The 288,358-nt window shown below is 42.8% G+C and overlaps 4 protein-coding genes and 5 non-coding genes across 14 annotated transcripts; 1 reads left to right on the top strand and 8 right to left on the bottom strand.

Annotated features, from left to right (window-relative positions):
• The first annotated feature begins 3,657 nt into the window (after positions 1 to 3,657).
• Positions 3,658 to 4,695, top strand: LOC134599968 (exosome complex component RRP4-like). Its single transcript, XM_063444989.1, has one exon. The coding sequence runs from the start codon at positions 3,664 to 3,666 to the stop codon at positions 4,543 to 4,545; it is 882 nt and encodes a 293-aa protein (XP_063301059.1). The 5' UTR covers positions 3,658 to 3,663; the 3' UTR covers positions 4,546 to 4,695.
• An 18,167-nt stretch (positions 4,696 to 22,862) lies between these two features.
• RPS3 (ribosomal protein S3) lies at positions 22,863 to 31,590 on the bottom strand. Of its 2 annotated transcripts, XM_063432101.1 has the most exons (7): positions 31,502 to 31,590; positions 28,470 to 28,600; positions 27,557 to 27,650; positions 26,965 to 27,059; positions 25,973 to 26,160; positions 24,088 to 24,292; positions 22,863 to 22,935 (listed from the first exon to the last, which is right to left on the bottom strand). In XM_063432101.1, coding segments are annotated over exons 1-7 (744 nt in total). In that variant the 5' UTR covers positions 31,532 to 31,590; the 3' UTR covers positions 22,863 to 22,934. The 2 variants fall into 2 exon arrangements, with proteins under 2 accessions (XP_063288171.1, XP_063288180.1); XM_063432110.1 differs by lacking the exon at positions 22,863 to 22,935 and having other exon boundaries at positions 24,087 to 24,292.
• On the bottom strand, positions 23,864 to 24,009 carry LOC134576707 (small nucleolar RNA SNORD15). Its single transcript, XR_010085860.1, has one exon. It is a non-coding gene; the product is annotated as a small nucleolar RNA SNORD15 (small nucleolar RNA).
• On the bottom strand, positions 25,166 to 25,309 carry LOC134576719 (small nucleolar RNA SNORD15). The gene has a single exon (XR_010085862.1). It is a non-coding gene; the product is annotated as a small nucleolar RNA SNORD15 (small nucleolar RNA).
• LOC134576714 (small nucleolar RNA SNORD15) lies at positions 26,713 to 26,858 on the bottom strand. The gene has a single exon (XR_010085861.1). It is a non-coding gene; the product is annotated as a small nucleolar RNA SNORD15 (small nucleolar RNA).
• On the bottom strand, positions 27,747 to 27,890 carry LOC134576732 (small nucleolar RNA SNORD15). Its single transcript, XR_010085864.1, has one exon. It is a non-coding gene; the product is annotated as a small nucleolar RNA SNORD15 (small nucleolar RNA).
• Positions 28,982 to 29,127, bottom strand: LOC134576726 (small nucleolar RNA SNORD15). The gene has a single exon (XR_010085863.1). It is a non-coding gene; the product is annotated as a small nucleolar RNA SNORD15 (small nucleolar RNA).
• A 28,759-nt stretch (positions 31,591 to 60,349) lies between the features above and the next one.
• Positions 60,350 to 103,902, bottom strand: LOC134585688 (NACHT and WD repeat domain-containing protein 2-like). Its single transcript, XM_063441147.1, has 7 exons — positions 103,809 to 103,902; positions 77,129 to 77,217; positions 75,059 to 75,175; positions 72,175 to 72,378; positions 69,656 to 69,800; positions 64,444 to 64,988; positions 60,350 to 64,120 (listed from the first exon to the last, which is right to left on the bottom strand). The coding sequence occupies exons 1-7, from the start codon at positions 103,900 to 103,902 to the stop codon at positions 60,350 to 60,352; spliced, it is 4,965 nt and encodes a 1,654-aa protein (XP_063297217.1).
• A 33,265-nt stretch (positions 103,903 to 137,167) lies between these two features.
• Positions 137,168 to 279,557, bottom strand: FCHSD2 (FCH and double SH3 domains 2). Of its 5 annotated transcripts, none has more exons than XM_063432123.1 (22): positions 279,344 to 279,557; positions 258,826 to 258,923; positions 249,046 to 249,091; positions 215,383 to 215,459; positions 214,441 to 214,585; positions 209,996 to 210,129; positions 207,848 to 207,902; positions 206,914 to 207,042; positions 187,309 to 187,431; positions 170,134 to 170,163; positions 168,964 to 169,059; positions 168,543 to 168,614; positions 158,611 to 158,727; positions 156,677 to 156,781; positions 149,508 to 149,669; positions 143,332 to 143,466; positions 141,904 to 141,987; positions 141,062 to 141,239; positions 140,391 to 140,611; positions 139,899 to 140,028; positions 138,731 to 138,813; positions 137,168 to 138,013 (listed from the first exon to the last, which is right to left on the bottom strand). In XM_063432123.1, exons 1-22 carry the CDS (start codon positions 279,362 to 279,364, stop codon positions 137,930 to 137,932), a joined length of 2,325 nt encoding a protein of 774 aa, XP_063288193.1. In that variant the 5' UTR covers positions 279,365 to 279,557; the 3' UTR covers positions 137,168 to 137,929. The 5 variants fall into 5 exon arrangements, with proteins under 5 accessions (XP_063288193.1, XP_063288221.1, XP_063288212.1 ...); XM_063432151.1 differs by having other exon boundaries at positions 149,580 to 149,669; XM_063432142.1 differs by lacking the exon at positions 168,543 to 168,614.
• Between the last annotated feature and the right edge of the window lie 8,801 nt (positions 279,558 to 288,358).

Genomic DNA, 288,358 nt, shown 5'->3' with positions numbered 1-288,358 from the left:
ATGCCGAGATTACCCCCATATCTGGTATCTCACAGTGAGCTAGGGGTCCATGCCTGGATTACCCCCATATCTGGTATCTCACAGTGAGTTAGGGGTTGATGTTGGGATTACACATTCTTGGTGACTCATAATTTCTCTGAAGACAAATCTGATATTTATGGTTCTCCTTTCATTATACATCTTGACACTCCGGGAACCAGTACATCTTTCATGCAATTTGTTTTGGACTCATTAATATGCTGTATTTTTTGCATGCCCAAATCTTTATAGTTTAAGGTATAGAAGCTCCTGATGATGCTCTGTTAGTGTTAGGAGTCGGGTTATAGCTAGGGGTAGGGTCACGGTAGGGTTAGGGGTAGTTTTAGGGGTATGGTTAGGATTGGGGTTAAGGGTAGGGGTAGGGTAAGGAGTAGGGTTAGGATTATGGAATTGCCGAAGCCCCGAATTCCCGAAGTACCGAATTCCCAAATTGCCGAAGTCCCGAATTTCGGAAGTGCCGAACTGAACTGAATTTTTTGCCCATGCACATCCTTAGCTGCCAATAAAGGTATTCCTGCCTACCCTCAATATAGAGTGTGTAGGAAACTGCACTCACTCCCATCAATCTGAGCCAGGGTGCTTAGCTGTACCAGAACCAAACACCAGATTCCCATAGAAGTAGTACAATAAAGGAAAGAGGTCCAGGCACTCCTTGGTCCAAAAATAGGCAGTTTATTGGAACCACAGCAACGTTTCTTTGACACCTTTAACTCTCTTCTTTGCCCTGCTGTGGCCACCCCTCAAACTAACCTTACAGCCGATATCTTTGCATGCTACTTTACCGACAAGATTGAACAGCTAAGGAAATAATGCTCCCCTCCTTGCCATTCTCTTTCTCAACCACACATAGATCATGCCTTTCCTACCTTCAGACTTTCTCCCCGGCTACTGAACAAGAGGTGGCTGCGCTTCTCCTTTCCTCATGCCCCACCACTTGCCCGCTCGATCCTGTCCCATTTCACCTTATCAGATCTCTCTCCCCTTGTCTTGTGCCTACCTTAACACACATCTTCAACTGCTCTCTCTCTTCTGGCATTGTCCCTGCTGGCCTTAAACATGCCACTGAAGTACCTATCCTGAAAAAAAACATCTCTCGACCTGTCCTTCCCCTCTAACTATCGTCCCCTATCCCTGCTCCCTTTTTCCTCAAAGCTTCTGGAAAGACTTGCCTTTACCCGTCTGACTTGTTTTCTCAATCCCAACTCTCTCCTTGACCCTCTTTAATATGGCTTCCGCCCCCTCCACTCTACTGAGACTGCGCTTATCAAAGTTACTAATGACCTAATCGCAGCTCAATCCAAAGGCCACTACTCCATACTAATTCTTCTTGACCTCTTGGCTGCCTTTGACACCGTTGATCATGCTCTCCTTCTCCAAACTCTTCAATCACTCGGTCTCTGTGACTCTGTCCTCTTGTGGTTTTCATCTTATCTCTCCCCACGCTCATTCAGTGTCTCTTTTTCTTTTTCTTTTTTTTATATTTAAGACCATACCTGCCGTTTTATCGTTTCGAATATTTCATCATTTATGGCTTGGTATATTAGTCATCATAAATATTTACTGGCTCATCCCTGTCTCCTCTGTTTTGTTTATTAATTAAAATTTCCTTATTTATTTAAACTTTATGAATGCATGTATTCTCTTTCTGATTGGTATTCCTTGAGAAGTATCTCCTTACCATAGAGACAAAAATGGAGGGGGGGGGGGGGGGGGAGAGAGAAATTATATTTTTAGATCATTTAAACTATACAGTAATGATTTGGTTGTAAGCCAAAAGGGTAATACCTTTTTACAGCTCCACCATATGTGGAGATAATCCCCCTTAGTTTCACCACATCTCCAACATAGATCATTATTGTCTTGTAACACTCTTGACATTTTTGAAGGTACCAAATACCATTTATTGATCACTTTGTAAAATGTTTCCATTAAGGAGAGACTGTGCACATATTTATTTACTTTGATTATTGCTTCATACCACTCTTCTGGTTCTATGGGGCAGTTCGGAGCTTTTTCCAAACTTTTTATTGCTGTTGGAAAGTTCTCTGTTTTTGTAATATCGAGTAATTTTGTACATTTTGCGAAAAGATTCTTTGAATCTTTCCTGTTAAAGATTGTTTTTAATATATGGTATGGTTCTCCATTATTCATAATTGATTTGTTCTTCAAATAGTTTTTAACTCTTAGGTATGAAAAAGCCTCTCGATTTGGAAGGGACATTGTCCTGACTAATATATCAAAGGTCTTTAATTCATTATTCGCCATTAGATCTTCAACCTTTCTAATATTTACAGCTTTCCAAGCTTTTAGCGATATATGACAGCCTTGTCTCGTACCGTTTTCCAAGCCAAACCAATTTGAACAAATATTTTGGCCTATGGACCTAGCTGCCGGTTTCTTATACAGGGTGCCTATCGCATCTAACACCCATCCCGAGATATTAAAGGCCTTCAAAGCCCTAAACATGAATCCCCAGCTGACCCTGTCAAACGCTTTCTCTGCGTCTAATGACAGGATCAGCAGGGGACTCCCTTTCTTATCTGACAAATCAATTGAATCTATTAACCTTCTGATATTATTTCCTGCATTTCTCCCAGGGACAAATCCAACCTGGTCTGGATTAATAATTTCAGGTAAGACTGTTTTTAATCTCTTTGCAATAATTGAAGCGAAAATCTTGACATCTACATTTATTAAAGAGATCGGTCTATAACGTTTTACATCTGTTGATATTTTACCTGTCTTCAAAATTGGCAAAATATTGTCCCTCAACATCTCCTGTGGAAATGATCCTCTGTTTACAGCCTCATTGAAAGTTCTGGTTAACGGTTCCACAATTATGTTTTTCATAACCTTGAAGAACTTATTACTAAAGCCATCTGGTCCAGGAGTTTTAAAATTGGCTAATGTATTTATTGCTTCTGTTACTTCTTCTTTAGTGATGACCTTGTTTAATGATTCTAGTTGATCTAAGAATATTTTTGGTATTTCAAGATCTTTTATATAATTATTATTATTGATTCATCCGTAGGTCTATTGGACAAGTTGTATAGGGACTTATAAAATTGATTAAAGGTCTCCCCTATTTCATTCGGAGCTCTATATGTTATACCTTCATGTATAATTTTATCTTTACGATTGTCTGCTAATTTCTTTTTCAGTTGGTTTGATAGAATTTTATCTGCTTTATTTTGTCGATAATAATATCTAATTTTTTATTTAATTGTTTTCTTTTCTATATTTTCTGATATTTTTTTCTTAATAATCTGTTTAATATTAGCTATTTTCATTTGCCCTTCTCTATCTGGATTTAATTTATATTCTTTAGAAACGTTAAATAATTGGATATATAATTCTTATAGTCCTTTTCCTTCATTTTTGGCTCTCTTTTTAATATTTATACAGTGTCCTCTTATAGTCGCTTTATATGTGCACCAGGTAATCAAATCTGAAGTATCTTCCGGTCTATTTTCCTAAAAAAAAAATACTGTGACAGTTCTTTTAATAACCCCTGGTTTTCCATGCTAAATAATATTGAATCATCTAATTTCCAGGTAGTTCTAGGATAAATATATTTTCCATCTTTTAGATCCATTAAAATAATGTTATGGGATTAGCGTGAGAATGGCGGTTGAAGTGAGATTGCCGGTGGCAAGGAAGCGAGTTACTGAATCGGTGCAGTTAGACAATACCCGGCACCTGGTATCACCCGGGGACACCATCACCACTGACACCGGGTTTATGAGAGGTCATGGAACTTATATGGAAGATGAAAAGCTTTTAGCATCAGTGGCCGGTGTGGTAGAGCATGTGAACAAACTTGTATGTGTCAGAGCCTTAAAAACCAGATACAATGGAGAGGTTGGAGATGTTGTCGTTGGCCGCGTTACAGAGGTGCAGCAGAGGAGATGGAAAGTGGATACAAACTCCAGACTGGACTCCGTATTGCTCCTTTCAGCTGTAAACCTTCCCGGAGGGGAACTGAGACGGAGGTCAGCAGAGGACGAGTTGGCAATGAGGAGTTACCTGCAGGAAGGAGACTTGATCAGCGCAGAGGTTCAGGCTGTATACTCTGATGGAGCTCTCTCAATGCACACACGAAGTCTCAAGTATGGCAAGCTTGGGCAAGGTGTCCTTGTTCAGGTTTCTCCTTCATTGATAAAAAGACGGAAAACTCACTTCCACAATTTGCCCTGTGGAGCGTCAATCATTCTTGGGAACAACGGCTTTATATGGCTCTACCCTACTCTGGAGCAGACAGAAGATGAAGCAGGGGGGTTTGTCACCAATCTGGAGCCAATCTCCTTAACTGATCGAGAAGTGATTTCGCGGCTACGGAACTGCATTCTTGCCTTGGCTGCCCAGCAGATGTTGTTGTACGATACCAGCATCCTCTACTGCTATGAAGCTTCCATGACGCACATGATCAAAGACATACTGAAGATTGAGGTTATTGAAGATATAGTGCTGGAGACCAGGCAACGTCTTGTAGAACAGGAAAGCTAAATCTTGGTTCTCGGTTCCAGGTTCCATACCTAATTCCATGCAAGACCCATTAGGCCAAGTGAATAATTACCTTCAGATCTAAGATATACATTTCTGGTGCAGACATTTTCACTTGCTTTTCTGTGTAACAATTCAACTGTTCCATTTTTGTTGTTGTATCCATTGTTTCTGTAGCTTCATTGAAATATTAAAGTATTTTATTCTTCATAAGTGACAGCAGTCAAAATCCACCGAATGTGACCCATTATACCATCTTGGAAGCAACCGTACTCTGGCATTTATTGCATATGTAGTCTCCTGCTACATTTTTCACCACAGTGACGCAGAGTAGGTTTCGCGCACTAGAGGGCTTTTGGGGTCAACTGTATCATCAAAAAAACAAGTGTACGTTATTCCACAAAGCATCAGAACTTTCTAATGGTATGCTAATTATTTCATGGATAAATTCTGTGGCTTTTAGCATATTTTTAATGATAAATTCCAATTTCCAATATGGTAGTTTCTGGTATAGGTTCCTAATCCAGCTCTAATTCACACCAGTTGTTTATGATTTAATTGCTTCCCAGTTCTAGCTCTGCAGCATAGTTACAGATCTATCTACGGATTTATATAGTGGATAAATACAAGTTATGACTCTGTGCCATCTCTGAGAGCTTTAGTAATTGCTAGAATAGAGCCAAGCAACGGACCATGGACAAAGCTACAACAAGCTCGACCACCATGGATAACACCACCTGGATTCCTCCTTCACTCTGAAAAATGTGTAAGGGTTAAAGGGACACTACACTGCCCAAATCCAAAATATATTTAAAAATAATGTTATGGTCTGACCAAATCATTATTTTGATCGCTATATTAGTCACTTTTTCTATCACTTTTGGGTCTCCTAGGAAAAAAAATCAATTCTTGAATATGAATTGTGCGGCCAAGAGTAAAACGTATATTCTTTGGCCATGGGGTTCCGAACCCTCCAAATGTCATAGAGGTTTTTTTTTTTTTTTTATTATATTGTGGAAAGTAATTGCATTTCTTACGCCATTTTTGTCCAAAGTTGTCTTATTATTATTAAATGTATCTAATACAGTGTCCAAAACACAATTAAAATCCCCTCCTATTATCACATACCCCATAGAAACGTTTTCAACTCGTTCTAGAATATGGGAGAGCAGTCTCATCGGATTACGATTAGGTAAATATACATTCACAATTGTGTACAGATCCCCATTAATTTCACAAATCAGTATTATAAATCTACCTTCTGTATCAATGTCCTCATGTTTTATTTCTACTTGAAGTAATTTAGAAAAACAAATAGCCACTCCAGCTTTCTTTTCCTCTTTCTTTGAGGAAATCGATAATAATGGAACATTTTTGCCAAGCCATGTAGTACTATCTCCTAAGGTCCAGTGAGTCTCTTGTATCAGGACTAGTGACGTCCCGAACGGTTCGCTGGCGAATAGTTCCTGGCGAACATAGCGTGTTCGCGTTCGCCACAGACGGCGAACATATGCGATGTTCGGTCCGCCCCCTATTTTTTTTTGTGGCCAAATTTACTAATACTAAGTAAAAATTACTTAGTATTAGTAAATTGTGCCCCTACTCGCAATACCGCGCGTAGGGGCATGTCTATTAAACAGTGAGCAGCCTGTGGGACCTACTGTCCCCCCCCCCGGCCCCCACCCCTGAGTAGTGGGTGGGGGCCCTAAAAATAAAAATAAGGGGGGGACCTACTGTCCCCCCTGGCCCCCACCCCTGTGCGGCAGATGGGGGCCCTAAAAATAACAAGAAGGGGGGGACCTACTGTCCCCCCCCGGCCCCCACCCCTGAGCGGCGGGTGGGGGCCCTAAAAATAACAATAAGGGGGGGAACTACTGTCCCCCCCGGCCCCCACCCCTAAGCAGTGGGTGGGGGCCCTAAAATTAACAATAAGGGGGGGACCTACCCACCGCTCAGGGGTGGGGGCCCTAAAATTAACAATATTTTCAAGCCATCCAATCACAGTGCTCTGTGTCATTTTACACAGCGTGGGAAAGTTCTTTGGAATTTTCCCACGCTGTGTAAAATGACAAAGAGCACTCTGATTGGCTTAAACCAGCCAATCAGAGTGTTCTTAGCCTAACGGCAGGGCGTGGCAGGGCTTTATAAGCCTTCCCCCGCCCTGCAGAGCTCAGTCTGCGCGGAGCCCTCCATGGGTGAACATGGATTTATTTTGTGGGCGCTCGTTTTTTTTTACTTGCGTCGGTTATTAAACATCGAATGGTAAGTTGTTTTTATCTAATTTTTTTTTTACAGGTTTTTAGTTAAAGGTCCCCCCCTCATTATTTTTAGGGTGAGGGGGGTAGATAGGGAGATAATTTTTTTTTGAGGGGGAGGGGTGACTAGGGTCCCCCCCTTTGTATTTAGGGCCCCCACCCACCGCTCAGGGGTGAGGGCCGGGGGGGACAATAGGTCCCCCCTTATTGTTATTTTTAGGGCCCCCACCCACCGCTCAGGGGTGGGGGCCGGGGTGGACAGTAGGTCCCCCCTATTGTTAATTTTAGGGCCCCCACCCGCCGCTCAGGGGTGGGGGCTGGGGGGGGACAGAAGGTCCCCCCGTATTGTTAATTTTAGGGCTCCCACCCGCCGCTCAGAGGTGGGGGCCGGGGGGGACAGAAGGTCCCCCCTATTGTTAATTTTAGGGCCCCCATCCGCCGCTCAGGGGTGGGGGCCGGGGGGACAGTAGGTCCCCCCCCTTATTTTTAATTTTAGGGCCCCCACCCACCGATCAGGGGTGGGGGCCGGGGGGGACAGCAGGTCCCCCACCAAAATTCGCCTGCCTATTTAAGTCTATGGCGGTTCGCACGGTTCGCACGGTCGCACGGTTCGCCCGGTTCGCGAAAATTTGCGGAAGTTCGCATTCGCGGTTCGCAAACCGAAAATTTTATGTTCGCGACATCACTAATCAGGACTACTTGAATTTTTTCTGCTATTAGATAATCGTTAAAGGCCCATCTTTTATGTGGGAGATTTAGACCTTGGATATTAATTGATGCGAATTTAACCATACCCTTTTCTTATCTCTCTAGAGTTTGACAATTCCCCACAAATAACCGCATAATCTATATATACTAACACAACTGTACTATTCATACTCATCCACCATTTATACACATTCATACCGTCATCTTTGTGTTGGTCTCTAATTCCAAGAGACCTTCTTTCATACATAATTGGATGTCTTATCAAGGCAATCACTAAGTTCTACTTAGAACTTATGGGCGGGGTACGTTGATCAATTGTGGTGGCGGGAAAAGGAAGCACCTAACTTAATACACTTATGTTAGTGAATATCTTCCTCTTATTGGCTAAATATATGTAAAGAAATATCTTATATTATGCTGTATATTGCTTGTGAAATATTATTTATATATTTATATCTACGTAATGCTGTTCAACATCTAACTAATTCCATGTACTTAAATTATGTGCAAGTGTTAATCATGGTTAAAACTATTCACATCTTTACTCGTGTTAAAGGAGCACTATAGTCACCTAAATCACTTTAGCTAAATAAAGCAGTTTTAGTGTATAGATCATTCCCCTGCAATTTCACTGCTCAATTCACTGTCATTTAGGAGTTAAATCACTTTGTTTCTGTTTATGCAGCCCTAGCCACACCTCCCCTGGCTATGATTGACAGAGCCTGCATGAAAAAAAACTGGTTTCACTTTCAAACAGATGTAATTTACCTTAAATAATTGAATCTCAATCTCTAAATTGAACTTTAATCACATACAGGAGGCTCTTGCAGGGTCTAGCAAGCTATTAACATAGCAGGGGATAAGAAAATCAGATCAATTAAACAGAACTTGCAATAAAGAAAGCCTAAATAGAGCTCTCTTTACAGGAAGTGTTTATGGAAGGCTGTGCAAGTCACATGCAGGGAGGTGTGACTAGGGTTCATAAACAAAGGGATTTAACTCCTAAATGGCAGAGGATTGAGCAGTGAGGCTGCAGGGGCATGTTCTATACACCAAAACGGCTTCATTAAGCTAAAGTTGTTCAGGTGAGTATAGTGTCCCTTTAAATTGCTTACCTAACATCATCGTGTGCCCTATTGCATCTTACTTATTACTCTACGAATATAAATTTAGTGTACATATCTTATTTTACTAAAGAATTTATTTTAAATACAGTGACAAAAATCTTCCTCGATTTATAATAGTGCTAAATATTCTTTCCTAATGATACCTCCTCCCTTCATCCTCTCTCCTGGTGGAGTCCCCCAAGGCTCTGTCCTTGGTCCCCTTCTATTTTCTCTTTATACTGCCTCTCTTGGCAAAGTTATTACCTTATTTGGATTCCACTACCACCTGTACGCTGATGACACCCAGATATCTCTCTCCTCGCCGGACTTCTCCCCTGCCGTCCTGCAACGTGTCACTGCGTGCATTTCTTCCATCTCTGACCGCTTTCTGAAACTAAATCTCTCTAAAACTGAGCTCCTTGTCTTTCCTCTTCTGAATACTGATCCTCCTCTTTCGCTCTCCCTTCAAGTCAGTGGTATTTAAATCCGTCCATCCTTGCAAGCGCGCTGTCTCGGCGTCATACTTGATTCTGGCCTCACCTTTGAGACTCACATCCAGTATGTTGACAAATCCTGTAGATTCCATCTTTCTTACGCAAGATGCTCTAGTAATTTCCCGCATGGATTATTGTAACCCTCTCCTGATTGGTCTCCCAGAAAGCCGTATTGTCCCGCTACAGTCTGTAATGAATGCTGTAGCCAGACTGATTTTCCTCTCTAGTCGGTCCTCTCACACCCCACCCCTCTGTCAGTCCTTACATTGGCTTCCTGTATCCTATAGGAGTCAATTCAAAGTGCTAACCCATACCTATAAAGCATTGACCAATTCTAGCTCCTCTCATATCTCTTCACAGATCCATAGGTATGTCCTTTCTCGGTCTCTCAGCTCTGCCCGTGACCTTCTCCTGTCCGCTGCTCGCACCCGTACGGCCAAATCACGCTTGCAGGACTTCTCGTGGGAGGCTCCCTTCCTATGGAATAGCCTGCCTACCGCCATTAGACTTTCCCCTAGTCTTCAATCGTTTAAAAAGTGCCTTAAAACACATCTTTAGGAAAGCTTATGGCCTCCCAGAGTAACCTCTACCTCACATACCTGTCTATTGCTCTCTCCTGAAGGGCAGCACTTTACTCCCTCCTCCAGCCCTGCTTCACTCCCACCTTATTTGATTGCTATTTCCTGTCCTAATGTGTTTTACACCCCGCCTCCTATAGACTGTAAGCTTGTTTGAGCAGGGTCCTCATCAACCTATTGTTCCTGTAAGTTTTCTTGTAATTGTCCTATCTATAGTTAAATCCCTTCTCATAATATTGTAAAGCGCTACGGAATCTGTTGGTGCTATATAAATGGTGATAATAATAATAATAGTGAATATAGTGTCCCTTTAATTGAGAATTACCAGAAATTAAGAGGAGTCGAACTGGAAGTTAAGTGAACTTGGAGATGTGGAATCCGGTTCGGCTATTTTGGCTCCCATTTAAAATTCCCAACAATTCTCAGTTCAGTAAATATTCCACCTTGTTTGTCTTCCTTCAGATACCGATCAACTAACTAAATGGAGGAAAGGGAGGACAGGGAGTCCGCGTCTCGGAATTCCTCCTGTAAATACATTGTTACTATTTTTAAGTAAAAATACTGACGGGCTTCGTCACTAAAGTATTAACACAAAGTGAATCAAACTGAAAGCACAGCGTATTTTACCTTTAAATTGAATTTCACTTTGAATCTTCACTTTGGAGGTTAGTTTCAAGCGATATTAGTATCTTTTATATAAATATTTCACAATATTCCAAACTATTAGAAGAATTTCAGACTGGGGAGAAGAGGGGGGGGGGGGAGGGGGCGGAGGGTTAAGGCAGTCTGGGAAATCAAAGATAATTTGCAGATTTTCAACAATCACTAAGTTTGCTATTTAGATTTTATTCAGTTTCTGCATTTGAATGCTGATGTGAAGTATTTACAAGGGGTCAACTTTAGCTGCTAGTCCCCCCTTCCTTAACTCCCCTCTCCTCTATCTCTCCTGAGCTTGAGGAGGGTCTCCCTTATCCTCTGTCTGAGAGCCAGTCACTCCCTGATACTCTGTGATTCTCTCCCTGTGGAGCTCAGCCCAGCGCCAGCCCCAGCTCTCTGCATGCTCAGGGTGTGCAGGGTCCTAGCGGTGCTCATGGTATTAACTAGTGAATTTCAAATCTTGGCCAAAAATAGCAAAATTAAAGTAAAATGATGATAAGCCAACATGTTTACAGATCATGATCTATTGTGGACAAAATGTGACTTTTATTTGAATTCACCGAATTTACTTAACCTAATTACAATAATTTATATAGCACCAACGTATTCCGCAGTGCAGTACAATAGTTAAACAAAACAGACTCTAAATTCTAACAAAATATGATTGACAGACTGGGACTGTAGGTGAAGGGGGCCTGCAAAAGGGAGCTTACAATCTAATGTTACTGCTACTGCAATACTATGTTACTGTGATACTATGTTACTGTCCTACTATGTTACTGCAATACTATGTCACTGTGATAGAATGTTACTGCAATACTATGTTACTGTGATAGAATGTTACTGCAATACTATGTCACTGTGATAGAATGTTACTGCAATACTATGTTACTGTGATAGAATGTTACTGCAATACTATGTCACTGTGATAGAATGTTACTGCAATACTATGTTACTGTGATACTATGTTACTGTGATAGAATGTTACTGTGATACTATGTTACTGTGATACTATGTTACTGTGATAGAATGTTACTGCAATACTATGTTACTGTGATAGAATGTTACTGTGATACTATGTTACTGTGATACTATGTTACTGTGATAGAATGTTACTGCAATACTATGTTACTGCAATACTATGTTACTGCGATACTGTTACTGTGATGCTATGTTACTGTGATACTATGTTACTGTAATAGAATGTTACTGTGATAGAATGTTACTGCAATACTATGTTACTGTAATAGAATGTTACTGTGATACTATGTTACTGTGATACTATGTTACTACAATACTATGTCACTGTGATAGAATGTTACTGCAATACTATGTTACTGTGATACTATGCTACTGTGACACTATGTTACTGTGATAGAATGTTACTGTGATACTATGTTACTGTGATACTATGTTACTGCAATACTATGTTACTGCGATACTGTTACTGTGATGCTATGTTACTGTGATACTATGTTACTGTAATTGAATGTTACTGTGATAGAATGTTACTGTGATACTATGTTCATGCAATACTATGTTACTGTGATACTATGTTTCTGCAATATTATGTTACTGTGATAGAATGTAACTGTGATAGAATGTTACTGCAATACTATGTTACTGTAATAGAATGTTACTGTGATACTATGTTCATGCAATACTATGTTACTGTGATACTATGTTTCTGCAATATTATGTTACTGTGATAGAATGTAACTGTGATAGAATGATAGAATGTTACTGTGATATAATGTTACTGTGATACTATGTTACTGCAATACTATGTTACTGTAATACTATGTTACTGTGATCGAATGTTACTGCAATGCTATGTTACTGTAATACTATGTTACTGTGATAGAATGTTACTGCAATACTATGTTACTGTAATAGAATGTAACTGTGATAGAATGTTACTGTGATAGAATGTTACTGCAATACTATGTTACTGTAATAGAATGTAACTGTGATAGAATGTTACTGTGATAGAATGTTACTGCAATGCTATGTTACTGTAATACTATGTTACTGTGATAGAATGTTACTGCAATACTATGTTACTGTAATAGAATGTAACTGTGATAGAATGTTACTGTGATAGAATGTTACTGCAATACTATGTTACTGTAATAGAATGTAACTGTGATAGAATGTTACTGCAATACTATGTAACTGTGATAGAATGATAGAATATTACTGTGATATAATGTTACTGTGATACTATGGTATTGCAGTACTATGTTACTGAAATACTATGTTACTGGGTTACAAATTCACTGACAACTGGGACTAGCACAGATTGCAAGCTTTATATGACAGTCTGTAAGACTGAAACCATTATTGCTAGCTCTATATGGGAGACTGGGACTGACAGATTGCAAGTTCTACAGGGGAGAGTGTAGGACTAACACAGATTGTAAATTCTCTGGGGGAGGGGAACTAACACAGATTGCAAGCTCTATATGGGATACTGGTGGGGGGGCTGATATAGAGTGCTAGCTCTATGGGGAAGACTGTGACTGACACTAACTGTAAGCTCTTTAGAACAGACTGCTGGACAACAACGATTGAAATATTCCATTTATAAAGAATACATGCTCTTAAAACAGGCTATGTACATTTACATCCAGCAGGCTAAGATCTAACTGATCAGGAGTAAGAGTAATTATACATGTGGATAGTGGGAATTGCCTTTTCCTGCAGACAGTGTCAACTCCCCATAATCCCTAACCTCACACTGCTCTGCAATATACTCCATAATAGAAAACTACAGTATTACCTTCATGTGCTGTGCACTACCACTCCTAGCAGGCTCAGCCAGACAGCATGGCAGACATAATACTACTACAACCCAGCTGCAGGAGGGCTGGCCATCACATACAAAATAATAAATTCAAAAACTTACAGAAAGAAATGCTCCTTTTTTTTCACTTGTAAAATTATTTCTTCTTTTTTGTATTTATTTAATGCATTTTCATAACTTGAATCCATCTTTGTTTATCCTGTCACCCCAGCTTTTTGGGGTTTTTTTTTGTAGAAAGTTACATTTTCCTATTTGTTGAATCCTGGTGAATAATGCTGTCTTTGTGTGTTCTGGGGTTTAAACCTGACAGTGATATCAAATTAACCATCTTTATAGATGTGTCAATCCACCAAGTGATAACTTGGACCAGAGAAAGGACATTGCTGTGAAGCTCTCCTGGATGATTGCTGTAGTTAGTTGGTTTGAGAGATATTTTCTCCTCTGGATGTAGTGAGTTCTCTGACTTGCAGGTTTTGAGATCAGTTACACATGTTATAATACTTATATAGGGGGCACCTCCTCACTTTACACTCATACACAGACTGTCCACTGGGTCTTAATGCCTACCTTGTTCTAACATGTCTGGCGGTGACGTACTGGGAAAGCGTCCACCAACATAACATTTTAGATTTTGTCCTGAATAATTAGCTGTATTTCTGCATGCTCAATTTTGTGAGGTTTTTGTGAAAAGAAATTACAGAATTGTCTTGTAGCGTTCTGTATCTTAACCATGAATCCTCTGTCCTGCCCACCTCCGCCATTCTAACATGTTGACTTTTTGTAGGACCTGTGTACAGCTCCCTGACTGTCCCTACCCTCTGTCCAGTAACAGATGATCATGTCATCAAGAAGCACAACAAAGCTGTGACATACTGCCTATGTCACCTAGGACTGGTACATATCTACCAAACGCCACCTTCCTCTAAAAAGAACTAAAACAATACCACTCCCCCCTCCAGCCCGTGCTTTCCAGACCAGCACTCCCTTTCTGCAGTTTAGGGGCACTCATAGGCCGAGCCAGGGAGTCGCTGAGCCACGACGCAGTCCGGTAAAACTTTGACGAGGGAGCGCTTGGTCCCAGAACCGCTAATCAGGGCACTTTTTGTAGGGGTGACAGAGGAGGTGGCGAGACATTGAGGGAGCTCCATGTACCGACTGAAAGCGCCATCATTTAAGGTGACTGGGATTTCTACAGCCAGATCTGAGCCAGATCGGAGGATGGCCACGGCCTGCTGAAAACTTAATCTTCCACCTATTTGGGCTAGACACCTCCGATCTGAGTGCTTCTTGGACTGGTTGGGTGCTAAGAAGAGAGCTTCTCAGGGATGGCACTATTGTTGGGATGTAGGCACAAGAACCTTAGGTTTTACTTATTTTTGTTAACCTACCGCCAAGGTGTCTGGTCACTAATTAAATTATCCGGTCAGGTACAGACACCAAAGCACCAGGTATGTCGCAATTCTGTTGTTCTCTCTGGGGACCTCCTGTTGAGGGCCCAGGTGTACAAATGACGACCATGTGACAATAAAATCAGTTCTTCACCCATTATGTAGGTGATGGTAACAACCCAGCTACTCATGGGTATACTGCCACAAAAGTTTTCTGAGAACTGTGTTCATCTAACAGCTTTTTATAAGTAAAAAGTTGACAACTGAACTCCAAGCTCCAGAAACCCCTGCGGTGAGCACAAGTGAGGCATTGCAGTTGCACAGAGAGTTTAGAAATCTGCTAGTCACCCCCTCCCATCTGTATACAGACAGTGTGCTGGTATGATCGTTGGGTCATACTGGTATTTGAAGGCCAATGACTGCTACTTCTACTCTCTGCAAAGTGTTATACACTCAGTGCCAGCGGCTTAGTCCACGTGGTGAGATTGGCCAAGGTACTTTCTGGAGAAAAAAAACTCAAGCCATCAAAAGTGGACCATGGAGCAATAGAAGAATGTGGCCTGGTCTGATGAATCATGTTTTCTTTTAGATCAGGTGGATGGCCGGGTGTGTGTGCATCATAAGGCCGGGCAAGATATGGCAACAGGATGCACTATGGGAAATAGGCAGGCCGCCGCCGCAGCCAGTGTTATGTTTTGTAGGTTGTTGTATTCAGAAAGATGCCTGTATTGGCCTAATAAACAATTAAAATAAAAAATAGTTTGTGATGTATTAAAACTGAACATCAAAAATGAAACGTAAAATTGTCCAACATATATTTTATTTTTTATTTTAGAACACGTTTTAAGATAAAAATCAAATCAGAATGTAGGATTTCAGATGAAGGTTCTACAAGTTTTCCTTACAGACAGTTAGAGATACTCCAGAGATTCATGTACAGATCTATATGGGGAGATGGCTTCATGAAATCCACTGTACATTTCTAATTACAGGATACACACTTAGAGGGGACGGACAAAATAGCGGAGACACTAGCTTTACATGGATTTATGATGTTGATCGAAAAGATGGCAAAAAAAAAAAAAATCCAATTTGATAATCTTCCCAATTACGCCACAAAAAAAAAAAAATCCTTTGTGACTTCATAGTGGCCAATCAGATTTATCTATGGATCATCAACCTGTTTAAACACAGTATTTATAACCCTCAAAATTCTGGTTTATTTCTCTTAGTTGCCTTGTGTTGCTTTGAAAACGAACATATGAAAGTACTAAATGCCAGACCTCTTTTATAGCTGGAACATCCTACAAATTGTCTAAACTAATATAAAGTGTATAAGGTAGAGCACACAACATGTATATACAAAGTAATCTCAAAATAAACTGAGAAAGGGGAGCAGGTTGTCATAATTCTTGAACAAATGATGGCCATTGACACATAAACAACATATGCAGAAACATATATAGTATAGTGTGTATGAGTAATATATTTATGTGATACCTGGCTCTGAGTAAGAATTCAGGTACCATCACTGTCTCCTCGTTTTCTTGTTATTTTATTCCATTAAAGAGAAACTATAGACACCAGAACCACTGTATAGGAGTATAGATCATGGTCCTGCAGTCTCATTGCTCAATTTTCTGACATTTAGGAGTTCAATCACTTTGTTAATACAGCCCTAGTCACACCTCCCTGCATGTGACTTGCACAGCCTTCCTAAACACTTCCTGTAAAGAGAGATCTAATGTTTAAACTTAACTTTATTACAGACTCTGTTTAATTTATAATTTTGTATCTCCTGCTCTGTTTACAGACCCTGCAGGTGTCTTCTTTGTGTGATTAAAGTCCAATTTACAGAGCAGGTAACAACATAAGTTAAATCTGATTGAAAATAAAACTTTTTTCATGCAGGCTATGTATGTCACAGCCAGGGGGAGGAGGTGTGGCTTGGGCTGCATAAACAAAAATATAAATGATTTAACTCGTAAATGGCAGTGAGGCTGCAGGGCATGATTTATACACCAAAACTGCTTCATGAAGCTAAAGTTGTTTTGGTGCCCATAGTGTTCCTTTAATGTATGGAAAACTAATCAATAATTTTAAAATTTAGCAGAACTTATCCAAAGTGCTTTCTACATTTTAACAGCCATAGGTATTCTAAGACATACTGACACAAAAGGAGCAGAGAGCCATGCCCGTAGGATTATAATTCTGACAATTGTAGCTCGTTCATACAAAGTGTTATGTAACACCGCCTGAGTTTACAATCTAAAGGGAACTTTACAATAACAATCACCACTGTATCACCGCCAAGGATTCCCTTTCATTTAGAGTTATAGCTGGTAAAGTTTTCCACCCATACATTAGCCAAGACTTAATGTTGGGAGTAGATCTGATTTTATTCAGTACAGCACGGTCATTTATACACGGACCCCCAGTATGGGGTTCCAATTCAATAGAAAGTAATTCTGCCCTGGTGCCTGTGTCTGGGAGATACGGGAGTTTCTGCTTGCTAAACTAAATATCTCCTGCTACAGAGAGCACAACACAAAACACCCCAAAACATAACAAAATCAACAGGAACTCCAACACATTATTATACATCCCCGGATAGCTCTGATCTGAGCACCCATGTTGGCAAAATAGAGCCCGGATCCATGAAGTATTGACAAATCACCACCGGGGTAAAGTTTTGACCGGCTGCTAACCAAGTCCATGCCCAAAAGAGTTCCAGAAGAAATGGGGCTTTGGCCGGTCAAATGTCAGGAGAACCTGCGGCCGAAATAGGGGGTGCTCCCCCTGGCTCTCAGGAAGCGATTGTTCTACATCGTTTGGAGCACCTCCCTCCAGAAAGCGCTCTTATAGTTGTTCAGTAACTGGGGGGGGGGGGAAGTTGACTGGGAGATGGGGTTAGTTGCAGCCGGAGCAGAGGAGTTGGGTGTAAGTCCCACTACAGCCCTCGTGGCGATCTTTTTTTGCTGCAGATGGTGACCTGGTGTTCTGTCACAGATGATCTATATCTATGAGCTAAAGTGAGGAGAAGGTGTGTGTGGGTAGAAGGGGAGAATTCTGCTCTGTGCGAATGACAATCTAGGCACCATAACCACTACATTGCACTGTGTATGATGCCAGCCGTCCCCAGGCTCTGTCCACTGGTAATCGTTTACTAACAATCTGACATTTACCTTGATTTGTCGGACACACGGTACTTCAAATACGAGTCATCAAAAGGCACTTACAGCAAATAAATGCTGCCTTCATGTCTATTAGGTGATACTTTACTTTTGTTTTATGATGTCATGACTCTGCATTGCTATGATAAATGTAGCTTTCAGTCACAGGTACTTGCTATTCTATACACAGTATCTGTTAAAAGACTTGGTTAACACGTCACCATTTCGTTTTTTGCAATAAACCTCATCTAAAAACAATGTGAGCATGTCTGGTCTCTGGGAAATTAAATATGGTGCCGCCACCTGGTGGCCAATACAGTATATCCGTGGCAAACCTCTCATTTGATGCTTTGCAGTCCGCACCCACCTGCTCATTCTTTTACTTTGACAGTGGATTCATTGTGCAGGTGTAAAATTCAGATAAATATGATTTTTTTTCCATATACCCGATTTTTATTTTACAACCTTCCCTAAGGGTGGGATACTGATCCAGACACACAGGCACAATCAGACAATCTTGCGACGCGATAGGTTTCGTGCCAGCCTTGAATGCACTTTATATGCATTCACTGTCAGCACACCATTAGGTAACGATCAGAGGTACCCAATAGGTAGATCCCAAGATGTTGTAGAACTACAACTCCCATAAAGCTTTGCATGCCTCTCGAATGTTTTAGCATCTTGACATCTGGGGATCTACCTTTTGGGCACCCTTGGCCTAGATGCTAACACATATGATTTAGATCAATTCTAAACGAAATGCACTGTGCAATAAAGTAAGATTTAAAGGAACACTATAGTGTCAGGTACAGTGCCGGTGTGGCTGCTTAGGTGACCGACCCCCTAAGATGGCTCTGAAAAGGTTTTCTTGGTCATCTTCTCTCCGAGGCTGTGCCAGTCTTGACACAGCTGGCCTATATGGCTATAGACTGTAAGCATGGCTATAGACTGTAAACTTGTTACAACCTATCGTTCCTGTAAGTTTTCTTGTAATTGTCCCATTTATAGTTAAATCCCCTCTCTAATAATACTACGGAATCTGTTGGTGCTATATAAATGGCAATAATAATAATAGCTGAAATAATCAGTTTTGATAAGCTCAGTCAATCCAATGATTTTCTATAGAAAAGCATTGTGAAGCTATTGCACATGCACAGCATATCACTACACTGCGCCGATCCACACTGCCACTCGATGTGTTACTAGGCCCTAATATAAACCAGCACTTACGTTAACCCCTTAACACCGCAGCCAAATGTACAAGTTGTGAACGAAACAAAACGTAAACAAAACCTGGCATTTGCGCTATGTCTGTCCAACCGTAATTCACCTCTTTCATATTAAATGCACCCCCCTTATTATATATCATTTTATTCAGGGGAAACAGGGCTTTCATTTAATATCAGATATTTAGCTATGAAACAGTTTAACATGAAAAAAATGGGAGAAAATAAGATTTTTTTCGTTCTTCATGACATTTTAACTGTCAATGTCATAATACTGTTTGCTTTTACTGGAATAAAATACACATATTTGTATTCAGCAAAGTCTCACGTGTAAAACAGTACCCCCTATGTACAGGTTTTATGGTGTTTTGGGAAGTTACAGGGTCAAATATAGCATGTTACATTTGAAATTGAAATTCGCCAGATTGGTTACGTTGCCTTTGAGACTGTATAGTAGCCCAGGAAATAAATTTACACCCATAATGGCATACCATTTGCAATAGTAGACGACCCAAGGTATTGCAAATAAGCGATGTCCAGTCTTTTTTAGTAGCCATTTGGTCACAAACACTGGCCAAAGTTAGCGTTAGTATTTGTTTGTGTGTGAAAAATGCAAAAAAACGCCAATTTTGGCCAGTGTTTGTGACTAAGTGGCTACTAAAAAAGACTGGACATACCCCATTTGCAATACCTTTGGTTGTCTACTATTGCAAATGGTATGCCATCATAGGGGTAATTTTCATTCTTGGGCTACCATAGGGTCATAAAGGCAACGTAAGCAATCTGGCAAATTTTAATGTGAAAAAAATTAAACACAAGCCTTATATTTGACGCTGTAATTTTTGAAAACACCATAAAACCTGTACATGAGAGGTACTGTTATACTCAGGAGACTTTGCTGAACACAAATATTTGTGTTTCAAAACAGTAAAAAGTATTGCAGCAATAATATCGTCCCTGTAAGTGCTGTTTGTGCGTGAAAAATGCAAAAACCGTCACTTTTACTGGCGATATCATGGTTGTAATACATTTTACTGTTTTGAAACACTAATATTTGTGTTCAGCGAAGTCTCCCGAGTAAAACAGTACCCCCCATGTACAGGTTTTATGGTGTCTTGGAAAGTTATAGGGTTAAATATAGTGCTAGCAAATTAAATTCCCTATACTTTCGGCATGGGTGGTCAGGCAGGTCCCACTAATTGTAATTAATTAGGATACCTAATTATGTAAAATTATTACATAAATATATGTGTAGAATTAATATATGTATATATACATGTGTATATTTATATATATATATTTTTTTAATATTTTTATTTATATAGGTGTATATATAGTGATATATACGTATATATTTATGTATATAGATATATATTATTTCGTTATAAGTGTATTTTGATATAAATATATATATATTAATATCAGAATACAGTTAGAACGAAATAAAACATCTATATATTTAATATTTTATTTTTAATTATTTTTTTTATTTAATTTTTTTACGTATTTACATATTAATTTTTTTATATTATTTATAAATATATATATATAACAATAATTATATATATATTTAATCAGTATCAGTCTACGTGTAATTAGAGATAGATAGATAGATAGATAGATAGATAGATAGATATATGATCTAAGTATATAATTTATTTATTTTTACACCGTTTTAAAAAAAAATTTATTTGATTTTCAGCCAGCAGGGGGACCAACTGTCATTACAGTTGGTCCCCCTGCTGGCAATGCAGCAGGCAGCTATACCGGCCATGTGATTGTGAGGTCCTCGCAAGGACCTCACTCTCACATGGCCGGGAGGGCTCCTGGAGGGCGGACGTGCCGCGGGGGGCTCCCTGGGAGTCCCCCGAACCGCGATCGCCGGCGTGGGACCGCCAGCGACCGGGTAAGTTACTAAAAACCGGAGGGCGTACTATTACGTCCGGCGGCGTTTAGAGCCGCTTTTAAAAGGACGTAATAGTACGCCCTCCGGTCTTAAGGGGTTAAAAAGCTTGCAGGGACAGGCTATAGCCGCTAGAAATACTGCATTAAGCTGTAATTATTCTGCTGATTATACGGTCCCTTTAAGCGGTTTTTAAAGTTGACCCAGGAACCACGCACGTACAGTTAGTCTAGTCTACACACCACACTACTGCCCGTGGGTGGGAGACACAAGCTTCACAACTTTGGGGTTAAGCAGTTATTAACAGCTTAACCCCTTCAAAGGAACATCACATAGCACCTGCAGTCAACATAACGGAGATGAAAAGATATTTTGCCCAAATGTAGTTTTGGTGAATATAAACATTAAAAAGCCTGCAGTAACTGAAAACCCTGTTGGGGGGGGGGGGAGGCAGTTTACATTGCAGTCTAGTGGCTACTAGAGGTGCTCCCTGGGTCAGTCCTGCAAGACAGTCAGCATCTGCAGCTGGACTTGCCCCATAGAAATGCATTGATAATCATAATAGACCATCTCAGACTATGCAATGCTTTTCTATGGAAAAGTATTGTGATCGGCTGAGAACATGAATTCTGTCAGCCAAGGAGGCGGGGCCAGACACAAGAAGCCCAGCGCTGGAGAGAGGCGAGTAAATCACCTTTCTAACCAGAGGTAAGGGGGGAGGAAGAGAAGGGGAAGGAGGACACCCTACCTAAATAGTGGTTTTAGAACGTTAAGTCCCAGAATACACATTTGGCCAAGACATTACCTGGCCCCTTTACATTTCTTTTGTGCATAGAGTGTCAAGGACAAACACTGTTTTATGTCTGCAAACTCCCTTCCAATGTTTCGCAGAATTAGGACATACAACACCCGTGATTCTTTGAACAAAACAGATAGCCAACACTAATGATTCATTTATTGAAACAGCCAGGGAATCATGGGAGTTGAAGTAATAAGGTAAAGTATATGGAATTTGTGCATAGTGGCACTTAAGAGAAGATAGAAGTGTATAGAGCTGCTATCACCTAAAGTGCCGTCCTCTCACAACCTGGCACTCACAGATTCAATATGGTAATTTTACTGAGTGATATACAAGACAAAACCCAGTGTAAGGTGGAGCGCTTGAGAAATAACTTGCCCCCCTTGGAAATCTAAGTGACCTAAGGGGGAAATAAAGCACAATAGTGTAGGGTGTTGAAATACAATCAAAGTGAAGGAACTCAATGGTTCACTCACGTGGTTCTGAGCCTAAACAGCCCCTGTATATTTTAAGAAAACACTAGTCACCACAACAACAAAGTATATTGTATTTGGTCTGGTGAGTAGACTGTAAACAGTCTTCAGAGAAATTGAAGTGTTTACATTACAGCCTAGGGATACCTCCACTGGCCACTCCTCAGATGGCTGCTAGAGGTGCTTCCTGGGGCACATTGTGACTGACATTCAATGTCTCCAACCTCTGCACGCAGACACTGAACTTTCCTAATAGAGATGCCGATTGGCCAGGGCTTTTTAAGTTAAATTTTTTGTAACTTAATCTGACTTTGTTCATCTAGACCAGGACTGTCCAATAGGTAGATTCCCAGATGTCAAAGAACTACAACTTCCTTGATTCTATGTCATTCCAAATGCATGCAAAGCATCATGGGAGTTGTAATTCTACATCAGGGGATCTACCTATTGGGCAGTTTACCTGTGCAGGTGATGCCCTGTTTTACACAAGAAGATTGCTATAGCAAATGTAGTTAGATTGTAAATTTTTACATTTTGTATTGACTCAAAGATGTCTTGTACCTTTATCTTTTTACGTGCATCAATTGTAAACAACTGCAGAGTGTGCGCTTGCTTTATAAATTATAACAATGTACAAACAATTGGTATCTTCATGTGTGGGTCAGCCAATCAAATCATAGGACACAGATACAGCTGGACTGCCCAACAGACAAGGACAGGAGACTGACAATACAACAAAGAAACACGCTAGCAGTTTGTTGGGTTTTTCTTTTATTTTTACAGTTTGGGTTTGTATCCAAAATCCTCAAGTCCTGGTCTTCAGCATTCTAAAAAAAAAAAAAAAACATTCAGATTAGTATATTCATCTTTAACTCAAAATAGTACATCTAGGGGATTCATTAAGGCTGTTCTCACGTGACCAAAAGTGAGAAACGTTACAAACATTGCCAGTAAGAATAGTGGTTCTATAATAGTGCATTTATTCAACTGGGTCAATCATATTTTAGACTTCATGGAAGTTTTTTTGAGGGCAGACTAAGCACCATAATCACTACATGCTGTGACATTAAGCTACAGGTACCTTCCAATAGTGCTGGGTCAATATCGGAGGAGGAGGTCCAACAGCCCAGACAATTGCTCTGCCAATGCTTACACAATCTCTCAGCACACGTACCAGCCAAAAGGCCTGCCTAAGAGTACATTAGCTGCACTACAAAACTGGAATCATATGTCCTTTATATTGAAAGAAAGCACTTGCTGTTTCAACATGTATGGTATGCCGCCTGCAGCAGGTATTTTGATTACAGAATGGATGTTTTTTGTAGTGCTGAGATTCCTCTATCAAACTACATCTTTGAAAATCAAGATCTAAATAGTGATAACAATGTGAACCATAGCAACTTCATTATGTTCTGAAAAGGCTTCCCCATACCAATAACTACAGTAAAGCGGAAGCAAAAATGATCTACAAGCTGTCCTACAGCACAGGGTCACAGGAGTACAGGTAAACACAACCAGGGCTCAGAATTTTGACGTGTGCCTAGCCTTTGGTTAGTGCCAATTTAGCCATGATGAGCATGCTATATGACCTGGCAAGTAGCATAGGACTTCAAATTTTAAAGCCTAGTAACTATGTAGACAGGAGTTTAGCATAACTAGCACTTAAAGATAAGTTTCGAATTAATATAAAATTACACAGTAACTGCAATTTTCGTTTACAATTTCCAGGGCTCTTTAAAATGAAATTAAAAATCACCTTCTCAGACAAATGCCTCAAGGACATCAAGTGAAAGGTAATCTTAACTCAATGGACTAGTATCTACAGCACAAGACGTGACACAGACACTAACCACTGGAAAAGGATTTACCCATTCAGACTCGTCATCGTATCATCACAGAAGGTATTAAACTACCCCCCCCTCACCCCCCCAGTGTGTGCAAGAGAGCACCCTCCCATACAGAGACCATAGATATCTTACTATGCAGTAGGAACAGGCTGGGGCATGGCAGGTGGCTGGGGCTGTTGCTCTGGCTTGGTTCCTTTCTGCTCAGAGATGGGGGTGGTGGGCAGAATCTCTTCTTTGGGCTCAACAATGCTGACATGATCAGGTAAGGGCTTCTTGGGGCCAATCTTTCCACTTGGGTCCCATGGCAGCATGATCTTTACTTTGATACCGAGCACACCTGCAAAATTATACAACATATTTAGTTCACATATGGTCTTAACTGTAACTTACACAAAAAGGAAATATGCAGAATCCATTTGTTTGCACCCATCATGTACTAAATTCACTAGCCAGAGTGCTGGTAAATGCACACAAGTCAAGTATTCCCAATGCTATTTAGATTATTAGGCCCCTTAGTTAACAAAAATGAAGCTTTACTTTATTCCCCCCCCCCTCCTCCAGTGCACTAGTTTTGCCATAGATGTCCCACCTCAACTGGATGAGATCAATTAGGCTTCACCACTCAATGCATCTCTATGGGGAGCGTTTGGAGACTCCATAAAAAGTGTGGAAACCCCAACTGAAGCCCTGCACTCTCTAAAGGACAGATTCCCAGTGGCTAATTGACAATATGTCCAACACATCTTTGGGGCTAATGCATGGTGTGTTTTAATTAGGGATGTGCCGAAATCTTCAGGCCTAAAACAGGTCAAATTTGCTGAATTTGTTTTTTTAAATAAATTCATTTTTGTAGTGCGTAGTTTAACAGACATGCTTGCATTGGCAATTCAGATGATTATATATCACAATGAAAAATAGTAACGATAACATGAAAAGTCTAGAATACTGCACTCAGGACAGGGGGGAGAAACACTAAAAAAGAGGGGGGAGGGGAACTAAGGTACAGAGAAGGGAAAACCACCAAAAGGGAGAATGGAAGTTTTTCCTATTAGATTAAATTCATTAAAAGTCTACTATTAATAAAAGTATAGAAAAAAATAATTTGAAAATCATTTAAAGAAAAAAAAAAAAGTTTTCAGCCAAAGAGCATCTGAATTTTCGGTTTCAGCCCAGAATTCTCATTTTGGTGCATCCCTAGTTTTAATTTTACCCTTCTCAGACAAATGCCTCAAGCTCAATCAGTAAAAAGGATGTAACCTGCAGAGTAACCAAGTACAGAAACACAGAACGTGACCCTGAACAAGATCTCTGAACAGAGCATCCTCTCTGACTCGTCATCGTATCATCACAGAAGGGCAAAAGTAGCAAATAAAGTTTTCAATGCAATTCTGCCAGGTTTTAATTCAGCAAAACTTCGCAATAAGTTTTCTTTCAAATGGAGTAACCAAAAAACATTTTCTATTATAGATGACAGAACAGTTTGAAATACATTCCAGGCCCTAAAAAACTGAATTGCTAAATTTTAAAATCTGTTTTTGTATACTCCTAAATCTGTAGGAAAAGAAAGGCTTCCAAACATCCTACAACTTCCGCTGCTACGAAAGCAATGGCTCCAGCTCAAAATCGGGGTGGCTATCATGATTCGGAAAGCCCCTGGATAACAGTTGGTACCTAAGCACATCGCATCAACTGATCGCCAACATGGGGGTCTGGTCCAAGAAGATTAACCATGCGCCCTGATTGTGGGACAAGTACTGAATCGGTCCTAAAAGGTACAATATTTAAGGGGTGGGATATGCCTAACATATATAGGGGGGGTACCTGTTCATTACTAGAATGAACAATTCAATGAACTGATGCCAAGTAAAAGCTATGGTAGTGGTGCATATGTGCCTATGGAGGAAACACTAAACACAAGAGTAGGATGTGAAGGAGATTGGAATATAGTAACGCAGAGGATTACTCAGTGTTCTACTACATTATCTCTGTACACAAGAGGAAGTTATTCTATTCTCACCTTGCCGGAGGAGCACGTGGCGTACAGCTGTATCCACATAGTAGTTCACAGGGTCTCCACTGTGGATCATCAAGCCATCCACAAACTTCATGGACTTGGCTCTCTGACCTCGCAGCTTGCCGGACACAACAACTTCACAACCCTTGGCGCCACTCTCCATGATGAAACGCAGCACACCATAACATGCTCTGAAACATTGTATAAACAGATTAGGTTCAGTTCTTCACATATTCGCCACATATTTACTTAAAGGAACCCTGCAGGCACTATAATCCGTTACACCAACTGAAGGAGTAATGTGGCCTGGCATCCATGTGCGACAAGTCCAGCATCAAACGTAAATCGTTTACTCACTGTTTAACAGATAGTTATGATATTATGGAGTTACGCTTCGCACCTACAAAGCAATACTAGTGACTGCAAGCAGTTTTCCTATAACTATCAATGCCCGCTAACCCTGGCATGCTGTGAGGTGCAGCATATCTTTATTGCAATATTGTCAATCAGGGCTGGGCTGCGGTCTGCTGGGGACAGAGCATTTCTTCTAAACAGCCAGTAAACAATTTACCATTGATGTGAGCCAGAGCGCATGTGGACTTCAGGCACCACAACCACTACAACCAGTCTAAGTGGTTATGGTGACTAGAGCTTTCCTTAAAATTTTACTTAATATAAGCAAGTGATATTTAAAGCAAAATGTGCAATATAGTGGCAAAACAAGATGCAAACTATAGTAGACACCTTCTCAGACAAATGCCTCATAGACATCAAGCAAAAGGTAAACTTCACTCAATGGACCTTTATCTACAGCACAAGACGTGACGCAGACAATGACCACTGGAAAAGGATTTACCCATTCAGACTCGTCATCGTATCATCACAGAAGGAAGAAATTAAAAAAAAAAGCCACAAACATTCTAACCCTGTATCTGTCCAGGTACATATCCAATTGCCCCCACAGAACATTCACTCTGTGTCAAACAGGCGCTCACCTTCTCACAGCCAGGCCTCCTAGGAGCTTGTAACGCAGAGATTCTGCCTGGGCAATGGCACACAGACCCCTTGTGGCAACCTTCTCGGCATAGAGCTGAAATGAATTAAGTCAGTTTAGGAAAAAACCAAAAGCAACCAAGTTTATCGCAAAAGAAAAAATTACAAGGCAACATTATCCACAGCTTGCTGGAAACATTTTTTTAAAAAGGGTGGTATAAGCACCATAACCTATGCTCCGTGCATATTTCAGGACATAAAAAGCTCCCACCTCTCCACATGTGGCTACTTTTATAGCTTTAGCAATTTTCACAAATGTGAGAGGAAAATTATATCTCCCGCAGTACCAGCCTGTACAGTGGTTTCAATTCCTGGCCTTCATGAACTGGATAGGGACAATGCTACCCACTTGCTAATAGGAAAGCTCAGTGCTAGCAAAGAGGACATTCTGAGGGCCAGGAATGACTGCGTGTCAGTAATTTCATTTGACCTGAGAAGTTACAGATTTGCAGGAAGGAAGGGAAGAATAAATGTGAGTAATTTTGCCAAAAAAATAAATAAAAAATTGAAACCCAAGTCAATTCATAAATTTACCTCAACACTGCCTTCGGGGAAGCCAAACCTCTTCTGAACAACTGCAGTCAGCTCACGGATACGACGACCCTTCTCACCGAGGACATTTTGGGTCCTGTAAGGAAATTCAGACAATGTTTAGTTCCAAGTAACTTCTTCGCCTTAGCTCTGAATACCAAGAAATGACCAAAGGTGCAACCATAACTCATGCCCTTCTCAGACAAATGCCTCAAGTTCAATCAGTATAAAGGACGTAATCTGCACAGCAACCAAGTACAGAAACACAGAACGTGACCCTGAACAAGATCTCTGAACAGAGTGTCCTCTCTGACTCGTCATCGTATCATCACAGAAGGGTAAAAGGCCGAGGGCAGACAAGCTACATATTGAGCATGTGTTTTAAGTGTCTTGGAAACAAAGAGGTAACACCAACATTGATAAGGCACGATGAAAAACTGAATGTAATGAAAATTGCTATTAGAGATGCTGATGGACAAAAGCAGTCTATGAGGAAGCGCTGAATTTGGTGAAATCAGCAAGATTGATATTTCAGACAGGGGTGCCACATAGAACAGCATGGTGAGGGCTTCAAAGCAAATTAATACTTTTTTCCTTAATGCACTAGGGTGGGGACCAAATAGTTAGAACACTAAAGCATTAGGAGTCAATTTATATTCCCAACTATATGGTTTTTCATTTGAAACTGGTGACTGTTACAATCAAGAGCCACTGAAAAACAGCATGTGACATATTTGGATTTTGATCCAGATGTTAACCAAAGTGCTGGAGAATACTACTGACATGGTATTAATTAGTAGGTTATGATACAGAACATCAACAGTCCAAGCCCTTCTATGGAATTACAGATAAGGAGGAGAGAATACAAAGTACACCTTATTCCCGGATTGTGGTAAAGAAATATCGGATCTCTTACCTGGTGGCAAGTATGATAATTTCTGTCCTGGTTGGAGTGACTCGGACCTCCACACCAGAGTAGCCATCTTCAGCCAGCTCTCGGGTCAGGAACTCATTGAGCTCAGCTTTAAAGATGCCATCGGCAACAAACTGAAATAAGGAATAAAAAAAAAATTAATGAATTCAGAAAGACAGATCTGGTTGGGCAATGAACATTTACACAAACCAAATTCAATTACAGTATATACTCTAGTATAATCCGACCCGAATATGAGCCGAGGCCCCTAATTTTACCCCAAAAACTGGGAAAACGTATTGACTCGAGTATAAGACTAGGGTGGGTAATGCAGCAGCTACTGGTAAATTTCTAAATAAAATTAGATCCTAAAAAAATTACATTAATTGAATTTTTATTTACAGTGTGTGTATATAATGAATGCAGTGTGTGTATGAATGCAGTGTGTAAGCAAGTGATATTTAAAGCAAAATGTGCAATATAGTGGCAAAACAAGATGTAAACTATAGTAGACACCTTCTCAGACAAATGCCTCATAGACATCAAGCAAAAGGTAAACTTCACTCAATGGACCTTTATCTACAGCACAAGACGTGACGCAGACAATGACCACTGGAAAAGGATTTACCCATTCAGACTCGTCATCGTATCCTCACAGAAGGAAGAATTAAAAAAAAAAAAAAAAAAAAAAAAAAGCCACAAACATTCTAACCCTGTATATAGCCCAGGCTGTACAACCCCCTACAGCAGGGCCCATAATCCAGGCTGTGTAATACCACTCATACAGCAGGGCCCATAACCTTCATATCCCAGATACCAACCTCTATATAGCCCAGGCCGCGCAGTGTCCCCCTCTATATAGCCCAGGCCGCGCAGTGTCCCCCTCTACATAGCCCAGGCCGCGCAGTGTCCCCCTCTACATAGCCCAGGCCGCGCAGTGTCCCCCTCTACATAGCCCAGGCCGCGCAGTGTCCCCCTCTACATAGCCCAGGCCGCGCAGTGTCCCCCTCTACATAGCCCAGGCCGCGCAGTGTCCCCCTCTACATAGCCCAGGCCGCGCAGTGTCCCCCTCTACATAGCCCAGGCCGCGCAGTGTCCCCCTCTACATAGCCCAGGCCGCGCAGTGTCCCCCTCTACATAGCCCAGGCCGCGCAGTGTCCCCCTCTACATAGCCCAGGCCGCGCAGTGTCCCCCTCTACATAGCCCAGGCCGCGCAGTGTCCCCCTCTATATAGCCCAGGCCGCGCAGTGTCCCCCTCTATATAGCCCAGGCCGCGCAGTGTCCCCCTCTATATAGCCCAGGCCGCGCAGTGTCCCCCTCTATATAGCCCAGGCCGCGCAGTGTCCCCCTCTATATAGCCCAGGCCGTGCAGTGTCCCCCTCTATATAGCCCAGGCCGTGCAGTGTCCCCCTCTATATAGCCCAGGCCGTGCAGTGTACCCCTCTATATAGCCCAGGCCGTGCAGTGTCCACCTCTATATAGCACAGGCCGTGCAGTGACCCCCTCTATATAGCCCAGGCCGTGCAGTGTCCCCCTCTATATAGCCCAGGCCGTGCAGTGTCCCCCTCTATATAGCCCAGGCTGTGCAGTGTCCCCCTCTATATAGCCCAGGCTGTGCAGTGACCCCCTCTATATAGCCCAGGCCGTGCAGTGTCCCCCTCTATATAGCCCAGGCCGTGCAGTGTCCCCCTCTATATAGCCCAGGCCGTGCAGTGACCCCCTCTATATAGCCCAGGCTGTGCAGTGACCCCCTCTATATAGCCCAGGCTGTGCAGTGACCCCCTCTATATAGCCCAGGCTGTGCAGTGACCCCCTCTATATAGCCCAGGCTGTGCAGTGTCCCCCTCTATATAGCCCAAGCTGTGCAGTGACCCCCTCTATATAGCCCAGGCCGTGCAGTGTCCCCTCTATATAGCCCAGGCTGTGCAGTGTCCCCCTCTATATAGCCCAGGCTGTGCAGTGATCCCCTCTATATAGCCCAGGCTGTGCAGTGACCCCCTCTATATAGCCCAGGCTGTGCAGTGACCCCCTCTATATAGCCCAGGCCGTGCAGTGTCCCCCTCTATATAGCCCAGGCCGTGCAGTGTCCCCCTCTATATAGCCCAGGCCGAGCAGTGTCCCCCTCTATATAGCCCAGGCCGTGCAGTGACCCCCTCTATATAGCCCAGGCCGTGCAGTGTCCCCCTCTATATAGCCCAGGCCGTGCAGTGTCCCCCTCTATATAGCCCAGGCCGTGCAGTGTCCCCCTCTATATAGCCCAGGCCGTGCAGTGTCCCCCTCTATATAGCCCAGGCCGTGCAGTGTCCCCCTCTATATAGCCCAGGCCGTGCAGTGTCCCCTCTATATAGCCCAGGCCGTGCAGTGTCCCCCTCTATATAGCCCAGGCCGTGCAGTGTCCCCCTCTATATAGCCCAGGCCGTGCAGTGTCCCCCTCTATATAGCCCAGGCCGTGCAGTGTCCCCCTCTATATAGCCCAGGCCGTGCAGTGTCCCCCTCTATATAGCCCAGGCCGTGCAGTGTCCCCCTCTATATAGCCCAGGCTGTGCAGTGCCCCCCTCTATATAGCCCAGGCTGTGCAGTGCCCCCCTCTATATAGCCCAGGCTGTGCAGTGCCCCCCTCTATATAGCCCAGGCTGTGCAGTGCCCCCCTCTATATAGCCCAGGCTGTGCAGTGCCCCCCTCTATATAGCCCAGGCTGTGCAGTGCCCCTCTATATAGCCCAGGCTGTGCAGTGCCCCCCTCTATATAGCCCAGGCTGTGCAGTGCCCCCCTCTATATAGCCCAGGCTGCATAACATCCCTGCTGTATACGGACTAGGCCGAGGCCAGCCTGGCAGTATCCCGGGTTCAGGTGACAGGCACAGGGCGGCCATGACACCGGGCCCGGCTCAATCTACATCCATCCGCCCCATCCCCCGCCCGCAGAGACCCGGACTGAGGATAACCGAGACCCGCCGGCCCTGCAGTACCCGGTGCCGGAGATATTGTCCATGTAATAGGCCGCCATTAGCCGTATCGCAGCCTCCCGGGGCCTACCTTCCTCTTCTTGGAGATCTGCACCGCCATCTTGCTCCGCGCTGCTGGAAGGAAAGGGAAAGCGCTTCCGGGGTAAGTAGCTAAATAGCTCGGCCGCTCACCGGAAGGAATCCGGGCTGCCGCGAAGGATCACGGGAGATGTAGTTTTACAGGGCAGAGCGGTTTCCACGGCAACCCGCGCTATTTATTAATTGTAATAGGCCTATTTATCAAGTTAGGAATGAGTGCTCGCTCAGGATTGGCCCTGGGTGACCTGTGATAGACAGCTCACTCACAGCTGGGGCACAACTCCCACCACTCCCAGTGACTGGCCATGGCTGGGCCCCCAGAAAGCATTTACCAAGCCGTGGACTGACACTCCCATTACTCTAAGTCTAAGCAATGGTTAAATCTGCTGGGATGGGGCATTATAATAATCTCTGGGTCACAACTCCCATCACTCCCAGGAATGTCTGAACATAGTGCATTGGGGGCTAATATTATTATTATTTTATTATTTATATAGCGCCATCACATTCCGTAGCGCTGTATCCTGCAGAAACCATTTACCAAACTGCGGATTAAACTCCCATCACTGCTAGCAGTGATATCATTACAAGCAGTGATTAAACATATCGCAGTGTCTCTGGCTCGGCTTCTTCTCCCCAACTCCTCTCTGTTGGTCCCCCCCAAGGTTCAGTCCTTGGTCCCCTACTGTTCTCCATCTATACTGCCTCCCTTGGTAAACTCATTAGCTCCTTTGGCTTCCAATATCATTTCTATGCAGATGACATGCAAATCTACCTGTTCTCTCCTGATCTCTCTCCGCCCATCTTGACTAGTGTCTCTGACTGTCTCTCTGCTATTTCTAACTGGATGGCTGCCCACTTCCGTAAACTAAACTTGACCAAAACTGAAATTCTGGTCTTTCCTCCCTCAAGTGTTGCTACTCCTCTGTCTGTCTCCCTCCAAGTCAACGGTGCTACCATCAGCTCCACCACGCAGGCTCGCTGCCTAGGTGTTCTCTTTGACTCCGACCTCTCCTTCACGCCTCATGTTCAGTCTATCGCCAAATCCTGTCATTTCCATCCGCCCCTAGTTAAAACACCACTATAGGCACCCAGACCACTTCAGCTCAATGAAGTGGTCTGGGTGCCAGGTCCCTCTAGTTTTAACCCTGCAGCTGTAAACATAGCAGTTTCAGAGAAACTGCTATGTTTACATATGGGTTAATCCAGCCTCTAGTGGCTGTCTCATTGACAGCCGCTAGAGGCGCTTCTGAGATTCTCACTGTGATTTTCACAGTGAGAAGACGCTGCTGTCCATAGGAAAGCATTGAGAAATGCTTTCCTATGGACTGATTGAATGCACGCGCGGCTCTTACCGCGCATGCGCATTCGGCGGATGACGTTGGAAGAGGGAGGAGAGTCCCCAGCGCCGAGGGAGCCCGGTGCTGGAGAAAGGAAAGTGATTAACCCCTCTTGAGCCCGGCGGGAAGGGGTTTGTTTTCCTGGCACTATAGTGGTCCTTTAATGCCAGATGCCACTAAGGTGCTGGTCCATTCCCCTGTCCTTTCTCGCCTTGACTACTGTAATCCGCTTCTCAGTGGTCTTACATGTTTCCAACTTGCCGGCGAGGCTCATTTTCCTGTCTGCCTGCACCTTCCACGCCTCACCCTTCTATCAGTCCCTACATTGGCTTCCTGTAAGATATAGGGCTGGATTTGAAATTCTGGTTCTTGCTTTCAAATCTCTACATAATGCTGCTCCTATCTATCCTCCCTAATACACAAGTATGACCCGTCTAGGCCCTTACGCTCTGCTGAAGACTTAAGTCTATCTTCTGTCCGTACTCCCACCTCTGATGCTCACCTTCAAGATTTCTCGAGGGCTGCACCGTTCCTGTGGAACTCGCTTCCCTCCTCCATTAGATGCTCATCCAGTCTCCACTTCTTCAAAAAAATCGTTAAAAACCCACTTCTTCATAAAAGCGTATCAATTAAACTGTTAAAAGCTCCCAACTGATTCCTCTTCTGCAACTGTCACTAGTCTAATACTATCCTTACCTTTTTGTGTCATTTTACCCCACTCCCTCTAGCATGTAAGCTCATTGAGCAGGGCCCTCAACCTCTCTGTTCCTGTGTGTCCAACTTGTCTGGTTACAACTACATGTCTGTTTGTCCACCCATTGTAAAGCACTGCAGAATTTGTTGGTGCTATATAAATAATAATATACGTAGTAGTAATAATAATAACATTTAGATGGGATCATACACAGTAGCACTTTAGGTCTAAAATAAGCTCTGGATCACAATTCTCACCACTCTATGGGTCTGAACATGACAAGTATTATTTAGCATTAATTATTATCACATACCTTCTAACATTTCAGATGGACAGAAAGGCACACTTTAGTTTTAGGGGTGTGAATTGCCATGTGGCCAGTGGCATAGCTGTCCTAAGAGATTTTAGGTGACTTACTAATAACAATTTATAAAACTAAAATGTAATTAATAACAAGAACAATGTATCTTATTTACACAGACTGATTTCTAAATACAGTTAATGTAGTTTAAAGACACATTACTGGGAGTATTATTGCTGTGGAGCTCTGTTATACACTCAGACACATTACTGGAAATATTATTGCTGTGGGGCTCTGTTATACACCCACACACATTACTGGGAGTATTATTACTGTGGAGCTCTGTTATACAGTCAGACACATTACTGGGAGTATTATTGCTGTGGAGCCATTATACACCCAGATACATTACTGGGAGTATTATTGCTGTGGAGCTCTGTTATACACTCAGACACATTACTGGGAGTATTATTACTGTGGAGCTCTGTTATACAGTCAGACACATTACTGGGAGTATTATTGCTGTGGGGCTCTGTTATACACTCAGACACATTACTGGGAGTATTATTGCTGTGGAGCTCTGTTATACACTCAGACACATTACTGGGAGTATTATTGCTGTGGAGCTCTGTTATACACTCAGACACATTACTGGGAGTATTATTGCTGTGGAGCTCTGTTATACACTCAGACATATTACTGGGAGTATTATTGCTGTGGAGCTCTGCTATACACTCAGACACATTACTGGGAGTATTATTACTGTGGAGCTCTGTTATACAGTCAGACACATTACTGGGAGTATTATTGCTGTGGAGCTCTGTTATACACTCAGACACATTACTGGGAGTATTATTGCTGTGGAGCTCTGTTATACACTCAGACACATTACTGGGAGCATTATTGCAGTGGAGCTCTGTTATACACTCAGACACATTACTGGGAGTATTATTGCTGTGGAGCTCTGTTATACACTCAGACACATTACTGGGAGTATTATTGCTGTGGAGCTCTGTTATACACTCAGACACATTACTGGGAGTATTATTGCTGTGGAGCTCTGTTATACACTCAGACACATTACTGGGAGTATTATTGCTGTGGAGCTTTGTTATACACTCAGACACATTACTGGGAGCATTATTGCAGTGGAGCTCTGTTATACACTCAGACACATTACTGGGAGCATTATTGCAGTGGAGCTCTGTTATACACTCAGACACATTACTGGGACTATTATTGCTGTGGAGCTCTGTTATACACTCAGACACATTACTGGGAGTATTATTGCTGTGGAGCTCTGTTATACACTCAGACACATTACTGGGAGTATTATTGCTGTGGAGCTCTGTTATACACTCAGACATATTACTGGGAGTATTATTGCTGTGGAGCTCTGCTATACACTCAGACACATTACTGGGAGTATTATTACTGTGTAGCTCTGTTATACAGTCAGACACATTACTGGGAGTTTTATTGCTGTGGAGCTCTGTTATACACTGACAAGTTACTGGGAGTATTATTGCTGTGGAGCTCTGTTATACACTCAGACATATTACTGGGAGTATTATTGCTGTGGAGCTCTGCTATACACTCAGACACATTACTGGGAGTATTATTACTGTGGAGCTCTGTTATACAGTCAGACACATTACTGGGAGTTTTATTGCTATGGAGCTCTGTTATACACTCAGACACATTACTGGGAGTATTATTGCTGTGGAGCTCTGTTATACACTCAGACACATTACTGGGAGTATTATTGCTGTGGAGCTCTGTTATACACTCAGACACATTACTGGGAGTATTATTGCTGTGGAGCTCTGTTATACACTCAGACACATTACTGGAGGTGTTATTGCTGTGGAGCTCTGTTATACACTCAGACACATTACTGGGAGTATTATTGCTGTGGAGCTCTGTTATACATTCAGACACATTACTGGGAGTTTTATTGCTGTGGAGCTCTGTTATACACTCAGACACATTACTGGGAGTTTTATTGCTGTGGAGCTCTGTTATACACTCAGACACATTACTGGGAGTATTATTGCTGTGGAGCTCTGTTATACACTCAGACACATTACTGGGAGTATTATTGCTGTGGAGCTCTGTTATACACTCAGACACATTACTGGGAGTATTATTGCTGTGGAGCTCTGTTATACACTCAGACATATTACTGGGAGTATTATTGCTGTGGAGCTCTGCTATACACTCAGACACATTACTGGGAGTATTATTGCTGTGGAGCTCTGTTATACACTCAGACACATTACTGGGAGTATTATTGCTGTGGAGCCCTGTTATACACTCAGACACATTACTAGAAGTATTATTGCTGTGGAGCCCTGTTATACACTCAGACACATTACTGGGAGTATTATTGCTGTGGAGCTCTGTTATACACTCAGACACATTACTGGGAGTATTATTGCTGTGGAGCTCTGTTATACACTCAGACACATTACTGGTAGTATTATTGCTGTGGAGCCCTGTTATACACTCAGACACATTACTGGGAGTATTATTGCTGTGGAGCTCTGTTATACACTCAGACACATTACTGGGAGTATTATTGCTGTGGAGCTCTGTTATACACTCAGACACATTACTGGGAGTATTATTGCTGTGGAGCTCTGTTATACACTCAGACACATTACTGGGAGTATTATTGCTGTGGAGCTCTGTTATACACTCAGACACATTACTGGGAGCATTATTGCAGTGGAGCTCTGTTATACACTCAGACACATTACTGGGACTATTATTGCTGTGGAGCTCTGTTATACACTCAGACACATTACTGGGAGTATTATTGCTGTGGAGCTCTGTTATACACTCAGCCACATTACTGGGAGTATTATTGCTGTGGAGCTCTGTTATACACTCAGACACATTACTGGGAGTATTATTGCTGTGGAGCTCTGTTATACACTCAGACACATTACTGGGAGTATTATTGCTGTGGAGCCCTGTTATACACTCAGACACATTACTGGGAGTATTATTGCTGTGGGGCTCTGTTATACACTGACACATTACTGGGAGTATTATTGCTGTGGAGCTCTGTTATACACTCAGACATATTACTGGGAGTATTATTGCTGTGGAGCTCTGCTATACACTCAGACACATTACTGGGAGTATTATTACTGTGGAGCTCTGTTATACAGTCAGACACATTACTGGGAGTTTTATTGCTGTGGAGCTCTGTTATACACTCAGACACATTACTGGGAGTATTATTGCTGTGGAGCTCTGTTATACACTCAGACACATTACTGGGAGTATTATTGCTGTGGAGCTCTGTTATACACTCAGACACATTACTGGGAGTATTATTGCTGTGGAGCTCTGTTATACACTCAGACATATTACTGGGAGTATTATTGCTGTGGAGCTCTGCTATACACTCAGACACATTACTGGGAGTATTATTACTGTGGAGCTCTGTTATACAGTCAGACACATTACTGGGAGTTTTATTGCTGTGGAGCTCTGTTATACACTCAGACACATTACTGGGAGTATTATTGCTGTGGAGCTCTGTTATACACTCAGACACATTACTGGGAGTATTATTGCTGTGGAGCTCTGTTATACACTCAGACACATTACTGGGAGTATTATTGCTGTGGAGCTCTGTTATACACTCAGACATATTACTGGGAGTATTATTGCTGTGGAGCTCTGCTATACACTCAGACACATTACTGGGAGTATTATTGCTGTGGAGCTCTGTTATACACTCAGACACATTACTGGGAGTATTATTGCTGTGGAGCCCTGTTATACACTCAGACACATTACTAGAAGTATTATTGCTGTGGAGCCCTGTTATACACTCAGACACATTACTGGGAGTATTATTGCTGTGGAGCTCTGTTATACACTCAGACACATTACTGGGAGTATTATTGCTGTGGAGCTCTGTTATACACTCAGACACATTACTGGTAGTATTATTGCTGTGGAGCCCTGTTATACACTCAGACACATTACTGGGAGTATTATTGCTGTGGAGCTCTGTTATACACTCAGACACATTACTGGGAGTATTATTGCTGTGGAGCTCTGTTATACACTCAGACACATTACTGGGAGTATTATTGCTGTGGAGCTCTGTTATACACTCAGACACATTACTGGGAGTATTATTGCTGTGGAGCTCTGTAATACACTCAGACACATTACTGGGAGTATTATTACTGTGGAGCTTTATTATATACTCAGACACATTACTGGGAGTGTTATTGCTGTGGAGCTCTGTTATACACTCAGACACATTACTGGGAGTATTATTGCTGTGGAGCTCTGTTATACACTCAGCCACATTACTGGGAGTGTTATTGCTGTGGAGCTCTGTTATACAGTCAGACACATTACTGGGAGTATTATTGCTGTGGAGCTCTGTTATACATTCAGACACATTACTGGGAGTATTATTGCTGTGGAGCTCTGTTATACAGTCAGACACATTACTGTGAGTATTATTGCTGTGGAGCTCTGTTATACACTGACAAGTTACTGGGAGTATTATTGCTGTGGAGCTCTGTTATACACTCAGACATATTACTGGGAGTATTATTACTGTGGAGCTCTGCTATACACTCAGACACATTACTGGGAGTATTATTGCTGTGGGTCTCTGTTATACACTCAGACACATTACTGGGAGTATTATTACTGTGGAGCTCTGTTATACACTCAGACACATTACTGGGAGTATTATTGCTGTGGAGCTCTGTTATACACTCAGACACATTACTGGGAGTATTATTGCAGTGGAGCTCTGTTATACAATCAGACACATTACTGGGAGTATTATTGCTGTGGAGCTCTGTTATACACTCGGACACATTACTGGGAGTATTATTGCTGTGGAGCTCTGTTATACAGTCAGACACATTACTGGGAGTATTATTGCTGTGGAGCTCTGTTATACACTCAGACACATTACTGGGAGTATTATTGCTGTGGAGCTCTGTTATACACTCAGACACATTACTGGGAGTATTATTGCTGTGGAGCTCTGTTATACACTCAGACACATTACTGGGAGTATTATTGCTGTGGAGCCCTGTTATACACTCAGACACATTACTGGGAGTATTATTGCTGTGGGGCTCTGTTATACACTGACACATTACTGGGAGTATTATTGCTGTGGAGCTCTGTTATACACTCAGACACATTACTGGGAGTATTATTGCTGTGGAGCCCTGTTATACACTCAGACACATTACTGGAGTATTATTGCTGTGGAGCTCTGTTATACACTGACACATTACTGGGAGTATTATTGCTGTGGAGCTCTGTTATACAATCAGACACATTACTGGGAGTATTATTGCTGTGGAGCCCTGTTATACACTCAGACACATTACTGGGAGTGTTATTGCTGTGGAGCTCTGTTATACAGTCAGACACATTACTGGTAGTATTATTGCTGTGGAGCTCTGTTATACACTCAGACACATTACTGGGAGTATTATTGCCGTGGAGCTCTGTTATACACTCAGACACATTACTGGGAGTATTATTGCTGTGGAGCCCTGTTATACACTCAGACACATTACTGGGAGTATTAGTGCTGTGGGTCTCTGTTATACGCTCAGACACATTACTGGGAGTATTATTGCTGTGGAGCTCTGTTATACACTGACACATTACTGGGAGTATTATTGCTGTGGAGCTCTGTTATACACTCAGACACATTACTGGGAGTATTATTGCAGTGGAGCTCTGTTATACAATCAGACACATTACTGGGAGTATTATTGCTGTGGAGCTCTGTTATACACTCGGACACATTACTGGGAGTATTATTGCTGTGGAGCTCTGTTATACAGTCAGACACATTACTGGGAGTATTATTGCTGTGGAGCTCTGTTATACACTCAGCCACATTACTGGGAGTATTATTGCTGTGGAGCTCTGTTATACACTCAGACACATTACTGGGAGTATTATTGCTGTGGGGCTCTGTTATACGCTCAGACACATTACTGGGAGTATTATTGCTGTGGAGCTCTGTTATACACTGACACATTACTGGGAGTATTATTGCTGTGGAGCTCTGTTATACAATCAGACACATTACTGGGAGTATTATTGCTGTGGAGCCCTGTTATACACTCAGACACATTACTGGGAGTATTATTGCTGTGGAGCTCTGTTATACCCTCAGCCACATTACTGGGAGTATTATTGCTGTGGAGCTCTGTTATACAGTCAGACACATTACTGGGAGTATTATTGCTGTGGAGCTCTGTTATACACTCAGACACATTACTGGGAGTATTATTGCTGTGGAGCTCTGTTATACATTCAGACACATTACTGGGAGTATTATTGCTGTGGAGCTCTGTTATACACTCAGACACATTACTGGGAGTATTATTGCTGTGGAGCTCTGTAATACACTCAGACACATTACTGGGAGTATTATTACTGTGGAGCTTTATTATATACTCAGACACATTACTGGGAGTTTTATTGCTGTGGAGCTCTGTTATACACTCAGACACATTACTGGGAGTATTATTGCTGTGGAGCTCTGTTATACACTCAGCCACATTACTGGGAGTATTATTGCTGTGGAGCTCTGTTATACACTGACACATTACTGGGAGTATTATTGCTGTGTAGCTCTGTTATACACTCAGACACATTACTGGGAGTATTATTGCTGTGGAGCTCTGTAATACACTCAGACACATTACTGGGAGTATTATTGCTGTGGAGCTCTGTTATACACTCAGCCACATTACTGGGAGTATTATTGCTGTGGAGCTCTGTGAAACACTCAGACACATTACTGGGAGTATTATTGCTGTGGAGCTCTGTGAAACACTCAGACACATTACTGGGAGTATTATTGCTGTGGAGCTCTGTTATACACTCAGACACATTACTGGGAGTATTATTGCTGTGGAGCTCTGTTATACACTCAGACACATTACTGGGAGTATTATTGCTGTGGAGCTCTGTTATACACTCAGCCACATTACTGGGAGTATTATTGCTGTGGAGCCCTGTTATACACTCAGACACATTACTGGGACTATTATTGCTGTGGAGCTCTGTTATACACTCAGACACATTACTGGGAGTATTATTGCTGTGGAGCTCTGTTATACACTCAGCCACATTACTGGGAGTATTATTGCTGTGGAGCTCTGTTATACACTCAGACACATTACTGGGAGTATTATTGCTGTGGAGCTCTGTAATACACTCAGACACATTACTGGGAGTATTATTACTGTGGAGCTTTATTATATACTCAGACACATTACTGGGAGTATTATTGCTGTGGAGCTCTGTTATACAGTCAGACACATTACTGGGAGTATTATAACTGTGGAGCTTTATTATATACTCAGACACATTACTGGGAGTATTATTGCTGTAAGTCTTCTGAGTGCCATTAGGTGTTCAAGTCCAGAACTAGGTCGATGAAGGTTGGTGCCCTGCATGGGTAAGTCCTAGCAGTCGGGTGAAGTCTGAAGAAATCCTGTAAATAAGAGAGGGACAGGGTGTCAGCAGCATTGTTATGACATCCGGGAATGTGTACACAAACTAGATAAAACTGACGGGTAACAAGCCAACTTAAATGCCTGATCAATCTCATGATCGTCAGGGAAGGGGATCGTCCTTTATTAATTAAGTCACAGGCTACCACTTTACGAGAGTAGCATTTAACCGCTCAGCCCAACACACGTTGCTCCAAGTATATGCAGCTGCTACGATAGGGTATACCTGAAAAAGGGCAGATGTTTCCTGAAAGGAGGGCAGGCCAAGCTTCTTCACAGGCCAACAGTCCCTAAACCATCTATCATCAAAAACGGCAGGAAAGCTGTTATGATCAGCCGCATCTGTCCAGATAACTGGGGACAAGTCTGACAGAGGGGAGATAAACATAGACCTACTCTTCCACTTTAGCAAAAACTCATGCCACATGATTAAATCGGCTTTGGCTATTGTTCATGTCGTCCCTAATTCGTTGAAGCTTTTCTTTGGGGAGAATAGACTGCATCAGAGCTGAGTCTGGCTGTATACCCAGAACAACCACACTGGTAGAAGGACCAACAGTCATGCTCCAAAAGAGAAACCCCAAGACTAGAGCTCCCATCCTCAACATTTACAAATCTGTCAATGTAGTGAATCACCACTGGCATCAGATATTGTTGAGTAGGAGCCAACACAATGGCATCAGATATTGTTGAGTAGGAGCCAACACAATGGCATCAGATATTGTTGAGTAGGAGCCAACACAATGTTTCTGTAATGTTCAATAGGGAACCCTAACACGCAGACAGGACAGATTAGAGAGAATTGCAATACCGATCCTTAGAATGGTCGGGTTATGCAAAAAGGGATAGTCAAAACACGAGCCGAGGTCAAGGCAAACAGAGAGACGGAATAACGAGAGACAAAGCCAAATATCAGTAACCAGGAAATCCAAATAACAAGTGCAACACTCAATGGTAAACCAAAGACCACAACAGGGCACTGAGGCAAGGGAGAGGTTAGCTTATATACACACATGGTGTGTCTGATTGGCTAATTTCCAAATTAGTGTTACCCACAACACGTGGGAGGAGTTTCTTACCACCCTTTTGGTCTCTGAGGTCATCACTGTGTGCCTGGTCACATGACCAGGTGCAGCACACATATACGGAAGCTGCTCTGGAGCGTGCAGCGTCAGACACACTGCCAGTCTGGAGACAGGGACCAGGTGACGCCGCTCGCTGTGATGAGGTAAGCAAGGTCGCCGCATGCGGCGTGGGGAAAGGGAACCTGACAGTAACAGCAAATATTAGAAATAAAGGACTGTTCTTGGCCTGGAAAGTAAGCCCAGTAGAAAAATAATAATTCTCTCTATATTTAATGCTGTGCAGATATTAAAATGAATGAATCAGAAGCAACTTGAAGGCATATCTGAACCATACCAAGGAACACAAAGTTGGTCTTCCTAACTTATCCTTGAGTCCTGCTCCGACTTAGTAGCTCCAGTGTAAACCTGAGGGGAGTCAGCCTCATTGGGGCACTGTAAAACAAAAGAAGTGAATGGCGCTTACACAGAAAAAGTCAAAACACAGTACTGGAGTGAGAAAGGTGTTCCCCAACACCCTAAAGTCAAAATGTACAGAAGGTATTAAAAGCAACAAGTGCCAAAATACACACAACACTCCCTGTGTATAAAGATATAAAACAATACTTATGCATGTACAGGTATATGTAAGGGATGTCCCATGTAGTCAGTACCTACAATAATAGAAAAGGTACATAGTATAGACTGTACATACAATGAAAGAAATACAGAGGTAATTGGATACATTCACAGATTCCAGAGCCGTGCCAGGCTCTGTATTTGGTGCCCAAAGGTGCCTCAGAAGGCTTTACTGGAGAGTCCTGAATGTTATCCCCCAGAGGTAAAAGGAACAGCAGCAGAGTGATGGTAAAAAATGTAGATTTATTATCAATATCAATTAAAATAATAACTGTGCAGGTCCCATATGGTGACTCACGAAATCACAGTCAGGCAGACGCGTTTCAACTCAGTCCGAGTTTTCATCAGTGCATAAAATCATCCGGTTGCTGTTCCGTTTTAAATACACCGCTATTTTGATTGCCGGTCACATGGGCGGAAGTTCGGGTGGCCGGCGTCTGACATCACTTCCGGTATTTCGGCGCTCATTTTCCAGCTTGATTGTGATTAGTGTGGTTGCCCATTCGAGGCTGGAGACTCCATTTTATAAAAGGGCATGCATTATAGTTCTTAGCATACTCACATAGAGAAAAACACTTGCGATATTGGAAGTGGCACAATAGCATATGAAATAGCGGTAATAATACAATGTTGTGCATAAGAGGACATTATAAATACATAGTGTAAATACACAAAGAACAATATCAGTATAAGATTAATTAATACATTTGTCCAGCTAGAGCAGAAAGGTATCCTATTAAGGATAGACATCTATCATATCTTAAGAGATGTATCCATATAAACAATAATTGCTGAAATACAATAAAATCAAAAATGTTAAAGCAACAGCAGTAGTATAGTAGTATATATACAAAAAGAAAATATGTGTATACATTAAACAGCATATGGGTATATGATACAGAATGATCCCATCTAGGTGGTATGAATATAGCCCATATGGAATAAGATTGGTGGGTGAAAAAAAGACTAAAAGAAGAGTCTTTATAGAAAACTTAAAAAATACGTATAAAAAATATATATATATGAAAAATAAAAAATAAAACAGATAAAAAATGTTTTATAAAAAATGTACCAACTCAAAATCTAAATTTAGACCGTAGGGGGATAGAGTATTCAATTCAAAAATCCACCTACTTTCAATTTTACAGAGTTCTTTAAAATTATCTTCACCCCTCCAATCTTTTTTCTTTTGAGCAATAGCGGTGAAATTGACACATGAAGGGTCACTGTTGTGGCATTGTGCGAAATGTGCAGAGACACTGTGTTTGGTATACCCCCTCTGTATATTGCCCAAGTGTTCCAGTATGCGGGTTTTTAAAGTCCTCGTAGTCATTCCCACATACTGGAATCCACAGGGGCACCAGAGGAGGTATATCACATTGCTAGAATGACAAGTAAGAATAGAATTGATCTTATACTCCTTTTTGGATATATTGGAGATAAACTTAGTTTGTGTATCTTTCTTAAATTTAGTTCTTTTACAGGCTGTGCACATTTTGCATGGGTAGAAACCATGTTTTTGGTTAAAAGCGTTGGTATTAGCGGTATTTGTTTTTATGTGGTTTTTAACCAGCAACGTTTGTAGATTTTTAGTGCCCCTATATATAATTTTTGGTTTTTCACCAATGATGTTATTGAGGCCCTCATCGGTTCTCAGAATATGCCAGTACTTCTGGATAATAGATTTTATGTGTTTAGCGTCACCGCTATAGTCTAAAATTAGAAGAGGCTCCTCTGTTTGTTTAGTTATTTGTTTATCCTTATATTCCAATAGGGACTCTCTATTTAGCTGTCCGGTTTCTTGAATTTGTTGGTCCAAGATACTTGGATCATATTTCTTTTCAATAAAGAAATTTTTCAAACGTCCCGCCTGTTCTTCATATTCCTTGATGTCACTACAATTTTTAAAAATACGGTTGAATTGGCTCTTGGGTACATTGCGCAACCCCGGATCGTGATGACAACTCGTGGTGTCAATGTACCCATTGACATCCACTGGTTTGAAATAAGTTCTGGTGGAAATATGATTGTGTGAGACATAGATGTCCAAATCCAAGAACTGGACTGATGTTTGGCTAATTTGACTAGTCAGGATGATATTGTTCTGATTGTCATTAAGGCCCTCCAGGAAGAGATCCAAGGACACTCTGGACCCCTTCCATATAAAGAAGATGTCGTCGATATATCTGCGATAGAGGACCAGACCCGCTCCCATAATGTCTCGAGCTGGGAGGAAGGTCCCCTCCCAGTGAGACATAAAGAGATTAGCATAGCTGGGAGCGAATCTGGTCCCCATCGCAGTACCGACTAACTGTAAAAAAAAGGAACCATCGAACCAAAAAAAATTGTTGGTAAGAATCAAGTGGATACTATCTATGATGAAATTAATCTGGCTCTCAGCAAACTTATTGCTATGCGTCAGAAAATGCTTGACAGCCGTACAACCCAACTCGTGGGAAATGATAGTATATAAACTGGTCACATCACATGTGACCAGATAGTAGTCCTCTTCCCATTGGATATTCTGTAAGGTCTTTATTAGTTGTGTAGAGTCCCTGAGATAGGATGGTTGAGATATCACCAAAGGTTGAAGTAGTTTATCTACATATTCAGATAGCCTACTTAGTAGGGAGCCTATCCCGGATACTATGGGCCTTCCAGGGGGTTTTTTTGTATCCTTGTGGATTTTTGGGAGGATGTAGAGGACTGGTATACGGCATACCGAGACATTTAGATATTTGTATTCCTGCTTGTTGAGGATTCCATCTTCCATACCCTTACTTAATAATGATATATATTTCCTTCTTATTTCTGGAGTGGGGTCCACTTTAAGTTTGGTATAGGTGGAGGCATCGTTGAGCTGTCTGTATACCTCCTCCATGTAGTCCGCAACATTCAGCACAACGATGCCCCCACCCTTGTCTGCTGGCTTAATAACAATATTGTGATCTTGTTGAAGATCTCTCAGCGCTTTGGTTTGGGAATAATTTAAGTTATTTCTTTTCTTTTTGGATATCCGTCTCACATCATTAGTGACCAATTTCTCAAAAACCTTCATTTCACCGCTAATGTGGTTTTTGGGAAAAAACTGAGATTTATCTTTCAAATTTGTGTGTATAAAATTGTCACTGTTAGTCTCTCTTGATTCATTAATGGGGAATTTTTAAAAATGTTTCTTTAAACAAAGTTTCCGAATGAATTTATGGATGTCTATGAAAGTATTAAATGGTTTATTGGAGTTAGTTGGTGCGAATTTTAGGCCCTTATCGAGGACTTCTAATTCTTTATTCGTTAATACTTTATTGGAGAGGTTAAAAATACCTAGTGGTAGTTTTTCCCTCTTTTTTTCAATGTCCAAGTGTCTTCCTGCTCGGCATCCCCTTCTCCCTGATCCCACGGTCTTTTGGACCTTTGTGGGCGGGGGGGTTGATCCTGAACTAAAAAAGAATGGGATGAATGGTGGGCATGGGGTTTTACTTTTAGTAGTATAATCGTTAGTTGTCTCATCTGTTAAGGATCTGTATCTACTTCCATAATTAGGGGTATATTGTTGGTTTCGCTTGGGGGGTTGGATCCTATTTGCACCGCTAGTCTTGGGAGAATCTCTAAAGGTTGGTTTGTTACCTTCCTTATAATAGGGTTTTTTATATGTGTTTACATTTGTTTTATGGTTGTCTACGTTGGGATTCCTATTATACCCATTAGATTTAAATCTAGGGTTGGGCTGATTTCCTTTATGCCTAGCGAATGAGCGAACTCTGTTGTAAGCGTAATCATGCTTATCCCTAATATATTTACTTTTTTTGATGGCAACAACCTCTTCTTCTTGTTTGTCTATATTTTCTTGGACTTTTTTAAGGGAGGCTCCAACCAATACTAGGCACCGAAGAGGTTAATGCCTCCTTTAAAAAAGTCCAAGAAAATATAGACAAACAAGAAGAAGAGGTTGTTGCCATCAAAAAAAGTAAATATATTAGGGATAAGCATGATTACGCTTACAACAGAGTTCGCTCATTCGCTAGGCATAAAGGAAATCAGCCCAACCCTAGATTTAAATCTAATGGGTATAATAGGAATCCCAACGTAGACAACCATAAAACAAATGTAAACACATATAAAAAACCCTATTATAAGGAAGGTAACAAACCAACCTTTAGAGATTCTCCCAAGACTAGCGGTGCAAATAGGATCCAACCCCCCAAGCGAAACCAACAATATACCCCTAATTATGGAAGTAGATACAGATCCTTAACAGATGAGACAACTAACGATTATACTACTAAAAGTAAAACCCCATGCCCACCATTCATCCCATTCTTTTTTAGTTCAGGATCAACCCCCCCGCCCACAAAGGTCCAAAAGACCGTGGGATCAGGGAGAAGGGGATGCCGAGCAGGAAGACACTTGGACATTGAAAAAAAGAGGGAAAAACCACCACTAGGTATTTTTAACCTCTCCAATAAAGTATTAACGAATAAAGAATTAGAAGTCCTCGATAAGGGCCTAAAATTCGCACCAACTAACTCCAATAAACCATTTAATACTTTCATAGACATCCATAAATTCATTCGGAAACTTTGTTTAAAGAAACATTTTAAAAAATTCCCCATTAATGAATCAAGAGAGACTAACAGTGACAATTTTATACACACAAATTTGAAAGATAAATCTCAGTTTTTTCCCAAAAACCACATTAGCGGTGAAATGAAGGTTTTTGAGAAATTGGTCACTAATGATGTGAGACGGATATCCAAAAAGAAAAGAAATAACTTAAATTATTCCCAAACCAAAGCGCTGAGAGATCTTCAACAAGATCACAATATTGTTATTAAGCCAGCAGACAAGGGTGGGGGCATCGTTGTGCTGAATGTTGCGGACTACATGGAGGAGGTATACAGACAGCTCAACGATGCCTCCACCTATACCAAACTTAAAGTGGACCCCACTCCAGAAATAAGAAGGAAATATATATCATTATTAAGTAAGGGTATGGAAGATGGAATCCTCAACAAGCAGGAATACAAATATCTAAATGTCTCGGTATGCCGTATACCAGTCCTCTACATCCTCCCAAAAATCCACAAGGATACAAAAAACCCCCTGGAAGGCCCATAGTATCCGGGATAGGCTCCCTACTAAGTAGGCTATCTGAATATGTAGATAAACTACTTCAACCTTTGGTGATATCTCAACCATCCTATCTCAGGGACTCTACACAACTAATAAAGACCTTACAGAATATCCAATGGGAAGAGGACTACTATCTGGTCACATGTGATGTGACCAGTTTATATACTATCATTTCCCACGAGTTGGGTTGTACGGCTGTCAAGCATTTTCTGACGCATAGCAATAAGTTTGCTGAGAGCCAGATTAATTTCATCATAGATAGTATCCACTTGATTCTTACCAACAATTTTTTTTGGTTCGATGGTTCCTTTTTTTTACAGTTAGTCGGTACTGCGATGGGGACCAGATTCGCTCCCAGCTATGCTAATCTCTTTATGTCTCACTGGGAGGGGACCTTCCTCCCAGCTCGAGACATTATGGGAGCGGGTCTGGTCCTCTATCGCAGATATATCGACGACATCTTCTTTATATGGAAGGGGTCCAGAGTGTCCTTGGATCTCTTCCTGGAGGGCCTTAATGACAATCAGAACAATATCATCCTGACTAGTCAAATTAGCCAAACATCAGTCCAGTTCTTGGATTTGGACATCTATGTCTCACACAATCATATTTCCACCAGAACTTATTTCAAACCAGTGGATGTCAATGGGTACATTGACACCACGAGTTGTCATCACGATCCGGGGTTGCGCAATGTACCCAAGAGCCAATTCAACCGTATTTTTAAAAATTGTAGTGACATCAAGGAATATGAAGAACAGGCGGGACGTTTGAAAAATTTCTTTATTGAAAAGAAATATGATCCAAGTATCTTGGACCAACAAATTCAAGAAACCGGACAGCTAAATAGAGAGTCCCTATTGGAATATAAGGATAAACAAATAACTAAACAAACAGAGGAGCCTCTTCTAATTTTAGACTATAGCGGTGACGCTAAACACATAAAATCTATTATCCAGAAGTACTGGCATATTCTGAGAACCGATGAGGGCCTCAATAACATCATTGGTGAAAAACCAAAAATTATATATAGGGGCACTAAAAATCTACAAACGTTGCTGGTTAAAAACCACATAAAAACAAATACCGCTAATACCAACGCTTTTAACCAAAAACATGGTTTCTACCCATGCAAAATGTGCACAGCCTGTAAAAGAACTAAATTTAAGAAAGATACACAAACTAAGTTTATCTCCAATATATCCAAAAAGGAGTATAAGATCAATTCTATTCTTACTTGTCATTCTAGCAATGTGATATACCTCCTCTGGTGCCCCTGTGGATTCCAGTATGTGGGAATGACTACGAGGACTTTAAAAACCCGCATACTGGAACACTTGGGCAATATACAGAGGGGGTATACCAAACACAGTGTCTCTGCACATTTCGCACAATGCCACAACAGTGACCCTTCATGTGTCAATTTCACCGCTATTGCTCAAAAGAAAAAAGATTGGAGGGGTGAAGATAATTTTAAAGAACTCTGTAAAATTGAAAGTAGGTGGATTTTTGAATTGAATACTCTATCCCCCTACGGTCTAAATTTAGATTTTGAGTTGGTACATTTTTTATAAAACATTTTTTATCTGTTTTATTTTTTATTTTTCATATATATATATTTTTTATACGTATTTTTTAAGTTTTCTATAAAGACTCTTCTTTTAGTCTTTTTTTCACCCACCAATCTTATTCCATATGGGCTATATTCATACCACCTAGATGGGATCATTCTGTATCATATACCCATATGCTGTTTAATGTATACACATATTTTCTTTTTGTATATATACTACTATACTACTGCTGTTGCTTTAACATTTTTGATTTTATTGTATTTCAGCAATTATTGTTTATATGGATACATCTCTTAAGATATGATAGATGTCTATCCTTAATAGGATACCTTTCTGCTCTAGCTGGACAAATGTATTAATTAATCTTATACTGATATTGTTCTTTGTGTATTTACACTATGTATTTATAATGTCCTCTTATGCACAACATTGTATTATTACCGCTATTTCATATGCTATTGTGCCACTTCCAATATCGCAAGTGTTTTTCTCTATGTGAGTATGCTAAGAACTATAATGCATGCCCTTTTATAAAATGGAGTCTCCAGCCTCGAATGGGCAACCACACTAATCACAATCAAGCTGGAAAATGAGCGCCGAAATACCGGAAGTGATGTCAGACGCCGGCCACCCGAACTTCCGCCCATGTGACCGGCAATCAAAATAGCGGTGTATTTAAAACGGAACAGCAACCGGATGATTTTATGCACTGATGAAAACTCGGACTGAGTTGAAACGCGTCTGCATGACTGTGATTTCGTGAGTCACCATATGGGACCTGCACAGTTATTATTTTAATTGATATTGATAATAAATCTACATTTTTTACCATCACTCTGCTGCTGTTCCTTTTACCTCTGGGGGATAACATTCAGGACTCTCCAGTAAAGCCTTCTGAGGCACCTTTGGGCACCAAATACAGAGCCTGGCACGGCTCTGGAATCTGTGAGTGTATCCAATTACCTCTGTATTTCTTTCATTGTATGTACAGTCTATACTATGTACCTTTTCTATTATTGTAGGTACTGACTACATGGGACATCCCTTACATATACCTGTACACGCATAAGTATTGTTTTATATCTTTATACACAGGGAGTGTTGTGTGTATTTTGGCACTTGTTGCTTTTAATACCTTCTGTTCATTGGGGCACTGATTGGTGGAGTGGGAAATCAAGGCAAAAAAGGTGCATCAGGGCAGCTTAAGGCCTGCAAAATGGCGGCAGAACAGCTCAATGTCAAGTTGACTCCAATCAGAATGAACGTTGAACTGGGTGATAGCTGCCAACTGATTTGCTGAAAAAGATTTGTGGTAATCATAGAATGTGAACCCGCCATATTTGTGCCCCAGATCGACCAATTTGTGTAAATATAAGTGCATTTCCTCCCTCCCTCTGGCCTTGAGAACAACAGAAATATCCCCATAACACAAAGACTTGTTCTTAATCAGGTCTTGAGATGCTATCAACATTTAGACAAGGATAACAGCTTTTCCTTTAAGTATATCCCTCCGTATGGAATTGTGAACCAGGTAGGAAGGGGTGATAACATGAGTGGGAGCATTGTGAGAAGTAGTGGTTATGGTCAGGGCCGGCGCGTCCTTAGGGCGCACCGGCTCCGGGGGCGCAAGATTTCAGTGACCGGCAGGAGGGAAATTTCTCCCTCCTGCCGGCCACCATCTCCGCCCCCAGTGCGGCAGTGCTGCGATCAGGCGCGGCGAGGGAGCTCTAACCTCTCTGCTCTGCTCCCTCGCGCGCTTTCTAGTGATGCCGCGGGAGCCGGAATATGACGTCATCTTCCAGCTCTCTCGGCATCAGCAGACAGCCCGCGAGGGAGCAGAGCAGACAGGTTAGAGCTCCCTCGCCGCGCCTGATCGCAGCACTGCCGCACGCCGCCCAGCAGCCCCACTGGACCCCAGGGAATGATCCACACCAGCTCTCCAGGTAGGGAGGCTGGGTGGATATTATTTATTTATTAAAATAATTTGTGAATGTATGTGATGTGTCTGTGTGTGAGAGTGTCTGTCTGTGTGTTTGAGTGTGTGTCTGTGTGAGAGTGTGAGAGTGTCTGTGTGTGAGAGTGTGTGTGAGTGTCTGTGTGAGAGTGTGTGTGTGACTGTGTGTGTGTGAGTGTCTGTGAGAGAGTGTGTGTGTGACTGTGTGTGTGTGAGTGTCTGTGTGAGAGTGCGTGAGTGTCTGTGTGTGAGTGTCTGTGTGTGAGTGTCTGTGTGAGAGTGTCTGTGTGAGAGTGTGACTGTGTGTGTGTGTGTGTCTGTGTGAGAGTGTGAGAGTGTCTGTGTGTGAGAGTGTGTGTGAGTGTCTGTGTGAGAGTGTGTGTGTGACTGTGTGTGTGTGAGTGTCTGTGTGAGAGTGTGTGTGTGACTGTGTGTGTGTGAGTGTCTGTGTGAGAGTGCGTGAGTGTCTGTGTGTGAGTGTCTGTGTGTGAGTGTCTGTGTGAGAGTGTCTGTGTGAGAGTGTGACTGTGTGTGTGTGTGTGAGTGTCTGTGTGAGAGTGTGTGAGAGTCTGTGTGTGAGAGTGTGTGTGAGTGTCTGTGTGAGAGTGTGTGAGTGTCTGTGTGTGAGAGTGTGTGTGTGACTGTGTGTGTGTGTGTGTGAGTGTCTGTGTGAGAGTGCGTGAGTGTCTGTGAGTGTGTGTGTGTGTGTGTCTGTGTGAGAGTGTGTGAGTGTCTGTGAGTGTGTGTGAGTGTCTGTGTGAGAGTGTGTGAGTGTCTGTGTGAGAGTGTGTGAGTGTCTGTGTGAGAGTGTGTGTGTGACTGTGTGTGTGTGTGTGTGTGAGTGTCTGTGTGAGAGTGTGTGAGTGTCTGTGAGTGAGTGAGTGTGTGTGTGTGTGTGTGTGTGTGTGTGTGTGAGTGTCTGTGTGTGAGTGTCTGTGTGAGAGTGTGTGAGTGTCTGTGAGTGAGTGTGTGTGTGTCTGTGAGTGAGTGTGTGTGAGTGTCTGTGTGTGAGTGTCTGTGTGAGAGTGTGTGAGTGTCTGTGAGTGAGTGTGTGTGTGTGTGTGTGAGTGTCTGTGTGAGAGTGTGTATTATTTATTTATTAAAATAATTTGTGAATGTATGTGATGTGTCTGTGTGTGAGAGTGTCTGTCTGTGTGTTTGAGTGTGTGTCTGTGTGAGAGTGTGTGAGTGTCTGTGTGTGAGAGTGTGTGTGAGTGTCTGTGTGAGAGTGTGTGAGTGTCTGTGTGAGAGTGTGTGTGTGACTGTGTGTGTGAGTGTCTGTGTGAGAGTGCGTGAGTGTCTGTGTGTGAGTGTCTGTGTGTGAGTGTCTGTGTGAGAGTGTCTGTGTGAGAGTGTCTGTGTGAGAGTGCGTGAGTGTCTGTGTGTGAGTGTCTGTGTGTGAGTGTCTGTGTGTGAGTGTCTGTGTGAGAGTGTCTGTGTGAGAGTGTCTGTGTGAGAGTGTGTGTGTGACTGTGTGTGTGTGTGAGTATGTGTGAGAGTGTGTGAGTGTCTGTGTGTGAGAGTGTGTGAGTGTCTGTGTGAGAGTGTGTGTGTGACTGTGTGTGTGTGTGTGTGAGTGTCTGTGTGAGAGTGCGTGAGTGTCTGTGAGTGTGTGTGTGTCTGTGTGTGTGTGTCTGTGTGAGAGTGTGTGAGTGTCTGTGAGTGTGTGTGAGTGTCTGTGTGAGAGTGTGTGAGTGTCTGTGTGAGAGTGTGTGTGTGACTGTGTGTGTGTGTCTGTGTGAGAGTGTGTGAGTGAGTGTGTGTGTGTGTGTCTGTGTGTGAGTGTCTGTGTGAGAGTGTGTGAGTGTCTGTGAGTGAGTGTGTGTGTGAGTGTCTGTGTGAGAGTGTGTGAGTGTCTGTGAGTGAGTGTGTGTGTGTGTGTGTGTGTGTGAGTGTCTGTGTGTGAGTGTCTGTGTGAGAGTGTGTGAGTGTCTGTGAGTGAGTGTATGTGTGTGTGTGAGTGTCTGTGTGAGAGTGTGTGAGTGTCTGTGAGTGTGTGTGTGTCTGTGTGTGTGAGTGTCTGTGTGTGTGAGTGTCTGTCTGTGTGAGTGTCTGTGTGTGAGTGTGTGTGTGTGCGTGAGTGAGTGTATGTGTGTCTGAGTGACTGAGTGTGTGCGTGAGTGAGTGTATGTGTGTCTGTGAGTGATTGTATGAGTGTTGCATGTGAATGTATGAGTGTGTCAGTGTATGTGTGTGTCTGTCAGTGTGTGTTTGTGAGTGTCTGTCAAATCAGTGAGAGTATCTTTGTCATTGAGTCTGTGTGTGACTATCAGTGTGCCTGTCAATGAGTGTCAATCAGTGTGTGTGTCAGATCAGTGAGTCTCTGTGTTTGTCATTGAGTGTGTGTGACTGTCAGAAGAACACTAAGGGACAGGGAAGGGAGGGGACCAATAATGGACGGGGAGAGGGGCTGGTTAAGAGGCACATAGGTGAAGATGTTATTTTTGAATGGGGGGGGGGGCGGAAAAATACATCTTCGCCTATGTACCCAAAAATCCTTGCACCGGCCCTGGTTATGGTAACTTTACCAGTGTGAGAGGGAAGCAATGCAGGGGTGACAACATGAGAATAAGGAATCCATGTGTCAGGAGAATCCAATTGTCTCTGATTAATGAAATGTATAGAAGACAGAATCAATGTCATCATTGAGTGCATCTCTGTTAGGTTGTCAGAGTAGTTCACTTGAGAGCTGATCTCGGAGTGTCGGGATGAGCAGACAATAAACGGTAGCGTTCCACCTTGCTGGCTAAGGCTGTAAATGGAATACCCCTACGTCTTAGTTCTACCGATATCTTAGGGATGGTGCATGCCCTTGCAACTCCTGGACCTCCTCGGGGGAACTAGGTCTGACAGGAGAGCCAGTTCAAGCAACAGAGCCTGGGAGAGCCAACTCTTCCCTGGGCTCAGAAACTGGAGTGGCTTGATAGCCTATTTAGCCGGTTCCTTACTGACAGGACTATGCGGTCCATGTAGTGCTGCTGAAGCGCTCTTTGCATGATCCTAGTGCACTAGAACCTAATTATGTGCTTGCACGGTGCAGCCCAGGGACACTTCCCTAGTTTCCACAGATGTGTGGGAGATGACTGGGAGATGGTGGACGATGACTGGGAAATCCAGACTGGTGGTAGAAGACTGGGAAATCCAGACTGGTGGGAGATAACTGGGAAATCCGGACTGGTGGGAGATGACTCAGAAATCCGGACTGGTGGGAGCATGTTCATTGTAACCACTATAATACGCCCTTGTGGTCACGGTGCATAGTGTCCATTCAATGAGAAAACATCAACAAATAGCAAAATTACATCAAAACAGCTTCTGTCACTTTTATACTGGAGAACTGAAACACCTAAGTGGTTAAAAAAATTAAAAAGAGAGAGAGTGTGTCTGTTCGACTAATGACGACTATGTACAATAACGACAATAAATTAATCTTTACATTCATTATAGAAATACACTGATCAGCCACAACATTAAATTCTCTGACAGGTGAAGTAAATCATATTTATTATACTGTTTCAATGGCTCCTGTCAAGTGCTGGAAAATATTAGGCAGCAAGTGAACAGTCAGTTCATGTGTTGGAAGCAGGAAAAATGTGCAAGCGGAAAGATGTGAGGGATTTTGACAATGTCCCAAATAAAGATGGCTGGGCCAGAGCATCTCCAAAATGGCAAGTCTTGTGGGGTGTTCTCATTATGAAATGGTTAGTGACTGCCAACAGTGGTGCAAGGAAGGACAACCAGTGAACCGGTGTCAGTGTCATGGGTGCCCGAGGCTCATTGATGCATGTAGGGAGTAAAGGCTGGCCTGCATGGTCCGATTACACAGAAGAGCTACTGTAGCTCTAATTGCTAAAAAATAATAATGGTAGCCATGATAGAAAGGTGTGAGAATACACAGTGCATCGCAGTTTGCTGCGTATGGGTTGCATAGCTGCAGACTGGTCAGAGTACCCATGATGATCCCTGACCACTGACTAAACTGCCTTCAATGGGGACGTGAGCATCAGAACTGGACCATGGAGCAATGAAAGTGTCAGATCCCCGTTCTCCCTTTGCCTTACCTTGCTCTCCCATGCTGCATCTTTCCCTCTCTTGTCCTCCTGTCCATGCGCCTCCCTGGTTTCCTGGCACAGCCTCTTCGCCACTGTGAACTGGTGGTTGGTCTTTTACTCTCCATCTGTAACAATTTCGATTCCTATTCGCAGTCCATGAATGAGAGGAGAAAGTCGCTTTCACAGAAGCAAGGCAGATGGACTGAGACTTGCCTCCTTAGGAGTACGCATGCCGGAATGGTGTCCTCTTAAAGAGAGAGTGGGTGGTTCTAAGCAGGGCATGTGTGAGGAAGGGGGGAGTGAAGTGGGGGCTCTTCTCCCCAATTTAACAGCGGTCTTCCTGTTCCTTTTTCCTCAGTTATACTGTGCTCATAGTGGTTTTAATATCCTTTCCTGCTGTGGTTATGATTTCTGGTACTTTACCCCTACCTGTTTCAAGAACCTGCGCCACCTGACCAGAGCTTCTGCATTCCTGACCACACTTTTCCTCTCCATTAGTAGCAGTGCCCCATCTCTTTGACGGCCCAATAATCGGAGAAAAAAGCCGCTTCCACGGAACCATGTCAGATGGACAGAGACTCGTGGAGGACCCATCTCCTTAGGCGAATGCGTGCCAGAATGATGTCCTTATAAAGGGAGAGGGGTGGATCCGTACAGGGCGTGTGTTAGGAAGGTGGGTATGATGTGGGAGGAAGTGCCTTTTCTCCCCTATTTAACAGCAGTCCTCCTGTTCCTCTTTGCTCAGTCATACAGTGCTTATAATGGTGATAACTTCCTTTCCTGCTGTGAAACTGATTTATGGTATTTGACCCTTGCCTGTTTCACCGTTTACGAACCTGTGATGCCTGACTTGACCATCTGTATCCCTGACCATGCTTTTGTCTGCCCCTCATCTGTACTGCAATCTTGGTATTATTTTATCCAGCTTTCTGCGGCTCTGTCTACTAAGCCTAACAGAAAGAAGGTTGCCTGGTCTGATGAATCATGTGTTCTTTTAGATTAAGGATAGGAAGATGTATTATGTTCTGGACAACATTCTGCTGGGAAACATTGGACATGTACCACCTCCCTAGAGGTTGTTGCAGACCACGTACACCCATTCATGGCAATGGTGTTCCCTGATGGCAGTGGCCTCTTTCAGCAGAATAATGCACCCTGCCACACTGAAAAAAATCTTTAGGAATGGTTTGAGGAACATGACAAAAAAGTTTAAGGTTTTGCCTTGGCCTCTAAATTCCCCAGGTTTGCATCTGTGTGGTGTGCTGGAACAACAAATCCGATCAATGGAGGTCCACCTCACAACTTGCAGGACTTAAAGGATCTGCTGCTAATGTCTTGGTGCTAGATACCACAGGACACGTTCAGAGGCCTTGACTTATCAGAGCTATTTTGGGACATACACTATACTAGGCAGGTGGTTTTAATGTTGTCGCTGATCAATGTATGTTCCTTTTAAAAATGGATGATTATTTCCACCGATTTAAAGTTAGAGCAGCCATAAGCATTAAAAGAGAATATAATACACATGTTAATTATAATAGATATAATTATATTATTATGTATTTTTGTCTTTTGGTTAAATTTGGTAACAAACAAAAGATTATTGGGACTTGTAGTTTTCCTGTCATTATTAACCCCTTAAGGACCAAACTTATGGAATAAAAGGGAATCCTGACATGTCACACATGTCATGTGTCCTTAAGGGGTTAAAGGAACATTATATGCACCAGAACAACTACAACTTAATGTAGCAATTCTGTGGAATATAACCTGTCCCCGCTGGTTGAACAGTGTAAATGCTGCCTTTAAGAAAACTGGTCACACAGCTCCGTAAGGCCACATCTAGTGGCCACCTCTTCACTATGGAAAAGTCGTGGATTGGCTGAGGTTATCAAGATTAATGATGGCCACAGCAAGACCGTCAAGACAAGTAAGTAAAGGTAATTAAAACTGTTTTTTTTTTAAAAAATTGTACGAGGGCGGGCTGAACCCAAATAGATAATCTAGTAAGATTACAGGTTTGTATTCCTAATGCTATAGTATTATTTTAGGGAGGTCTTCTATCACTACTAAACTAGCTTTTTATCCTCTATGTTTACATAATAAGTTCACTATGACAATTATCTGTGAATTTTGTTTTTAATTCCTTTGCCTTCCATTCAGAGCTTCAGCTGACACTCTCAGCCAATGAATGAAGTGAAAATTTACACAAAATTCTTAGAAATGAAATAGAATAAGAACTTTAGTCATATTGAGAAGACCGGAATGACTGCGAGCGCCCAGGGTACCTAACTAGGTGTAAGACCGTTCAAAAACTGTTTGCCTTACTACCATTGGAAGGTACCATGGGATTCCTGGCACCATAACCACTACAGCGGAGTTCTGCCCAGTCAGGGCTTCTATAGCATTTATTTGGTTGAATGATGTGATGTTTCACTTTAAAAACTGTTTTAAGTATAGTAGTCCCAAGAGCTTGCAAGGCAATGCCTCCACACTAAAGGAACTATGGGGAAATAGGTACACAGACCGAGACATAGGATGACTTACTTGGCGGTGGACAGACAGACAGACAGGAAACGGGGAGATTTAGTCGCTTTCAATAAGTTTTACATATAATGCACACGCTGCTTTCATTTTATACTGTGCATTTTGAGATACAATTTACATTTTTCCATGTATTTTCTTTCTCTGGATTTCTGCGCACTTTATACACAGAATATATTTATCTTTTATTTCAAACAATGTGAGTCTGAGACGGATCTTATTGCAGTTAAATGGAGAGGAATCATAGTTAATGATCAATGGTACAAAGCAAGGATATTCCAGGTGCAAAGTTAGGGTAGGCAAAGGACAGGAAAGTACCCATTACCCCAATGGTAAGAGACACATCTTATTATCATGTCCCAGGGGGAACTACCAATAATAATTGTTTACCATAGTAACACCTCCTACCTCGATGTAATGGAGACTTTTTGGACACAACAGTCTAGTTATGTTTAGCGTACTGTAAATTTCAAGTGAAAAAGTCAACGAGTTAATTGTATGTGCTTGATTTGAGTCCCTGTCACTACACTCTAACAGGGATGTCAGATCCCTTACTCTCAGCACATGTAGAAGACATGCAGGAGGTTAGAAGAGGAGCCTGAAGCTCACAGTCCAGGGCCCGTCCGTGCCAGCCTGATTTCCACTGGACTCAGATAAGCCACACTCCAGCTGCTAAAATTACAATTAAAAAGGAGGGTGGCTAAATAGAACATCAGTTCAAACGTGTCTGTGTATAGATTGTGTGTATAGCAGTGTATGTGTATGTGGCTGATACTTTGTGTGTTCAGTAATGTTTGTGTATAGCAGTGTATGTAGCTGATACTTTGTGTGTTTAGTAATGTTTGTGTATAGCAGTGTATGTAGCTGATACTTTGTGTGTTCAGTAGCGTTTGTGTATAGCAGTGTATGTAGCTGATACTTTGTGTGTTCAGTAGCGTTTGTGTATAGCAGTGTATGTAGCTGATACTTTGTGTGTTCAGTAGCGTTTGTGTATAGCAGTGTATGTAGCTGATACTTTGTGTGTTTAGTAGCGTTTGTGTATAGCAGTATATGTAGATGATATTTTGTGTATTTAGTAGTGTTTGTGTATAGGCGTGTATGTAGATGATACTTTGTGTGTGTGTAGTAGTGTTTGTGTGTAGCAGTGGCTTTACAGTGTGTGAGTTTGTAGAACTGTATGTGTATGTGTCTTGATCAATGTTTCTTGAGAAATGTTTAGCAATGTGTATGTATGAGTGTGAGTGTGTTTGCGTGGATGTTTAGCAATGTATGTGTGCAACTGAGTGTGTGCATATGTGTAGCAGTGTGTATGTGTTTATCAGTATAATTGTGTGTATGGCTTTGTGTGTTAAGGTGTATGTGAGTGTCTGTATCTGTGTGTACCCATGAGAGTGTCTGGAATGCCTATATTTGTGTCTGTGACTATGTTTCTTTGGGAGTGTGTGTCGGTGTATCTCTGTGAGTGTACATCTCTGTCTAATAACTTAGAGTGTGTTAGGGGGGTTCGCCTGTTGGTTTGTAAGCAATCCCAGAAATTTTGATCATAAGCCTGCTTATATGTTAATGTGACATAAGAAATAACACACATCACAATGCCAAATTTTAAGTCTATTTCCATATTATAAATGTTGTAGGAAGACGGTATACTAATACTAATAAATATAATTTATATGTTTAACAAATGATAATATTACTCCAAACAAAAACAGACTGTGGTCCAGAATCTTTGTTGTTTGGCCACCTAATTAGCAAGATCTTGTAGAAGAGTTATGTTAATAGGGTGGTATGTATAAAGAAAAGTACACAATGGACATCACCAAACTCCCCACTAGATGGCACTCTTACACCTAAATTGGAGTTAAATGATCACTAACAAACTCTGTTTCTAAATGCTGAGATTGCTTTTATTACATTTAAATAGAAAAGGCAAGAAAAAAATCTTTGCAGAATATTAACATAAATAATAATTGCATTTTTATGCACTTTTAAACCTTCACCCTCCACCCACTAATTTAAACCTGCTTTGCTGGTGAGTCCCAATTCAGAACAATCAATAGATGGAGAATTGCTCCATACGATGTCTGCAAGTTGTTTTCCTATAAATATTTTCACAGCTACGTTTTCAGTTGTTCTTTTATTTGTTAGACTAGAAAACAAATGTTTAGTGCTTGTGTTGCCCTCACTCATATCTCTTACTGAGTACAAGCCAAGAGTCCCGTCTTCAAACCCAAGGCAGACAGTATGGTCATCTTCAGACATGGCTACAGCAGTTGGCATTTTACCAAGATGGCACTGGCCAGTCTTCTCTCCATTAAACACTTTTATAACATTCAGGATAGGGTTTGTATGGAACTGACAATGGCATTTAGTTTGATTACCATGACAAACGTAAAAACAATATTTACCACTTTTAGTTAACTGTTGATGCAAAATTATGTTTGGCTCATGAATAAGTCCCAGTTGGCCATCACGTGTGTTGAAAACATAGACAGTTTTATTCACAGTCAAGACTATGGTGTTTCCATTGGATGAAACTTGAAATGAGCTTTGTGGTTGCGAAAAACTGATTGGTAGTTTGACTTGGTTGCAAACTGTTTCTTCTACCACATCCCACGTATAAATGTCTCCAACAGCGGTCATGATAACTAAGAAATCTGGTTGACTTTTCAAACACTGAAAGTTGACTATGGTGCTTGTCTTCTCCATGGCTTGATGGAACTCCTTACTGACCAATCCTGACCAAAGACTGACGGCAAGAAGTTTGTCACCATGCAAGCCAACAAGGAAGGTGCCTTGAGGAGTAACGACTGCCGAGCGGAGATAAATATGTATTTTACAAACAATGTGTCCTGTTGTAGGATTCCAAACTCTCGAAACTCCATCTTTGCACAGAGTAATCACTATATTGGAGATAGGGGCTGTAAGTAATTGTGATACAGAATTGCCTTGGATGTAATGGATATTTTCTCCAGTTTCAGTTACCCAAACATAGAGGTCTCCAGACACAACAGATGTAACTAGCAGCTCCCCATTTCCTGTTAATATAATCATTTCTACAAGATCTCCATGAGAAAAAATGTTTCTAATCTTGCAACACAAGATATCCCATTTGCAAACCATATCAGAACCATCAGCAGTGTAGGCTGCACTTCCTTGGGGACAAAGAAGTAAAAACTTAACTGGGCGGCCTGTTTGGGAGAAAGCATTTGAGGAGACCACTGCTTTTATGTCCCACAACATCAAGAAACCTCCTGTTGTGACTGCTACTAAGCTTCTTAGATATAGGCACTTGGTAAGCAGACTGATATCTCCATCTTCTAGTTGGAAAATAGAAATGCATTGTCCACTCTCTCGGTTCCACACAAATACTGTGGAACAATTTTCCACAGCTGCAATGATTTCTTCGCAACTGGGGGAAAATACACAGCAAATAAATGTACAATCTTTAGAAGGTTTAAAATGACTACTTTCCCAGTCCACTGTTCTCCAGACATCTATGGTTTTTGATCTACAAATTAATAGCCATTCTGGAGTGATGTCTGATGAGATTATCTCATTTTTTTCCTCCAGAGTGAAAAGTTCATCTACAAGTTGAGGTTCTGTTGGATCATCAATGTCCCAGACATTTATATTGCTTGCTTTGTCAATAATATACACTAGAGAATCTTGTATATAAACATAACTTATTGAGTGCATTGAAATATTCAAATCCAAAGAAAGATGAATTTTAAGAGAAAAATCCAGATTCTTGCAAATTAAAATTGTACTTGTTTGTCCTAAAATTGTATATTTCCCACTGCGGTCACATCCAAAGTATGTCACTTCTTGCGAGACAGTTACCTCATTAAGTATGGCACCTGAATGGACATTGTAAATTCGAACTATGGGAGAATTTTTAAAGCACACAAACAGAGCCATGTTTGTTAAATGACAGCTTTTAGGAATATGTTCAGGTTCTTGGGAATTACTAAATGTAAACTCTTGAAGAATTACCCAAGATGAACAGTCAAGAAGCAGAAATGAATTATTTTTGGTGAAAAGGGAAAGACATCCACCCTTGTTCTCTAGAGTGACATCTCTGACTTGTGTTGGAGCTGAAAACTGAAGCTCTAAAGTTATGTTCTTTCTTAAGGAGGAAGTGTAAACACAGCCATTTTCCAATACAATTATTAACAGAGGTTTTGCTTTCATTTCCAAAATACTAACAACAGATGATGTGTCTGGTAGCTTGACCTTGGAGGCTTGGACACCAGTGAGTGGAGTGCGCAAAACAACAATGGAGGAACTCTTGGAGCCTTCACAATACAATTGCTTGGCAAGTTTCAAAAGATATGGATACTTAGACACTAAAGACGCCATTTTAGACTGCAAAATATTTTCAAAACTGTCTGGATTCTCATTTAGCAGACACCTGATCTCTTTCAACAAGTCACAGATAAAGAAGACTTCTTCTCTTTCAGTCAACTGTGCTGCCTCATCCAAGCTGTGGATCAAGAATTGAAAGAGTCCTGCTTTTAAAAGCACTTTGTAATAAGACAATTTCATGAGAACATCGTTGTAGAGATTGTCTAATTTACCACATTGTTTCAGCTGGAATGGAAGCTCATATGCCTTTCTTATATTGCCAATATCAGTATTTTGTTGACTTGACTGCATTGCGAAAACCCACGGCTGGGAGGGAAGTTGACAGTCAACATAAATCTTGACAGGGACATTGGGGCCATCAGGATTTAAACTAGGCTCTCCATTTGGTGGATTGTGCTTTTTTTTTATTGATACGGGCTTGGATCTTCCACATGCCCAGCGTCCACTAAAATAGTTACTCATATTCACATGCAATGTGTTTTCTATATCTGAGCTGCTTAGATATTGGCTATATACAACCTCCTGGTAAATCCTGTTTGCCCAACACACAATTTGGAAGCCTGTAACTATTTTTTGAGACAGACAACCTTTTAAGTCAAGTAGGATATTGGCAACTAACCCATCTGGCACTCTTAAAGGGCTTACTGTATCATTTAAATCATGCAAGTGTGCAAGGACCATGTCATCTGCTGATAATAAATCTACCAGTTCAGCTTCAGCAATACCAGACCTGGACAATGTGATATAACTTAATGCTCGAAAGAGGATGGCATAGCCATATTTCATCTCAAGTGCGCAGAACAAGGTTTCAATGCTTTTATGTATATTTTCTCCAAGGGATGTATTATCTACATTTTTGTTTGACTTCCATTGGGTAACTTCCTTGAAGAGTAGTAACATCTGTAAAGGAGAAGTGTTTGTCGCTAAGGACCTATTTACATACACCTGCTGTCCCGATGTGATCTTTCTATTTTGTTTCATCAGTCTCATTTTAAGGTTTGCATTACATTCTTTTCTCAAAGGTTTGACTTCAAGAAGTATGGTGTGGTCTTGGTACAAAGATGTCACCAAGCCAAACTCTACACTTTTTTTCTGTGTTATTGATACAATGATCCTTGTAAATGGTGGAACAGGAAACAGTAACCAGTGAATGTTTTCTTTTTGTATAAGAGGGTCCACATCATCCAGTATGAGATAGAGGGGTCTTTGTTGGGTAGATGCTTGTAGAAGGCCAGCAAACAATTTTTTTAACACATCGATACTTTCTAGATTCCTTGGAATCTCTCTATGGTAAATATCTGCTAACTGTTGACATAGACTGTGTAAAAGTCGATTTAGAGTGATGGGTTCCTCCAACATAGATACAAACCGAATCACCAAAGCTGGATCAGAGTCTATATTCCAAGATCGTATCTAAAAGATGGAAAAAAACAAAAGAAATCAAGTACACTAATCTCACAGCAACAATTACATTGAGATTTACCTTGTGTGAGGGGAATTCACTCCATTAACTCAATCGGCTTATTGTGGCACACATAGAAATATTCGATTAAGGTCAGAGTGCTGGATTATATGTTGTCTATATATCTTTATGTTTGCCACAATAAGCGGTTTGAATTAGAGGAGTTAAAATTTGTCATTCTCTAGTGGGTATGGTGAGTTCTTTTCTTCATATTGACAGAGATTTTTTTAATGCTGCACAATTCTTTGCAGAAAACAAAAATGAAAAACATTACCTTCTTGGCACAGGAGGCCAGGAGAACTGTTTTCCCACTAGCAGCTTCTCCAAACACCATCAGTGACTTCCGGGATGTGTCTTGTAGAACGTACTTTTTAATGTCCTCTGTCTCCTTGGTCTCGTACTGCTGAAGGTCAGCAAACATGTTACAGAGGGAAAGGTGTTGCAAGGCCTCCTCTGTCCTGTTTTTACAGGCGAATGATGGAGACATGGGCCGTCTTTTCTGAATTAACTTCACCATGTCCGCATAAAGCTGCTGGCATAGGCCCATTATATACTGTTGCTCTTTTTCCTCTGTGTAGCCCACCTTAACATCACAGGTGGTGGTTGTGCTGTACACGTGCATCTTCCCACTCTGGGATGGTATTAAGGAATCCCTGATATGACAGAGTTTAGTATAGCCTTGATGCTGTCCGATATGTTCTGAAATTGCTCTCTGCTTTAGCATAGCTTTGTACGGTACTTTATGTATGTAGCAGATGCATCTCTCCAGCAGATCCTCACCATGGCCTTCTAACAGAAATAACAATTCTTCTTCTAAAGCTGGGAATGAGAAATCACATTTACAGATCAGGCAGAAAGAGACCATCATTTCCTAGTACATCTTACTCCTCCCTTCTTTTTGTTACCCATCCATCATTTGCAATTCATGGTTTAGTTCCCCACAGTCCCCAGTTTTAGGGGATGAGCTGGCATGTTATTGGAAGGCACAAATATGCCAAAACCTGTTCAGACTCCCTTGTCATAGCTTAGACCAAGTAAACGGGTTTCTTTTCTAGGTTTTACCCATTACGGAGATTTCCACTCTACTTTCCAGCATACAAAGGATTAAGGATTAAACTAATTCCTCTGATCAGATAAAAGTGACGCACATTGACAGAGGGAGATTGAATTTGATATGCCTTACTTCATAGTATTACTCACGTCACGGGACTATAGTTCATTGCCCCAGGGTGTCCTAGTAAAACACTGCACGCTGGCTAATAAGTACCCATAGACGGAATGGGGTCTTAATGTTCCTCAAAACCACGCACCGTGTTTGGATAAAGATTTTAGGAATTACTAGCTGGATAGAACAAATATGTGAAATTTGAGACTAGTTACAAAGTTACAATCTACAATTTCTGGTTTGAAATTAAACAGACTATTTAGGTCCTGGACCACCCTTGCATTGTCTTAAAAAGGTGTTTAAATGTAACTTTTCTCCCACACCATGCCAGGGTTGCCATTGCTGGCTTCTTCTAAATGGCTGAGATCATCAAACTATACTTTCCCATAGGAAGGCATTGGGAGACTATTGCGCAGGCACAGCAAAATGCCACGCTGCGACAATCAGATTCAGTCGTTTCTTCTACTGACCTACTGTAATTATAATAAAGATTTCACATACACAAATCAGGGTTCTAAATAACAAAGATCGACGGGGCCATAATATTTGCCCCTGGGCTAAAGCTCCTGGTCTATTTGCCCCCCAGCAGCAGCCCTGCGTCTGTATGATTGACAGCTGAGAGGGTGCAACTGAGATCATTTATGAAATTGCCAATTTCTTTTGAAATCAGCACGTTTACAATATAAGAGGAGAACCTGAAGCAAGCGGAAGTGCCTTTGGTTTATACAGTGTTCCTTTAATCACATTTTGCATTTGTAGAATATCTTGTAGAAGAAAAAGCCATGTTCAGGTGTTCAAGGTTGTCTGACCGCAATTATTTAATGCCATAAAATATGTTAAAAAAACATTGTATTTCTGCCCATTTTCAACATACATTGTAATTCTTCTTCCGTTAATAAACAATCATCACACAATGTAGCTCTGTACAACAGATTCATTTAAATCCTTGCACCTCATCGGCATGATGATAGCATTTACCACCGGTGTGATCACGGAGAGTATGCCGGGTAACACTCCATGAACTGTTGGTGCAGACCCACTTCCCTTTTATATTTTCCAATTATTAATGCACCAGATCCCTTTAATGTAAAAAATGATAATTTTCCCGCAGCCGTCGTTAATTTAACACTGGCAGGAATAGAGCTGCTATGCAGTATTGAAACACGAACAATATCTCACCAAACCAAATAAGTGAATGGCAGTAATTGCTTTGCAGGAATAAGTCAATGATCTACAAGTATCTGCAGTTTAGCAGTGACACTTAGCTGCCACCAGGTGGCGATAGATAGCTTGCAGTTTGCCATCAGGGTTACTTCCATGCAGAGCTTTTAACCCCTTAAGGACCAAAAGTCTGGAATAAAAGGGAATCATGACATGTCACACATGTCATGTGTCCTTAAGGGGTTAAAGGGATGGTATTGAACTCTTTATGACACTAAGTTAGGCAAGTTCTGTCATTTAGCAATAGTCCTGGCTCTCTTGTCTGTCATGAATGAGTTAACTAGAATTGGTTTACTTTTTAAAGAAACAAATTTAATAGGCATTGTGGCAATGTACAGGCAAATTCATTGTTTTTCTTACAAAAAATAAAGCTATTAATTTCAAATAATTAATTCAACTTCCCCCCAAACACCTGCTATTTCACTCATAGTCCATGCCTTCAGAACCCCCCAATATCCCAAGTCTTTATCTCCACTGGGTTCTGCTCTTTCTTATATCCTCTCACTCCCAAACCAACTGCTTTCACACACAGACCAGTCCTGGATCCATCCCTGCCTAAAGTCTGATACAGTGTAAACAGGGCCGGTGCAGGGATTTTTGCCACCCTAGGCAAAAGAAAATTTGCCGTCCTCCCTCCTCCCATGTAGTGACATCACAATGTCCTACCCATATAATCCGCCCATATAATGAGGGACTGCTTCTTATTTTCCCAGACTCCAGTAAAGCCGCCACCTGTGCAGCCCATTTTATTAGAGTTTAATATGTTGTTTTTTTATTCTGTAATGTTATGTGAATATTTTTTAGAATGTTGAGTGGATGTGCGGTGTGGGTTGTGTAGGGTGGTGGAAAGTGTTGTAGCTATGTGTGAAGTGTATGTTGTGGCTTTCTGTGCGTGATGTATAAGACTGTGTAATGTGTGTATAGCTGTCAGTGTCTGTGTGTGGGTCGCTGTGAGCGGTATGTCTAGCAGTGTGTAATGTGTGTATAGCTGTCAGTGTCTGCGTGTGGGTCGCTGTGAGCGGTATGTGTAGCAGTGTGTAATGTGTGTATAGCTGTCAGTGTCTGTGTGTGGGTCGCTGTGAGCGGTATGTGTAGCAGTGTGTAATGTGTGTATAGCTGTCAGTGTCTGTGTGTGGGTCGCTGTGAGCGGTATGTGTAGCAGTGTGTAATGTGTGTATAGCTGTCAGTGTCTGTGTGTGGGTCGCTGTGAGCGGTATGTGTAGCAGTGTATAATGTGTGTATAGCTGTCAGTGTCTGCATGTGGGTCGCTGTGAGCGGTATGTGTAGCAGTGTGTAATGTGTGTATAGCTGTCAGTGTCTGCATGTGGGTCGCTGTGAGCGGTATGTGTAGCAGTGTGTAATGTGTGTATAGCTGTCAGTGTCTGTGTGTGGGTCGCTGTGAGCGGTATGTGTAGCAGTGTGTAATGTGTGTATAGCTGTCAGTGTCTGTGTGTGGGTAGCTGTGAGCGGTATGTGTAGCAGTGTGTAATGTGTGTATAGCTGTCAGTGTCTGCGTGTGGGTCGCTGTGAGCGGTATGTGTGGCAGTGTGAGAAGCTGTGAGTGATACGTTTGGGCCGCTGTGAGTGTTGGTAATGTGTGATGTGTGGGAAATGTATGTAGGAAGTAGTGGCATATCCATTTAATACAAGATGAGAAGGGAGATTCAAGTTATCTCCCCCTCAGAGTTTAGGTGTGGAGTGAGGGTTTAAAGGCAGCAGTTAAGGTAAAGGGCTGTAGTATAATGGATAGGGGCAGTAGTGGATGTTAGGGGCGGTAGTGGATGTAAGGCAAGCTAGTGGATGTTAGGGGCGGTAGTGGATGTAAGGCAAGGTAGTGGATGTTAGGCGCGGTAGTGGATGTTAGGCGAGGTAGTGGATGTTAGGCGCGGTAGTGGATGTTAGGCGAGGTAGTGGATGTAAGGCAAGGTAGTGGATGTTAGGCGAGGTAGTGGATGTTAGGCGCGGTAGTGGATGTTAGGTGTGGTAGTGGATGTAAGGCAAGGTAGTGGATGTTAGGCGCGGTAGTGGATGTTAGGCGAGGTAGTGGATGTTAGGCGAGGTAGTGGATGTTAGAGGCAGTAGTGGATGTTAGGGATGGTAGTGGGAGTTAGGGACAGTGGAGGTGTAGTGCGTGTTTAGAGGATTAAATAAGGGGTTAGAAGCTGTAGTGAAGGGTTAGGAGCTGAAGTAAGGGGTTATGGGCTAAAGTGGTATGTTAGGACCTACAGTGGAGTCAGGGGTAGGGGGTTTAGGACCGGCAGTGGGGGATTAGGGTCAGTTATGGGGGGTTAGGACCTGAAATGGGTGGCTAGGGACAATAGTAGGGGGTTAGGACCTGCAGTGGGGGGTTAGGATCTGTAGTGGGTGGTTAGGATCAGTAGTGTGAGGTTAGGGTCAGTAGTAGGGATGTTAGGGGCAATAGTCTGGGGTAAGTGGCAGTAGTCGATGGTTAGGACCAATACTGTGGGGTTATGTGCAGTAGTGGGTGGTTGGGGTCAATAAAAGGGGATTAGGGGCAATAGTGGGTAGTTAAGGGCAATAATAGGGGTTAGGAGAGGTGTTGGGGGCTAGGGGCAATAGTAGAGTGTTAGGGCCAGTAGTGTGTGGTTAGGGGCAGTAGTGGGGAGTTGGGGGCATAGTGGGTGGTAAGGGGAAAGAGTATGGGGTTAAGGGCAGTAGTGGGGGTTAGGACTATGGTAAAAAAAAATATATACATATTTACTCTTTTTTGTATAAAAAATGTTTATTCCCCCTCCCTGAGGCTTACCTTCCTTGGGGAATTCAGTTCCATTTCTGCACTCCCGGGATGCTGCTAAACCATTCGAAGGTGCTCCTGGTGCCTACGCCTCTATCCTTCGTGCTGCGCACCGCACTGCTACCGCGGCACTTCTACAAGCAAGGCGCGTGCGCAGGGATCCCCTTCCAAACACCTACATCGCCTATAGTTGGCGCCAGCCCTCAGTGTAAATGCTAATCCACTAACTGGTAGCATAGGTGGACATGGAAGAATGGTAGAGAAATGGACCCGCTATTGCCCAGTTCACTGTGTCAGTTAATAAAATCGATAACAAAGAATGATTTCAGCACTGTATGAACTCACCTGAATTGAAATATTTATCAGCTTGCTTGGGTTTCATACTCCCCGCCTGCACACACAGAGGTACCACCGTATGGAAGATCTTCATCATTTCACGGGAAGCATCATAGAACCAGTCCTGACCGAGGCCCTGAGGCCCAGCTCCGTCCTTCAAAGTGAAAGAGTCAAAATATCACTGATAACGTAATGGCCTCAATCTGGGCCCTAAAAGAATTGTAACTGTTTTGACGTAAGCGGCAAAATCTGTCATTACACAGAACAATGAAACGTTCTAAAAGGTTATTTACTAAAAAAGAAATTAAAATTGAATTCAAAGAGGATTTCAAATTAAAGGCCAGGGTGGCCCAACTAAAAGCATAGCTGACTTGAGGATTTTCCAGTTGAGCTATTTCGACTTGAATTTTGTTATTTATTTTGAATTCACCTTGAGATCTCACTGTAGTGAGTAACCCTGATAGTGTGAACCGCCACTCCTCAAAGAGTGAGGTGCTAATGGTCCCTGGAGTGTCCCTCGATTGCCTCCAAATTATGAAGCACAGCTTTAGGGCCTTTAAATGAAAAGGACATTTTAGGCAATGTAACTGCTTCATCTAATTGAAGTGGTTATAATGTCTGGGTCCCCTGGCACTGTCCTTCCATTCAATGTAAAACTGACTATAATGATTTAATGCTAAACTAGAGTCCCAGGAGCCCATTCCCTCTGAGCTGCTTGGGTTAATGAGGAAGCGTTAGCCCAAGCAGCAGTGGGTGGCTGGGATTGGCTGAGAGTATCACAGATCCGATTGTTGGTATAAATAATTATGTCTAGAAGGAAGTGTATAATATCTGCCTTAGCCACACCTCCAGTAGGGGCCGGCCTGTGAGTGGCCGGGAGCCTTCATTTAGTGTTAAACTGTTCAAAAATGGTTTAACACTGGAAGGACAGCGTTAGGGGACTCCTGGTACTATAATGAATACAATGAGATTAACATGTTATAGTAACAACAGTATACATTTAAGCAAGGAATCTTCAAAGTGCGCAGTCCGCCTGCCTCCCCTGAGGTTTTAGTCACAGCGGACAATACCTGAGAGTTTTTGGTATCACTCTAAATACCATACGTGATCCGCTACACCCTTGTATCACGTATGGACTGGTGAGATTAGATTGTTCCATGGTTGATTATTTTATATATTGTGACATTCTTTGGATTCTTTGACCATCAAAGCCTCCAAAGAGCATCCCTGTACTTGACTTGTGCCTACCTCACCCCAGCTTCGGATGCTGGAATATGTTGGACAGACATTTCTGTGTATCTGGATAGTTCTTCCAGTGCATTTCTCAATTTTCTCACTCATTTGAAAATCGTGACTGTTACGGTTATTTTATGACAAGGCACAGACTGCTGCACTCAGTGAACCCTGTGTTATAATATTGTAATTGTATCGATTAGTTTTGTGATACTGAGTGAAACTTGTTACTGTTTTCCAATCTAGACTTTCAACCTATGTTACACTCAAACAGTGGGTACTTTATTTAATTAGAAATCAGTTTAAAAGTTGCAGTTTAAAAGCTGTTTGTTTGGCAGGCAATGGTCTAGATTGGAGTTTTCCTTGTAGAGGTTCTGAGTGAAGTAGTTAGGGGACTCTAACGAGCAGGAGAATTGTGTGGTGGGATGTGAGACTGGCGGGGGCCAACCATGCAATGCAGTAGTGCTCTGTGTGCAGTGGGATGTGAGACTGGCTGGTGCCACCCATGCAGTAGTGCTCTGTGTGTGGTAGGATGTGAGACTGGCTGGTGCCACCCATGCATTGGTGCTCTGTGTGGAGGACTGCAATCTTTAAGTTTGGATTCCAATATTGTTGAATGGGTAAGGCAGTGGCTGAATGACAGGCAACAGAGGGTTGTAGTCAATGGAGTATATTCAAAGCTTGGGCTTGTCACCAGTGGGGTACCTCAGGGATTTTGTACAGAACACCGGTGAGACCTCACTCGGAATATTGTATCTCCAGAAGTATATTGATACTTTAGAAAGAGTTCAGAGAAGGGTTTACTAAACTGGTTCATGGATTGCAGGATAAAACTTACCAGGAAAGGTTAAAGGATCTTAACATGTATAGCTTGGAGGAAAGATGAGACAGGGGGGATATGATAGAAACATTTAAATACATAAAGGGAATCCACACAGTAAAGGAGGAGCCAGAGACTAATGAAAGTATTTAGAAAATTGGGCTAGATGGGCCGAATGGTTCTTATCTGCCGTCACATTCTATGTTTCTATGATTCATAAACTGTACACAAATATCTGAGCAGGGTTTCACTCTGGAATTTAAATTCGTGATTCACCTTATAAAAAAAACATTAGCAACATGATACGCAGGGATATTCACTAGTGAGAATTTAAAGTAAATTTAAAATTTAAACCCAAAATAACCGAACTGAAACATGTCTTTCAGTCAGCGATGCTTTCAGTCTGGCTATTTTTTGCCTTAAATGTAAAATTCACTTTGAATTCTCACTTAGTGAATAACCATTTCAGTTTTACCTTCATCCGAACATGTGGAAGGTCTTCCTCTTTATCAAGCAGGCTATAAACTGGTGGAATGGCGTTTTCATCCCGCAGATACCAACGTTCCAGACTCATTGTGCAAAGCTCATTTTCTGCAGCTGCATTCAGGACGTTCTCAAACTCATCGCAATCGATCTGAGCCGGTAGGCAGGGTTCACCATATTCTTCCCCTATAAAGGCCTTGGAGGACAAAAAGCAATTCTTTATTTCATTCTTCATTACCGGCATTTATTATCAAACACAAAAATGATTTTGCATATCTTTTGGCATGAAAATAACTTAACAAAATGTAAATACGATGGACTTATCCTAATTGCATTTTGTGATAGTAAGGAGAAAGTCAGTACTATACATTAGGAAACTTTTTTAAACTCCAGACACTATAACCACTTTAATAAGGTGAAGTGGTTATGGTGCCTACAGTTTCCCTGTAATTCTGGAACACACATACGGTACGTTCTATGGAGTTTATTGTTCCTATTCACGTCTACTTATTCTAGTGAAACATCCCTCACTGCGCCGTTTCCTTATTTGGATTATATTACTTGTTTGTTTTGTGTTCACAAATGTATTGCTTCCATTGTATTAAAAAAGCACAAACGTTTTCCACGCCATTTCCATCTCGGATTAGAGGTTTTCTATTACAAATAAGCAACTTTTACATTCTTCCCTTTTCATCAATGTATAAAAAGGAACGTACTTTTCTTGCTTAATAATTCTTATTGTTTGGTCCTTTCATTTTGAGAAGGCATTTGTTTTATATTACCCAGTTGGTTGCAGTCTCTTCATTCATAATGAGCAAATGTTAAAGGGACACTATAGTCACCCAGACCACTTCAGCTCAATGAAGTGGTCTGGTGCCAGGTCCCTCATGTTTTAACCTTTCAGATGCAAACATAGCAGACGTTGGACAGGGGGAGCTGACGTCGGCGGCGGAGGAGAGATCACCAATCCGGCGCTGGATTAAGGTAAGTTGCTGAAGGGGTTTTAACCCCTTCAGCGCCACGGGAGGGGGACCCTGAGGGTGGGGGCACCCTCATGGCACTATAGTGTCAGGAAAACCGCTTTGTTTTCCTGACACTATAGTGATCCTTTAAATAAGAAAAAAGAAAAAGATGATTCCCGTACAAATGAGCCCTTGACAGTTCTGATACCAAAATAGGCAAAATAGTTATAAAATCAAATTGCTGAAGGGAAAAGTGCGAAGTCTACTCTTTACCAAAATACCAAAAACATATTAATAATGCAAATCAATGTTTAGTAGATATACCCCCAATAAAAACATAATTGCATTTAATTATGTATTTTTACATTTGGTCTATGCAGCTCAATGGGAAGTCTTTGCAAGGCAGATGCTCTGGGCGATTGCTGCCGCCTGAGTTTAGTTCCACTGTATTAACCAAACCAGGAAGTAACAGGACCGGTTGTCTGATTGACAGCCAGGGGTTGGGGGTGGGGAGAGGGCGTGTAACAGGGTTAACTTCTATTGAAATCTAAAAATTTTTGTAAAATGAAAAAAAGAAAACACACTCTTCACACATAAAGTATTTTAGCAAGCTAAAGTGTTTTAGAAGCCTGGAGTGTCAACAGGAATGACCCCGGAAACCAACCCGCCGGGTAAGGGATGGAGTGAGGGACCTGAACGCACGTGCGGCGTGGTGGATGGGGATGACCCGTGAGACCTGGGCCGGGCAATCCAATCCAGCCTGTTTCTCAGGCCCCCCCCCCCCCCCTTCTTACTATCACTAATTTCACCATACCTTCTCCCTCTCCCCTCTATCTCATCCCCATGCTTGTACAGCTGAGCTAACCTAACAACCCTACCTAATAAGGCGCACCCGCCTCTTCGACCACTTAATCCTCAGCCGATACTCTAATAGAGAGAACCCGACTAGGGACTCCCCCTTAGGGTTCGTGAACTGTAGGCAAACCCACCAAACCCGAAGGGGTTAGTAGACAGATACATGAGATTCCTAAGGGCATATGATATATGACAGACAATAGGTGGTGAAAACAGACGAGTCTCCGCAGACGAAGACGAGCGACCCACATGACCCGCACTACACCGGGACGCCTGGCGCACACAACAAACAGACACAGGGAAAAGGCAGGGAAGGTTAGAAGAGGGCACAGAGGCTAAAATATGAGATTGTAACACCTACACCTTCACCCTCTAATTGAGACGCAGGGATCCGCAACAGGTCAGAAAACCAGGGGTCATGCAAAATTGAGTTCAACCACCAATGCATGAACACACCCAGCCACCTAATCCACGATGTTTAAGGGGATGTTTTACGGGGGGAGCAACCTGAAAAAAGTACCCACTCGGATCTATGTATCTTGAAGCGTTATGAACCTTGTAGCGTTATTTGAACACTACTCTTTCCTTTCTTTCTGTATCACCTAATGTTTTGAAAAATAATCTAATAAACAAAGATTGAAAAAAAAAAAAAAGCCTGGAGTGTCCCTATAACACCTTGCCCAGAATTTTTATCAAGTTGTCGATAATGACCTAAAAGACCATAACAAAACAAACAAACAAACAAACAAATGTTTAGAACGTTAGAACAAAAATAAATAGAGTTACCTAGATAACTGGTTCACGACCAATGAACTACCCAGGCTGTTATTATATGAAGAGATTTGTCTAACCTCGAAAGACTACATATAACATGTTGCACTTGATAACACAAGAACGTGCCTGTTTTTTGTTGTTGTTGTTTTCTTTTTGTTACACTATATTTTTTATGTATATTTTGTAATTGGTACAGGATTGGATTTGTTTTAATTTATCTGCATTTATTTTTAATGTACTATCCCCATAATGCTTTAAAATCTGCCTCCTTATTAGCAAACTTACCAGAAAGCAGGAACCAGTTGGTGATCGCAGGCATTTCTCAAGGAGCCGCATACGGGATTTTCGAACACTGGAGCTATAATAATGTTCCGGAAGAACTCCCTCATATCCATCCAGCACCTATTAAAATACACATCATACACTCAGAGAGCGCCTGTAACTAGGCGATGGGAGCACAAACCAGCTAATAATGCCGGCAGAAAGAAGGAATCTGAGATAAAATGACATCTGTTGTCAGAGCGCACTGCATGCCGTTGTAATCGGCTTCTACCATTGATGGTAGCGATGTGGGTGCGTCGGGAAGGGGAGGCGAGTGTGCCCTGCTGCATGTCCCTACCGCAGTCCCAGCACCTCCTGCCTCCCTGCATTCTGATTTATTTGCTCTTTTTTTTTTACTTTCTCGGCTCAGAGCGTGCACTTGCACTCTGAGCCTGGAGATTAGTCCAATGAAATGCCTCTCTATGAGAAGCATTTGATTGGACCTCGGAGAGGAACGCAGTGTCAGCACGGGGATTGGAAGGCAGAGAGGAGAACTTCACCCAGTGCTGGATTCCAAGTAAGTTGTTTATTTATAGCTATACTTCCGACAACAGAGGGATTCATTTCTGTATGGGCAGCATTTCAATGCGAAACAATGAAAAAGTAGATTGCAGACACCACGACCACTTCAAATCACTAAAGGTGTCATGGTGCTCGGAGCAACCCTTTAATTATATCTCACCACAAAGACCCGAAGGTCTTATCGCTAGAGCAGGTATTAAATTAAGAAGCTATCTTTATACATAAATATATATATATAGTGCACTCAACAAGATCCTATATATACTTATGGTCGGCGTTTGCACCGAGGCATTAACAAGACCGGGAGCAGTGAGTGCGGGACACGTGGAAAGTTATATATATATATATATATAAAAAAATAATAATTCTGAAATGCACTCGTTCTTTGATAATTTAAGTAGTTGTCTCTATTTTTGCCTTATAATATAACATCTTGACAAAAGTCTCTGGAAACCACGTTTATTAAATACATATTGTTTTACATTCATTTTCGGTGCCTATTGTCAGGATCCCGCGGGCGGCTGCGAGGGGAGGCTGCAGTCCGCTTGCGGCACTCACCTTCCAGCCGTCCGCGGGTCCTTTCCCGGCATACGCTCGCTGGGCGGCATCCTCCCAGGCTCGGATGCCGCCCGCGTCCTCCTCTCCGTCCCCCAGCGGCAGCCTGCATGACGCTGAACGCTGGGGGACCGCCCACTCTTATACTCGCCGCGGTCAGCCACCTGACCCGGCGTTAAAGACACAGTACGACAATCACAGTGGGAGACATAGATATCTCCCACGTGTGATTGTTAATTCTGATTGGAAGTTATCCAATCAGAATTAACCACAGGGTTTAAATACTTACCTTTCCTGTTCCTCCCTGCCCTGTTGTGGTCTTTGCTGACTAGTATTGATACTGAACTTGTGTTTTCTGGTTACGTACTCTCTGGCTTGTTATACTGACTTAGTGACTTTCTCCTACCCTTTGACCTCGGCTTGTTTCTCGTTATCCTGTCTTCTGGTTCCCCTTACTCGGCTTGTCTCCTGACTATTCTGTGTGTGCTTAGTCCGGCCACTCTATGGTCCGGTACTGCACCTTTTCTGTGTGTGTGTGTCTGTGTTAGCGTGTTAGGTTCCCCGAATCGTGACACCTATATGTTTTCCAAATGTCAAACTGCTACTACTCCAGATGGCAACACTTGAGTCAGTCTTGAGGCTTGTTGACCTCATGCGTCCTTGGTGATGCCAAGCACGATTCTGTCGTTGAATGTGACGTGGACTGCTTCAGCCTAGGTTGGTATCTCTTGGCTCAGTGTTGGCTCGGTGTTAATATCTCTTTAAACAAAATACATCTATCAGCTTTGTGCTTTGTGTAGGTACTATTGATGTTCTAACAAGCTTTGAGCATTCTAATTTCCAGATAGTCGGTTATATTGTAAAGGATGTATGGATTACATGGGTGAGGACACAGCTGCATTTACTTATAATGACATTTCTTACCTGAATATTTTTTTGATAACAGGGATTACGTACCTGGAAGTCTAGCCCATGGAAGTGTCGACAGTATTCTCTCAGCTTTGCATATACATTGGTCCTGAGAGCCCTCCTTTCCTTTTCAGAATCTGAATACAAATCAGAGGATGTCTATGAAGATGTGCATATTATTAGTGTGCTTTAAATTTATATTTTTATCTACATAACACTGTTAGGATCGGGTGCATTAATGAAGTATTAAAATAACCTGCACCTCTCTCTCCGGTTCCATTGATTTCTTGATGTAAGGAGATTTTATGGTTTCTACGATGATCTGATCTATAGGTTTTGCTGGCGTAAGGATTTCCATCCGGTCTGCTTGTCTCTTTATTATTATGCCCTGATTAACATTTGGATGTAGCCACCTTGTTTGGCACTTTATACACTGGTTATGGATATATTCTGGGTGTATGATGATTACAGCTTGCCAAGAGTTTTTTTCAGGACTAGCCTTACCCCAACATGCAAACCCAATGGAGACATGATGGAAACTTGTGCCAAAGACAGACAAACAGAGTGTCTGCAAGCAGTCAAAGAGTAACTGTAAAATAAGTCAAGGTCTAGGATAACAGAGGTACTAGGAATCCAGAAACAAGCCAAAGTCAGGAATACAGGGGTCGAGAATGGTCAAACAAAGCCATGGTCAGTGAAAAGAAAATCCAATAAATAGTTTGTGCGCAGTTTTGGGTATACAGAACCCACAACAGGTGTAAGAGTGCAATCATAAAGACCTTATAAAGACCCAGAAGTTCTGTAATTGGTCTGTGTCCAAAATGGCACCAAAACATGTGTAACCTGCAGTGTTTGTTCAACATCAATTTATGATGCAGTTCTTTAGACGTGTAAGTAGAACGTAGACTGAAGCAGTTCGTGTCACATTCAACGCCAGAAGGACGCTTGGCTTCACCAATGACTCGAGGTCAACTAGTGTCAAGATTGACTCAAGTGTTGCCACAGTCAAAAGTGATGCCGGAAGGAAGTACGTCACAGCGTCCTAGTAAATTAAAATCTATATATTTTTTTAGCAGATCAGCCGTTAATGGGAAATCTGCTTGTTTAACAGAGTAACTGCTTGTTTGATAAGGTATCTTGACTGGAGACACTATAACAATGTTAGAACACCGGGAATGTACAAAATTGAAGAGCGGCAAGATAATGCCCTGTTTTTACAGGGACGCAAAGAAGATGCAAAGAAATTGAAGAAGCCAGGGGCTACCTTTTATTCATGTCAAATTGAGCAAAACCCAAAAAATTTTTTCAAAACTATTTTATCTGGAAATTTTAGCCATTCAAATGTAACCTATTAATAAACCTTACACTCTATCTTCCTTCTACCACAACATCAGGAAATAGTTTCATAATGCCGTTACACGCACGGAGTGATCTTCCGGCAGAGATGGCAAAAATATATAGCACGGACAGAGTATTCGAAGAACACAGAGTGCGTCACTGACCAAGGTGTAAAATACAAACTGAATTTAGAAGGTACCCCAGGGAGGGTAAACGAGAAGGCATTCACTTAATTGAATAAATTACACCCCAGAGAAGATACTGCTGTTATTCCGTATGGATCTCCTTTCCAGGAAGCTGATTAGTCTCAATATGATAATATGAGTTTTTGAAAAAGTGAAATCAAGGTGCATTCCAAATTTAAGGCCAAAGCAGCGGTTCTGGAAGCATAGCTGACTTATAGAATTCGACTCATTTTGGCCATGAATTTAAAATTTACTTGGAATTTACGGTTTAAGGACAGAGCTTATTAAAAGTAACGTTTCCCAAAACAACAAGAACTAGGGTTCTAGCAAGACGTGCCTAAAGCCAAGTCCTTAATTTTCACCCCACAAAACCATAGTTCCTGTAATACATTGTGGTAGCATAGTGCGCAGGTATACAAGCAAAAAACTAATAAAATTGAAAATGCACCAATGTTGAAAAGAGCACTCACAGGACAATAACTGCTTCATTTTAAACAGATATAAACATTACTTTGACATGTCTTAAAAAATGTCCAGTAAGGGAAATATCGACAGGATAATTCAAAGTGAATTTCAATTCCTTTGTCTCAGTAATTGGTCTCTTCCTGGTAATGCCATGCATCAGACAGCTTAGAGCGTCAGCATCCTGGCCCCCTTTGCCCTCCTGGTTGTAAAGGACTTTGACATCACAGCTTTAACAGGATACTGACAGTGATGTGACCATAGCTCCACACTAGGGTTCCTGCTCAGCTACCAAATCACCAGTGTCACTAATTCCGGATAGACCCCCTTTCAAATTACCCATTGGAGGCAGACATGGGGGCCCACAATAGTCATACAATGGATTCTTAATTATTTTTTTATTCTATTAGTTTCTGATACCAGGGATGCAATTGTCACAGATTAAACATAACTCCCTGTTTAGGAGGGACATTCCCTTTTTTCTATCCTAATGTCCATCTTTTCTAGGAGCTCCATATTGTTGGTGTGTCTGAGTGTGTAAAATAGCTCCACGGCAATAACACTTCCAGTAATGTGTCTGAGTGTATAACAGAGCTCCACAGCAATAATACTCCCAGTAATGTGTCTGAGTGCATAACAGAGCTCCACAGCAATAATACTCCCAGTAATGTGTCTGAGTGCATAACAGAGCTCCACAGCAATAATACTCCCAGTAATGTGTCTGAGTGGATAACGGAGCTCCACAGCAATAATACTCCCAGTAATGTGTCTGAATGTATAACAGAGCTCCACAGCAATAATACTCCCAGTAACGTGTCTGAGTGTATAACAGAGCTCCACGGCAATAACACTTCCAGTAATGTGTCTGAGTGTATAACAGAGCTCCACAGCAATAATGCTCCCAGTAATGTGTCTGAGTGTATAACAGAGCTCCACACCAATAATACTCCCAGTAATGTGTCTGAGTGTATAACAGAGCTCCACAGCAATAACACCCCCAGTAATGTGTCTGAGTGTATAACAGAGCTCCACAGCAATAATACTCACAGTAATGTTACTGAGTGTATAACAGAGCTCCACAGCAATAATACTCCCAGTAATGTGTCTGAGTGTATAACAGAGCTCCACAGTAATAATAGTCCCAGTAATGTTACTGAGTGTATAACAGAGCTCAACAGCAATAATGCTCCCAGTAATGTTACTGAGTGTATAACAGAGCTCCACAGCAATAATACTCCCAGTAATGTATCTGAGTGTATAACAGAGCTCCACAGCAATAATACTCCCAGTAATGTGTCTGAGTGTATAACAGAGCTCCACAGTAATAATACTCCCAGTAATGTGTCTGAGTGTATAACAGAGCTCCACAGCAATAATACTCCCAGTAATGTGTCTGAGTGTATAACAGAGCTCCACAGCAATAATACACCCAGTAATGTTACTGAGTCTATAACAGAGCTCCACAGCAATAATGCTCCCAGTAATGTGTCTGGGTGTATAACAGAGCTCCACAACAATAATACACCCAGTAATGTGTCTGAGTGTATAACAGAGCTCCACAGAAATAATACTCCAAGTAATGTGTCTGAATGTATAACAGAGCTCCACAGCAATAATACTCACAGTAATGTGTCTGAGTGTATAACAGAGCTCCACAGCAATAATACTCCCAGTCATGTCTGAGTGTATAACAGAGCTCCACAGCAATAATACTCCCAGTAATGTTACTGAGTGTATAACAGAGCTCCACAACAATAATACTCCCAGTAATGTGTCTGAGTGTAAAACAGAGCTCCACAGCAATAATACACCCAGTAATGTGTCTGAGCTCCACAGCAATAATACGCCCAGTAATGTTACTGAGTGTATAACAGAGCTCCACAGCAATAATACTCCCAGTAATGTGTCTGAGTGTATAACAGAGCTCCACAGCAATAATAGTCCCAGTAATGCTATGAGTGTATAACAGAGCTCCACAGCAATAATGCTCCCAGTAATGTGTCTGAGTGTATAACAGAGCCCCACAGCAATGATACTCCCAGTAATGTGTCTGAGTGTATAACAGAGCTCCACGGCAATAACACTTCCAGTAATGTGTCTGAGTGTATAACAGAGCTCCACAGCAATAATGCTCCCAGTAATGTGTCTGAGTGTATAACAGAGCTCCACACCAATAATACTCCCAGTAATGTGTCTGAGTGTATAACAGAGCTCCACAGCAATAACACCCCCAGTAATGTGTCTGAGTGTATAACAGAGCTCCACAGCAATAATGCTCCCAGTAATGTTACTGAGTGTATAACAGAGCTCCACAGCAATAATACTCCCAGTAATGTATCTGAGTGTATAACAGAGCTCCACAGCAATAATACTCCCAGTAATGTGTCTGAGTGTATAACAGAGCTCCACAGTAATAATACTCCCAGTAATGTGTCTGAGTGTATAACAGAGCTCCACAGCAATAATACTCCCAGTAATGTGTCTGAGTGTATAACAGAGCTCCACAGCAATAATACACCCAGTAATGTGTCTGAGCTCCACAGCAATAATACACCCAGTAATGTTACTGAGTGTATAACAGAGCTCCACAGCAATAATACTCCCAGTAATGTGTCTGAGTGTATAACAGAGCTCCACAGCAATAATAGTCCCAGTAATGCTATGAGTGTATAACAGAGCTCCACAGCAATAATGCTCCCAGTAATGTGTCTGGGTGTATAACAGAGCTCCACAGCAATAATACTCCAAGTAATGTGTCTGAATGTATAACAGAGCTCCACAGCAATAATACTCACAGTAATGTGTCTGAGTGTATAACAGAGCTCCACAGCAATAATGCTCCCAGTAATGTGTCTGGGTGTATAACAGAGCTCCACAGCAATAATACTCCCAGTAATGTGTCTGGGTGTATACCAGAGCTCCACAGCAATAATACACCCAGTAATGTGTCTGGGTGTATAACAGAGCTCCACAGCAATAATACTCCCAGTCATGTCTGAGTGTATAACAGAGCTCCACAGCAATAATACTCCCAGTAATGTTACTGAGTGTATAACAGAGCTCCACAACAATAATACTCCCAGTAATGTGTCTGAGTGTAAAACAGAGCTCCACAGCAATAATACTCCCAGTAATGTGTCTGAGTGTATAACAGAGCTCCACAGCAATAATGCTCCCAGTAATGTGTCTTAGTGTTCAACAGAGCTCCACAGCAATAATGCTCCCAGTAATGTGTCTGAGTGTATAACAGAGCTCCACAGCAATAATACTCCCAGTAATGTGTCTGAGTGTATACCAGAACTCCTCAGCAATAATACTCCCAGTAATGTTACTGAGTGTATAACAGAGCTCCACAGCAATAATGCTCCCAGTAATGTTACTGAGTGTATAAGAGAGCTCCACAGCAATAATACTCCAAGTAATGTGTCTGAGTGTATAACAGAGCTCCACAGCAATAATGCTCCCAGTAATGTTACTGAGTGTATAACAGAGCTCCACAGCAATGATACTCCAAGTAATGTGTCTGAGTGTATAACAGAGCTCCACAGCAATAATGCTCCCAGTAATGTGTCTGGGTGTATAACAGAGCTCCACAGCAATAATACTCCCAGTAATGTGTCTGGGTGTATACCAGAGCTCCACAGCAATAATACACCCAGTAATGTGTCTGGGTGTATAACAGAGCTCCACAGCAATAATTCTCCCAGTAATGTGTCTGAGTGTATAACAGAGCTCCACAGCAATAATACTCCCAGTAATGTGTCTGAGTGTATAACAGAGCTCCACAGCAATAATACTCCCAGTAATGTGTCTCAGTGTATAACAGAACTCCACAGCAATAATACTCCCAGTAATGTGTCTGGGTGTATAACAGAACTCCACAGCAATAATACACCCAGTAATGTGTCTGAGTGTATAACAGAGCTCCAGAGCAATAATTCTCCCAGTAATGTGTCTGAGTGTATAACAGAGCTCCACAGCAATAATACTCCCAGTAATGTCTGAGTGTATAACAGAGCTCCACAGCAATAATACTCACAGTAATGTGTCTGAGTGTATAACAGAGCTCCACAACAATAATACTCACAGTAATGTGTCTGAGTGTATAACAGAGCTCCACAGCAATAATACTCCCAGTAATGTGGCTGAGTGTATAACAGAGCTCACAGCAATAATACTCCCAGTAATGTGTCTTAGTGTATAACAGAGCTCCACAGAAATAATACTCACAGTAATGTGTCTGAGTGTATAACAGAGCTCCACAGCAATAATACTCCCAGTAATGTGTCTGAGTGTATAACAGAGCTCCACAGCAATAATACTCCCAGTAATGTGTCTCAGTGTATAACAGAACTCCACAGCAATAATACTCCCAGTAATGTGTCTGGGTGTATAACAGAACTCCTCAGCAATAATACTCCAAGTAATGTGTCTGAGTGTATAACAGAGCTCCACAGCAATAATACTCCCAGTAATGTGTCTGAGTGTATAACAGAGCTCCACAGCAATAATACTCCCAGTAATGTGTCTGAGTGTATTACAGAGCTCCACAGCAATAATACTCCCAGTAATGTGTCTCAGTGTATAACAGAACTCCACAGCAATAATACTCCCAGTAATGTGTCTGACTGTATAACAGAGCGCCACAGCAATAATACTCCCAGTAATGTGTCTGGGTGTATAACAGAACTCCACAGCAATAATACTCCCAGTAATGTGTCTGGGTGTATAACAGAACTCCTCAGCAATAATACTCCCAGTAATGTGTCTGAGTGTATAACAGAGCTCCACAGCAATAATACTCCCAGTAATGTGTCTGAGTGTATAACAGAGCTCCACAGCAATAATACTCCCAGTAATGTGTCTCAGTGTATAACAGAACTCCACAGCAATAATACTCCCAGTAATGTGTCTGACTGTATAACAGAGCTCCACAGCAATAATACTCCCAGTGATGTGTCTGGGTGTATAACAGAACTCCACAGCAATAATACTCCCAGTAATGTGTCTGAGTGTATAACAGAGCTCCACAGCAATAATACTCCCAGTAATGTGTCTGAGTGTATAACAGAGCTCCACAGCAATAATACTCCCAGTAATGTGTCTGAGTGTATAACAGAACTCCTCAGCAATAATACTCCCAGTAATGTGTCTGAATGTATAACAGAGCTCCACAGCAATAATTCTCCCAGTAATGTGTCTGAGTGTATAACAGAGCTCCACAGCAATAATACTCCCAGTAATGTGGCTGAGTGTATAACAGAACTCCTCAGCAATAATACTCCCAGTAATGTGTCTGAGTGTATAACAGAGCTCCACAGCAATAATACTCCCAGTAATGTGTCTGAGTGTATAACAGAGCTCCACAGCAATAATACTCCCAGTAATGTGTCTCAGTGTATAACAGAACTCCACAGCAATAATACTCCCAGTAATGTGTCTGACTGTATAACAGAGCTCCACAGCAATAATACTCCCAGTGATGTGTCTGGGTGTATAACAGAACTCCACAGCAATAATACTCCCAGTAATGTGTCTGAGTGTATAACAGAGCTCCACAGCGATAATACTCCCAGTAATGTGTCTGAGTGTATAACAGAGCTCCACAGCAATAATACTCCCAGTAATGTGTCTGAGTGTATAACAGAACTCCTCAGCAATAATACTCCCAGTAATGTGTCTGAATGTATAACAGAGCTCCACAGCAATAATTCTCCCAGTAATGTGTCTGAGTGTATAACAGAGCTCCACAGCAATAATACTCCCAGTAATGTGGCTGAGTGTATAACAGAGCTCACAGCAATAATACTCCCAGTAATGTGTCTTAGTGTATAACAGAGCTCCACAGAAATAATACTCACAGTAATGTGTCTGAGTGTATAACAGAGCTCCACAGCAATAATACTCCCAGTAATGTGTCTGAGTGTATAACAGAGCTCCACAGCAATAATACTCCCAGTAATGTGTCTGGGTGTATAACAGAACTCCTCAGCAATAATACTCCCAGTAATGTGTCTGAGTGTATAACAGAGCTCCACAGCAATAATACTCCCAGTAATGTGTCTGAGTGTATAACAGAGCTCCACAGCAATAATACTCCCAGTAATGTGTCTGAGTGTATTACAGAGCTCCACAGCAATAATACTCCCAGTAATGTGTCTCAGTGTATAACAGAACTCCACAGCAATAATACTCCCAGTAATGTGTCTGACTGTATAACAGAGCGCCACAGCAATAATACTCCCAGTAATGTGTCTGGGTGTATAACAGAACTCCACAGCAATAATACTCCCAGTAATGTGTCTGGGTGTATAACAGAACTCCTCAGCAATAATACTCCCAGTAATGTGTCTGAGTGTATAACAGAGCTCCACAGCAATAATACTCCCAGTAATGTGTCTGAGTGTATAACAGAGCTCCACAGCAATAATACTCCCAGTAATGTGTCTCAGTGTATAACAGAACTCCACAGCAATAATACTCCCAGTAATGTGTCTGACTGTATAACAGAGCTCCACAGCAATAATACTCCCAGTGATGTGTCTGGGTGTATAACAGAACTCCACAGCAATAATACTCCTAGTAATGTGTCTGAGTGTATAACAGAGCTCCACAGCAATAATACTCCCAGTAATGTGTCTGACTGTATAACAGAGCTCCACAGCAATAATACTCCCAGTGATGTGTCTGGGTGTATAACAGAACTCCACAGCAATAATACTCCCAGTAATGTGTCTGAGTGTATAACAGAGCTCCACAGCAATAATACTCCCAGTAATGTGTCTGAGTGTATAACAGAGCTCCACAGCAATAATACTCCCAGTAATGTGTCTGAGTGTATAACAGAACTCCTCAGCAATAATACTCCCAGTAATGTGTCTGAATGTATAACAGAGCTCCACAGCAATAATTCTCCCAGTAATGTGTCTGAGTGTATAACAGAGCTCCACAGCAATAATACTCCCAGTAATGTGGCTGAGTGTATAACAGAGCTCACAGCAATAATACTCCCAGTAATGTGTCTTAGTGTATAACAGAGCTCCACAGAAATAATACTCACAGTAATGTGTCTGAGTGTATAACAGAGCTCCACAGCAATAATACTCCCAGTAATGTGTCTGAGTGTATAACAGAGCTCCACAGCAATAATACTCCCAGTAATGTGTCTGGGTGTATAACAGAACTCCTCAGCAATAATACTCCCAGTAATGTGTCTGAGTGTATAACAGAGCTCCACAGCAATAATACTCCCAGTAATGTGTCTGAGTGTATAACAGAGCTCCACAGCAATAATACTCCCAGTAATGTGTCTGAGTGTATTACAGAGCTCCACAGCAATAATACTCCCAGTAATGTGTCTCAGTGTATAACAGAACTCCACAGCAATAATACTCCCAGTAATGTGTCTGACTGTATAACAGAGCGCCACAGCAATAATACTCCCAGTAATGTGTCTGGGTGTATAACAGAACTCCACAGCAATAATACTCCCAGTAATGTGTCTGGGTGTATAACAGAACTCCTCAGCAATAATACTCCCAGTAATGTGTCTGAGTGTATAACAGAGCTCCACAGCAATAATACTCCCAGTAATGTGTCTGAGTGTATAACAGAGCTCCACAGCAATAATACTCCCAGTAATGTGTCTCAGTGTATAACAGAACTCCACAGCAATAATACTCCCAGTAATGTGTCTGACTGTATAACAGAGCTCCACAGCAATAATACTCCCAGTGATGTGTCTGGGTGTATAACAGAACTCCACAGCAATAATACTCCTAGTAATGTGTCTGAGTGTATAACAGAGCTCCACAGCAATAATACTCCCAGTAATGTGTCTGAGTGTATAACAGAGCTCCACAGCAATAATACTCCCAGTAATGTGTCTGAGTGTATAACAGAACTCCTCAGCAATAATACTCCCAGTAATGTGTCTGAATGTATAACAGAGCCCCACAGCAATAATACTCCCAGTAATGTGTCTGAGTGTATAACAGAGCTCCACAGCAATAATACTCCCAGTAACGTGTCTGAGTGTATAACACAACTCCACAGCAATAATACTCCCAGTAATGTGTCTTTAAACTACAATCAATGTGTTTAGAAATCATTCGGTGCTAATTATCTACATTGTTCTTGTTAATTGTAATTAAATAAATTGTCATTAGTATGTCATCTAAAATTTCTCAGAACCACCCCACCACTGGCCATACACCCCACTCAAACATTTTAATTCTGTTTAGTCCTATCAATTATAATAATCTGGATTTCTAAACTAAAGATGATTATATTATCACCTGGATCTACATTTTGTATTAACAAAAAATGTTCTTCTAAAGATATTTCAAAACTACACTCACATCAGAAACAGTGATTATATATATATATCCTATTCTGTTATTGTCCATTATTATTTGTTCGCGTAAAGGAGACTTGCTTAGCTACAAAGAGCAATGTGTAACTCCTGTACTCAGAAATATTAGCAGAAATTCTAAGGGTGCTAGACAATGTATAAATGGAAAATATATATAACGCTCTATCTTAATGGGGAGAGGTTGTAAACAAATAAAATAATGATCAAGTCTATCTGTTAGTCTAATGGAATAATATAAGAGAGGAGATAAAGATATTTGGATAGGAAAAAGAAACAAGCGATTATCTTATCACTATAATTTTTTCCCATTTACTTGCCTTATCTTAACATGCTCGATTTGACCTTGACAAACACACTCAAGGACAAACAGAACTCGTTGCTATGCTGATGACCAATAGGTATTGGTAATCTACGTGGAGTGATTCTGAGCGCACTGCAAGGCATATGATTAACTAAAACCTGTGCCATGCTGCTTCTACCAAGGAAACGTTCATATTCCCAATTATTTGCAAAGAATTCCTTCAAGGAAATCTTCCGTTTTCTTTTGTGGAGTGATTTGAATTGAATAAATTGTGCTATTTTGCTTTGTTATTATACGTATTATGATTAAAAACAAATTCTGCCTCTTCATTGTCCAAGGGGTCTCCATTGTACTTGTACCCTCTTTATTGCGGGGTCGAATGATAGATCGAGCCTGATCCACCCAGAAGCCTTTATTGTCCTAATTTTCAGCATGGAGGCTAGTTTGACTCTTTGTGTTAATACTTTCAGTGTAGTTTTAGCCTAGTCTGCTTGTAGAAGAAATGTCAGAATGCTATAACATTTTGGTGGCAGATGTATTATTCGCTGGGTAATGCAGTGAGTTAATTTAGCCAATAGCTGAGATTAAAATAAAATTCTGCTCATAAAAACACTGAATAAAGACAAAACTCCCCAGGATATTACTCAAAGTGTGAAAGGGGCCATGACTTTGTACCTAACAGCAGTGGTGTAACTACCACGGTCACAGGGGCAACCAGTGGTGTATTTTGGATCTCTGCTGCCTTAGGCATGACGGAACTTGGGCACCTTCTAATTTAAATTTGCCACACCCCTTCCTGTCAAGGCTACACCTCTTCCTATTAAAGACTAACACACACTTTGACTGACAGACACACACTCTCAGACACACTGACATACACACACACACTCACTGCTTTGACACAATCTGACAGACAGACACACACACAATCACTGACACACACTCACTGACATACACACACAATGATGCAGACACACTCACTCACTGACAGACACACATCCACCCACTGACAGACACACATATTCACACACACACACACACACACACACACACACACACACACAATCACTCAGACACACAGACTCCCTCAGAGACACATACTGACAGACATACACACTCACTCACAGACACACATAATCACGCAGACACACACACACATGCACTGACAGACATACACACATTCACTGACAGATACACACTAACAGATATACACACACAGACTCACTGACAGACAGACACAGACTCATTCACTCAAACATCCACTGACAGACACATACTGATAGGTACACAGACTCACTGACAGACAGACACACACAGTGACATACACACACACACACACACATTTCCCCCCAACACTCACAGATTATTTTTTTATTTAAATCCACCTTTGGGAGAGCTGGGTGGATATTTTACCTGGGGTCCAGTGGGGCTGCTGGTCGGGCTGTTTGGGCAGGGAGGGGTGCAGGCGTAGAGCTAGCTGAGTTCCAGGTGGGCGGTGAGGGAGCACTGATTTGTTAAAGCTCCCTGCTCAGCTCCCTCGCGCGCCACAGAGTGAAGCCAGAAGCCGGATTGTGACGAGCTGAACAGGTAGAGCTCACAAATCAGCGCTCCCTCGCGGCCCGCCTGGATTTCATCTAGCTGCCTGCCCGGAGGCTTACAGGACATTTGCCTGGGCATTTGGGGATGGGGGCGTTTTTTGCCGCTCCCTGGAAAGTGCCGTCCAAGGCATATACCTTGTTTGCCTCATGGCAAATACAGCGCTGGGGCCCACGCTACATACAGTGACCATCAGGAGGAGAGCAGCACAGCGATCCCTTCCTACCAGTCACCTGGCTACTTCGCACCCCGGGCCGTTGCAGCTGTGCACCGGCCCTAAAGTGATGCCAGCCCACAGTCGCAGACATCACAGCTGCTACCTCTGTGACCGTGGTAGTTACTGACAGGAAGTGCTCTAACTGGTCTGAAAGGAAGTGCTTACTGAGAGAGATACATGGAGGTGCTGGGGGGGGAGGGAATGAGACAAAAGGAGGGCTTAGGGGAGAGGCAATGTGACACGTTGAGGAGCTGGGGGGAAATTAAACACATGGAGGGGACGGGGGAGGGAATGAGACACATAGAGGGTCTGGGGGGAATTAGACAGATGAAGTGGCTGGGTGGGAATGAGACACATGGAGGGGCTGGGGAGGAGCAGGGCCGGTGCAAGGATTTTTGCCGCCCTAGGCAAAAAAGAATTTGCCGCCCCCCCATATGTCCTGCCCACCATGTGACATCACAATGCCTCGCCCATATGCTCTGCAACGCCAGTCTTCACAAAGTGTCTTTTATCTGAAGACAGTGTGTTTACATTAAAAAGTCTACAGGCACAGGCTATAGACACCAGAACCACTACATTATGCTGTAGTGCTTCTGGTGACTATAGTATCCATTTAGTGTGAGATTAGTGCCACTAATAATATATTGGATTGCCTACTTACCACCAGATGAGGACAAGAGGCTGATGATGGGCTCAGTCTGGCTCCACAGGTCTGGTGTAGATGAGGCTCTCTGGAGACTGTATTTAACAGTGCTCACAACAATTAACAAACAGGAAGCAGCTCCATTTTTTAGGGCCCCTTACACAGCTCAATGTCTGGGCCCCCGGGGCTTGACCGTGAGTATGCCTACAATGCTCACCCATAAATACCTACATGGCCCACCCATGAGTTCTCTCACAGGAAGTGGAGTGTGTAGGGGATGTTTTATGTGTTATTGTAGAGGATGCAATGTGTGTGTGTTCTTATAGAATGTAGTGTATAGGGATACCAATTTGTGTAAGGGATGTAGTGTGTTTATAGGGGATGCAGTGTGTGTTTGCGTGTAAGGAATGCATTGTATGTTTATGTGTGTGAGTGTGTGTGTGTAAGGGGTGCAAGGTGTGTTTCTGTGTATGTAATTGAATGCAGTGTGTGTCCCTCCTGTCCCTCTGTGTTCTCCCCTTCTGTGCCTTAGTGCTCTCCCTTGGCCCCCTGTAGCCCCCCCTTGGTGGTCTTCTCACTCCCCCCTCTCCCCCTTAGTGGTCCTCCATCCCTCCCCTTAGTGGTCCTCCCTCTCCCAAACCCTTGAGTGGTCCTCCCTCTCCCAAACCCCTTAGTAGACCTTAAAACCACCCTCCCCTCCCCTCATGGACTTTACACCCCCCTTCCCCTCCCCTCCCCTCATGGACTTTACACCCCCTTCCCCTCCCCTCCCCTCATGGACTTTACACCCCCCCTCCCTTCCCCTCCCCTCGTGGACTTTACACCCCCCCTCCCTTCCCCTCCCATCATGGACTTTACACCCCCCCTTCCCCTCCCCTCATGGACTTTACACCCCCCCCCCTCCCCTCCCCTCATGGACTTTACACCCCCCCCTTCCCCTCCCCTCATGGACTTTACACCCCCCCCTTCCCCTCCCCTTCCCTTGTGGACTTTACACCCCCCCTTCCCCTCCCCTCCCCTCATGGACTTTACACCCCCCCTTCCCCTCCCCTCATGGACTTTACACCCCCCCTCCCTTCCCCTCCCCTCATGGACTTTACACCCCCCCTCCCTTCCCCTCCCCTCATGGACTTTACACCCCCCCTCCCTTCCCCTCCCATCATGGACTTTACACCCCCCCTTCCCCTCCCCTCATGGACTTTACACCCCCCCTTCCCCTCCCCTCATGGACTTTACACCCCCCCTTCCCTTGTGGACTTTACACCCCCCCTTCCCCTCCCCTCCCCTCATGGACTTTACACCCCCCTTCCCCTCCCCTCCCCTCCCCTCATGGACTTTACACCCCCCTTCCCCTAATAAACTGTGCACCCCCTCCCCTCATGGACTTTACACCCCCACCTCCCCCTCCCCTAATGGTTCACCCCCCCTCCCCTAATGGTTCACCCCCTCCCCTAATGGTTCACCCCCCTCCCCTAATGGTTCACCCCCCCTCCCCTAATGGTTCACCCCCCTCCCCTAATGGTTCACCTCCCCCTCCCCTAATGGTTCACCCCCCTCCCCTAATGGTTCACCCCCCCTCCCCTAATGGTTCACCCCCCCTCCCCTAATGGTTCACCCCCCTCCCCTAATGGTTCACCTCCCCTCCCCTAATGGACTTTACAACACCCTCCCCTAAGGGTCCTTACCCCCCCTCCCCTAAGGGTCCTTACCCCCCTCCCCTAAGGGTCCTTGAAACCACCCTCCCCTCCCCTCATGGACTTTACACCCCCCTTCCCCTCCCCTCCCCTCATGGACTTTACACCCCCTTCCCCTCCCCTCCCCTCATGGACTTTACACCCCCCCTCCCTTCCCCTCCCCTCGTGGACTTTACACCCCCCCTCCCTTCCCCTCCCATCATGGACTTTACACCCCCCCTTCCCCTCCCCTCATGGACTTTACACCCCCCCCTTCCCCTCCCCTCATGGACTTTACACCCCCCCTTCCCTTGTGGACTTTACACCCCCCCTTCCCCTCCCCTCCCCTCCCCTCATGGACTTTACACCCCCCTTCCCCTCCCCTCCCCTCATGGACTTTACACCCCCCTTCCCCTAATAAACTGTGCACCCCCTCCCCTCATGGACTTTACACCCCCACCTCCCCCTCCCCTAATGGTTCACCCCCCCTCCCCTAATGGTTCACCCCCTCCCCTAATGGTTCACCCCCCTCCCCTAATGGTTCACCCCCCCTCCCCTAATGGTTCACCCCCCCTCCCCTAATGGTTCACCCCCCCTCCCCTAATGGTTCACCCCCCTCCCCTAATGGTTCACCTCCCCCTCCCCTAATGGTTCACCCCCTCCTCTTCCTCCTCCTTCCTACCTATGTAGCGTGGCCGGGCGGCGCGGAACGCGGGACAGGGACCTCTGTTTCCTGTACCCGGCCGCCGGCGGACTGAAAGGAAGTGCTCACTGAGTGAGCACTTCCTGTCAGTCCGCCGGCGGCCGGGTACAGGAAACAAAGGTTCCTGTCCCGCGTTCCGCGCCGCCCGGCCACGCTACATTGAGCGACCGGCAGGAGGGCGCGCTCTGTGTCTCCCTCCTGCCGGTCACAAACCCGACCGCCCTCCACACAGCAGTGCTGCGCCACCTGAGGCTTGCTAAAGCGCTCAGGCGGCGCATCATGAGGAGCCGCAGCGGGAACTCCGGGTGCAGGGATGGGATCCGGCGCCCCCTGCTAAGGGGCGCCCTAGGCGGCTGCCTAGGTCGCCTTACAGGTGGCGCCGGCCCTGAATGAGACACATAGAGGGGCAGGGGGGAATGAAACACATGGAGGGGCTGGAGGGAGGGAATGAGACACACAGAGGGGCGGGGTGGAATGAGACACATAGAGGGGCAGGGGGGGAATGAGACACATGGAGGGGCTGGGGAGGAGGGAATAAGACACATGGAAGGGCTGGGGAGGAGGGAATGAGACACATGGAAGGGCTGGGGAGGAGGGAATGAGACACATGGAAGGGCTGGGGGGGATGAGACATAAGCCATATACTAAAGGTTGTATCTAAAATAAGCTGTGCGTAGCTTATACCAAAACATATATAAAAGGTTAGCATCTAAACGAGCTGTGTAGAACGGTAAACTGATGGTTACTTTTTCCCTCAGATATAGAAAATCCCCAAGGATGGATGTTACAGGCCTCAACAAGTTCTTTTATGTTAAATTCCCCATGTGACCCATTATGTAGCTTCATTTTCTAAGGCTACACATTTTAACATAGAGATATTCCCTTCTGCCCATAAGGATGGCTAACTGTATCTTATAATGTGCAGAGGGGTCTCTGAGGGATGCAATGCACTCGTAAAAAGTCTGGTTATTAAAAGGTATTTGAAGTAAGGAATAATAATGTCATAACTGGAAAATCTTCGCAATTCTTGCCATTGGAGTAAAACAAAAAAAACCTCCATTTGTTTAAATATACATAGCGATTTGGGGTAGTGCGCAGGTAACTCTTTTTCTTTGGTTTTTATTGTATGTAACATAGAAACATAGAAACATAGAATGTGACGGCAGATAAGAACCATTCGGCCCATCTAGTCTGCCCAATTTTCTAAATACTTTCATTAGTCCCTGGCCTTATCTTATAGTTAGGATAGCCTTATGCCTATCCCACACATGCTTAAACTCCTTTACTGTGTTAACCTCTACCACTTCAGCTGGAAGGCTATTCCATGTATCCACCACCCTCTCAGTAAAGTAATACTTCCTGATATTATTTTTAAACCTTTGCCCCTCTAATTTAAGACTATGTCCTCTTGTTGTGGTAGTTTTTCTTCTTTTAAATTTAGTCTCCTCCTTTACTGTGTTGATTCTCTTTATGTATTTAAATGTTTCTATCATATCCCCCTGCAGGGATACATACATACAGCACCCACACACACACAGCACCTACACACATACAGCACCCACACACATACAGCACATACAGCACCCACACACATACAGCGCACACACACACACACATACAGCACACACATAGCACCTTCACACACACACCACACACACACACACAGCACACACACACAGCACCCTCACACCCACAGGACCCTAACAAACACACAAACACCCTCACACACACAGCACACAAACAGCACCCTCACACACAGCACCCTTACACACACCACACCCTCAAACCCCACACACATACATACATATATATATATACACACACACACATACATATACACGCGGCGTGTGTGTGTGCTTTAGGGTGCACACCCTAATGCAATAGGCTGCGCACGCCTATGAAAAGGAGTTTCTATATCCGCCAAGCTGTCGGAGGACGCCTGATCCCAGGAGGCCGGTGTCGATAGGGATTCTGAGGCAGCTGGTAGGGGTGCTCCCGGGCCCCTGTTACTCTCGCCATGAAGTACTTTTAATCTCGCTTGCGTTTGCTTTAGCGTTCTTTGGGGCATTCCAGGTAAGTGATTTAGTGAGTGGTTGTCAAGCGGGTAGTGGAAGAATCCAGGTGGCGGGTGCTGACGTGCGGCAGGATCGCATTTGTCGCGAGTTTGAGGCGCTCAAAAAAAACATGTTTTTTGGGTCATCAGTGTGTCCGGTTGCCTGTGCAACTGCATATGTGCGGGCCCACCCAAGGGGGACGGGCTCCCTTCTCACTCATGAGGATGGGTCGTCATTATCGGAGTACAAGTTTTCAGTAGGGGTTGGGTCCTTGGCAGTTTGGTACACATTCGCTCAGAATTGGGGCTGCTGCAGATGCAGCCAGGTTGGGCCTTGGTGACGAGTTGGTTAAGCGGATTGGACGGTGGGAGTCCGTCAGGTTCCGGTCATATGTAAGGTTAGACCGTATTAATTTAAAAAAAAAAAATGAAATGAAAAAACAATGCTGCATGTAAATGGTACAGTTACGCTTACGGGTTATGGTTACATGTGGTTAACCCAGAGGCGTAGCTAGGGTCATCTGCGCCCGGGGACATGACACAAAGTCTTCGCCCCTTCTCGGACCGTCAGAGTCTGGGGGCTCAGTCTGAGCCCCTAAGAAAATTTTGACATTTTACGGTTTATATGGTTCATTTTCGAAGCATCTGGTATTTTAATGAAATAGAATACAGACTAATAATTCTCTATACGATTGTAAACAATTTATTTGAAAAAAAATAAAATATACTCTACTAATTATAAATGACTGGAATAGACAGTCTACAACAAATTGATCCTCCTTGATTTGACTGTCACAAACTCGTCAATCACGTTGTCAAAATTAATATTCTCAAGTGTTTCTCTTTCGATGCTAAGGAGTGCAAGAATTATTAGGTACAACGGTAATCTTTAATTACATAATTAACAATGAACATAATTGTGAAGATAATTATTGAAATTTTTTTTGTAGACATTATGAGAACAGTTAAATTTATCAGGCGAGTTTTCAATTTTATTTAGTGCATTTAAGTTTAAAGATATCCTATTTATAGGTGAATTGTACGCCGAGCTCGTTTTATTAAAAGGTAAGGATAGAAAATCACTCTCTAATAAAGTAGGATGGAACTCTTATATTGAATTGTTTTAATTGATCAGAGCAATCGATTTTGTTATTAAATAATTTCCAGGCAAAATTTATGTCAAGAAAAATCCAAATTCTATACAATTACAAATTGTACAATATTAGCGAAATTGCATATAGTTGACATATAGTTATATTACTCAAGTTTAAAAATTATCAATTTATTTATCATACAAATATCATAACAAACCTTTTCTTTTCTTGTTGTTGTTCAACTAAATATTTCAGAATTGGTACTTTGGACACTGGACTGTCAGTTTTGGTATTCCCCACCCTTGTAGCATCAATACACATGCTCTGCATTCTGTCTGTTAGACGACACTCACTAAAGCAACCTCATACCGAGATGTTACGCATGCGTTAAATTTGAAGGTAATGCAGTCGCTTTCGCGGTAATTTTTTTTAACGAGTACGTAAATAAAATACATGAATTAAAATACATTATTTATTGAACTTCAAATATATTAAATAAAAAACTGTCCCCTGTCTTTGTTTCACTAAGTTCCACTAACATCAAATATAGCGTCTGAGAAAAGGATGGGAGATACTGTTTTATACTGGTGGAAGTGAGAGAAAGCTACAGATTATATTCAACGAGACGAATACTTGTTATCTATCTTTCTCTTTTCAACTTATGTGAAGTATTATTCTATCTTCCTTGCACTCACGTAAAATCCTATATTCGACTCAAAATTATCCAACCAGTATAATTGTTAAAACCAGATGCCAATGCCACTTTCAGTATATGAAGAATAATATTTGAACCCGAACTGATCTTTGTTTTTTAAAAAAACGCCATCGGCAATCCTACATTGTGGATTTCTGTGTCATTTGTTTATGAGTAGAATGGCGCCCCTTAATGCTCAATGGGGGCGTCAAAATCATGCTTGCCAACTGGTTTGTAATGAAGATATTTGTGGAGCTCCAAAATTCAATCTTGCAAACGTATTTGGGATACATTAGTTTACATCAAAATAAAATTAAATCATTAGTTTTAATACTCATTTTGGCTCCCCCTAACGTGGCGCCCGGGGACATATGTCCCCCCCTGCCCCTCCCTAGCTACGCCTCTGGGTTAACCTGTTTCTTTTCCTCCGTAGGTTGGGTCGCCTGGTTGGTGGGCAACTCATTCATCCATTGGGCGTGCAAGAGAGCTGCAGTTCGACCCCAAGGAGGACAGCTGGGCTTTCCACAGCGCGTGGTCAAGTTATTGTGGTTTGGCTATAGGAATTTTTGTTGGACGGAAGTCTGCTCAGAACTTTGGAGGCGTTTAGGTGCAGGGCAGTTACAAGATTTTCTGCTGCTTTATGCAGGTGGTAATGATTTTGGGAGGGTACCCCAGAGGGAGCTAGTGCACCGTAGGTAGCAGGATTTAGATGGATTGAGGGCTCGGGTGCCAGGTGTAATCTCGATTTGGTCGGAATAGTTACCCCGGTTCCTTGGACGTCACGCTAGGGATCTGATGGCAGTGTCTGGGAGCAGGGGACAAGTTAATAAGTGGTTGTCCATTTTCGTGAGACGTATAGGGGGAGTGGTTGTGCGACATATAGATCTGGAAGCTAGGCTCCATGGTTATTATAGGTATGATGAGGTGCACCTTTCCGATGTCGGTAATGAGTTTCTTAACTTAGGTTCAAGAAGGCCTGCAGCGTGCGTTGTTTCTGCCGGGGTGGGGGTGGGGGGGGGGGGGGAACTGCGCTCAGATGGCTTGAGGGGTCAAGCCCTGAGCTGTGGCGGAAGATATTGGAGGGTAGGTAGTTTTGCTAGCTGGGAGCTTGGTTGGTTAACAATGTTTACATGGTTGAATTTGGTATTTGGTAGGTTGGATCCCGTAGGTGGTTCTCAACCTGGTGGTGTAGGGGGTGTCTCGGTATGCCCCTGCAAGCAAAATTGGTAGGTTGGAACCCGTAGGTGGATCTCAGCCTGGTGGGGTAGGGGTGTCGGCGGTATGCCCCTACTATCTAAATTTGGAGGTTGGAACCCGGAGGTGGTTCTCAACCTGGTGGGGTAGGGGTGTCTCGGTATGCCCCTACTACGAAAATCAATTGGTATGAGGCATGTTGTGGCCATGTTGGTTATGTCAATTATGTATGGTTATGTGTTATTGTATTATATGTTAGGGATCATTGCCGGTGGGTCTAGTACTGTTAATAATTGGGGTAAAGTACAGATTATGTGATCTTGGGAATGTTTGGCAATGAACCAAATTATTATTTATATATTTATTATATTTAATAAAGCCGTGGCAAAGTTTTCTCCACTTTAAATCTGTGTCCGTGTCTTATTGGGGGGTGTAAGGTAAAGTCATGCACGAGTGGGTCGATCCAGGCTGAGAGAACATTGAGATTGCAGTCCATCAGTCCAAGAACAAACCCACAAAGTGCCGGACCAGCACAGATTCTGCACTCCTCCTGCCTCTTGCCGCACTCCCACAGGACTATCTCAGGCTGGGATTCCCAGAACAACGATTTGGTACTAGGAAAGTGCACCAGTACTAGTGATGTAGGCCACTGGCCCAGGGGGTAATAGTGGGCCTTTTGTTAATTTAGGTCTGGAATGCTGGACACTGCCAGCCCTGTAATTAACTTATATTATCAGGAGGATTGGGTAACCAATCTTATACTCAGTCATCTCCCCCTATCACATTATTATCCTTGTTCACACGTCAGGGCCAAGTTAGGGCCATTCCCTGGATCCTGACTGAAAGCCTTTGGAAATAGATGAATTGGACTCTTGTGAATCAACCTGCAAAGTTCATATTTGACTGTGGATGCTAATTTTTCCATTGCTGGCAATTGTCGTGGACTCTGGGTTAAATGTTCTGCAGATTGAACAGAATATACTGCGGGAAAAAATAAAAATAAGTTTTTCTAGGACTCCCAATTCCTTCATGTTTCAGGATGTGGCTGGAATGGAGATCTTTAATTTTGAGCTAAATATAAAACCCTGGATAGTTTTTGTCCATTTCATCTTGCTATAAAGAGCATTGAGCAAATCACAGAGCTCAAAATAGCCTTTTATTCGAAGGGAATATCTCCCAGCAACATTATATAACCTTCGAAGTTCCACCGTGGGACATGAACCCAGCTACCTAAAAAGTAACACTTTCAACAATGTAAAAAAAGCTTAAAAATAAAGACTTCTGGACCAAACAGACTGTTACTGTATGTCAAACATGTATTGTTGGGAAACTATAGTGCCAGGAAAACAAAGCTGTTTATTTGGCACCTTAACTCTCTATAGTTCCCCCTCAGTCATGGAGTTAACCCTCACAGATAATGAATTACCTTTGCAGAGTGAAGAGACCTGTGACATTACATCCAGAGCACTTCAATGAGCTGAAGTTGTCTGAGTGCCTATGGTGTCCCTTTAAACATTTGTCTTGTTTCCGATTGCACAGTGCTGCAGAATTTGTTGGCACTATATAAAGAGTTGCAATTGTATAAGACAAACTCCACACCCCTAAAGCTCTTCAACTTGTCAAAAAGCTTTATGTGTGAAGCGTGTGTTTTTTTTTTCATTTTACAAAAAGTGCAGATAACAACAGAAATGTACACTTTTTTAAAATTCACCTGGTTATACCCTTACGGATTTCAAGCAGACAGCTGGTAATGTTACTTCCTGGTTTGATTAGCTCAGAGAAGCTAAACTCAAAAGGCAGCAATTGCCCAGAGCAGCTGCCTTGCAAAGACTTTTCATTGAGCTGCATTGGGATGTCTGTGATTGGACAGCCACTGAATATCTGGGCGGGTTAGAAGGGGAGGGCTTGCAAAGGCTGCAGACAAGAGATTTGCAGGTTATAAAAGCTGCTTTTATATAGACACCCAATAAATATATATATATATAATTAAATACATGCAAGTTTTCATTTGGGGTATATCTACTAAACAGTGTTTATTTATTATCTGGGTAGTGGAATGTCCCTTTAATCATAGATTATGTATAAACGCTAGGCCAGGAGTAGGCAACTTTCAGCACTCTAAATGTTGTTTACTACATCCCCCATAATGCTCTTATATTGCCATAATGCATGCAAGGCATCAGGGGAGATGCAGTCCACATCTCGATTGCCAAAGCTTGTCTACACCTGCACTAGGCAGATGATATTTTACCAGGAGAATGAAAAAGAGTAACATTATACAGAAACAAAATGTTGGGGTTTATTGGCTAATCCAAGAACTGTGAGGAATTGACTAGGGTATTATAATATTAGGCAAAAATAGCGGAATGAAAAATAAACCCTCTGAATTAGATATTACTCCAAATCATTTATTGTTAACTAAAATTGTTCATTTTCTTTTTAGATCCTTGTAATTTCTTGCTTAGCAAGTGGTCTGGTCACCTTTATGGAGCCATCCCTGGCAATCTCTCAGGGAGCCGCTAACAGCAAATCGAGGGAGTGGATAATTGTTGGCACTCCAGCTATTTGAGACTACATGTTCCATGATGCTGCACCAGCCATGTGGCAGCCTTAGTGTATAACAGCTGAAGTGACAGATATTAACTATCAGTGACCATCTCTGATACAGTGGGCTTGTTTAAATGCTTGTTTTTAAAAAAGTATTGTGTTGGACTTGACAAAGGCCAGGGTAGGCTGAAATGTTATTACCTCTCGCTTGCTGTTTCCATGAAATATCTGCACTTTAAAAAAGGACTTGTTGAGTGCCTGGATCTTCTATCTAACACAGTGTGGAATTTTGAGAGACCAGGAGCACCTACTCGTCCTTGCTGGTACAGACAGGGTCAGATTAAGAGCCCATTGGGTGCGGACAATTATGATGGGCCTAATTACAGAATCTTATCAACAGAAAACACTAAAACAGTTATACCTCCCAAGCGTCATGTATATGGTAGAGATGGGGCTGGATGGAAATTCACAGGATATATCTCTCAGAAAACACATACCCTTATGCTAATCTCTCGCTTTCATCTTTCACGTAAATCCATACCCTATAACAGCAGTGTCCAATAAAGCAGGATTTCGGTTGGCGAAGTATAAGGGTGGGCCACTGATGTGAATCACGTAACCAAAATTGCCCAAAGGGACATCTAATTCTGCATGTTTGATGAAGAATTAGATGGCCAGCCTGGCGTGAATGCACGTCAGGCTACCTGCCAATCATGCAGGATGAACAACCAAGGGCATACTGTGCAGACAGCACCCTGAGCTTGGCATAAATGTGTCTAATAATGTGCTATCTCTACAATTTCTAAGGACTGTCCCCTAGCACTCACTTGTCCATTCCTCTCCTTACCTTCTGACTAACAGGCAGAAGCTCCTGTTATACAGTATGGGACAGATGAATAGTGTATGCAGTGAGTGTAGAAGAAAGGGAACATGCCACAGTGTTAGAGAGACTGAAGTGCGCAAAGTCAGCTTTACCTTAACTAAGTTAATTGTCAGCAGTGCACACCAGTTTTGTTTCTCTATATCTCTCCTTCCCTCTTAAGTTTCCATACTTAGGCAAGAGCATGTGAAGAGTAGTAAAATATATATATATATATTAAATCAATGGGCCTATTTCATAAGCATGGGCCTGGTGTTGCAGCTCCATCAGTCCCTATGTTAATCCGGCCCTAGGTACAGAGGAAACCATGAGTGCAGTCCCTTCTTCTGGTATGTGTCATTGAGCATTGTTAATCTCCATCAGCCATTAGATGTTTTGGGCAAAAAAGTCTGACAGTTTTCCTGTCAATACTTGCATTTAAAGGGATACTATAGTGCCAGGATTACAAAGCTGTACTCCTGGCACTATCGCTCCCTCTGCCTTCCCCTCCTTCGCACTCCTGCTGGTGCCATGAATAAAAACTCTTTATTTACTTACTTAATCCCAGTGCCAATGTCCCTTGACGCTGGGTCGTGGCTCCGCCCCCTCCGACGTCCCTTGATGAGCGGGGAATAATGTGCATTAGACCTCCCAATAGGAAAGCATAGAATCATTGATTTCCTATGGGGAAACAGCTGACCCTTGGATGACTATAGTGTCCCTTTATTGTCTTGGTGGGTTATGCCCAACATTCGGGAGACAAGTATTTTCTTTCATTTTTTTTTATTTCTAAAGTTCTATTAATGCATACTGCTATTACCAACACTTTTACACACACAAACGTATAAACACACTGTTACCCACACACACACGCTATACACAAACAAACATGCTTAGAAATAGACATGTGCAATACGTTTTGATCCAAATGCAAATTCGCCCTAATTTCGGAAATTTGGATGCTTCCGAATGTCCGAAGTGCCGAATATCCAAAGTGCCGAATTTCGGAATGCTGAACCGAACTGAATTGCCAAATTTTTGAAGAGTCGAAGTTCCGAATTTCGGAATGCAGAACCAAATTGACAAAGTGCCGAATTTCCAAAGTGCCGAATTTCCAAAGTGCTTTGGATTTCTGAAAAGTGGCAAAACAGGAGAGGGTTGGGGTTAGAGGTTGGAGTAGGGTTAGTGGTTGGAGTAGGGTTAGGGGTTGGGGTAGGGTTAGGTGTTGGGGTAGGGTTAGTGGTTGGAGTAGGGTTAGGGGTAGGGTTAGTGGTTGGAGTAGGGTTAGGGTTAGAGGTTGGGGTAGGGTTAGTGGTTGGAGTAGGGTTAGGGGTAGGGTTAGGGATTGCGGTAGGGTTAGGGCTAGGGGTTGGAGTAGGGTTAGTAGGGTTAGGGGTAGGGTTAGGATTAGGGTAACACTAACCCTATTCCTAACCCTACCCCTAACCCTACCCTACCCCTCACACTATGCTAATCCTAACCTTACCCCTAACCCTACTCCTAACCATAACCCTGCTCCTAATGCAACCCTACCCCAACCCCTAACCCTACCACTAGCCCTACCCTAACCCTACCTCTAACCCGCACAACCCTAATCCAACCCTAACCCTACACTTACCCCAAGTCCCGAAGTGCCGAATTTTCAGAAATTCCGAAGTTCCCGAAGTGCTGAAGTTCCGAAGTGTCGTAGTGCAGAATTTCGGAATGCCGAACCGAACCGAATATTTTTCCCATGCACATCCCTACTTAGAAATACATAGATACAGACATGCACTATTTACTATACTATATTTACACACTGATACACATGCACACAAACTATACACACTCACGCTTTATGTGTATATACAACAACTTTTATCATATTTAAAAGTCTACGTACTATATTTTATTAGTTTGGAAGGCGGGGGTGGAATTGGGGTGCGCCTGAGCATTCTGTGCCTACAAGCTCGTTACAGGCTCGGCCCTGGTACTACAGAGAAATGCCTTTTATAAGATGGCATTCCTTCGAAGGACACTATAGGCACATAGATTACTCGATCTCAATGAAGAGGTCTGGATTCCCTGTCATTGAACTTTTAACCCTGCGATATAAAACATCAACATTCTGCAGGAACACTGGACTATATTATAATCGGTCTCACACAGACCATTTGATTGACGCAGTGCAGCGTTTTGCCACGAATGGGCACCAGTCTCTCAATGTTTATCTATGAGATAATCTGCACTGATGATCCCAGCCAAAGAGATTTTGTGGAGACTGTTGCGCCGACGGCTGGAAAGTAAGTAATATTCACCCTTCAAACCCTCACACGGCCTGGGAACTCCTCAATCAGTAGAAAGACATCACAGCATCAGAAACATGTTGTATTCTAATTGTTCAGAAAAGGGAAAATAGTTCCTCATTTCCACGGTTACATTTGAGGCAACCAAGAGAGAACATTTTATAAAATATTATTATTTACACTAACTTCACTGTTTCAGGCATTAAATAATATATGTATTCATCTTGGAGCATTTCTGCTAATTATCAAAAGTATAAACCGTAAAACATAAACCACATTACTTGCTAAAAAAATCCCATGATGCACCGCTAGCTTGCAACATCTAGGGCGCCATGTTTAGTCGTTATTGCTCTCGAGGTTTTCTCCCTTCTTTACTCGAATTAGCATGATGGTAGAGTGCATTTGTAAAAATATCTACATGAAGCATCAGGTTTCTTCCAGCCCCCTGAGCCACCAGTGACCAATTAACAAACAAAATACGAACAAAAATGAAACAAAATGCAAACTTACCGATAGGATCTGCACACAGGAAAACCTGAATACATCCCGTCTCCTCTTCAGTGGGAATGTGGTCAAAATCTCCACATAATATAGCTTCTTCCATCGTAGAGTGCCAGGCCGGCAGGGCAGTGCTCTGTGCGTTCATACAGAGCCCACTATGCATTCTATAACATGTACAGATAGATCAACATATATGTGTGTGCGTGTCTGGATGGATTCATGGTCTTCCTGGCATTGTTTGTCCTTAATGGATGTGTCTAACACCCAAAGGGAAATGCCTCTGCTATCAGCAAGTGTCCATACACATAATGCCCCTATCTCTAGGAACAGGCCCAGAACCTCTGCATTTTGATAATTGATTGAGCAGACTGGCGAAGGCCTGGATTTCAAATAGAGAATTTGTCTGAAAACAATCTGCATGAAAATTTCATAAACAAATGTGTGAGTTTGAATGAACAGAGCTGTAATTTTCTAAATACCTTCTAAGATAAGGTATTTAGAAATATTGGGCAGACTAGATGGGCCGAATGGTTCTTATCTGCCGTCACATTCTATGTTTCTATGAATCTCATAGATAGCACTGTGATAACTCGGAGCTTTTGTGTTCGGCGTCAGATGACGCTCTCAGCTCTCAGATGACGCTCATCAGTAGCTCCCCATTCACAAAACAGCTTAGGAAAAATACATATGTTTCTCAAGCCATTGTGTGAATGTTGAACTACTGGTAGGCTGAAAGCATCAGTTGCTTCTCTCAGCCTATCGGCGGCGGCGAAGTCCGAAGCTTCCTGATTCAAGTGTAGAACTTCAGTGGAAACAGATGGGCAGTGCGATCAATCACCTAATTCAACACTTTGGGGTTAAACCATACCTTAACGGTTTAACTCCTCACGGTAAGGCAGGCCTGGGGTCCTCTTCGCACCATAACAACTTAGGAAGTTGTGATTCTTCGTCTGCACAGAGTGTTCCTTTATGTTACGGAATTCCAGTCTGTGAGGGACATATAGCTAACGTTTTCATTTAACCCTCCAGGTTTGGGGCATTATATCTAAGCATTTACAAAAACTGCAACGTGACCACAAATGATCCGATAACATTAACAAGATTATGAGTTTTCCAAGGCAGTGGTGGCATTCGAATTGATCCTTTATCTGCATTTATGTTCTGACCACAAAAACAAGCTGTGTTACTGAGGTTTAGTACAAGGGATAGGGCATAGAGACTGCCTGGTTTACTAATTTAACCTTTTCTGTGCTCGCTAAATATAGCCTACATTGGGGGGAGGGATGTACTAAACAGCAGCAGTTCTATACCTGCGACAATAAATGGTGTGTGATAAAAGTCTTAATAATGAAGATTCCGGGGGCGGAGCCTGGAAGCCACGCTGAATGGTCGCACATTACAAGAGCTCCGAGCCAAACGGCCCTTTTGCGGCCAAAAATCTGAACAATAAGCCCTACTTGCTGCCTGCACAGGAGCCCCAGGAACCGGGGACTACGACAGCGGCAATGAGTGACCGAACCTCTGACCGAAATCGGCAGTTTACTCGCGGGGATTGACCTGAGGCCTACAGGGTATAACAGACGGCACGGGGGAGGCGGCCGATCCCTTAGCCGCTGCGGCCCTCACAGCTAGAGGTCTCCCCAGAATACTCTTCCTCCCCCCCCCCCCTGTCGGTGAGGGATATCCCGGCATAAACAATCTGTGACCCAGCAACAAAAAGCCAACTGTGTCCTACCTGCATAGCAGACTAGGGACTCACAACATGGCGGACGCCACACTCAAGACAGCAGCCAGACATCCTCTGCCCACACTTGCAGAACGACTAGACCGCTTACTAGCAGACTTCTGGGCCAGACTTACAGCCTGCAAGGGCACTTCAGGAAGGGCCCCTCTGGCAATAACTCCACAAGACACCACACCACAGCCAGCAGCCCCAAGACGGAGCCAGGGTACAGCTAAGATGGCGGGAAGAAGGAGATGGGCAATACGGCGGAAGTCTCAGCAAACTAACCTCAGATCAGCGGTGAGTCGCTTAAGCCTTAAACAGCGACATACCCCAGGACTGCCCCCTCGAAACCTCTATCCCCTTGGGGAGACCACCGCTCCACCTGGGCGACCGCAACATGCCGACAGACCCTGGGCTACCCTACATAACCCAGCCAAGAACTGCTACTCACCTAGGCCGCGGACAGACACGGGACCCCTGGGTGCTCGCCACCACCACCCATCTGTGGTTCCCAGCCGTCGCAAGCTTCCTAGGCTCTACCAGAGTTACCAAGTTCAAGTACTGCTGGTACCCGGACAGGAGTATAATGTCGGCGAAACCCCAGACTACATCCCGGCTGGGAGCTGGACAAGCACGTTTTGGGGGGACCCCCACACCCACCCCGAGACTAAAGTCAAGGCCTCAAGACGAGGCATCGGTTAGACACAGGAGGACTGCCTTATCATGCCTTTTGCACCCATTGCCCAGGCTTACCCTGTGAGAACTACCCATTTGATTTATTTTATTCAGCCTGGAGCAACCTATCTCATTAGTATAGTTTATTGTCCAGCTACTCTTTGCTATTATAAGGTCTCTCTTATATCTTGTCATGCTGGTCCTGCCTACGTATGTCTTCAACTAAGTGTTGCTGGCTAAAGTTAAAAGTAATCTGTAAGCATGTTCTATTAATCTCACTCAACATGATTGGAATCTATGTAACAAATTACCAATGTTTATCCTACTCTATATCTTACAAACATGAATATTCATCTAGATATTATAACTAAAAAAAAGTGCAGAGAATCAGACATGTGATGCTGTTTCCTAGTTGATATTTTCTCTTGATATTTGATATTTCTTGATAGTTGATATTTCTTCCTTGCAATGTCTTTGTTCATCTGTGTAATTTGCAAAGCACTACAAAAATAATGAAGATTCCATAATATTCTTTATGTGTGTTTTAGGGGCCGAACATCAATATAAAATTATGGTATTGAGACAGGGGGTGAATAAAAATGCGCATGGTGAAAATCTTTTGCACAATATATCGTATTTTTCCATGTAGAAGACTATGTTTTTTTCTAAATTGTTTTAGTCTAAAATTGGGGGTCGTCTTACACATGGAGTGTCACTGCAGGGGTTAAAAAAAACACTTGTGCTCGGGGCCTGAAAGCCAACCAAGTCACATGTGGCTGGAGCTCCTTTAAAAAAAATCTAATTATTACACAAAACTTGGCTACTCACTGACAGAACACATAGCTGGCTGTTGGCTTCTCTACTGCCAGGTTAGTGCAAGAATAGGCTGTGTTGTACACCTCTGCAATCTGCTGACATACTTGAAACAGAGGAGGCGCTTCTCCGTGAATTTGATTGATTGTGTGTGCGGGTCTGGGAGATCTTGCGCAACCGCAAGCTTCCTCGTAACACTCTGCACCACGCTAAGACCTTACATCTCTGGACTACAAATAGACACCACAGGACATCCCCCGTAGGGTAACACAGGCAGAGGGCATTGTTGCCGCCAACAGCAGGACAGCGATACTGAGAACCAGTGTCCGGACTTCGGGGATCGGCCTACAGGGTTGTGAGGGGGCCCGGGACTAGTGGGGGATCCTGATCAGCCAGTGCTACAGATGTTTAAAATATGTATTTTTTAATTTTGGATTAAAAAAAAAAAAGGGGATGTCATATATATGGGGGCATCTTATACATATGTCAGGTCAGGAAATGAAAGGAAATAAATTTAAAATGTGTAAATATTTAGAAAGGAAATATACTAACAACTATTTTTTTTTAATAAACTACTACTGGATGTAAGTGCAGCATGAATTTGAATGATTAATTTTAATATATTAATACAAGACACTTTTGAAACGGGTGCGTTTGCAGTAAATTCCAAGCCTTAAAGGGACACGGTCACTTTCCAGGGTTTTTATATTCGTATTCTCTCATTAAGATACAAAATTTGTTTATTGTGTTCAAGTGAATAGCTCCTCAGTCTGAGACATGGGACATCTTCCTTTTTAATTTGGTGCCTCCCCTCAGTGACTTTACTTTGTTAAAGGGACCCACGGGGCAGCTCACTGCATAACTGTTTTTCATACGGTGAAGGCAGTAGGATCAGGAGCAGCCTGTGCATGTTCTATTATATTTATGTATAACTGTGCTATCTTGACGACGTGTACACAATTTTTCACAAAATATTTCTCAAGGCGGAGGCTCAATCAGCTTCCACTTGTTGTGTCTTGTATTTATGACAGCTAATAGGAACACTGCACAACACATTTCCATGGAGGATCCTGCTGTCTTGCAGGACCTATCATAGATCTATATTTTATACTCTTGTGGATGCACTAGAGTTCCTAGTAGGTGGAAGACGGTGGCGCAGGTGGAGCAGAGTTGGAGAAAGATGGATGTCTCTTGTGATGGAGATCGTCGGTTGTTATTCTAAAATAAATCTCAGTTTTCAGGTTTAATTGCAGTGCTGTTACTTTAAGATAAAGATGTTGGTTTTGTGTTTTCGAGGCTCAAAAACGTTTGCCATCACTGGGTTAGTACAAAAAGAGGACTTGCATATACACAAAACAAAACAAGAAAGAGCAATAACAAAAAATAGCAGTGTCACAGTAAAGACCCGTACTCTGCCCTACATAGATTTGGTGGTTTAAGAAGCAGAGGGGGTGGAGGACTGGAATTTAAACTCAGGAGGTTCTAATGTTCAGGAGCTGTAACGCAGAGAGCTTGCCTTGGCAGACTGCACCAGTAAAGTTCCAGGCTATATCCCTGGTTTATCGCCTTCTGAATGGAGAAACCTCTAACAAGGACGCAAATCGGCCAAAGTCGTCCTAATTAAGCAGAAAACAAAGGCCGTGCGATGGCAAATTAATGGCAGCAGGTGGTTTGCAAACTGAAAAACAAAAAAAAAATCCTCTTAACCCCTCAAGTACCAGAGGGTTTGGAGTAATGACTTACCCGGCTATATCATGCAGCCATCCCTGGCAGTGAAAGGGTTACTCTATTCATGGCTAGAGGTGGTGGTGGGGATTATAGACATTGTCATGTCTAAGGTGTGACTTCCATTTGCTGCAGATTGTCTTTTGTTCCTTTCACAATGGTAGACACAATACAGACAATGATACCGGAGAAACTGACGGAAGCCAAGCACAGAGAGATGGACACAGGTTTCTTCAGGAAGGAAGAGATTCTTTATTCGGTTCACCGATCGGGACTCAGAGGGACTAATGTCACCAAAATACAGCAAGTTCTGAGCCTCGGACAATAGTGCAGGCTCCTTATATAGGCACATAACTCCTCCCATATTAAGCTCCACCCGCACATTCTCTTGACCAATCAATACAAATAAGAATTAACTTCCTGCTTGACCGCATGGCCTGTCCAGCACAATGGAGGAGGGGAATACTATATCCTGTATTCTTGCACATGCTCCGTACACTACTGATCGTATCTTGCCTCGTGCAACCAACTGATCGATACGTCAGCATATGCACGTACACATGCCACGTGGTAATCTCGGCCTACTAAATTTATTTTTACCGAGATTCCACCACATTCCCCCCTTTGATGCCTCTTGATATTTCACAATTACTTGAGGCATCACTTAACCTTAGTTTGCATACACCGCAAGTTACCTTGAACCAGACCAGACTTATCTTATGATGTGAATCTTCAACACTCATCTTCCTGCATTGGTTCTCCCTGATCTAGAGCCTTATATTTATAAATTGCCATTATCTGTGCAGCAGCCTTCCTCTCTGCTATATTTTCTATCAGGCTTTGCACAGACCTAACTACTAAGGGTATAAGACACGGCAGGAGTAGACACAACATTAAAATCAGTAGGACTCCACCTACCACTGCCTTAAGCCCTCCAAACCACTCATACCAACTACCAAACCAACTGCTTGGATTATACCCTTTCCATACCTGAGTAGGCAATTGCGCTAGTTTAACCATATGGCTAGTAAGCTCAGCTATTGCTTGCCCTTCGTCATCTATTTGAAGACAGCAATTGCTCAGGTTAAACTTCCCACATACACCTCCCTCTACTGCCAAAAGGTAATCCAAGGCTAATCTATTTTGGTAGACTGCTGTCCTCATCCTGGTATTATGCTTCGCTAGAAGATTGAGCGCTTGTGATGTCTCGTTAGTAATGATCTCAACTGTAATCTTATAATACGGTTGAGCATATAAATTGGGGTTCTATAACCAAAGGTACCATCCTCTGCCCACGTGGCTGGCCCATAATAATCTATAATACGCTGGGGAGGCCATTCATTATCTTCCCAGGCGCCTATCTCTATGGGTCCCCTTTTCTTCCTATGATTCACATCATACACTTTAACACCTAAAGTCTCACCTGTTTCGATAGGTAACAAGAAGAAGGATGGTTTGAGCATACCCAACACACATGCCCCTTCCCAGTCCTGTGGCAACTCCGAATAGGCTTTCTTACCACAGATCCAGTACAAATTTGCTGGGGCTCTCCAGGTAGATGTGATGGATAGATCAAACCAGACATCCTTTAAATTGGCGTATCTAGCAAACGGGTTAGATGGTTCTGAGACATTTGAAGCCGACCACCAAGTTGTATTCTTTGTATCATCATCATAAGCTTTTTGCCCTAGACAAGTTAATTCTCCTACAGAAGTATTATACATTATTCCTTTCCTTGCTATGCAAACATAACCTATGATGGAGGTCTTTAATCTCCACTCAGATTTACCTCTTATACTCATATGATAATCGGCTTGTGTAGATATTAGTTGGTCAACTGCCTCAGAACCGGACATTACCTCCTTTGCTTCCCAAGGCCATTGGTCTCCCATGTTAGTACCTCCACACACATAGCAGTTGGTAACATTAAGACTACCGGCAATACTTTCGGCTAAATCAATGAACAGGTTTTTAGCATTATGGGGAATCCTATTATCTATGCTCATCTCTTCATAAAAGGAATGGTATACTTGATGAGTTTGGGAGGATACCGTATCAGTCTCTATCCCTATAAACAATACTGTCCCAGGATCTAAACCCGTCCCATATATTTGAAACCCAAATAAATTACCATATTTATCTAAGAACTTGTCGGGGTTATTTATAAGTATATGGACTGGATTGCATTCCATAGACTTACAATATGGACTGGTAGGCAACTTAGTCACAATCATGTCCTTGTCTACTGTCTGTCCCCAAGTTGCCCACCCCACACAAGACCAATATGGGCAAAAGTTATAATCTCTATTTGGGCATCTAGGACTCACATATTTATTTTTACTACTGGGACAAATATATTTATCGTTCGACCCATACGTCCTCTCCCATCTAAGATCCCCACATACATTCCACGGCTTTCTACCACTTGATATCGCCTTACACGCATCAAATAGCAGAACACCCGAAGAATGTACGGATTCTAATACCGTCTTATTAATTAGGGTCCCCTGAGGATCTCCATTCCTGAGAGTCAACCAAATTGTACGAGGTTGATACTCTGGACTGAAGCACTTAGGTTCTCCTACTCCTAAATGGCACACACTATATTCTATATTTAGGTATCTACATCTTGATACATCTCCTTTACACTCGTATTGTGAATGCCAAATTAGGGTTTGGGAAATATGGTTACCTGTTCTTGTAGTCTTAATGCATACCTCACAGCTAGGAGTGTCGGTACCTCTACCTTCCTGAATATAAAAATACACATATAAAAACATTATTAAGAATACATCTTTCGTCGTCATCCTCAGTCTTCGTCCGTGCGAAGGCACCTCAGCTTCCAGGATGTAAGGGCTGCAGGGAATGGAGTTCTGCTCGTCTTCACAGGGGTCCCTTCGAGACTTTTCCTGGCTTATATACTATACGTCGGTGAGCGGACAGGCTTTATTATGGCCGTCTAAACACTCACTTTACCAAATCTCTGAAACAATAAAATTTGTAATCCACAAGGTTCCTCGTCACTCCGACTGAGTCGTGCGCTTTAACCGGATCTTGCAGGGATTCTCTGGATCTGCTGTAGCTTGCCAAGAATCGACTGCTGCTAGTTTAACCCTGGAGTGATGTATCCACGGAGTCACTTCGGCTACTTTTATCGCTGTAGGGGTAGACAAAAGAACAACATAAGGACCTCTCCACTTGGGCCCTAACGGTACATTATTCCACTCTTTAATCCACACTTGGTCTCCTGGGTGGTAACTATGAACTGGGGGATAAATATTCACAGGTAATCTATCTTGTACCCATTTCTGTACCTCCTCCATAGTCTTACCCAACTCTACAACCTGCTGTCGGGTAATTCCTTCTCCCAACTGACTCAAATCCCCCCTTAAGTTACCAAGTACGGGAGGTGGTCGCCCATACATGATTTCAAAAGGAGAGAGGCCCATCCTTCTGGTAGGTGTACTGCGGATTCGCAATAGAGCTATGGGTAAGAGAACGTTCCACTTAAGTTGGGTTTCCTGACACATTTTAGCCAACTGATTCTTAATAGTTCTATTCATTCTCTCTACCTTACCAGAACTCTGGGGTCTATATGCCGTATGAAGCCTCCACTTTATACCAAGCATATGAGTCAGTTGTTGTAGGCACTGATGAACAAAAGCTGGACCTTTGTCCGATCCTATAGAGCAGGGTAGTCCATATCGGGGTATTATTTCTCGTAACAGGAATCTCACAACTTCTCCTGCTTTCTCTGTACGAGTAGGACATGCTTCTACCCAGCCTGAATAGGTGCACACAGCTACCAGTAGGTAACGATGTCCACCCGATTTAGGCATTACTGTATAGTCAATTTGTAAATCGGACATGGGGAGTCCCCCCATAAACTGGACTCCTGGTGGCTTTACTGGTCCTTGCCTTGCATTATTTTTAGCACACGTTACACATCTTCGTACAATGGCCTGAGTCAAGTTGGACAATCTTGGTATGTAGAAATGTTTTCTGAGAGATTCTTCCGTGCTGTCTCTCCCAGAATGTGTCCCGTTGTGATAGTTCTGGACAATTTCTACCGCTAGTGATGCTGGAATGACTATTCTTCCATCTTCTAACTGATACCATTTGTTCTCCAAGTACTTTCCAGGTTCAGTCTTTAACCACTCCTCTTCTTGAGCTGTATAAACTGGAGTCCATTGAGACAGCGGAGTTGGTATAAGAGCAGCTATATGCCCCACATACTCCTGTCTTCCCGATTCAGCGGCACGCTTAGCTGTACTGTCTGCCATCCGATTTCCTTTGGTTACATCACCATCTCCTCTCAGATGCGCTCGACAATGTATAATACCGACTTCTCTCGGCTCCCACACTGCTTCCAATAGTTGTAGGATTTCAGCTGCATACTTGATTTCTTTGCCTTCTGAATTCAATAGTCCTCTTTCTTTATACAAAGCTCCGTGGGCATGAGTGGTTAAAAACGCATACTTGGAGTCCGTGTAGATGTTCACTCTTAAACCTTCAGCCAATTGTAACGCTCGTGTCAGTGCTATCAATTCTGCCTTTTGTGCTGATGTTCCTTTTGCCAGTGGCCGAGCTTCTATCACCTTGTCTATCGTTGTTACTGCATATCCTGCATATCCTGCATAGCGGATCCCTTCTTTCACATAACTACTGCTGTCGGTGTAATATTGAACATCGGGGTTCTGGATGGGAAAATCACGAAGATCTGGTCTACTTGAAAATACTTCATCCATCACTTCCAAACAATCATGTTGACTTTCAGTAGGTTGTGGCAAAAGGGTAGCTGGATTCAAGGTATTTACAGTCTCTAAATGCACTCTTGGGTTTTCACACAACATTGCTTGATACTTGGTCATACGGCTGTTACTAAACCAATGATTTCCTTTGTAATCCAACAACGTCCGTACTGCATGTGGGACTCGTACATAAAGTTCTTGGCCCAGAGTGAGTTTATCGGCTTCAGCTACTAGCAGGGCGGCTGCAGCTACGGCTCTTAGACAAGGTGGAAGTCCGCTGGCCACTGCATCCAGTTGCTTAGACATGTAGGCAACAGGTCTTTGCCATGATCCCAAGTACTGTGTCAATACTCCCACAGCCATTCTTCTTTGCTCATGTACATACAGGTAGAATGGTCGTGTGTGATCAGGTAGACCTAATGCTGGGGCACTCATCAAAGCCTTCTTCACATCTTCAATTGCCGTTTGCTGTTCTTGAGTCCATAAGAAGGGGTCGTGCTCTGTACCTTTGATAGCTGCATACAGAGGTTTTGCCAGTATCGCGTAGCTGGGAATCCATATCCTACAGAAGCCTGCTGCCCCCAAGAATTCTCGCACTTGTCTTCTATTCTTGGGTATCGGTATTTGGCACACAGCTTCTTTTCTCTCTGGCCCCATAATTCTTTGACCTTCAGAGATATGGAATCCCAGATATTTGACAGTTGGCAAACACAACTGAGCCTTCTTTCTAGACACCTTGTATCCTGCCTTCCAGAGAATGTGTAGCAGATCGTGCGTTGCTTGCTGACATATTTCCTTTGTAACTGCTGCTATCAACAAGTCATCTACATATTGTAACAATACACACTCTCTTGGGATGGACTCGAAATCCAGTAGATCTTGGCTTAGAGCTGAACCAAATAGGGTAGGTGAATTTTTAAACCCTTGGGGCAGTCTTGTCCAGGTCATTTGGCGTTTTGAGCCCGTCACAGCGTTTTCCCATTGGAAAGCGAAGATACATTGGCTTTCTGTGGCAATTCGGAGGCAAAAGAAGGCATCTTTAAGGTCTAAGACTGTAAAGTAAGTAGCCCTGCCTGGAATTAAAGCAAGCAGGTTATATAGATTGGGTACAACTGGATGTATGCTAACAACCGCATCATTGACTGCTCTCAAGTCCTGCACAGGTCGATACTCATCTGTACCGGGCTTTTGAACAGGCAGCAATGGGGTGTTCCAGGGGGAAGTACAGAATTTTAGGATACCATACCGTATGAACTTATCCAGATAGGATTGGATGTTCTTCTTAGCCTTCTGCGGGATGTGATATTGTCTTAGGCTCACTGGATAAACCCCAAGTTTTAGTTCGATTTTAATAGGTGGAATATTGCGGGCCAGTCCTGGTGGGTTGTTCTCTGCCCAAACTCCTGGTATGTTGAATAAGGATTCATCACTCCTAGGGTTTTGGCTAGTCAACGCTGTATAAAGTCGCCACTCTTCTTCCTTTGGTACGGATAATGTCATGATACCTGAAGGTCCATTAAACTTTAAGGATGTTGTTCCATTTGGTAGGAACGTAATCTGCGCTTGTAACTTAGATAGCATATCACGTCCCAGCAATTGGACTGGACATTCAGGCATATAAAGGAATTGATGTTTTACTACGTGGCCTCCCAATGTACAGAGTCGACTTTTAAGAACCGGTTTTGCAGCACTTCTCCCAGTTGCTCCTATTACAGTAATAGTTCTTCCAGATGGAGGAGCAACTAGATTAGTCACCACCGAATGTTCAGCACCAGTGTCGATCATGAACGCACTCCTTTTTCCCCCTATTGATACATCGACCATAGGCTCCGCTCGACCAAGGGGGATGGAGCCCGGTCGGTATCAATAGTCCTCCATGACCGTGTCAGCCAATCCTACAAAGTCCCTACCTTCTCTATCGCGGGGCCTTTGCGCTGCTGGATAGTACCTATCTTCCCTTATACTTCCTCTGTTCCCATTACTCCCTCTATTACCATTGCTCCCTCCGGGGCCTCCTCTACCTCTCGCTCTGCCTCTAAAGTTTCCGTAACCTGCCCTGGGTTGGTCTCTCTCGTACTGCTCTCTTTGCGGACACTCGTTCCTCCAATGCCCTTCTTCCTTGCAATACGCGCACTGATTCCTACTCAAAGGCTCCCTATTCCATCTACTATCGCCTCTATCTGGGCCCCGTCTATCTACGCCTGCGATCGCTACCGCTAGCATATCTGCCTTTTTACGCATCTTGCGCTCTTCCTCTTTCTTACTTTCTGTTTCCCTATTCATATACACTTTGTTCGCTACCTCCATTAGTTGGGTGATAGACATACCTGCAAACCCTTCTAACTTCTGTAGCTTGCGCTTAATATCTCCGTAAGCTTGGCTGACAAAGGCGGAGTTTACCATTCGGGAATTATCTGCGTCTTCCGGATTAAAGGGGGTATACAAGCGGTATGCCTCCAATAATCGGTCATAAAAGACACTGGGCGCTTCATCACTTTTCTGAATCACCTCAACTGTCTTCGACATGTTAATAGCTTTCTTCCCTCCGGCTTTCATGCCAGCAATTATAGCGTCTCTATAGGCTCTGAGTTGAACCATATCTGCGCCATTTACATTCCAATCGGGATCGGTATTAGGGTAATGTGTTGCGGCCCATGCTGCTGGATTGGCTTGATTCAAAGCACGGGCTCTATCCTCTAGCGCTTTAATGGCCGCTTGATTAATCCTTGTCCTTTCCTCATTATTAAACAATGTCATTAATAACTGCTGGCAATCAGCCCATGTCGGGTTATGTGTCTGAACTATCGAGGTGAACAGATCGGTCATAGCTTGTGGTTTTTCAGTGTACGAGGAGTTGTGGGTCTTCCAATTCAAGAGATCGGTAGTCGTGAACGAGACATATACGAAGACTGGGTCAGCATGTGCCATTTGACCTGCGGCATCGATATAGGCTGACCCAGGATTCAGACGAAGAGGCATCTGATAATGTCTAAGTTGTTGGGTACTGGTCAGTTGTCGTGTTAGTATAGGGCTACGTGGAGGGGCGTCAGTTATGGGTTCCAGTCGGGGGGAAATAGGGCATGAGGATGTGGGAGCTTGATTTTGGGAAAAGCTGGTAAATAGAATACTCCCAGCCGAGCTAGAAGAAGCTTGACCGGAAGTTTGAAGTGGCGCCAAATCAGGATATTTAGATCTAACGGGGGTTGGTTCTGGTTCCGGAAGGGGAGGTTTAATACGAGGGGGGGTGGATTCTGTACTAGAGGAGGAAGCGGAAGTGGATGAGGGCAATGAGGGGAGGGGTATAGAACTTCCTGCATTCGCGTTACCTCTTCCTGTAGGGAAGTAAGGGGGCGGCAAAGGGATCTCGGACTCAGGGGGCGTGTCCAAAATGGGCCTAACCACAGTCCTAGTGGACAAACAAGTCCTGGCCACCATGAGGCGACATTGCTCCTCGTGGCATATCTGAATCCATTTTGGCGAGTCGTTTACGGCCTGTCTCCAACAATCAATATATGGAAACTGTCCGTAAAGTTCAGGCCTACCTGACACAGCCACGTGTACACGCTGTATCAGGGTTGGATCCAAACTACCACGTGGCGGCCATGCCGCAACCAAAGTAGGCCACTCCCTAGTGCACAAAGTAACCAAACGTACAGGAGACATTTTAACCCCAAAATCACATGTTTTGAATCCCTTTTTAAAATGCTTCACCATACAACCTAAGGGATCCGGAATCGTTGACTCCGACGCGCCCATACTTATCAATGGAACGTCGTTGACAACGAATACTATGCACGCGTACTATTCAACAGTCACACCCGTTTCCTCTGGCAACAGCACCACGTGGTACGGTTCCCAAGTGAAACGTACACAATAACACAATAAACACTCAGGGAATTCCCGTACACACACAGCTGTTACACCAGTCACTAAATAATCAATATTATGCCCTTTGGCGAAACTATACAGTCACCCACGCTATAATTCTCTATATATGAATTACCCGTCTATAACACACCCCAGTAACATCGTCTTTTACAAATAGCGGTTACAGTACGGTTAGCATAGGTCAAAGCACAATTTAAGGTCACAATACAATTATTAGTGGTTATGGTGTTAAACATGCAATAGACGACAATGATTAGTACTTATATACAGTGTCAGTAAATATACAGGGTTATGGTACCGTGCACTATGATACAGCAACACACTATTAACACTCTCGCTAGACGGCTGAGCTCGCGCTATCTAACAAGATATACACTTTACTAACAATCTTTAACACATTTACAATCCCAACTAAACTATTGGCCAGTACCTTGAATGGACTACCTAAAACTATGTACACCCGTTTTGGTTAGCCACACTGCCCAAGCACCACATATAGCGAGCTAGAGGACCGAATTTACACAGGCGCCTCTTAGTCGATTACTATCAAAAATCTAGTGGGTTCCAAATTTACACGCCTTCCCACTTAGCCAAGATAGGTTGAGAGCTAGCGAACCGAATTTACACAGGCGCCGCTTAGTCTCCCGGTCCCTCCGACCTAGCGAACGTAATATACACCCTAGAACGCTAGTCTAGACAAGACACCGGTGTCCGGCTAGGGCTATTTACACCAGAACCCCGCCTGACTAACCAAATCAAACGGTCTTACTAAAGAGCGTTCGATTGAGCGGTGCGCCTTCGCTCCTTCCCTCCGACAGAGGGGGCAGATTCCATACACAATTCAAACCCCTTATGGGCCTACCGCACAATCGGTATACCCCTAGTGGGTCTGCCGTCTAAAACAGCAGTTGTCTTACCTCCTCGTTCCTGAACCTGAGTTCACACTCATCGACGGGGACACCCCAGCACTTCTTACGTAAAGGCCGATGATCACATGGACAACAGACCAGTGGCGCCGAGACGAAGGGAGGTCCACGCAGAAGTTCAGGGGTGCAGCCGTAGAGAACGTGGGCAAAGATAGACCGTCTCACGCCTCTGCCTCTCAGCTACCGTTGAACGATGAGCTTCCCGGCCAATGCACCAAATGATACCGGAGAAACTGACGGAAGCCAAGCACAGAGAGATGGACACAGGTTTCTTCAGGAAGGAAGAGATTCTTTATTCGGTTCACCGATCGGGACTCAGAGGGACTAATGTCACCAAAATACAGCAAGTTCTGAGCCCCGGACAATAGTGCAGGCTCCTTATATAGGCACATAACTCCTCCCATATTAAGCTCCACCCGCACATTCTCTTGACCAATCAATACAAATAAGAATTAACTTCCTGCTTGACCGCATGGCCTGTCCAGCACAATGGAGGAGGGGAATACTATATCCTGTATTCTTGCACATGCTCCGTACACTACTGATCGTATCTTGCCTCGTGCAACCAACTGATCGATACGTCAGCATATGCACGTACACATGCCACGTGGTAATCTCGGCCTACTAAATTTATTTTTACTGAGATTCCACCACAACAATATCACGGGTTGCGGAATAAGCTGGTTCTTGGACAAAGTAAAAATGAGAGAGATTTTTCACGAAATCATCTGCTTTCGGCAAAGACTAATTTTTTTGTGAAATTATTTGTATTCATTTATGTTATAATTTAGTGGATGAAATAGTCCACATAAGAGACGGTTGGTGCATCAGGAATTGAGGAAATCTAAGGCAGCTGTAATATGTTTACAGGAAACACACTTCAGATCTCAAGAGGCCTTTAGATTAAAAATAAGACAATACCCACCGGAATTCCATGCATATTCAGCCAATAAAACTAAAGGAGTAGCCATTTTAGTACATGCAGATTGTTTTTTTTTTTTAATGAATATACAATATACAGATGAGGCGGGACGGTTATTTATATTAGCAGGCTCCTTGAACGGGATTAAAATTACATTGGTCTCTTTATATGCCCCAAATACCTTCCAGATAAAATTTATAAAGGCAGCATTAAAACATTTTTGGGGAGTTGCGTGTGGGCCATTTGATAATATGTGGTGATTATAACACAGCTCTAGATCCAACACTGGATATTTCTAGAACAGAAGAAAAAAGCCCTGATCCCTTGGCCGTTAGTAATAGTGAGAAACTAAGGAAATTGATCAATAATTACGACCTATATGACACCTGGCGATGTCTCTATCCATCGTGTAAAGATTATACGTTTTATTCTTCTGCACATATGACATACTCAAGGTTAGATATGTGCATAGTAGATAAACCTACTTTGAATAATATATTAGAAGTGCACATCGGCCTTAGAACTTGGTCAGACCATTCACCGGTTATCGTTACATTTCAAGCTAAATACCCGGGACGGGGAATGAGGTCGTGGAGAATGAACGAGGCAGTGTTGGACGATGATACCATTTTTTTAGAAGTTAAGGAGGCTCTCATTAAATATTTTCAGGAAAATGACAAGGATGATATAGCAGCCTCCTCGTTATGGTTGGCACAAAAGGCTGTAATGAGGGGCTTTTTTTTATAAAATCAGGGGCTAGCAGTAAAAAGAAATGGATGCTGAACGTTTAAGATTACTTCAGGTACTATCTAAATTGGAAGAGGAAAATAAACTTTTTTTTGACAATCTTTATTTTCCTTTTTCATGTAACATATGTACGGTATAGAACAACAATGTCGAATAAACCTTTTTGCATTGTTACATCTCGACTGTCAGTATACAAATATTCAAACGAAAAACATAGGAAAAAGAAGCTTTGTTAGAGGCCGGGCGTGTTAATACAATTGAGCAGTAAGCAATTATGTGTGTTCAGGCCTTCAGCGCGCTTGGGTAAAAGCCAAGCGTGCCCATGCAGATACTGTTTTTCTCTACCTTGGGTGTGCAGAAGTCAGAGGAGATGTTGACATGCTTATCTGTATAGCTAGACATATGTGAGGGTACGCTGGGTACCAGTCAAGGTTGTCAGGTGGTACGCAATAGTGTTGGTGTCAACATTTTATAAGGTCTCAGTTTCCTGAGTGATCTATTAATATGCTTACTACGAGTGTGTAGATAAATGTGCCCCTATTCCGGGCACGTCTGGGTCAGTCGTCCGGGGTTCGTCCGTCGTCCAGTCGTGGGGGGGGGGGGGTGGGAGGTAGGGGACAGAGGGGGGGGGGGCTGATAGAGAGATTAGCTCTGTATACGCCGGCTTCCCGCGGGCCCCCGCGGTGCCACACTCAGGTATGCTGTTCTGGTGGCTAGGTATGTTTCCCAAGGGTACCAGGTCCGTGCACATTGCTCCTGTCTATCATGGAGGTCTGCAGTTAGGGATTCCATTGAGTGGATGTCTTCCACCTTTGTCACCCATTGCTGGAGAGTAGGCACACCCTTCTGTTTCCACATTACCGGGACAAGGGCCTTAGCTGCGTTGAGCAGTGGCAACGTAAGGGATTTCTTATATGCTTTAGTAGGTGTGGGGGTGTGGTGTAATAACATCGTTAAGGGTTCTAGGGGCATCTCTGCTCCCGTGATTCTGTTTATCTCTACCCTAATCTTCTCCCAGTATGTGGTGATCATGGGGCATGTCCACCAAATATGGTAGTACGTGCCTATGTGCGCGCTGCATCTCCAGCAGGTGTCTGGGGTACTCTCATTCATGCGATTAAGTATGTCAGGTGTTCTGTACCAACGGGTTAATATTTTATAATTCAGCTCCTGGAACTTTGAGCTGATAGAGCTTTTATGTGTGAGGGTGTAGATCTTGTCCCAGTCCTGTGAGGTAAGGATTTCCCCTGAGTCTCTCTCCCAGTGGTCCTTAAATTTGAGCACCACGTCCCTACTGGTTTGGGTTTTGAGCATGGTGTACAGGGTGGAGATACCTCTGTGTACGTGTGTTCGGTGTACGCACAGGTGTTCAAAGTGGGTGAGGGGTCTAGTCAGATGCCCTCGTCCAGGTAGGGATAGGAAGTACGTCTTTATTTGGTGGTATCTAAATTGTTCAAGTAACGTCGGTAATCTATCGGGGCACAGGTTCGCTAGTGGTTTAAGGCCCTGCGTGCCGAGCCATTGGTGTAGGTACATCCAGTCTGCCTGCTGGAGGCCTGCTAGGTCTTGTGGGGTTAGAGCGTCGGCCAGGTCCGGGTTATGCGTGATGGGTGTTAAGGGGCTAGGAGAACTGGTGAGTTGCAGTCGGTAGCGTATAGTCATCCACACACGGAGCGTGGCGTCGATTAGGGGGTTCTTGGTGTGTAGGTCAGTGTATGTGGCTGTATGTAACCATAGCCTGGAAGGTAGTTTCCTGTCCGTTTGTTCCAGTTCCAGGGTCACCCATTGTTTTAGTGGGAGTAGTGCGTGCCAGTCCGTCAGTCTATGCAGGTGTGCGGCGCGGCAATACGTCTCTATGGAGGGCAGTCCCGTGCCCCCCATCTGTTTCGGTAGTTCCAGTGTTGATTTTTTTGTACGGGTTGGGCGGGAGTTCCAGACGAATCTGCGTATGGCAGTTGTCAAGGAGCTAAAAAAGGCCCTGGGCACGGTAATTGGCACCGTTTGGAATAGGTAGAGTATCCTGGGTAACACGTTCAGTTTAACCGCATTGATGCGTCCGAACCAAGAGACGTAGTCCATTTCTTAAGGTTTGTTTGAAGTGAGTGGTAATTATAGTGGTATAATTGGGACGGATCCTTGGTCAGCCATATGCCCAGGTATTTTAATTTGGTATCGCACCATTTGAACCGATATTGGGAGTAAAGGTGTGTTGGGGGACCTGTAGGGGGCGGGAGGTGAAGGGCCTCGGACTTATCTGTATTGAGTTTAAGATTAGAGATAGCCCCAAACTCCCAAAAAGATGCCAGGAGGTTGGGCAGCGAAATCAGTGGCTGAGTAAGAAAGAACAGCATGTCGTCCGCATATGCGGCTACTCGGTATTCCTGGCGACCGAGGCGGAATCCAGAGATTCCCCCATTCCATCTGACCGCCCCCAGGAATGGTTCCAGGGAGAGGGCAAACAGGAGGGGGGAGAGCGGGCATCCCTGGCGGGTGCCGTTCCTGATTGTGAAGGGGGCAGACAGTGCCCCATTAATGCGGATCCTCGCCGTGGGGCTCGTGTACAAGGAGAGCACCCAGGACAACATGTTGGGACCGAATCCCATGTGAGTGAGGGTGCTCCCCAGGTACGACCAGTCCACCCGGTCGAAAGCCTTTTCGGCGTCAGTTGAAAGTAGTAGTAGTTCCCTACGGCGTGTCCGTGCTATGTGTAGGATGTTCAGTGCCTTGATCGTGTTGTCCCTCCCTTCTCTGCCCGGGATAAACCCTACCTGATCTGAGTGTACCAGGTGGGGGAGAGGAAAATAAACTTAAACCAAATAGATTGTATGGTAGTCAAATAGCTAAAGTAAGAAAGGAACTCAATGTATTGACATTAGGGAAAACGGAAAAATATATGAGAGCATTAAAATTTGAAATTTTATATTCATAGCAATAAAGCAGGAAAAATGTTAGCTAATATGCTAAAAACAAAGTATCTTCAAACAAAAATCCCCTATTTGATCTCGACGAATAATTGTAAATTATTTAACCCAAAAGATATTGTAGCTGAATTAGCAAGTTATTATAGGAAACTTTATAATTTAACGGAAGACTCAATTATATTACAGCCTTCTAGCTCTGAAATAGAGAAATTTTTGGAGGAAATAGATCTTCCTAAAATTTCAGTGAGTCAACAACAGATGTTGGTGGAGCCATTTATAGAAGACGAAATAAGAAAAGCTATATGGGCTCTTCCCAAACAGAAAGTACCAGGGCCAGATGGTTTTTCTTACTATAATGGAATCAAAATGGAACCGATCTTGACACCATTTCTTACGAAGCTTTTTAATAGCTTTAAAACACCAAATGCGATACCGCCGGAAATGTTAGAGGCATTTATAGTAACCCTTCCTAAGCCTGGTAAATCACCAACAGAATGTGCCAACCTCATGCCCATTTCACTCCTAAATGTAGATATAAAAATATATGCTAAAGTATTGGCATCTCGAATAAAACCGATCCTATTGGGGCTTATTTCAGAGGAGCAAGCTGGTTTTGTTTCAGGTAGACAAGTAGAGGATAATACAAGACATTATATTAATCTTACAGAATGGGCAAACATTAATATTCACCAAGGGATTTTGCTTGCTTTGGACGCTGAAAAGGCGTTTGATCGTTTGAATTGGGGTTATATGGAGCATGTCCTCCAGAAATACAATTTTCCACAATCCTTTGTGAACAATATTATGGCATTATACTCAAAACCATCAGCGAAGGTTATGAATACTGGTTTTATATCCTCTAAATTTGAGATCTCAAATGGAACACGCCAGGGGTGCCCACTTTCCCCATTATTTTTTATAATAACCTTAGAGCCCTTGATTAGACACATAAAACAACATGCTGGTATATGCGGGTTAAATACCCCGATTGGGGAACAAAAATTAGCTCTTTTTGCTAATGATGCACTTTTATTTGTATCAAAACCTAAAGAATCATTACCGTATTTAGTAAAACTGTGGAAAAGATTTAGTATGATCTCCTATTATAAACATAATGTTAAAAAAACCCAGGCGTTACCGTTGGGTGTACCTAAAGCGGAGATAAATCAATTAGCAGGTACTTACTCGTTCGATTGGCGCAAAGATTTTCTAACATACCTGGGGATAAAACGTACTAAAACGAGCTCTCTTTTAATTAAGCACAATCATATTTCTGTATTACATAAATTAAAAGATCAGCTAGAAAACTGGGGGACTTTGGGGACATCTTGGTTAGGGCGTGTACATACAATTAAAATGATGGCCTTACCCCATATATTGTATCTTTTTCAAACTATTCCTATGGCTGTGCCAAAAAATGTATTAAAAAAATTTCAACATATGTTTAACTCATATATATGGAAAAAAAAACCGCCAAGGGTGGCAGCTAGGCTTACAGAGCTTCCATATCTACAAGGCGGATTGGGTATTCTTAACATTATTAAATATTATCAGGCATCTATGTTGTCCTATGCTTTGGCAGTACTTTTTCGTTTAAATTCACCAGTATGGTTAAAACTGGAACAAGCTTGCGCTAAACCCTATTTAATAGAAAAAGCTTTTATGGGAGACCTTAATGAATGGGTCAATAGGCAAAAACATGCTTTCCACGACAAAATTAATGCTTTATCATTGGTCAAAATGGACTCCTAAAGTGCTAAAAGGTGTAAAGCTATTAGTCTTAGCACCATTATATGTAATAAAGTACTTTATACAAGATTTAAATTTGAATACTTGGAAAACTAATGGCATTAGTAAAGTGCATATGTTATATAATGAGGTAGGGCTCAAATCGTATCCTAGTTTGAAGGCAGAGTTTGCCCTTCCGAATAAAGAGGTATTTTCGTATTTAAGGATCAAGAATTTTTTGTTAGAAAATAAGCTGTTAAAATTAGATATGGCCTTAGTGACTTGGTTGGGTAAATTCTGTTTGAACCCCAATATGGAGAGTAAACCTCTTTCAATATGCTATAAAAGCCTTTTATATGTAAATGGAGAAGAAAAGTTGCCTTATATGATATTATAGGAGACCTATTAAAAACCTTTGATCTATTCCATTGGTATCAAACTATAAAAATCACTAAACAAATATCTCACAGCCTTACATATTGGGAAGCTTATAGCAAAATATTAATGCGTTGGTACTTAGTTCCCGCAAAAGTGTCTCGAATGTATGAAGCTGCCTCTGACAGGTGCTGGAGGTGTCAAAGGGAGAAGGGAACTTTATTACATATTTTTTGGGGATGCTCTCATCTTACACAGTTTTGGAACGATATTAAATTATTAATTCAAATTTGAATGGATACAGTGATACCAAATTTCCCTGAGTTCTATATTTTACATATATACCAAGAGTGGAGACGAATAAAAAAATAATGGAGTTAGTATTCATATATTAATCGCTGCAAAAATAAGCATTGCTCAAAATTGGAAAAAAACAATCCCACCAAATATCTTGGAAGTGCAGGAAAGAGTAGACAAGACGTATCAATATGAGAGAATAGTAAATAAAATAGAAGGAAGAGAAGGTGGCCATGAAAAAGCATGGCGAGATTGGTTAGCATATAGGTGTAAGGTATAAATAGAGGTTATAGCAAAAGGAGGAATAGCCTAAAACAGGTCTGAGGTTAAAGCGTGCACATTATTGCATATTAATGAATAATTGATAGGGTATGACTGCAGAGCTGAAAGATTTAAGTAAAACATTGTTAAAACAGTTAAAACAGGACGAACATGCTGAGCATTCGGCTTGTAAGTAAGAACTAATTGTCAATGTCAATTATTTTTACTTTGCACACTTGTATAAGTTGAATATAAGGATTATAAGTGAAATTAAGGCAATAGCAAAGAAAAGCAAAATTGAATTTATTTTATTTATGGTTTTTTATTTTATTTAATTTCATGTTATCGTGTTGTATTATTGTTTATAACTTATGTTGTTTTTTCTGTGTATGTAAGAAATGAAATTAAAAAAAATTAACAATGAAATCATTTGTTATAACTATAAATACTGCACGTTGTCTTTCTCAGCCTTGTCCTTTTTTTTTTAAATATATGATTTTTATTTTCAGAAATCAAAAAGGTAATGTGGGGATACAGAAAGGAAAAAGGGAGGGACAACTTCAATGAACAACAAATGGTTCAGAGTATGCGTTACATTCAGAATTGCTTATACAGAAAGGAAATAGGTAGGGGGACATACGGCAATCAAATCAATTGAATGATACAGTCAATGATCATAACTTTGTTTAAAGATATTAATGTAATGCAGACTTATATTTGGAAAAATAATCAGCAGTGATTATTAGTTTTCATTTATATAGAAACATAGAATGTGATGGCAGATAAGAACCATTCGGCCCATCTAGTCTGCCCAATTTTCGAAATACTTTCATTAGTCCCAGGCCTTATCTTATAGTTAGGATAGCCTCATGCCAATTCCACGCATGCTTAAACTCCCTCACTGTTACCACTTCAGCTGGAAGGCTAATCCATGCATAACATTATTATTTTTTTTAAACCTCTGTCCCTCTAATTTAAGACTATGTCCTCTTGTTGTTGTAGTTTTTCTTCTTTTAAATATAGTCTCCTCCTTTACTGTGTTGATTCCCTTTATATTTTTAAATGTTTCTATAATATCTCCTCATCTTTCCTCCAAACCAGGCCCGGACTGGCCATCGGGCATTTCTGGTGGGACGCGGTGGCCATGGGCCGAGGCCGGCAGGGGAGGTCACAGGATCTCCCCGGCCGGTCCATGCAGGGCCCACGCTATTCGAGCGCTAGCCAGGCTGTATTCCATGACGGGCCGGTGGGGAGATCAAAGATCTCCCTCACTGGCCCATATGCAGTGTGATGCAGCTGCCAGCTGGGGAGGGAGACAGGAGAGGACCCGGAGGAGCTTATCTTACAGCTCCGCGGGTTCCTCTTGCGATAACCAGAGCATTGCCATGGCTAGCCCCACAGGCTAGAGTTCACTCATCACTAGGACCACCCGGGATGGGAGCACGGTCCCCCCTCCCAGGCAAAATGTAAGAAGGGAGGGGAGATACAATGCCTGTTTTATTTTTTTTATCCTCCCAACACACACACATTACCCACACACACATTGCACACCTCACACACAGCTCCCTTACACACACACTGCACAACTCACACACATCACCCTCACACACACATACTGCACCCACACACACACACACAATACTCCTCACAAATACACACTACACCCTTCACACACACACTGCACACTATACATGTGTAATTTGTTTCGGTCTGAATTTAATTTCGGCAATTCGGACATACGGATGCTTCCGAATGGCCGAATTTCGGAAGTGCCGAAGTGCTTCGGATTTCTGAAAAGTGGCAAAACAGGAGAGGGAGGGAAAATTAAGGGAATTATGACAGGAATCTAACCCTAACCTAACCCCAACCCTACTAGAGTTAGTGTTGGGGTTAGGTTAGGGGTAGGGTTATGGTTAGGTTAGGGTTATGGTTAGGGTTAAATTCCTGTTCTCATTCCCTACCCCTAACCCTAGAAGGTTTAGGGGTAGGGTTGGGGTTAGTTTAGGGGTAGGGTTAGGAGTTAGGTTACTGGTAGGGTTAGGATAGGATTAGGGCTAGGGTAAGGGTTAGGTTAGGATTAGGGGTAGGGTTGGGGTTAGGGGTCAGGTTAGGATTAGGGGTAAGGTTAAGTTAGGGGTGGGGTTAGGGGTATGCCGAACCAAATTGTCGAATTCCAGAATTTCGGATTGCCGAACCAGGTCCCGAATTTCGGAAGTGCCAAACCGAACCGAATTGTTTGCCCATGCACTACACTACACACCTCACACACACAATATTTCCAAACATATATGTATATATACTACAGAACTCCTTACACACATACTGCACCCCTAAACACATTAAATTCCAGACAAACACTAGATCCCTTACCCAACTCTGGATCATCTACACACATACACACAGTAGATCCCTATATACACTCTGAATCCTCTACACACACACACTAGATTTCCTATACACAGTCTGGGTCCTTCAAACACAGACTGCACCACCCACACACACACTACATTTCTGACGTACACACTCTGGATCCCCTATGCACACACTAGATTCCTTGTAAGCAAACACATACTACATTCCCTAAACACACACTTTCTGCAACCCCTACACACACTACATCACCTATACACACACACACAAACTACAGCCCGTATACACACACTCGCTACATCCCCTATAAACATTACATTACACCACAAACACATGACTAAAACCAACCTATTAACACAAAACCACACCACAATCAACTCACTCTACACACGCAATCCCATAAGAAGGCTCCAAACACATACACAGTACTCTTTCCTGTCATGTTTGTCTCCTGGTATCCATTTATAGAGACACCAGAGACAAGTTTCAAGAAAACACAACGCAAGTATGTTACTAAATTTGCTTGCGCTGTGCAGAACAAACACAGGGTATTTTTCTCATGCTAGAACACTTCAGTGGAGCTCAGCACATGGTCTGCCCTGGAAGAGCATTAAACCAACATGCTCACTTTGAGAGGGGGCATGCTTGTCATTAGTGATGACAAAACACACCCTCTCTGGCCATACCTTATTTTCAGTGGGCCGCAGTGATTAAAAAGATGCCAGGGCCGAATTTATTTTCCCAGTCCGGCCCTGCTGCAAGCTATACATGTTAAGAACCTTTCCTGGTAAGTTTTATCCTGCAATCCATGAACCAGTTTAGTAGCCCTTCTCTGAACTCTCTCTAAGGTATCAATATCCTTCTGAAGATACGGTCTCCAGTACTGCGTACAATACTCCAAGTGAGGTCTCACCAGTGTTCTGTACAATGGCATGAGCACTTCCCTCTTTCTACTGCTAATACCTCTCCCTATACAACCACGCATTCTGCTAGCATTTCCTGCTGCTCTATTACATTGTCTGTCTACCTTTAAGTCATCAGAAATAATCACCCCTAAATCCCTTTCCTCAGATGTTGAGGTTAGGACTCTACCAAATATTCTGTACTCTGCCCTTGGGTTTTTACGTCCAAGATGCATTCTCTTGCACTTATCCACATTAAATGTCAGTTGCCACAACTCTGACCATGTTTCTAGTTTACCTAAATAATTTGCCATTTGGCTTATCCCTCCTGGAACATCAACCCTGTTACATATCTTAGTATCATCAGCACAAAGACACACCTTACCATCAAGACCTTCTGCAATATCACTAATAAAAATATTAAAGAGAATGGGCCCAAGTACAGATCCCTGAGGAACCCCACCGGTGACAAGCCCAAGCTTCGAATATACTCCATTCACTACAACCCTCTGTTGCCTTTCACTCAGCCACTGCCTTACCCATTCAACAATATTGGAATCCAAACTTAAAGATTGCAGTTTATTGATAAGCCTTATCAACAGTATCAAAAGCCTTACTGAAATCTAGGTAAGCAATGTCTACTGCACCACCCTGATCTATTATTTTAGTTACCCAATAAAAATGTTTTAATAAGATTAGTTTGGCATGATCTCCCTGAAGTGAACCCATGTTGTCTCTGATCTTGAAATCCATGTGATTTTAGATGTTTAACAATCTTATCCTTTAACATGGTTTCCATTATTTTTACCACTACTGAAGTAAGGCTTACTGGCCTATAGTTAACGTGGTGCTTGCTGTTTGTCTCTGTGCTTTATTTCCTCGCTAATCCCAGTGTTTAGAAGAAGGACTTCCTCTGATTGCACCCATCATAAATCCATGGGTAGGGTAGTTAATTCATAATAAACATTAGCTAGAGCATGCTGCAAATAAGTGACTCGATGTGGTTAATAGACCTCTCCACGGCGGTTTTCCCTCTGGCCATTCCTCAAACAATGCAAACAGATCATGTCATGCTTCTTTCATTCATAATCTAACACGGCAATTACATTGGTCGTTTTTAGTCAAGTAAACAACGTACATGATACACTTCATGGAAGAACAATTCTTCGGAGTATGAAGTCATAACTGGAGCACAGCAATTATACCCTGACACGCCAATCGCCCAAGGGACTTCGTGAATATGTAAAGAATTCTTTTGTTTTGTACAGAATGAACGGTTCTTCGTATTACTGAATTTTTCATGTATTGCCATTATTCAACTTTGACTACTGCAGAATGGTAGAAGAATTTTTGAGTTCTTAGATCCCATTCATCAAACGACAAGTTGTCATGTAAGAGTCAAAGGTTTATTCTACCTGCAAATTCTGAAGGGTACACCAGCTGTGTTTGGCTCAGAGCAGTAACTGCTCGCAGGGACATTTCACTTTATTAAAGGAACGGCAGAAGATAACGATCAATGAAAAGTTGGACTTATTACATTATTCGATTATTGAAAAAAATACTACATTCGTTCCATCATTACGACTGCTTATATTCAGAGTATCTAAAGGACACTGCTCTAGATTATTGCTGTCCGTCAGTTTCCTACTGGAGCTGTAAAATGTCTTGGTATGTTGGTGGCAGATCTACATTTAAATAATAATAATATAAAGTAAAACAGCTGTGTCTACTACTCAGGCACTCCAAGACCGTTGCACCCACAGCAAAGCTTCATAGATCCCATCTCAATTGTACTTGACCCTATCTTAATGCATCATGTAGATAATGTTAATACAATATATAAAAATACAAATTATGCTTATATTTGATATTCTTGCAATTGCTGTAAATCCCCATGCCTTACAGTTTCTGCAGTGAGCTCAGCCCAGATGAGGTTGCCACTTGGTTGTAAAGGGTTTTAAAGGGACACTCCTCTGCCTAAATAATAACATATAAAAATCACTTTTAAGTCGATATACACGTATTAAAAACATGCATGTATTTATACACTTTTTTATTGACTGAAAAAAAGCTTGCAACAGATGCAGATCTCGTCTGCAGCCTTTGCAAGCCCTTTCTTCTAACCCCACCTAGACTTTCGGTGGCTGTCCAATCACAGACTTCTCAAGGCAGCACAATGACCTCCTTACACCATAGCCTATGTAGAGGAACAAGAATGGAAATATAAAATAAAAGGTAAATAATTACAAGTCAAAAACCCAGAGGGAGGAATGACTGCGGGTGAGGTATTACATGACACATGTAGAAGAGAATGTTGTGCAAGGTTAGTGAGGACAATGAAATGTCACTGAAGTTACCATGTAATCAGAAGATATCGTAGAACAAAACAATGACTGCTGTGTCTCATGTATGCAGCAAATTGTGAAGTTTAATGCAGATTGCACCCTCATAACTTGTAATTTCTTATCACATGTCTCGAGCACCAGCTAATTGGAAAAGGCACAATAAATGGAGAATCCCACAGTCTAGCGATGTCCATTTGTTTGTGATGTGGGATGTGGCTGGTTAATCAGCCCAGGGCTGCAGATGAACATGGCGATGTCTAGCAAAGAGAGTTTGATATAACTATGTCTACTTTCATTATCTTCCCCTTGGTATCAATATGAAACAGGCAGGTAAAAAATAAAATGCAAAGACCCTGTTTTTAAACTACTGGAAGCTAGAGACATCTAATGGAACCAGGAAGGGAATTCAAGAAGAATAGGGGAGGCCAAATGCTGTGCAGGAGAACACATGGAGGTACACAAGGAAATGGAAAACAGATATTTAAAAAAAAAAAAAAAAAAAAAAAAAAGTTTTTTTATTACGTATATCCAGACTAGAGGGCAGTTATGGAGAATTTATATAAAATCTCAGTATTAAATAAACTAGTATAAGAACTGACAAACGGGCAATATTTATGAGGTGCCGGACTGAAAGTCATCTGGGTATGTACCATTTTTTTTTTATAAATGGGTTATTTATTGCAGTCATCGAGATGGGATAAAATTAGCACATGACAAACACTTAAGTTGCGTTAAACGTTAGAAAGCGGACCTCTACTACAGGTCAATGACACGTATAATTGGGATTGAACAGGTGGCGATGAGAGTTGTGCTCAAACGAGCTTCTACTCTTAAGGAGAAGCAGTCAATACCTATCAAGTATTTACAGAATTCCATAGAGAATCTGTAGAGTTAGATGGCGAAAGGAGATGGTGAGCAGACAAGTTTGAAGAAGGCTCGTACAGAAGAACAGGTGGTTATGCACATAACTGAAGGAAAGTTAAACAGAGGACGGTTACAAACGATAGGACAGGGACATCGAATTAAATAAGATAAAAGAAGTGCATCTACACCTTCTACTAGAAAAGGTGCAGGGAGCACTGAGGTCAGGAAGGTGGTTCCAGATCCACCAAAGGGCTTGTACGCGAAAGAGGTTATAAAATTAAAGAAAATTATTTGAAACTCAAAAAAATGGGAATCAAAACTGGTTTTTAATGTATTACAAAGAACTCAACAGTATAGATGTGACCCCTGACCCAACCATCAGCACTGAATGTACATAATTGGGGGGGAGGCAATAAATCCCCAATATTGGCATACAAGGATACAATATCAAATTGTACTCTCTAATTGATGTCTCCCAGGAAATTAAAACAAAAAAAGTTTATTATAGTGAATATAAAATTACATGGAGACAACAAAGCTTGGAGCTAAGAAAAAAGTGTAAACCTATATATATAGTATACCAAATAATTAGAAAAGAGAGGAGTCTATGGGTGCCAAACACCACTCTACCAGGCCTGGCTATGATAAATCCCCAGGTCAGATTGAGTGGATGAATATGATGCCGGTCAATATACAGGTATACAGGGGGTTAATTTAAAGAAAGAAAAACGTAAATGTCTCAATGGCAATGTATCCACCCTGTAACTAATATTTTAGACACGTTGGTGATCATAGGTTAAGCTATTTCTCCTGAGCATCGATATGAGAAAACTCCCACTAATGAGGATAATATAGCAGTTCTATGCTGCCCCTATTATGGAGGGAAGGGTAGCAGGCAACAATTGCCTAAATATGTATCTGCAGCATATACGGAGATTCATACACAGGGGTGTAACCCCTATCACTCCCGAGATAGACACCTTCAAGGGTGTTCTGTTCTATCCCTGTAGGGAGAGTAAAGATAGCAGGCAAAGATTACCTGTGGCATAGATGAAAGTCCAATAGAGTTAGAAATATATACCCTGCAACTCCTAAAAAACACCTTTAAGGGTGTTCTATGCTGTCCCTATCGACAGGAAAGAAAAAGCAAGTAGAGACAGCTAGCTGGCTACAAGAAAGACTCCTTCAGTGCTGGTAGTTAAAGTAAATTTAAATCAAACAACTAGTGCTACCATAGTGACAAACTGTGCCAAAATAAATTAAAACAAAGCTGGAACCCAGGGACATCGATCCTTTAGACTTCCACAGTCCACATTTGTAGCTCACCATGGACCTGTTCGGCTTCCACTATATGAACCTTTGTTGCTCACCTTGTATTTCCAGAACCATTTACACAGGGACAGCTGTGAAATGTGCATACTAACAAGCTCTATTGTTTAACATACAGGCAGCTGACAGGTCACGTACCGCGAGAATCTATAAACAATGAAATAAACATTCACGGCAAAGGCCAGCATAGTCTCTGCCCCATGAAGTACACTGAAAGCCAAGTGATATGTCTGATAACTCCAGACAGCTTTCTGCAGCTGAACTAACTTTTTAAAGAACATATCCAAAAACAAAATTCGGGGAGTGGACAGTACGGCAGCACTGAAGTACTTAAAGGGACCCCAGACCCATAAATCACTTGAAGTGCTTTAACTGAAGTATGTGTGTCCTCTTTTATTCATGTTACAAAAGAGCAGATATCAATAAAAAGTGACACTTTTAGAAATTAACCTTGTTACACCCTCCTGAAAGACAATTGGTCCTGTTACTTCCTGGTTGCTTAGCTTAGCTGTGAAACTCAAGAGACCGCAATTGTCCAGAGCACCTGCCTTGCGAAGACTTCTCATTGAGCTGCATTGGGAAGTCTGTGATTGGACAAACACAGAAAGTCTGGGCGGGGTTAGAATGGGAGGGCTTGCAAAGGCTACCGACAAGAAAACTACAGCTTTTTAAAGCAGTTTTAATATATATCCCCAATGAATATATGCATAATTAAATGCACACGTTTTCATTGGGGGTTTATCTACTAAGTAGTGATTTTTATATTGGGCAGTGGAGTGTCCCTTTAATGATGGAATCACAAGTCTTCTTTAGGCACAGTGGAACCCATAAGGTAAGGTTAACAAACTCCATAAATGGCAATAGAAGGCAAGGCGTGCCATAGCTCCAGCTCACTGGCTGCCCAGTTAGTGTCAGCTGGAGGGGTGAAGGTTCAGCTTGGAAACACAGGTCTCTGTGGACTACAAGTTTAAATTTCAGTTACAATGTTCGCTATAGTGATAGCCGAAGATCTACGTCTATCCTCTGTCCGTACTCCCACATCTGATGCTCGCCTCCAAGGCTGCACCTTTTCTGTGGAACTCTCTTCGCCTTCTCCGTTAAGACTTTCACCCAGTCTCCACTCTTTCAAAAAACCCACTTCTTCAGGAAAGCATATAATTTAAACTGTAAGCGGGTTTTTTTCCTCCCTCTCCCCCCATAACTCCTCTCATGCAACTGTCAAAAATAACCTCAAGTTCTCAGTGAATACTTTTCTAGTAATCTATTTCTTTACCCCTACTTATACCCTTTGTGTCTCTATACCCCACTCCCTCTAGCATGTAAGCACATTGAGCAGGGCCCTCAACCCCTCTGTTCCTGTGCGTCCATTTGTCTGGTTACAATTACGTGTTTATTAGTCCACCCATTGTACAGCACTACGGAATTTGCTGGTGCTATATAAATAAAATAATAATCCTTTACAATGCTCTTCTTCCTCAACACCTCCCAGGAGAAGTGTCTAAAATGCAGGATCCTTCAGGATCGTCTCGTGCGTCCGTAATAAGATGTTGGATATCTAACATGAATCTTCCCATCTGTCATCATGAGTGACAGCTGGTGGGAAATGACATGGATAGTATGGTGGAAGATCTGGCCTTTTCCAAAAATCAGGTCTTACATGACACAATGTAGTCCCTACATATGTTGAGGATCCAATTTATATGTCTAGACAATGATCAAATAACTAACATTTAACACCACCGCAAACCAGTAATAATCATCACTATAGAGTCATAATCTGTATATTCCACTTTTTTATTATTCAACATTTTATACATAATAAATACAAACTTTTTACAGCCAATACAAAGAAAATCCTGGCATCTCTGCAGTGTGTATTGACACTGTACATGGTGATAAATGGATTAATGTCCGATATGAAGTTAAAAAGAGGCTTTATTATTTTTTTATTTTTTTACAACTTTCTGTTAAATAAAATTAGCAGCTCTTACAGAAAATATTTTTATTTTTAAATATAAAGTAGAGTTCTGATATAACACTTGATTTAAAACGAGTAATGAATGGCAAATGAAGAAAAAAAAATAAGAAAGTAAAACTGGCCGAAGGTTAAACCAAGAGAACTTACAGATATAACCTCCTTGAAGCACGAGTACCTACAACGTGATCCGTCATAGGCATTTAACAAGGAGGAGGTAAATGGTTCCTTTTTAAGAAGCAGAACATATTTGTATGTGTTTTGTAGGTAGGATTAGAAGCAGATTAAATAGCCAATACAAGAAAGCAGATTGCAGGAAGTGGGGGAGAATCTTCAAAGAAGATACAAGTTAAGCATTTGAACAATGTTCAATTATATACGAGAGGGCCCTTCCTTCTTCTAAGTAATCCCAGGGTTAGAAGCCCAACCAACACAAGGCTAATGTAAGGAAAGTTATTTTGACTCTTACACAGCCGTTTCATTTCTCACTATACTTGGCACTAGGGACAAAAACGGATTTGATAAGAACCTTAGGAGATGAATTTGGAAAAAGAAAAAAAAAAAAAACAGAAAAGAAGATAAAAACAGAAATTAAATTTAAAACATAATGCTTGACTGATTATTGGTAGCAATTGTGAGTTTATACAGGCTGATGGAGTGTGTTTAATGTCAACAGCAAAATCTTATAATCTAAGAATAATATAAGTTTGGCTCAATATTTTACAATTAACGGGTGCATGCAGATTCGAGTGAGAAAGTTTCTCAAACAGAATTTCAATTCAACTAGCAGCATCCTAGTTATATATCCCCACCCTAAACACAGTAAGGGGTCTGTACAGGGAGCATTTCTAGGCCCCCCAAAAAAGTGGATAAATCAGAGGGAACACTAAGCTGGTTTCACAGGTGATTACTTCACTTCTAAAACTTTGCGTCAGAGTTGCTCATTAAAAAATATCCCACGCTGCTATGTCACCCTGAATTTACTTGATTTAATAAATGTACTATATCTGTGCTTTCTGCCTAACGTAGTCGCCAATTATCACAATATGATATCAATGAAAATGCAAAGGCATGATAATGGTCAGATTAGATATGGGAAGATATATATAATGAATACATTCTAAAGCACAATGTTCAGCAACAGGAAATACCTGAGGCTGGTACAAATACAGAGTCAAAGAAAATATGTAGGGAGAGCCACTAATTTAAAGATCTCCATTAGTTCTTAAGACCTAAGCAGGCTTACAGCAGACAGAGTCTACATCAAGATGCACAGGACGTCGGTTCCACGTTGCTTCTTCTTGATGGATAGCAGTCTGTCACTTGAAATAGATGACGGTGAAATGCATTGGGGTTCCGTATTGGAATTGAAGATCTTACCACATTCTTTGAATAAGTAAACAAAATGATGGCCAGAAACATTCCTATAGAGAGAATGCACATTTCCTATGTGATCGTTAGAACATCACGTGATGCTCAAACACAATTTTTGTGGAACTAGATTCTCTGATAAAGATGGTCTATGGACCTTCGTGAATATCCTACTGTACATTCAAATGAGCAGCACCGTATAATGCTCTACTTAAACAGAAAACGAGCGGACAAGAGCTAGCTAAAATAAAACCTCTTCCATTTGTCTAGCCAAGACCTCTCAATCAGGTTGCCTTAATTTACAGAACAAGGATATGAGTCTCGTGAAGGGAGAGCCTTCCCTGCAATACTACACTAAACGAGCTGCAGAATTAACATTTAGATAATTAACGGTTAATGATCAGAGAGGTGTATTGTCAAAAGAGACTGCTTTTTTTCTCTCTTCTTTCAAGCACTTTTTTTTTTTCGCTTGCAGGGTTAATAATTAGAGGAGCCAGCCTCATGAAATATTCCTTGACGTAACCCATTCTGGGACAAAAAGCTTGCGAATGCTTTGCACTGCAAAGCACCGAAGGTCTTTTTTTGGCAGCAAAGGGTTAAATCGATAGCTTCTGTTCCATACACAGATAACTGGAGAAGTCTTGACAATCTTAACACATTCCTATGGCAACAGTAATATACTGTACTAACTCACACGATAGATTTACTCTATGACTAAGCTGCACAGAGGGGATGTTCTACAAATCTCAGCATGAAAGCTGGGAGCCGTGCCTCCTAAAATCTCCCTTACTGGTGCAATCTGTGTGTCGAACCCAGCAATGATATGTCTAATAGAGTTATAACATTGTGATTTCCAAGTGTCTGTCCCGGTGAGCAGACACGACTTTTAACACATGGGAAAAATAATTTATTTTTCCCCGAGAGTCGATAACCTAATTTTTAAGCTAGTAAACATATCACTGTAAGAATTAGGTGTGGTAAGGGAGAGCAGAGAACATTTATAATTCAAGAAAGAAAAACAAAATAAAAGCTGGAACAAAAAAAGGCACAATGTCCAATGTATTCTCCCTGCCAAGGGGGATTTCTTAGTTTTTTTGTTTTTTAAAAGTCCATATTTTCCCACGATCTGGCAAGGATCTCGACATGCAGAAGGTGCCTAGAAGATCTCTACCAAAGGACACATTTAGCCTCGATTGCAGCAACGTTTGGGACATCGTTGTTAAACCAACGTTATTTCCACGTCTTCTGTTTTCTCGGCCGGCCGGCGATGAGCCTGCGTAGGAGGCGGTGGTGCGGCTCTCACCTGAAAAAGGACAAATGGAAAGAAAGAACATTAAGAGGAATTAAACATTAACCTTAGCTTGTCATGGCAAATGGTAAAGAAAGAAAAGGTCTCTGGGCTATTCAGGTGTCATTTTGGCACCTCTAACCGTTTTGGGAAGAAGTTCAATACCACGGAGACTAACTAGATATGCGACTGCTAAGTTTGGACTCAACAAAAAAACTGCTTATAAAAACACTTAAATCGTGCTACTGGTAGAAAATTGGCAAATGCAGGACCCCCACCAGAAGGAAAAACTGTTTTTTCGGGGGTAACTCACTAAGGGCTGAACAATTTGCAAATAGTGTTAGAATTGCAGGCAATTCCTTGAACACTGTCGAAGCAGAGTTTAATACATAATAATTATGACAAAAAGCCAGAACAGACTTTCTTTCTCTTTGAGGTTTCGATAAGCTGTCCAGCTCTGCAGGAGTTAAGGGAGGAATCTTTACAATTCAAAGCCTACAGATTGCAGAGGGACTAAAGAGATGTATTTCAACTGGACGGTGTGATATAAATTTACAATATATGAATTAAAAAAACTAAACAAAAACCAAACAGTTATTAACCATATCTGCATTGGGTCATTTGCAAAAAATGCTTCGATGGAAACACTGTTGTCTGAAGTATAAAACCTGAAACACAGAGATCACACAATTATAAATAAATAGATTAGGCGTAGAAAAATGAGAAACGTACTGGGCGCAGCTTGCTGTGATATGTCTCTGGGGCACTCCGGGGTGGCTGCGATGTCCCAGGAGACTCTAAATTGATGTTATTGTCTAAAAAAAAAAAAGTTTTATTAATTAAAATAGAACATTGCTACGATGTAAGTAAATACAGGTGCTGCGGGAGTTGATATATGGATGGATCAAGAAACAAAGGTGTAAAAAAAATAAAAAAAACAACACGATAACCAAGAAAACCTTACATGAACAAACCTGCATTCCTAATACTATAGTATAGTATTCGCTTACATATCGTGCCCCCCACCCAAGGTGTAAAGGGTTAATACGACATCCAATGTCATTTCACAGAGTAAAACTCTTCTAGGGAGCAGGAAGCACCTTTATTAGCTGTCTTGAGACAGCCACTAGAGGTGGACATAGCCCCCCAATGGCAGTGTTTGACATTGCAGGGTTAAACAGAAAGGGGCACTTCACCCACACCACTTAAATGAGATGAAATAGTATGTGTGTTTAAAGGGCAAGGACCCAGTCTGTGCAATGTTTCATGATGAATAGTTGCTAGTTGGGATATATTTACCTTTTCATGCCTGGTTATAGCTCCGCCTCAAGCTCATGTCTATCAGCCAGCTGGACAATTTGTTCCTGTACTCGGTTTATAAATATTATGCAAGTCAGGGCCAAGCTGGGCTGAACGCTCTTTCCTTCCAGGGCAGAAGGTGAAGTGACAGACCATAGCTCTACCAAGAGCTTAACAAATATCAATTCACTAAACAGTGAGAGACTATGTGCAAATTGAGAGCAGCCGTGATATGGCAGCTGTCAGTTTATAGAGCAGATCTACTCAAGTAATGTGTGAAACTTCATATGGAAACAAGAAACTTATTACATAAAGTATTGCTGGAAAGGTGTTTATGAGATAAGAGTTTCAGCCGGGTGTGGAAAAAGCGAACAGAGGAAAACTTAAAAATTGAATCAAAGACTTTTTTGGTTAATTTATTTATGATAACCCCCAAATAAATAAGTTTTAATTTTTACACAATAACTCGCCTTTAATTGATGGAGGAAAACCCAAGAACCAAAAAAAAACCAAACATTAAAATGTTTTTTTTGTATCAATTGATCCCATGGTTCCACATTGTATTTATGATGGAGCCCGCAAGCAATAGTTTGTGACTTACCATTCACAGATGGAGACCTAGGGAAGTATTGGGAGCTTCTCTTGTCTGGACTAAACACTGGACTGGAGGGAGGCTGGTCATACAGGGGCAGCGGTGGCAGTGTAGTCTGCGGCTTAGGCAATGGAGACACCTGGAAAGAAAACACGATAAAACACCACCCAAGACAGTCAGTTATTCTTTAACCCCTTAAGGACACATGACATGTGTGACATGTCAGGATTCCCTTTTATTCCAGAAGGTTGGTCCTTAAGGGGTTAAGAAATGTTCTAGCTTGGCTATTTTTCCATTCAATTTGGAATTCATTCTGAATTCCTGACCGTTCTCATTTTAGTAAATAACTCAGGTTTTCTGGTGCTCCAGGCAAACTGGCAGCCTAAGGTCGACCATGGGAAGGATTTTTCATAAAGAGCAATTCTGAAACAAAGTTCTACAGATGGACTAATCCCCATGGAAACTGACCCCCAACACTTTTTCTTCACTTTAAGGAAATACCTGAGCTTCTCCCATCCACTGTGAGTCACCGTTTTCTGATCCAGCAAGCTCTTCAACCAGCACGGAGGGGAATACACCAAGACGGCCATTGAATTCACCCTCCCAGAACCCATCGTCATCCTGGTTTTCCTTATTAAGGATGCGGATGATGGCGCCTTCTGGAAACGACAACTCATCTTCTGTTTGGCCATCGTAGTCATAAAGTGCTTTCACAAAACAAACTGTAGAGAACATACAGGACATCAAAACCGGACCAGCATAGCAGATTTAAAGCATGGCACAAATCAAACGTTGATAATGTACTGGCTCTGCCATTGCTCCGATTGAACTGGCAATAAACAGTGATGGAATGTCATTTCATGTGGATATAGAGCCGTAAAATTACACACCATACAGAAAGCCCAAACAGATCATTTCTTCTAAAATTGGAAATGTTAAGCTAAATATTCGTGGTTGTTGCATTTACAACAGACTGACAGCATGTCTAGAGTGCCCAATCCATAGAGTGCGCTGCTGGGTAGCTGTCTGGAGCTTGCTCATGCCTTATCAAGTCTCTTGTTTTCTGCTTATATTAAATGTGTTTGTGGGTTGTTTTTTTATGGAGCTAATGCTTTACTCTGAAAGAGCAAAACTTATCCACAAGTTACCCAATTTAAAATGTAATTAATCACCATTTGCGTCTCCGTTCATGCTCCCAGACACCATCTCTGCATCGTTTGAGTTGCTTGAAGTATGAGACCGGCTATCCAAGGCTGCCAGTGACTGCAGCATGCTTAGGAGGCTGTTTGACGTTGGAAACTGGAGATATTTTTCTGGGGCATAGCCCACCTGTCCCGATTTATTCCTTGCCTGTCAGGAGAATGGAGGTAAGTATCTGATATTGAAGGCACAAGCGAATAAAAAAAATAGGCAATGACACCACCACTAGCGAAAAGACTGAAGAAACTAATTTGTACACAAGTATGAAAAAGATGCAGCTGCCGTATTACACGAAGGGCTTGTTTCTATTCGTGCCATTAAAAAACAGACTTTAAACCAACAGTTTTCCTCAGCCGACTCCTGGCTTTAACATTCGCTCAGAGTCTTGGGTTTAACATTCGCACATAACTCACATTCGTCTCCACGGATACTGTCCACAACGTAATGTTTAATGCTTTGCAAAATGAACATACATCAAGACAGGCACATTTTCCAATTAATTGCCCTAGCAATCCACTAAAACGCTATAAAGGTTTATCATTGTGCATGTCTACTTCAACTGTAGTCATCTGAGCAATTTGCCCTAGTGTTTCTATACACCTGACTTATAACGTTGAAGTATAGGGATGTTTATATCCATACTAGCAAAGGTCATAGAACGTCAAGTATCTAGGACAGCAATGCCCAAGTGAGGGATCTATGGAAGAAATTGTGCAAGGAATCATCTGAATGGAGAGTGGGTCCACTGGACTGGCCAACATGTTCTTATGGTTAACACATTTTAGGTTAAGCAGTTATGGATTCCAAGTCATACCTTCACCCAGTCTTCCATGTCGCCATCTTCAATAACTTCAAGCATCTCATGTTCCTCAATAGTCAATTCATCTGGTTGAGACGCCTAAACAAAACAGAATAAAAAAAAGCTAAACCAAGGCTGCACATGGGTTTAAAATGAGGACACTACAAGAGGGAATTAGTCACGAGCTATCTAACTATTTATTGGATACCAGGCTATGTGCAAGCCAGCCATTAGATTGTATTATCTAGAATGAATACGGTTTCTCTAGGCACATAACTCCGCCCATCACGGACTTGCTAGGTTTTCCTTTACATTTAATTGCGTAGATACACACGTCAGTCATTCTATTATTCCTACATTACAGAAAAATGACAAGATTATGGCCCCAGAGGCGACAATGAAAGCATGTGTACAAGACAGCATTTTCACTGTGAGGATGTCCTCTAGCTCCAAGTGGTGTCTTATATGGAATGCACACATCCTCAGCGCCATTACCTGTCGTCAGTAAGCAAAGGAAAAAAATGTAAAGTCCTGGCACTTTAAAACAAAAACCAACACGTGCAGACTGGTCAAAATTAGCAGGTTTTCTGCATTTAGAATTCCAGAGTATTCACATGATTTAAGAGCCTTTTAGATTCGTGAAATAGTGTGTAAGTGGAAGTAGCAAAGGCGAACAGTGACAAAGAAAGGGCAAAATGTATCTGGAATAGCATTCAAATGGAAGCAGTACACGCTTCCAGGGCTATAGTGACAGGGCTATAGAAAGGGTAGTAGATACATGGAACAGCCGCCCAGTGAAGATAATAAGAAACACCCTTTTTTAGGGGCGGGGGGTCACCAGTAAGCAGTAAAGTCTCATAGATAATGTCCTGGATTGTTTTTTAAATTTAAATATTGATAAATCTTTTTTTGTTTTTGTAAAATATGTTTGTAATTTGAAGATTTTATTTATTGAAATTTTGGTGATATAATTAACACCTGGGCAATCCCAAGTGTCTATTCAAATGACAGTGGTTTATTAAAAAAAGCAACATTTTTGCTAAAAGTAACCGACCTGTGACTATAGAAGGGAGGGAGAATTTGGCCACAATTCAGTTTGGTCAAATTCTGTGTTAAATAAACCCCTTAGCAGACGTTCTGATTTAATTTTTGTGTTAATGCTGTGTACACACACACAGACACACACACAGACACACACACAGACATACACACAGACATACACACAGACACACTGTTGACCTCGCACCCTTCTGCCTAACACTGCTGTCCTATAGGGGGTGTACAGCACCTCTGTAAGTGGAGAAGTGGAGCATTATCTAAGCACACGAGACATCCCTACATTCCAGAACAATGCAAAGCATTCTCTCTGTTGTCTGGCTGGTTAATGAGATCCGTGGGAACCCTGGCTCAAAAACCTGAACTGGCAGAAAGAGAAATGGAAACCTTATAGGAGTAGATGACTTTGCAGGTCAAAGGGTAATTCCTTAGAGTGCCAGATGGACTGGAACTACTGTCATCGAAAGCATCCATGCTGTCTTCAAGCTCCTCTCCCTCATCTCTGTCAACGTCGCTGCTTCCCTGTGAAGAAAAGGCCGGGACAAGAAGGGAGTTAGGAGGTAAACCAGCAACTCACTTACAGGGCAACATTGTTACTTATAGCATTTTACAGGGCAACATTGTTATTACATCTGTTACTTCTGTTGATCACTTTGCCGAGTCCCTACTAAAAGAAGCAATGTGAAGAGTACACGGAAAAATAATCCGACATTTAGAAACTGCTAAAATTATCTCCACTGAGCTCCATGTCTACTCCAAGTGGGCATTTAAAGGTTAGAGGCTGCCGCAAAATGTTCAGAAACAGATGTCATTTACCAAAAAACAGCCACATCGAACATTAAACCGACCGCTCAGAACGACAGGTAGGTAGATCAGGCCTCTCCAGGCGACAACTCACCGGCATGATTATTGCCCACAATGACTTTGGGTTTTAAACGATTTTAAGCTTGCCCGAAATGCTAGTTACTCAAGTGTTTGAAATGCATACATTGACAACCCCGAGTACGTAATTTCAAATTCAAGGCAGCTCCATAATAAAGAGAAAATTGCACATACAGCCTGAATAATTATTAGCATTTAACCATATCAACACGAAACTACCACCCCTCCCCTCCCCTCCCCAGGAAAGCATGTAATGCAGACCTAGCGCATTTATAAGACAACGCCAGAATTCCTAAAGTAACTTTGAGAATTCTTAAACCAAAAATGATTTACAGAAAATGCAAGTTCAGGGTCTGAATGACCAATTTTATCACGTACAGCAGGAGTGATACAAAAAGATATTCGAGATTCAACATGGAATGTAAGTGCTAGGGTCACTCCAATCACCACAACCACTTCAGTGATTTGAAGTGGTGATGGTGCCCGTAGCCCATCTGCAGGGTTTCAATGCAAAACTCCTAATGGAGTTTAACCCTTTGTTTGCAGAGCGTCATTAGCCAGCTAGAACAAGGGTCCCACGATGACTAATGTCAATTATGTGCATATTCTTATGCAGATAATTGCATTCAACGGTCGGCAGGATCAACTTCCAGCTTCTAGATATCGTCAAACTGTTGCGCCCCCAGGGTACTCTTACTATCATAACCACTACAGAGGATTGTAGTGGCTACGATACCTGGACTAACTTGTGAGGATGTCCAGCGTCAGTTAGGCGACCAAAAGTCGCCTAACGACCCTGAAGTCTCTCTATCAGCTGTTTGGTAGACAGCCACTAGAGGTGGAGTAACCACACAAAGTTATAAAAAATTGCAATAATTAGCTCTGCAGGGTTAATGGACCTGGAATACTGCACCCAGACCACTTTAATGAGCTGAAGTGGTCTGGGTGCCTATAGTGCCCCATTAAGTCATGCAGATCTCTCTGCAATTTGCGCTTCAGAGAGATAACTTCCAACTCAAGGAAACTGATAATTAAAACTGCTGAATCATTACTCAGAATTCTCACCCGCTGCGGGAATTTATTAACAATGCATTTGCACTACGTAAACGAAAACAACAGTGAATTCTGTAGAGTGCGGCATGGGCAATTTAAGGAAACGTTAATGAAAGCAAAACAAGGTATTTGCTTTTAATGCTGGACTTTCTGATGCCAGAGGAAGATTTAAAAGGTAATCACGGAGGAGTCCCTGGCATGTGTTTTATTTACATTTTTACAGATGATGTTCTGGTTAATTGAGCGGAACATCTGAAGCCGTGTTTCAAATACAAGGAGTTTTCATTTCATTACCTGGTGTATAATTTATTGCTATACACAATTCAGGCCATTAACTCCTAATGGCATAAATTCCTGATGTTAAAAGGCTAATCGCCCAGTAATAGATTTAAAACACATTCAGCGTTGTGGGAAACCCCTTGATGGGAGAATGTCACCACCCATGGGTTTTACAGCTTGATGTTTGCAAATTACTGTAAAAACATTGTAAAAAAAAATAAAGAAAATACAAACTTGCTGTTTTCCTCATTCTTATGCTGGGCCCATTTGTACAGTGTCGATACACTCACATCTTTACAAGCTAGTTTTTCGCACATTTATAAATATTGTAAAGCATTATGGAATAAGTTGGTGCTATATAAATGGCAAAATAAATAATTGATTATCTCATTTAAAAGAATATGTCTTATCTCAAGGCCAGGGTCCTCCGTTTTTTTGCATTTTGTAATAGTATGTGTTTATTAGGATTCTATGCCGTCAATTGTACAGCGCTGCTGAATATGTTGGTGTGAGATAAGCTAAATTATAACAATTTGAAATATGTAGTTAACACATATTGCTTAACTGCAATTTTTTTATTTTATTTTTTAAATACATTCACAGATACTCATGCATGTGGCATTATAATGGCACACAGACATGTTTAAAACACTGTGCTGGCATTTTGGAAAACTGAATTCTCAAACATAACTGTTGTTTGCTTAAAGGGAATTAGAATCAGATTATTTTGAGGATTTAAAATGGTCTTATGTTCCACGTATTTTAAATTATTAGGCAGCTTTTCAGAGCAATTGAGACACAATTCTTATTCTTTATATTAAATACTCCGTCAGCCCTAATGGCACACAGAAGTTCTGCAAATGTATCTATATTACAGAACGCTATGGTATGATGATGTACCACTACTCTACTTTCTACCTGTTACTGTGTCAATATAACTCAATGAAAACCACAAATAAAGAATTAGAAAATTAAAAATAAAAAGATCAGGATTAAAAATTCACTTTGTGAGGGACAATAATGCATGTGTTAAAGTAAAGGCTGTAAAACGGTTACTGTAATTTCGCTCTGACATCATAATTGCCTCTTTAGAGGCACCAGCAGAACATTTAATGGAAATAAACATACATTTTATTATCATAATTTATTTATAAATAGCCCTAAGTAAATTGTGCGTTAGACAAGATCTACAGAGAAACAATAACTCCTTTTCTTTTTTATTTTATGATCTATTCTCGAATTATAAATTGATGGTGAATTAAATGTACAAAAAAACCTCTAACAAGCCAAACAAACTGAAGTAAGCTTTGTGAACAACAAACCATGAATTTTAAGAAAACCAACAAATTCATATATAATAATATATACGAATCCGTAATGCATTGAACGACATGTCACTGGTGTGGGTGTGCAGGCCCATTCCAGTGTTGTGAAAACTAACAGAAGTTGCTCTGGGCTAACAGACATGGCCCACTTCTGCAATATAGCTATTTTGTCACCTTAAAAAGATTACGGAAGCTCATAAATCCTTTACGTGTGTTCTGCGTGGCTCCCAGCCATCAGCACAGCCTCACGCCTTCGCAGCTCATAACAATGCCTTTAAGCAGTGCAAAATATCAAAAGGGTGATAAAGAATTAACAACTTGGGGGAAGGGATAGTCTGTAACAATGATTCTGTATAATTCATGTTGTACCTAGTGTGTATCCTTATAGCGTGATACACAGTATTGTAAAGGAGAGCAATCGCCCCCAGGGCACACGCATAAACAAAAATATATCAATGAATTCTCGCTCGTTAGAGGACTTTACAAATACATGTTATGTCTTGTTTAAATTCTAATCAGAACAGTTATACCACCACCAGCAGCATCTTCACTATATGTAAAAACGATGCCCCTTGCCTGAACCTGAAATAATTAAAGGGACAGTCCAGGGTAAATATACTAGATTATTGGTCGCGTAGATAATGAAAAGAAAGGGAAACAAAAAACAACCACAAACAACACATTAACCATGGTACATAGCTCTGGATGAGCATTAGTTAACTAACTTCGGAGCAATAAAAAGGAGCTCGTTGAAATGAACGAATCGGCTTGTATCGTCTGTTCATGTTTCGCCTGCGCAGTGATGTAATGTACACGTGTGGAGGATGGGCTATCACATTTCTAACAAATACTATATATGATAGCATTAATGCTGCAGTTTTATAAAACACACACAAAATGTGAGTCTGTATGCTGAACATACACATTACTTCGTGCTATAGGCATCACACTTAGATCGGACGTCTCCGTACAAAGTCCTATAAGTGGTGATGGTGAGACAGAAAGTCAGTTTTTGTTTTGTGGGATTTCCAGCAGAAGGCAAAATAGTGTTATAAAGTGCTAAATTAAAAGCAAAACGTGATTAATATCTTAAAACTGCTCTGTGGCATCCCCATTTTCATTTCTCCAGTTTCTATTTTGGGTGGGAGATTTCACCTGCCCACTTTCTCGGGATTGCATACAATACCCCAGGGAGAAACTGTTGCATTTACATACAGACTATTCCAGTAGGCATGGTCTTTATTGCCTGATATGGAGTCTCTTTTTTTCCTTATTATAGCTGAGACACTTAGAGCCTAGCATACTGCACAGAATAAGAGAGGTGTGAATACTATCTGATGAGAGCTTGTCTATATCTGAACACAAATATATCCATCACTAAAGTCCCATTCTACATTCTGTTGTTGCCATGTAAATATTTCCCTTCGTCTAGCTGTTTATACAAAGCAACAGATCCTGCCCCACGGACCAGATGGCATAAAATATATTACAGACGTACATAAAGGATTGCACTGGCATCTGCCAATACAATAATCCACCCAGAGATCCTAGACTTATTGTGAATGTCTGTCTGGTGCCAGTCGGCCAAATGGAAGGCTCTGAGTTACTGTGAGCGATTGAGACACAATGTGTTTGGCTGAAGTTCAAATGACACTTCGAGAGAGATTTGTAACTGGCACAGTCACCATTTCGAACATTATTTACTACGGGAGAAAAAAGAATTACTACTGGGAAATCTTAGAGTTTAGCTTCTATAAAATTATTCGAGTTTACAGTGATCACCAAACCAGGGCTACCGGTTCTTTTTCAACACAGTATGTTTACATAAACTCTGGTTCTCGTTATGGCTGAAAGGCTAGTCATCACCTTGGGAGATTATTTGTTTAACAGGACAAGACATCAATGCAAATAAACCTGCTAACCCAGAGTTTTATAAGTTATATGCAGCAGTTTCTGAACATCCTGGTTGCACTGACAAGCTAGCCCAAATCTGCAGGTGGCCAAACAACTCCGCAGGCAGCCATCTAACTCCGCAGGTGCTAAAGCTTGGCTCTAAGGGCATCCAAAACCAAAATCACAAGGTACCTTCCAACCTGGTACCATCGTCAGGTAAATAGCTGGGATATAAAAAAGTAAGTTGTGACCTAGGGTGAGGCACTGTGCCCAGCAGGAGCCAGGAAATAAGCTGGAACTAACATACATTAACAAACACTAATATTATCTTCAACCTATATGGTTCAAAGTAAAATCACACTCCATCCAAATAAATAAAGTGGGAATTTACTCCAGTAAAATCAGATGACAAGATACCAGGGGACAGACTCAAGATGAGATGGTTTATCAGTTGTGGCCTCTTCTTAATTCTTCTATCCTAGTCCTAATTGTTGCATTCCCTCTACCTGTCCCTGTCGAAACTGCAGACTCCCCTCTTCCTCCATACCTGAAGGGGATACAAGGACAAGCCATCCACGTCCTTGCTTTAAATGTGTGTCTATTTTTGACTGCTGCCCACAAACACAAGGATTCTTCCGCTGGTCTCCTCAATATCTCAGGGCACCATTGCTTCTTCTCAGTCTTTATTCTTCAGCTGCCTCTGTCTGACTAAATGCCTTTTTCACTGTCCCTTTCCTTTCCTTAACTACAACCTACAGTTTCTCTCTCTTCCTCTATAAATCTTGTGACCTCTATGGTCAGGAAATTCAATGGGAAAACGCTTAACCTCACAGTTTGTCCCTCCCAAGTCAAATTTGCTTTCAGAAGTATTTCGAGATAAAAACAAAGTCATACCAAAGAAAAATATTTACTGTTAAAATGTTTTACAAGAGAAGCAGACAAAGATATTTCTTGTGTTAAAGTATCTAATAGCAGGTTACTCAGGAGTGACCAAATGTAAATGTTTAACCACAACCATGCAAAGTAATTCACCAAGTAATTCACACAAACCCCTTTCAGAATGTTGGATTTCTTATGATACGTGATTGGATCTTTTGAATAGGCTAGGAGTGTATGTGTAGGGGACTATACCAAGTGAGTGGAGCCATTATTCATCAGTGTAGGAAGGCTTGCCCATCTCTCATTCTCCAATTCTTCCATCACCTGATTCATTGCACTTTTCAGCCACGTGTCCACGGAGACGCCGATTTGCCTTAAAAGATCGAGACGGGCTTCAGCTTTCAACTTTGTAATCTGGTTGGAAAAATAGGAGGAGAATAACAATGCTGAATGTTAATCTGTAGACTTTTATAAAAATGGTCATCTGAAATTAACATCGGACCCCCAGAAGACACACACAAAGTCATGCAGTTGACTCTTATTAACATATCTGTATTGAGCCTACTAGAAGGGAGAAAGTAATCAGGCTCTCTGTTTAAGCTTAACGATCACAAGTCTGGGAGTCTTCACCATCACTGGTCGATCGAACATCGATTGATGATAGTGAACCTGGCTTCACAGTAGAGGTCAGTTTAGGTGTATTGAGAGACCTCCCCATCCCGCTTAAAAAAAAAAAAAAAAAAAAAAAAACCCCAAAAAACCATCACGAAAACCACTTGCCCTGAAGCCTGTATAAGCAATTTGATGTTTATTGAAGTCACCAGGAAATGTACAGACATAGCATTGCTTACTTCTTTAATGACATGACTGCTGAAGTGGGTGTGTAACATTTTCATTTTCCAAAATGGAAGAATAAGCCAATGAGAATAAAGAATTGGCATTAAATTTATGTATTTGATGCCACTTTGGCCAGAACAATGTAGAGATCATTACTGTGGATTTTGCTATAGGCACCATGACCACTTCAGCTTAATGAGGAGGTCTGGGTGCCTGGTCCAGCTAGGTTTAACCCTTTTTGCTGTAAACATAGCAATTTCAGAGAAACTGCTATGTTTCACTTTGGGTTAATCCAGCCTCTAGTGGCTGTCTCTATTGGCAGCCGCTAGAGGCGCTTCCGCGCTTCTCACTGTGATTTTCAGTGAGAAGACGCTTGCGTCCATAGGAAAGCATTGAGAATGTTTTCCTATGAGACTGGCTGAATGCGCGCGCAGCTCTTGCCGCGCATGCACATTCAGCCAATGACGGAAGAAGAGGGAGGAGAGTCCAAGCGCCGAAGAAAAGGTAAGGGATTAACCCCTTCAGCGCCACGGGAGTGGGACCCTGAGGGTGGGGGCACCCTCAGGGCACTATAGTGCCAGGAAAACTAGTATGTTTTCCTGGCACTATTGTGGTCCTTTAATTGCAAATTTTGGGGATTTAAAAATAACTAAAAAATTGTACAAATGTTTTAATAACTAAAAACTGAACAGGGAACTGAACTGCAAAATCTAGCGGTCACTAAAGCAGAGTTTGAGAATTTTAACAAATGATTACGGTTTGCTGAATTTCTTAATCCAGTCTATGTATAGTGAATAAGCCCCGTGGACTTGTTTATGGTGACAGAACTCACCTATAGCCAGGCTGGAAAGTTTTTAAATGGAGGCCTGAGGGGGAATTATCACAGAATGGATTTTGAGAAGCACTGATCTGGTAATATAATTGCAGCCTGCTCATGTTTCCCATGCTAGGAAGATATTTGGAATATGGAACTGTGCGTTAAATAAAGTTAAATACAATGAAAACCTTCTCCTGTTACACTGCATGTAATCCACAACCCGGCTGTGCTGATTATACCATTTTATACTATCTAGCTCGGAAGGCTTTACCGGTAATATAGGGACAGATGGCGGTTTAGTCATGTCTTCAATTCTCTCTAAACTTTTGGGCATTATGGGGGGTGGATTTGTTATGATTATTGCTAGAGACATACAGAGATTTACGTGTGTCTGTAACAATATTGTCATAATGCACTCATTATGTGTGCTGTAAGAAAAGACGTCAGATGATGCATTTCAAGGGTAGTAAGAAACGTCACTGGCTGAGGTGAAACAAAATTCAGAGTTAATTTTTCTGCATAAACTCTCTACTAAATATGTGACAAACCCCCCCCACCCCCAAAAAAACAACCCAGTATATTATTTACAATCTAAGCTGAATGCAACTCTCAATTTTCTGTTAGAAAATACCCCAGGGGTCATTTGCCCCAATTTTAAGACACTGATACTAGCGGCTGGAACAGAAAGTAATTTTAGCCCTAAATGCAAATCTTTGAATTTGTATTTCTGAGTTTGCAGCCATAAATAAAAACAACCTCAGATTTCAAATTTCAGCATATAAAATCCAGATTCACAAACAGGCTGAGCCACAGAAATATTCACTTTGTTACAGGGGCACAGGGAGTCCCGTCCCATGGGTCATGGGGCACAGGGAGTCCCGTCCCATGGGGCACAGGGAGTCCCGTCCCATGGGTCATGGGGCACAGGGAGTCCCGTCCCATGGGTCATGGGGCACAGGGAGTCCCGTCCCATGGGTCATGGGGCACAGGGAGTCCCGTCCCATGGGTCATGGGGCACAGGGAGTCCCGTCCCATGGGTCATGGGGCACAGGGAGTCCCGTCCCATGGGTCATGGGGCACAGGGAGTCCCGTCCCATGGGTCATGGGGCACAGGGAGTCCCGTCCCATGGGTCATGGGGCACAGGGAGTCCCGTCCCATGGGTCATGGGGCACAGGGAGTCCCGTCCCATGGGTCATGGGGCACAGGGAGTCCCGTCCCATGGGTCATGGGGCACAGGGAGTCCCGTCCCATGGGTCATGGGGCACAGGGAGTCCCGTCCCATGGGTCATGGGGCACAGGGAGTCCCGTCCCATGGGTCATGGGGCACAGGGAGTCCCGTCCCATGGGTCATGGGGCACAGGGAGTCCCGTCCCATGGGTCATGGGGCACAGGGAGTCCCGTCCCATGGGTCATGGGGCACAGGGAGTCCCGTCCCATGGGTCATGGGGCACAGGGAGTCCCGTCCCATGGGTCATGGGGCACAGGGAGTCCCGTCCCATGGGTCATGGGGCACAGGGAGTCCCGTCCCATGGGTCATGGGGCACAGGGAGTCCCGTCCCATGGGTCATGGGGCACAGGGAGTCCCGTCCCATGGGTCATGGGGCACAGGGAGTCCCGTCCCATGGGTCATGGGGCACAGGGAGTCCCGTCCCATGGGTCATGGGGCACAGGGAGTCCCGTCCCATGGGTCATGGGGCACAGGGAGTCCCGTCCCATGGGTCATGGGGCACAGGGAGTCCCGTCCCATGGGTCATGGGGCACAGGGAGTCCCGTCCCATGGGTCATGGGGCACAGGGAGTCCCGTCCCATGGGTCATGGGGCACAGGGAGTCCCGTCCCATGGGTCATGGGGCACAGGGAGTCCCGTCCTATGGGTCATGGGGCACAGGGTTTAAGAAAATGCTTTGAATCTAGGTGCCAGCTAAGAAGTTAAGAGCCAGGTATTTTTAACAATTATTTTTTTCAGTGACAAAAATACAATTCTTAAAGGGACACTATAGTCACCAGAACCACTGGTGTCTTTAGCCTGTCCTTGCAGGCTTTTAAATGTAAACACTGCCTTTTCAGAGTAAAGGAAATGTTTACATTGCTGCCAACTAACACCTCTAGTGACAGTCACTCAGACGGCCACTAGAGGTGATTCCTAATCCAGTGTCGAACAGTGTGTTGCAATGACGTTCAGTGGCGCTGAATGTTACCACAGAGATGCAGTGCTTTCCTATGGGACTTGGCTGAGATCATCAAGATTGATTATCTCAGACAGACACACTGAAGACAGACCCCAATCTCTTTCCCTATTCTGCTATTTTGACCTTAAATTTTTAATTTAGTGAATAAATCAATAAGTGTTAAGATACACCTAGAGCAGATTGCTAATGGCTAATGTTATATATACAATTGCCCATTAAAAAAAATTTGGTTTATTATAAAAATTTACAGACTTTCAGCTGTTTGCAATGAAAAAATTAAACAAACGCAATTGAAATACAACGAATGATTCAAGAGGTTTCCCCAAATTGAAAATGCAACGTATAATGACTTCTCCAGTCTCAAAATTATTCAACCCCCTAAATAGAATCCCTCACAACAGCACAAATATGCAAAACACGTGTTGTCTCAAATACACCAGGTGCAACTAATCAAGGGCTTCATTAGTTGCACCAAGCTTGAGCTTGAACACTTGCAATACCTGAATTGGCGAGGGGTTTGTTGAGTGTCACATTTGATTGCATGTTAGAAATATGGCCAAGTCAAAGGAATGGTCCACTAAGTTAAGAGAAGAGATTATTGCCCTTCCCAAACAAGGAAGAGGATACATAAAGATAGCAAAGACACTAAATGTTCCAAACAATACTGTTGTAAGCATAGTTTGCAAGTTCAAAGTTGAAGGAACAATGGTTACAGTACCTGGACAGGGCAGAAAAATGAAGCCATCAATGGCTGCAACCAGATTTCTGAGATGGCAGGTTGTGAAAAACCCCCGAGTGACTTTCAGTGAGCACAGAAAGGCGCATACTAAATGCAGAAGGTTTTCATGCCAGAACTCCAAGACGTGCGCACCACGTCTGATCCAAAAGCGCAAGAAAAGTCTATTTCGATATGCTCAAAATCATATAAATAAGTCACAGAACAGCAATAAACAATAAACCTGATTTTAAACGGGGGTTGGATAATTTTGATTGCAACTATATGAATGATAGCTAAATATACAGTAAATTTGGAATAGCTGACAATAAAATGATTTAATATTTTTGAGGTAATGACAAAAAAAAATTGTCTTTAATTATGTTAATGTATAAAAATCCAAGATTACTATATTTTCAGAACCATGCCTTATATAATTGTTAGCGCTATAAAAATACAATAAACTTTTTCGATAGAACTGACAATACTGGACAATAGCTGGAACGATCAGTTGGATGTGATGTAACGTAACGTGTGACAATTCAAATCAATTCATTTAATTCTAAAAAGGTGTATTAGTAACACAATCTATAGAAGTCTTCTGACAACACTGCTAATTAAACCCTATTATAGTGAAATATTAAAGCAAACTTGCAGGACGTACAATAGTAATGACTGTGTATATTTGGTTACCAAATCGCTCAAGGAAGAAGAAGAGGGAAAAAAAGAATCACCTGAACCCTTAAATTAGAACAAAGTCTAATTATAGAGAGGACAGATACCGGTAACTTTGTTAATGAAATCTGTTTTAATGCATTATTTAAAGCCGTAAGTTCAGAGATGCAAAAATCAGACATTAATTACCTCAAATAAAATGTTATTATTTTTGTTTGTGTGCACGATATGTGTGATCACAGTGAGCTAATTTGGGGTGATAGGGGTGTGATTTTCTGTGTGAGGGGCCTGAGAAGGGACACAGTTGGATTGGAAAGATTACCTATTACTGAGTGAGCTCATGAGAAAATCTAATCCTCAGATTCCCAGCTTTATAATAATGGCTGCCGTGTTTCGCAGTTATGCAGTCAGCACTTCATTCACATCCGAAGCAAATGAATGAATTCCTTAAACATAGTATAATGTAAAATGATGGACGCATGTCTCTTTCAGCTATGTAACATGAAGCACATGCTGCCTCACCGGCCCCCACTCACCCATGCTGCCTCGCCGGCCCCCACTCACCCATGCTGCCTCGCCGGCCCCCACTCACCCATGCTGCCTCGCCGGCCCCCACTCACCCATGCTGCCTCGCCGGCCCACACTCACCCATGCTGCCTCGCCGGCCCACACTCACCCATGCTGCCTCGCCGGCCCACACTCACCCATGCTGCCTCGCCGGCCCACACTCACCCATGCTGCCTCGCCGGCTCCCACTCACCCATGCTGCCTCGCCGGCCCACACTCACCCATGCTGCCTCGCCGGCTCCCACTCACCCATGCTGCCTCGCCGGCCCACACTCACCCATGCTGCCTCGCCGGTCCCTCTATTTAGTCTATAGGGCATCACATATACAGGTGTCACACACAGAAAACAATAAAATTATCTGCACCTGACAGCAGTATCAATGCTGGGGTCAGTGTTGTAAAAACCAAGGTACAGACACAGATCAAGTAACCATGACGGCATTCCCCCGCTTCCTATTACATTCCTTTCTTTTGTGCACTTGGCGTTTCATTCACTAACAGGGTCATTTACAGGGAGCATTCTAAGCGAATTTCAATTTTAAAGACAACTATAGCAGAACTGGAAAAAGCCAGCTATGCTTACTATACGATAACTTTAAATTTAAGTAAATTACTATATATATATTTGTAGTGAACCTAAACCCAAACTGCAATATGTAGGCAATAGTAGCTAATTTGGAATAAAAACACTATCATAATAAATAAATCATAGACTTAACCACCGTCACGTGTATTGTGTAATGAGCGACTTGCATGCTCACATGTCCGTAACCGACAGCGAAAAGCCCAATCAGAACTCCTGAGCATCAGTCATGCAACGCACGAGTGTTTGACAAATGACTAAAAAAGTAGGGAATTAGCGTTTAGTGTCTTACTCGGATTTTTTTAAAACACATTTTATATTTTGTAATATAACATTCTCTATAACATTTAACACAATGGTATACAGTCGTAACAATTACCACCATATAAATTATATACATAAACATATTAATGAAATTATACTTTTAAAACATACAGTATATTTAATTGTAAACAGAAAATGAGAATGTTGGGGGAGGATTGGGTAGGGATTCCTGAGATTGAATTTCAAGAATTAAAAGTAAAAAAATATGGAGTGGAATGGAATGAAGGCTTGAATTCATTTTATATCCACCCCCGAAGTTCCAAAAACAGACTTTATGTTTTGAAAATGCATCATAGAATTTATTTTATTTATTTATTACTGGTATTTATAAAGCGCCAACAGATTCCGCAGCGCTGTACAATAAGTGGAGAACGTACAATATACACAGACAAATACAAAAGGTAGAGAGAGCCCTGCCCGTCAGCGGATATCTAGCCATTGAAGCTCTTTAAATATAAATAACGTCTGCATCAAAAAACAAAACAAAACCAAAAAAGTAAATCACTTTTTTGTGTGTGTTGGTCTCCCAAAACGCTGTAATTCCAGGTGCCCGTTATAATATAGCGGACTAAACGGACAGTAATTGTGACTAGCTTGGCTTGTCGAGAGATGCCCAAATATATCTTAAAAGCGTAAGATTGAAATAAAGTAAAACACGGAAATGCCCTTAAAAAGTAGCAAGTAACCCGGGTGTAACGCAGCAGCGACTGTTACCTCAGCCTTGCGGATACTTTCTCGAGCATCTTCGAGTTTTTGCTCCAGCTCAGCTCGCCCTTGCTCTGTGGATGGTGTGCTCTGACATTCTAACTCATCGAGGGCCTGTGGGCAAAAGAAATCATCTCATGATACGGGCAAGCAGATTCAATGCACAAACGGCTATACAGCTTATATATTAAGCATTATTTGTTTTTCTTTATACCACGCCACACCCTAGGGATCCATTTTCTATAAAATGGAAAAAGTACCTAGAATCTTTACATCGGGTTTCCCATAATGATTAGATTCCCCCCCCCCCCAGCACTCTATTTAGCAAACTGTTGTGAAATGAACAACTCACTTCTGACTTGGTTACAATGCCATGTGATTGTGTCATTTTATGGACATGTGCACGTACGACATGCAGAGTAAATAAATGTTGCCGGATTTGCTCTAAACACTAAAGTAAAGAAAAGAGCAGTCTATGTCGGCATTAAATCACAGCATGCGGCGACCGTACATAAAGCCCCAGAAATCTGTGTTAGTAATGAATAATTACAACGAATACTATTAATGTTGGTGGCAAGTACTCCACATATTTATATAAACTGGTGTCCATGCACATTATAAGCCCACGTATTATCCACAGCTGTACTGTGTATAAAAGGGAGATTTCCATTTATATCGGTTTGACTTATTATTGGTTATATTGTATTCAGCGCGCAGGGCTGTGGAAATGGTTAACCATTTAATAATAACCCGTAATATCGGACTTTATCATTCTATGCACAAACACAGATACACAGAGAGAAAGATAGGACAGGCGTGATTAAGAATACAAATACAGTAGACTTAAAAATGACTGAATACCTCATTAGAAAAAGCATTGCAAAGCAATTATACCAGTTCTCATTTTCTAGAAGTGATGAATTAAACATACAAATTATTCAAGTGGCACAAAAAATAAAAAAATCCTGCCGAGTTGGCAACTCTGAAACTGATTCAATCTCAGTGCGAACCAGAAGCCCTCTGCTTTGGCGCACACAGCTTATGGCTGCCTCGTGCCCTCCTTTCTATTTTCCCGTTGTATATAACAAGTTTACAGCAGTGTAACCGTTAACGTTAATGGGATTCAGCTGAATATTCAGTTTCACAGCCTTTGGTAACGGCACCTTAGTTGTAAACGCTGGATTTTAAGCCTTCTGTCTTAATTAAAATAATGACAAAGGGAGTCCTTCTTGTGCAGGCGTATTTAAGGGGTGATTTTAGCTTTGTTTGTAATTGCCTGCCTGCGCACGGAGTCTTCTAATAGTTAAACCACAATTTGAAACCAGATCTGTAGTCGTGAATTAGAAAATGCAGAGCATGCACACACTTTAACACCTCCTCGTTCTGGGTCTCGCAGCACAGAAAATATAACTAGCAGGCAGGGTCCCAGCAGTCAAGTTTCCCCTGTGATGGATTAAAAGGTCACTTCCTTAGACTGGAAATTACACCATTAAATAAAACACACACACACACACATATATATATATATATATATATATTATTTTTTTGTCCATGCACAGCCAGGGATCACATTGGAGATGCATTTATTGTTACCCCACCTCTTAAAGGAACACTCCATTAAAAAAAAAAAAAAACACAAAACAGCACAACTTATTAGATATAACCTAAACACGCATGCATCTATGCATGTTTTTCTTGGGGGTATATGAAAGAAAGCTTTCATAGCTGCAGATCATGCATCTACTGCAACCAGGAAGTAACCGGACCGGTTCCTTGTTTGACAGCCAGGGGGCTGTAACAAGGTTAATTTATAAAAGTGACAACAGTGTTAGAGGATTTGACTCAATTATTGTGTGTTCTTTCATTTTTGTCCTTCCTGTCAACCCAACCTGCTCTTAAACACGGATCCTATGAATAAGCTGGTTCTGCGTTATTATACCTACTCGCTGACTGTGGATGATATTTTTGTGCTCTCGGGCCACTCTTGTGGCCCATTTTCGGGCCTCTTTGTTTAGGCTGTGCTCCTCCGTAGTGCCGGTTTCGGACTCCAGCTGTCTGCTCTAAAACACAAAATGAAAACAGTTAGAGATATGGAACAGCTCATGTGTAATAAAGACAACGGCACAAAAAAACAAACAAAAAAAAAACCAAAACCACAACACAACCTCCATGAAGAAAAAAAATTAACGTAAAAACAAGCATTAAATAAGCCAAGACAAATGGATTGATACAAACCATAACATGGATCATTCACAATGAGTTCAAATGTCACCAGATAAAAAAAAGCAGTGAGATGAATTGAGGAACGGGTACTAGACTCCTAACTGAGTTCAAGGACCACCAGTTTCTGGCTAAATGGCTATCACCGGGTAAAGTGGGCTAGTGAAGCAGCAAGCTGGCTAATGACAGTTTTGTGAGATATCCCCCCAACATCCCCACAAATTGTGGTCCTATCGATTTCTTTCCATATGGATTTTGTAATACTAGATTACATTAATATTATTTACTACCAAAAATAACCATTCGATACAGTTTGAGGGTACGTCATACAAAAAAGAACAACCTACAGAGTACGTCATACACGCATCGGTATAGAACTTTGCAATTTAATGCTACATGAAGCAAACAAGGGGGAGACAAAAAAAAACAAATCTGCGTTCTCAATTGGTGGTTTTGGTGTTTTCAGCCCATCGGCGTAACAAAAATGACACATTACAGTCCGTGACAAGATAAACACGGATTAGAAGCAGCTAATGACCACCTCCTTTCGATGGTTGTCATAAGTCTAAAACATTCTAAGTGAAAGGAAAGTTCACCAATATTAAACTTATTCAACACATAAAAAGTTTTCTTTTATGGAACTAGATAAGCATTGCCTTTTAACATTTATTTTGTTTAAATTTCCAATAGGGCTAATTGTACATTATGGGTTTTCTTTAGGCAGAGAGACCAGGAACAAATGGATTTAAACGGATTTAGCAACCAAGAAGGAGTAAGGCTTAGCACTCCTCAAACCTTGCTACTCTGTACACAATCTGATTCCTTCCATGGATTGCACAGCTACCTGCTCGGTTACTCTCCTTAATATTCTGGCAAACTGTTTCGCACAGGTGGGTGACAAGCACTATAAAATACAGAGGTTAGCAACAGACTACCGTTATAGGAGATGTGTGTCAACCTTTGACTCACAAACACTGATGGAATGATCGAACTTTGCTGTTCAGACACGTAGATCACCATCATATGAGATGTATAAAAAGCTTCTGGATAACAAACATTAAGCATTGTATCAAAATGTGGAAAACAAAGTGATATTTTATGGTCAGCGTAGCTTTCTGACCAGCAGACTAGGCTCTCAACGCCCTATTGAATTAACTACAATTGGCCAAAGGGACTCGTGTTTCCATGTTGATCACGTTAGATATAAAACAGCCAGGGTTTGAATAAACAGGAAATGTCTGATGTCAAACTGTTGTTGTCTGTTTCCTGCCTTAAATATGAATTCGCAGTGCCAGCATTTCTAAACAATAAAGTGTTATCTTCTAAAAACGGAAAGCAGGGCCTTCGCTATACACGGCAGGCAGGAAGGGCACAGCTGACAATGCAACGCCGAGCTAATGGAAAGCTCTTTGGACGAAGGAAGAAAGGTTATCGCAAGTTGTTTAAGTCAGCTAATATGGACACTCACACCTCTGACATCTGGAGAGGTGAAATCATCTTGGCCAATACCACTGCTGGTGATGGATATGTACACGTTGCTACATACTAGTTTTAGAGAAGCCAGGACCGCTATTTAATTTTTATCTTCCAGTTACTGACAGAAAGGTGAAATCTGTAAATTCCCTATATTCTTACAAAAATTGGAGAAAAAGAAAAAAAAAACAGGGATTCTTTGATGAAAGGTAAACACATTAAAATCCTTCCTTCTGCCGGTTATCTGAAAAATGCCAAAGCAGGTTTAAAGGGACACTATAGTCACCAAAACAACTTTAGCTTAATGAAGCAGTTTTGGTGTATAGAACATGCCCCTGCAGTCTCACTGCTAAATCCTCTGCCATTTAGGAGTTACATCCCTTTGTTTATGAACCTTAGTCACACCTTCCTGCATGTGACTTGCGCAGCCTTCCTAAACACTTCCTGTAAAGAGTTCTAAAGTTTATCCTTTCTTTATTGCAAGTTCTGTTTACGGTAATTTAGATTTTCTTATCCCCTGCTATGTTAATAGCTTGCTAGACCCTGCAAGACAGTGGCGTACATACCGGGGTCGCGGCTGCGACCGGGCCCGGCCCACCAGGGGGAACTGCCCACCAGGGGGCCCAGCCGCCCTGCGACCCAGGTATGTACCAGGCCAGCCTCTTCTCCTGGGGGGCCCAAGAGCCGGCCACCTCAGGGCCCCCCGAGGCTGGCCCTGCTATCACCAGGCTGGCGGGCGCGCGAGGGAGCACTTTCCCCTGGGTGCTCCCTCTTCAGCTCCCTCGCGCACCGCACTGAAACCGGAGCCGGAAGATGACATCATCTTCCGGCTCCGGCATCAGTACGCGGCGCGCAAGGGAGCTGAAGAGGGAGCACCCAGGGGAAAGTGCTCCCTCGCGCGCCCGCCAGCCTGGTGATAGCAGGGCCAGCCAGCCGGGTGACACCACTGGACCCCAGGGAATCCCCTCAGCTCTCCCACAGGTAAGGAGGCTGGGGGGATACAACAAAAAAAATAAACGTGTGTGTGTGTGAGTGTATGTTTGTGTGTGTGAGTGTTAGTGTGTGTGTGAGTGTTAGTGTGTGTGTGTGTGAGTGTATGTTAGTGTGTGTGTGTGTGAGTGTATGTTAGTGAGTGTGTGTGAGAGTGTATGTTAGTGAGTGTGTGTGTGTATGTTAGTGAGTGTGTGTGTTAGTGAGTGTGTGTGTTAGTGAGTGTGTGTGTGTGTTAGTGTGTGTGTGTGTGTGTGTTAGTGAGTGTGTGTGTGTCTTAGTGAGTGTGTGTGTGTCTTAGTGAGTGTGTGTGTGTCTTAGTGAGTGTGTGTGTGTCTTAGTGTTAGAGTGTGTGTGTGTTAGAGTGTGTGTGTGTTAGAGTGTGTGTGTGTGTTAGAGTGTGCGTGTGTTAGAGTGTGCGTGTGTTAGAGTGTGCGTGTGTTAGAGTGTGCGTGTGTTAGAGTGTGCGTGTGTTAGAGTGTGCGTGTGTTAGAGTGTGCGTGTTAGTGATAGAGTGTGTGTCTGTGTGCGTCTGTTAGTGAGTGTGTATGTATGTTTGTCACTGAGTGTGTGTCTGTCAGTTAATGTGTGCGTGTGTGTCTTAAGCACTTACCTTTCTCCAGCGCCGGGCTCCCTTGGCGCTGGGGATCTCTCCGCCCCGATCCGCCTCTCAGCTCCGAATGCGCATTCGTGGCAAGAGCCACGCGCGCATTCAAACCGCCCATAGGAAAGCATTTCCTATGGACGTTCAGCGTCTTCTCACTGTGATTTTCACAGTGAGAATCGCAGAAAATCCTCTAGCGGCTGTCAAAGAGACAGCCTCTAGAGGCTGGATTAACCCTCAGTGAAACTTCTGTTTTCAGCTGCAGGGTTAAAACTAGAGAGACCTGGCACCCAGACCACTTAATTGAGCTGATGTGATCTGGGTGTCTGTAGTGGTCCTTTAAGTGTATGTGTTTATGCATGCACTGGTGTACATACCGTGGTCGCAGCCCTGCGACCAGGTGCCCACCGCCATGTGTTGCGGACCCAGCCCGCGCAGAGTAAGCGCGCGCGCGGGGGGGGGCCCACGGATCAGTTTTCGCACCGGGGCCCCATGGGTTGTGTGTACGCCACTGCTGCAAGAGCATCCTGTATGTGATTAAAGTTCAATTTACATAGCAAAATATAAAATTGTTTAAGGTAAATTACATCTGATTGAAAGTGAAACCATTTTTTTTTTCATGCAGGCTGTGTCATAGCCAGGGGAGGTGTGGCTAGGGCTGCATAAACAGAAACAAAGTGATTTAACTCCTAAATGGCAGTGAATTGAGCAGTGAAACCTGAGAAGCATTATCTATACACCAAAACTGCTTCAATAAGCTAAAGTTGTTTAGGTGACAATAGTGTTCCTTTAATAAATTAAAAACTAGTTCGCTGTTCTTGTTGATTTGATATCATCCTTCAACCAAATAGCCAGAGAGGATTATGCAACAAACTGGGAGTTTAAAATCTTGGGCCAAAATAGCCTCGTTTGAAAAGAAAAAGAAATGTAAATCAGCAATTGTTTAATAATTTATTTCCTTTTTTTTAATTACACTTGTATCTTTATGTTTATAATGTGACAGTACAGCATTAAATGGCCTCTAATCCTGTTTTAATCTGCAGACATCCACACACCGTGCCAGATCAAGGTGGGCAAAGGGCAGATCCCTAGCTGTTCAACTACAAGTCCCATGACGCTCAGCTAGCCAGCCTCAGTTTGTACTTAAATCACATGTAGAATGGCATTACGGGTGCAGTCACTATCGCCTGATAGAAAACAGTCACACCATCAGCTTTGCTCCCCTACACCAAGGATTGCACTTAAACATGCAACTGCTTGGCCATCGGATTCCTGCTGCTTGTTTCACACAGACCGCAATCCGCAGTCTCACACCTGCACACAGACTGCAGTTACTGCGGTTTCTCATTATGGAGATGTTGGTAAGAAGCTGCACGGATGCTGTACTTTCAGATCTCAGATTAAAGGGCTCAGGAAACAATGGGGATTCTGTATCAAGAGATATTTCGTGTGGCGGTATTCTAAAATCTTAGACAATCAGCAGGTTTTCCCCTGGTTTCCACATTTAGAACGAAATGTTTTTAATTTTTTTATAGCTGCAGTTATAACACGTTGTGTGTGGGAAGACAGGGACCTACTCACACCATATAACCTATTCAATAAACTGTTTTAGCTCTCTGGGTATAACATTTCAAACCACAGATTCAAAGCTCAGTTCATGTAGCTCAACCATCAAAGATCAATAAAATGATTACCATTAAATTGGGTAACACTAACATTCCCAACCAACAATAGCTATACCTTCCTGATGCAATAATTTCATAACCGATTAGCCTCTATTAGTTCACTGGACAGCGGAACATAGGGTAAAACTAATAAAATGAATACTCCATGAAAGCGACAGATAAAAGGAACATTTTTAGGACATTTCTCCAAGGAGAGAGACATTGTTAACCCCTTAAGGACGCATGACGGAAATTTTCCGTCATTGCAGCACTCCCCTTAAGGACGCTGGACGGAAAATTTCCGTCATAAATGAAAATTAACCCCTGATTGCCACAATCGCGGCAATCGTGGGGTTAATCTTCCTGTAGTGTGTCTCCCTATCGGAGGCACACTAACACAGGCAGTTTCACTTTCACAGCCCATGTGATCGCTCTGACCGGGAGTCAGAGTGATCACACATGCTGCAGTGAAACCCGATCTGTTTCCCTGCAGCTCCGTGTGAGCTGTGAACAGCAGAGACAGATCGGTGCTGATCTGTCTCTGGCTGTAAAAAAAAAGTGTTTGTTGCAAAATCCCACCCCCCCTCACCTCTTTCAAATAAAATTTAACCCCTTCCCTGCCCTTTGATCACTGCCTGCAGTGATCAAAATACAGATCACAGTATTTCACTGTGATCTGATTTTTTTCTATTAACCCCTGAGGGTTAACTTTTATTTTTTTTAATCCTCAGGGGTTAAATGTATTTAATTAATTCTTTTAAATATTTTAAAATATTTATTTATTTAGCTAAGGTGGGTAGAAGTTAGTGGGAAAATTTGGGGATTTACGGTTAGGCTAGTTAGGGGTTAAAAGTTAAAAAAAAAACAATAAAAAGTTAAAAAAACTTTTGAAAAGTTTAAACAAAGTTTTAAAATAGTAAAATAAGTTGTTAAATGCTAAATAAAACTTTTTAAAAGTTAAAAAAAACTTTTAAAAAGTTAAAAAAATGTTTAAAAAAGGGGGAAAATGCGTATTACCGCTACACTTGGTACAGGCTAGCGAAAAAATGATACCACGGTAAGGTTTCAAATATGCCTTTTGAAACACCCTGGGGTGTCTTCTTTAGGAAATGGTATGCCTTTATGGGGTAGCTGGAATAATTAACCTACAAACACACCTCCAAAGTGGGGTATGAACACAGCGTAAAAATGTAAAGTTTGAAAAAACTTAAATGGCTGTGTCTCAAATGTGCCCCTTCAATGTCCGCATATACCTGGCAAAGGTACATATGGGGGTATTGCTGTGCTCAGACGACATAGCTGAGCAAGATAGGAAGTATTATATAGCCGTAGCACACATAAGGTTTGCAAAATATACAGTACAAACTCATTGTGTGTGTAAAAAAGGCAGTAAAAAATGCTTATTACCACTACACTTGGTACAAGCTAGCGGAAAAATGATTTCACGCTAAGGTTCAAAATACATCTTTTGAAATACCCTAGGGTCTCTTCTTTAAGAAATGGTATGCCTTTATGGGGTAGCTGGAATAATTAACCTACAAACACACCTCCAAAGTGGGGTATGGACACAGCGTAAAAATGTAAAGTTTGAAAAAACTTAAATGGCTGTGTCTCAAATGTGCCCTTTCAATGTCCGCATATACCTGGTAAAGGTACATATGGGGGTATTGCTGTGCTCAGATGACACAGCTGAGCAAGATAGGAAGTATTATATAGCTGTAGCGCACATAAGGTTTGCAAAATACACAGTACAAACTCACGGTGTGTGTCAAAAAAGCAGAAAAAATGCTTATTACCACTACACTTGGTACAAGCTAGCAGAAAAATGATCCCCCCACTAAGGTTCAAAATATGCCTTTTGAAATACCCTGGGATGTCTTCTTTAAGAAATAGTATGCTTTTATGGGATAGTTGGAATATATAGCCCGATAAAAAACTTCAAGGTGGGGTAACAACACAGCGTAAAAATTAAAAGTTTGACAAAACCTGCAATGGCTGTGTCTGAAATGTGCCCCTTCAACGTCCCCATATAAGTGGCAAAGGTACATACGGGGGTATTGCTGTACTCAGACAACATAGCTGAGCAATATATAAAGTATTATAAAGCCGTAGCACACATAAGGTTTGCAAAATATACAGTACAAACTCACTGTGTGTCAAAAAGGCAGAAAAAAATGCTTTTAACCACTGCACTTGATACAAGCTAACGGAAAAATTATCCCACGCTAAGGTTCAAAATTTGCCATTAGAAATACCTTTGGGCGTCTTCTTTAAGAAATAGTATGCCTTTTTGGGGTAATTGGAAAAAGCAGCCTGCTAACATATTTAAAAATAGAATAGGGACCCATTAAAACTCTCCATGTAAATTCACACTTAAAAACCTGAACTTATCACATCTCTTTCACAGCACTGTAACTTCACAAAATAGTGTCTGGGTCATATATTGGGCATATTGTTTTACTCAGAAGAGGTAACTGAGCATACTTAGGGGGAATTTATGACAGTGGCACTTATCAAATGTAAGAAATACCCAGCGAAAATGCAACATGTATGTAAAAAATATTTTTTTTTTTTCTGACCACAAAATTTGAAATAAATTGGTGAAAACATGGCGGCAAGTTAAGGTATAATATATGCCTAATAACATACCCTTGGGTGTCTGCTTTCTCAAATGGAAGGCCTTTATAGGGTTATTTGAACAGTCAAATGGCTATAATGCCACAAATTCAGACATATGACCATCTATGAAAATTCCAACTATAGAAACTGAAATAGCATGGTCTCCTATATGGCACTGTAGCTTCACAGAATAGGGGAAAAGGTATACAATGGGGGTATCGTTGTACTCAGAAGATGTAGCTGAACACAATATGGGGTTCTGTACAGGGATAGCACACACTAGATTTACGAAATACACATTACAAAAACCTTGTTATATGTGAATATGCCAAAATAGAGAAAAAACACAATTTTACTACAATATTTAGCAGAGATTGGCGGTGAAATGGCTACGCAAAAAGTGTCAAACTAACCTTAGGTAAATAGCCTGTGATGTCTACTTTATATAAATATATACTTTTGTGTGTCAATTTTGTTTCCTGTAATGGGTATTAAACTTCCAAGACAAACATACCAACTTCTAAAATTGTTTCACATTTAAATTTTATTTTAGACCTTGTAGTTTGTGACCTGTAACTTTCAAAATAAACTGAAATCCTACACATATTATGTACTTTGTAAATCAAGACACATCAATGAATTGATTTTGAATTACTTTTCCTAAGCTGTACATATTATACACACATTATTATTGCCAAAACGTGGGGAAAAAAGCGTTTTTTTTTTATTTTTCCACATTATTTTGCATTTTTTTTTAAATAAATGAGAATTTATACATGTATAGGTCACATCAAATTAAAGCCCTTTTTGTTGTCTAAAAAACGGTATATAATATGTGTTGGTACAATAAATGAGAGAGATGCAAATTGCAGTTGAACACAAACAGCAAAAAATGCAAAAAATGCTTGTGTCCTTAAGGGTATGTCCAGCTTCTGAAGCTGTGTCCTTAAGGGGTTAATTATTGAAAGAAAGGAAGAAAATAAAAACAATCTGGAGACAGTCTGACACTCCGAGCCGAGAAGATCTCACAGTGAACGTGCGACAATCGACACCGCCACATGTTTATTTAAAATGCTGCATGTCTTTAAAACCTGTAATTTTATTTCCAGCAGACACATTTATTTGAAGCTGTAGATTTTACTTGTAAAACTCAAAGTGCCACAAACGGTATTCATTAAAGGCTTAGTACAATGGGTCGGATACGATGGACGGTGTGTATAAAAGGGAACACATTAGTTCTGCACCTTATCGCTAATTAAATGTTACCTATAGGCCGGGAGATATATATAGATTTTTTAAGAAGAAATGAAACGTTTTTATTTATTGCACTTACGATGTACACCAGGCTGCCCTGGCACTGCCAAGGAATACAATGCAAACTATAGCACAATGCTAAGCATCAGGTGTGAATAATGCATATATAAGACACTACAAGGAGGGCAAGGTTGCGTGTGCTCGCAAGGCCCGTACCAGGCGGATGTCTGAGCGCCCATGAGCTTATTCAGAACACCACGGACTGCTAACATCGACTGCAACTTAACACACAGAGTGTAAGGGTCTGTGCAGCGGTACGGAGTCCAGTAAGGGAATTATTCACATTTACTGCAATGAAGGAATGAGGACCTGTCACAAGGACACAAGCGGCAGTCCCCTTCAAGATGTGACATTATGATGTATATCTAAAGGATACACTATTCAAAGAACTGGAAGTACTGTAGACGATAACAGTACTAAGGAATGCTACATTAATCAAATCTAAACAGAGAAAGTGTCACCAGGAAAGTACATTAAAACCTTGGGGGGGGGTTGGCTTCACAGAGTTACTAGAGCTTCATGTCTCCAAGAGTGTTTTATTGTGGGAGACTGTGCATGAAAAGTGCTTTTAAGCAGCATAGTATACTGCAAGACTGAAAACCATGCACTATTACTGACAGCAGGGATCCTGGGAAAAAAAAAGCCTCAACTGCACAGCTGAACTCTACGCATTAAGGTCTTTTTATGCACAGTCCTACAGCACGGCGCACTCGTGTGCTGGAAAAAGAGAGGACCATCCCTTAGTGGTTTGATTTGATGCTAGGGAAAAAATAAATAAAAATGGATATTTGGAAATTAGGCGAACTATTAAACAATTTAACAATAACACCAAGTGACTGGATAAAGGAAGGAAAAGGGCCATTACATGTAAATAATAAATAAATAAAAAAGAAGCATTATAAAGTACATGCATGGCTTGAAACAAAATGCTGTAGGCAATCATACACACACGGAATTAAGGATGGAAGACACTCTGGTGTCCAGAATATACCTTTGCTAAAGTCATTCTCATAGCACTGACGGGAGATGGTTCAATGTCCACCAGTGGAACTGCACTAAAACTCTGACCAAAGCCACGCAAGGACAGAAATAGACAACACAGGTTAGAACATACGGAAAAGGACACAGAAGGATTAACAAACAGTTATGTTCTGATTAATTTAGGAGAAGCCACATAAGAGTCTCCAGCATCTTTTTGATCGCCAAAAAAAAATGCATATCTCATCTAACTGGTGGCCAAGACAGCAGAGACATGTCAATCTAGTGACACCACATACTGTGCAGCCTGTGAGCCAAGAAATGAAACAAAAGCATGGTAGGAGAGACTGGTGCCACCTTTTGAAGGTCACTATGTCCAGGAAGGTGGCCAGCGTGTGTCCCATGGCCACATCTTGAGGAACAAGAGTACTTACTGTGTCACTGTCACTGGGCTGGAACTGGAAGGGATGTGCCTTGTGAAACACAGTGTTCTCCTGGACAAACAGCTGGAGATTGTAATCTCGCATAACCTAGAGCAACAAAAATGTAATGTCATGGATTACAGAGATCAAAACACACACAATGCATTAGCTAACCTTTTTTACTTCTCATTCTGCACCAAATCTCTAGAGGGACACTAACTCCCTAAAATACAGGTTTATTTCTGTCACCATTGTGTTAATGTACCAACATTTGGGCTTCCTAGCAGGCTACTGCAGTAGTATTAAGACTATAACTATTTCATGGAATACATAACACAAAATCTCTTGTTTTTATAAGTATTGTTCTTAAATTAACATTTACTCTAAATAATACCAATACATTCCATTTGAAATCTCTCTCAGGAGAGAAAAAAAACGAAACAATATGCCTGTTCACTCTACAAAGCAGATTTCTATAAACATTAAAAATAAATTGTGTGAAGACTACATACGTTGACAAGTAATTAAGTATTACTTAAAGTATTCTTCATTTATTTTTGGGGATGAAATAGTCTTTTATCTGGAAGAAAAGGTCTGGTGACTTTGATAATGCTCACATTGGACAATAAGAAAATATATCACCGACCACAAATGAAAAGATAACTGTGGTTAAGTACAATCTTGTCAACCAAAACGATAGTATTTGATTGGATAAGAATTCATTAATTCTAAGCTTGGAACATGTTAATAAAGAATTTATAATCACAGCATTTGGTTAGTGGTATGCAATGTCCATCCACCAAGATTTTGGTCAAGTACAGTGTCCAGCATTTTCCACCTGCTTATGTCTCTTCGGCAGCTGCTAAACTACTATTCAACAAGTTTGTGAAACAAAAGATGAGCTAGAGATTTTGGCAGATACTGACCATCTTCTGCCCACCACCATGATACACAAAGCATATAACAGTGCAAAGACAATTTAAAAAAAATCCAATATCAATGCTTTTTAATGTTGATGGCAAATAAAAATCAAAAACAAACTTGTGTTTCACCAAAACGTGCCCCGAAAATTGGAAATAAGGAAAAGCATGCAGCGTGTTAAAGACGTTAAAACAAAAGGAATGAAAGTATAACATGATGGAAGTCAACAGCAAGAACGTGATGGGAGGGAGCATCTCTTACCGAGGAAGGGAATTTCAGTTGCATGAAAGCCTGAAATGTTAAAGATAAGAACTACAGTTTTCTATTAGTAAGACAGCACTGGGAAAGTTAACAGTATTAGACAGAAGAGATCTAGATTCCTCTCTTCACAGCTCAAAACACAGGTCAGGACATGCAAATTCCCAGCCCAGATATTCACACGCGTGAAGGATCAGAAACTGGATGTTTGCAAAGCCTGAATGGACAGTGGTTAGTAAGGATAAGTGAGAAACGATTGTCGAGACCAGTGTCTTCTCAAACTAGTCCTGAAGGTCTACTAGCAGAAAAAAGGTTTACCACTGATCCTGATGTGGAATTATTAAAAATCTTTATTGTACTTGTATTGAATTATTGTACTAACTCCATTTTAACTTTATACTGTGACTTCGTCCTCCATTTTGTCCTCCTAACCTGACTTCTTTAATCCTCCATTTTGTCCTCATGACTTAACTTGTTCATTTTAAAACTACATTACGTGACTGAACTTCTCAACCCAATTAATACAGTAGACAAAGACCGTGTTTCCTTCAAGGACAAGTACCAGGAGGTGCTGGCTACTCCTTAAGACTTGCTGGCTACTCCTTAAGAGCTTGTAAGATAGTATAGTTTGAAGGCCACAGAACACAGTAGTAATGAAATGTTCTATTCATAAGAGACCTTGCACCTGGACATAAAGCCTGATATCACTGACCGTGTAAAATGACGCTTAGGACCCCCTTGTCCCCCACCCGTGTCCAGAATAATCCCACCTCTGATGGGTGGGCACGGGACTAACCTCTTAATTTTACTAACCAATAGGTAAGACACTAACTCCGTCACTTAACAATTAATCCAATTGATGATGTTTATTTGCTGATATTCTAATAATCAATGATGACGCAAAATGCCTCTTAAAAGGGCCTGCGCGCCCGCTTTTTCTTCACTTGCCAATAAACTTTCTCGAAGTTATTTTAACCTGAACCTCGTGTGTCAGACTTAATTACTTCAGCGTATATACGCAATTTAATTTTATTGATTTGGACAGGAACAGATAGACTTTGAACATTTCGGTTTACTTTCAAAAAGTACCATAACAACTTGGCGCCCAACGTGGGGCACCGGGCTATGTCCGGCCGGTGAGCCGTCCTAAGGAAGACAAGGGTGGACGGAGGAATCCAGGGGGAAGGAAGGGAGACTGATCACCTCCAGATACACGGTAGAGACTTCTGCAGAGCCACCGGTACGTTCCGGCCCCTTTGATTGACCCGTCCACGTGTCTGTGACTGCTTCCCGGGAGGACATCAAAGACAGGTAATATCTTGCCCGGTGTCTCGTTACTCACTTGTTTACCTGCATTTTAGTCTATCTGTTGCCTGGGTGTGTTTGAATCGTTTGCCTGTTTCCCCATTTTGAGATAAAGGGGGGGTGGACCTACAGGGGATTTGCCTGGGGTTCTGTCTTGCTTGTTTTCCCCTTTTTGGGATAAAGGAGGGTGGACCTGAGGGGACTTGCCTGGGTCTTCAGTGTGTGTGTCTATCTGTTTGTATTTTACCTCTTTTGGGATAAAGGGGGGTGGACCTGCGGATTCGTTCCTGGGGGTCTTCTGTTGCCTGTTTTACCTCTTTTAGGAACCACGGTGTTGTGGTTGTAAGGAAAAAGGGGGGGTCGACCTGCGGATGCGTTCCTGGGGGTCTTCTTTGCCTGTTTACCTCTTTTAGGAGCCTCGTGGCTGTGGCTGTAAGGAAAAAGGGGGGTGACCTGCGGATGCGTTCCTGGGGGTCTCTGTTGCCTGTTTCACCTCTTTTAGGAACCACGGTATTGTGGTTGTAAGGAAAAAGAGGGGTTGACCTGCGGATGCGTTCCTGGGGGTCTTCTTTACCTGTTTACCTCTTTTAGGAGCCTCGTGGCTGTGGCTGTAAGGAAAAAGAGGGGTGTTGGAACTGTGGATTTTGTGTAGACTCATAATTTCCTGTGATCCTTCTTGTGTCACTTTGAGAGCCTAGCTAGCTTCTTTGTGCACATGGTATTTCTGTTTATTTGTGAGGGGGCTTAGTCTTGTGGCAGAGGACTTTGTTTCCTGGGGGGATTCAAGTAGGCATTGCTTGTTTTCCGCATCACGTGGTAGTGAGACTTATAAGTGGGTTTTATAGGGGCACTACGGGAGTGAGGATAGACGTGGCCACATTCTTGTGGACTGCAGAGTAGAGAGAGGCTGACGGAACTCGGACCGGTGTCAGTTGTTTTCCGTGGCCGCTGGTAGTGAGACTTACGAAAGTCGTTCTCCGAGCGGAGACACTACGGGATTGAGGGAGGTGACTTTGGAGTAAGCACACGAGTAAAGGAAAGGGATTATTGTTGATTTCATTTGAACTGTGATGCATGCACTGTATTTCAATTGTATTGTTGTCTTGTTTGTCTAATTAGGAGTCTCATGAACTCCTGTGTCTGTCTCTAAGGATTTTCCTTGTCTTTCATCTTTTCTATACTTCCTATATTATTATACTATCCACTCCCATTCCTCTTAAAAAGAGAAGTGATTGGTCACACACTTCTCACCTCGTTCCAATCCGTGTCTACCACCCCGGGTAGGCGGATTCAGTGACTAGTCTACGTTTTGGGAAGACGCACCTGAGAAAATCCCACGATTCTCGGGTGGCAGTCGAGCATTGTAGACGTTCTTGTTCAGTTTTCCTTCTCTCTCCCTATATCTAGGACGCTGGTATAGGGGTAAAGGGATTATGGGACAGGATTTAAACAAGCCCAGTAAGGGCTGGTTAGCATGTGATTTAGTCGAAGACAGAGAGGGTGAGGAAATGGTTAAAGGTGTTGAAAAAATTGCAAAAGTATGTAGAATTGCTGTACCGACATGTGGAAGATTGCAACCAGAAAGTTGGCGTAGGTTACTGACAGAAAAGAAAGGCAAGCTTACAGATAATGGTTTATTAAAGACTGCTGAAGCATGGTATAGAGTAGCAAAGGCTATTCAGCTAGAAGGTTGGGTTGAGGAAGAGATAAATCACAAAGGTGTGAAATTGTTTGTGTATCATAATAATTGTGTTACTGGGGTCTATCCTCAGCCAGCGCCCAAAACCGGCGCCCAGGGAATGTCTATCCCCAAGGTTCAGTCAGCAATAAATGAAAGCCAGCTGACTATATTCCCCACTCCCAATACCCATCCCATCACCTCCCCTGTCTGCCCGGTCCTGAATTCTGATGGATCTTTCTTTTCCCCTGCCCCATCTTTAACATTCCCATCATCCTCATCCATCCCTACGCTACCTGCTATACCTTCCCCTAACATTTCATCTGCCATTCCTGCCCTACACTCTCTCTCTGTTCATGACCCCCTCCCCTCTTCTTCCGCCCAACTAACCACCTCCTCCGCCCTTGCCCCGGCTCCTCCCTCTACACCCACCCCTACCAATCCCTCTCCGTTCCCTCCCATCTCCACCCCAGCTCAATACCCCACCTCCTTCCCCTCCCCAGCCTGGCCCTACCCCTTCCCATATCCCATGGCCCTGCCCTACCCCGGATATCCACTCCCCACTCCCCAAGCCACGCCCCAGATTCCGGTCATGCCCAGTCCGGCACAGTCTGCCCCGGATGTGCCCTCTTCCAACATGGCCGCCACTTCTTCCCTTAACCCTAATGTAGTATCTTCTCCGGCCACCAATATGGCGGCCCCCAGTTCGGCCCTGATGCCGGTAATCCCCGGTGACTACCTATCCCCAGGTTATGACTCACTAGCCACCCCTGCATCTGGGGCTCGTTCCCAACCACCGATCCTTTCACCTCATTCAGGCCCTGCACCACGCAAAAGAGCCAATATCATAGAATTCGATGATGACGAGATGGACAGGGTGTCCCATGTCTCATCGGAGCTTGCCGCGGGAGCCCCAACTCACCGTTCTATTGATGACCCTTTTGGCCACAAGGGTCGGGGAGAACAGGCCCCTCCTAAATATGTTGCTTTCAATCCCACTCAAGCTAGTGCTCTCATGAAATCACTCCCTGACCCAGAAAAACAGCCTATGCCCTTCTACCGAGGGATAGTTCAAATTCAAAAGACTTATTCCGCCGCATGGCGTGATTTGCTGAGCATTTGTGCTATCAAAGCAGGGGATGCATATTGGCCAAGTATGGCCCGACACCTCAGTACAGATTTGCTCAGCAGTGATGTTGATTACCCCTCTGGAGTAACTTTTTGCACCCAATTAAGAGAATGGGCTAAGGACAAACTTGCGGATCAGGCTGCTGGCCTTACTGATGTTATTCAAGATAAAGGAGAATCAGTGGAAAGGTTTCATGCAAGACTGTATCAAATGTTCACAGATTTGGGGTTTGATCTTACAGATAAGATTCATTCACAAATGCTGTCAGGTGCGTTTGTCCAAGGTGTTAAAGACTCTATACGCAAGGGAATCATTGCCGCACGCCCTGAATATAAGGTTGTTCCCCTGGATACCCTGCTTTTAGTTGCTAGAGGTTTGGAATCCGTTCAGACCCCAAGGAGACCTGTTTCAGCTCCTCTCATGGTATCCCGCTCCGCTCCAGCCCCAAGAGGTCCCAGACCGGAGGAAGGGGGACATTGCTTTAATTGTGGAGCAAAGGGTCACTTTAGGAATGACTGTCCAGAACCTAAAAGGGAGCAAAGGGAACCCAGAAAACTACCCAAGCCTGCCCCGGCTCCCAAAGCCACCAAACAGGTTCCAATAGTTGAGGAACCCGATGAATAGGAAATTGGCAAGCCTGTGTCTGTGACCCCTGTCATGGCAGTGTCTACAGGGGACAAAGGGGGGCCACTTGCCACAGTGACTTTACCCATTGAAGGCCACCCCACCACATTTCTAGTTGACACAGGTGCAGCCCGTAGTGTTCTACGAGAACAAGACCTGCCAGACCCATCCTTCCTGTCCAGTATTGATGTCTCTTGTGTTGGAGTGGATGGCCAGCCAAGACGTAGCCCTTTAACAACTCCACTACGAGTTGGCTCTAGCCTGCTTGCTCGCTTTGTAGTATCCTCCACATGCCCCATTAACCTGTTAGGTGCTGATGTTCTCTCACGCCTGCAAGCATCCATCACTTTTACCCCGGATGGACAGGTAGAAATGTTTACACCTCTGTCTGTATCAGACACTTCAGCCCTATGCTCTTTGCCTCTGATGCTGCATTTAGAAAAGCCCCGTGAGGGGGCGGCAGAATTAAGGTCCAATTTCCCAGAGGAATTAAAAACACAGGTGCCCGCTAAGTTATGGTCCTCAGGCCCAGAGGACATAGGTCACCTAAATGTTCCCCCTGTGGTGGTAAAGCTTATTCCAGGAGCTAAGTTACCAAGAAAACCACAATATCCATTAAAACCAGCACAGTCCGCTGCAATTTCTGTCCACATCAAGGCACTCTTGGAGAAGGGTGCCCTGGTAAAATGTAAATCTGAATGCAATACCCCGTTATTTCCTGTGAAAAAGAAAACTCCAAAGGGTGAACCAGAGAAGTACAGGATGGTCCAGGACCTCCGTGCTGTTAATGAAGCTACCATCCTGGACACCCCTCTTGTACCAAATCCTCATACTCTGCTCTCCGGAGTCCCACCATCTGCAAAATTCTTTACAGTTATTGACCTGGCCAATGCCTTTTTCAGTGTCCCACTGGACCCATCCTGTCAATACCTGTTTGCTTTCACTCATGAAATGCAACAGTATACCTGGACTGTCATGCCCCAAGGGGCACAAAATTCTCCAAGTCAATTTGCTAAGGCCATGGGCACCATCCTTGACCCATGGCAAGCTGAGCACCCAGAAATTGTCCTGCTTCAGTATGTGGATGATCTCTTGCTATGTGGAGATGACGTACCCACTACTGAAAGGTGTTCACTTAGTCTCCTTTGCTATTTGGCAGAACAAGGATGCAAAGCTTCACTCATCAAGCTACAATTCTGTCAATCTTCAGTGATCTTCCTTGGACATTGCCTATCTCAAGGTACCAGACATCTTACTCGGGACCGGGTAAGAGCTGTTTTGGACATTCCACCTCCAAGGACTTCAAAGTCTCTTCATGCCTTCCTAGGCCTCATTTCCTACTGCAGAGCATGGATCCCAGAAGCCTCTCTGCTTATGCAACCTCTCTATGATGCTCTTAAGTCTGACCCGTTCTGTCTGACCAATGAAGCCCTGGCCAATTTCGATGCTTTAAAACGGGCCAATTTCGATGCTTTAAAACGGGCCATTGCTTCTGCTCCTGCCTTGGGCCTACCTGACTACTCCAAACCCTTTAAATTGTTTGTCTCTGAAAGACAAGGCCACGCAACAGGAGTACTCACCCAAACTAATGACTTAAGAGGTCGCCAGAGGCCTATTGGATATTTCTCATGTCAACTGGACATTGTGGCCAGAGGGACTCCTTCCTGTCTCAGGGCTGTTTTTGCTGCAAGGGAACTCATTGAGAGGACCTCAGACCTGGTCCTTGGCCACCCTCTGGTTGTTTTGGCCCCTCATGACATCTCTGCCATCGTCAACCAAGTCCAGCTCAAGCACGTGTCTCCAGCCAGACACCTGCGCCTACAGTGTCATCTTCTTTTGCCTGACAACATTTCCATCCAAAGATGTCAAGTGCTTAATCCGTCCACTCTTCTTCCACTCCCTGAGGGGGGTATCTACTATGGATTTATCACGGATGAAACCTACATTCACCTGCTCTGTGGATGTATCAAGAAAGTCATGCATCCACATTTGACATTTTATGAAGGCGAAAAACCTCTCTGTGAGGGCCCAGATCACGCCTTCTGTACCATGTGGTACAAACCGAACATTACTCCTGAACCTTGCTATGAAGATGAGCTTTACCACCGGACCGATGTAAAGCTCACTGCACAAGACTTCTATTGTGACTCTGAAGGCAATAGCATGGTCTTGATCCAGCTACCTCAACAACTTAACTACCTTTACCGTCATTGGGATACTGCTATCCCACATATTCCTGTTACCAAGTTGAAGACAAGGTCATGGAATGATCTTGGGCCTATGGCAAAACTATGGGCCACCATGAACAAAGAACAGCTACAGGAAAATGGTATTGTCAAATACCCAACAACTGACCTTCTAGAAGCATGGCCACGCCATTTCCTGGAGAAGGAATTCCAAGATCTGGTCATAAAGAATGATTATGACCCAGAAACACCTCATGACTGTTTTGAACAGATGAAAATGGAAACAGTGCACTTACCAACTGTGCATGAGAACCCATTACCAGATCCGGATTTTACCCTGTTTGTGGACGGATCGAGATATGCCGATGAAGGAGGAACATATCACACAGGATATGCCGTAACCACAACAGATGAAGTCATTAAATCATCATCCTTACCGCCAGCAATGTCTGCGCAAGAAGCTGAATTACAAGCTCTGACTTCAGCATGCAAAATTTCCGAAGGAAAACGTGCCAACATCTATACAGATTCAAGATATGCTCTGGGTGTGGCACATGACTTCGGCCTTATTTGGAAGACTAGAGGATTTCTTACCACCGCCGGTACACCAGTCAAACACAGCACTGCAATCAAGGAGCTAATGGATGCCCTCCTACTCCCCGAAGAGGTGGCCGTTTTGAAAGTCAAGGCCCATGGGAAATTGGATACAGATGAAGCAAAGGGCAACCATTTGGCTGATCAAGCTGCTAAGTTAGCGGCCAGGGATCTGCAGGAAGTGGATGAAGAAGTGTCCGGACAGGAAGAAGAAGAAGTCCCTATTTTTGCTCTGCAAACTCTTCCTACTGATTTGCGAATTTTACAAGAACAACAAGCTGCAGTCACTCCTGAGGAAATCCAGAAATGGAAAAAGAAAGGAGCTGTCCAAAAGGACGGAATATATTACAACAACTTCAAATTTTGTCTTCCCAGAAATTTGTATCCAGCAGTTGTCCAATGGGCACATGGGCCTGCACACCTGTCAAAAGAATTGATGGCCGCCCTCATACAGAAGTATTATGAAGCACCTGGAATCACAACATTGATCAATAGCTTTTGCAAGGCCTGTGTCATCTGTGCAAAATGCAATCCAGGAAGACCAATTAAGGTGCCTGCGAAACACCTGGCAAAGCCCATGTACCCCTTCCAACGAATTCAAATTGACCACATCCAAATGCCCAAGAGTGGGCCCCATGAATATGCACTAGTAATAGTGGACATGTTCTCAGGCTGGCCAGAAGCCTACCCAGTGGCCAATACCACTGCAAAGACAACCGCAAAGCGCCTACTTACAGATATTGTATGTAGATTCGGACTCCCAGAAGTTATTGAGAGTGATCAAGGCCCAGCCTTTACAGCAACTGTGACTAAAGAAATTTGGACTGCTCTAGGGGTGACTCTGGCCTTCCATACCCCTTACCACCCACAAAGTAGTGGTAAAGTGGAGCGCATGAATGGCACCCTAAAAACCAGAATGTTAAAAATGTCACAAGAAACAAAGATGCCCTGGCCAGAAAGCCTGCCAATAGCTTTATTTAGTGTTAGGCACACACCTAGAGGGAAGCATTCACTGTCCCCATATGAGGTTCTATTTGGGACAGCACCCAGACTAGGTTGTTATTATCCACAGCAGTTACAGCTCCAATCAGATGTTTTAGTAGATTATGTAACTGAACTTGCAAGTGTTTTAAACAAAATACATGCCCAAGTTTTCTCTTCAATTCCAGATCCTGAATTGGATACAGGTTCCCATAACCTGCTTCCCGGAGATTGGGTCCTGGTTAAGAAGTTTGTGCGGAAAAATACCCTGGAACCAAGATTTGACGGTCCATTCCAAGTTCTCCTGATTACCGCAACCTCCGTCAAATTGGCCGGTAGGCCAAATTGGGTCCACGCTTCCCACTGCAAGAAATCTCCTGCCCCAGAGGAAGCGAATATCACACAAACATGTATCTCTGGTACATCTTCTCCTTAATTAGCCTTATGAAGGCCCAGCAAGTAGCCATTACCAAAGACATTAGTGGGTACACCTTCTGGTATAATTCATCATGCACCCAGGTGGCTACTTATACCTTTGACTATTGTGATATTGTAGAATGCCCATTTCCCACACCACAAATCCAGAGCATCTATAGAGATATCCCTCATTCGAAAGACCCATATGTTTGTGTAGTTGACAAACAATGGGGGCACAATTGTGACCATTGGGGGGCGGCGGGGTGGAATGCCGGGCCTGCCTGGGGTTACAAACCAAAGAGTGCCGTAGCTAAAGTAGATGATCATGGTAGATCGCTCCTCCAGAGAATGACTTTGAGAAAGCCTGGGGGGAGCACACCAATGAAATTAATCCTTAACATTGAGCATCCAAGCCCAACAGATGCAGACCAGTATGTGATGGGAATGTATTGGAAAAAGGGTTCCTACCAAAAATTAGGGCATTTCTACCTCAAAGATATGTGCAACTCTTCTGAGTGGCAAGGGGCCACCCATATGGTCCCTAACCCATTAAAACCTCATATCCAGACCTTTCAAGACATGATGGCCATTGCTAACCCCACTTTTGAAGATACCATGGCCGCTGAAACAGGTTTTAATGATGTAAATTTATGGTTAGAATGGATGAAATATAACGCTAATAAGCATAATAGAACTGCATGTTACGTGTGTGGAGGTGCCCGGCCTCACCTGGGTACCGTACCTTTAATCCTACCTGTAGATATAGAAGAATGTATTTTAAGCCTTTTTGCCTATCACTATAATTTTAACAGGTCCATATGTATTGCATGGACAAAGGAGTATCCTCTCCTAGCCAACGATGTCAAACCCCCTGATGGTATTACCGTATATAAAGGTAATTACACTTGCTATGCCATGTACGATGGTATTGGTAAATTTGTGGGTAACTTTTCCAAAGGCTATTGTGCTACATACAGAACTGTCCCTGTACGTCTGCTGCAACATCACACTAGGTCACTAGGGGATATTTATTGGTTGTGTGGGGATTTACAGCTAAGATCCAGAATGGACACAGAATGGTGGGGAGAGTGTACTTTGACTAAGGCCATTATGCCTATACATATTATTTCTGACACACACCTCAACACCCATGAGTTCAGCCACACTAAGGTTAAACGTGACGCCCCAGTGAAAGGAAGTTTTGATCCTCATGTATATATTGATGCCATTGGAGTGCCCAGGGGGGTGCCCAATGAGTTTAAAGCTAGGGATGAAGTTGCTGCAGGATTTGAATCAATTTTTACCATAGTTACCGCGAACAAGAATCTAAATTGGATAAATTACATTTATTATAATCAACAGCGTTTTGTCAATTACACCAGAGACGCCCTCCAGGGGTTGGCCGAACAGTTGCAGGCCACATCCCAAATGACTTTCCAGAATAGAATGGCCCTAGATATGATCTTAGCCGAAAAAGGAGGGGTTTGTAAGATTTTGCCCGACACTATGACATGTTATACCTACATCCCAGAAAACACAGGCCCTAATGGTAAAGTCACACTAGCTATAGAAAAATTAAATGACTTGTCTGAAGAGTTAAAAAGGAATTCTGGGATAAAAGATCCCTGGGAAAGATGGTTTGGTTGGATGACAGGATGGCAAAAGGCTTTAATGCAGATTGGTATGGCTATACTAATTTTTCTTTTTATTTTTGCTCTTCTCTTTTGTTGTGTCCTCCCATGTCTGAGAAAATCCCTCATGAAGACTGTTGACCAAGCAGCACCCACTTTGACCCATCTCGAAGTTGATGACCAAGAATTCCAAGACATCAACTCACCCTGTCTGCCGCTGCAAATTATCCCCTTTGTTGATAAAGTGCAGGAATTCTAGGAAGGGACTAGATTAGGGACAGCATCTGTCAGTGAATGGTAAAGGCCCCATGTGGAGAAGTGGTGGGTTAGCTGCCATGGGATACCCTTGGGTGTGAAGCGTTCGAGAGCCATACTGACGGATGGTTAGCCTATTAGGGTCAGATCTAGGGACAGCCTTGCACTTTGCATTAACATCTAGCTAGCAGCCACGGGGTTTCTGTGCCTTTGGGTTAACACGTCTTCTGATACTAACATAATAAAGTTTTATCTCTTAGAATCTAACATTTCATAGGGGGGACTGATGTGGAATTATTAAAAATCTTTATTGTACTTGTATTGAATTATTGTACTAACTCCATTTTAACTTTATACTGTGACTTCGTCCTCCATTTTGTCCTCCTAACCTGACTTCTTTAATCCTCCATTTTGTCCTCATGACTTAACTTGTTCATTTTAAAACTACATTACGTGACTGAACTTCTCAACCCAATTAATACAGTAGACAAAGACCGTGTTTCCTTCAAGGACAAGTACCAGGAGGTGCTGGCTACTCCTTAAGACTTGCTGGCTACTCCTTAAGAGCTTGTAAGATAGTATAGTTTGAAGGCCACAGAACACAGTAGTAATGAAATGTTCTATTCATAAGAGACCTTGCACCTGGACATAAAGCCTGATATCACTGACCGTGTAAAATGACGCTTAGGACCCCCTTGTCCCCCACCCGTGTCCAGAATAATCCCACCTCTGATGGGTGGGCACGGGACTAACCTCTTAATTTTACTAACCAATAGGTAAGACACTAACTCCGTCACTTAACAATTAATCCAATTGATGATGTTTATTTGCTGATATTCTAATAATCAATGATGACGCAAAATGCCTCTTAAAAGGGCCTGCGCGCCCGCTTTTTCTTCACTTGCCAATAAACTTTCTCGAAGTTATTTTAACCTGAACCTCGTGTGTCAGACTTAATTACTTCAGCGTATATACGCAATTTAATTTTATTGATTTGGACAGGAACAGATAGACTTTGAACATTTCGGTTTACTTTCAAAAAGTACCATAACAATCCTTCTGACCAGTTTGAGAACCATTGGTAAAGACTGAATTGTACCAGATGTCTCCTCTAACAGGTAACACTTCTGGAAAATATATACAGCATTGCTATACGGTGATGAATGCTGTCTCAACTTTTTTGTAAATGTCTAAAGTTAAAAGAGAAATCTGGTCATCCCAAACTCAAACCCAAAAGCCAACCAAAGACATCTTCTCCCATAAAGACATCACAGAAACACTTCAGAGATGTTAAGTGAAGCATTCTAAGGTCTACTGCATAAATTTGGAGAAAATGTTATAGAATGCCCAGAGTCTTGAAACAGTAATTCTGATGCAGTAATCCTCCTCCTTGTATGGAACGGGGTCAGATCAATCATTTTACAGAGAGACAGTTAAGAAAAGATGACCAGACACACACTTGGCCAGTGTGTGAAGATCATGCAAAATACACTTTCAGCATTTCCCACCCTTGGTAACGCAGAAGTTCAGAAGATACTGTGGTCAGCTGTGGGCAAACCTCCCATAATTGTTTGCTGGCTTGCATAAAATTATGGAAAATGTAATTCTGTAATAGAAGACTACTACAAATAATGTCGATATATTTCATTAGAAAATACTGTTAGAACATGTAATAAACAATTCAGTAAGTTAGGTAAAGGGGTAGGATAGGAGACGTTGTGGTAACTCTGCTACTCTTAAATACGAGTTCCCCTCTGTTTACCGTCACCAGTAACATGGAGCGTACCACTATCTTCCCAATCTGAGGAGTAAGTCCTCCCTAGATAACTAAATTGGTGAGCTCGACGCTGCTAGAAAAGCCTATTGCATATTTATACAACCTCATAATTGCATCATTTGTTGAGCATACCTGTTAACGAACCAGTCAGGTTAGACATTACCACTTGTCCCAGAGAAGGACTGTAGCTCAGCGAGGCAAGGGACTTCTTTATTATCTTAACTCTACCATTTGTTGACCACATGACCCATGTTTTTGTGCAGGTTCACTAACTTTAAATAAATGAACAGAACCAAAAGAGGACTATGGATCTTACAGAAGATGCACTGAATGTCAATGTGTTAGTTTGTTTCCTTGGTATATGGTAAAACAGTGAGGGACCAAGAGATGTGATTGTAGCCCTGTGCCATCAGTGGAATCGGGAATGGTCCATTGATGCAGACATCTGTGATGCTTGTTTTTCCAGGACAGACAGAGATAAAATAAACAGTGAGAAGATACTGCATGGGGACATGAAGTTAAGTAAGAGGAAAAGGATTCTGTAGAACAAATGTTGGGCAACGGGAAGTGAGGGGGAAATAATGCTGTGGAATGTGAACAAATATGAAGAGACATCATGCTGAAGGACAGAGGGATACAAAGCTGGGTGTTTGCGATAGAGGTAATTAAACAAAGGGGGGTGAATATTGGGTATTCTAGGATGGAGGAGGAGACAAAGAAATGTAGAGATATATATGACAGAAGGAAGTGGGAAAAATGCTGGGTGTGTTTAAAGGGACTCTATAGTCACCATATAAAAGCAAGAAAGACAGGTCCCCCAGCCTTCCTTCTTGCTTTTATATGAACTTTCATTCATTAAAAAAAAAAAAAATCGGTGTTTTTATATTAAAAACTTACCTCCGTTCCAGCGCCGAGCTCCCCGCTAGGCCGCGCCCCCTTTTTCGTCAAAATGACGAAATCGCGGGGCCCAATGGGACGGCTTCGCGCTGGACCAATCGCGTTCTTCATAGAGCGGCATTGAATGCCGCCCTATGAAGAACCTGAGCGCTTTACCGCGCATGTGCGCGGAATGCGCGTTCGCGAGCTGAGCTGTCTGACTGACAGCTCAGCTCGCTTTCTAAAATTATCAATAATAATTTAGGGCCCCCACCCGCCCTGTGCGGCGGGTGGGGGCCCTAAAATTATAAATGGGGGGGGGACCTACTGTCCCCCCCCCGGCCCCCACCCCTGTGCGGCGGGTGGGGGCCCTAAAATTATCAATGAGGGGGGGACCTACTGTCCCCCCCCGGCCCCCACCCCTGTGCGGCGGGTGGGGGCCCTAAAATTATCAATGAGGGGGGGGACCTACTGTCCCCCCCCGGCCCCCACCCCTGTGCGGCGGGTGGGGGCCCTAAAATTATCAATGAGGGGGGGGACCTACTGTCCCCCCCCCGGCCCCCACCCCTGAGCGGCGGGTGGGGGCCCTACAATTATCAATAAGGGGGGGGACCTACTGCCCCCCCCCGGCCCCCACCCCTGAGCGGCGGGTGGGGGCCCTAAAATGATCAGTAAGGGGGGGGGACCTACTGTCCCCCCCCGGCCCCCACCCCTGTGCGGCGGGTGGGGGCCCTAAAATGATCAATAAGGGGGGGACCTACTGTCCCCCCCCCCGGCCCCCACCCCTGAGCGGCGGGTGGGGGCCCTAAAATGATCAATAGGGGGGGGACCTACTGTCCCCCCCCCCGGCCCCCACCCCTGAGCGGCGGGTGGGGGCCCTAAAATGATCAATAAGGGGGGGGACCTACTGTCCCCCCCCCGGCCCCCACCCCTGAGCGGCGGGTGGGGGCCCTAAAATGATCAATAAGGGGGGGGACCTACTGTCCCCCCCCGGCCCCCACCCCTGAGCGGCGGGTGGGGGCCCTAAAATTATCAATAAGGGGGGGGGACCTATTGTCCCCCCCCGGCCCCCACCCCTGAGCGGTGGGTGGGGGCCCTAAATACAAAGGGGGGGGGGACCCTAGTTAACCCTCCCCCCCCCAAAAAAAAATATCTCCCTACCTACCCCCCTCACCCTAAAAATAATGAGGGGGGACCATTAACTAAAAACCTGTAAAAAAATGAGATAAAATCAACTTACCATTCGATGTTTTCTTTCTTCTAAAATCTTCTTTCTTCAGCCCCAAAAAAGGCCAAATAAAAATCCATAATAACCGACGCAATTAAAAAAAAAAAAAAAAAAAACCGAGCGCAAAAAAAAATAATCCATCTTCACCCATGGAGGGCTCCGCGCAGACTGAGCTCCGCAGGGCGGGGGAAGGCTTATAAAGCCTTGCCCCGCCCTGCAATTATGCTAAGAACACTCTGATTGGTGGGTTTAAGCCAATCAGAGTGCTCTTTGTCATTTTACAAGCGTGGGAAAGTTCTTTGGAATTTTCCCACGCTTGTAAAATGACACAGAGCACTGTGATTGGATGGATTTCAAGCCATCCAATCACAGTGCTCTGTGTCATTTTACAAGCGTGGGAAAGTTCTTTGGAATTTTCCCACGCTTGTAAAATGACACAGAGCAATGTGATTGGATGGCTTGAAATCCATCCAATCACAGTGCTCTGTGTCATTTTACAAGCGTGGGAAAATTCCAAAGAACTTTCCCACGCTTGTAAAATGACAAAGAGCACTGTGATTGGATGGATTTCAAGCCATCCAATCACATTGCTCTGTGTCATTTTACAAGCGTGGGAAAATTCCAAAGAACTTTCCCACGCTTGTAAAATGACAAAGAGCACTCTGATTGGCTTAAACCCACCAATCAGAGTGTTCTTAGCCTAATTGCAGGGCGGGGCAAGGCTTTATAAGCCTTCCCCCGCCCTGCGGAGCTCAGTCTGCGCGGAGCCCTCCATGGGTGAAGATGGATTATTTTTTTTGCGCTCGGGTTTTTTTTTTTTTTTTTTTATTGCGTCGGTTATTATGGATTTTTATTTGGCCTTTTTTGGGGCTGAAGAAAGAAGATTTTAGAAGAAAGAAAACATCAAATGGTAAGTTGATTTTATCTCATTTTTTTACAGGTTTTTAGTTAATGGTCCCCCCTCATTATTTTTAGGGTGAGGGGGGTAGGTAGGGAGATAAGTTTTTTTTTTTTGTGGGGGGGGGGGGGGGGGGGGTTAACTAGGGTCCCCACCCCCTTTGTATTTAGGGCCCCCACCCGCCGCACAGGGGTGGGGGCCGGGGGGGACAGTAGGTCCCCCCCCTATTGTGAATTTTAGGGCCCCCACCCACCGCTCAGGGGTGGGGGCCGGGGGGGGGGGCAGTAGGTCCCCCCCCTTATTGTGAATTTTAGGGCCCCCACCCGCCGCACAGGGGTGGGGGCCGGGGGGGGACAGTAGGTCCCCCCCTTATTGTGAATTTTAGGGCCCCCACCCGCCGCACAGGGGTGGGGGCCGGGGGGGGACAGTAGGTCCCCCCCTATTGTGAATTTTAGGGCCCCCACCCACCGCTCAGGGGTGGGGGCCGGGGGGGGGGCAGTAGGTCCCCCCCCTTATTGTGAATTTTAGGGCCCCCACCCGCCGCACAGGGGTGGGGGCCGGGGGGGGACAGTAGGTCCCCCCCTTATTGTGAATTTTAGGGCCCCCACCCGCCGCACAGGGGTGGGGGCCGGGGGGGGGGGCAGTATGTCCCCCCCTTATTTTTTATTTTAAGGCCCCCACCCACCGCACAGGGGTGGGGGCCGGGGGGGGGACAATAGGTCCCCCCTTATTGATAATTTTAGTGCCCCCACCGGCCGCACAGGGGTGGGGGCCGGGGGGGCAGTATGTGCCACCCTTATTTTTAGGGCCCCCACTCACCGCTCAGGGGTGGGGGCCGGGGGGGGGGAGAGTAGGTCCGTCCCCCCCCCCCCCCCCCCTTCAACCACTATTGTGGCCAGACAGCATCCCTGTGGGTTCGGGCTTCAGCTGTCAGCTGAAGCCACGCCCACAGCAGTGCTGACAGGCTGTCAGCACACAAAGCGCGTTCACAGTGCTTTGTGTGCTGATAGCCCGTCTGATGCATTCACCCAGAATGCATCGGACGAGAGGCCTTTTTAGGGCCTCTGAACTCGGAAGTCCCTCTGGTGGCCGTCTGATTGACTGCAACAAGAGGTGTTCCAAGCTTCCAATGTAAACACTGCATTTTCTCAGAAAATACAGTGCTTACAAGAAAAAGGCTCCGGGTAGCTGTAGCACTCACCTAAACAACCTCATTAAGCTGAAGTTGTTCAGGTGACTATAGTGTCCCTTTAAGGTGAAAATGGTGAGGAAGAGTGGGGGAACTGCTAGATGAAGGAGAAGGACCTTTGAGTAGTTAGTTAATTTGGAGCAGTGAGCATTCTGCACATCCAAAAAAGGTAAAAAGTGCAACTTGCACCATCATATTATTGTTACATACATAGGTTCTATTTCCATCCGTGGCCTGTTTTGATATACTTATACATCCTTTAAAATAGGAATTAGAGATGTGATTCTGAAAAATGTTTTACCCCTAATACTTTGTCTAACACCACAGAACAGGGGTCTATAAAATAAGTAAATTCTGATATATGATGACGTGAAAAACGCTGGAATCCAAAGTTCTGCTAGCTGTCTTACCCGATTGGAGGTTTCTAATAAATACTGGAATGTATTCTGCACAGCTTGACATGTCTCTAATTCAGTCCTGCTGAACGCCGTCAGATAGTCTTTAAGGTGTTCGTATACATTCCCATCAAGTGCCTAAAGGAGAGATCGGATACAATAATTACAGGTCATATTAACTCAATCAATGCTGCAAAGCATCGCAATAAAAGCAAGTCAATGGCTGGGAACCTGGGAACTGGAAAAGGGAAGTAACAGAAGGCTCTCAAGAAATAAAAAAAAGAACCTATAACTGGTAAATTATTTAAATCCACACATCAACATGACAAAGAGTTCGCAATCAGATTAATATTGCAAAACGTCAACTATAAAATGCCACTTCCTCTCTCCCGCCAACATCAATAGCAAGACCCATTCTTGTGCATTGACAGCCACAGAGGACACACATATATTTATACACTGCCCTTGTCTAGCACAGCTAACCCAAGTAACTTGTTTCCAGTGTATTGTAGAAATTCTTTAAATAATCCTAAAATTATGTTTAATTTTAGTTTTCTTGCAAAGAGTTCCACATTTTGGTCAAAATAGTAAATTTAGGAAAATGATCCAACTCTCCTATCGATACAGTTCTACTACTTCGAGCAAGTGATGCAAGTTAGTGAATGTAGCCACAGTTTTAAATACAAATACTATACTGAGAATACATTGCAAATCGAAATCAACAGGACCATAAAAAGCCCACTGTCCTGGCATGGGTTTTTAGTTTCTGGACATTCCAGACTAATCGGAATAAAGAATTATTTTTATATATACACATACACCTTGAAAGAAATAAAAGAACAAGACTTTGTACTTGTGTAAACAGCAAGTGATGTTTGTGGTTGGGTAACGCACGGATAAAGGACCTCTTATGCTAAACACACTTGGGGTATTTTATTTAGTCTGAGCCTTGGTGTCTTCTAGAAGGAAAAAATGCTCTCAGCAGAAATGGGACATTCTTCCCTGAATTCTACATGTCTCCTTGGCAAATGCATTGGCATTTGGAATATGAGCAAACCATAAAATTCAACACTGAAGGCTGAGGGGATATAAATCACAATACGGGACTTAACAGGGACATCGCTTAGAAGAGACGGCTGATTTTGCAAAGCGCTCCATAGTGTCTTATTTACTGTAAGCTAAAAGGGGCATCTCAGGTTCAAAATAAAATTTTATGGATATATTTGTATTTAAAAGGTTTGATCCCTACTGGCTCCTTACTCTATCAGACCTGGATAAATGAGGAATCTGCTTCCACTGTCAAGGGAACCAGGCTTACTGGAGCTGGAAGTGTCACTAGACCTCCTGCCAGCCACGTGTATTGGTTTCGATGGGTAGTTTCAGGGGCAGATGGTGTATTGCTGACGGATAGCGGGCATCATGAAGTTAAAGTAAGACATACAGCTCTGTACTAGACAGAAGATACAGTACAAGGAGAAGAAGACAATATCTTGACGTTTACAGAAGTCACAGCCCAAAACACAATTTTTAGGGAGTAATGATTTGCAGTAAACTCTGTGGGTTTGTTTTGTTCTTGTAATGAACTGTTGTGACAAATTTTCTGCATCACCCAGACCACCACTAGACATCTCAATCTTATGGTGCAAAGCAATATGTTTGTGATAAATAATGACTTATGAACCACCTCAACATGACCTACATGTGTCACAATTCCACCGATAAGGGAATATCATTAGCTTCACCCACGTGGGGCCCTTTCAGAGGGAAGAAAAGTCAGGTGGTTATTAAAGGAACATTGCAAACCCTAAAGTACTTCAGCTTGCTGTGGTCCTTTTAAACTCATGGTCATTCCATCTGCAAATTCATTAAAAATCTCCATGATTGACTCATTTTGGAGAACAACATGGAATGGGACGAATGATCTTCAGAATGGGTCTCCATTAACACCATAATGTTCTAGAGTACTATGATAAAGTGCTAGAACATTGACCCACTTTACTATTAGACACATTTATAAATCATGCAGTGTATAAAGAATAGTGCAACGAATCATCTGTGAATTAATGAGGAATATATTTATATTTAAAATTAGAGAAAGTTACACACATTTTTATTACCGATAGTAGAACTCAATGGATCTATGTCAGTGATATAAGATCTCAGCACTGCAGATATTGTGAAGTACAATTTCTCTGACGGTAAATGTGGTTACAACATCGGTGGCAGCATAGTTTCCAAATCTGGGTTATGCCCTTCCCCCAATAGCAATGTATAAGGTACTTAGTTGGACTCCACCATCTTGGGGTAAAATGCTAAGTATATTTACTTATTGCAGTTTCTCCTGCATCAATGGTTTGTCACCTTCAACAAGCACTTGGGTCAAAAGTTCAACTCTGTAGGAAAATGTCTACACCAATTTGGTGAGTTTTTGTTTTCTTTTCTAATGGGTTTATAAATTGAAGACCGTTTCAATTTAATTCAGCATTTTACCCATGTAGAGTTTAACACCAACAATCTCCAAGAAATGTCCCATTACTACTCTGAGCCGTTAGAAGTTAAAAACAGGCTTGCGGGGGGCGGGGCCTGACCGCAGAGCCGAGAGGACGCTAAACAGAGCTGCTCCTGCTCCTCTGGATAAATCTCCCGGGCCACAAGCATAAAAAATACCGGAATCAACTCGCACAAGCATTTAACAGAAAGGGGATACCGAAGGCTACCTGCGGACACCAAACATGTGGCCCGACAAGCAGGAACCACTGAAACACACCTCAAGTCCTGCAAGCATGGTGGCGCGGGGGAGACGGATGCTCCCCCAGCGCCTGCAACTAATACAAGCGTGATCGAGGGCCCTATTCCCCCCCCCCCATGGACCGGCGGGGGTCATCCCGGTCCCGGGAGGTCCACACCAGAGGCTGTGGCAGCAGCCCAAACAGAATCTAGCTGACCCCAAAATGGCAGAGACCACACTTGGAACACTGGGCCCTACACCATCTTGGGATAAGCTCGGGCCCTACACAGGAAACAGACATCCTGGCACGGCTGGACGCGGTATTTGAAGCATTTTGGACAAAACTCGCTGACCGACTGGGAACCCCACAAGCTCGGGTCTCAGACTCACCCTCAGAGCCATCAGGACCCTTCCGTCCATTCTACTCACCCAGGCAGACCAAGCGCGCCAAAATAAAATGGCGCAGAAGAAGAATTCCTCGGCAAGGAAAAGCAAATGGCGGCGCCTGAAAGCGACAACCACCCGGTGTAACAAACAGCCAGCCACACCCAAGCAAACAATTAAAGTGCAACTCGCTGCCAGAACCTGTAGGAGCCGGCGTCCCACCACCAGAGAGACCCATACCGCACTGGCAAGTGTTCCAGAGGGGACAGCTACCTGCTGCCACTATCTAAGCAAGCGGACATGGAGGTCTCCGAGGCACCCAGACCCGACAGCCGGGATAGGTGAGCCCTTAAGTGGAAAACACAGCATGGAAGACATTCTCGAAGGCATAGGATAAAAGGGACTCTTTGGGACATGGGGCACGAAGCATGGCATGCACAGCCTCTTGCAGTGGCATACAATAGTTCCCGCTTTAAGAACCTACTGACCCACCTTTCCACAGTGGACTCCCATTTTTTATTTACCTACCTAGCCTATCCAAGCTAACCTCTGCAGGACTTCCTAGCATGTAAAACTCAGATACTGTCAAGCTTATATTGATCTGTTTTGTATGCATAGCCAGATAATTCTAGTCATTAACATTTCTATTACATAGTGACATAAGCCTGAACAACTAGCCTGCAAAATTATCTACTTTTCTCATAACCTGTTTTAAGCTAATCCTGTTTCTTACTTTTGCTAGCAATCAGTTTGAATACAACTCTGTGTCAAGCGTTAATAACTTAAAAAATTTGCAAAGTTTTTTCACTGCCTAATTAATGCAATTCTTTGTTTGACTCTGCATGCTCTGACTGTTGTGGCAGGGTACGCTATATGTGATCTTCCGTGCACAAATAAAATAAAGAATTAAAAAAAAAAAACAGGCTTGCAATCCATATACAGAAAGCGCTAAATACAATCTCCCATCTGGCACAATAAGATATTTTCCATCAACTGATTTTTAGTTTTAATTTGCATACAAGTCACTGTTTAGTGAACATACCCCATGGAATTAAAGCAAGAATGGTTCACTCAAACAAACAACACTTTATTAATAGAGCCACATGAGAACTAAAAAATATAAAGAGAATATAAAATATGTAGTCAAGTTCAAAATTGCTTAGGATACGTGTCCAAATTCATTACATTAGTACAATTACCCCAAGTGAATACATGGTCTCCTCCGTATTTAAGGACCTGAACATAAAATAGTTATTTACATTACATCATCTTGTTATGAACTGTGTATAAGCTAAGTTACGTTCCTGCAAAAAAAAAAAATGGAATCCCTATATTAAAACTCTCCCCAAGAACAATTTCTCATTCCTGATAATCTCATTGAGAATCTAGAGGGAGGGCAGCATTTTAAGGATGGGGAAATGGTGGCTGACATCCCCTTTTATTTTGGACAGACCTGCCCCCATTTGAAACACCCTAGTGACACACACCATCTGCTTGACGTGCCCCTCTATAGACCCCATCTACCCTTGTACGGACTTTACACCTCCCAACAATGGAGGCTTACTGGTTTTAACTTGTTATGGCCAATAGAGGCTTTAAATTCTTAACCATACACTCTGCGTACATTGCCACTACTATATATCTTAGAATACATCAGGAGAATTTGTTTTATAACTACAACACAATATTGTTGGATTTCAATCAATAAACGTATTCATTAAAATCAAAACCAGGGTCATACCCCAGTCCATCAATCACAAATACACAGATTTCTAAACTTCTACAGTATCCATGCATCTCGTGATAATCAGACATTGCTGAAAGGAATAGGGCCACAATCCTATTTAACACGAATATAATGCGAATATCAATAACTGTATACAGCGCAGTGCTGGCCATTAAAGTCAAATCAGCATGAATTTACCATTACATCAGAAAGCAATGGCTATACTGACTTCAGATCGTTAAATGACTCCCATGGATACTTTCTGCTTTGTCGTCATACTGCGATGAGTAATCGTTCTCTTTCTAACCCCATGCTATTAGGATGTGGAATGCGCTTGTGATGTGTTTGTGGGCGTCAGGTCACAGATAAGTCACGGTGAGGGGTAATCATATCCGTTTCTCACCCAATATTTTATTCATAAACTTCAGCAATCGTATATTTATATACTCCAGTAAAAAGGCAGGAGGAAGCACGATTTTGGCAATGAAAAAATGAAATGCAGAGAATTATTTATTAAAACTGGATGTATGACTAGGGAATTGTATTATCAATTGATAAATATAATACAACATATTTAGGTGGGCAGGGATCCCGAATCCCTATCAACATTTCAAGAACAGGTTTTTAGTACCACGGCAACAACCATTGCAATGTAAGCAAGGTGAATTATTAGGAGGTTTTTAGTACTACTACAATGGCCATTAAAGTGTAAGCTCTGCTGCCGATGCTTATTTAAAGGCGCACAGAGATTTGGGATAGTGCGCAGTTAACGTGCTGGTTTTGTTTTCCGTATTTGCAATGCGGAATACTATAGTCATTGCTGCCGCCCAGGAGTAGTGGGGCTTCATTCTGCAGTATACACATTTAGCTTTATTTTATCAGCGTATTCTAAGATCTTGTTATTGTTAGCTTTAATATAAAAAGATGGCCTCAAACTATGTAAGATGGACAAAGCACAACCATCACAAAAAAAAAGCATTTCATGGCTAGGGGGGCTGCCTCCCCCCCCAAAACCAACCTGTGAAAAAGTAATGCACCAAAACACACAATGCTGCAGCATCCATCCAGATATTTTATTGAAGCACTGGGAAGATGTACCTGCAAAATATAATCGAGGAGCAAATAGCAGAGAAAGAGTGTAATGCGTTTTTACAGTCCATGCGGTTACTCATAAACCACTGACATTTCCAGGTTTCGCATATCGCCAATAATGAATCTGCGGATGGTTAACGTAGCCCTGGGAGTTGCTGGTGCCTTAGTATATTTATGTATAATGCAAAGCTGCAGCAAGCCGTCCTCTGGCAGTATGCACAATGTTTTCAATAGATTTACAAAGCTTGGTATTCGGTCTATAAAATGTCTAGCACAAGGGAGCATGGATTTGATGAGTTTACACCACTTTACGGCACTATCCAAAAACTGCATAGGTAACAGGGCCAGGAGATCCGGCTGCAACAATCTGCAATAATCACTGCAGCTATTAACTTACCTTCAGATCAAATCATACAGGATTATATCATCATTTTGGAGATGACGGCTATCGGCCCAGTTTACATAACCAGATCAAATGCAAGCATTCAGCCATAACTGTTCCCATCCATGGTAAAATAATTAAACTAGATACTTTTTAGGCACTTGTTTTAAGGAACATTTGAGTCCCCTAATGTTTTCCAAGCTTCCTGAACTGATTTATGAGCTGTTTCATATTTAGAAAATGTGCCAAATTCAAAGGATATTGGAACTTTTACAAAGTAAACTTTGGTTACTCCCCCGTTGTGTTACAACAGGCACCTGAACTGTCCAGAAACAGCGAGAGGGCATTTGTCACCTATTTGTACCCAAATCAGGGGTAAACCAAAGCATACAATCAGACCTAGCTGAGCAATGAATGAAGGGGATTGCTGGCTTCTAGTTACTGCACACAATCCCGTGCCGAACAGCCCAGGAATGTCAGGGAGGACAGATTAGCACTGACACGTTAAACACACGTAACACGTTTGCTTTGGCAGTGCCTCACATGACCTACTGCAGTAAGCCAGCCAGTCACCTAGCGGAGCTGCTAGTGTGTCTGCTAAAATGGCTCTGGGGTTTGTTTTTTTGATATAATAAAAATATTTAAAAAGGTAGAGGCTAAAAATAGCACAGCACACCTTAGGGCACAGGTAAAGGCGTCCCATTTCACGTGTTTTAAACTAATATATCCCATAAACCATGCATGACTCACTTTCAACCTGTACTCAGCTCTTCTAAAAGAATGTTCTCATTTCAGACTGCGCGGAGGAATAAGGAGGGGAGAGAGAGAGAGAGAGCGAGAGAGACACACACAGAGAGAGAGAGACAGAGACGACTGGTACGACGACTACTATACCTGTATACTTGTTTGTACAGTCCCATTTCCTAGACAGTAATATAATTAGCTTACATACACTTAATAAAAAAAATACAAATAGTCGCCGATCTATTTATCTCCTAATGCAAATATGACAGCATTACCCTATGGGATAGCTCCTCCCCGAAACAAAAAACTTTTTACTTACCGTCAATTTATTTTTCCTGAAGATTAGAGGCAGTGCTTTACCAATGGGATTTCTAATCTGGAGGGAAAAATAGGCAGGCAATTCTCCAACTTTAAGACCATCCCCTTAATTAACTACATTCCTTTAAATAACATCTCACCTCAAACAACCCCAGAAAATACACAAGCCGATACATGCACAATACCGAGTTTATGAGAAAAAAAGGGGAATTATAGCACTGCCTCTAATCTTCAGGAAAAAAATATGTTTTTCCCTTCAGATTAGAGGCAGTGCTTTACCAATGGGATATGACAAAGCAATTCCACAGGGCGGGATTTATTTCACCACTGCTTGTAGCACCTTTCGCCCAAAAGCTGCATCTTCTGAGGCCAGTATGTCTAACCTGTAATGCTTCGAGAACGTATGCAGAGAAGACCAAGTAGCCGCTGAACAAATCTGAGAAGGAGTAGCTGCCACACGCAAAGCCCAAGACGTAGATATAGCCCTAGTTGAATGGGCCTTTATGGGGCCTGAAATGTCCGCGTTGCTTGAGGAATAAGCCAAAAGAATACAATCCTTCAGCCATCTAGCCAGAGAACTCTTTGAAGCTTTCATCCCTTTCCTTGTGCCATTGATCAAGACAATAAGGCTGTTATCCTTTCTAAAATATTCCGTAGATTCAACATATTGCATAAGACATCTCTTCACATCTAGGCAGTGAAACTTTCTTTCCAAGGCATTTGAAGGATTTTGGCAGAAAGTAGGCAATACCACTTCTTGGTTGATGTTAGAAGAATTCAAAACCTTAGGAATAAACGAAGGGTCGGGCTTCAAAACCACCTTGTCTTGATGACAGCCCAAAAACGGAAAATTCGCCCGTAGAGCTTGGATTTCTCCCACCCTCTTGGCCGATGTGATTGCCACCAAAAAAACGATTTGGTGGCAGAGATGCCTCTGCTAGAGGTTCAAAGGGCGGCTCACAAAGAGTGGATAAAACTAAATTTAGATCCCAGGGCGGACAGGTTTCCCTAATGTTGGGAACTAAACGGCCCAGAGCCCTGTAGAATCTAGATATCAGAATGTTTGAGGCTAAACACCTGAAAGAAAAGAAACGGATAGCTGAAACTCGTAATTTTAAAGATGCTGGCTTCAATCCCTTTGCGAATCCCATCTGAAGGAATTTGAGAATCTTTTGGATGGAGGCGGAAACAGGGTCCTCTTTAAACCTACAACACCATTGACAAAAATTCTTCCAAATCTTGGAGTAAACTTTAGACGTAGACTCTGTTAGTAGCCAATAAAATTTTTATGACCTCAGGATCTAGGCCTTTACTCTTTAAAATCTGGAGTTCAGACACCAAGCCGTCAACTGGAATCTCTGAAGGGTTGGAAGAGGAACCATAGAGGGATCTAGAATTTCTTCTGACAGTGGAAGCTTCCAAAAAGTGGCCCCTGGAATATTTAGAAGAACCGAAAACCAACTTCTTCTTGGCCACCAGGGAAGGATTAGGACAATCCTTACTTTTTCCAACTTGATCTTTTGAAGCACTTTGGGAATAAGAACTACTGGTGGGAATACATATGCAAGGTTAAACTTCCATGGTACTGACAGAGCATCTATGATATCGGGTTTGTCTGCGGGGTTCAGAGATGCAAACCGTCTTGTCTTCCTGTTTGTCCTGGAGGCCATAAGATCTATTTTTGGACAACCGAAACGGTCTGAAATAAGCCTGAAAATTCTGCACGAAAGGGACCAATCTGTTTGTTTTAAGTGATGACGACTCAGGGCGTCTGCTAATACGTAGAATTTTCCCAGTATGTGAACCGCTGAGATCGATAGGAGGTGTACTTCCGACCACAGCATGATCTTTGAACAAAGAGTTTCCAATCTTGTCGACCTTGTACCTCCTTGTTTGTTTAAAAACACCACTGTCGTTCGATTGTCCGAACGTATCTGAACATGCTGACCTTTTATCTGGAACTGAAACGCCAGGAGAGCCATCCACACTGCCTTCAATTCTTTGAAATTTGAGGAAGTTCTTGCCAAAGCCCTGCTTCTTCAGGTCCCCCAAATGGGCACCCCAGCCCAGTGCCGAGGCGTCTGTTGTTAAAATTCTGAAGGATTTCATTTGGAATGAAAGCCCTGCTTGCAGGAACCGAGACGAGGTCCACCAATGAAGACTCCTCAAAGTTTGATTGATGAATTTCATCAGCCCATCCAGGCTGTCTGTCTGTCGATTCCATACTTATAGAATGTTTTTCTGAAGAGGCCTCATTCTGGCTTTTGCCCAACCGACGGCAGGGATAGAAGCCGTAAAAAGACCCAGTAAACTCATTGCTTCTCTGACTGAAAAGACACCTTTTTCTCTGAGTCTCTGAATTGAACGTTTTATCTTTAGCTTCTTCTGCTCTGGCAGGAAAATCTTCACAGAGATTGAGTCTAAGATTAGACCAAAGAACTGAATCCTTTGAACCGGAACCAATTCCGACTTGCTGAAATTTATTAGCCAACCATGAGCTTGTAGGGCTTGTAAAGCTGTAAGAAGGTCTAGTTTTAGTTGCTCCTTTGACTCCGCAATCAAAAGCCAGTCGTCCAAATAAGGGATGACATAAATCCCCAAACTTCTTAGATACGCTGAGATGACCACTAGCAGTTTTGTGAACACCCTGGGCGCAGATGAAAGGCCGAATGGTAGGGCTTTGAATTGATAATGCTTGGTCACCGATTGGATGCAGATCGCAAATCTTAGTAACCTTTTGCTGGATTCTGCCATGGGCACATGAAGATAAGCGTCCTTTAAATCCAGGGACACAAACCAATTTCTTGGCTGAACCAGAAGAGAAGCAGATTTTATTGATTCCATACAGAACCTCTTTTTTTTTTTTTACAATATACTTGTTTATGGCCTTTAGGTCTAGTATGGGTCTGCAAGAACCATCTGGCTTTGGTACCAAAAATAGTCTAGAATATGTGCCATGATGTCTTTCTCTTCGGGGTACTTCTTCCATAACTCTCTTCTGCAGGAGTTTTGACACTTCTTGCATCAAAGCTAACTCTGTTTCCTGAGAATGAACCTTGGAACATAAAAAAAAATTTCTCGGGGTATTTGTCAGTTCCAGACTGTACCCGTACTTTATTACTGAGAGAACCCAGCGATTTGATGTCGTACTTTCCCAGTGATGTAGGAAGTGAGACAATCTTCCTCCCACTGGCCTGGCGTCACAACATTTTATTTCTCTTGTCCATGACTCTATTTCTATCTATAATCGAAGACTTTCTTTTGTTGACCCCTATAGTAGTTCCTGCGAAATGAACTTCTAAATGAGGGCTGAATCCCCACTTTTTGGTTCCTAACTTGTCTCTTATGGGATTCAGGCAAGGCCTTCCTGCCTTCCTTCATCTGTTTTAACAGATCATCTTGTTTAGACCCGAATAGTCTTCCAGATTCAAAGGGTAAGTCACACAAATAATTTTTTGATGCTGAGTCAGCTGACCAGTTTCTAAGCCAAAGTGCTCTTCTAGGTACTGTCGTTAGACCCAAATTCTTAGCAGACAATTTTAGACTTTCTGAGGAAGCATCTACCAAAAAATCTGCCGACATTTTGATATTTTTTATTATCTTCACTGGATCTTCCTTTGGCTCTCCTGCATAAACCTTCTCTAGTTCTTCTAGCCAATGTTTTTGGGCTTTAGCCACGGATGTTCCTGCGATAAGAGCTTTCGCTTGGGCTGCTGAAGAAACAAACATCTTCTTTAAGGACGAGTCCATCCGCTTCTCCATCACATCCCTTAAACCACTTGAGTCACCAATAGGTAACGCCGTTTTCTTCCCAATCTGAGCTATAGGGACGTCCACTACAGGGACTGTATCCAGCAGGCAGTCCTGGTCCGCTTCTATGGAAAAAAGAGTTTTAAAGTGTTTTGAAATAAAAGGTTTGTGACCTGGGTATTTCCATTCTCTTAAAACCAACTCCTTCAGTTGTGGATGTAAAGGGAAAAAAATGTTCTGCACTTCCTTAACTAATTTCCCTATGGCTTCTTCTGGAAAAGCAAATTCCTCCTCAGATGAATCACTAGCTGAATCCTCTCCAGAATCAGAAGCACCAGTACCTGAGCTTGTATCTGAATCTTCCCAGGTTCTCTGCCTTTTCTTTGAATGCTTTACTACCTGTAAATCCTGAGAAACCAAAGCCTGGACTGATTGCAAAGCTGGAGTTTGCATATCCACAAATGTTTGCTGCATACTCTGCTGTAACCAGCTAAGAAATGTGGACATTTCAGATTTTTTAGCTTCCTCCGAAGCCTCTTTGGAACATAGAGAACAAAGTTTATTTTTATACCCATCCGGCATAGGTTGGAAACATATTGAGCAACTTAAATGGTTGGATTTTGTAGAGCATTTCCCCTTTTCTGTAGCTTTCTCCGGAATCTCTGGATTAGACATACCGAGCAAAGAAAGAGAAATAAAAAAATAAATATATATTTTTTTTTTATTTCCCCTTTAAGATTCAGGCTAGAGCCATTTAAAATAAAAGCTAAATGTCTTACCTTAAATGGCCTCACGGTGTGTTGGAGGGCAGGTGAGACACACACTTGCAACAGATCTGATAGCTCCTGGCAAACTGAGGTTGCTGCTGGAAGTTGCTCCTTTAAGTCCTGTAGCCACTGAAGGAAAAAAACGCCAAGTTCAGATTTGGCGCCTGAATCCAGGTTCGCATTGCATTGGTGGAACGCAACGTAACCTGTACGTGCGTTCCACCGCAGGACCTCCCAGCCGACGCACGCCTGCGTCCTTCGTCTGACTGGCACCTGGCACGGACGAGACGGCATAAAAAAAAACCGGCAGAACACGCCGTCCGGCGTTCCACACTATACTTACCTTGAAAGGAAGCAGAGCCTCCCGAGCCTCAGCCCTTCTCACCTGCTTCCTGTGGAGAAAAAACCTGCACACCTCCCCTGCTGAAGGCAGGCAAAAAACTGGGGTTGTTTGAGGTGAGATGTTATTTAAAAGAATGTAGTTAATTAAGGGGAGGGTCTTAAAAAAGTTGGAGAATTGCCTGCCTATTTTTCCCTCCAGATTAGAAATCCCATTGGTAAAGCACTGCCTCTAATCTGAAGGGAAAAACTCTAATTGATGCAGACTTCCCAACAGTCCCGAGTTTGGCAAGACAGTCCCAATTATCAGGTCCCACTTTTGAGGATACCAGGGAACTGTCCCTAACAAGCACAGCGATGACCCATCGTTAAATGCGTTTGCGCTATGCTCTGGGCATTAGGACCTCTCAGAGAGGACCAAAACAGTGCGTTAACACCAGGGTGACTTGCCAATTGTATGGCGGACTTGCCCCTATTTTACCCCTCCCATCAGCGGACAGACGGACACACACACCAGCCGCCACAGGAAAGTAATGACTCCATGCCTTCCTATGGGGACGTTTGACTGCTCTTCTATGAGGAGGCATTGGATTAGACCATCACGGAAGAGGCCTCGGTGCAGGAAAAAGAGAAGTAAAACGTAGGGGGGCGACCTATGTAACGCTAGAGATAAGGACCCAATAGCATTAGGAACACAAGTTTGTACTGCCAACCCTACAGTGTTTATTACGCATTGATTAATAATGCAATTAGATACACTTCACCATTAAACAACATGTATTAAAAGGAGTGTGTGGGATTCCTACACAATTCATGGCTTACAGGTAAATTATCTATATATTTATACACATAATGAAACATACATATCATTTTTCATTGTTTGGTAGTCCCACCTCAACGGGACACACACCTAGAGACAGACAGATAACACAGACTTGTGCAGTCTGAAACTTTGATATGGCTGGTCACCAACCATAGAACCAATAAAACCATAGAACCAATAAAACCATAGAACCAATAAAACCATAGAACCAATAAACCCATAGAACCAATAAACCCATAGAACCAATAAACCCATAGAACCAATAAACCCATAGAACCAATAAAACCATAGAACCAATAAAACCATAGAACCAATAAAACCATAGAACCAATAAAACCATAGAACCAATAAACCATAGAACCAATAAACCATAGAACCAATAAACCATAGAACCAATAAACCATAGAACCAATAAACCATAGAACCAATAAACCATAGAACCAATAAACCATAGAACCAATAAACCATAGAACCAATAAACCATAGAACCAATAAACCATAGAACCAATAAACCATAGAACCAATAAACACAGACCTGGAAGTGTCCATATTGCTGATACTGCTGACAGTATTTTGCTACTTGCAGCTGCACCCAGGCAATAAGCTTTGAGATATATAAATATAAAGTGAGAGTGATTGCCATCACATCGATGGTTTCTATTAATACACAAACATATATTAAAAACTGTAGAAAATGCTTTTTAAAAAACACAAATGATTTGCTATTTCAGTCAAATAATGTTCGAGTAAATGATGCAGTGACTACGTGCACATATGGGAGTGTGACTACCAGTAAAGAAAATAAACACTCTGAATTCTCCGGTTAAGCATGGAATATGAATAAGAGGTTGTTAGAGCAGGTAAATTGGCATCTGTTTAAATACAGTGTATACAGGATGAGATAGCAGAACATCCCGCCCTGCGTTTCCTTGCCCAGCCGAAAGACACACTAAGCTCTCTATTCACCCGGCGGCACTGACACACGTCTCCATTCCTGCTTAAGAAGACCAGGCTGCCAACTGTATAAAAAAGATGCCATCATGTATTTTAAGGAATCCACCTCACCAGCATTACTGGGTACAGGAAACGGGTGGAAAAAGCAGGAAGGAAGGGAGTATTTAAATAGTTACCAGAGACGGAACACAAAAAAATAAAATAAAAATACATTTTATATTATACATCGTTTTATTTCTCTCTCACTTTCTATTTAAACATATTTGGGGTGTGAAACTTCAGGGCTTCAAAGTGAATTTTATATTTTAGACCAAAATAGGCCAAACTGGATAAATTCTCCACGACAGCTTTGTTTAGACTTCGGTCATTCAGGTTTAACATTTGAAATACCCTTTGAATTAATTATAAAACTTGTATATATACACATACACACAAACAAAAAAAGACAAATTTAAAGGAATACTAACCGCAAAGTAAGTTTATTAAAAAGGTGACGGTGTAAGCAACACAAGAGGATCATTAAACAGTATAACCACTACAGTTGTGTAGTGTGCATTAAGAGAATTCAGGAGGGTTTTCAAGCCAGCTCTGTGTCCCATCATTGAATGGGAGGGGAAGTGTTTAGTCAGGTGAGGATGAATGATGAAATGTAACGCGAGGGATTTAGTCAGCATTGTGTGCGGTGATAGAAAGTAAGGTGAATGTAAACATTGTGTGCAGAAATAGAATGTAAGGTGAGGGATTTAGCCAGCATTATGTGCAGCGATAGAATGTAAGGTGAGGGATTTAGCCAGCATTGTGTGCAGCGATAGAATGTAAGGTATGGGATTTAGCCAGCATTGTGTGCAGCGATAGAATGTAAGGTGAGGGATTTAGCCAGCATTGTGTGCAGCGATAGAATGTAAGGTATGGGATTTAGCCAGCATTGTGTGCAGCGATAGAATGTAAGGTGAGGGATTTAGCCAGCATTGTGTGCAGCGATAGAATGTAAGGTGAGGGATTTAGCCAGCATTGTGTACAGCGATAGAATGTAAGGTATGGGATTTAGCCAGCATTGTGTACAGCGATAGAATGTAAGGTGAGGGATTTAGCCAGCATTGTGTGCAGCGATAGAATGGAAGGCGAGGGATTTAGCCAGCATTGTGTGCAGCGATAGAATGTAAGGTGAGGGATTTAGCCAGCATTGTGTGCAGCGATAGAATGTAAGGTGGGGGATTTAGCCAGCATTGTGTGCAGCGATAGAATGGAAGGCGAGGGATTTAGCCAGCATTGTGTGCAGCGATAGAATGTAAGGTGAGGGATTTAGCCAGCATTGTGTGCAGCGATAGAATGTAAGGTGAGGGATTTAGCCAGCATTGTGTGCAGCGATAGAATGTAAGGTGAGGAATTTAGCCAGCATTGTGTGCAGCGATAGAATGTAAGGTGAGGGATTTAGCCAGCATTGTGTGCAGCGATAGAATGTAAGGTGAGGAATTTAGCCAGCATTGTGTGCAGCGATAGAATGTAAGGTGAGGGATTTAGCCAGCATTGTGTGCAGCGATAGAATGTAAGGTGAGGGATTTAGCCAGCATTGTGTGCAGCGATAGAATGTAAGGCGAGGGATTTAGCCAGCATTGTGTGCAGCGATAGAATGTAAGGTGAGGGGTTTAGCTAGCATTGTGTGCAGTGATAGAATGTAAGGAATGGGATTTAGCCAGCATTGTGTGCAGCGATAGAATGTAAGGAATGGGATTTAGCCAGCATTGTGTGCAGCGATAGAATGTAAGGTGAGGGATTTAGCCAGCATTGTGTGCAGCAATAGAATGTAAGGGGAGGGGTTTAGCCAGCACTGTGTGCAGCGATAGAATGTAAGGGGAGGGGTTTAGCCAGCACTGTGTGCAGCGATAGAATGTAAGGTGAGGGGGTTAGCCAGCATTGTGTGCAGCGATAGAATGGAAGGCGAGGGATTTAGCCAGCATTGTGTGCAGTGATAGAATGTAAGGTGAGGGATTTAGCCAGCATTGTGTGTAGCGATAGAATGTAAGGTGAGGGATTTAGCCAGCATTGTGTGCAGTGATAGAATGTAAGGTGAGGGGGTTTAGCCAGCATTGTGTGCAGCGATAGAATGTAAGGCGAGGGATTTAGCCAGCATTGTGTGCAGCGATAGAATGTAAGGCGAGGGATTTAGCCAGCATTGTGTGCAGCGATAGAATGTAAGGCGAGGGATTTAGCCAGCATTGTGTGCAGCGATAGAATGTAAGGTGAGGGATTTAGCCAGCATTGTGTGCGGCGATAGAATGTAAGGTGAGGGGTTTAGCCAGCATTGTGTGCAGCGATAGAATGTAAGGTGAGGGATTTAGCCAGCATTGTGTGCAGCGATAGAATGTAAGGCGAGGGATTTAGCCAGCATTGTGTGCAGCGATAGAATGTAAGGCGAGGGATTTAGCCAGCATTGTGTGCAGCGATAGAATGTAAGGTGAGGGATTTAGCCAGCATTGTGTGCGGCGATAGAATGTAAGGTGAGGGGTTTAGCCAGCTAGTGATTTTCTTCACACTTTTTTTTTTCTATTACATAATGCAGCCCTTCAATAGTAAAAATATTTATTAATATTTATTATTAGAAATGCAATTTTTTGGACATTTCTTAGCAGTAAACCATTTTCCAGCAGCTAATATGTGGTTCCATTAAACATAACAGTTTCCATTTAGATGCATGCTGGGAAATATGTTCTGACATATAGAAAGGTATCTGAAGTGCAAAGTTAAAATAAAATGGATATTTACAGCTAATGAATAACTTCTGGGTTGTATTAATAATGTTTTCTTGGCTTGTGTATTATTTTTATGTACATATAGCTTGGATAGAATAGTATTATAAAATAAACAAAACTAAATCAGGTTGATCTGAGCCGCGCAGGTCGTTCAAATCTGTCACAGATTACAAGCCACGTCTGCTTGCTAAAATTGAAACAATAACGTTAGGAGAACACAAAACTAAATCCAATTAGGTCACTTTAATTAGCCCCTTAACCTGTCTCCGACCTTGCCAGTACAAAAGTCTGAGGAAGTTAAGTCAGACTAATGGAAACAAACAAATTCACCGGCCTTTCAAAGTCCAACAATGTAGGCAATGAAACAGGGGACAAAATGAGATCATCTATGATATGCTAATGAATACCCAGGAAAATACTAACAAAAAAATAAAATAAAATAAAAATTCTATGGATCTTAACACAATGACATATTAGTCTAAAATACCAAACTCTTTCCTGCATGGAAAAAAAAAATTTAACTTGTAAATTCCTAAAAATAAAATTACAATATGCTGGAGGAGAAAGCTACGCAGACTCTCTGTGTGATCTCTAGTCACTGTTCAAAATATTGTCGCAACATGAGTATAGAGCTCGCACTGGCTGACCGTGCTCTGTCACTTTAAGAAACAATCCAACCTTATATATTTCTAAAATAAAGAAAACAAAATATATTATTTTAATACAACGTGGTCTAATTTCTTAAAGTCTAGTTAACCATTGGTATGCACAAACTCATGTTGACACCATACGTGTTAATGGTAAGCGCTCGGCTTTATCGCAATTTTTTTGTGTTTGTTTTTGGTGCCTCTCTTACAAGGGCTGAAGTACATTAGTCTGAAGGGGCTATAAGGTTTATTGTCTTTTACACAGGTAAGGTGAGGCAAGATGTAGTATCCAAAGCAATTTATTAGAAAAAATATAAATTCAGGGCACAAACAAAAGCAGCACAAGGATATACACTACCGCAAGAAGTCCTTATAAGATACAGCATAAAATATTTTATTTTTATATCTCACTTGCCTGCCTTACCTGTGGACATCTACCGAAGCCAGTACTGGCACCTTGAAGCTGATAACATCGAGCCTGGCACGGCTCCATATTTGTGAGTTTGATCATATATTAACTCACTTTATATTGCATTTTATCAGGTTACACTATGCACTTTATTTATTTCTTTTAGAATTGTATTATACGCCCAGCCATTAGACACGGTGTTAAATACTGTTAAGTGTATTTACACTTTATATTCTTCAATTTTTAACACAGGGCATATCAAATAGTGTTTCTTTTTATTAATCTATGTTTTAAGGTGAAAGGGAAAACACCTTGTTTGCGCACGTTCACCCACCCACATATACACCTACTGGTTTCCAGTATTCATTTTTGTACCCTTCAGCCACCTACCTGAACCCAGCATCGATGTCCCACAGCGCTGGGTCAGGCTCCGCCCACGCTCCTCCCCCGCCATCAGAGGGAGACCTGCTGCGCGTGCATTAGACCTCCCCATAGGAAAGCCTTATCCAATGCTGGAGTCCCGTGAGGAAGTCCAGCGTCAGATAACGGACTAAAAGTCCTTTTCGATTACGGAAGCCCTCTAGTGGCTGTCTGTTAGACAGCCACTAGAGGGCAGACTTAGTGCAATATAAACATTGCAGCACTAGGTGCAAAAGGGTCAGACTACTTCAATTAGCTGAAGTGGTCTGGGTGCCTACAGTGTCTCTTTAAGGTGCAATATTGCTCAGTGCTTACCCATGATGCAATATTTTTCTCCAGTCTGGTTGCGGTGCCAAAAGCTGACCATCACCGGTGCGGAAGAGAGGTAGGTTAATACGGAGTATTAAAAGGGTCTCTTGGCCTACAATGACCACAGAAGTCCAGGCCACATGCGTTCATTGTGTTGTCTAAGCCCGCACTATCATTGCATTTTTAATACTTCCCTCCATTGAGCTCCTGCCAGAATGAATTTCCCTGGTTGGCTCGGGATGTATGAGAGCAGATGTCCTCAGGAAGCATGCAGCCAGCTCCATCAAAGTTCAATTGCTGGCATCCTCGCCAATGGGAGCATAACCAACAAAGGGATCTCACACACCAGATTCAACAAGCTGAAGAAACCCCAGAATTCATCTCAATGCGGCCTCTCTCCTCTCCATGGGCGACAAGTGCCACTTAGTGTGTGTGTCTGTGTGTGTAGCCAGTAAGTGTCTGCAACATCTTACAACACCACGTTGTCACCTCTGGAGCCATTTCATGATTTCCAGTTCTCATTCAGGTAGGCTCATTCTCATTCAGGTAGGCTATGTTCATAGTTTAAGAGCAAACACACATTAGTGTAAGTTCAATTACATTTTCAATCTTGTCATGGTTAACAAAATGAGTGCCATTAAGTTGGGAAATAAATCAAACTCTGGACAAATCCCAACAACTAAAAGCAGCTTTCTGGTTAAATACTTCGTTTTCATTAATTAATATTTAAGGGTTTATTCACTAAACATAGAACTATAGTCAGTGGACACCCAGATTGTACAATTTAGAGTAAAATAGACAATCTGTGACTACAGGTGAATTGGAGATTTGTTCCAAACCATCTATGCTGGTTTACATATTGGTGCCGAGGATAAAGAATCGCTCGGTTTACCACAACGGCAAGTGCTATAGCTTTAAGAATGCAAGTTAAATTGCAGTTGGCCATTCCACTGTGAATCATGAGAACTGTCCAACAACAGGAGTTCGCAAAGAAGGGTGGGATTGAGATTTCCACCTGTTTTTCAGTTCTGGGACTGCAGAACAAAGAAACAAGCCTGGTCCCAAGACAAGAACTCACCTTTATGGCATTAGCCAGGTCAGTCTGGTAGTAGCGGTCCTGGTGGGCATTTGCAGCTGCCAGTGTAAGGAGATAGTCATTTCTTGCATGGGTGGCTTTGGCATTACACTCGGACCTCCTTGCTTTTAACTGTGAAACAGCCAGAAAGAAAGTCCAATGAGCTCCTCAGACTGATAGAATACTACATAGAGAATACAAAGTCAGAGCACACACACAAGGAGCAATGATAACATTTCAGAGTCATTCTAATTGGAATGTGTACAGGAATTTCGACGGAGGCTTGCCATCGGAGAGTGCAATGCTGCTATACATTTAGCTGAATTTAATGAGGAAGGACATTTCTCGGGCAATCCTGGTCATTGGGCTATATGGTGCTTGCCTTGCATCCGTTTGAATTAAGTTGGAGTGGTCAAGTAGATATGTGTAAACAATCCAATGTCTTCTCCTTACTGTAATAACCAGTAGGAAATGTTACAATGACACAAGGTTTAGATGGGGGCTGTCTAAACACAGTGCCAAACATGCAGCTGCATGCTTAGTGTATTATACTTGGATTCTGTGGTCTCAAGGAAGCCCCATCTACTCTTGGTAAGTGAAGGAGACTCTGCACGTGGTTGGTTGAGGTTTTTCATTTGTGCTACAATTTCATTGAACTCCCATAATGCCAAATAATCTCAACCAGGGGCATATTAGAACGGAGACTCAAGAACCATCGCTTTGCACAGGTTCATAACCAAACCCAAGCCAAATTCGAACCCATCAAGGAAAACTGTAAAACATGTAACAAACTGTAAACATTGTAAAGAAGCCATAACAGTTTGTTAAATGGTTTTGTTTCCAGACAATATATGTGTCCTATCTCGCTATTAGATATAGTTTCTGTTTTTATAGGAATCAAACAGCTGATTCCCGATATCTTATTTCACACACTTACCTTCACATTGGCTTTCTGTAAACTTATCCGTGATTGGAATAGGCTGAGTTTAGATCTGTGAAAGAGAAAGTATGACTGTAGTTAAGTTGCACATGGCAAATGTAAACATTTTAACATCAATGCTCTAATTTCAAAGCATTAGGACAGATTATTACAGAGCCAGTTGGGACAAAAGCCTTACAAATAGTTTGAAAGGGCAAAGGACCCGCTGACCAGCAAGGGAAAAGCAGCTTGCTGACCGTCAACGAACCCGCAAAACGTCAACGAGACTGATGACCGCCATGGCGCCTTTATTAAAGGACCACTCTAGGCACCCAGACCACTTCAGCTTAATGAAGTGGTCTGGGTGCCAGGTCCAGCTAGGGTTAACTAATTGTTTTATAAACATAGCAGTTTCAGAGAAACTGCTATGTTTATCAATTAGTTAAGCCTTCCCCCTAATCCTCTAGTGGCTGTCTCACTGACAGCCGCTAGAGGCGCTTGCGTGATTCTCACTGTGAAAATCACAGTGAGAGCACGCAAGCGTCCATAGGAAAGCATTATGAATGCTTTCCTATGTGACCGGCTGAATGCGCGCGCAGCTCTTGCCGCGCGTACGCATTCAGCCGACGGGGAGGAACGGAGGCGGAGAGGAGGAGGAGAGCTCCCCGCCCAGCGCTGGAAAAAGGTAAGTTTTTACCCCTTTCCAGAGCCGGGCGGGAGGGGGTCCCTGAGGGTGGGGGCACCCTCAGGGCACTCTAGTGCCAGGAAAACGAGTATGCTTTCCTGGCACTAGAGTGGTCCTTTAACATAACTGCTCTGTTCACAAGTGTGCATAGAAACATAGAATGTGACGGCAGATAAGAACCATTCGGCCCATCTAGTCTGCCCAATTTTCTAAATCCTTTCATTAGTCTCTGGCCTTGCATTGCATTAACATAGCTTGATAGCTAGAACATGGTGAAATGCAGCAGATATGGCTGTAAGCTTGTCATCACTTCTCAAACCTGTTGACATTATTTCAGATACAGCTTTTATTTCAATTTTTATATTGCGCTCCACGTCCTAAATAAAAATTAAAAAAAAAACTAGAACTCTCCTTAAAACATTTTGCAGAGAAGGATGCCGTGCCTTTTGTTTTATCTGATAGATTGTGCAGGATAAACATGGCTAAAGTCCTGCTAATCCGTTGTCGTTTCAGATAGGAGACACTAATCCCGGAGCGCTTCTACTGCACGTTTAATTCCAGCGCTGCCACGTTGAACACAACAAAGTGGCAATTAGGCAGATACGTGGCAGGGATAGCAAACTTCAGGTACTCCCAACATGCTCAGCCATACTAGGCATGACCATCCAGAAGATAATAAAGACATTCTTGTCGGCATATTAATGAATGATGACAGGCTAATTTTAACACAAAGTGTTTTTTTGGTTTACGCACTAAAATGTGAAAAGCCAAACTTTTAAGTTAAAGGAACACTTCAGGCACCATAAACAATGCAGCACGCTGTGAACGTTATGGTGCCCCCGAGTTCCCTGGCACCATTTCAGCATCATCTGTCAATTCGTTTAGCAGGACTTATTGTACCATTACCACCATAGAGAGTTGTAGCCATTCTGGTTTTTAGAGTGTCAATTTAAAGTTAAAAAAAAAAAGTTTTCAAATACCTTTCTTTGCTTGAGAATTCTAGTTACTTTGCGATTTTGGGGAGATTCGTTCCCAGCATTTATAATAGTATATTTCCTTAAACGTTCCTATTTAATAAATATGTACTTGTGAGGTGTGAAAAATTAAAGAAATGTATCTGCACTTGGGTGTTCAGAAGAGAACAGGATATCACACAACTTTCAAAACTGTAACCCAAAAAGTTAAAACAAATGAAAGGAATCTAAATGTGTACAAAACGAGAGAACATCAAATGTTTCTGTGAGCGGAGACTGAATGTAGGTCATGTCAGAGGCGTCTGGTCCTTTAAACAAATCGTGAAGTGTGTAGAATAATACTATTAAAAAAAAAACTCTTTATGTTTAGAAACAACTGGATCCTGTCCAGTATGAACGAAGTCCTAGCTTCTTCCGCCGTCTGACGCCGGCCAAGTGGCGCAATGAATGAATTATTGTAAAGTTTGCTGTATCGTTCACTAATAATATTAGACACAGGGAACGTACTTGGCATCGATGTCTGCTTTTTCCCGCATTACATGAGCCATCTGCTCGGCCTCAAAATACTTCTTCTTGGCTTTTGCTAAATCCTTCACTGTCTCCTGCAGCTCGTTCTGAAACTTCGTTAACTGGTCAACACACTGCAAAACAAAAGCAAAACGTGGCTTGATTTAGCATCTGAAAACCCCCCATAAAAAAAAAAAAACCAACACTCAGTGCCCAGTGTCCTTTAGCAGAAACCTGTTTCTGTATTAAGAGTTTTGTAATCCTACAGGAAGTGTTGGGAGCAGCTAGTATTGTACACGTGAGAAAATTAGACACTGTGGATGTTTCATGGTTTCCTTCAACTAACTCGTAGTAAACCCTTCGACTTCCCTTTGATAGTAATTAAAACTCTTTCAGCAGGAATTATATTTATAGCCTTTTTTTTCACCCTGTTTGTTCCAAAGTGACAACCGAATGCTGTAATTATGGATTGAGCAACGAGGAAAGAGACAATGTAATAACAGGATAATAAAAGATTAGGCTGGGCAATTAATTTTGTTAATTAAAAGGAACAGTAAAGCCACCAAACAAATAAAACTTTCATTAAAAGCACCGTTTGTGTGTAGATGGATTCCGGTTCTCAGGATTTAAAAATAATCCAGTCCTTGGATATCAGAGATAAAAGACACCTTTAAAACGGTCATCTTTACATTAAAGCGACGGTCTGATTTTTAACATAACATTTATTCAAATATTTTTGTATACCCTTCTTTCCTCTCTCCCCCCCCCCCCCCCCCCCACCCCCCACAAGTCTGTCACTGTAAGCACCATAATAAGTTTGTATTATTACCAAGTTCATAATAACCGGAGCACTGAGCCTCGTAAAGTTACGTACAACTAAAGGAATTTGCAGAAATCACACATCTATAAGCCAACCCCTCAGAGCTGTCAATCAGGCAGATGGAATGCTCAGTTTCAGCGGCCTGATATCATTTTTGTGCAAGTTGTATTAAGCAAGGGTTCCAACCCGAAATGTTTGTGTGTTTACATATCCTTTTAAATTAAACCTCTGGAGCTTCAATAAATGGCCTTATTTTGCACTTTGGGGTTTTTTGGTAGACAGAGACAGAGGGGGTGTGTGCGTGTGCGTGTGCGTGTGTGCGTGTGCGTTTTCAGAGTAGTTTCACTCATCCAATGTGATGAATGAAACTATTCCAGTAAATATTTTAAAATATATTTGAATTAGTGGGGTTTATTTTCTCATAATAGTTTCTCTTTATTATTTATGGTTACCTGTTCCTGGTAACACTTGCAGGTTTTCATTGTGTAATTATACTGAGAGTTGAAGTGAAGCCTATGGCCATTTTACACATAATGAGACCACAAGAAGCAGGAAGAGGGCTTAAAAACACATAGCATAGATTGACCGAGTACTCAAAGATACGTTATGTAAATCAGTTCCTTCTTTAAGTCAGCAATAACTTTAATCCCAGAAACACAAAACAGCTAAATTCTTATAAAATCTAGCCATATGTACTAAATTATTTTAAAAACAACCAACAACGGTAGAACCACTATAAATGTTGTTAGCAAGCTCTAAAACTGGATTGTTTTAGATAATTCACTTTCAATAACCTAACTGATGGATGAAAGATAGCAGGCTTCTGTGTATGTTTTTGTATCGTTAAAAAAGGTATATCTTATTACATTATCTTATATTTGACAATATTTTTTTTTTGATTTATGGAGACAGTCTATGAAAATAGGGCCAAGCACTTTATCACGGCAGGAACCATATTAATAATGTAATACACAGGTGAGGTTTAGTGTGAGCTCGGCCTAGTGAATCAAATGTCCTTTAATTTATCCTCATCATGAACGATTCGACAGAAGAATCATGAAGGAGAATATGAACCCCCCGCTTTGTCCCTATATGTTGTTCCCAAGACGGACATCTCTCATAGCGTTAAAGAGGCCAATGCACAGGGTGCTCTCATTAAAGTTATACAGCTTAAATTCATCCTGTACTAAAATAGCAATGGAGAGAGATTTATAAACCATCAATACTAAACACGGAGGGGTCATTAACACAAACACGTAGCTGTATAATGAATATTTAATATCACTATGTGTCATTAAACAAAATAATTTTTCAGTTGCAATCATAGATAAAATATCAAAACTCAATGGGGGTTATGTATAATCAGTGTTTTGTTCTATTTCATGTGTGCACCTGCTTTGTGTATGTGAACCATTTTTAATGCGTAAAACTGATCCTTCACACTTTACACACATTTGCGCATTTCTGCAGTACTCCAAAATGAGCAGTTTTCCCCACATTTTTTATTCCTCTGCTGGACTTGGACTTTGCAAATTTGTAGATATAAGTGAGTAACAGCAGGAACAATGAGGCGGATTCGGAATTTAAAAGGATTTTTGACACATTAAAGGGACACTATAGTCACCAAAACAACTTTAGCTTAATGAAGCAGTTTGGGTGTATAGATCATGTCCCTGCAGTCTCGTTGCTCTATGCTATACCATTTAGGAGTTAAATCACTTTGTTTATGCACCCCTAGACACACCTACCTGCATGTGACTTACACAGCCTTTCTAAACACTTCCTGCAAAGAGTCATCTAATGTTTACACTTCCTTTATTGCAAATTCTGTTTAAATTATAATTTCTTAATTCCTTATCTGTTAATAGTCTTCTAGACCCTGCAGGAGCATTGTGAGTGAATAATGTTCAATTTACAGAGCAGGAAATACATTTTTTTTTTTTTTTAAAGTAACATCTGATTGAAAATGAAACCATTTTATTTTTATACAGACTGTCAGCCACAACCAGGAAAGGTGTGGCTATGGCTGCATAAACAGAAACAAAAGTGATTTAACTCCTAAATGGCAGATGATTGAGCAGTGAGACTTCAGAAGCATAATCTATACACTAAAACTGCTTCATTCAGCTAAAGTTGTTTTGGTGGCTATAGTGTCCCTTTAAGCTAAAATGGGAGAATCGGAAAAGTTGCTTATCTGTCACTCAAAAAAAAGCTTCTCTGACATCTCTGCATATGCTTTTTTTTTTATACACCGGGAGGGACACCTTTGTGACCTCCCCACACCCACCAAAAATATGAAAAAAATATAACAAAAAAAATTAAGGAAAATTATTGAGCAAAGCAGTGACTACTTTTTTTTTTTTTTTTATATATACATATCTCACAATATATTAAAGAACCTAGGATACTAAACCATCATTGGACTGACTATAGTGCACCATTGTCTGCTAGTACAGAGTGACGTCTCAGTACGATTTGTGAGACAATAGGACTTCCCCATGGAAGCAGGAAATCAAAGGAAAGCAATTTACTTCCTCTACAATTTTTCAGTCCTACACATTGTGTGTCAATAAAATATAAAAACACAAAAATAATTTGAATCACAAGTCACACAAGTAATTTGTAACAATGTTTTCATTAAATTAAGACACTGCATTAGGTGTGTACTTCCAAAATAGAACAAGGCCACAAAGCAGATAAAAACAGAATATACATCTCGTGCTAAAGACAAACAGGACAAAGAAACAGCTACTCAAACAGAACTAAACTGGGACAAAACAAGATTAAAATAGCACCATATTTATCATCAAACACCCAGTTCGATTTCCCTCTAATACTATATCTACCTATCTATCTCCACACACAGAAATCCGGCTTGCCTGTGGGGCGGGTATTTGGGTACAGGTTGTATCTCATTGACTGAAGTGTTAAAGGAATGGTCAGGAATACAAATGTGTATTCGAAGGGTGTGTACCAGCTGACCTGTCCGCACACCCATGCAGACATGGGGCAAGCCTGGCATGATTGTAACCAATCAGTAGCATTACTAAGGGGAAGACAAGCTAAATGTCAGCAGTAAATGCATGTGCACAGTGGATTAGAAGGCAGGCAACCAGAGACATAACCAAAATCAGGACTGTCCCATCAAACACAGGAACATTGGGAAGTACCCTGCATGCTGGTAAGTACGCTAAACAACAGGGACATAACGCTCAGTCGTATAATTCTCTTTTTGCCATCTTACTAGAGACTGACACAACACGGAGAAGATATCTACATGCAATACGGAGACACTTCATCACATGTGCACTGGGGAAAAAAAACAACAAAAAACACAAATCTGTATGCGGAGGGTTGGATAATACTTGATAACTAATCTAAGCCCTTCTATAAATTTCTATGGGAACACAGTACATGTCCTATAAACTTCTAATGTCCTCCTAAATACACCTTATTAAATATGGCATGCCCCCAGCGTTTGGGCAGTCAGCTCAGCTGCAATTTCCACTTATTGGATAATCTAGTAGAATTTTATATATACCTGTAGTGGACCCTTTGTTGGCTAAATGTAGCATATTATAAACCAAGGTGTTGTATATAAAATACAGAGAACGAGGCAACATACCCTCTTAAGCTGCTGCTCCTTGTACAATTTCACCGTCCGGGCAGGTTCATAGATGAGATTTTTGTAGTTCTCACAGATGTTAATTCGAGACTGCGCAACTTGCATTGTGCCTTCAAGGAATGACTTCCAAACGGTGTATATACTTCTGAAAGAAAACGACAAATACATGCTCACACATCTAAATCTAATCATCAGATTATATATACACGACATATCATCCCAATGTACAGCATTTTACATTGAGGAACGGTTTTCATTGTACATAAAAAAAAAATATATATATATACACACACACACATACTGTCGGAGTTATACACAGATTTCTGTAATATTGGAATTGATCCTATCCAAGAGTACATGGCTTATGGAGGGCAAATTATGTACCATCACAGAGCATGCTGCGATAGAAAAAGGATATTAAATAGGCTTTGGCCAAATCAAGGGGCTGCAAACATTAGTGAATTAGCCCCCACTGAGACACATCAGGAAAGCCGGCTAGCACGGGAACAAGCTCAATGCCATGTGACCCATTTTCAAACACTTCTTTTTTTGACTCTCTGTCAATTAATAGTGTCCAAGTTTGCTATAGGTTAGTTGGTAGAATACTACAAAAGAAAGGACAAGAAGAACCGCGGGTGTATGATACAGCCAGGTGCATCAACCAATTGCCAGTTTACTGTTGGATGGCAGATGCACTTCAGACCACAACCACAGCAATGCACTACAGTGGTTATGGTGCTTAGATAATCCTTTTAAAGGACCAGAGATGGTCAAACCTGTCACAGTAATCTGGTCGCGAATGAACGAGGTGGTTGCGAACCTAGCTTGCTCAATGGCAAATGATGCCTTGAGTGTCACACGGAAAGCAAATTTTACCCGTCTGTGCCATTCCATTTACAGCAATAAAGTGGAAATTAACGGTCAACGTCCTCACTCAATTACCTGTATTCACTTCTTTCATCTGGTTTCACTGCAGGCCACTCTTTCTTCAGGTATTGACTGGCTAATTTCTGTATAGTCTAAAAAACAAAACAGGAAAAATAAATATAAACCCTCAAGTAGAAATTGCCAAAAAGACAGGTTAAGTTTTTACATAAACATCATTAACGCTATAAACCCCTGGAGCTGTGGAGAAAGCATTGCAGAAAATTGCTCAACACCTTGGCTCTCAGACAAGCATCTTAAGATCTCTGATCACAGAGCAATCCAGGGATAATTCTCTGTTCCTGGAGGCTTAAAAGCGTTTATTTCAAGAAAAATTTACTTTTTTTTAAATAAAATTCCATCATTCCTCGTGATTGATAGCCAGGAGGGTCTCCTGCCTAAGTCACTTGGAACTGGTGAGTGGCTGCAGGATTAGTCCACACAGTTTCTCAATGAGAATCACCCTATTAATGTGCCAAGGTCCAGAACCACGGGGAAATCTAAGCTGGAATAAAATGTACGTTTTATAGTAGCTGCAGAGACAAGCTCTCTGTAAGCCAGGTTTTCACATCACCTCCACAAATACGGAACAAATATTACAAATATTTGTGGGGATGGGGGAGGTTCATTAATAACCATTATATTTATGATTGAGGGGGAGGTGTAAATTTGTTTGGAAGAAATGCTCCATTTAAAATAGCACCCAAAGCACTATAACCACTACGTGGGGGTTACTGCGCAAGGAGTTCCAATATCTATGTCAAACTGGTGCATTGTATATAGATTGCACTGAGATTTTATAACCGTATATACCTAACCAGACATGCAATGCACGGCGATAGGTAATAAACGCTAGAATGAAAAACATGTTTAAACATCAGTCAGGCTGAAAGGGGAAGGGAATCAGGCAGATCACAGAAACCAAACAGGCTCCCTTAGGCAGCAGAGAGGAGTTGGCCGATCTCCAGACGGCTTCTGGGAAGGTTGGCAAGTCTGGGTATCGCATTATTTATATAATTTCTTCCAATACTTTGACCTCTGGAGGAGAGACTTCTCTAGGCTGTAATGGGATAAATGTCTTGGCTGTATTAACCAGGTGACGGTAGAGGGATATTTTCTGTTTTGTATTGGAGCAGACGAGATGAGCGAGGTATAGGGACAATATGATAAAACAATGTTACCGTGTATACGTCTCCTGTAAGGATAGTCCACTATCAACATAATGTGTGGATAACAGGTCACCCTCACACCTTCATGTCAAATCTGTAGTCCCTACCTCCAAAACAATGTTAAAATATGAAAAAAGGCCAAAAACTGCTACGCTGTGTGTTTATCATAAAACATACGGACAGACACACAAAAAAATAATGAAAAGAAAAACACACACACGGATATATACCGGTATGTATTGCTTGCAGGATGATAAAATGTCTCTCACACGAACATGCGATTACTTAATACATCGTGGTTTCATTTACTGTACAATCTGGGCTAGTTCACAAGAGACCAGAGTTCAATTTACAGGTTTATGCAAAGAACAATAGATTCCTCGAACGTCACCTAGGAAGGCAGCTGCTCGAATGGCTCTTCAAAAAGGCAGAGGCAAATTCCTCAGCATTAAAGGCATGAGTTTTACTACTTTTTATTGCCAGTAGTAAATATTTAAACATATACGTTTTATGATTAGTCTTCAATCAACACTTGTGATGAAGCAAATTGACTGCACACACCTGTGACTAACTAATTTCTCTGGCTTTATCCCAGCTTTTGCCTGAAACGAAACCACGGTTTGATTCTTTTGTGCCAGTAAGAGACATTTAAAATAAACAAGGGGTTAATAAAACGGGGCTTCTGAAAATGCTGTAACCAACTAAATATGGAGCTATAAAGCAGTATAAGAACAGTCAATCTCCAGAAGGAATGATAAAAATGGAATTTCAGATAAATGTAAGAAACATTTTATAGAGGACGTTTCTCGAAAGGAACCTTGCAGGATCCACGTGTACAAAAACTGCATCTGAACATGGCACCTCAGGTCAATGCTACATGCTATTGTCCCGAGTCTTGGGTGGTGTATCAATCATTAACAAGTGCTGACCGGCATTCGCTTGCGAGAAGTGGTGGATCAGAAGTTGGCTGTGATATTTCAGCCAATTGCTGGATTTAGCCCACATCAGCAGACAGAACATCTATTAATCAGCTGAAATACAACTACACAAGAGTGTGGCAGTGTGGGGGCAGAAGAAAGGAGCCACGTAAAAGGTGGCATGGCCTAAATTAATGAATTTTTGAATAATTGACTTACCTCTAGGTAAGCGGTAAACTGATTAATCCAGTAGTAAAATGAGCTAGTCGGATTATGCTGTGCACATATTATCTGCTCATAAATCACATTAGTAATTTTAAAGTCTTATCTATGTTTATGTAAGCTTATCAGCAAAACAATGCTGTATATAGCAGGCTATTTGGTAGAGGGCGCACCTCAGCGGCACAGAGCAAAATACCGTATTAAACAATAAATTCACACAATGCTGGAATTTCCAATTAACGTATGGCGTGGGGAACTAATCAATAACTGAATCTTATCTATACGGCACCAAAAACTATTTCAGATTGTATCATTAGAAGGGACTATAGAAACATTCACTGATATGATGTGACAGCCATGATAAAACCATGCTAGAATATAAAGACTTTGGCACCATCTAGCCAGGCATCTCTCCAACCCTTGTACATGTCTTGGATGTGTGTACGCAACAATCCCCATAGCAGACAGTGAGAGATACAAGGAGTAAATCCTAGTATGGCCGGAGAGAGGGCCCAGTGAGAGCAATGTATGGCCGGAGAGAGGGCCCAGTGAGAGCAATGTATGGCCGGAAAGAGGGCCCAGTGAGAGCAATGTATGGCCGGAGAGAGGGCCCAGTGAGAGCAATGTATGGCCGGAGAGAGGGCCCAGTGAGAGCAATGTATGGCCGGAAAGAGGGCCCAGTGAGAGCAATGTATGGCCGGAGAGAGGGCCCAGTGAGAGCAATGTATGGCCGGAAAGAGGGCCCAGTGAGAGCAATGTATGGCCGGAGAGAGGGCCCAGTGAGAGCAATGTATGGCCGGAGAGAGGGCCCAGTGAGAGCAATGTATGGCCGGAGAGAGGGCCCAGTGAGAGCAATGTATGGCCGGAGAGAGGGCCCAGTGAGAGCAATGTATGGCCGGAGAGAGGGCCCAGTGAGAGCAATGTATGGCCGGAGAGAGGGCCCAGTGAGAGCAATGTATGGCCGGAGAGAGGGCCCAGTGAGAGCAATGTATGGCCGGAGAGAGGGCCCAGTGAGAGCAATGTATGGCCGGAGAGAGGGCCCAGTGAGAGCAATGTATGGCCGGAGAGAGGGCCCAGTGAGAGCAATGTATGGCCGGAGAGAGGGCCCAGTGAGAGCAATGTATGGCTGGAGAGAGGGCCCAGTGAGAGCAATGTATGGCCGGAGAGAGGGCCCAGTGAGAGCAATGTATGGCCGGAGAGAGGGCCCAGTGAGAGCAATGTATGGCCGGAGAGAGGGCCCAGTGAGAGCAATGTATGTCCGGAGAGAGGGCCCAGTGAGAGCAATGTATGTCCGGAGAGAGGGCCCAGTGAGAGCAATGTATGTCTGGATAGAGGGCCCAGTGAGAGAAATGTATGGCCGGAGAGAGGGCCCAGTGAGAGAAATGTATGGCCGGAGAGAGGGCCCAGTGAGAGCAATGTATGGCCGGAGAGAGGGCCCAGTGAGAGCAATGTATGGCCGGAGAGAGGGACCAGTGAGAGCAATGTATGGCCGGAGAGAGGGACCAGTGAGAGCAATGTATGGCCGGAGAGAGGGCCCAGTGAGAGCAATGTATGGCCGGAGAGAAGGACCAGTGAGAGCAATGTATGGCCGGAGAGAGGGCCCAGTGAGAGCAATGTATGGCCGGAGAGAGGGCCCAGTGAGAGCAATGTATGGCCGGAGAGAGGGACCAGTGAGAGCAATGTATGGCCGGAGAGAGGGCCCAGTGAGAGCAATGTATGGCCGCAGAGAGGGCCCAGTGAGAGCAATGTATGGCCGCAGAGAGGGCCCAGTGAGAGCAATGTATGTCTGGAGAGAGGGCCCAGTGAGAGCAATGTATGTCTGGATAGAGGGCTCAGTGAGAGCAATGTATGGCCGGAGAGAGGGCCCAGTGAGGGCAATGTATGGCCGGAGAGAGGGACCAGTGAGAGCAATGTATGGCCGGAGAGAGGGACCAGTGAGAGCAATGTATGGCCGCAGAGAGGGCCCAGTGAGAGCAATGTATGTCTGGATAGAGGGCCCAGTGAGAGCAATGTATGGCCGCAGAGAGGGCCCAGTGAGAGCAATGTATGGCCGGAGAGAGGGCCCAGTGAGAGCAATGTATGTCTGGAGAGAGGGCCCAGTGAGAGCAATGTATGGCCGGAGAGAGGGCCCAGTGAGAGCAATGTATGGCCGGAGAGAGGGCCCAGTGAGAGCAATGTATGGCCGGAGAGAGGGCCCAGTGAGAGCAATGTATGGCCGGAGAGAGGGCCCAGTGAGAGCAATGTATGGCCGGAGAGAGGGCCCAGTGAGAGCAATGTATGGCCGGAGAGAGGGCCCAGTGAGAGCAATGTATGGCCGGAGAGAGGGCCCAGTGAGAGCAATGTATGGCCGGAGAGAGGGCCCAGTGAGAGCAATGTATGGCCGGAGAGAGGGCCCAGTGAGAGCAATGTATGGCCGGAGAGAGGGCCCAGTGAGAGCAATGTATGTCTGGAGAGAGGGCCCAGTGAGAGCAATGTATGTCTGGATAGAGGGCCCAGTGAGAGCAATGTATGGCCGGAGAGAGGGCCCAGTGAGAGAAATGTATGGCCGGAGAGAGGGCCCAGTGAGAGCAATGTATGGCCGGAGAGAGGGCCCAGTGAGAGCAATGTATGGCCGGAGAGAGGGCCCAGTGAGAGCAATGTATGGCCGGAGAGAGGGCCCAGTGAGAGCAATGTATGGCCGCAGAGAGGGCCCAGTGAGAGCAATGTATGGCCGCAGAGAGGGCCCAGTGAGAGCAATGTATGGCCGGAGAGAGGGCCCAGTGAGAGCAATGTATGGCCGGAGAGAGGGCCCAGTGAGAGCAATGTATGGGCGGAGAGAGGGCCCAGTGAGAGCAATGTATGGCCGCAGAGAGGGCCCAGTGAGAGCAATGTATGGCCGGAGAGAGGGCCCAGTGAGAGCAATGTATGGCCGGAGAGAGGGCCCAGTGAGAGCAATGTATGGCCGGAGAGAGGGCCCAGTGAGAGCAATGTATGGCCGGAGAGAGGGCCCAGTGAGAGCAATGTATGGCCGGAGAGAGGGCCCAGTGAGAGCAATGTATGGCCGGAGAGAGGGCCCAGTGAGAGCAATGTATGGCCGGAGAGAGGGCCCAGTGAGAGCAATGTATGGCCGGAGAGAGGGCCCAGTGAGAGCAATGTATGGCCGGAGAGAGGGCCCAGTGAGAGCAATGTATGGCCGGAGAGAGGGCCCAGTGAGAGCAATGTCAATCTCATTGTCTCTTGTTAGTAAAAGCAGAGAACACAGTTACAATTTACAATTTGCTAAAGTTACAATCATTGATCTTATGGCACTGAACAGTTGATTGCACAACCATTTAGCATTCACCCCGAGTCAACAGAATCAGCGAATATTACCTGAATCAATGGTTCTCATTACATAAGCCTCAGATGAGAGTTTAAAAACACACTCCAAGCAGTTTAATAAACTAGGTGTGATGCAATGACGAGGTCCCCACAGTTACCTCGGAATTTCCCTGGTTATATCTTCCCTAAAAAAAACTTGATGACCAAACCTCATCCTACTAGTAACTGATGTTTGGGGAAGAATCCCCCGGTCAATCCGCAGCCCACGTACAGGCAAATCGCACATATCAGCCACCCGATTCTACATCACTGCTTCCTGCCAACTCCGTACACTGCACTTGTTTACTCGAAGCAAGAAACGACGATTCCTTGGTAGATCATTACACCATAGCATATTTCACAATAATTCATACCAAAATATGTTATCATCAAAAACCAAAAAAAGCAATATGAAAGTGGCTTGTCAAAAACCATAAAAATGAGGTGGAAAATCCCTAAAACTTGAAGATGGTCAGAAGAGCGGACTTTGTTTTCACGTTCTCTTACAGAACTAGTTATTAATCTTCAAAAGGGAGAATGATAGTCAGCCTGGACTTTGCATGTACACAGCTCTATAGTAACACTCTTACAGACGATAAAATGACCTGCATTATATCCAAGCAGCACATAATGGTCTCATAACATTTTTCTATTGGAATGTTAGGGGAAAATGGGACTGCAACACAAGCACCCTCTAACTCATTCCATTCTACTTCCTGCCAGAGCTCTCCCAGTTTCAGAGCAAGGTCTGCTGGCTGTCCCAGGAGCTTGCAGTCTGTCACCGCTACCTCAGCATGCTTAATTATCACATTAAACTAACTAGCCTTACTTTTAACTACAGCTACAAATGTTGGGTACATTTCCTAGATATATGGGGGGGTTTCAAAATTAGCCACTGCAGTGTTTTTTTCCCCCTTTTTCTAAACACCTTAGACACACCCAGGTAATCCCCAAATCCTGGACTGGTAGGGGGTCCCGAGGACTGGGTTGAGAACCCCTGCTTTACATTCTACTGTTACAAGAATTTTAGATTCATTTACATATAATGAAGCTATACTAGCAGCAACACTTATCTTAAGAGCTTTCAAACATCTGAATAATTTGGAACCCAGACAGAACAACTTGCCTACATTTTTGAAAAATAATATATCTGTTCATTTATATATAAAATATTACGATTTTTGGACTCCCTGTTTTTTCAAAGTCGTAAATAACAGGTTGACTTAATCTATGTTTGGGTCAATGTACTGCACCCCAAACCTACTGGAACACAAGTGTAACACAACACATGAAAAATGGTTAACACTAAGGGGGTTATATGTATATAAATTGTTTTATTCAATTTCACACCAGTTTTTTTATGTGTTAATGCGTCTATGCCACCTTTATACATGGAGAACTTATTGCTTTCTTTAGCAACAAAATAATATGGCATTTTTACTACTCTGTTTTGTTTTTTTTCCTGGGTGATTTTACTGTTGATTATATTCACAAAATAACAGAAACAATAACATTACTAGAAGAAAAAAAAAAAAAAAATAAAATAAGATTGCAATAAGAAGACATTTTTACGTGTTAAAGAAACAGGGAAATCATTTTTTTCAAACCTGCTACTGTCACTCTCGCTCCTCTTTTTTTATTTCTTTTTTTAATACATTGACAATGCCACTATTCATAAAGAGCAGTATAAAACTGTCAGGAGGGGCACAAATATGAAAAATGAGGTGTAGATGAAGGAAAATATTGGCACAAACAGAAAACGCAAAATAATTATACTTTTTATACATAAAAAAGTCTCAATGTGGGCACACAGCAGAAATTAAAGCCTAGCATCCACCTCCAGAAAGCGTGTGATTTGGGAGAGATTGAGGGTCACAAAGCCCCTGTCCGTGCCAGGCAGAATGGTACGTGACGCATAGCGTTCACCTCTCACGCGCCTTCCGAGGACTCAACGAGACGGAAAGATTTAGTCCCCACTATGAATGCTCTGTCACAGTCAGCAGTCTCTCCTGCATTTCCCCCGTACAGTATAGGACACTCGGCGTCCTCGTACAGTTCAGCTTTAAACGCAACATATTAACCGGCTCAGTTACTTCTGATAACATTTGGATTTTGGGATCGTTCAGGGCCATTATCAAACACATGTACTATGAAGCTCTGCAGAGAATACCCTTTAATCTATTATTAGCTCATTTCACAGATGTGCAGATAATGCACGTTTTTATTTTACTATATGGCACAAAATAAATATATAAACTACTGGCATGGCAGCCACGAGGGTTCTTGAATGGACGGATATCAGCAAAGACACATCACTGCTTTCTTTGCAAGGATTGTTCATCCATTTATAGAATATTTATACTGCGCAATACGCTACACATTATTCTAATCACGGGATATTTTTTCTTACAAAACATTATTATAGAATGTGCACCTGCCCTACTTTGGGAGGTCCTCTCCTAATGGTTCCTCTTAGAAGATAAATCCACTATTTGGAAATGGTAAAAAAAAATAGCAAAACAGATAAATTGGACCAAGCAGAGATTAGTGAAAGTTATCCACATAGGAATAATGCTGCCATTAACCCATGCCCAGGCAGAGCCTACGGAGACATCCAGTGACACTCTGACTCCAATGCTCCTATCCCTGCATATTAATATAGGGATGAAGTAGGAAAAACAGCTGCTTCCGGGGAGTTTAACTCCCACCAGTCTCAGGCAGATTGGGATTCGTATGTCTTAATGCTAGCCTTAAATTAGAGGGATTCAACCCAATCCATTAACTAAAAAGCCGTTTAATTTAAAAGTAATAAAATGCTTGTTAGTGTATTCAAAAGAAATTACTAAGTCATACACCCATACTGAGACAGAGAGGTATTATAAATTAACACACAAAAATAAAACACTTAAAATACTTTGTGCAGGAATTGGGTCCCCCTCCCCACCCCAAAAAAAATAACACTTGAATGGGTTAATGCAGCACCCCCTACTAGATTGTAAATGCATGACAATTAATAAAGAAATTCAAGAAACCGTCATATTCCACAGAGGTAGAAACAAGATACATGTTGTATAAAACAAAACCAAAAGTAACCAACACGTCTCACATCTTTAGTGTCTTGGCAGGCCCACGCAGGAAGCCTATTTTCCAGCCAAGTAATTTGGACAATAAAACATGACCGTGCACAATTACATACTGGAAATGGCTCTGCTGTGTATCGCCCACTGTTCTGGCACTCGGCGAGTTAAAGACGCAAGCCTGGATCCCTGGACTGGGGATTCCAATTTACCAGCTCCATGTTAATAGTGGAGGCAAACTGCAGCAAACTGCGTCTCACACAGCATTATCAAATAGAAGAGAACAGCATGAACAGGCCAGGGTTTAAAAAATAAATGAAATAATAATAATAAAAAAAAAAGGTCTTAAACAGGTAAAGAAATGTGAAGGCCCAAAATAGGTTTCCTTTCCTGCATTCAGAAAACATCATTGTAACAGCATGAGATGATCTGAGAAATGAACGCAAGAGTGGGGTATAGTGACACAGTAACAGAGGGGTTGAGGGCCCTGCACAGTGAGTTTACATGCTAGAGGGGGTGGGGTATAGTGGCACAGGAACAGAGGGATTGAGGGCCCTGCTCAGTGAGTTTACATGCTAGAGGGGGTGGGGTATAGTGGCACAGGAACAGAGGGATTGAGGGCCCTGCTCAGTGAGTTTACATGCTAGATGGAGTGGGGTATAGTGACACAGTAACAGAGGGGTTGAGGGCCCTGCTCAGTGAGTTTACATGTTAGAGGGAGTCGGGTATAGTGACACAGTAACAGAGGGATTGAGGGCCCTGCTCAGTGAGTTTACATGTTAGAGGGAGTGGAGTAAAGTGACACAAAAGGTAAGAATAGTATTAGACTAATGAAAGTTGCGAGGAAGAGAGGAATCAGTTGGAGCTTTTAACAGTTTAATTGATACGCTTTTATGAAGTGGGTTTTTAATGGTTTTTGAAGGAGTGGAGACTGTGTAAGCATCTAACGGAGGAGGGAAGTGAGTTCCACAGGAACAGTGCAGCCCTCGAGAAGTCTTGAAGGCGAGCATCAGAGGTGGGAGTACGGAAAGAAGATAGATGTAAGTCTTCAGCAGAGCGTAAGGGCCTAGATGGGACATACTTGTATTTTAGTGAGGATAGATAGGTGGGAGCAGCATTATGTAGAGATTTGAAAGCAAGTACCAGAATTTTAAATTGAGCTCTATATTTTATAGGAAGCCAATGTAGGGACTAACAGAATGGTGAGGCATGGGAGGTGCGGGCGGACAGGAAGATGAGCCTCGCCGCCGCATTCATTATGGACTGTAACGGCGCAAGTTGGGAGCACGTAAGACCACTGAGAAGCGGATTACAGTAGTCAAGGCAAGAAAGGACAGTGGAATGGACCAGCAGCTTAGTCGCATCTGGCGTTAAATAGGGTCAGATGAGCAAAATGTTTTCGAGATGGAAGCGGCAGGATTTGGCGATAGACTGAACATGAGGCTGGAAGGGGAGGTCGGAGTCAAAGAGAACACCTAGGCAGCGAGCCTGCATGGTGGAGCTGATGGTAGCACCGTTGACTTGGAGGGAGACAGACACAGGAGTAACAACAATTGAGTGAGGAAAGACCAGAATTTCAGTTTTGGTCAAGTTGAATTTAAGGAAGTGGGCAGCCATCCAGTTAGAAATAGCAGAGAGGCAGTCAGAGACACTAGTCAAGAGGGACGGGGAGAGATCAGGGGAGGACAGGTAGATTTGCTTGTCATCTGCATAGAAATGATATTGAAAGCCAAAGGAGCTGATGAGTTTACCAAGGGAGGCAGTATAGATGGCAGTAAATGATTTATGGTTGATCTACCACCATATCAAGATTTGCAGAACTGGAGAAAATGAATCCCAGTTCTCCTGCGATGCCTCAACTCTGACAAAGAAAAAGGAACAGACAACATTTTTTTTTGATAATCAATCAATATTATAACACCTTGACGGCTGCATTCAGCTTCTAACAGTGATCAATGTGAGGGCTGTGGGCATCCCATAAACCCTTTTGACACCACATACAGAGGAGTAATAAAAGCAGATATAACTCAGTATGGATCATCGCAGCATTGCGAACATTTTCAGATTGACCAAGAACCTGCGTCATGTTTATGAAGAAGGAAATGAATAAGAAAAACTTGCGCAACAAATGAATGCAGACAGCCAGATGTGCAACTAACAGTATTGTAAACGCTAAAGAATAGAGAGGAAGAATGGACAGACAGACTGATGATAGACAGAACTGGTACATAGGTGTGCAAAGAAAAAAAAACTAAAATGTCTTTGAAAGATTTGTAATGGCTCCTAAAATGTGTGCTGTGCCTCCAGGATAGGGAGGTTCACCCACTAAGCTCGAAACTGTTATCATAGATATATAAAATATAAAAATGTGATAAGACATGTGATAATTCTAAAATTCAGGAATTGACTAAATCGCTTGAGGAATTCTTCTATCCACATACCCCACCCAGGATCCCCTAAGGCCATATCGAGGTGTAACCCCAGATATTGTAAAAATCAAAGTTCTGCCAACACAGTAATGGAAGCATGTCTAAATTTGCCTTGCAGTATGTTTCGGCAAAGGACTATAAAAGGTTACGGTAGATAAAATATTGATCCCATTTTTAGCTTGCAGTCCATTCCAAAATTATAAACTACTTGACTTTGACATCTCCAGAAAGTGAAATAAGGGGTGACTGGTTATCGCCACACCTAGAGGATACCCACAAATCAAGTCAGTACAAGGAACGGTGAAAGGTTTGCTATGTTGGAATAGGCCGGCAGAAGGAACAGTGTATCTGTAAGGTAATGGAAGGAGAGGGTAACTTCCATATGTCAGACAGACTGGGGTTTATTCAATAATTAGCCAACGGTCATGAACTGAAAGCCAACTATCTGTTGGGATTTATTCATTGAACTCCAAATTCTTGTAGATTGAAATCCTAATAATACAATACTGGCAAAAAGTGATTCTGAAGCATTTCTCAACTAAGCTTGCAACGTGGATCTCAATTCACTTCCAATAGGAATTATTAAATCCCAATTGTGTAAAAGTGAAAATTCTAGATTAAAAATAATTAAATAAAATGACAGTTTCTGGGCAGAAAACAGGAAAATGTACTTTTATCGCACGGTCCACAGAGGCCATTGACGTGGATTTCCCAATCAATAGAATCCTTTATGCAAAGGAAGTCTTTAGAGACCCTTTAACATGCAAAGCCTGTACTAGTTTAAAGGCAGAATTATAAGGCTGTACTAGTTTAGAAGTGAAAAGGCAGAATTATAAGGCGTGTGGGCGCGTTTGTGGTTTTATTTCATTAGTCATAGAAGAAAAAAGAAATATATAAGTAAAAATATTTTTAAAAAAATAAGTTTAACTTCCTTCTAAAAATGGAGGAAATAGCTTGCATGGTTTCTATTCAATTAATGGAAAAGAAAGGTATTTAGTATTATTTTACCATAGCTCTTACAATAAAAAATGAGGACATGTGCAAAAATAAGAAAAATAAAACAAAAGATACGCAATGCCTCACGTGTCTCGAAATTATAGAATCTTTATAAAGAAATATCTGTAAACTGCGTTAGAATGCAATATATACTTAGAGTATAGAATACATGTATAGAGTACATTGCCTTCAGTAAGCCTTAGAATATGGGGGGTAAATGGTAAAAATGTGAAGACTGATTAATATCCAGATGCCTTGCTTTGATAATACACAATCACCTGTGACAGCTGATGGGAAAAGTCTTCCTTTCTACTCTTGTGCATAAGGTGTTGTATCTCATGGCAGAATGATGCACCAGGAATCAGAGACGGGAAGATGAGAGCACTTTAGATGTTCTTGCCTCCTTCTCCCCGCTAATACCACCATCCAAGCACTCATGTCACCTGAGGGGGTGTCTACAAAAAGCCAAAGAGCGGCAGGTCTGCCTGCTTTGAAGTATTTCTAAATTCTAGAGCAGTAGATCGAGTAGATAGGCAATGCGATGCTACAACAATGTCCATGGAATTCTGTGTTTAATTCCAGTGATAGAGGTTTCTACAGGGATTTGTGGTTAAAAGTTTGGCCAAAAACAAACAAATCCAATACAGCAAAGCTATAAAAAGTCTCTATAATCACGTTGAGGGATTTCGATGTGGCCTAGATTTTTCCAGCTGGCTGCCATCTCACGATTGCTCGCTGTTTAGTGAATAGGCTGAGCACTAATGAAACGTAGCCGGTATGAAAACACACATATAGATTATTGTCCCAGTGAAGACATATGCAAATGGATGGCAAGCTCAGATTTTCTCAGTTTCTCATCCCAATTGAATTAATATTCATGAGCGGTAGAACAATAGACACTTGTTATGTGACAGTTTCGGGGGAGCCTGGGTGACAGCTTGGCTGTAGGATGGTCCTTACAGCCCAAAACGAGATGATACACAAACATCACATTCTTGGGTGTAAAGATGACAATGGCACATTAACTGGGAAACTAAAAATACATTCACTATACGACATCTGCATAACAATCATACGTATTACTTATTGTTGGACAATGATGTCAAATGAATTTATAGAAACTATAGAGTTTGGCCCTTAAATTGCTGGCATGGTGATTTTTGCTTCTTTATGGAGGTTTACGAATATTATATATGTACTGAGCACTGAACCAGTCTTAGCAGTGGGCAGGTGTACAGCAGCTATCTTTGTTGGTTTAGGTCATGTCAGGAGGAGAGGATGTGTTGCTGAGGACACTAGGAGTTGTTTGGGGATGTGACGCAGAGAAAGGACTACTCTGGTAAACCATGATGATCACTGACTGTGGATCACTTTCTCCTCCTCAAACTCTTCACACTCTTGACCTCTATGACCCAGCCCTTTCATGGTTCTCATGCTCTCTCTCCCAACAAACTTTTGGTGTCACCTCTTCTGATGACAGCTTCTCCCCTCAGTCTTTCTCAATTGAAGCCCCCAATGCTCTGTCATGGGTCCTATTTTCTCTTTATACTGCTTCTCTTGGCAAACGCATTCTTTATTTTGGATTTCACTACCACCTGTATGCCAAAGACACCCAGATGTAACTCTCCTTCCCCTCTCCTCACTGTGGTCTCTTTTCTTTCTCCAACTGGATGTCCTTCCTGCTTTCTAAAACTGAGCTCCTTGTTTCTCAAATCCAGTCGGTCTCATTCTCTTTAAAATTCTCCCACTTGTCATTCAATTCTCCCCTTTAACACAATACATGTCGAGAACAATAACGGCAACTAATGTTTTTAGTTACAGTATCAACTTAGCTCAGAAATACATCCACAGGAAAAGTCTGTATTCTGGGGCCATCATTTCCTCTGAAAAGGCAGTGTTTACACCGAAACACATGCAGGGACAGGCTATAGACACCAGAGCCACTACATTAAGCTGTAGTTTTTCTGGTGACTATAGTGTTCGATGAAGTGTGAGGTTTTCATTTCGAATATGCCAACATACTCTGTAGAGCTGTACAAAACTAAAATGGGGAAAGCATGGAAAATTGCACATATACGTATTTTAATTTTAATCAACTCCAAAGTTGACATTTATAGACCAGAAAAGTAGATCACAGAAAGCAAAGTGCACTATATACACACTTTCCATTTCTCATATATAGAATGTGTGAATGTATGAGAAATATACAAAATAAAATATGGTTACACAAACGATATATTAAATGTATAGATATAAGTATATACTGTACTAATGAATACAAACTATTGGTAATTCTTAGTAATATGCCCACTTACCATTAGTCCATTTAAATGTATGGACCAAGTATAGTAAGGCTAATTAATACACAGTCAAGATTTAATTTATACGCCGTCCAGTTTATGGATCAAAATACTAAAAAATAAAACCCAACATTCCACAATGCTCTTAATCACGCATTCCTATTGATACAAAGTCCTGGAGTACAAACTGCGTGTCCCCTCTAGGTTGCACACTGTCCATCTAGAGACAGAGAGACAGACAGACAGACAGGCACTGAGTCAGCTCGGTCAGTAGTCAGCTGGCCTGTAATGCAGAGGGCACTGTATAAATGGGTGCGATAACCCCGGGGTGCAGATAACGCTACACAAAGCAGAGGTTCATTTGTTATGGACAGGTGGCCAGTCTGCTTGTCTGTCGGCATCCAAAACCCGCCTACAAAGGCCTGAGACATGATTATGCTAATTCCTGGCAATTCCTCTGGTTTCCCAGGAACGGGAGGCAGATCCCTGTGGAAGCTGTGATTGTCTCTGAATCAAGCGGGAGGGAGGGAGGGGAACAACACTGGGGCTTTTGTGCCTTGGTTTGTTTTCTGTTCCTTGCTCGTGTTTCATTCTTCTTCCCTTTTATCCTGACAGATCAGTGATGGTAGGGGGGGACGGGACATGCTACCAAATTCATACCAACACAAACACAGACACAGACACAGACACAGGAGAGTGATCTGCAAGGACTTCTAACCTTACAGGCAAATCTGGCCACAGAGCCTCGGTGGCTCTCTAACAACCCCCTGAGCAAACCCTCAAACAAGTGGGGGCCCTGCGCAAACACCAGTGACATACATGTAGTACAAAAAGTGTCATGCTCAGTTTTTTGCAGATTTTTTTGTGTGTGCATATTTATTCCATTATTTGCACTGAAATATTCCTTTCTGATCCTTTTCCATAATTTTTCACGTAATAAAAACTGACAGACAGCTTATTATTTTGGCTCATTACAGAAACCCCCACCCAAAAAAAAAAAAAAAAAAAGGGGGAAAAATATATAAACGGTGGCGCATACATTTTACACATAGTAAACACAGCATTTCTTAAAAAATAATAGCCCCCAATGATTTAAAAAAAGAACAATCATCATGGAAACCAATGAAATGCTTTTTTTCTGCTAAATGTTCCACTTTAGAGCTATGTTTCTCTTTGCAAATATTCCACTTTGCTTCATGTTACCAACATCACCATCAGCAGGATAGGTTAGATATGCATTTAATGGCAAAAGTCTATATGTTATTCAACTCAATGTTTTAGGAAATGGGAAGTGTCTAAATTATTCCTGAAAGTTTGCTAAATACACAGAAATAGCAAATTATGCAAAATTCAAGCTCTCTGCATTGGTCCTGATATTAAATGTATAACTCTGTATTGGAGTTATTTTCTAGAATAGAGGTACCCCCAATATAATACGGCCAATTACGTAAATATTGGGATTAACAGATGTCAAGCAGTTTACCATTTGCCTCCCAGATACAGGCTTTAGACAGACAACAATAAACAAGACAAAAGGTCTGGGGAATGCCAAACAAAAGCTGAATGGGAAGAAAATGTTTTACAGCCGAGAAAAAAAAAAATCAGTTCGGCTTGACGGAAAACTTCATGAAGCTGAAATATGTCCAAGGAGACGAAAGGACGGTGATGGTGTTGGACTGAACGGCTACAGGACGTTATTCACTGTAGGATAGCAGCTACCGAGCTGCAGGTCTTGGTTTGTACAATCAGTACCAATTATAAGGTCCAGTCAGTGCTGAGCGTATGCCGCCCGTTTAATGTCATGTCGCTAACAAATCTTTTAGCAATAAATATATAATATATGATAAATTCTATACTTTATTAAAATAATTGAATATCTACCTCCTCTCCAGCTCTGATGCCACAGCCACCATGCCAGGTTCACACGTGTTATAATGTATCACCTACCTCCAGGTCCATAACATTTCATGCCTACGTCCTACGAGATAGACCCAGTTTGGGAAAGTGGCATCCTAAAAGGAGTGATATCTGTCACTTTGTGACAATATTATTCTGGCATATCGGAGGGACTGAAATAATAAATTAAACAATACCCCAAATCAGCGTGATCTAACAAATTAAATATAAATTCCAGGCCTTCACTAGTATTACAGGTCTTTAAACGTTGAAGGGAAAAAAAAGTCCCATCCGGAAAGCGATGATAACAGTAACACAGCTAGGGGTGAAGAACAAAACACTCCTGATTTTTTTGTTAGCTTTAAAAATGGCTAAGTATCATGAGAGTGGCAGTTTCACAACAGCTGGATATCTACATTTTGACACTTCCCTGAACTCAGGTGACTTGAGAACCATTACAGCATATTCTCTACATAATACTCAGCCTATATTATCACCAAAACTCTGTATGGCCACAGATGAGTTCAATAGGAAAAATATTATGGGTGTAGCAGGCAGTCATACAATACGCTCCTAAATTACAAAACAACTATAATACTCTGTCTGTCCCTGTGGCCATGTGGGGGTTTAATCCCCTGTTTAGAAAATGCCAAAACGACGGCGGCAGAAACTCATCAGGATACAGCATATCCCCATATCAAATCTGTATCCTGCTTTACAGCGAGTGCGGGAATGTCTAGGTTAATTCCTACACTTAATCCGTGCAATCTCCATGCATCGTCAGAATGAACTATGGAACAATGATCTGAGTGAGCGCAGACTTTGGATATATAAACCGTAAATCTGTAATGGACATCCACCTACAAAATCTGGAATGATGAGGGAAGCAAGATTATGCAGCCCCAAAACAATAAGTGTAATTCCCCCTGTGATGAACGGCTGTAACTCTTATTAACAAGACGGTAGGCTAAGTACATGAACTAGGGATCGAGCGATATGAATTGGAGAACTCCGGAACAGATAAGTGACTCTTACAAGAGCCTATGCCAATACAGATTATCAGTTGCCTCTTGAGCAGATTGCCAATAACTGATGCCGATATCTGAACGTTTTGTAAAAGAAACAATTTCTACACAAATCTGGCATTAACTGAACACGCTGACTGAAATCACACTCCTATCACTCTCAGAGAGGAGGAACATGCTGCGATCAGCGAGACATTAATCACGTTCCTATCACTCCCAGGCGGCCAGCCCAGTGCCTTACAATAGATATGTTTACTGTCTCACCTCCCTGCCTTTAGCGGAGCCCTGATATGTGGACTCACAGAGAAGGGTGATGAGAATTCACGGGTGGTGGTGGTGCACGATTACCATCGGAAAACTAGAAGACGGATACCAATTATCGGATATTTGCTAAATATAGGCTCTAATAATTGGTCCATCACTATTATCAACCTGGATTACTCAATGAGAAAATAAACAACAGCATCAGATGGAAGACAAGACAACCAATTGTGGCAATAAAGAGAGAGCTAAAAAGAAAACACAATATCGTGTCTACGGTGGTGGACAGGATGACAGAAAATGAGTATTGAGGTCAGATAGTACAGAGTGGGATTGTAGAGGATGAGGTCAGCTGGGGTCAAGCAAGCCATGAATAGGGGTTTGAGAACATTCACGAGGGAGATGGCAGCTTGGACGATGAAGGACTTTGCTCTAGTTGTAGGATTTGGAGTAGAAGCAAGTATAAGCTTGGGGTGCAGGGGGAAATAAGAGATGTTGAAGTGGGTGAGCAAAGAGGCCCGCAAGATAGCTGGAAGCCCAGCAACACGCTGTAGTGGTTATTGTACTAGGAGTGCCCTGGTGTCCACCCCCAAAGTAAGCAGTCAAGCGACGCTCCCCACTTCCACTACAGCAATTAGAGAGCTGGTAGTTCTGTCTGAGCCAAGACCAGCACAGTGCAGGACGCGGACACTCTCAGTCTATGACCCAGACCAGCACTGCAGGGCACAGCTCAGGAGAGCTAAGAGAGGCTGCTCTCCTAGCTGCAAAGAGGAGGCAGGGAAACGGTTTGACTACTTACAACTGGGGGCACCAGGGCATTTCTGGCACCATAACCACTGCAGTTATTATGATGCTTGGGGTATTCATTTACTGCAACTGTTAAAACCTGGGAGCCGTGTTCTATTTCTGGCAAGGTCAATCCAGCCTTTCAGCTTTCCAAATTTGATAAAAAACAGAGTAATAAATCAACAACTGATAAGACGATAATTCAAAGAGCAGGCGCGAACGGCTTTAACATGCAGCATCTATTTCAGAAGGAAATTCCACACTTAAAGGATCAAGTAGAAATAAAGTATTAAGGTTGGTCAAGCTGCACATAACCGATTACCAGAACCAAAACAACTCATCAGCTGGAATCTCAGGTTCTGTTAGGCTGGAACTGTGGCATGCGCACAATGCTTTGATAGAACGTTAATTCTGCAATGTGACACAAGGTTCCATTTCCATATGAAACAGCTACAGCAATCTCTATGGAAAAACAGCAACACCTGGACACCTGGGTTCAGGATACAATTCAGCATGCAGGCCAAGTGCGATATAACAGTTGTGCTCTCTCCTCCTTCCATATTGCAGTATCTGCCAACACTCGGCCATCACAGGACCTGTCCCCTATAGCCACTGTTTTCTTATCAGCCGTACTATAACATCCACCACCAACCATGTCTGCCCCAAGCAAAACCAGCAGATATCCGAGCTGACAGGAAGGGACATAAAAGCATTGCATCTCAAACTCCAAGACTGACTTCACACATCCAGAGGCTGAAACATCCAGAGGCTGAAACACACAAGGTCTCAATATTCTACCTGTTCCGGTGACACTTCCAGCTGATATTTACTGAAGGAACTCTGTACAAATGTATATTGCTTCTCAAACAGATGACTTAGATTTGTTTGTACACAAGACTTTTTTTAATCTTTACACGGTCTTATTCCTTTTATTACTACATTGTTATAGGACAAAAGCACAACAAATCAAGATCATTTAATCATCACTGCTTTGCAAAACCCATAGCAATATGTGCGTTTGAAGTGTTGGTCAAGTCTTGATATGTTTTGTGGAGGTTTATTGCTCTGGACTAGTCTGCTTATACTAAAGACTGGCAGAGAGGCGCGCGCACGGTTAGGACTTCCAGAGACAGGCACGCGCACGGTTAGGACTTCCAGAGACAGGCGCGCGCACGGTTAGGACTTCCAGAGACAGGCGCGCGCACGGTTAGGACTTTCAGAGACAGGCACGCGCACTGTTAGGACTTCCAGAGACAGGCACGCGCACTGTCAGGACTGATAAAGACAAGCACAGTCATGATATGGTGTTCAAACATATTACTATTAGTCAAAATGATGGATTCTGGTTGTGTAACAGGTTTGAGACAGTCACTTTACAGAATTTATAAATGCAAAATCTCAAAACAGTCTCGTATTTCATACACATAATTTAAATAAAATCAGAGTGGATAATTCTCTTACTTTATAAAATCTGTGTTTTACATTATTTTTTTAACCCTTTTCTTTCCAAAGCAATATGTTAACTTAATGAATTCAATGTTTACTATTTATACAGCGCCAGCAAATTCCGTAGCGCTGTACAATGGGATCCTCTTAATATCTAGGTTGAGGGCAGTTTTTAATACTTGATACAGTCTCTTCCCAGATGCTCGCTGAACGCAAAGAATGGGATTGTTGTCTCGCATCCCCAGAGAGACAGCCAAGTGTTATTCAATTAAAATCAACTGTTTTTTTTTCCTCTAATATGATTACCTCCAGATTCACCAATTCATAGACAAATTATGATTCAATAAACTGATGTCTATGCGATATTTTGTTGCAAAGCAGATACCAAAGCACAATTAAGGGAAATCGAATTGTACTGCATGGGAATATTTCTACCAATTCCAGACATGGGTAAAGCCAACAACAGACAAAACTGAAGTCTTTAAAGAGGCTCTGTCACTTCGGAGTATTTCATAGAGACAGAGAAGTTACATTCAGGGGTTTTGTCAAAAGACAACCAAAGACAATGCTCACAATTAACGGACGGACACACAGTAATACATCAAAGAGTTACTCGTTTGCTTTTTACAGTTTAACATATAGAAAAATAAATAGTTTGAGTCAATGCCCTAGAAGTCAAAAAGTCAAACAACTGCCCAGGGCTTAGGATCAATGTCTAACTGAAAGCACACATGCTGGGCATGAAACAATTTCAATAAATAAGTCGGGGTGGGGGGTGATTTAAGTGCTGTATGGTGTACACACTAATGGCATCAAATGGCTCCTCTCACAATTTAACTAAAGAACATATATCGCAACTTCCAATGTCTACTCAAACCCCAAGGTCACAGGTTCAAGTGCCAGCAGGCTCAGCTCAGGCTTTCCTCCCACTGAGCTCGATATAAGATGTACCATAGTAGTTGGGTGATGATACCCCCATCCCAGAACACCCCTACACCATGGGGAATGGCAAGGCATCCTACATGTCAAAAAAACCCAATCTAATGAACTACTGTATGTATACAACCAGCACAATGGCAGTCGTAAAGGGACCGGGTGGCCCTATCACCTGGGTATGTTGGTTGTCACCACTGTCTATTACAGTCATAGCAAGCCCGCACACCATGCGGACTGTAGACACAGATCAGGTGCTTCTTAAAATGAACCTATCTATACGGAGATCTTCTGTAGCACCAGGGGGGTGTTGGACTCCTGATTAACCTGTTGGCCAACATACACCTGTGACTGAGCAGAACAGGTCAAGGTGAGGTTTGACAGACAGCTACCTGGGAGAAGAAATTAGTTCTTTCACAACCCCCTGCAGATACATACCTCTCCCCCTCCACTAAGTGTTCTCCAGCTGAGCATCAAACCGCTTATCTATTTCCAATATCTTCCTGTCTGATGAACAGTGTGGTCATTCTTGACAGACAAGTATCTTTTCCTGTAGCAATAAGCATATTTGTAACAAACGGCCGCTCTCCAGGCGCCATGTGCTGCTTTGCTCCAGCTGAATGATCACATCTTCCAAAATCATCAAAAAATGCCGATTGCGTGGTAATTTCACGAAACAAAAGATGTACATTGCCATTTCCCAATGGATGTGCCTCATGAGTGCAGATCGTAATCTTCTTGTGAAATGCTCAATATATACCTACGGTATCTAACCGTGTATGTGCAAGACTATCTGTCAAGGTTCCACCATTGAGGAGAACTTAGAATTCCATGTTCTACATTCACTCCTGTGACAGGGAGACAAAGGTCAAAGAAGAAAGATGGCAGTGCAGAAGGAGATCTTCATATAAAACTGATCTTTCCATTACCTTGTCTCTCCAGGTGCTACTGTTAAGACATCACTAAGCCCCATAAGTGAAATCCAATGACCCCAAAGTGACGGGTCGCCTAAGACACTAAAAAGCATTCCTCATAGACTATAGATGTTTCCGCAGTTAAAGTTTGTATATGTCGGTCTGCATACACTGTATACTGGAATCAGCTGGGAGTGTCAAACAACCTTTAAAACAAATTTATGCAGAACAAATCCTAAAATAGAAAAATATATTGTAAGAGCCATACTTAGTGTGAATTAAATTGAAGGGAAAAAAAAAAATTTGTTTAGACGCAAATGGTAGATCCCCAGGTGTTGAACTGCAGCTTCCATGATGCTCCGGCATTCAAAAGGGCTGCCAAAGCATCATGGTAGTTATAGTAGTTGAACATCCCCATCCCGGGATAAAACATTTGGCCAGTTCTGGTTTTAGAGGCTAGTTTACACTGAACCCATACAGTTCTCTAAATCCTCTGTCGAACCAATACAATAATTTCTATGTCTTAGGAGGCACAGAAAGCTATAGCTTTGTCTATAGCCAAAACTACATGGTTGGGGATAAAAATTGTGGCTAACCTGGTTTTCTTTGCAGCCTCTAATCTAAGCAAGCAAATCATCAAGCGGTTTTCCAAAAACGCAGTTAGACCTGACCTAGACCCACTCTAGAAATCAGCGTTGAGATCCAGAAAGGAATTAAAATCATGTGTCACTCTTTGCTCTCAAGGGAAAATGAACCGCAATCGTCAAGTCAGCAACGAAAGAGTAAAGACCTAATAGACAAGTCCTCAGCCTGCCTGGATCAGCAAACAAACGTGATCGCTATTTATAGAGGCTACGTCTTTGAATTGCTCAACTTTTTGGCATTTGGGCAAAGTTCTCATGCAGCACAGCCTCCCACGTCACAAACCCAAGTATAGAAATCTGTCAAACTGCATGAGACTGGAGAGGCAGCCAAATATGATTTCCTTGGGAATAAAGATTACATTATGAACAGCTACTTCGGAATTACAAACGCTTTATAGCTTCTTTATCGGAATGTGCATTTTTGGCGGAGAGACAGGCATGTTAAGAATTCCCGGGGCCAGTTGTCAAACAAGGTGGTATAATGTTCACCCTCTGAGCAAACACAATTTATGCAAGTTTACGGTGCACCCATATGGAACTGTGTGCAAATATTTACAGCACAGACGGTGAAAAAAAGTAAATAGAAAAAAATCTGCCCTAAACATGTTATTGTGTCGAGGTTACACCGTGTGTCTCCAAACAGCTTACAGGGCTATAGCATAGTCAGAACTTTTAGAAGCAAATATGTTTTTTGTAAGAAAGAGTTGAGGAGAAATGGACTCTACACGCTGAGACGGGTATTATAAAATACAGGATAATCCGTATTACAGGCTGGCGGTCTATATGAAACACACAAAAATCATAACAGTGTTTGGAAACAGTTTCATTCGTTAAGGTCTTTGGAGGCATTTACCTGTTGAAATGATCTCATACATATCATATTTTGGGTATATATATATATATATTTTGCTTAAAGGAACATTTAGAGCACCATAACCACAACAACGCACTGTGATACTCCCCCTGGCCCTGCTCCCCCCATCACAAGTAGTTTTAGAATGTCTTATTTGGCGTCTGCCAAGGGGCGATCTCACCCTCCACTACCAGAGGGGGAAAGCCAAAAGCTCTCTGATCTAAGCATAGTTTAGGTGAGCCAATGGAAGCTCCTGCGTAGGATCTTTCAGCTCTCCAAAGGAAGTAGTGGATGCAGGGAGCAGCGCTCAGCGCCCAGGTAAAAGTCACACTGTTTTAAAATTGTCTGACTACTTACCATGAGGAGCACCAGAACCACTACAGCAAGCTGCCAGTATCCATGGTATGCAAGTATCTTCAAACCACTCAAAAAAACAAACAAAAAAAAAACCGTGCTTTAGCACAAATTGGATTTATTGTAGAACTGTAAGGGGAAATGCAAAACGCAGGACTAAATAGAGCAGCTGGGGAATTTTTGCAATTGTTTTGTATTTTTGATGTAACATTTGTAATTCAGAGGCTAATTCTGCATAATTCCCAGTTTAGAAAATAAATGACAAACAGCAGAATTCTTCTGGTCCGTAATGCAGCCTGCGTCATGGAGCGTACCACCTGTGTGCAGACATGTTTAAATGGACCGGGTGCAAACTGTAAAACTAGTTTTCTAGGGACCAGGCTGGATTCTGAAAAGCTCTTCTTGTCAGCAGAGCTGCCTATTGAGCTGGGTGAAAGCAGCCCTTCTTTGCCCAGTGCAGAGAAGGTGATTGCTCGCAGGGTCATTTGCCTTTCATGAAGAATTTGGAAAACATTCCTGTGGCTGAGCAGTGACACTACATCATAGTGGCTCCTTTCTGCAAAGAGGCTGCACGCCTATATTTTGATTGGGTGGAGCAATGAAGCAAGAGGAGGTTCCGCTTGCGACATACAAGGATGCAAGTGTGTCCAAGAACAAGCGAAACACTGTCACTGGGTCATGGAATGAAACATCCGTGTAAAAATCATACTTAAAGCGTGCACAAAAAAAAACGATTACAATCAGAGAGCAAGAGAGAGAATCATAAATAGGGGGAAATGGAGAAAGAGGGGATGAGAGAGAATGGCGGGGGGGTGGGATAGAGGGGGGATGAGATAGGAAATCAGAAACGGGGAGAGATGGAGAAAGAGGGGATGAGTACTGTACGCAGTACTAGAGACCGTATCTTCAGAAGGATATTGATACCTTAGAGAGAGTTCAGAGAAGGGCTACTAAACTGGTTCATGGATTGCAGGATAAAACTTACAAGGAAAGGTTAAAGGATCTTAACATGTATAGCTTGGAGGAAAGACGAGACAGGGGGGATACGATAGAAACATTTAAATACATAAAGGGAATCAACACAGTAAAGGAGGAGACTATATTTAAAAGAAGAAAAACTACCACAACAAGAGGACATAGTCTTAAATTAGAGGGACAAAGGTTTAAAAATAATACCAGGAAGTATTACTTTACTGAGAGGGTAGTGGATGCATGGAATAGCCTTCCAGCTGAAGTGGCAGAGGCCAACACAGTAAAGGAGTTTAAGCATGCGTGGGATAGGCATATGGCTATCCTAACTATAAGATAAGGCCAGGGACTAATGAAAGTATTTAGAAATATTGGGCAGACTAGATGGGCTGAATGGTTCTTATCTGCCGTCACATTCTATGTTTCTATGAGAGAGAGATATTTTGTATTGATTTACCCAGTTTATTCCTGACATATTATGAGAGCCAGATTCACTCTCCTTAGCAGTTTTGAGAGACGCTCAGTGTTTCCATGTAAAATAACAGATCTTACAGCTGCATTTTCAGTAGACTTTTTGTCCCCACAGTAAAGCCTTCTACATGCAAACATTTGGTAACAACTCCAAACATCTTCACTCTCAATAAATTGTTGACTGAGGTCTGGCGGTTGTGTCAACAAAACAAGTGCCCAACTTTAGAGCTTCTGATGGAGTTGTACTACATTACCCAGAATTCCAAGAGCTGCAGAGCTACATTCAGATGCCTATGATTTACAACAGTTACACAGCTCAGCTTGACTTGCAATGATTGGCTCATTGTAGCTCTGCAGCTCAACTACTCCTCTTCCTACTGGATGGAACAAACCTCATAGCCAATGGAGACTGTCCGAAAGACTTGCAGATATTTAACAATTTAAAGGGACATGCATCACATTAAGATACCGGTCTCATTTAAAAGCTTTGGATTTTAGCTTTGAATGAGACCGTCACCTCACTCTGCAGGTTCAAAAAAGTAGGTAAATATGACTTTATGTTTGCATGCTTCTTCTTTCTTATGCTGTCCACACCCACTCCGGGGGGACACTGATCTAACCAATCAGTGTCCTATCCCTAGGAATGTTGAAAACGTGCATTGGGCATGGCTGACAGATTTACATATGTGCAGTTGGAAGATCTTTTCACTTTGCAACATTCTGACAGGGGAAGAAGAGAGGGTGTTTGATCAGTTATTCTTAGTGTTCGTTTCTCTCTTCTGACACCACAATGGTGCCCTGTTTCTGAAATGAGTGGACTGGTCATAAACGGATGGGTAAAAGGGGGGTGGGGAAAACTCCCCTAGATGCGAGGTGTGCAGAATTGTGCAAATGTTTATTTCTATATTTTTCAAAATGTTTCTTGCTTTATTTTCGTTTGGTTTTATATCCGCCATTGCGGTATGTTTGCTGGTTTAAAAAAAAAAAAAAAAAAAAGTAATTGTCAAATGATGCATGTCCTTTACATTTTTAAACAATATGTGTTTCCTTTAAGAGAACACAGTTTACTCGGCAGAGTGTAGGTTAAAGGATCACTTTAGGGTCAGGATCAGAAACATGTATTCCTGATCCTATAGTACTAAATCCACCATTTAGGTTGCTTGCCCCCCCTTAGTCCTCCTATAAAAGTTTCAAACTCTGCTTATTTCAAGCGCTGCGCGCCCCATTTGTGACATCATAGACATGGAAGATTTTTTGCCAATCCAATGCTTTCCCATAGGGGGAGGGGCCAAACGCTGTTGGCCAATCAGGACCTCCTTATAGAGATGCATTGAATCAATGCATCTCTATGAGGTAAATTCAGCGTCTCCATGCAGAGTGTGGGGACGCTGAACGGCAGGGCTGCTTACTGTGCAGCCCTGAGCCAGGAAGCACCTCCAGTGGCCACTTGGAGGTGTCCCTAGGGGCAATGTAAACACTATTTTTTCTGAAAAGGCAGTGTTTACATGAAAAAGCCTGTAGGGAGCTATTATGCTCACCAGAACAACTACATTAAGCTGTAGTTGTTCTGGTGACTGTAGTGTCCCTTTAAACTGCTTTGACATCAAAAGTTTAGAACGAGAAGTCCTCCCAACTGTACAAACACGGGCTGGAACCATAGTGTTTGCATTACAGGTGGATGGACATTATTAACTAGAAGTGACACTTTTACAATGTGACACTTTCCCAGCAGTCAGTAGTTTGTTTAATTTCTCCCATTACAATAATAAGATAGAATGACAGCTACCTGGTTTATTTCCCCCAGAGCTCCACGTGCCAGGACATCGATTTACTTACTGCAAAGTATTCCGGTGGCTTGCTCCTTGTGAGAATGGTCTTAAACTGTGCAGTTTCTTTGCCAAAAGGATACCATTAAAGATATAGATGCATACCCATTTTTGTGTTATTATTAGCATGATTGTGAGAGACGCTTTATTCACACTTTGTGGATCATGTAGCCAACATTCACTGATAAATGCCCAGGGTGCTCCCAACTTAATGGTCGTCCCCTATCTATCCATCCATATTGAGCTTTCCAGGCTCCCGTACAGTCCCTGTGAAGAGGACATCATAGAAAGACTCTGATAGAAGCATTAGGTCTGTTTATCTGCCAGGTGAAGATCAGCTCAGGAGCAAAGAGGATGGTACCACTTCTGTTCAATATACCGCTATTTGGGCTTCAAGGAAGCCGTACCTTCCTCTTCGCGCTGGGCCACAAAGCAATCTGGATGTGAACTCTCCTAATTAAAGATACAAAGTTAATAGGCCCGGACTCCGTATGGAACTTTCAGGGCACGCGCATCACTTTTCACATATACACAGAAAAACGTATACATGAGGGTAACCAAGAGCAGATATAGTCAATGTGTGGGCACCCTCTAATGATAACATTAGGCAAGAGGCACTGATTGAGCTTTCTATTTTGAAATGGTGTTTGACTTAACCCATTATGGGCAATGATGTAGAATTCCATTGTCACACGTTAAATACCTTGGCCTGGTTGGTGGGTATACTGAACCCTGCCAATGGGCAGGTCAATACTGGTCCTTAATGGGTTAATACCGACTCATTGCTGCCTAAACACACAGCACTTTATAGAGGTCCAATGGAAAGAAAAATAAAAGAATTGATAAGGGAATTAGAAATGTAAGGTCATTTAAGCAGCTGAACTGGGATAAATGGCAGAATTGAAAAAAACAAAAAGTCACTGCTTAGTTTCACATTTACAATTGGCTTGAGAAAAGTCCCCAATATAATGAATAATCTCCATCAGGTTAAAGGACGTTGAAACGGTTTACATTTCTGGGTATTAAACATTCACACTACATGCACGTTAATATAAAGCAGACAGATTCTATTGAAAACGTTTGTTCTGGATCGACCACCTACAGCAGCTCTGCTTGTTGGTTTTTAATGATTTAATGGGCTGAGATTCCCACTTCGGAAGAAACAGCTTGCCAGTTTGGTATAGAGGGGGTTAACAAGCATCCAAGCTTTAAAGACTAAATTTGGGATTCTGTGTCTGTTTTCTCCACCCAGGACAGACCTTAAGACAGCCAAAAACACGGAGAAGCAGATCCAGTATGTAACACCCAATAATAGGAAAATGAGGCTGGCGGGGCCACACTGTACTGTTACTTTTGGATTAGAAGAGACATTCCATCTCTGTAACAACAAGCACTGCACAGCTCCAGCTCAGCTCTCTGGTTACAGCGTGCCTGTATACGGCTACTGTGGGGTGGACTGGACATGGCTACACGTACACTGAAAGTCACTACCCCAACCATGACTAAAGGCACGATTCAATGCTTTCCCATGGGGAGTTTGGACGCACGTGTGTTCCCCAATGCTCCTCTATGAGAAGCACTGAGCATTGGAGGAGGTGGTCATACTGCCTCTATGACACTGCGGGAGGCGGAGTGTAAACCGCGCTGAAGTTTCAGCGCTGGAAAAAGTTGAATAAAAATATTTATTTTATATGGCGGGGGGGGGGGGGGGCTGCTTTTAAATAGAGAGGCAACAGCATTAGGAATACAGCTCTGTGTTCCTAAACCTTTAGTGTTGATTAAATCAGATATTGTTTATTGGTTTATTTTTCACTTCTGCATAACTAGTGTCAAATCCACCTGCCCTGACAGGCCAAGACTGTTGTTGGAGTGCCCTATAAAGTGAAAGGAGTATTAACAATGGCAAACTAACCTTTAAAAAAAACACGTGAAACTATTATTTTTTATTTTTTTTTAAATAAAACTTAATTTACAGAAACTTAGCCATTAAATTATTTTAGATGTGATGTGATATTGTTGTTTATGTGAGGTCAGAGTTTTACTTAACAAGGATACGACAAAATAGAGTCAATAAACATTTCTGAGCTTGCAGGGATGACAAGCCGTGTTACTATGAGAAATAATGACTATATTTAGTACATTTTAGGAGTGTGTGTCCCACTTTGGCACTAAAATCGTAGCAAATTAATGCAATAGTGAGACAATTTTGAGACATAAAAACATATTGAGACTGACACCTGTTACCTCTATCATTCACTCCTACTCCATTAGTTCTCTATCATCCAGTGTCCTCACCAGTCATCTCCAACATTTCCTTCTTCTCCACCAGTCAATTCGATCATCTCTTGTCCTCCATTAATCACCTCTCTTATCTCTTCTTATCCGCCAGTCATCTCCATCATTTTCTACTACTTCAACAGTTATCTCTATCATCCCGTGTCCTCCACCAGTCATCTTTATCATCTCTTGTCCTCCAATCACCCCTCTCATCTCTTCTTCTCCACCAGTCATCACCATCATTCCCTCCTTCTCCACCAGTCATCACCATCATTCCCTCCTTCTCCACCAGTCATCACCATCATTCCCGCCTTCTCCACCAGTCATCACCATCATTCCCGCCTTCTCCACCAGTCATCACCATCATTCCCTCCTTCTCCACCAGTCATTTCTATCATCTCTTGTAATCCACTAATAACCCCTCTCATCTCTTCTTCTCCACCAGTCATTTCCATCATTCCCTCCTTCTCCACCAGTCATCTCCATCATTCCCTCCTTCTCCACCAGTCATCACCATCATTCCCTCCTTCTCCACCAGTCATTTCCATCATTCCCTCCTTCTCCACCAGTCATCTCCATCATTCCCTCCTTCTCCACCAGTCATTTCCATCATTCCCTCCTTCTCCACCAGTCATTTCCATCATTCCCTCCTTCTCCACCAGTCATTTCCATCATTCCCTCCTTCTCCACCAGTCATTTCTATCATCTCTTGTCCTCCACTAATAACCCCTCTCATCTCTTCTTCTCCACCAGTCATCACCATCATTCGCTCCTTCTCCGCCAGTCATCCCTACCATCTCGTGTCCTCCACCTGTCACCTCCACCAGTCTCCTATATAATTGGCTCCCTTTCCACCAGTCTCCTATATAATCTCATATCCTCCCCTATCTATATCCTATAGTCTTTTCTTTAGAGGGGAGACTTCCATGCAAGTCTCTTTCCTGCCCGTCTCTACAGTCAGACCCTTCTTCTACATTAATCCATCCTATCCACCTCTCTTAATAACAGCCTCTACTATCCAGGCTTAACACCATTCTCTCCTATCCACATCTCATATACCCACCTATACCACAATCCCCAATATTCATACTCAATGCCAGCTTCTCATCCCCTTAGAACAGAGAAAGATCGAGGAAAGCAGCAAAGTGAATGGGGAAGACGGGTGATATGTACAGAGCCAGCAAAGGCAAAGCAGAGGTATGGGAGGGCCAACACAAAGCCGGCATGTGTAAAGCAGTTCCAGTCTCGCATATTAACCTACAGCACAGTCAGCAACACAAAGCAATGAAAAACAAAGCATTGAGAATAAGAGGTGTGCTTCAGGGTCCAATTCAGCTCTGACAGTGTAATAATGCAGCATGCAGATATGCAAATCACAGACACAGAGATCTGAGCAGAACATTTAGCACCAAGTTACAACCCAATACAGATTGCATTTATATCTGAATACGCTGATGTGGTTTATCACACAGAAGCGGACAGACATGTCCAGCGCGTCACTCGAGACTGAGCAGGTTCTTGTGACTGTAAACATATGTCAGCAATCTGCAGGATGGCATATGACATTAACAAGAATTTGCATGAAACAATCTGTGCTAATTTCCGGAACATATGGAGAAACATAGTGACATGAATACATGGTAAACAATCAGATTTCAGAATTTGATTATTTAGATTGCGTTAAAATGTATAGATGACCATAGTGGGAAAAGTAATCTCTACGACAGTAAATAATTATTGTGGGCAGTAGCACAGAAATGGTGAATATAAAGTAGCAACACACACACACGGGGGTCATTTTAATAGCACAGGGAGACAAATTTAAATCTTCAGCTAGAGGTTAAAAACTTTAGATCATGTCCATTCGGGCGCATTCAGTAGCCACTACACCTCCCAAATGCAATAGATTAGTCACCATTTAGTAGATACACAATAATGAAAATGTGCATTTTTTTTCATTGATGGTAGATCGAAAAACAGCTTGCAAAAGTTGAAAATGTCTTGCCTGCAGCATTTGCCAGCCCTCCCCTTCAATCCTCGCCCAGACTTTCCGAGGCTGCCCAATCACAGACTTTCCGATGCTGCTTAATGAGAAGTGTGTGCAAGGCAGGTGCTCAGGGCAATTGCTACCTCTTGAGTTTATCTCCACTGTGTTAACGAAACCAGGAAGTAACAATACCAGTTGTCTGCTTGACATCCAGGGGGTGTAACCAGGTTAATTTATACAAGTGCTAATTTCCCTTGAAATCTGCACTTATTGTAACATGAAATACAGAGGAAACACTAATGGCATTTCAGGTTATATTGTTATAACCATTTATTCCTACAGAATCAACAATACACACACTGCTAGTAAAAAGGAAAGGATATCACAAAATCTCAATCTGATACAGAATGCGTGGGGCCTGGTCGCTTTCTCATGGGAACTGCAAAAAAATAAACAAATGATGGGTGGGCAGTGTTTTATATTAAACATTAATAAAGTTCTGAGCCAGATGACCCGATGTTTCAATGTCAGAATTGCTCTAACAACTACAAGATCATATAATCATAAAAAACAAAACCGGCTAAAATTCTATAATGCACTAAAACTTAAATTATGGTACATTGACAATTTAAAGAGAGTTATTCCAACCGAAGCAGTGTTTCCATGAAATATTGGTTTTGGTTAGAGCAACCAACCTTGCCTTATCCTGGTACCAAAAAAACTTAAAATCAACCCAGGAAAACTAAAGCTAAAACCATTGGACTCCTGTTGACAGAATTCATATTAGCGAGCGCAGAACTCTTATACCGGGCTTGCTAAGGACACCCCGATGAAGCTGCTGAGAGATGGAGTTTCACCTCCAGCAGCAAAGTAGTTAAACAATACATGTGCAGCATTTATATTGATAATATACACACAAACACACACACTTTGCCTGAAATACAATGATGTATACATATACAGCTAGGTGCCAAAAAGTTTGTAGTGAGTCCAAATACTATACAACTACAAACAATGCAAACAGGAGAGTAAAGCAGTACAGTCCCGACTGGTTTGCGGTCATTGATTCTTTTGAATCACAGCCCATGCGGTGTTTAAAACAGTGTCACACAATGCCAGTCTGTGCTAATTTGCATGTCAGGTTGTGAATTCTGGGATAGCTGGGAAAACATGATTTCTTAAAGGGGTCCTTTAAGAAATCATGTTTTCACAGCTATCCCAGAATTTGCAGCCCATGTCATTCCCCAAACAACTGATGCTCGTTAGATTTAATCTATGCATTGTTCTGGCAGTTTAGCAAATGTATAGATTAGGAGAAAAACCTACCGGTATATAAAAAGGCATGTCAAAGCATTGGTGGACTAGGGAGATCAGAAAATACCTCCCTCTGCTCTCCTCCAATAGCAGCTACCACAGTTAACAATCGCTTGGTGATATCCCTGGTTCAATATAGTGTGCGCTGGTAAACTCGATACGAGCAGAAACAAGTTATATTATTGTCAGATGGATCCTAAATTAAATGATTTTCTTACACATAATAGATGCTTACAGTTTGCCCCAACCTACCACAGTAAAGTACCCATCTGTGAGGGTTTCACAGAGTGGCACAGTGTTTAATGGACACATACTACTCTTACTGGAGGTGGTAAAGGGGTTAAAAAACAAACAAAAACAAAAAAACAAGAATCTGCGGTCATGAAAAAAGCAGGAATATATTTAGCACACTGCTCAGAGCAGAGATGAATTTCCTGGAATATGCCTTTAACCCCTTAAGGACACATGACATGTGTGACATGTCATGATTCCCTTTTATTCCAGAAGTTTGGTCCTTAAAGGGTTAAACACAGTCCTGTTATTTGATTTTTAGTGATATAATACGGACTATGTGTAAATCACAACAGAACCAAGCTGAAACCCTCCAAGCAAGATTCACACATGGAGCTCAAAAGGAAATACGGAAAGAGAATTATTTTCCATAAACACAGAGTAATATATAGTTCTGGATTATATTAAAGCCACGTTTCATAGTGCCCGGTTTGGGTTGTATACATCCCAAAAATGTACAGATTCCATTGGACCAGTGCGAACTAGATTTTTAAAATTTTCTTCCTTCTGCTGACCCACTTCTGATAACACCAGGGCACAGTAACCAGAGAACGCAGTATGAGCGCGTTTAAATCCGCTCACAGCTGCGCGGGTCCTTTCCAGGAATGACTGCCTATTGAAATAGGATTGTGCCGCATTCTCTATTCAGTTAGCCGTTTGGGAAGGATGCAACCAGCTGACATGCCCCCTTTTTTGGGGCCAACACCCTGCCCCATTTTAGAAGTAACGCTCTTTACGCCAATGGCTTGCTTACATACATCGTAGATTTGGGAGACATGACACAGTCAAGCCAAAACGATTTACCGAAAAACAAGCCAAGTAACAAAAAACCTTCACGGACCAACACAAATTCATGACAGAATTCCAAATCATACAACACCACAATTTAAATCACAACCAACACCCATTATAAACATTTGCTCATTGAATAGGGACAGAACATGCATTGCTAAGATTATATTAGAGATCACAGATCTGGTCTTACCTGGGCGTACTCCCTTTCCACTGCAGCCTTTTTCTGACTAAATGTCCTGAATGGGAAAAGAGAAGAAAACGCAATTATTAAACACTGGAACATACAATAAAGAACTGTACCAACCAGGTCCTCTTCTGACCCAGAGAAGAAAAGTCTGCACTGCAAGTTTTATATCAGCTCCCATGACTCTGAGCCAGTCTTTTAAACAGGACAAGTGAACAATATTATTAAATTCAAAACTTAGATCTTTTTATACTTTTATTTGGAAACATCAGGCTGTATCATAAGACAAGCAGTTCCTATGTTATCTGATGGTATCTTTGGATTGTGTTGGAATTTCAATGAAATTCCAACACAGTCAGGATGAGTATTTCGTAGAGATTATATCATTATGAGATACTCAGAAGCGACAGAGCCATTTTAAGCCAATGTGCTAAACTGGAAATCATGGAGAACAGACATTGCAGGAAATTAGTGGCAAGTTAGTACAGAACAGCCGAGCCTAGAAAATCTACAGAGTTTTTTTCCCCCTAAGTCCGCTATCCTAGCCTACAATTTGCAATTCTATTGTCCGACCCTCACGGCTCCTGGTTTAGTGTAAAGACCAGTATAATCGTAATTGGTGTTTGTTGTGCAGATAGTAGTTAAGAGGTTAATGAAAGCTGGCCAACAGATTATTCATAAAACAGCTCATATTGTCCAGAGAGTTAACATTGCAAATAAAAATACAGGATATTAAAAGGAGCACCAAGCCAGCAAACTTAGCCCAGAAAACAGGAAAGCAAGGAACACAGTCTTCTATCTAGAGGCCTATTGCCCCCGCTCTCGCATTGACGGTTACCTTACTAAGGACAATGCCAAATAACCCTTGGTGTTTTCTAGAGAAGTGGGATAAAATCTGGAATTGTCAACTTTATTCTCAGTGAACACGCACAGAAACAAATTTAGAGGCAGTCATAGATAAATGTGACTGAGAGGCTTTTAAAATAGTGGATTTTCTTCTGGAAAATCCAGAACCTCTCTACAGCAAAAACAATAAAATCCACGGTGACCGTGCCAGGAGTATGCAGACGTATTTTTACATAGACATGAATATGTAATAAATAAAAATAGATGCATTAAAAAAAATTAAAAATCTGCACTTTCATACATAACCCGTATGCATCAGCCACCTCTTACAAAATATAATACTTGAATTGGTTTTATTCTGGGACAAACTGTTGAATACAGAGCTAGTGCCGGGGTTCCATCACATCTAGAGCTATTTCTAGAGGAATTTCTGGAAAGCAGGCCACAATATTAGCACTAGATTTAATCTGGACAACGAATGCATCTGGACGATTAGTGCAGGTTCAGCCAGGTTAGCGGAATTCTGACCGGAATTCCATCTGGACAAAATTTGTTAGTTAGAGAATTGAGGAGAATTTGTTTAACCGGACATCAATGCTGACAATAAAAGATCTTGTCATTAGATTGGGTGGTTCTGTCTCCCATAAATGAAGAAATGAACTGAGAGATTGCAATAGCATGATCTAAATACCAAAACCACTTCATTAAGCCAACATGGTTTAGGTGCTTAGAAGGTCTCTAAAGTGGACGAACTTACACCACTATATCCATGACATTCCTGCTAAGATGTATAAAGAAAATAGATTGATGCAGATATTATTGGCATTATTTTAGTTCCAGCTCTCTGCTGTACATTGCCGAGTGTTGCACTTAATACACAGTCCCGAACAGTTAAAGTTTTGGCTTCTGGGCACTAGACTCAAAACCTTCTGATTTGTTTTGCCGGACTAAGTTTTGCTATTCTTTTTAGCCACTGTATGCAGGAGGTTAGCTTTGATACTTTATGTTTGTAGGTCTCCTATCCTCCACAGTTGAGGTGGGCAAATTTAGACCCCCAGATGTTTCAGAACTCCAACTGCCATCATGCCTTGCGAGTCTTTAGAAAGGAAAAGCATCCTGGAGGTTAAAATTCGATACATCTGGAGATCTACCGTTGGCTCATTCCTGCTCTTCAGGAGCAGAAAAACAAACAAAACGCGATTTACAAATAATTAAGAATGGGTGGCTGGCTCCGTAACCCAGATTCTGAATATCCACGCTGAAAGATGTAGGTTTGAGGTTTAGAAGAATTAGCATTTTGGGCAAGGCCCAGTATTATTCTTCATTGCACTCCACATTTCAACAAGCCAGGCCACTGTCTATAAAAGAATTGGAAAAAAATGTTTCGTGAAAGTCCTGTAGAAGCACACAATGCATTGAAAAAGGGTTAGTGCATGTAATATAACGCTCTACACAAGCCAATAAGTAAAGTAATGTGACAATACTGTCACAGAACACAATAAGAGTATTAAAAAGACAAACATTCTATTAGCTAGATCAGGAGTGCCTTTAACCTCGCATAAGCCTTCAGCAAGTCAAATTCAATGTATATTTAACGCTCACAGACCGCAAGATTGTGAACATGTGAGACGGGTTAGCGCTAGATACTATTCCATTAATAATTACATGTATTTGCACATGGCGGACTTGCCGATAAAGGCTTCAGTCAAGGACTCCAGAAACAGACATTAACTCTTGTAGTCAAGGCACGAACAAAATACTGTATTAAATAGAGGCGACAAACAACAAACACCCAGCTGTGTTAGTTGTAAGACTTCAACACCCATCATGTTTTGCCACCCCCAAAGAATTGCAGCTCTACAGCTGTGAAGGAACAGGGTCTACGTTCTGCATGACCAAATCAAGAGTCAATGCCAGGAGTATCCGTGATCGGATACTTAGAAATAAAGTATTTTGTCACTCGGTTTCTGAGATTCAGAGAGTTGGAGTTATCACTTGATCGAGTAAATGGCCGATAAGTTACATTGGGGACGAGGGTTCTCTAGGCAAGCCATTTGTTATTGTCGTATATCTCAACTGTGCTGAGCAGTAAGATTAAAGAATCACTATCAACGAGATAAAATAAAATAAAATTGATTAAAACCAAAAAGGTACAGGGTTTCCTGTAACAGAGCTGACACTGGAGATAGACATTGACAGACATCCGTCCCGATCATACTACGACCTAGAAAACCAAGGAGTATGTGATAAACAACTCCAAAAAGGTCACAAAGAACTGGAACAAAGTATTCGAGTATTCATAGTCCATTATTATTCTCATTATTTCTCCGCTGGTGAATTTGCGAAGGTCAGAGGAAATCCGAACACATTTCCCTTGAAATGTGCAAGTTGTGAAATTTAGAACATAATGTTGGTGTAAATGTGATGGTCATTGATCAACCCGGAAAAAGTAATTACAGCTGGCGAAACTGCCCCTTCTTACAAATCTTCATACAATCCACACATTGATGGTCTCGGCACTCCAAGAAAACGCCAACATTCCAACGCAGACAAAAGATATGACAACGCAAGGACTACATTGTCTTATGTATTTTTCTTACACTTGACAAAAAGGCAGCGCTACCACTGACAAGTGACAGTTGGTAGGGGGAAAGTGGTTATGGTACCAGGTGATACATTGGGGGGTGCGCCAAAGGCACAGCAGACCTCGGGTAAGGGGTTAAATTATTCTAAAACAGATGGACTACTTAAATTATGCATGGGCCAGTGCACACCTGGTACCATAACTACTACTATAGTGTTCCTTTGCATTTTCAAGCCAATAGTTAATTGACTGTTTAGTGAATAAAGCCCTAAAATATTGACAGTGTAACAGTATCAGCAAGACACCCCTGGCATGTAAATAGTGAGGCTGGATTGTGTGGCACCTTGGGGTATCAGTCATTTTAACTAATGGTAGCAGATTTTAACCACATTAAATAATTGGGGGGTATTAATAACGAGCAATTCTCTGCATCAGCATTTGAAAATGGGAGCAATCACTATGGCAACCCGCCATACTGCTCCATTTTTAGAATTGTTTTAAATGATTGGCAGCGTGTAATATGCAACGCACTGCTCTGTAAAATTAGATTTTTTTTTAATTTTTTTTAATTTGCGCAGTTTCCTGAAAAGATAAGTTGCAGGTAAGTTTTAAATGGTCAGAGTAAGCAACACAGCCATGACAGCTCAATGCATTACCACAGCTCAGGGTAGTTAACCTTCCCCGGATTTTGTCACACCTTTTTGGAAGAGTTTGACAAAAGATCTGCATTATCAATGCCCACTGCGCCCAAATTAAACCACCCTCCAATGAGCATGTTTGAAGAAGTCCTTTATATTCGTCCATTTTAGGATCGAACTTCGCACCCCCAACACACTAACCCCCACAATCTCCTCTCTCATTCTAACTGTTCTCTCGGTTGAAAGGATCATTCTGTTTAAGTCACAGATTGCTTCTCTCTGTTACCAGGTCAGTGTGACGGATCGGCGTCAGGGAGTGATATCATCATTCAGTCCGATAACACCACGTGGACTTCGCCCACTGATAGAAATTGAATGACAAACACAGGTTTACGTCCAGCAAGTTCTCGTGTCGTTTCAGCATGAATGGGGCAAGCAAGGGCCATTCCTGAGAGCGATACATCTACCGTGGTTTTATGAAGGATTGTGACTGCCAGAGACACAATAACATTAAAATAATAAAAATAATAAACATAACATTAATAATAACCACGGAATGCTACCTCAGCTTAATGAACATTATATTTAAAGGCAGATGTTGAGATAACTGGAGAATCGGAGGGCATTGACGATGATGATTGTGACAGAGTGCAGCACTCAGCTTGGATGTCTCCATCAAGGCTCCCTCTCTTTCAGCATTGGATATAGCGAATATAGCTGTAGCGGTCTCACCCAAACACTCGCAGAGATGTGAAGGGTTAATAAGAACCGCTTTATTAGGAAAAATGCACACTTGATACACACTACCCCAACTGGTGGTCCATGGCACGAACAATGAAAATTAGACTCAGACATCAGGGCGCTATTACAATATACCCCAACATATACAAAATTATACATATAACCCTCTCGGGCAAAAGAGCTCTCTTGTCGCACTCACAGTGTTGGAGTGAGGACTCTCTTCAGGGCTCTGCCTGGTGAAGGACAGTTGGAAAACCAGTCTGATGTTAGATTCTACAGTGAATGTCTCTGCAAAGTGGCAGAACTGCGGTACCGTCACAATGATAGCTTGGTAATGATAAACCCAGTGCAGTCATCACACTAATAATGTATTTATATACCCTCATATCGTCCTCATGCACCGCTAGTAGGCCTCCAATTCTGGGTATCCCTTAGTTGTTTAGGTCCAGCTAATTATGGTTAAAGGTTATTCTAAGCACCATAATAACTACAGGTTACTGTAGTGCAGGGGTAGGAAGTCTATTAGCGGCACAGTGCCAAAACAGGACTTTAAAGTTGATTCCATTGCTTTTTAACTTAACGTGTTTATGTTGCAGTATACTGTGGCGTTGTATGTGTTCGGTGAATGTTATTGTGAATGTGCGTATATGAGCGGTGTATGACAAGGTGTATGTGTGTGGGGGCTGCTTGTCAGATTATGTGTGACTGTGGGATATTTGTAGAATTGGTGTGGGGCATGGTTCTTGTGGGGTTGTGTGTTTGTCTGTTTGGAAGTGTGTATCAGACAAACAATCGCATATAAGCATTCCAGACCCTCTCATGGGATATACACACACCCCAATGCACACTGTCAGATACCCCTCTAATACATACTGTCTAGTAGATACACACCACCCCTGTGCACACATTACCACACATGCACAATGACACAAACACACACCACTGCTAGGCACACATAGGTTGTCAATCTGTAGTGGATATGGTGCTAATCTCTGGGTGTCGTCCATCCATTTTTTGTCAAATTGTTTTCTGGCAGTTTGACAAAAAAATAAAAACAGATGTTTTTCACCTGCATAATCCAGCTGTACCCCCTTGCAATAACAGGCCGCGAGCGAGCATTTAGCTAGAAGCGTTAAAGTCTGAACTCAACACACCCCTCTTTTAAACGCATTATACAGACTATGTATTCATATCACATTTAAAAAAAAACTGTATTTGCTTTAAATCCACCATTTTTGCAGTTTGCAGTGAGGCCTCAGCAGAGCCAATATATGGCCTAGCCAATCCGGCTGCTCCTACATTTATCTATATGGGAATACAAATCAAATTGTATAAAATCCTATGCTGCATGGATTCCTGGGAGCCTTAATTAACTGCCCTATTCTACTGTAAAATGCTGAATATTAACTCCCAAAACCCATGTGTCTCAGTCTATCAGCTTAACCCCTTAAGGACCAAACTTCTGGAATAAAAGGGAATCATGACGTGTCACACACGTCATGTGTCCTTAAGGGGTTAATACAGCCAGTTCGACACTAAATAACATGCAGCTCTATTACAGGAGCACAAAAAAGTCTGCGATTTGGGAAAAGTGAGCTTATGGAGAAAAACTGTTATATATAAAAAAAAAAAAAAAAAAAAAAAAAAAAAGACATATAGCGCCAACAGATTCCGTAGCGCTTTACAATATTTTGAGAGTGGGGATGTAACAATAAATAGGACAATTACAAGAAAACTTAGAGGAACGATAGGTTGAAGAGGACCCAGCTCAAACGAGACGAATTCAGGATGAACTTCAAGCTTAAGGTCAAAATAGTAAAACTTGTAAAATTCAGCAATGCTTTCAGTTCGGTTAATTTGGCCTTAAATTTGAAATTCACTTTGAATGCTCACGTTACTGAATAACCCTCTGGGTGTCCAGAATGATCAAACCGTTCATTGCTATTGGAGACAATTCATTGCACAAAACTCACAGGAGGCTTACTCACTAAAATCCGAACTGTAGCAAATTAAAATTTGAAAGGCTAACATCGCCAAGTTGTTACGGTTACTGGAGAATTAGATCAAATCTGCTACGTTTGCACAAATTCCGAATTTAAACCGCCGTGTAGTTTAATCACAGCACAGATCATAAAACGCAAACCCCAACGCACACACGCACTTCTCATTTTACTTCTGGCCATGTCGTTTTTAGCTACACTTTTTAACCGTGGATTATACAACAGGCTGGACATAAACCCTACCACACAGCAAATCCTTAATCTCACGATTTATCCATCCACATCTCTCCGCGCTGTAAATGCCTAGCATTCCTGCAATAACCGTTTGCATAGTCGAGCCAAATGTCGTCTATACAAAGCGTTTCAATGACAACACGCCAAGGGAGCACGGACATTCAGACAAAGCATGTGAAAAATGCCTGGCTGGCTGTGTCTGCAGCACAGACCTATGAGATTAATTGGAATTTATTGCATTTACTTTAGATCTACCGGGGAGTTAGCTGTGTTGCACAGTTTTTTGGTTTTGTAACCATGAAATTATTGACACGTGATCTTCTTGGTATATTTTTAATAAAATACACTTTCTGATGCTTAATTATACTTTTGTGTGCTTTTTCTCTAATTAGAAACACTTTTTCAAGATGTCTGGGCAAGATTCATAAAAGGAGTGGGGAATAAAAAAAACGATTGAAGTGGGTAGAAACAAGCATGGTGGTAAAATGCAACTATTCTTGACAAGATTACAAGACAGAAAAGAGATGGAGTCCCATCATGGTATGACGAGACTCGGATAGGAGCAGTAGGAGTAGGAATAGCGCGGATTAAAATTACAAAAAGTCGCCAGCTATATCTTTAAATGTGATACATTACGACAATATTAAAATGATAAATACCAGACGCACTGCCACAAAGGATATAGCGTTGAAGATCAGTCTAAGAACCAGATTCTTGGTGCCTGGCAGCCTGAACTCCAGTAACGATATGACAAAGCTATGTTCAGCTTCAGGCCGTAGCAGGGATAGCGTGCAGTGACTGGCTGAGAGCATCAGCCAATCACTACCTCAATCCCTGGTTTGACTTGGGATGACACAAGGTGGAAGCACAGCTCCACCACAACCACCATATCGTCATTGGCTGCCGGGGGTGGAGAATATCTACTAAACTGTGAGTAAACCAAATTTGTAGTGATGCGAGACTTGGTGTTCACGGACTCCAAGTGCTATAACCAGTTCAATCTGTTGACGTGGTAATGGTGTCTTTTTTGATTATGCTGCAATGATTCATAATAAAGAGATGTTGTGAAAGCTGAAAAAGCAGTCGATAACAAGAACTATGACTTGATGTCACCTCGACATAGTGAAATAAAACAACTGATATATATATATGCATTTGGTAACAACTGGTGAAACAAGTGAATAATAAAAAGGGTTCAGCTTCAGCCTAAATAGGACAATGTCGATTGTGCTTTTATCAGGATTTTGCGCTTCACTCGTTAAATTAATTATAAATTTAAACTGAGTAATTGTACACACCTGGTTCCATTATTCTCAAAATAGGAACGGTCACTTTTCGCACAAATTGACAGCCAACCAAAAGGGAGCTATGTTTTTTTTTAAATATATAATTTATATATATTACAATTAAGATTGTGCGCCTTGTGCCCAGGCACAGCAAGAGCATATCACAGAAATTAAAGGAATTCTCCAAACACCATAACCACCACAGGGCTCTGCATAGCTTAGTTCAGGAGTTTTCAGCTCTCTCATTACTTCTGTCTGTTGCTACATAAGTGTTTCAAACAATGTTTACTGGTGTGAAGGAATGAGGAGCGGTCACCATCACAGATATGACCGTTACGTTCTATGTGGAAGAAGAAAGTGCATGCCTAACCTGTGCAGACCCACGTTTACAAATATTCTGTGATTCCAATTTATACAGAAAACCCCATGCAGCCCCAAATCACGTGCTAATCCCATGGGCGACTTGCAGGAAACTGATCTTCGGCTGTCTGGACCGGTCCTTGTAAATAACCGACACAGAATGTAGCTCCCTTTCAATTAAAGGTTTAAAATGCCAAATATTTTGGAGCAAGTGTATAATCTTTTGCAGATATCAAATACCAGGTCCAAAAATGTTCTCCCACCTCTTCAAAAAAAATGTCCACTTACCAAGTGCAACGCTCTGTGTCTGTTGACGCGTTGATGTAAGCACTTACCATCCATAGCAGTGGTAGGTGACCCTATGAGATCTCATCTAATCAAAAGCAATATTTTGTAAGGTCTCCATAATCCATAGTTCAGCTGTGTGCAGACACCGAGTGTCACTTCAGAACCCTTCCAAACTAAGTGGTGGAACCTGTCCCATAGGCAATGACATTCACGAGAAAGTCAAGTCACCTACTCCTACAGCTATCTCCTGTACTCCGCTGCTACAGGACAGGTGATGTCAGAACTAGCAACAGGAACTTCTAAAACAATAATCTGCTACTTAACAGTTTGTAGGGACAGATTTATGTATCTAATAGCAGGCGTCAAACCATAACAGATCATCATGAAGCAATGTGTATAAATCAGGATCTAACACAGCTTTCATGCATCGTCAACACGGCACGTTTTTTGGAGGATGGCTACTGAAGGCAATGTGCAAGCTCAGCTTAAAACAATCTGACGGATACTGCAATCTCAGGAGCCAGTAACAAAAGACAAACACACTTCCCATCATCACCTAGACACAGTGCAATCAACACGATGATGTGCTAAGTGAGAATATTGCTTAAGCAACACTCCCAGAGGTTCCTTCATTACAGTTAAACCATCCAGCTGTGTGACAATATCCATAAGGCCCGGCCGCAGGAAATCCAAGAGGAAATTCCACTGTCAGTCCCTGGAGTTTGCTGAAACCAACTGTTCTTGCAACAAAAATACAAAAGGAGGGAGGAGAGAGGGACGCGGACAGGAATTCTGAAGTGATTTCTTACCTCATATCTTCCAGCAAATCACATTCAGCCTGGTGTTTCGACTGCAGCTTTGTCATCTGATCAGCATGAATGTTTTTCAGCTCTTGGGTAATTTTCACCTAAAAATTGCACAAAAGATTTTTTTTAGAAAAATAAAGCATTAGAAATGGGTTTACAAGCAAAAGTTAGTAACAGGTGTGGCTACTGTGTATCTAAATATGGTTATTGAGTAAGAAACTGTGTGGGGAATAAGCAGAGGATTTAGAGAGCAAAGTCACATAGGATACCCGGCTTCGAGTCCAGAAGGTCACAGTATCGAAGAGGACACAGGCTGGAACGCAGTCTGCTTATGTCACCACTACCCATCAAAGCAAGTATCAAACGGCAGCACAAGGAGAGAAAGGCATACTTACCTGGCCGACACCAGCATTGAAACTCCGGTTATAAAAAGTTCAGCTTCTTTAAAAGATGCATAAATTGAAAGACAAAAAGAAAGTAGTGCAGCCTCTGAGCATTGAACATGGCAAGCATCTTTCATGGTAAATAACAAGCAGATAGTGCTAAATGTGAGCCACCCAGACAGTCAGAAGTGTCTGGCGGAGGCAAGGAGACCTCAGTTTTTTTCACTAAACTCCATATTTTAGAGACTTAAAGAGACACTACAGCTACCAAAACAACTTTAGCTTAATGAAGTAGTTGTGGCGTACAGATCATGCCACTGCAGTTTCACTGCTCAATTCTCTGCCATTTAAGAGTTACATCACTTTGTTTATTCAGCCCTAGCAACCACACCTCCTTGCATGTGACCTACACAGCTTTCCTAAACATTTTCTTTAAAAGGACCACTCTAGGCACCCAGACCACTTCAGCTTAATGAAGTGGTCTGGGTGCCTGGTCCAGCTAGGGTTAACCCATTTTTTTTATAAACATAGCAGTTTCAGAGAAACTGCTATGTTTATTAATGGGTTAAGCCTTCCCCCTAATCCTCTAGTGGCTGTCTCATTGACAGCCGCTAGAGGCGCTTGCGTGATTCTCACTGTGAAAATCACAGTGAGAGCACGCAAGCGTCCATAGGAAAGCATTGTAAATGCTTTCCTTTGCGACCGGCTGAATGCGCGCGCAGCTCTTGCCGCGCGTGCGCATTCAGCCGACGGGGCGGAGAGGAGGAGGAGGAGGAGGAGAGCTCCCCGCCCAGCGCTGGAAAAAAGGTAAGATTTTAACCCTTTTCCCCTTTCCAGAGCCGGGCGGGAGGGGGTCCCTGCGGGAGGGGGTCCCTGAGGGTGGGGGCACCCTCAGGGCACTCTAGTGCCAGGAAAACGAGTATGTTTTCCTGGCACTAGAGTGGTCCTTTAAAGAGTCATCGAATGTTTACACTTCCTTTATTGCACAATCTGTTTAATTTAGAATTTCTTATCTCCTGCTCTGCCAATAGCTTGCTGGACTCTGCAGGAGCCTCCTGTATGTTTAAAGTTCAATTTACACAGCAAGAGGATGGAGGTATGGCTAGGACTGCATGGACAGAAACAAGAGTGATTTATCTCCTAAATGGCAGAGAATTGAGCAGTGAGACTGCAGGGACTTGATCTATACACAAACACTGCTTCATTAAGCTAAAGTTGTTTTAATGACTATAGTGTCCCTTTAAATGTGAATTGACCAACATAGCCGTTTTAGCCGCATCTTGGCTATTTTTGCCTACAATTAAAAGTATGAATTTAATCAACGAAAATGTTGAGTTTACTGAATAACAAACTGTATATATTTGATTGTATTAAAGAAACCAGTTCAACAAAATTACTGCAAAAATGACTATACAAATTATTGTAGACTGAACCAGTAGCAACACTAACCTTAGAACCCCTGGTGTTTATGAACTACATTCCCCAAGATGCTCAGCTAGCACACATATTTATATTTTAAAGAATTGTATCACAATATTTAAGCCCTCAATGACAGCCAATCATAAAAAGTCTGGTATTTGCAGACCCAGCATTCCATTGTGCAGGAAACGTTTCTTTAAACCTCCGATGACCGCGAGTGCCTAAAATGGCGGCCAGGAGTAATTGCAATCTCTTACTAAAAAATGAAAAATGATGAATTCAAGGTATAGACAGTTAAAATGCAAAGACACACTTTAAATCTGAAACGTGCAGAGTAAGCCAAATTCCAAAATATTAACATAGTTTGCTGGAGCTATATGGAACATTGCTCTGGGACAGCACATCCTGAGCGTTTCCATAATAAAATTTACTCATTTACCCAACCAAAGCTTAGTGCACAATCTCAATGAGCATTTTATCTCTGAAATAATAATCAAGATTAGAATTCTGAGAAAATAAGACGTGTTCGTGGGAACAAACGCTTTTATACAGAACAAAATCGAACAGCAAGGCATAAAATCCCTTCTATTCAACATGTCACCTTACACATGATGCACTCTAACCAACAAAATGCAACAGACCTCTGTGGTTTGGAATCCAGCCAGTTTAATTGGAACTATCTGCAGCGGAACACATCATAGTAGAGCATAGCTAGTCTTAAGGCTGGAAAAGGATTATGGGATTTGTATTTCATTAACAGATTTGGGTCATATTAGGCGGACAAACATAAAAAGATAAATGGGCAGACAATCAGGAAGATAACCAACATCTTAAAAAACTAGTGACTAAAGGACAGCAAGTTTTGGGTGGCCGAAGGGTGGGCAACCCTGTCACAGACAAGATTTATTATTTAACCAGTTGGGACAGTGAGATATGAACAACGTTTCGCTCTGCGTACTAAATAATTCTACTATAATCACCATTGCTCCTCTGGAAAAAGTCCTCGACTGTAATCCCACACCCTATGCCCCGAGCCAATAATAAATTTGTTTTTCCACTTTCATATATCCTAGTATATGAGACAAGTAAAATGGGCTTTGTCTGTGAAGAAGTCACCTAATCCTTTTTTATCTGTCCGATCAAACACCGACTGAGCTTCAAGACCCGCAGCGAAGTTTGAAGTCATCGCGGTGTGTCACACCCCTCGCTGATGTCAGATGATGATCAAACAGCGCCAATTACTTATGCCACATTAAAGGCACACTCCACGCAGGAGAAGGAACTTCTTTTATGGAGATAATGCAAAATTAAAGAAGAATTAAAAAACAAAACAAAAAAACTGAAAAAACACAACCTCTTCCATCTAAATTTTGCTTGTTTGCTGCAAATATGCACCTTGTGCCAGGACTAAAAGAAGATTTGATTTCTCAGACACCAATAATAATCCTATTGTTTTCTATGTAAATACATGCCAGTAAGGGATTATGGGATATACAGAGTAGCACAAGTAGTATAAATCAAATCAAGATATGAATGAAACAAATTGGCAAGAGAAGCCACATTGCTTCCGATCTCATTGATATAACCTGTATTCCAGTTCATCTGAGTCAGGCTTAATAATATAGACAATTAGGAAAAGTTAAAATGGTTATAAAAAAACAAAACAAAAAACAACCTCTACATGCTGTGATTTCAAATATGTTTAAACAAACTCCTACAATATTCTGCCGTCTACTTCAAAGCCACCAAAACAAAAGGAATGTTCCATATTCACAAACTTTGATGTGCGAATACAACACTCATTCTATTTTTTAAAAGGAATACTCTAAGCCAGGGGTTCCCAACTAACTTTTCCTGTGGAACCCTTTGACATAATGTGCTAACAATGTGGAACCCCCCAAAAATGTTGGCGCCATAGCGCAGATGGTAAACAGATAGTAGTACTTAGGAGCAGGTGTGCTTTTGTGTGTTCAGGGGTGTGTTTGTATGTAGTGTTAGCGTTTTGATACAGGGGTATGTTTGTATGTAATGTTAGCGTTTTGATACAGGGGTGTGTTTGTATGTAATGTTAGCGTTTTGATACAGGGGTGTGTTTGTATGTAATGTTAGCGTTTTGATACAGGGGTATGTTTGTATGTAATGTTAGCGTTTTGATACAGGGGTGTGTTTGTATGTAATGTTAGCGTTTTGATACAGGGGTATGTTTGTATGTAATGTTAGCATTTTGATACAGGGGTGTGTTTGTATGTAATGTTAGCGTTTTGATACAGGGGTATGTTTGTATGTAATGTTAGCGTTTTGATACAGGGGTGTGTTTGTATGTAGTGTTAGCGTTTTGATACAGGGGTATGTTTGTATGTAATGTTAGCGTTTTGATACAGGGGTGTGTTTGTATGTAATGTTAGCGTTTTGATACAGGGGTGTGTTTGTATGTAATGTTAGCGTTTTGATACAGGGGTGTGTTTGTATGTAATGTTAGCGTTTTGATACAGGGGTATGTTTGTATGTAATGTTAGCGTTTTGATACAGGGGTGTGTTTGTATGTAATGTTAGCGTTTTGACACAGGGGTGTGTTTGTATGTAATGTTAGCGTTTTGATACAGGGGTGTGTTTGTATGTAATGTTAGCGTTTTGATACAGGGGTGTGTTTGTATGTAATGTTAGCGTTTTGATACAGGGGTGTGTTTGTATGTAATGTTAGCGTTTTGATACAGGGGTGTGTTTGTATGTAATGTTAGCGTTTTGATACAGGGGTGTGTTTGTATGTAATGTTAGCGTTTTGATACAGGGGTGTGTTTGTATGTAATGTTAGCGTTTTGATACAGGGGTGTGTTTGTATGTAATGTTAGCGTTTTGATACAGGGGTGTGTTTGTATGTAATGTTAGCGTTTTGATACAGGGGTATGTTTGTATGTAATGTTAGCGTTTTGATACAGGGGTGTGTTTGTATGTAATGTTAGCATTTTGATACAGGGGTGTGTTTGTATGTAATGTTAGCGTTTTGATACAGGGGTGTGTTTGTATGTAATGTTAGCATTTTGATACAGGGGTGTGTTTGTATGTAATGTTAGCGTTTTGATACAGGGGTATGTTTGTATGTAATGTTAGCGTTTTGATACAGGGGTGTGTTTGTATGTAATGTTAGCGTTTTGATACAGGGGTGTGTTTGTATGTAATGTTAGCGTTTTGATACAGGGGTATGTTTTTATGTAATGTTTGTATCTGCATGCAGGGGTATGTTTGTATGTAATGTTTACATTTGGGCGCAGGGGTGTGCTTGGCTGTAATGTTAGCTTTTAAATGCGGATGTACATTTGTGTGAAGTATTAGTGTTTGAGTAAAGGGTGTGTTTGTATATAAATTTTAAATTTGAATATAGGGGTTCTTGTTTGTAATGTTTGTGTTTTCAGGAGTGTGTTTGCATGTTGTGTTGGTGTTTGATTGCTGGGATGCATGCACATATGATTGCTGTACGTATGCCGTGTACATACATACACAAACAAATTAACAGACAGACACCTATAAAAACATTGACATATATACACACTGACATACACACAGACACAAAGATACACACACATATACTGACATACATACACACTCAGGTACACAGTGACACAAACATTGACACTCACTCTGACAGACACACATACAAACACATATACACTCACCCACTGACAAACAAACATATACACACAATTTATGTATTTGTGCTGCTTGGCGGCGAGGGAGCACTGATCTTCCTGCTCAGTTCCCTTAGGCTCTGGCATTACTGCAGTGCGTGCGAGGGAGCTGAGCGGGGGAGAGTGCTCCCTCGCCACCCCCCTCAATTATCAGCAGCACCCAGCCAAGCCAAATTGCGGTAGCCATTTTGTTTGCTGAAATTACGGCGGAACTCCATTTGTGTTCTCGCGTAACCTCAATTGGGAAACGCTGCTCTAAGCACAAACAGTGCCGTGGCGCTCTCCCAGTATAATCTGTCAAAACAGTTTAGAAAGGTTTGACAACTTACCTGGGTCCCCAAGTTCTCCCGGGCACCTACACCGCATCCAGTCCTACCCCACAGGAGAAGCCAGATGTCTCTGCTTAGCCCAAGTACTACTTACAAAGGATCGCAATCACTGGCTGCGATCACCAGCAGGACCCAGGTAAGTTGTCAAAAGTATCTGACTAATAACACTGGGCGCTCCTGGCACCATAACCACTACAGGGGGCTGTGGTGGTTATGGTGCTGGCAGTGTTGACATTACTCCCACTGAGATATTTTAGCAAGGCTACCTAGAACGCTTATACTTATCGCTCTCCTTCCCGATATTATGTATTATACTATAGCTCCTAACAGTGGTTATGGTGCAATAAAACTTTAAATTGCGTCAGACCGAGTTCTGTAAGCTCTCTATTTTCGATCACTGCTTTTGGAAGTTTGGGTGACTTTGGACGTATAATGTGTACGTTTAACTGCAGCCTAGGAATTGTAGGATGATATACCATTTCAGGCAGACATCTTAAGAGCTGGATACAAGTGCTGAAGTAGTGCAGTACTGTTATACATAGATAGGGTAAACTTTAAAATCCTAGTTCTTACCCGCTACCCCAAGCCATCCTTTCATTAGCAAGTATAAACCATTGTGTTCCTTTCCTAGCCCCTCTGTTTGGATACATTCTTCAAAAACTTGCACCTTGTGCTTGGCAAGAGGCCTCATCAAATTTTGTCCATACGCCTGTAAAACGCAGCAATCAGAAAATGGATACCATCCAGCCGCCCATGCTAATCGATCATTTATCTATCTTTGCTGGTTGTACATTTCTGAGGAATATTTTAGCATTTTTTAAACAAAATTAGTAACATTAAGTACAACCAGTCGTAGTGCAACATATTAGCTGGCTGAGGATTCTGGGAGATGTATTCGGGCTAGTCTGGACTTCCTGCGTAAAAAAAACATTTCATGCACTACTGATTAATTGAACAAACTAATTCCAAGGGCACACTACCACATTAAATATACCGGTACTCTAAACCTCCATGAGGGATATAAAGTAACACTTACATTTGTAAGCCACCGTGCAATCACAGGGAAACTCGGGTTCTTTACATTTCCCTAGTTTTTTTTCACATTATCAGTTCATAATAACCGCATATAAAATGTGATTTACAAGCCAAGGAAGGTGGACCAGGCAATATCTTTTTAAGAAGGTGCCCATAACATTTTTACGCCTTGTGATGCGGCTTGTTGGCTTGGCATCACATGGTTAACGATGGCTGGTATTCGGATGCATGCTTTTGAGGTTTTGTGGATTTCAGAGACCTGACTCCCTGCCAGGCACCGCACAGTCTACATAATAAGAGGAGAGACACTATTACATCCGAGCTACGCGCCTGTAAAACGCAGCAATCAGAAGATGGATACCATCCAGCCGCCCATGCTAATCGCAGCTTCTCAGTATGCTCTGTGAGGAGCAGAAACAGAATAATTGCACACGTTCAATGTCACAGGCTGCATGGTAAAGAACAGGCGAGATAAGGACAAAACAAATAAATAAATGTCTTGCAAAAAAAAAAAAAAAAAAGAGGTGCAAACGATTGCTGATAAAATAATAAGCGTGAGATGTCAGAGCAAAGACAATGTGATTCAAATTTGCAAAGATAAAAAAAAAAATACACAATATAAATGAGCAGTGACAATAAAATGCTGTGTCAGAAAAAAAAAATTATGGTTTTATAAAATGATTTATCCCAATGAATGTATATTTCATACCACCAAAGCATTCTTCAATAAGCCATTACAGTGCAGTCTCTAATTACATTACACACAACATTTAAAGTGACCGTGTCAATCAAAAATAGACAACGACTGCAGATTTAGGTAGGTATTGTAGTGTAACCTATAGGATGTTATGACAAAATTAGGCTGTAATGCACAGATTAGAAGAGAATACTTCCTAAAGGTGGACTCTGCTTCAAACAAGATGGCGGACACTGCAGGTGCAAGCTCTTCTGCCAACCATCAAGCCAACACATTCGGCAATGCCACAAGGAACCCAACACACAGCAGGCACAGGAAGGTGCGCGTCTATATAATAAATTTAGCAGGACGGTAATAGAGACTGGTAGTGTGGCAATAGGAGTAATTAAAGAGACACTCTAAACACCATAACCACTACTGCTCATTGTAGCCATTATGATGCTATGAGGACAGGTGACATTCCCCAGATTTCTGGAAAACCATTCTGAAGTGGTTTAAAAAATTATAATTTTTTTTTTAAATACAGGTCTATTTCCTCCACCCATATTCAGTCCCTGTAGAATAAATTGGAGCGGTTATGGAACTTAGAGTGTCCCTTAATTAAAGTAAATCATTTGGAAAATAAAGCGAGACAGTTATACTCTGAATAATGACCCGCAGTATGGAAAGAGAGCAGGTAGTGTACTACATTATCGTAAGAAATCGGTTTAAAAGGACAACACACCTCTTCACATGCTTGGCGTCACTGCTCACTATTTATGTTTTATGTATGAAAAACGTTTTTGAGTCAAACTGTTCCTCCCAGGACTAAGAAAGAGCTATTTAGACACAGATTTCCTCAGAGCACACATTCACTCATATTCTCTGGAATAGAAGGGTTAAAGAATGAATAAACGGCCTCACGCCCCTTCCCTAAACGAAAAGAAAGCAAAATATGTCACACAGATCACCTGTTCTGAATACCTTTGTTAAATGACCAGGTGATCTGACATTCTTCCTGTAGGGTTAAGTATTAGATTGCAAACATCTACATTTACAGTGTGTGGGCCACGATTAAGCCGAAATAGGCAGAGTGGCGAGTTCTCGTACTTTTCCAAACTGTTTATTCGTGTCTAGGATTTGCAATTCTCTGGTTACTTCTCCACAAATTCTAGCCTAGCAAATAACCATGATCGTTTTATTGATCTGATCCTTTTAAATTTGCTTTAACAGGTTTCCATTTCTAACGTGGAGCTTAAGTGTTATTTAACTCATTAAAAGGACCAGTTATTGTGAGATATTGGTAACATAGATGTCCCTTTAGATTCTGAGCTAATTTGGGCAGATCGCTCTTCACCTATCTCTCCGTACGTCATACATGTTTTTCTGGAATTAAGTTTGTCTTGTTTGCCTATTGTACAGCGCTATGGAATATGTTGGCACAGTTTCAGCAGAGTCCCCCTCAACCTATTCTTTCTGCAATAATTCTGGAGCAATCTATAGAAAAAAAAATGTTTAGAAAAGAAGTGAAGCGCGATTAAATAAATAGTCTCTAGGCCTAGGGGTAAATTGACAAATACTGCACAAAAACCCAGGAAACGCAAATAAAAGCAATCCTAAATTGTTTTATATCGGACTACAAAAAAATGAATTCATCACAAGGAGATGCTGTAGCTTTATTAAACAAACAATACAAATATTAGCATTGACCACAATATCCACCCAGAAAATAAGAAACCGGGACCTAAAAATGTTTCAGAATCTAGTGACCTCTGAATACCAAGCTTGACATGGTGCCATAGTCACTGTGCATGCCCTCGCTGGCAGATATCCACCGAGAACCTGCAATATTTTGGTACTGGCACCGTGGACCCGAAGTCTACAAGGTTTCAAAGTTAAAGAGTCACTATCACTTTGCAGATTATTTTTCTTCCACCCTTCCCCCTATATTCAGTCCTTCTGTTTCTGTTAAAATAAAGACGTCTTCTTAGTTTCTTAGAAAGCGTGTGACCTTTGGCAATGGGCTTTGTGTCCTTTGCCAAGGTAGTTTACCCACAGTCTATTATTAAAAATGATAGGACATTAGGGGAACTGTAGCAATCAGGAGAACTAAATGTAGGACCCCAGGTATTCAGGGACCCGATCCGGCGCAAGGAAGAAAGTAAAGGCAAGTGGCAAGAGAGGGAAGGGATATAATCACTAACAGCACAGTGTAGGCAGTATAACCAGTCCAACTCATTAAAGTGGTTATAGTGCCTGGAGTCCCCTGGCGCTGTCCTTCCATTCAGTGTTAAACCTCTTTTGAACAGTTTAACAATAAATAAGGGTCCCTGGCTTCGCCTTGTCCTGCCCCCCAGAGGCATACCAATTCATACCAGCAATAGGCGCTGTGATAGGCTGATAGAGGACAGCTGACACTCTCAGCCAATCACAAATGCACATTGCTGTTAGAGCAGTACAAAGGGGAGGAGCTGCTGAGGGAGGGGGAACAAAACACATGCATGCCCCTTTCAGCATTATTAAAGGGACTTTATAGTTACCAGAACAACTACAGCTTAATGTTGTTCTGGTGAGTATAATCATTGCCTTCAAGCATTTTCATGCAAACACCACCTTTTCAGACAAAAGATAGTGTTTACATTGCCCCTAGGGACACCTCCAAGTGGCCACTGGAGGTGCTTCCTGGCTCAGTGTTGCACACTGGCTCTGCCATTCAGCATCCATGAATTTTCCTCATAGAGATGCATTGATTCGAAGCATCTCTACGAGGAGGTGCTGATTGGCCAAAACGCCATTTGGCCCTGCCCCCTTGCCTATTTTAGCCACACATAAATTTTTTTTTTAAATCGCCAATTCATATGATGTCACCAATGGGGCGGGGCCAGTGCCGGCAGACCTGCAGAGCGCTGGAAATAAGGCGAGTGTTTCATGCTTTTAAGGGGGATAAGGGGGAGGTGCAAGTCACCTTAATGGTGGGTTTAGCACTATAGGGTCAGAAATACATGTCTGTGTTCCTGACCCTATAGTGTTCCTTTAATTTTTAACTGAAGGGGATCTCAGATATTAGTGATAGAGGTCAGCAGTTAGGAGCAATTAGGACCTTTATTTTGGTTGGCGTAACGTTTTGGATGAGAGTGTGGTGTTCAGAAATAGATATTATGGTTAAACTCCAACATCTACATATTCCCTCCAACAGACGACTGACAATCAGGATATGCAGAATCTGGTTTACACCCAATAGGAAGCCCCAGTCAATTCAAAGATACTTTATACTGTGTGATATGCAATTATGTCATCATTAAATAGTGGGCAAAGTTCATTTAGCAGAATACGCAATCAAATGTGTAATCACGTAACACTAAAAGCTAACAAAAAGATAAAAGGATTCAGGCATTGAACAGGGGTTACTGCCACAGTGAACCATGGGAGATTTCACAAAATATCGACACGTTATTCAAATAATGCACTCGAGTTTGTTTTAACAAAAGAAAAAAAAAAACTCAGAAAAATCACCTTTTATCTAAAAGTTAGAAAACGCCTACCCAGCTTTTGTTAGGATCTACACTCACCTACCATTTAATTCTACAAGAAAATGGTGTAAAGAAGCAGACAGGTCCTATTCACTTCACTTGGAAAACCGCGTGCATGGATTTTAAGAGACATGTTATCAAGCATATAACTCGCCTTAACTAGGAATAGGCTGATTATAGGTTTCACTGAATATTAGAGACCATATTAAGTATATATCTGATAAAAGGTCGGTGAGATAGCTCAGTGGGCTAATGCATCTTCAGTAGAATCTGTTCAATTCCCAGCAAGGTTGACAGGGGCATGTTCTATACACCAAAACAGCTTCATTAAGCTAAAGTTGTTCAGGTGACTATAGTGTCCCTTTAACGATAACATCTGGAAACTCCAGCCGCCGGCCAATGATGTGCCATGTCGCGACCTCACGTCACCCTTCCCTTTGAATCCTAGCACTCAGCTGAAGGCGAGATAGTAAATAATCTACTATAATATACTGAGCTGTCTGACTCAAAGTGATAGGATTGTGACTGCTGTCAGTAATCCCATGCTGGGATCTCAACATGCACTGGCTGCCTGAGAGTGATAGGAGTGTGACTGCTATCAGCATGTTTAGTTAATTTGTTTAGAAATTGTGTATCTTTTTTAAAACTTTAAACATACAGAATATCAGCAATTGACCCAAAAAGTGAGCAATAATGTACTTGGCGTGTACATTAATATTGGGACAAATCATAGTCAATGGCATTATTATTATTAGAAAAAGTGTAGTCCCGAAATAAAAACATGCGTGATTAAGAAACAGAGCCCCGATGAGTGGTAACAATACATTGGAAAGGCCTGCCATACAGATTTGGGTGCAGACTTCAATAAAAGGAACAGCAGACGTGTGGGCAACAACAGATCTCATGTTATTGGGACGCATTGCACTTAAAAGATCACTATAGGGTCAGGAACACAAACATGTATTCCTGACCCTATAGTGTTAACACCACCATCTAGCCCCCCTGGGCCCCTCATGCCTCCATATATATTGTAAAAATGTTACTGTATTCAAGCCAGAAGCTGTAACTCTGCATGCTGTTAGACTCAAGCAAGAAAAACAAGCAGTCTGCTGACATGTGATAGCCTGATCCAATCACAGTGCTTCCCCATAGGATTGGCTGAGACTGACAAGGAGGCAGATCAGGGGCAGAGCCAGCATGATTCAAACACAGCCCTGGCCAATCAGCATCTCCTCATTGAGAATTGAATTGAATCAGTGAGTCTCTATGAGGAAAGTTCAGTGTCTGCATGCAGAGGGTGGAGACACTGAATCACAGGATGCTGTGCACAGTGCTGCCCTGTGCTCTGCTGACAGCAGATCTAAGTGGATGGAGGCATATTATGCCTCCATCAACTCCGAAGTCCCTCTGGTTCACTCTGAGTGACTGCAACTGGAGGTGTTCCTAGCTTTCAATGTAAACACTGTATTTTCTGAGAAAATACAGGGTTTACATGAGAAAGGCTGCAGGGAGCTATAGTTCTCACCCGAACAACCTCATTAAGCTGAAGTTGTTCAGGTGACTATAGTGTCCCTTTAAATACCACAGAAAAAAACCAAATGTTTTCTTCTTGAAAAGTAGGTTTTTAAATTGATTTCTTTTTAAGACGTTGGATTCTGAAATGTTTCATGTAGCATTATATCTAAAATAAACAAATCACCAAACAAAACCAATTTACAATTTATAAAGCAAGATGGCAGCTATGAAATAAACATTAAACAACGTGCTGTGAGTTAAGATAATTGTTTGCATGGCTTATTTAGTGTATAATTTCCCCTTTAAGAGAACGAGACTTGCTTTTGTGAGGGATTATCGAAGTATCAGTACAATGCCTGACATTTAATTATTAATGCCATTTTTTACATAGGTCATGATTGCAGACAAAGTGGAGGATTACTTTGTATTTAGTTTCACTTGTTCACAATTGTCAAATCAACAACCATCAGCTATGATCAAAATAAGGAGAAATGGAACCATAAACGTCATTCTACACTCTACTGCCCAAATGCAAATAAATATCACTGTTTAGCAGACATATCCCAATGAAAACATTCACACATTTTATTATGCAGTTTTTCATTTGGGTATATATAAAAACTGCTCGCAAAAGCTGCAGATCCCCCTTTTTTTTTTATTAGCAATTGGACGCCTCCCTCTCTTCCCCCACCCACACTTTCTATGGCTGTCCAATCACAGACTTCCCAATACGGTTCAATGAGAAGTCTTTGCAAGTCAGGTGCTCTGGGCAATTGCTGCCTCTTAAAGGACCACTCTAGGCACCCAGACCACTTCAGCTTAATGAAGTGGTCTGGGTGCCAGGTCCAGCTAGCTTTTACCCTTTTTTTTTTTATAAACATAGCAGTTTCAGAGAAACTGCTATGTTTATACTGAGGGTTAAGCCAGCCTCCAGAGGCTGTCTCATTGACAGCCGCTAGAGGCGCTTGCGTGCTTCTCACTGTGAAAATCACAGCGAGAGCACGCAAGCGTCCATAGGAAAGCATTATGAATGCTTTCCTATGCGACCGGCTGAATGCGAGCGCGGCTCCTGCCGCGCATGCGCATTCAGCCGATGACGTCGCGAGGAAGAAGAGGAGGAAAGCTCCCCGCCCGGCGCTGGAGAAAGAGGTAAGTTTAACCCCTTCCTCCCCCAGAGCCCGGCGGGAGTGGGTCCCTGAGGGTGGGGGCACCCTCAGGGCACTCTAGTGCCAGGAAAACGAGTATGTTTTCCTGGCACTAGAGTGGTCCTTTAAGTTTAGCTTTACTGAGCTAACCGGACCAGGAAGTAACCGGACCGGTTGTCTGATTGACAGCCGGTTGGGTGGGGGGTGTCACCAGGTTAGTTTATAAAATTGATTATTCTAATTAAATTTGCACTCTTCACATATAATGCACATCAGCAAGCTAACGTGCTTTAGAAGTTTGGAGTGTCCCTTCAATTCTGCTAAATAAAGATCTATGGAGAAAGACATGCACAGACTGAACCTGCAAGGAAACGAGGATTATGGGAAATATAAGAGATCCTCTTCATTTACTAGAATGGAGGGCACTGTCGTTTATCCTTTGACATGTTATTTAAGGTAGTCCACAGCAGCTAGGGTGCAAAAGACCAACCTTCAGCAGTCTCTTGGCATCAAGTAGAGGGCCGTTTTCCCCAAAACCTATGATAGGAATCCGCTCTATGCACACAATACTTTATTAATAATACACAAACAGACCATATAGAGTATTCAGCGGGTTTACTGGCACTGACAGTTATTGGTTTCTTTTCAGTATTTTACTTCCCAATACGTGTTCTTGGAAGCTATGATCTCGAATAGAAGATAACTGGCATTTACTGAGATGGCTGCAGCTTCCTAGAACTCGTGCAACTCCCCAAGCTCCTGAAATCCCCAGCGTACAGCTTTATTACAGGGCTCCTAGAACTTGTTATGGGTATTACAGCTATACGGAGAGACAGGACTCCGAGACAACCGAGGCCCATTATTCTGATTACTGCTGCAGCCAGGTTTCCATCTCCAACCTTGGCAGAAATCAAAAGCATCTCCTAAAAACCTCTGTACATGCATGCAACACCTGCCTCATCCATGCCAATCTCCAGTATCTCTGAATATACAGTATGAACACACAATCTAACCCACCAAGTACTGCTCCACACAACGACCTGTTAATTCCCTACACTTACCCATGACTCTCTGCGCCCCTGGACATACATCTTCCAGACCCCTCACATTAGCATCACAGGAGTACTATCCCTGCATATACAAACCGTGAACGCATTGTCTAAGGCTTTACAGAACCTATACATTAACCCTTCAGCAGGAACACAACACCATAGCTCTGTGCATTAACACAAAAAACCCTATGAAGTCAGTCACACACAACCAGGGCACCCTCACAAGCATTATGTAGACACGATCATTAGTTTGTTTATTCACAGACTAAAACTTAATAGCAAGACTCACACTATCGTCTCCGGTCGCTGTACACACAGAGAAGTATTTACCTACCGGCTCCATACCAACATGTACATGATAGCACCCATGATGCATTACCAGTAGCATGCCAGCACCCAAAAACATACAAGGTACACAGATATACCAGCACGCATATACACTAGCATGCAGATACACCAGCATTCTAAAATACAGCACTTTATGGCACATCACCAAGTGCTAGCAAATTAATACACAGCATCACATAAAAGCTAGTGCCCCAAGTCATGGAACCACGCACCCACCCTGAACCCCTAGTTCATAGTAAACCACGTACACAGACACGTTAGCACTGCACAGTACCACATGCACACTAACACATTACCATGTAAACAGACACACCATCATTACATGGTACAGCACCGCATACACACCATCACTTTATGGCACAGCACCGCATACACAGACACACCATCACTTTATGGCACAGCACGACATACAGACACACCATCACTTTATGGCACAACACTGCATGCACATACACACCATCACTTTATGGCACAGCACCACATACACACCATCACTTTATGGCACAACTGCATGCACATACACACCATCACTTTATGGCACAGCACCGCATACACACCATCACTTTATGGCACAGCACGACATACACAGACACACCATCACTTTATGGCACAACACTGCGTGCACATACACACCATCACTTTATGGCACAGCACCGCATACACAGACACACCATCACTTTATGGCACAGCACGACATACACAGACACACCATCACTTTATGGCACAACACTGCATGCACATACACACCATCACTTTATGGCACAGCACCACATACACACCATCACTTTATGGCACAACTGCATACACAGACAAACCATCACTTTATGGCACAGTACTATATATTCTACACAGACACATCGACACCTAATGGACATTGCACACAGTCTTGGCCATTGCCATGTACACATAAACACTATTGATCAGTTACACATACACAAGTGTGCTAGCACTCTAACATACAACACCATGTACATAAACACGCTAGAACTATATGGCACAGTATCATGTACATAGACACACTACTAGCACCCTATTGCATAGTATGGCATACAACATATGCAGCTTCATGTACACGGATACTCTAGCACCCCAATGAGCAAATCCAATGTACACTGACATATTAGAACCCTAATGAGCAAATCCCGTGTACAATGACACCCTAATGAACAAATCCCGTGTACATTTACACCCTAATGAACAAATCCCGTGTACAATTACACCCAATGAGCAAATCCCATTTACAATGACACCTTAATGAGTAAATCCAGTGTACAATGACACCCCAATGAGCAAACCCCATGTACAATGACACCCTAATGAGCAAATCCAGTGTACAATGACACCCTAATGAGCAAATCCCGTGTACAATGACACCCTAATGAGCAAATCCCGTGTACAATGACACCCTAATGAGCAAATCCCGTGTACAATGACACCCTAATGAGCAAATCCCGTGTACAATGACACCCTAATGAGCAAATCCCGTGTACAATGACACCCTAATGAGCAAATCCCATGTACAATGACACCCTAATGAGCAAATCCCGTGTACAAGGACACCCTAATGAGCAAATCCAATGTACACGGATACTCTAATGACTCAATGGGTAAAGCCTGGTACATACACCCACTGGCGCACTGCTTCTAGCAGTATGTGTAGAGAAACACCAGCAAACGTTTTTTGTGTACATCTAGCAGCACACATCACAACATCACATGCCTCCTGTGCGTGGAGGGTCAGAGTTCCCGGCTCGCACCCACTTATTCCAGGAAATCTAAAATCAGCAAAAACATAAAAAGCATCTATGGCATCACCTGATTAAACAAGCATGTAATAATTACATTATTAGCCTCAAGACAGCCCCACGCCCATCAAGACATCAATAGAGCAAGACATGAGCAGAATAAACATTGCGCTGCAAGAGGTAAATCACAGAGCATCGGGGAGCTTCCCTGTCATTGCAGTGCCTCGCTGCCTTATCAAAATTAAATATAAAGCTAATCAGAATCATATAAGGGGATCAATAGATTTCTCATAAACCTCCTGACATAATACAGTGCATTGCATCATGCCCAAGTAACCATTAGAGTGCTAGCTTTATGGCCAAGGACAACAGGATGGCTTACTCTCTGCTCCTGCACAGAGGATTAACACTTTCAAATCCAGAGACTGTGCCAAAAAGCGGAGTTGAAATGGTCAAGTAGCAGATTTGCTGACATTTAACTCTGAGGCTGTAGCACACAGTACTAAAAGGTGATAAACAAGGAATTATTCACATTAAATGATTAGCCGCTCAATACAAACTTTGCAAAAAGCTGGCCAGCTGTCATACTATACACATTATGTGATATGATTACTCTTTATTATTGTAAGCGACAAGCTACGATAATGTCCCTGCAGCAAGGGTAATAATCTACACATATAACACTTTTTTACAGGCCCATTCCAGGGGTCTGATCACACATGTAATATATACGGTACTACCGCATGCCGGGGGTTTCTAAATTATGTAGAATACTATGAGAACAGATATAATGATATTACCCTGTGTCAGGGCTCTGATTAAACATAATATATATTATAATATTACGTGGACAGATATATCGATCCTACCCCCAGTACCCCCCCATACCACGCTCCTACCCCCAGTACCCCCCATACCATGATCCTACCCCCAGTACCCCCCATACCATGATCCTACCACCAGTATCTCCCCCATACCATGATCCTACCACCAGTATCCCCCCCCCATACCATGATCCTACCACCAGTATCCCCCCCATACCATGATCCTACCACCAGTATCCCCCCCCATACCATGATCCTACCACCAGTATCCCCCCCCATACCATGATCCTACCACCAGTATCCCCCCCCATACCACGATCCTACCCCCAGTACCGCCCCATACCCGGATCCTACCCCCGGTATCTCCCCCCCATACCATGATCCTACCACCAGTATCCCCCCCCATACCATGATCCTACCACCAGTATACCCCCCCCATACCATGATCCTACCACCAGTATACCCCCCCATACCATGATCCTACCACCAGTATACCCCCCATACCACAATCCTACCCCCGGTATCTCCCCTCCATACCGTGATCCTACCCCCCAATATCCCTCCATACCGTGATCCTATCCCCCAATATCCCCCCATACCACGATCCTACCCCGGTATCTCCCCCCGATACGTGATCCTACCCCCGGTATCTCCCCCCCATACGTGATCCTACCCCCGGTATCTCCCCCCCATACGTGATCCTACCCCCCCATACCACGATCCTACCCCCAGTACCACCCACATACCGTGATCCTACCCCCAGTATTCCCCCCACATACCGTGATCCCGGTCCCCCAGAATCCCCCACATACCGTGATCCTATCCCCAGTATCCCCCCATACCGTGATCCCGGTCCCCCATACCATGATCCCGGTCCCCCAGTATCCCCCCATACCATGATCCCAGTTCCCCAGTATACCCCCACACCATGATCCCAGTCCCCCAGTATCCCCCACACCATGATCCCAGTCCCCCAGTATCCCCCACATACCATGATCCCAGTCCCCCAGTATCCCCCCCCACATACCATGATCCCAGTCCCCCAGTATCCCCCCCATACCATGATCCCAGTCCCCCAGTATCCCCCCCCATACCATGATCCTACCCCCAGTATCCCCCCCCATACCATGATCCTACCCCCAGTACCCCCCCCCCATACTACGATCCTACCCCTGGTATCCTCCCCCCCATACCATGATCCAGTATCCCCCCATACCATGATCCTACCCCCAGCATCCCCCCCATACCATGATCCTACCCCCAGCATCCCCCCATACCATGATCCCAGTCCCCCAGTATCCCCCCCATACCATGAGGCTACCCCCAGTATCCCGCCCCCCCCATACCATGATCCCGGTCCCCCAGTATCCCCCATACCATGATCCTACCCCCAGTATCCCCCCCTATACCATGATCCTACCCCCAGTACCCCCCCCATACCATGATCCAGTATCCCCCCATACCATGATCCTACCCCCAGTATCCCCCCCATACCATGATCCTACCCCCAGTATCCCCCCCCATACCATGATCCTACCCCCAGTATCCCCCCCATACCATGATCCTACCCCCAGTATCCCCCCCCATACCATGATCCTACCCCCAGTATCCCCCCCATACCATGATCCTACCCCCAGTATCCCCCCCATACCATGATCCTACCCCCAGTATCCCCCCCATACCATGATCCTACCCCCAGTATCCCCCCCCACACCATGATCCTACCCCCAGTATCCCCCCCCACACCATGATCCTACCCCCAGTATCCCCCCCATACCATGATCCAGTATCCCCCCCATACCATGATCCAGTATCCCCCCCATACCATGATCCAGTATCCCCCCCCATACCATGATCCAGTATCCCCCCCCATACCATGATCCAGTATCCCCCCCCATACCATGATCCAGTATCCCCCCCCATACCATGATCCAGTATCCCCCCCCATACCATGATCCAGTATCCCCCCCCCCATACCATGATCCAGTATCCCCCCCCCATACCATGATCCAGTATCCCCCCCATACCATGATCCAGTATCCCCCCCATACCATGATCCAGTATCCCCCCCATACCATGATCCAGTATCCCCCCCATACCATGATCCAGTATCCCCCCCCATACCATGATCCAGTATCCCCCCCATACCATGATCCAGTATCCCCCCCATACCATGATCCAGTATCCCCCCCCCATACCATGATCCAGTATCCCCCCCATACCATGATCCAGTATCCCCCCCCATACCATGATCCAGTATCCCCCCCATACCATGATCCAGTATCCCCCCCCCCATACCATGATCCAGTATCCCCCCCCCCATACCATGATCCAGTATCCCCCCCATACCATGATCCAGTATCCCCCCCATACCATGATCCAGTATCCCCCCATACCATGATCCAGTATCCCCCCCCATACCATGATCCAGTATCCCCCCCCATACCATGATCCAGTATCCCCCCCCATACCATGATCCAGTATCCCCCCATACCATGATCCAGTATCCCCCCCATACCATGATCCAGTATCCCCCCCCATACCATGATCCAGTATCCCCCCCATACCATGATCCAGTATCCCCCCCCATACCATGATCCAGTATCCCCCCCCATACCATGATCCAGTATCCCCCCCATACCATGATCCAGTATCCCCCCCCATACCATGATCCTACCCCCAGTATCCCCCCCATACCATGATCCAGTATCCCCCCCATACCATGATCCAGTATCCCCCCATACCATGATCCTACCCTCAGTATCCCCCCCCATACCATGATCCCGGTCCCCCCGTATCCCCCCATACCATGATCCCGGTCCCCCCGGTCCCCTCACCTTTCTCGGCGGGGGCTGCATGGTGCCGGAGGGCCGAGCCCGGGGTCCACACGGGGCAGTTCCCCCCGGCCGGGGTTGGCCGCTCTCTGTCGCAGGGTCCGGGCTGTGTGTCAGGAGCGGCGGGGGGAGCGCGGGGCTCCGGGGGGCTCCATGAAGGACGGACAGAGCGCAGACTGGGCTCAGACAGACACACCGCCAGGGGGAGGGGCCCCGACTGACCGACACGGGGGCGGGACTAATTGTAAGAGAGAGGCGGGGCTATGGACTAGGCGGGACTGACTGGGGGGACTGTCTGTGAGAGGGGCGGGGCCATGGACTAGGCGGGACTGACTGTGAGATGGGCTGGACTGAGCACTGGAAGGGGCTCACTGTGAGAGATGGGCGGGACTGACTGACAGATGGGCGGGATTAAGGGTAATGGGTGGGATTGAGGGCGGGGCCAGTCTAATATCAGACAGATTGAGAAGGTTGAATGGGGGAATAGGAGGGCCTTAGAGGGCGGGGCCAGTCTAATAGGATGGGGGAGGATTCATTCTCAATAGGAGAAAAATGGAACAGAGAAAGGGGCGGGGCCATTCAGTGAGGGAGAGATGGGGACATTGAGAGGAGGGACACTCAGCTACAGAGTGAGTGAGGGAGGCAGTGAGTGAGAGGAGGGACACTCAGCTACAGAGTGAGTGAGGGAGGGCAGTGAGTGAGAGGAGGGACACTCAGCTACAGAGTGAGTGAGGGAGGCAGTGAGTGAGAGGAGGGACACTCAGCTACAGAGTGAGTGAGTGAGGGAGGGCAGTGAGTGAGAGGAGGGACACTCAGCTACAGAGTGAGGGAGGGAGGGCAGTGAGGGAGGGAGGGACACTCAGCTACAGAGTGAGTGAGTGAGGGAGGGAAGTGAGTGAGAGGAGGGACACTCAGCTACAGAGTGAGTGAGGGAGGGACACTCAGCTACAGAGTGAATGAGTGAGGGAGGGCAGTGAGTGAGAGGAGGGACACTCAGCTACAGAGTGAGGGAGGGAGGGACACTCAGCTACAGAGTGAGGGAGTGAGGGAGGGCAGTGAGTGAGAGGAGGGACACTCAGCTACAGAGTGAGTGAGGGAGGGACACTCAGCTACAGAGTGAATGAGGGAGGGACACTCAGCTACAGATTGAGTGAGGGAGGGCAGTGAGTGAGAGGAGGGACACTCAGCTACAGAGTGAGTGAGGGAGGGACACTCAGCTACAGAGTGAGTGAGTGAGGGAGGGCAGTGAGTGAGAGGAGGGACACTCAGCTACAGTGTGAGTGAGGGAGGGCAGTGAGTGAGAGGAGGGACACTCAGCTACAGAGTGAGTGAGAGGAGGGACACTCAGCTACAGAGTGAGTGAGGGAGGGCAGTGAGTGAGAGGAGGGACAATCAGCTACAGAGTGAGTGAGGGAGGGCAGTGAGTGAGAGGAGGGACACTCAGCTACAGAGTGAGTGAGGGAGGGCAGTGAGTGAGAGGAGGGACACTCAGCTACAGAGAGAGTGAGGGAGAGAGGGCAGTGAGTGAGAGGAGGGACACTCAGCTACAGAGTGAGTGAGGGAGGGCAGTGAGTGAGAGGAGGGACACTCAGCTACAGAGAGAGTGAGGGAGGGCAGTGAGTGAGAGGAGGGACACTCAGCTACAGAGTGAGTGAGGGAGGGCAGTGAGTGAGAGAAGGGACACTCAGCTACAGAGTGAGTGAGTGAGGGCAGTGAGTGAAGGGACACTCAGCTACAGAGTGAGTGAGGGAGGGCAGTGAGTGAGAGGAGGGACACTCAGCTACAGAGTGAGTGAGGGAGGGCAGTGAGTGAGAGGAGGGACACTCAGCTACAGAGAGAGTGAGGGAGGGCAGTGAGTGAGAGGAGGGACACTCAGCTACAGAGTGAGTGAGTGAGGGCAGTGAGTGAAGGGACACTCAGCTACAGAGTGAGTGAGGGAGGGCAGTGAGTGAGAGGAGGGACACTCAGCTACAGAGTGAGTGAGGGAGGGCAGTGAGTGAGAGGGGGGACTCTCGGCTACAGAGTGAGTGAGTGAGAGGAGGGACACTCAGCTACAGAGTGAGTGAGGTCGGGCAGTGAGTGAAAGGGGGGACACTCAGCTACAGAGTGAGTGAGGGAGGGCAGTGAGTGAGAGGAGGGACACTCAGCTACAGAGTGAGTGAGGGAGGGCAGTGAGTGAGAGAAGGGACACTCAGCTACAGAGTGAGTGATGGAGGGCAGTGAGTGAAGGGACACTCAGCTACAGAGTGAGTGAGGGAGGGCAGTGAGTGAGAGGAGGGACACTCAGCTACAGAGTGAGGGAGGGAGGGCAGTGAGTGAGAGGGGGGACTCTCGGCTACAGAGTGAGGGAGGCAGTGAGTGAGAGGGGGGACACTCAGCTACAGAGTGAGTGAGGGCAGTGAGTGAAGGGACACTCAGCTACAGAGTGAGTGAAGGAGGGCAGTGAGTGAGAGAAGGGACACTCAGCTACAGAGTGAGTGAGGGAGGGCAGTGAGTGAAGGGACATTCAGCTACAGAGTGAGTGAGGGAGGGCAGTGAGTGAGAGGAGGGACACTCAGCTACAGAGTGAGGGAGGGAGGGCAGTGAGGGATAGGAGGGACACTCAGCTACAGAGTGAGGGAGGGAGGGCAGTGAGGGAGAGGAGGGACACTCAGCTACAGAGTGAGTGAGAGGAGGGACACTCAGCTACAGAGTGAGGGAGAGGAGGGACACTCAGCTACAGAGTGAGTGAGTGAGAGGAGGGACACTCAGCTACAGAGTGAGGGAGGGAGGGCAGTGAGTGAGAGGAGGGACACTCAGCTACAGAGTGAGAGAGGGAGGGCAGTGAGTGAGAGGGGGGCACTCAGCTACAGAGTGAGGGAGGGAGGGCAGTGAGTGAGAGGAGGGACACTCAGCTACAGAGTGAGTAAGGGAGGGCAGTGAGTGAGAGGAGGGACACTCAGCTACAGAGTGAGTGAGGGAGGGCAGTGAGTGAGAGGGGGGACACTCAGCTACAGAGTGAGGGAGGGCAGTGAGTGAGAGGAGGGACACTCAGCTACAGAGTGAGTGAGGGAGGGCAGTGAGTGAGAGGAGGGACACTCAGCTACAGAGTGAGTGAGGGAGGGCAGTGAGGGAGAGGAGGGACACTCAGCTACAGAGTGAGTGAGGGAGGGCAGTGAGTGAGAGAAGGGACACTCAGCTACTGAGTGAGTGAGGCAGTGAGTGAGAGGGGGGACACTCAGCTACAGAGTGAGTGAGGGAGGCAGTGAGTGAGAGGGGGGACACTCATCTACAGAGTGAGTGAGGGAGGCAGTGAGTGAGAGGAGGGACACTCAGCTACAGAGTGAGTGAGGGAGGGCAGTGAGTGAGAGGGGGGACATTCAGCTACAGAGTGAGTGAGAGGAAAGACACTCAGCTACAGAGTGAGTGAGGGAGGGCAGTGAGTGAGAGGGGGGACACTCAGCTACAGAGTGAGAGAGGGAGAGGGCAGTGAGTGAGAGGGGGACACTCAGCTACAGAGTGAGTGAGAGGGGGGACACTCAGCTACAGAGTGAGGGAGGGCAGTGAGTGAGAGGAGGGACACTCAGCTACAGAGTGAGGGAGAGGAGGGACACTCAGCTACAGAGTGAGTGAGGGAGGGCAGTGAGGGAGAGGAGGGACACTCAGCTACAGAGTGAGTGAGAGGAGGGACACTCAGCTACAGAGTGAGGGAGAGGAGGGACACTCAGCTACAGAGTGAGTGAGTGAGAGGAGGGACACTCAGCTACAGAGTGAGTGAGGGAGGGCAGTGAGTGAGAGGAGGGACACTCAGCTACAGAGTGAGAGAGGGAGGGCAGTGAGTGAGAGGGGGGACACTCAGCTACAGAGTGAGGGAGGGAGGGCAGTGAGTGAGAGGAGGGACACTCAGCTACAGAGTGAGTAAGGGAGGGCAGTGAGTGAGAGGAGGGACACTCAGCTACAGAGTGAGTGAGGGAGGGCAGTGAGTGAGAGGGGGGACACTCAGCTACAGAGTGAGGGAGGGCAGTGAGTGAGAGGAGGGACACTCAGCTACAGAGTGAGTGAGGGAGGGCAGTGAGTGAGAGGAGGGACACTCATCTACAGAGTGAGTGAGGGAGGCAGTGAGTGAGAGGAGGGACACTCAGCTACAGAGTGAGTGAGGGAGGGCAGTGAGTGAGAGGGGGGACATTCAGCTACAGAGTGAGTGAGAGGAAAGACACTCAGCTACAGAGTGAGTGAGGGAGGGCAGTGAGTGAGAGGGGGGACACTCAGCTACAGAGTGAGAGAGGGAGAGGGCAGTGAGTGAGAGGGGGACACTCAGCTACAGAGTGAGTGAAAGGGGGGACACTCAGCTACAGAGTGAGGGAGGGCAGTGAGTGAGGGGGGACACTCAGCTACAGAGTGAGTGAGGGAGAGCAGTAAGTGAGAGGAGGGACACTCAGCTACAGAATGAGTGAGAGGAGGGACACTCAGCTACAGAGTGAGGGAGGGAGGGCAGTGAGTGAGGGGGCCACTCAGCTACAGAGTGAGTGAGGGAGGGCAGTGAGTGAGAGGGGGAACACTCAGCTACAGAGTGAGTGAGGGCAGTGAGTGAGAGGAGGGACACTCAGCTACAGAATGAGTGAGGGAGGGCAGTGAGTGAGAGGAGGGACACTCAGCTACAGAGAGAGGGAGGGCAGTGAGTGAGAGGGGGGACACTCAGCTACAGAGTGAGAGAGGGAGGGCAGTGAGTGAGAGGGGGGACACTCAGCTACAGAGTGAGTGAGGGCAGTGAGTGAGAGGACTGACACTCAGCTACAGAGTGAGTGAGGGAGGGCAGTGAGTGAGAGGGGGGACACTCAGCTACAGAGTGAGGGAGGGCAGTGAGTGAGAGGAGGGACACTCAGCTACAGAGTGAGTGAGGGAGGGCAGTGAGTGAGAGGAGGGACACTCATCTACAGAGTGAGTGAGAGGAGGGACACTCAGCTACAGAGTGAGTGAGGGAGGGCAGTGAGTGAGAGGGGGGACATTCAGCTACAGAGTGAGTGAGAGGAAAGACACTCAGCTACAGAGTGAGTGAGGGAGGGCAGTGAGTGAGAGGGGGGACACTCAGCTACAGAGTGAGAGAGGGAGAGGGCAGTGAGTGAGAGGGGGACACTCAGCTACAGAGTGAGTGAAAGGGGGGACACTCAGCTACAGAGTGAGGGAGGGCAGTGAGTGAGGGGGGACACTCAGCTACAGAGTGAGTGAGGGAGAGCAGTAAGTGAGAGGAAGGACACTCAGCTACAGAATGAGTGAGAGGAGGGACACTCAGCTACAGAGTGAGGGAGGGAGGGCAGTGAGTGAGGGGGGCCACTCAGCTACAGAGTGAGTGAGGGAGGGCAGTGAGTGAGAGGGGGAACACTCAGCTACAGAGTGAGTGAGGGCAGTGAGTGAGAGGAGGGACACTCAGCTACAGAATGAGTGAGGGAGGGCAGTGAGTGAGAGGAGGGACACTCAGCTACAGAGTGAGAGAGGGAGGGCAGTGAGTGAGAGGGGGGACACTCAGCTACAGAGTGAGAGAGGGAGGGCAGTGAGTGAGAGGGGGGACACTCAGCTACAGAGTGAGTGAGGGCAGTGAGTGAGAGGACTGACACTCAGCTACAGAGTGAGTGAGAGAGGGCAGTGAGTGAGAGGGGGGACACTCAGCTACATAGTGAGTGAGGGGGCACACTCAGCTACAGAGTGAGTGAGGGAGGGCAGTGAGGGAGAGGGGGGACACTCAGCTACAGAGTGCGTGAGAGAGGGCAGTGAGTGAGAGGGGGGACACTCAGCTACAGAGTGAGTGAGGGAGGGCAGTGAATAAGAGGGGGGACACTCAGCTACAGAGTGAGGGAGTGAGGGCAGTGAGTGAGAGGAGGGACACTCAGCTACAGAGGGAGGGAGGGCAGTGAGTGAGAGGAGGGACACTCAGCTACAGAGTGAGTGAGGGAGGGCAGTGAGTGATGGGGGGACACTCAGCTACAGAGTGAGTGAGGGAGGGCAGTGCGTGAGAGGGGGTTTTAGACAGTGAGAGAGGGCAGTAAGTGAGAGGGGGTATTAGACAGTGAGTGGAGGCAGTGAGTGAGAGGGGGTATTAGACAGTGAGAGGAGGCAGTGAGTGAGAGGGGGTATTAGACAGTGAGAGAGGGCAGTGAGTGAGAGGGGGTATTAGACAGTGAGAGGAGGCAGTGAGTGAGAAGGGGTATTAGACAGTGAGAGGAGGCAGTGAGTGAGAAGGGGTATTAGACAGTGAGAGAGGGCAGTGAGTGAGAGGGGGGTATTAGACAGTGAGAGGAGGCAGTGAGTGAGAGGGGTGTATTAGACAGTGAGAGGAGGCAGTGAGTGAGAGGGTGTATTAGACAGTGAGAGGAGGCAGTGAGTGAGAGGGGGGTATTAGACAGTGAGCGGAGGCAGTGAGTGAGAGAGGGCAGTGAGTGAGAGGGGGTATTAGACAGTGAGAGAGGGCAGTGAGTGAGAGGGGGTATTAGACAGTGAGAGAGGGCAGTGAGTGAGAGGGGGTATTAGACAGTGAGAGGAGGCAGTGAGTGAGAGGGGGTATTAGACAGTGAGTGAGAGGGGGTATTAGACAGTGAGAGGAAGCAGTTAGTGAGAGGGGGGTATTAGACAGTGAGAGGAGGCAGTGAGTGAGAGGGGGTATTAGACAGTGAGAGGAGGCAGTGAGTGAGAGGGGGTATTAGACAGTGAGAGAGGGCAGTGAGTGAGAGGGGGTATTAGACAGTGAGAGGAGGCAGTGAGTGAGAGGGGGTATTAGACAGTGAGTGAGAGGGGGTATTAGACAGTGAGAGGAAGCAGTTAGTGAGAGGGGGGTATTAGACAGTGAGAGGAGGCAGTGAGTGAGAGGAGGTATTAGACAGTGAGAGGAGGCAGTTAGTGAGAGGGGGTATTAGACAGTGAGAGGAGGCAGTGAGTGAGAGGGGGTATTAGACAGTGAGAGGAGGCAGTAGACAGTGAGAGGAGGCAGTTAGTGAGAGGGGGTATTAGACAGTGAGAGGATGCAGTTAGTGAGAGGAGGCAGTAGACAGTGAGAGGAGGCAGTTAGTGAGAGGGGGTATTAGACAGTGAGAGGATGCAGTTAGTGAGAGGGGGTATTAGACAGTGAGAGGATGCAGTGAGTGAGAGGGGGTATTAGACAGTGAGAGGATGCAGTTAGTGAGAGGGGGTATTAGACAGTGAGAGGAGGCAGTGAGTGAGAGGGGGTATTAGACAGTGAGAGGAGGCAGTGAGTGAGAGGGGCTATTAGACAGTGAGAAGAGGCAGTGAGTGCGAGGGGGTATTAGACAGTGAGAGGAGGCAGTGAGTGAGAGGGGGTATTATACAGTGAGAGGAGGCAGTGAGTGAGAGGGGTATTAGACAGTGAGAGGAGGCAGTGAGTGAGAGAGGTATTAGACAGTGAGAGGGGGTATTAGACAGTGAGAGGAGGCAGTGAGTGAGGGGGGTATTAGACAGTGAGATGGGTGTATTAGACAGTGAGAGGGGTGTATTAGACAGTGAGAGGAGGCAGTGAGTAAGGGGGGGTATTAGACAGTGAGAGGAGGCTGAGTGAGAGAGGGTATTAGACAGTGAGAGAGGGCAGTGAGTGAGAGGAGGTATTAGACAGTGAGAGGAGGCAGTGAGTGAGAGGGGGTTTTAGACAGTGAGTGAGATGGGGTATTAGACAGTGAGTGAGAGGGGGTATTAGACAGTGAGAGAGGGCAGTGAGTGAGAGGGGGTATTAGACAGTGAGAGGAGGCAGTGAGTGAGAGGAGGTATTCGACAGTGAGAGGAGGCAGTGAGGGAGAGGGGGTATTAGACAGTGAGAGGAGGCAGTGAGTGAGAGGGGGTATTAGACAGTGAGAGGAGGTAGTGAGTGAGAGGGGGTATTAGACAGTGAGAGGAGGCAGTGAGTGAGAGGGGGTATTAGACAGTGAGAGGCGGCAGTGAGTGAGAGGGGGTATTAGACAGTGAGAGGAGGCAGTGAGTGAGAGGAGGTATTCGACAGTGAGAGGAGGCAGTGAGGGAGAGGGGGTATTAGACAGTGAGAGGAGGCAGTGAGTGAGAGGGGGTATTAGACAGTGAGAGGAGGTAGTGAGTGAGAGGGGGTATTAGACAGTGAGAGGAGGCAGTGAGTGAGAGGGTGTATTAGACAGTGAGAGGCGACAGTGAGTGAGAGGGGGTATTAGACAGTGAGAGGCGGCAGTGAGTGAGAGGGGGTATTAGACAGTGAGAGGAGGCAGTGAGTGAGAGGGGGTATTAGACAGTGAGAGGAGGCAGTGAGTGAGAGGGGGTATTAGACAGTGAGAGAGGGCAGTGAGTGAGAGGAGGTATTAGACAGTGAGAGGCGGCAGTGAGTGAGAGGGGGTATTAGACAGTGAGAGGCGACAGTGAGTGAGAGGGGGTATTAGACAGTGAGAGGCGGCAGTGAGTGAGAGGGGGTATTAGACAGTGAGAGGCGGCAGTGAGTGAGAGGGGGTATTAGACAGTGAGAGGAGGCAGTGAGTGAGAGGGGGTATTAGACAGTGAGAGAGGGCAGTGAGTGAGAGGAGGTATTAGACAGTGAGAGGAGGCAGTGAGTGAGAGGGGGTATTATACAGTGAGTGAGATGGGGTATTAGACAGTGAGTGGGAGGGGGTATTAGACAGTGAGTGAGAGGGGGTATTAGACAGTGAGTGAGATGGGGTATTAGACAGTGAGTGGGAGGGGGTATTAGACAGTGAATGAGAGGGGGTATTAGACAGTGAGTGGGAGGGGGTATTAGACAGTGAGTGAGAGGGGGTATTAGACAGTGAGTGAGATGGGGTATTAGACAGTGAGTGGGAGGGGGTATTAGACAGTGAGTGAGAGGGGGTATTAGACAGTGAGTGAGAGAGGGTATTAGACAGTGAGAGAGGGCAGTGAGGGAGAGGGGGTATTAGACAGTGAGAGGAGGCAGTGAGTGAGAGGGGGGTATTAGACAGTGAGAGGGGGTATTAGACAGTGAGACGGTGCAGTGAGTAACAGGGGGTATTAGACAGTGAGAGGGGTATTAGACAGTGAGAGGAGGCA

Source organism: Pelobates fuscus, chromosome 1 (genome assembly GCF_036172605.1).
Source record: "Pelobates fuscus isolate aPelFus1 chromosome 1, aPelFus1.pri, whole genome shotgun sequence".
Lineage (NCBI taxonomy): Eukaryota > Metazoa > Chordata > Amphibia > Anura > Pelobatidae > Pelobates > Pelobates fuscus.
The sequence above is the reverse complement of the archived record's forward strand: the minus strand, read 5'-3'. Positions and strand labels throughout refer to the sequence as shown.

Bases quoted from the DNA above. Each gene is read 5' to 3' on its own strand.
- LOC134599968 (XM_063444989.1), top strand. From the start codon at position 3,664: ATGGCGGTTGAAGTGAGATTGCCGGTGGCAAGGAAGCGAGTTACTGAA.
- RPS3 (XM_063432101.1), bottom strand. From the start codon at position 31,531: ATGGCGGTGCAGATCTCCAAGAAGAGGAAG. The intron at 27,060-27,556 runs GTAAATTTATGA...AATTCATTTCAG, and splicing joins TCCCCGAAGGCAGTGTTGAG to CTCTATGCCGAGAAGGTTGC. The intron at 26,161-26,964 runs GTGAGCGCCTGT...ACAATGTTTCAG, and splicing joins GGAGGCCTGGCTGTGAGAAG to AGCATGTTATGGTGTGCTGC.
- LOC134585688 (XM_063441147.1), bottom strand. From the start codon at position 103,902: ATGGAAGAAGCTATATTATGTGGAGATTTTGACCACATTCCCACTGAA. The intron at 77,218-103,808 runs GTAAGTTTGCAT...ATTTGTATTCAG, and splicing joins CCTGTGTGCAGATCCTATCG to ATTCTGAAAAGGAAAGGAGG. The intron at 64,989-69,655 runs GTGAGTTCATAC...TCTCATTCCCAG, and splicing joins TGATAAATATTTCAATTCAG to CTTTAGAAGAAGAATTGTTA.
- FCHSD2 (XM_063432123.1), bottom strand. From the start codon at position 279,364: ATGCAGCCCCCGCCGAGAAAG. The intron at 141,988-143,331 runs GTTTCCATTTCT...TGTTTTGTTTAG, and splicing joins AAGTCATCTACTCCTATAAG to GCGTCTCAACCAGATGAATT. The intron at 140,612-141,061 runs GTGATTAATTAC...TGTTCTCTACAG, and splicing joins CATGAACGGAGACGCAAATG to TTTGTTTTGTGAAAGCACTT.